The sequence below is a fragment of the Apus apus genome, chromosome Z (genome assembly GCF_020740795.1).
Source record: "Apus apus isolate bApuApu2 chromosome Z, bApuApu2.pri.cur, whole genome shotgun sequence".
In the NCBI taxonomy this organism is placed as follows: domain Eukaryota; kingdom Metazoa; phylum Chordata; class Aves; order Apodiformes; family Apodidae; genus Apus; species Apus apus.
Window position 1 is genome coordinate 47,116,149 of NC_067312.1, and position 224,808 is coordinate 47,340,956.

The 224,808-nt window shown below is 39.0% G+C and overlaps 1 protein-coding gene across 17 annotated transcripts; it reads right to left on the reverse strand.

Moving 5' to 3' along the window:
* Nucleotides 1–7,912: 7,912 nt before the first annotated feature.
* Nucleotides 7,913–196,352, reverse strand: AOPEP (aminopeptidase O (putative)). 17 transcript variants are annotated; one of them, XR_007891837.1, is made up of 18 exons: nucleotides 196,311–196,352; nucleotides 191,187–192,150; nucleotides 182,182–182,348; nucleotides 173,074–173,239; nucleotides 170,045–170,293; nucleotides 135,166–135,355; nucleotides 133,216–133,325; nucleotides 129,828–129,930; nucleotides 129,602–129,709; nucleotides 121,367–121,410; nucleotides 115,656–115,716; nucleotides 95,631–95,693; nucleotides 94,969–95,052; nucleotides 40,319–40,435; nucleotides 21,684–21,770; nucleotides 18,944–19,088; nucleotides 18,307–18,431; nucleotides 13,956–15,413 (listed from the first exon to the last, which is right to left on the reverse strand). XR_007891837.1 is itself a non-coding variant. In XM_051642943.1 (17 exons), exons 2-17 carry the CDS (start codon nucleotides 191,990–191,992, stop codon nucleotides 9,209–9,211), a joined length of 2,508 nt encoding a protein of 835 aa, XP_051498903.1. In that variant the 5' UTR covers nucleotides 191,993–192,150; nucleotides 196,311–196,352; the 3' UTR covers nucleotides 7,913–9,208. The 17 variants fall into 17 exon arrangements, 15 of the variants coding, with proteins under 15 accessions (XP_051498903.1, XP_051498902.1, XP_051498912.1 ...); XM_051642943.1 differs by lacking the exons at nucleotides 13,956–15,413; nucleotides 18,307–18,431; nucleotides 18,944–19,088 and adding exons at nucleotides 7,913–9,274; nucleotides 12,661–12,750 and having other exon boundaries at nucleotides 133,216–133,322; XM_051642942.1 differs by lacking the exons at nucleotides 13,956–15,413; nucleotides 18,307–18,431; nucleotides 18,944–19,088 and adding exons at nucleotides 7,913–9,274; nucleotides 12,661–12,750.
* Nucleotides 196,353–224,808: the final 28,456 nt, after the last annotated feature.

Below are 224,808 nucleotides of genomic sequence, written 5' to 3' on the forward strand. Positions count from 1 at the left end.
ATAAGGAAACTTAGCAGTTTGAAGGCCAAATTTCCTAAAGAAAGCATATGTTTGCAACTCACCTCCTTCCTTTTTGTAGTCCGAGGTAGTTTGGTTTCTTCTTTGTTGAGGTTATTTGTCTCAAGCAAAGAGCATGGACAGTGAGCCATGGCTTACTGTGTCATCCCTAGGACACTATTTTTCCTAATAAGTTTTGTGCGCATATTTCTAGCTTAACTAGAAAAATAAACATGGAGAATAGTAATGACAGATTATCTTAACTCTTTTCAGTAATTTGTTCTTGTATATTACCTAGCTTTAATGTCAATGTTTTACTGTGTTCAAAGACACTTCTTGGAATTATTGCATATTAATCAGATGTATCTCATGTATCTTAATCCAATACAGCTTTCTGAATGTAGTATTTGCTTTTGAGCTAGTGAAAAGAAAAACAATGTACATGGTGTCCTTTGGCTGTAAGAAGTGGAAGGGTATTTTCTGTTGAGTTCTTAAAATTTTTTGTACCAAAGTTCTCTTATGAAGACAGGCTGAGGGAGTTGGGATTGTTCAGCCTGGAGAAGAGAAGACTGGGGGAACCTTATAGCAACTTTCCCATACCTGAGAGGAGCCTGTAAGAAGGCTGGAGATGACGTGTTCACTAGCGCACGTAATGATAGGACAAGAATTAATGGTTTTAATCTAGAAAAAGGTAGATTTAGGTTGGACATTAGCAAAAGGTTCTCTGATATGAGGGTGGCGGATCACTGGAACAGGTTGCCTAGAGAGGTGGTGGAGGCCCCATCCCTGGAAACATTCAAGGTCAGGCTTGATGGGGCTCTGAGCAATCTGTTCTAATTGGAGATGTCCCTGCTTATTGTAAGGGAGTTGGACCAGATGATCTTTAGAGGTCCCTTCCAACTCAAGACATTCTATGATTCTATGATTTTATTCCCAGTGAGTCATACCAAACCAAATTACAAAAATTATATGTCCTCTCATTCAATTTGTTAATCTTTGTAATATTTTATGCCAGCATATGGAGGAATAGTAAATATGTAATGTAAGTCTGTGAATAAGGGAATTTTTTATTTCTTTTTGAGTTAAAAATATTTCTGAATAAAAATCAGGAAGAGATACATTGCAATTTTTTAATCGTTAGTAGCAACACATATCTAAAAAAGCAAAATCAAGCAACCCAGTTTTCTATTCCCTGAATATCATACCTGAATAGTTCAGAAAGTCAGAGGTATTAGCCTAGTGGGAACATGTGTGGAGGGCTCTACCTAGATGGATAAATAATCTAAAATTTGTCTCCAGAGGAAGAACTTTTTTTTCTTTTATTTCTTGTTGGATGTGAGATCCTTTGGTTGTCCTTCACTTCTTTCCATATTAAAACCACACAGAAATTTCACTGCTTGAAAGAAAGTTTGGCAAATAGTTGCAATATATGATTTTTGCAGGATTGTTAGGTCAATGATATGGATATTATATGTGTATTACAATTGTTGGAGATGAGTTTCATAGAAATCACAGAAATCATAGAGTGTGTGGGGTTGGAAGGGGCCTTTAAAGGTCATCTACTCCAGCCCCCCCTACAGTGTGCAGGGACCTTTTTCACTAGAACAGATTGCTCAGAGCCCCATCAAGCCTGACCTTGAATGTTTCCAGGCCTCCACCACCTCTCTGGGCAACCTGTTCCAGTGCTTCACTACTCTCATTGTAAAGAATTTCTTCCTGATACCCAATCTGAATCTAGCTTGCTCTTGTTTCAGGGCCTTGTCCCTCATCCTATTCCTACACATCCTTGTAAACAGCCCCTCCCCAGCTTTCCTGTAGCCCCTTCAGGTACTGGAAGGTTGCTGTAAGGTCTCCTTATAGCAAGAAGAACCTTTCTTCTCCTCCAGGCTGAACAACCCCAACTCTCTCATCCTGTTTTCATAGGACAGGTGCTCCAGCCTTCACACCATCTATGCGGCCCTTCTCTGATCTCGTTCCAACAGGTCTATGTCCCTCTTGTATTGACGGTTCCAGAGCTGGGCACAGTACTCCAGGTGGGATCTTAGGAGAGTGGAGTAGAGGGGCAGAATCACCTCCCTTGACCTTTTTTTGATGCAGTCCAGGATGGGATTTACCCTCTGGTCTGCAAGTGCATGTTGTTTGCTCATGTCCAACTTTTCATCCACTAGTACCCCTAAGTCCCTTCCTGCAGGGCTGCTCTCTAGCATATCATCTCCCAGCCCATGTTGATAATGAGGATTGCCCCTACTCAGGTGCAGAAACTTGCACTTGGCCTTGCTGAGCCTCATGAGGTTCACCTGGGCCCACTTCTCCAGCTTGTCCAGGTCCCTCTGACTGGCATCTCATCCCTCTGGCATATCGACTGCACCACCCAGATTGGTGTCATCAGCAAACTTGCTGAGGGTGCTCTCAATGCCACTGTCAATATCTTTAATGAAGATATTAAACAACACTTGCCTCAGTACAGACCTGTGAGGGACACCACTTGTCACCATTTTCCATCTGGACATAGAGCCATTGACCACTACCCTCTGGATGTGATCATCCAGCCAGTTCCTTATCCACTGAATAGTCCACCCATCAAACCCATATTTCTTCAACTTAGAGAGAAGGATGTGGGAGACCATGTCAAAGGCCTTGCAGAAGTGCAGATAGGTGACATCCATAGGTCTTCCCTTGTCCACTGATGCAGTCACTCCATTGTAGAAAGCCATTTCACAGTGCAGTCTTTTTATTATTAATTTTTTTTACACTTACAAAGCACATGGAAATTTTTTTTACTTTCTTAAAAGGAATACCCAATTAAACAGTGATTAGTCAATTCAAGAAGGAATGATATGTGCAGTAAAGGCAGAAAAAAAAATCAGTTATGAATTGCTGCATTCCTGTTTTCCTGTGTTTAGCTTCTTAAGATTTACATATTACAAAGAGAGTTTGCTTGTTTGTTTTTGGCTTTAAGAAAGAAATCTAACTGATGCTATCCGTAACTGTAAAAAGATACATCTATCCTGGTATTCTTTTTACTTTATTTAGCATAGTTGTTATAAGCCTCTTTTTCCTTTTTTCCCCTTTCTTTTTCCATGATTTTTTCACAGTGCTTGAATTAAGACCTAACTTCAACATAAACCATGATTTTGTGGCATGTTGAAGCTGCTTCTGTTAGTTTGCCAGTGTGATTTGGTTGATCTGTGTAATTGAAGGTCTCTCATATGGTGGCTCCTGCATTATCCGTCTAATGTACATCTTCTCATCTGTAATTGCTGCTTTCTGGAAAAGTTATTTGCAGCTTTCCAGACTGTACTTTTATGCAGAAGCAGCCACCAAGTCAAATCAGGCTTCAAGTATTTGCTCCCTTCCCTCCTATCTCCATGTCAGCATGCACTCTAATCCTGGATGTTACACTGAATACAGAGAGCTTTTCCTGTTTTTTCAGCTTCAAGGAGTTGTTTTGAATTCAAATGGTAATTTTTACTTGTTTGCTGATGATCCTTCTTTCCAGTCTAAGACTGCTAAGTTACAGCTTTTTGAGTTCTGCAAGCTTTTCAGCATGGGGGCTGGTGGTTTCTGCGAATTTTCTTCTGAAAAAAAGCCACTTCTGTAGCTTTCATTCAACCAAGATCTTACTACAGTGAATATACAAAGCAAAATACATTTTATTTTGTGAGGTATGGTAGGAACAGGTAGCTTACCAGGTATTGTAATTCACCTGACCAGCAGTAACGTTAATGTGCTACTTCTGGGATTTGTGATCAGGTTTCCATACTCAGAGCATTGTAGGTGCAAAAAGATTAATAGACAGTCATACTAAAGATGCAAGTCAGTTTATGTTAAGTTTTGGTAAATTAGAATTTATGCCATGATTGTTGGTATATGTTTGGCGTGGCCTTGGTTTTTGGGAGATACAATCCTTAAAACTTTTGAAGCATTTATACAAGTTTAGGATGAAACATCTAGCAAAAATTACTTGCAATTATTAAACCAAACACTACCAAAACAGCTTTACTTCATTTATTTTCTGCATTATCCAACGACAGAATATATGACTGCTGATATAGGTGAGGATACTTCACATAAGCCAGAAGTGCCACCGAGGCCAACTTGCCCTAGACTAACCATCATAACTCAGTCCAGAAAGAAAAATAGATGGGTCATTGTTGTGGGTGACTCCCTCCTGAGGGATGCAGAGGGCCCAATATGCAGACTGGACCTGCTTCACAGGCAAGCCTGCTGCCTCCCCGGGGCCCGGATTGTAAGAAAACTTCCCACCCTAGTAAAGCCTTCAAATTACTACACACTTTTTGGTGGGTAGTGATGAAGTGGCAACAAGAACATCAAAAGCAATCAAGAGAGATTTCAGGGCTCTGGGGCAACTGGTGAAGGGATCAGGAGTGCAAGCTGTGTTCTCCTCCATCCCTCTAATGGCAGCAACGGATGAGGGAACTAACAAGAGCCAACAGGTCAGTTCATGGCTCCAGGACTGGTGTCATCAGCAGGGCTTTGTGTTCTTTGATCATGGATAACTATACAAGGCACCAGGCCCGGAAACAAATGGAATGCAGCTGTCCCAGAGTGGGAAACGGATCCTGGGGCAGGAGTTAGTGGGACTCATTGACAGGGCTTTAAACTAGATTTGAAGGGGGAAGGGGATAAAACTGAGCCTGCTGTAAATAAGTCTGGGGGATGCATGCCTGAGTTTGTAGGATGGTCTGCTAGAGAAGACTCTGCCACTTCAGTTGAGATAGGGGATTGAGATATAATGGGAAGTAAAAAGGCAAGGGTTATTGATGATACAGCAGCCATGGAAACACCTGAGAAGGGACAGGCAGGAATTAGGGTGAATGCCCACAAAAAAGTTTTAAGATCATTAACCCATCTGAAGTGCATCTATACCAACACACAGAGCATGGGCAACAAGCAAGGTGAGCTGGAAGCCATGATGCAGCAGGAAAAATATGACACAGTGGCTATCACAGGAACTTAGTGGGATACTTCACATGACTAGAGTGCCACAGTTGATGGCTACCATCTCTTTAGGAGAGACAGACAAAGAAGGAGAGGCAGAGGGGTTGCCCTGTGTATTAGGAATTGTTATGAATGTCTAGAACTAGGCTATAATCAGGTCAAGGTAGAGTGCATTTGGACCAGGATCAGGGGCAAGGTGAACAAGGCTGATATTGCTGTGGTAGTCTGCTATAGACTTCCCAACCAGGGCAGTGAGGTGGATAAGCTATTCTATAAATTCCTGGGTGAAATCTCACAGTTCTTTGTCCTTGTTCTTGTGGGGGACTTCCCTGATATCTGCTGGAACTACAATACAGCAGAGAGGGAATAGTCTCAGAAGTTCCTGGAATGTGTTGAAGATAACTTCTTGACATCTGGTGAATGAACCAACCAGGCAATGGCCACAAAAATGCTGTGGGGCTATGCAAGGAGGGAATTAGAAGGTCCAAAGCCCAGCTAGAAATTAATCTGGCCTCCATGGTAAACGACAACAAGAAAAGCTTCTCTAAATATATTAACAGCAAAATAAAGACCAGGGAGACCCTCCATCCCCTATTAGATGCAGGAGGAAACATGGTTACAAACAGTGAGGAAAAGGCTGAGGTGCTAAATGACTTCTTTGCCTCAGTCTTTAGTAACAGGGCCTTTTATGTTGAGGGAATCCAATTCCCTAAGCTAGGGGACAGGGACCAGGAGCAGAGCAATCCCCCTACAATTCAGGAGGGTCAGTCACCTGCTACACCACGTAGGCATTCACAAATCTATGGGGCTGGACGGGATGCACCCAAGAGTGCTGAAAGAGCTGACGGGTGCTCACTAAGCCACTTTCTATCATTTACCAGCAGTCCTGGCTGACTGGAGCAATATCAGCAAACTGGAAATCCGCCAATGTTACCCCCATATACAAGAAGGGACGGAAGGATGATCCAGGAAACTACAGGCCTGTTAGTCTGACTTCAGTACCAGGGGGGCTGATGGAGCAGATCATCCTGAGTACCATTATGTGATACATGCAGAACAACCAGGTGATCAGGCCCAGTCAGCATGGGTTCATGAAGTTCATGTTCCTGTTTGACTAAGCTCCTCTCCTTCTATGACAGGGTGACCTGCTTATTGGATGAGGGAAGGGCTGTGGATCTTGTCTGCCTTAACTTTAGCAAGGCGTTTAAGAAGGTTTCCCACAGCATTCTCCTAGAGAAGCTGGCTGCTCGTAGCTTGGATGTGCGCACGATTTGCTGGATAAAAAACTGGTTGAGTGGCCAGGTCCAAAGAGCTGTGTTCAGTGGAGTTAAATCCAGCTGGTGGCTGGTCAGGAGTGGTGTTCCCCAGGGCTCAGGGCTGGGGCTGCTCCTATTTAACATCTTTATTGATGAATAGGATGAGGGGATAGAGTGCAACCTCAGTAAGTTTGCAGATGACACTAAGTTGGGTGGGAGTGTCGATCTGCTTGAGTGCAGGGAGGCTCTTCAGAGGGGTCTGGGTAGTGTTGACTGATAGGCAGAGGCCAATTGTATGCTTTTCAATAAGGCCAAATGTTAAGTCCTGCACTTTGGCCCTGGCAGTGCTACAGGCTTGGGGACCAGTGGCTAGAGAGCTTCCCAGCAGAGAGGGACCTGGGGGTGCTGATTGACAGCTGGCTGAACATGAGCCAGCAGTGTGTCCAGGTCGCCAAAAAGGCCAACAGCATCCTGGTCTGCATCAGGAATAGTGTGACCAGCAGGACCAGGGGGGTGATCCTGCCCCTCTACTCGGCTTTGGTGAGGCTGCACCTCAAGCACTGTGTGTAGTTTTGGTCAACACAGTATAAAGACATTGTGGTGCTGGAGACGGTGCAGAGAAGGGCAACTAAGCTGATCAGAGGTCTGGAGAAGAGGTCTTACGAGAAGAGGCTGAGGGAGCTGGGGCTGTTCAGCCTGGAGGAGACTGAGGGGAGACGTCATTGCTCTCTACAGCTACCTGAGAGGAGGTTGTAGTGAGGTGGGTCTTGGCCCCCTCTCACTAGTGACTAGGTCGAATTGCACCAGCGGAGGTTCAGATAGGATATTAGGAAAAATTTATTCACAGAAAGAGTGGTGAGGCATTGGAACAGGCTGCCCAGGGAGGTTGTAGAGGCACCATTCCTGGATGTGTTAAGAAAATAGGTAGACATTGTTTCAGGAGATGGTTTAGTAGATAGAGGTTGTAGGATGGTTGGACTTAATGATCTTGAAGGTCTTTTCCAACCTTGATGATTCTATAATTCTATATTCTGTGTGAGTGAACAATGCCAAGGTAATTAAAATGCATTTTTTCTTGTGATAAAAGAACAGTGTAGGAAGGTTAGAAATTCTGCCACTGAAGTGCAGCTTTCTACTAGACAGAAGTTTGAAAAGTCAAAACCTGGAATGTTATGGGAAGAGTCCTCCATCAGAGCCCTAAGCATGCTTTTGAATCCATGTTTTTATACTTACCAGATAGTCTGCAAAGGCTTTGATTATGCAATCAGTGTGTTTTGCTGGGCAAGACCAGAAGTTAAACCACTGTAGTGGAATTAGCTGCTGCTAGAAGCAGCCCTCTATAACTTAAATTGCAGTATTCACATATGGCCTTATTTAAGTCTACCTACCTCTCTAGCAAGTTTTTCTCTCTTGTGATACAATTAAATGCTTGCCTGGATTTAGAAGAACTGCTCATGTAGCTATTTCATTTTCTGCCTTAGCAGAGAGTAGCTGTCGCAAGCCGGTACCGGGGGGCTACCGGCTGTCAGGATACTTTTGCGACTCCCCCTCTCAATGTGGAGGGGTTTGTGAATGAGCCCGAGGGCCACACGCGGCGCTGCCTCTCACGGAGCAACGTGTTTCAGGGTGGTAGCTAGAAAGCCCCCCCACCCCTCCACGCTCAGAAATTGCCTCTAAAGCCAAGATTTACTCCACAAACTAACTGGTTTATTAAGGGTTAACACAAACCGAGGGATGATGTTTAGGGACAATGCAGGTGTGAATGGCTACCAGGGATATCAATATGTATGTGGTGAGAAAGTGTCCTTTAGGGAGGCAATGCAAAGGTGCTTTTAAGGGAGAGGATTAAGGACCAAAGGGAGGAGGGAGGAGGGAAGGAAACCTGACGCCGCTCCTCCTTAAGAGGTCGCGCTGTGTGTGCAAGTATGAGGAAAGGAATATGTGTGTGTGTGTGTGTGTGTGTGTGAGGTGATGTTACCCTCCGGCGACTTGTCCAGCGTCGGTCGGTGGCCAGAGGGCAGGACGGCAGGTCCGTGGTGTCGGAGGGGCAGCCTCTCGGCAGCGGGTGCAGCGGCCGCTGGTTTCCTCTTCACCGGCAGCAACACGGGGAGGGGGCTCCGGCCCCGACCCCAGGGCTCGGGACCCCGGCACGCTCGGCGCTGAGGCTCAGGCTGGACCCGGGGCAGGCAGGCAGGCAGGGTCCCAGCACCAGTGTCCGCAGCAGGGGGGTGTCCCTGGCAGTCACCGCCTTAAAGTGGGGCTCATGGACGCTCATTGGCTCTGGACAGTGACATTGACTGGACCGGTGGGTCAGGGGGTATAAAAGGTGGCGAGGGCAGCAGGTGGGCCCCCTTCCCTCCTCCCTGAGGCCCGTTCGGACGCTTTCTGCCTGGGCACAGGATGGCTTGTCGCCCATCCTTTCTGTCCCGGACCACATCTGTTGTTTTGGGTTCAGTTGTCCTTGAGAAGCAAGTCTGTTTTAGTTCGTTCGCTGGGGATAATCAGGAGAGGCCTTTGCTGGCTTAAAAGACATTTTGTTTAGACTTATGTGGGGAATCATAGAATCATAGAATCCTAGGGGTTGGAAGGGACCTCGAAAGATCATCTAGTCCAACCCCCCTGCCAGAGCAGGGTCACCTAGAGTACATCACACAGGAAGGCGTCCAGGCGGGTTTTGAATGTCTCCAGCGAAGGAGACTCCACAACCTCTCTGGGCAGCCTGTTCCAGTGCTCTGTCACTCTTACAGTAAAAAAATTTTTCCTGATATTCATCTTAAACCTCCCATGCTCCAACTTGTATCCATTACCCCTTGTCCTATCAAGAAGAAAAGAACAGTTTCCCACAGTAGCTTATTCTGGGAATTTGCTGTTTGGTGGTCTGTTCACTGGTGAATGCCAAGAAGAAGTTTTCCTTGCTTGCATTGGCCATCTTCCTTTAACCAGCTGAATGGCTGCTCAAAAGGGATAAACCTCATGATGGCTTAAGTGTACCCCTAGCATCTGGATCCTTTCAGGGGCCAGGAGACAGCTAGGGATAGGCATTGGATTGCCATCAGCCACTGAAACAAAAAATTGAAATGTCAGCTGAGTTGTAGCAATATAGTTAGCAGGCATAGATTGTGCCTTAGTTTGTATTTTATATTCTTGCATGTGTGTGAAGGCAAAGAGGATGAGAAGGAAGAAAAATCTCAGCATGTTGAAACTCAGCTGCAAAAACTTCTCTGGGATTTTTATATTAAATGAAGTTGTAGTACAGATAGGTTTAGGAAGCCACATTTCCATATAAGACATTTAACATGAACAACAAGTAGCAGAAAAAAATCCAGCAATACTGTATTTTTAATTGGTCTGTACATTGAATGAACTTCCCATCTCTTACCAAATCTTGCTTAAATGCTTGTTTCATAACTGTTCTGTATTATAATTCATTTTGTAAAAAACCAGCTGCTCAAGAACAATGACCCTTTCCAATTATTTTGGATAAAAATATCTCTTAGGGAGACCCATGGACTCTGGCAGATGAATATTGTCATCTTGAAAATAACACATTTTTACATATTCTTTACCATAACGAACAGTTCCACTTAGTAGTCCACATTCTGAGTTACACTGTCCTTCAGATTTCCCATAAGTATGTGCCAAACCAGCCTGTATATACAGTTTATTCACTCATTACTGCTTTGATTTTATTTCTTAGCTTGTGGATTTATTTTGACACTCCCAAAACAGGTGCATGCAAGATGTCATTTGAATGCTACTGATAAAAATCCCCTTACTATTTCATGTCTGAGAAAGCAGCTTTTCTTTGGTTTGACTACTGATGCTGTAACTTCTACTGCATAAAAGTTGTCTAAAGAGAGGACTTCCTTCTTTTTCATTTTATTTATTTATTTATTTATTTTTAATTTGCAAACTAACTTGTAATGGGAGCTGAAGATACAGATTTCCCATATGTATTAAAATTCCCTGTAGACACTGCCAGTAAGTGCTTAAGTGCTTTTAATCTTGTGACTGTGCTGCACTTCTGTATCAGCCTGAGATGTCTGTGAACAGAGAGGGAAAAGTCAGTATCAGATTCCACTGAAGAAGAAAGAGGCCTTGACATTTGCTACAGAACTAATCATGAAGATAGAAATGTCTGTGAACTCAGGCATTGCCTGTGAGTTTCTAGTAGGCAGGATCATTACTGCTTTTTCTGGAGACATGACAAAAATACAAATGTTATCACCATAGACCAGTACATTTTTTCTTGCTTCTGTGTTAAGAAACAAGTGATCAGTGCTGAGCAATACACTGTACAGCATGCTTTTAGCTATATATGAAACTATAACATCCATTTTGGAAAGATAATTCTGTTGGGATTTAAAGGTTTGAGATGATAGCTGTTGAGTTTTCATCATTACTTTAGTGATCTTGATCTCTTTTCAACAGTTCTGCTTCCATTTGCTGTATTGGCAGAGCGAGCTCAGATGCAGTTACTCCTTAGTCAGAAGCATTGCCTTTTCTTTCTATTTCCAGAATTTTCTTTCTTCTGCCCAGAATCAAAAGTGGATATAGGTATGATCCATAATGGGTTTCTAGGAGAAAGTGAATCAAGCAACTAAAACCAACTGGTTTTTGCTAGGCTAAGTTAGGTAACAGTGCAGGTAATCCAGCATGCTTGCCAGGGAAGAGAAGATACATGTCACCCCAACTGTCATTCATGACCCTGTGTGTAATGCCAGCTCTGCCCACAGGCACTATGCTAGCCCAAATTTTAATATGTTGATTACTGTTAATTCACACCTGTAAAATTAATTTTCATTAAGATTGACTTTGTTCTGACTATCTGTTCTGCCTTTCCAGTAGCTAAGCTACTGATGTATGCTCTCTTTTACCTCCTCTCTGTGGATGAGCAGGCTGTACAAATGATAGATGCAGTCACTTTTTAAAAAAAATTTTATTTCTAAGATGGAATACCCCAAAGTTATGCAAACATCATAGAATGAAGCTGAAGAACCTTCTCATAAAAGCACATATGAGCTGAATATCTGTACTTTCTGCTGAGATCCTTCCTTCACATGCATACTACTGTCTAGAAACGCAGCAGTCTCTGTCAGCTGTCCCCTACCCTGATTTATTCAGACTTGACAACTTAATTGTCATAAAATATTTAAAGAAGAGGAGACTTTGGTATTATACCCATGCTGTCTCCCCTCTGTTTCAAAAATCAGGCATTTGAACAGCAAAGTAATGGGCTAACAATATCAAGTCAAGATGGCTGGGAATGACAGGCCAAACAGGCACCATTGGCTCATGGATAAACTGTCCTGCAGTGATTTTTCCACAGAAAGCCCCAGTATTGAGCCACTGCTCCCAGCAAGCCTGGAGTCAAAAGCCTGGGAGTAGTGAGCTACATTAACCGAAGACTGTAACGGTATCCAGCTTGCTGCTCAGAGGCATGTGGAAGGTCAGCAGAGCTGTCAGCTCTGCAGTGTGAGTCATGAGCAAACCCAGGCTGTTGCATGGTAGTACATAGGCACTAGTGCTGTTGGGGTTCTGTGCTAATACAAAGTGATGCTCAGCTGAAAATTCAGTTCAGTTTTCAGATCTGTAAATCATCATGAAAGAGCAAATCTTTACACAACTGCAAATCTTGCATGCCTTTAAGTAACGGTGATAACAAAGTCTGTTCTGGCTCCTATAAGCAGCTGCAGTAAGGCCCTTAATTTTGTGCAGAAAATGTGTCCTCAGTTTTACTCATGGTAAGTGGACAAATGCAGTTTATTCCACAAGCACTGTGCAACTCTCTCAATTTCCATATGCACTGGCATATTTTACTGACGTAAAATGTCATCCAGCCAGCAAGGAAAGTTTTAAAAATTAGTTTTCAATTATATTCTGTCCATAGAAACACGGGAACATATCTATGTTGATATATACATGCACTTCAGTATTTATATGTGCCTGAACTCAGTATACTTGTAGTGAAAGTCTAGACGAGTCAGGCTCCTTATTTTTGTTGCTTCCTTGTCCTGTCTTGTAATTCATTATTTTTCTGAACTACTAGTTTGGGCATCAAGGACTGAGACAAAGAACAGAAATGCACTTGGGTCTCTTAAAAAGCTTGCCTGTTACAGAGGACCTCAATGCCAACTCACAGAATACTGGAAATCATATATGAAAAGTAGATATTTTACAGTTTTAACAGACCACAAAATATGTTAATTATTTTCGATATTAGTGTCCTGGAAAAAGGTTTGCACTGAATTAGAGTAAGGTTTTGTGCTCACTATGTGGTATATGCCAACCGGCAGTCTTACTGTGGAAGTATATTATTATATGGTGAGTGCTTTGCTCAAAGGAAAATACCATTAGTTACTTACAGATGCAAAATTTGAATGCTCTTAGATAATTGTTATACAACTACTCCTGACTCCTAAATCATATGTGTGGACAGACAGACCTGTGAAGGCAAGGAAATCCTCTTCAGACACAAAAGTTGGGACAGGAGTGCCATGGCCTGCAAACTCTTCAACAAAACAGCTACAATTTTCTGCAATAGAAATACAAATTTTCAAGACTTTCATCAGCTGTGGAGGTAAACTCGCTGGCTGCAGCACTTTACCATGGCCTAGCTCTGTAGAACTTGTTTGATTTGTTTTCATCATATCCTTTTTCATAGAGCTTGTTATGTGTCAGAAATCCATATAGGCTCCTTATGTCTTGAGTTCTACTTGTTTCCTCAAGCTACCCACTTGCCGAGGCTGCATTTCTGGCTAGACCTGTTGTTTCTGGGCTGGACCATTTTCCCTTCCCTCTTTATATGCAAGGAATGGCCAATAGGGTACTGCTAATTCCCTCCTAAAGGAGAAAACACAAAGCCAGCAGCAGCTGCAAACACCTCCCAGCAAAGCTGAAGACAGAATCCAAAGTGAGTGAACTGCTGTCAGCAAAATGGTATGTTTTAATCTGTGTTTGTAGCAGAAAGCGTATTACCAGGAATGTATTGCCTCTCTGGGGGCAAAGGACTTGTCTAGGTCACCCCTGTATTATGGTCTGCCTTTCTTATGAACAAGTGACCCAGAAAGCGGCACAGGAACATAGATGGTGATCCTTGCCTGACTACACAGACCAAGTTTTAGCTTAATGCTAGATCCACTTTTTCAGTTGAAAGTTATGTTCAGAAAATAATAGGTGAGATCCTAACCAGCTGCTGGCCTAATGAAATAAGCAAGGAGACAGTCCAGTCTTCAGCACCGGGCTTTCTAATGCTGTCCAAAGTAAAACTACCACTATGTTTGGAAAGGACAAGGTTAGGAATGGGAGAAAAACAAAAAAAACCCCTATGTTTTACTACACTCAGAGAGGGCTAACTATCAAATAGAAGGGCAAAGACAAACCTATGTCAATGCCTGTGCTTGTCATAGCCATCTACATGGATATGTAAATATACGTGAGCCTTGAAGCCTTAATTTTCTGCTCTGAATGGAGATTTGACATTGTAACTTTTCCACCACTTTCCCCAAATGCCTAACAATACTTAAGAACAAACAACTTTAACAACAAATGGGTAGTTTCACTGGATTTTACTGTGTGACAGTAAAGTTCAGTATTATTTGATAAAACATCACTTTCAGTTAGGATTTTAGTTACAGTAAGTTTGGGAAGGGATTTTTTTCGTTTTTGGCTTTTATTTACTATAATTGGAATCTACAACTTCTTCTCAGGAAATTAATATGGAAACACTTTGGGAGAATCTTCAGTAAAATAAAAAACAATGGTTTATTTTTTCTTTCTGCTAAGTTTTCACTAGGGCTTATTAAAAGCTTAAATAATTAAATGACAATTTGTATGGATCACTCCCAGTTTTTTACATGCTTATGTCATGTTAATGAAGCCACTATATAATATGCAGAGAAGCCTCCTTTTCTTCCTTGCTTCTGATGAGTGACCATCTTCTGATGTTGACAATAACTATCTGAAGCCACGTTTAGCTTTCTTCTTACTCTGGAGACTCGCTCTACTTAGCAATGCTTGGATCTGCAACAAAAAGCCATACAAGCCCAGATGCAGGGTCAGGACTGCCACTTCTTTGCCATTTTTTAGGTTATTTGGCATTGGTGTCTTACGTTCTGTTCATTTTCTCAGTTGCTACAATGCATGATGGACCACAAAGCTGTTGTGAGGTAAATCAGTGCTTAAGTGCATGGTCGTGTTAACGCCGCTGAGACAGACTGAAACAGCCGTAGCAAGAAAAATAAACTTCTGCTGTGCTCAATATTAGAAAAAAGGTAAGAAAACTAGATTGCTTTGAAAGAAAGAAAAAAAAAAAAAAAAAAAGATGTAGTACTTGCCAGTGTGTAATGTCTTGTCTTCCATGTACTTCTTAACAGTACTGGCTAAACAGGCTTACAATTTCTGTGTCTGTGCAAGAACCTTAGCCAGCCCTGGGTTCTTTCTCTTGCACAATGGAAAAGGAAAAAACAAGCTGGTTTCCTTTGCTGGACATTGCAGATAAACTTTTGAAATGAAGGGTAACTCTTTTCTGAATGGGATCCCTTAATAACTACATCTGTGAGCATAACTGCATTAGAATTCAGTGTTGCATCTCAACACGTTCTTGGACAATTTCCTAACTCCTGCTGCATTTGAAAGAAGTTGCTGAATGTCCCATAATTCAGGTATTGACACTGTGTGCCTGGAAAGGGGGAAATCAGAAAATGTAGTGAGGTAAACAGGAATTGTACTCTTTGAACTGAAGTCACCATTGAGGTAAGCTCTTACTTTAAATACCAAGCACAAGAACTTAAAAAAAAATAATAATTACCACATTTAAGTTTTCTTGTTAATGTCCATTAACTAAAGATTTTTAGCTGTTCCTCTCCCACTGCAAAACTAGAAATACGGTCATTCTTTTTCCAAAGTTTGTGCAATGTGCAATGGAGAGACTACACGTACTTGAAAAAAAATATTTATTTTTACAAGAGAGTTTGATGTAAAACCATAGTGTAGAAAGCAAATATGTTGACAAAATTTTACGGTTTAAAATTTTTACTCTCTGAAAGGAAAAATTAAGATGTCCTCTGATCAGTGGAGCAGGACGTTCCTGTGAAAGAAGGACTACACTTGATCTATCACTGTGCAAAATGAGCAGCACAAGGGTACAGAAGACGTTCTCAGAAAATGGAAGGTTGGACATTTCTCTTAAAAGTTAACCTAAACAAGACAGAGAGAGAATGATGATCTTTGTTTTTCATTCAGTTCCATCTCATCACCTGAATAGTCACTTTTCTCAAGTTACTTTAGCTGCCAATTAACATCCCCAGCTCCACCCTAGCTCCCTCTAATTTTATATTGTCTTTTTAATTTAGCACAGAAGTTAAACACAGAATTTTAAGAACAGAATACAGTTTCACCAAACTTCAGAGATTACTAATGCTGGCCAAGTTACTGGAGTGCATAAAGTCATTCAAACCAGGAGTTCTTGGCATCTGCAAACTGGAATGTCTGTATTTCCAAAAAGCAAGGATAACCTCAAATTTATTGTATTAAAGAACTACTTATTGCCACAGTAACATATATGTGTGTGCGTGGTTTGTCTTGTGTGTGTGCATTTTTGAGTGTTTTTCGTTACAGTGAGCGTCTGGAAGACATAAATACTGAGAGATAAATGTTTCTATCAGATGATTGTTTTAGCAGTCACATAATCCTTCCTTTGATGTCTTGGTCAATGCAATCCTAGAACCACTGGAGTTTAGTAGGAGATATATTAAAAGTGTTTCTCTGTGACCTTTCCTGCAACAGAAACAGCAGTAAAAGTTACTGCTCTGTCACAATAAAAGAGTATCTGCACATTTTTTATTTCCCCAGCTTTCCAAATGGAGTTATTTTTTAGGTTACTGGTAGAGCATAACTGTGGTTATAGAGTCAACAATGATATCTTTAGATGTCTAGAGCTACCACAACAACAGCTGGAACAGACAGTGAAGATCCACAGTGCAAGCACATTCTTTTGGTTGTTGGCAGGTTATCCTGAAAATAACGCTGGAGGTCAGTTAGCAGAGCAATACTGTGTGATGTGCTACACAGCCACATACCTTCTCATCTTAAGCCACCAGCTCTCTAAACAGTGCTGCAGTATCTTTCCCACCTTAAGGCATGTAGTGTTTAACATCAAGACATCATAATATATAATAATGCAGTTTTTGAGAGAAAACAGTATAACAATGCTTCTGAAAGACTCTTAGAAATGGTACATCTAAAATTCTTATTTATTTATTTATTTATTTATTTTTGCTCTAGGGCTCGACTCCTGTTCCTGCTGAACTGAGCCAGTGTGTAAAATCAGAACTGATATCAGCTCAGTAGGCACCGGAGGACGGGTCCTTCAACAGCCTGGAACAACAGCAGCAGCTGTAAGTGGCAGCTCCAGTCAGATACAATCATTTCCTGCAAACAATACACAGTGCTAAGCTGCAACTGTAGAGAGATTGTGACAGCATCTGTTAAAGACAAGATTATGAAACAAAGATTTATAGACAATTTCAGTTTGAAGTCATAAACATTTATTTCCTCTGACCTTTAGAAAAGCATGGTAACCAAATTACTGTAGGCAATGCTGTTTATTCTTTACTAAAACAAAGAGTTTTTGGTCCTCCCCAAGTCACCTCTGTCTATTATTCTTGATAGACTGCATTTTACAGGCCCACTCATTGTCAATCTGCCCGTTCAGCAGCAAGGCATCATCTCTGTCAGCAAACACATTCTGCCCTGTGCAGGCTGACATAAGGCAAAGTCTCCTCTCCCCTTCTCTTCAGGTGCAGAACTTAGCCACTGTGAACAAAGAGGGAAACAATCACTGTTCACCAATCAGCTAAGCTCTGCACCTCACCAGAGAGGTCTCCATCTCAGTACAGCTAATTATTAGTTGAGGTTCTTCTATGTGTCTGCTGCTTTCCTCTTTTATTTTATTTTTGTGTGTGTGTTGGTTTTGGTTTTGATTTTTTAATATATATATATATATTTTTTTTTTCAAAGTTTAGTTTTGTTTAATGGACAGAGAGGATTCCACACTGTGCACAGACCGGATAGTTATGGTGAGTTTCATACTAGCAGCTGTGGTCATGGCTGTGTGGTAATCCCTGGCAATGTGATTTTAATCTTAAGTCACAAATCATCACGCCAGGAACCCAAACAGCCACAACATTAAAAGAAAGATGTGCAGTCACACAGAGTGTTGTTCTTGTAACAGTATCTTTAGATTGTATGTTATAGCTCACCACACACTTCTAGTCTGTCTCAAAAGTCAACGGGCAATTCTAGGCTATTGCTAATACACACACCATGTAATCTTCCTGTGATAGCTACTTACCACCAGAAGATTGTAGGATTTGCTTAATTTTATTTTATTATTGAAGGAACTATAGCAAGACAGTTCCTAGCACAGTAGCAGCAAGAACAAACTGCATCTCCATGTTTCTGGCATTCAGACACTTAATGGCATTTACCAGATTAAAGACTGTTGAATGTAACTCAAGATCCTGTGGGTCCTCAATAACTGGGAGCATACCAGCAAGTCTCTTAGCCGTATCTGTTTTACAAGGCAAACCTCCTACCCCATAATTGATCTCCTGGCACTCTACAGTCTAATCCACCTTCCCCAAAAACTTTTCTTGGCAGGCACAGTTCTTATCCATACAGAATAACATCATTTGTTCATAAACAAACCTGCTTGGTTTGTTTATGAGATAACATAAGATAGATAGATACCTCATGGTATCTATCTGCTGTATTTAATATAAATAAACACCACAAATTCCAGTGGAACTCACTCTCAAGTTTTGCTACATGCACAGACAGGCTTGAACAGAAGAAAAATTAAGATTTCTGCTTGTTGACAATTAGAAAATAATTGTTTTGCTAAATTAGATGCCTGAACTTTGATGCCACAAATCAACTGTAAAGTTATGTGAACAACCAAGGCAATCAGTCTGTCAGATGAGTTATATCATTAAGCAAAAATCTGAGGTATGCTGTACTGGAAGAGACCTTCATACCAATCCTAATTGGCTATGTGTTAAGCATGCATGAACAAACACTGTAAGGTTACCTCCGGCTACTCATATAGACTGAGAAAGGGAGAATATCTTCACAAATTAGCAGTTTATAGCCTGCAGCAGTCTTTATCTCATTAGTATTTCTTGCAATTCTTGCATTTTCACTGGTGATTCCTTCCTATTCATTTTAGAAACAAGACAGATTATGTATGATATCAAGCAGCTTCTTCATTTAAGGCTACTCTGACCTCATAATCTGTCTTCAAAGGCCTCACTACACTTGACACAAAAACATCTGAATTACCAGCTTGTTCTCACACGATTCAGATTTGCTTCCAAATGCATGGCTTCCTACTTCCCGTGTGGGCTCAGATTAATTTCAAAGACTGTGCTGTCTATCAAGTCAATGTGCATCTTTGTTGTGTTCCTTGCACAGCTGCAAGTTCTGTAAGCAGAGTTAAGAATACAGAATGGGAAACAACTGCAGGTGGAGACTGGCCTTCTGCAGCCATTCCAACTTTCAGTTGCCTCCTAGGCAGTCAGTTATGAAGTGTACACCATGCCATGCTCTGTACTTTCTATCCTAGCGCCTAGATGAATCTCAACTCACTGCACTGGCAACTGGATGTAAAAATATATTCTTTCTGTATGAGGCAAAATCAGGGTATTTATTTTAAAAAGAAAAATCACCTCTTCAGAATAACATCTCTGCCACCACTTTGGCTGAGGATGCATCCATATGTTCTTGTGCTGCAGCAAAGCATTTACGAGCAAGTTCTTGTTGTTTCACATCTTCATTCACCATTAATTCACCATAGAGATACACACCCATTGCCTGAAAGAGGAACATAACACACAGGTATCCTAACACCAGTGGTGATTAGTTAGCTGATTTTCATTCCATTTACCTCCTAATATTCCTTTAATGAAAAACAAAACAAAAAAGACAATGCAAAACATAAAACTAACCACATACTCGAGAACACGTACCCTTTCCCCAGAAAAGTAGTTTTCTCTGGAGCTCCTTAGCCTAAGGCTGGTTGTCTAAATGTTTTGTAGAGTATGTAAGAATGAGGTACATGTTATGTTCTTACAAGAAAATGCTTTCTCACTCCACTTTTCTTGCCACTTTTCAAGTTGAAATCTGTTTTCTTTTATCTACTACTTGAAATATTTTCAAATGCCCCTTAAGAAAACAAATTGTTTTTCCTTCAACAGGATACACGTTTTCTTTCCAACTGCGATGCTTCCATACACACCCATGAATAAAGACGACATCCACTGCAACAGTCCACTCTCTAATTCCCACTTGGCAATTCTGCAAGTGGGTATCAACTGCATGTGGTCAGGTCTGTGTTTCAGACTCTTCTCTATACCTGTGAGATGCAGCTGAACATGCACAACCTCTAGTTTGATAAGAAGGCAGGATTCTTCCTAAGTACTCATGCCAGAATAAAAGGCCCCCTTGAGAGTGAGATCTGGGCCCCTTTGACAGCAGGTAGCAAAGCACTGGCTAACCTAGCAGGAAACACCTTGGGGAATGCCATTTCTTTCTGATGACACAATTCCTTCACCTAAATACAACTCAGTAAGTGTTGAGCGGCACTTACAAAAGCAGGATTATACACGACAAAATATTAGCAGCTCAACATACTGAGATTTACAGTTGTGCTCAATATTTCAACAGTTGCAGGAAAAGAAAAATTTGGATAGCACTGAAACTCCACAATTTTTAATACTATTCCTCACAATTTCAAGCAATGCCTAGTAGGCCTTAAAAAAATCAGCTCAGAAAGACTGAAATTACAGGAAAAATTCCCAGAGTGGTAGAAACTTGCCAAACTCCTTGCCAATCCACTAAGCATGCTCTCTTCTATCCAGAGAATCAAGAACTCTTATTTTCGGGGTTTGTAGCTGCACCAGGGTCTGGCAGCCACACCATGCATGTGCACAGCTTTGGACCTGGGCTCATACTGCTTTCATAGAGAATTTAAAAATGTTGGAATTTTATTACAAATAGCAATTACCTTCCCTACCCAGTGTTAATATTTTTTCCCAACGCCTAAGCATTAACATGCAATAAAAATAATGGCGTTTTGTAGTCCTGAAAATTATTTAAATGGGCACATTTGTGTTTTTCCCAGACTTAGAAAGAGCCAAGTCTTTCATGATCAGTAAGGACGTCACTGCTCTGATTTGAGCTGTAATCACTTGAGGTTCTACCAGAAATTGTATGTACTGTTGGAGTAAATTAAATGAAAGACATTGAAGATTACATTTTAAAGTTGCAAAAATTACTTCCTTACACTGCAGAAAATACTAGTCTTTATTTGGAATAATATCTATTCCATTCAGTATGTTTGGTTTTATGAATGCAACAATTTCCAGCACCTCCCCCCTCAGGCTTCTGTTGGTGGTTATCTCCATCCTTTCATAGGATTAAAATATACACAATATACCTGACTCCTTATTTTCATAAAAAGTTGGTTTATGTTTTGTTTTGGTTTTAAATAAAGAGCTTGCCAGAAAGCCTGGAGCCTGTTTATTGGCTGAGATATAAATAGGAGTTGAAAGAAACAACACAAGAGACTGCCATAACTTTATTGTGCTGTTGTGACAAAATGTATTTGCCTGAATGCAGAAAACCTCCTTGGTTATAAATGGCTTTGTTCACTGTCAACATAAAAGAAAAAGACATTAATATCCTGCCTAGACTTTGACATATCCTGCAACATTTTCTGTTTTTAACATACATTTTAAATAAAGTCATACATTTTAAAATAAGTCATCCTAGGCAGTGAATGTCTTGATTTTGTAGAGTTCTTAGAGAATAAAAGTAAATAAAATTGAAATAGAAACAAGGCAGAGGTACAATTAGAAATGAAACTTTGTAATAGCCTAAATAAAAGCCATGGTAAAGCCACCACTTATGTCCAGCCCCTTAAGACCTTCAAAAATCTTCCAGTACCAGTTTCCTAACTGTGAAAAGCCTGCATTCCCTAGATGTATATTGTCATGCTATGCTTCTCCTGGGTGTCATCTTGAAAGCTCAAGTCACCGCAGCACTGACTGCTTTGCACCTTGCTCACATCATTAACATTCACAGCTAGACTTGCCTTTGTCATCCTGCTAAGGGAACCAATGCTGAGAAGTATCTTCCTAGCATCATTGCTACCTCTGAGGTGCACAAAATGGAAGGAGGGGTGGGAATATACCCTATTTCACTCCCTGCCAGAAGATTAGCAAGCTTAGGTGGGGTTGAATACCTCTAGATGGCTTCCTTATACTACAGCAAGGACAAAAGATGGATATACATTGAGGTTCCTTCAAAAATTGCAGCGAGAAAATATATTTAAAATAATTTTTTAGTTTCATACCAAGGGTGTTAAAAAGTTGATGATTTTGAAAAAGCTATTTGAATGCAACTGACCTGATCTTCTTGGAGAAATTTTGCAACATCCCCATACCCAGGCACGTACTTGTGTTTAACAACAAGTTCACACCATCGATGTCGAACCTATAGGAAAAAAAAAAACATTAGGGGAAAAAAAATAAAAAGAATCATACGTATTTGTGCAACTGTTGATAAACAGTACCTCTCTAACCAGTTTGATTTTGTTGCTGTTGTTGGGTTTGTGTTTTTTGGTGGGTGCATTTTTTTTCCCCTGCAGCCAGGCAGATGCCCCTCGATGCTGGCTGGTAAGCTGGGCAGAGGTACAGAGCCCTGCTTGCTGTGCATCAGCTGGGCTTCGGAAACCCAGAATACCCAAAGACATCCTTGAACCTTGAACTTCCTGGTTCCAAGTTAGTAAACTAACCCAGATCCAGGCACAGATCTGCACAATCTTCTCCTCCACTGCTTCCAGTCTTGACTTTTTCCTTCATGTTAGGCTAGAGGCTATTTCTTTTGTACTGTTAGAAGGGAGAGAGGGAGATTAGCACTGCAAACATCTGGAAAATATAACTGATAATTTCCCGCATGTAAGTGTGTAATCCAAGTGATAAAAAGATTTAAATATAATTCTGTATCAATATCAAATCCATGAAAAAAGCGTAAGGGTTACATATAAAACTATGAAACAGGGAGCTTTTAGTTAAATGAAATGCTGTTTTGCGACTGTATCTACACCAATAACAGATTTTAAGCATCATCCAAACGACTTAAAATCCATCTACACTTAAACAGCTGGGCTGTTCTACCAAATGCACATTGACAAAACCAGTGACTAATATACTGTAATGAAAAGTATGGAAATTTTCAAGCAAATCCCCATCAAAAAGTATTTTGCTCAAGTTAAGTGAACATTAATTACACGTAGGATTTTTTGTTGTTGTCTTTTAAGTTCTTTCTCTGGTTTTAGCCAGTCCTGTGGCTGAAGTGTCATTTTACTCTCTAGCAAGTCTTCCTCAGCTGTAGGCAGTGATCAGCCTAACACTTTATATTCCGTTAGTGGCTCAGCACTGAACCTAAAGGAAAACAGTTAAGAGCAGTAAAACCTTTCCCCCCTCCCAAACCTTCTCTTTCTGCCTCTGTCTGTGCCCCATCTTCCAAAAGATGGGGTACCTAATAATCATCTTTCATAGTAAGAGTAAAATGTTAGCAGTACTCATCTTTTTCAAAACTGAATCCATATCGTTCTTTTATCAAATAAGTGGACATGGACCATTTTTTGAATGATAGATTTACTGGTAACCTTAAGAATGGAAGGAAGAAGGAGAGGGGGGAAAGTCACATTAAGTATATTTTATGTTACTGCTTTTGGAAATAAACTATTTGTAAATACTTTCCTTGTTGTCTTGTAACTTCACATCTGAGGAAAAAAATTCACAGGCTTATGTAATTATACGTTCATTCTATTAGCATAATTAACAAGTGATAAATGCTCACAGATACTGGAAGAGTCTTTTTTGCACACCTGGCATCTCTTCCCAGCTGACCTCTTACATTAAATAGTTTGAACACAGCTTATGAATGAAATAAAATACTGAGGTGTTTTGTGTCTGAGTGAAGTTTGAACTCACAGCAAGGACAATACTGAACAGTTACAGTATAATGTACAGCAGGGAATGAAAACTGTCACTTAAAGCTTTTTGCTGACAAAATAACCGTTAAGATTTCTGTAAGAGGAATTAGAGCTAAATCTACAAAAGTAAATAGCTTTCCAAGATTTATCACTTCGCTCTAGATGACCATATTCATAATGTAGACCTTCAAAACTGTACCCAGCTGCTGATCCTCCCTGGAGATACTAAACATTTCACCAGTAAATGTTCCCAGACAATCCAGCTTTGTTACAGGGTATTCCTCATAGCCCTGAGCAGCTCCATGCCTGCACCAAACCTTTAAGGTTCAAAAAATAAGCATACACCTATCTCATCTGTAGGACAAGTTAATCAAACAGAATATAAGCATATTAAAAAAAAAAACCAACAAACAACCAAAAAAACCCCACCACAAACAAACAACAAACAAACAAACAAACAAAATCTTTGTATATCTTAATCCAGTACACTTTATTCTGTACCTTCAGCAATACATTTTTTTTAAAAATAAAAATTTATGCATTCTCTTGCCGTGTACAAGTAAAGAGCAGAAGGGACTGTGGTCTTCTCCTGTGATCACTACTCTTTTACATCTCATGGTCCAGCAGTTACAGCCCTCACCCAGGAGGTAAGCAACCAAATCCAGTTTCTGTGTCTGCTGAAGATCTCAAATGGTGTCTCCTGGGATGGTGCTCTCTTCATACCTCCTGGTGAAGCTGTTTTTACCCCTGCAGTTATTAAAATATTTATTGATCCTAAGAGAGGAGATCATAATACTTTATGGCCTAAACTTCAGAGTACTTTTGATAAGAAGCAGGGACCTGGCTTGCACAGTGCACAAACCAGCCTGTCCTGGCCCAACATGCTTTTCCTGGCACAACTACAATAGCTGCATGGAGAGCAGAACAGAACTTCTCATGGAGGCATTCATGTGGTCCTGCTTTCTCACACATTAATGTCATGTATGTCTGCCTTACATATGTATCATGGCCTGATCATCTGAATCCTTTGGAAAACATGGAACAATCACGCCGTGTCCATTCCCTTAATTGCACCATCGTCCATAGAGTTCCAGCTTTTGGCAACCAACCTCCCTTCAAACAGTTTAAAAGAAAATTATTTCTTTGCCAACAGAGATCTGGGACAGCACATGCCCTCCTTTCTCTCTTTTGCTTTTTCCCTTTCTTTCCCAGGGTGAGTACGAATCCTGGCACATTCCGAGATCTGAAATGCTGGCCCTTGGCCAGCAGGGGCAGGAGCAGTACGTCTGTTGTCCTCGGATTACACCTTCATCTCCTAAATGCTCTCGCTGCCAAGCAAACTGCTGGAGGAACAACTGCTGCTGAAGCGCCTGTGAAACCAGCAAGGTGGCCAAGCCCACCGGCGGGACCCTGGCAAGCTCAGCAGAGAAACTAAGGCTGGTTCCGAGTGCAAGAGAGGCAAGTAGGACTGAACACACAATATATTGGTGGCTCTCCTGCCCCCCACTCTCCCCCTACCTCCGTGCGTGTAGATGGTCTTGTAACAGAAGCTGCAGCTAAAGCAAAACCAGTCATTTCTCAGATACTCACACTACAAAGCAGTATTTTTCCTAGTATAATCTACGCCCTAAGCTGATACCACAAACATGAGAATTTTATTCACATAAGGCAGGGATGGAAAAAAAATTCAGTTCCAAACATCTCATCCAATGCTTAGAGCAGGAAAAGTAAAACAGGCCCCACAGCTTCACAGCCTAATTGAATGTCATGTGAACAGGCACTTCTAACAAACCAGTCTCAAAAGGAAATTTTGAAAACTAAGTAGCTTGTGGTAGTACCGAGCTAACCATACTGCTCTTGGCTTTTCTGTTGCTCCCAGAAGCAAATACCCAGAGGCAAAAATAAGAATTCATTAGTCCTCTCCCAATTTTCCTCCTGCATGTTTCTCTGTGCTCTTCTGCACAGTTCAGAGATGCATGCCATAGGCCATTTTGGCAGGTTACACCATAAAGAATAAACCTGAAAAGTAATTTACAGCAATCCTTCCTGTTACTGCTGGCAGAGAGCACATGTGACTTTTTCTGGATATGAAGCAGCACCTGTGACTGCTCACACACACACGCATACACATGCTTTTACTGGTTTGGCAGCTGCAGGGACCCACGTGCCAAAGTTGGAAACATAATTTATTTTCTCAGCCCCCAATTCCAGGCTGAGAGCTATCCTTCCAAGCCTGTGATAGGTGGTACTCTGAGGATGGGTAGAGATGTCTAGGGAAGCAAAGGTCTGCTGGGACCTCAGGTTCCTCATGGATGGATCCTCATGATCTCAAAATTGTTCTTTCCTCCAACCCTGCTTTTGCAGCTGGTGCATATATCTCCAATCCCAGCTTTTCAAGACAAAACAGTTTTTTAATTGAGAGTTTTGCAATATACTACTCATGTTTGTATGGTATTTCTGAGGTGCAGTTCAGTGTCAGGAAGATATTGAAACACACTCTGTCTCAGCTACATTTGGAAACCAGCTCTTATGTTTTCATAAATATCAACCCCATTAATACCTAAGTATTAGCTAGCACCTAGATGAAAGGTCTCGAAGAGATGCCACTGTCAGATAGCAGAGTTCCAAATTTAGGAGCAGCAGATTATACAAATAATTCCAGTTGTCACATCTAATTTATTTTTTTTTAATATACGATATTGCACAATATTATTTGCAACTCGAACATTACCTGCATTTTGACAGTGCAATGCAAGATGTCTAGAAACCAAAACCATGCTGTCTTAATCTGTTTTCAGAGAATGCAAGCTGTTGCATGAACTTTTTAAACTGAAATAAATATTTATATAAAATCTATTAATAATCTCATTCTAAGACAGTCCATTTGTTTTGGCAGCCTGGGTGAAGACCTTTTTGGGAAATGGTGCTTAAAGCTGACTGACTTAGCCCATCTAACGCATCAAGTATGTGGCTTGACTTTCAAAAGAAAATCTCCCAGTGGCATACCTAAGAAATTATATTTTTTAACTATTTTGAACAGATCTTAACATTTAAGCAATAAATATTTTTCTTTTCTGACCCAGGTGATAAAATTACTCTGACTAATCCGTATTACTCTCCCATGTCCCACACAGATGATCAGATAAGCCTGAAATAAACATCATCACAGAACTTTATATATTATATTGTAATGACCTAGCTTGTTATTGCCCTCAGTCATATGTACGCAAGTAAAAAATAAATCTTTTACTTCTGAGGTCTACAAATAAGATTTAGAAAGCAAGTAATTTAAAACATGGTTTTATTAAAGGGAGGAAAAAAGCTAGAGTTCACTAAGCTTTTGGTCTGCAGAATGGGAGACTAGCTTCAGGGAAAATGAGTACATTTTGCTAATAGCTGGATCCAATTAAAAAGGCGCCATGAGACAACAAGTCTAAATCACTGAACAAAAGCAACGTACTTAAAGATCCTAGAAAATTAGAAAACGGGGTAATTTGAAATACAGTAAGAGCTATTGTTCAACAAAATAAAATGTTTATTAAAGGTAGGAGGCATATTTGATCTTTATAAAACACAGGCTCCCACTTTTGAAAAAAATTACATGAACAACTTGAATCTTAAATGTTAAAGAGCCTCAGAGGCCAGACTCCAGTCTAATTTGTAGAGGAAAAGATACAAAGAAACTTTTTTTTTAAAAAAAAACAACAAGCAATGCTACCACAGATTAGTTTTAATTAACTGGTATCTCCAGAGCACCAGAATGCTGTTCTGTTCAATCTGAAACCATTTATCTCCAGTCTCTTCCTATCTACACATAAATTGGATTCAACTATTAGGTCATTTTCCTATATAACTAAGGAACAATGCCACAAGTTATAGGGCAATATTTGGACTAAAAAGCATGTTTTACAGTTGCTTAACATGGAAGAATTACTGGTTAAAAAATTGCCAAATTACAGTATGGTTAATGATCCTTCCCCTCCCCCCCCATCTTAGCTGAAATAGTACTCTTTAGTACTCTTTAATACACCAGCCAGGTTGCATCATTGACATTTCATTCTATATAGTGTGAATATCAAATGGGCACTCCTGTCTTCTATATCATGGTATTTTAGCATGCAAATTTGGTTTCATGTACATTTACTCAAGTAAGCTGATCAGCGATGCTGAAGTAGCTCAGAAGCAATGAAACGGCCATGTGTGTTACAACTGTACTGACAGAGTATCAGCTTGGCAATCTGAAATAATGTACTCAATACCCAAAAATCTACTGGGTGCAAGTAGAATGGATTCATCGTTCGGACAAGGATTCTGCAATTGTGAGTATTGCACATGCCAAGGGTTTCTCCCGAGACCGGGCAAAGAAGCTAATAGCTTAAATGAGCTTGTTATTTTGGACCAGAAACTGCTGAACTTGCATAGCATAACTTAACTTTCACGTCTCGCAGCACTTGCTCTGACAACTCAGCAGGGCCAAGGGAACTCTGGGCCAGATAGAGTGTGGAAGTAGCAGGCATGTTTGATGGCAACCTTTTTTCCCAAGACCCTCACAGTGTCAAGGTTCAATTAATGCTGTTTCTCACAGTACCACATGCTTTAATCATATCAAACACTTCATTTTTCAAAGGTACAGTCAAAATAATGGTAACACTTCAAATTTAAAAAATGTCTTTTGGTAGCCTTACTCATGCTACATTTTATTTTCAGTACTGGGAAGAACTGCTGTTCAGTGGGGATAGAGGCAGCTGGACCCAAGGATGATTGAGTTCATGGAGCCCCATCATGCCCTGCGTTGGACATCACTGAGTGTACAGACAGCCCCATGCCACTTCTTGCCATCCTGGACCACCTCCTCTCCCTCTGTGCATCCCACTGTGTATCTTAGCCCACTGACAACCCAGAAAAATATAGCGTGGTCATTCAGGAAACCGTAATATAATAACAAGTTGGCTAATCAAAAAAGTTTTTGTCAGGAGCTAATTGCTATTTTGGGGCAACTGCCTCCATTTAGTAACAGAAAAGAGAGATGTCATGCAGTCAGGCTTTTAGAAAACAAATTCTGTTGTGTGACCAACAGCAGATCGTGGGACAGTTGTCTTCATTTGAACCTGTAACTGCACAAGTGTAGCAGCAGGTCAGGCATCCTGTTCCCATAGCTGTGCAAGCCTCAGTTAGCAATAGGCTTGAACTTTCTCACCCTTACAAATGTGGTCTATGGGTATGTATTTCCTTCCCAAACTTTCCCTTCCTCTCCAATCATCTGCTCAGGTTTTAGCGTTCACCTAGTTTCACATAACCCAGTTGAACCTTACTGATAAAAAAGCTTCTGTGGTATCACAGCCTTGCTTAAGAGCAACCTGATCAGATCCCTTGTCTCCAGATGGTAAACACGACTCCACTTCCACCTCCAAATAAAACATATGCTTCTCCACTGCCACCACAGAGGCTCTTTCCTACATAAGTATACAGAAGCCCAGGAACCACCAAACATGCTGCTTGTGAAAGTCCAAGCAGAGCGGAGGGCATCCCTGCTGCTCTCTGTGATCAGAAAGGCATAACAAATGAAGGGCAGCATTTCAGGACAAGATTCACTCCTGGTAATGAAGCCCATGCTGAGAAATTGTTTGGAAAAGACAAAATACCTTTTTTTCCCCCACCTCAGGTTTGCAAACAGAGTGCTCCCAATTAGAGACCAGACACTTTTCTCCCTATGTATGTGGGCTCCATCTGTAATCAACTACAGGAGACTAAGGAGCCATGTCTAATCCTTCTTCAAAGGTGGCACAGGCGGTTTCTTTCCTGTGGTGTCAAAACTGTCACTGTGAATAAGTGACTCAGTTAGGGCACCTAATTCTGTAATCCCAGTGCTCCTCAGCCTGCCCCCTCCTTGCCCCGTCTAACAGGAGACAGAAACGCAACAGGATCTGGCCTCCAATTTTAGTTCCTCTTTCACAACAGACCAACAAAGCAATGATAGGAGAGTGACCTACAGCATGGTTAGCTGAGAAGAAGGCCACCAGCACAAAGGCAGCAGGTCTGCTTCAAACGTCTGCTGGGAGACTGCATCCCTACTGTGCCTGAAGGCTTCTCTGCACTGTGCTCCCATTTGCACTGCTGCCTCCTCTATGCTGCAGGGAGGGGCTCCCGTATCATCGTGCAATGTGAGGTAAGGAAATGTTTAACACAGCGTGTCAACTCACTTCATTTGAAAAACAAAGCTTTTAAAAAATAAGCCTTAATTAAAAACATAAATACACTACTTATAGTGGAACCAAATGCTTCCCCTTTCCCCTGACTGCTCATTACTGCCTGTTCAGCACACTCCCTCGGGTCTTTGCTCGTGCCTCCATCCCTGCTCACCCCTTCTCCCAGCCAGCTGCATGCAGCCATCTCACCATAAGGAAAGGGTGCTCAGGGGCCAGGAGATGTTGTACCCCAGGGGGAGTGGAAGGTAGTCCATGTCCCAGCCTCAGGTACAGCCAACCTCAGCCTGCAGCCTCCACCAAGAAGTACTGCAGGGACAAGCCCCGTAACTTCAGAAGTGTAGAACTGGGCATATGTAAAGGTCCCAGCCGACACCTTTTTCAAAATGTATCACCACAGCTGGTTCTCTGTCTACATATATAACCCCATACACATTGCCTCTGACACTCTACTGAAATGCCTATCTGCAATAATGGCTAGAATATCTCGGCTATCACTGTAAATTTATTTTTTTTTATATCAACATCATGACTGATTACAATACTTCCCATCATCACGTTCTCTCCTGGCTATCTCCAGACTGAGTCTGCCTAGCATTTTTATCCAGTGTTTGTGTATGTATTTCAAACACAAGCTATTTATACATGCACATAAAAGTGGGCTGGGCTTATGAAATCAAACTTGTAGTGAGAAAAAGCACATAAACACCCATACATCCGCAACAGAAATCCAACTCTGAAGAGTATGAGTGAGATTAAGCACACCAACTGTCTGTTACGAATTATTATTAAATTATAAATCTTTTTCAGGAAAGGGAAGGGCTCCTGCAAGTATCAAGGCAATAGTAAGCTACCTCCTTTGCTTATAACTGTCTCCATCACTCTACTTTTATCTCCTCCCTCTTGTAACTAGAGAATGCCTTTTATCTTTGGTCTCCTACAGTGACTGTGGTCCAAACATTTGTGATTTCCAGGCAAGATTACCATCATAAACAGAATCTGGAGCTCCATATGAAAATGAGTCTCAAATTTCAGGCAATGAACAATGTGGTTGCCTGTTTTCTACACAGCGTAGGTCACAGCTGGCCTACCCAGCCCATGTTCACATCCTTCCAACTTTGCATAGCTTAAAACTTTTATTTCAATTTTCAAAACAATTAAACATGAGACTTTGACTCTCACAAACACCCTTTCCCCCAACCCCCAGCAAAAATTCTTAAGCAATATATATTCATTTTATACACCCAGAAGAAACATGGTAATTCCTGAAATAATTACATCTAGATTTTACTCCATGTTTCAGATTTTTGAGTCATCATCTCCTCTTTTATTCCTTGCTCCCAAGCACACAGAGACTATCGCTGCTTAGGATGGTGCTTACTCCATATGGAACACAACAAAATTCCTCTACAGGACACTGCAACCCCAAAGGTATTTTAGTGGCATAGAGTTGAAAGGAGGACATCAGAATTTTACCCACACATTACTAAGTTGGTGACTCAGCAGTGGGACCAGCTCTGTGCGGCTAAGGAAATGACTTCAGAACCAGCTATGGCTAGCAGTTCTGAATTGTCCTGTTTCTTGCACTATTTAGACCTCACAGGCTTGTGGCCTATCAGATTTTTTCCAAGTCTGTGGTCCTATCTAGGCAAGACCTGCATCTGCAGTCAGTCTTTATACAGGAATGAGAAGTACTAGATGAGCTGTTTGGATGTAGCCTCAAAATCAGTTTATTTTAAATAAAAAGAATCTTCAGATATTTTTTCAGAATTATAAAAAAACACAAACAAACAAAAGAAAAAAAAAACAAGCCAAACAAACAAACAACAAACCAACCAAAAAAATAAGATCCATCACACAAGCACAAAAATGCTTCCAGCATCATAATGAAACAAAAAAACCTACTGCTGACATCTAGAAGTTTTTGTATGTATTTTTAAAACTTCATTTTCCTTGACATCCTGGCTGCTATGTCATTGCTATCATATATATGCAAACAGAGTAACCTTTTAAATTTCATTACAAGGCCAGGTGGTTTGTATTACAATGCTAGTTTTGTATAGCTCTACACAGAAATACTGTATAAAATTTCATATAAAGCAGTTGCACCCAATTCAGAACACCTTTGGGACTGATTTCAGAAGCCCAGAGGATTTCACCACTTCATTCTTTCATAGAAAAGCAGGAACCGTCTCCAATCCCTTTCTCCATGGATTCTTTCAATGAACAGTGGAAATAAACTCAAACCAACCCAATTCCATATTTGCTTCCCTCTTACCATCACCTCCCTCATTTTCCAAGTCTCACTAAGTTGTTGAGATTCCAGATAAGGAGAAAATTAAGTCTCACAGACAGTTAGAAAAGTAAGTGAACAGCACCAGTAATGGGACCAGTCAGGGGCTTGGAAAATCCTGTGAATGCCACAGCACTGAGAGAAATCACTGGGAACAAATGTGTTGCTGTTGGCTCCTGGAGGAGCGTGGGGTCAGGAGTGCTGACTGGTGCAAAGCTATTTCCAGTGCTCCATAAATCTCGCACTCTGATTATGTGGAGAGCTAATGCTGATGGAGGGATTTTCTGTTCTTCTCAAGTGGCTGGAAAAGCCCACATACTTTGCATGTAGAAACAAAACAAACCCAAATTGTAGTTACTTGAGATTATCTGCCAGTCAGTCTTAGAAATCCATCCTAATACATCCACTCAGTCACAACAGGTACACAAGCCAGTGTCAGTCTCAGGTGACAACTCCCACTGCTGTTACTGGAACCATCTTCCCCTCATCCTATTCCAGTTTTCTTAGCCTCACACTGAATTTCAGGCATCATCTTTGGGAAGCAAGTGCCATATCTGTAGAAGTTACCCTTTTCAAAGTTCCTTTTATTGAGAAAAAAAAAATCCAGCTCCTGCATTTGCATGTCTTCAACCAATACCATCTGCACCAAAGAGATTGCAAACTGCATTTAGATGCAACAGAAGTAAGCACATGAAAGAGAGTGAAGACAGAAAGCATATCAGGATCACAGAGGACCTTTTGACAAATGGCTGCAGCTCTGGTCAACGCAGTTCCTTTGTAGAAGATGGGTATAGTCTACTGTTCTCTAAACTAGCCCCTTGACTAGTGAAAATTGGGAATATTTTCCATGACAGTGAGGTATTCCTCACTAGTATTTGCCAGGGGATGTATCAGGAGAAGGGCAGGGAAAAAAAAAAAAAAAAATTCTGTGAGGATGAGTGTGAAAAGCATCACACTGATAACAGTACAGAGATTTCACTTTGTAAAAACTTGCATTTCTTCTCTCTTCCTGCTTTTCCATTTAATGAACACATCACCCCAGTAATGGTTCAGTATACAAACCTCAAATCTGATTTATTCTAGAAACAAATCTGGTATGCAGGCTGACTGCTCTACAGAGCTGTTTCCAAGTTCCTGATTCCTAAATTGCGAATTGCAATTCAATTGCAAATAAAAAATTATTCAATGTAATCTTAACTACCTCTACTGTCACAGTAATTCTCTGAACATAACTTTAAGAAAGGAAAAGGCAAATAAAAGTTATTTTGCATCCCTGATAAATTTTGACAGCAGCTTTATAAGTTCTGCAAAACATACCTCATACACAAAGTAAAGTATCTCCTCCTGACTTGAGTATACATTTAATAATAAGCATATTTAAATACGGAATAAGCACAGAATCTATTTTTACTTTTGCAGAAACAAAAAATTCTTGTAATCATTTATCTTCTGAAGAAAGTAATATCCAGTAATATGGTCATCTGCTCAAGGTGTTACCTTTTTCATCTATTGAATTGATGGTGCATGCCAACAATGACATAGGTTATGGAAAATGATCATGTGTCTCTGTGTTTTGTTGCAACGCCACTATCTAAAACCTTTTGCTACCTTTCACTCCATGCTCTAGTCAAGACAGACTGGCAAGCCTGTGGAGGAGCTATTCGCAACACATTGCTAATTTTCTTCAAAAGCTGGATACGGTTCTTGAGCCACTGCCCCAGGGGAGGCCAAGCCCAGAGGCTGCACTGAAAGGAAAGCTCACCGAGTGCCTTGTCTGTCAGTGAGCATGGACTTTCCCGACCAGTTGCCCTTTCCCACCCAGTTTTACAGCGTACTTTCTATGGAAATCTGTTCCATAAGGGTGTCTTCCAACAATGCCCAGCCCTGCTGGCTGTGGCTGGACAGCTGAATAAGGCACTGCAAGAATGTGCTCAGCTCAGTGCAGTCACCATCAGATGGAAAGCAGCAGGACAGATACTGCTTTGTAATTCATTTGCACTTCCATGTCCGCCAGTTTTTCACAGGCTAGGAAAGATCAATGAACCAAAGTTATTTTGTCCTGAACGCAATTGTTTCCACTTTTAGGAAGCCAAGGACCTTACATGGTTTATATCAGCATGACTGGATTTCTGTCAGTGAAATAAGATGCCAACACTTTATAGCCTTGGTCTCACAGGCAGACCTCATGCACAATGAAGCAGTTGTATGAGAATGGCTTCAAGCCACCCATGTGACTGATGATATTATGATCTTAACTAATTTTACTCACATTTTATGCAGAAAGTTACAGGCTCTCTCCCCAAGATATATCACATTATGATCCTCAATACAGGGAAAGCATTATGTAAGCAAAGAGCATTTCAGCCAACTTGCTGAGACAAGGAAAACTAACAAAGCAACTTTCCATATGCTGTGCAGGCAAGATGTTTTATAAATAACGAAGCAATGCCTGCATCTCTGTAGTAAGAAGTCTGGGGAAATATACCATAATCTTTTTGCTTCATCCAAATGTTGTATTTTTTATCACCATGCCCTCAATAATTCAGCAACAAGTAAAAGAGACTTGTAGAACCAAAAACTTTTCATGTAGACCTACTCTCCCTACTATGCTAAATATTGCATAAATTAAATAACTGCATAAAGTGGCCACCTCAGAAAGAAACAAAACAAAGAACCAGAGACCCACCTTCAATTCTAGTATTCTGCTGCACTATTTGATGTCAACTGTATCTGCTTTATAACATAACCCAGTTCTCCTCAGTCAGTTGAACTTCCAGCTAGACTTTGTCATCTTGAAACTGCAGCCAGCTTCCATAATACTTCTCCTGGACATGGGATGTGGTACATCATGGAGATGTAGCCTGTCTATGAGCTATCTTGTTATGCAGTAGGAAGCAGCACAGCAAGAACATAGAAAGAGAAAACTGAAGCCACAGTCATTCATTGATGCAGTTGCCTCCCACTTGTCTGACAAGGTGTGAGCCATGGCAGGCTCAAGGCACTGAGAGGAGATGGAAAAATGGCTTTAAACTTTGAAATCTTCATTGCTCTCAAAACATCGTTTAAAGATATATTTGATGTACTCAATTCAAATAGTTCACATCAGTGAATATAACTGCTAGAAAAAAAACCTTATAGTTTTGCACCTTCTCAGATGTTCCAAGGTTTGAATGGTGAATGGAAAATGAAATAATGATTTGTGATAGAAGTGGAATGAAAAAAATAAGAGGGAGTCAAAAGTTCTGCAATAAGACAGCATGCCCTACAAGCCTCTTGTAGCATCCTGGACTTCAGCAGACCAGTTGAAATGAGATTAAGTCATCAGTATCTCTCTGTTCTGGCTCTTGTGGCTCAAGGGTTGCTATCAGAGGTGTGTTATGCATTAGAAATCAGAAATGTGTTACTTAAACTCTGAATTTTCAGCTGAAGCATTGAAATCAGTGTATTTCTTAGAAGGGAGAGGCTACCACTGACCTCCTGCACTCCTCTGAATCTACACAACTGTGGTGAGAACTCATTTGAGAGAGGACAGGAACTATGTTGAGTTGTTGAGAAAATCCAAGGAAGGACACAATTTGAGCTCTCCTTGAAGAGAGATCAACAGTTAAATTCCAGGCAAAGGCTGACTCGCATATCTCTCCCTCTCCTGGCTGCTACAAAGGAATCAAAACAAGGCAGATAAGCTGCTGCAAAAGTAAGGTGTGCCCTTATGTTGTTATGATTGGATGTACATGTCCTCACAAGTGGTCAGGAGTACCAAATTGTGTTGTTGGCAACCTTCACTGACTGAGGACAGACCTGCACGTTGCCATGGACAAGTGCAGACACTGCCAGGTGCGTGTCGTTTTACAAGTGTGCTGAACTTCAACGTCAAAATAAAGATGCTTCAGAAATACAGATATAAAAGCTTTAAAAAACATGAACCAGGATTTTCCATGCTGTATTTGTGTAGGACGAAACGACCCCAAATAATGAGCTCATACTTCTTTGTGTACCATATTCACATACCACTGGCCCTATCATTGCTAATCCCTACCAGAAGATTAATGTGAATTTCACAGAATCATAGAATCATAGAACTATTCAGCTTGGAAAAAACCCTTGGGATCACTGAGTCCAACCATCATCCCTACTCTACAAAGTTCTCCCCTAAACCACATCCACCAACACCACATCCAAACAACACTTAAACACATCCAGGGATGGGGACTCAACCCCCTCCCTGGGCAGCCTATTCCAGTGTCTAACCACTCCTTCTGTGAAAATTTTTTCGTAATGTCCAGTCTTAACCTGCCCTGTTGCAGCTTGAAGCTATTCCCTCTTGTTCTATTGCTAGTTACCTGTGAGAAGAGACCAGCATCAGCCTCTCTACAATGACCTTTCAGGGAGTTGCAGAGACTGATGAGGTCTCCCTCAGCCTCCTCTTCCTCAAACTAAACATTCCCAGCTCCTTCAAGTGTTCTTAATAAGATTTATTCTCTAGGCCCTTCACCAGCTTCGTTGCCCTCCTCTGTACTCGCTCCAGCACCTCAATATCTCTCTTGAATTGAGGTGCCCAAAACTGGACACAAAACTCCAGGTGTGGCCTCACCAGTGCTGAGTACAGGGGGACAATCACCTCTCTCCTTCTGCTGGTCACACTATTTCTAATACAAGCCAGGATGCCATTGTCTTTCTTGGCCACCTGGGTACACTGCTGGCTCATATTCAGTCGCTTGTCAATTAGAACCCCCAGGTCCTTTTCTGCCAGACACTTTCCAGTCACACTTCCCCAAGCCTGTAGGGTTGCCTGGGGTTGTTGTGGCCCAAGTGCAGGACCTGGCACTTGGCCTTGTTGAAGCCCACACCATTAACATTAGCCAATGATCTAATCTATCCAAGTCTCTCTGTGGAGCCTCCCTGTCCTCATATAGATCAATACTCCCACCTAGCTTGGTGGCATCTGCAAACTTACTGATAGTACTCTCTATGTCCTTATCAAGATCATCAATAAAGATGTTAAACAGAAACAGGTCCCAACACTGAGCCCTGAGGAACACCACCTGTGACTGGCTGCCAGCTGGACTTGACTCCATTGACTCTTTGGGCCTGACTGTCCAGCCAGTGCTTGACCCAACAGATCATATGCTCATCCACGCCATGAGCAGCCAGTTTTTTCATGAGAGTTCTATGGGGAACAGTGTCACATGCTTTTTGGAGGTCCAGATAGACAATATCCACAGCCTTTCCCCATCTGATAGTCAGGTCATCAGGTTATAAAAGAAGATCAGGTTTGTCAGGCAGGACCTGCCTTTCATAAACCCATGCTGACTGGGCCTGATCCCCTGGTTGTCCTCTATGTGTCTTCTAATGACACTTGATCTGCTCCATGACCTTCCCTGGTACCAAGGTCAGACTGACAGGTCTACAGTTTCCTGGATCCTCCATTCTGTCTTTCTTATAGATGGGTGTTACATTTGCTACCCTCCAGTCCATTGGGACCTCCCCAGTTAGCCAGGACTTCAGGTAAATAATGCAAAGTGGCTTGGCAATCACACCTGCCAATTCTTTCAACACCCTTGGATGTAACCCGTCCAGTCCCATAGACTTGTGTGTGTCTAAATGGTGTAGTAGGTCTCTGACCACTTCCTGTTTAATTGTGATGACCTCATTCTGCATCCCCTCCCTGTCTCCTAGCTCATGTGGCTATCCATGGAGCAGATAGTGCCACTGCTAAAGACTGAGACAAAGTAGGTGTTGAGAACCTCAGCCTTTTCCTCATCCTTTGTTACTAAGGTTCCCTTGGCATCCAATAAAGAATGGAGTTTTTCCCTAATCTTCCTTCTGCTGTTAAAGAACTTACAGAAACATTTTTTATTATCCCTAACAGCTGTAGCTAGTTTGAGCTCTAGCTGTGCTTTGGCCCTCCTAATTTTCACCCTGCATAGGTTCACTTTATCTTTATAGACTTCATGAGTGACCTGTCCCCTCTTCCAAAGGTCATAGACTCTCTTTTTGTTCTTAAGGTCCAGCCAAAGGTCCCTATTTAAAGAGGCTGGTCTCCTACTCCACTTACTTTTTTTTTTTTCACATGTGGACAGCCTGCTCCTGTGCCTTTAAGACTTCTTTCTTGATGTTCAGCCTTCCTGGACTCCTTTATCCTTCAAGACAGCCTCCCAGGGGACTTTGTCAGTCAGTCTTCTGAGCAGGTCAATGTTTGCCCTCTGGAAGTCTAAAGTGGCAGTTTTACTAACCCTAAAACTCAATCATCTCATGATCACTGTGCCCTAGACAGCCTCCAACCTTTACTTCTCCCTCAAGATCTTCCCTGTTCACAAGAAGCAGGTCCAGGAGGGCACCTTCCCTGGTTGGCTCACGTATCAGCTGTGTGAGGAAGTTATCCTCCACACATTAAATGCTACTTGTAAAAAATTAGAAAACAAGTTCTTATTTCTTAACTTTTTACTGCTGAATGGAACACAGCTGACAACATTACTTTTAAAAAAATCCCTGACTAAAACCTCTGACATTGACAGTGTTATTTTTCTATTGGTCTGTTTGCAGTATTTTATACCTGCATTTTTAATGATTCATTCTGATGTTTAGTTACTGAGAACGTTTGAACTCCAGTATCACAATAGGATCACCGTAAGAGATTAATGTCTTCACAAATCAAATCTAGACAGGAACAGTTCAGCTATAGGCTTGAACTGTGGTTCTGTGAGTCACTACAAGAAAAATCCCCTATGTACATACTGCAGAAAGAGGCATGAAAAGTCTTTCCCTCAGGTATGTGAGGGTGTATAAGCTGACATTCCCTCTAAAAGATTGTAGGTGTCCAGCATCTAACAACTGGTGACATGCTAGTGGCAGTGTTTTGTCAGTTGTACTTCTCAACGTCTGCAAAGTCCTTGGTTTCACCTTGTAAAATAAAATTGAGATTATGTTCCTCTCACTGAGGTTGTAATTCTGTGTTAAGTTTGGGTTTTTTTTAAGGAAAAAATTCTGACAGGTCGCTTGTGTGCTTTTATATGACACCACAAGGAAGAAAAGGAAGCATGAAAGTGGAGAGAAAGGAAAGACCTGGAAACCAAACCTTGTGGCCCAGTGCTTACAATTCACAGGCACAAAGTTGCAACACCACAGCTATTGCTTTGATGTATCTCCCTATTAATTCCTCTTCCCGTTATAGAACCTCTGACATTTCACTGGTATTCAGATGTGATTAAAATACATTCTAATACCTATAAATAGAAATGTTGGTTCAAGCACTAATTAAAAACAAATCTGGCATTTGGAAACCTGTATAAACAACAAAGTAAAAAGGTGCAGTAAACAGCAACAGTCAAAATTATGTCCATATTTATTTATTTATTTATTTATTTTCTGAGGAAAAGCTACACCTCTGCTCTATTGATTGTGATGTAATGTTTGGATTCTGAAGTGTTTGTAAGTGCCCACCCAGCAACTTCAGCATAAGAGTAGCATGAGAGATTTTGCTCTCTCCTTCAATTTTAATTAGTGCCATAAACTTCCAATTATAAAGGAGTAAGTCATGCACACTGACTTTCCGTAGCTTTCACGGCAGTTTGTAATTAAAAAGAAGTCAGATATCATGTTACGTCTACTGTGCTCCCTCACTGCACATCAGTTTGATCACAAACTACTTCATATCTAACCCTTGTTGATATATAAATTGACACATCCATTATTTTCATGACTGATTACATCTTCTTATCACCCCTACTAATACTACATACTTGAAGCAAAGACTCATTGGGTGCTTTCAGTCACATCTTCTGCTGCCTTAATTGTCACAACACTCTCAGCTTGAGAAATCTACTGGATGCCACAGAACAGCCAGTGCTGCACATGCTAAATAAGGATTTACTGATTTGCTCCCCAAAGACATATGGCTGCTTGGATCAGGGATGCTAGCCTCATATGTGCCTGTGATGGGGAAGGAACATTTACAGTATCATATAAAACAGTGTTTTACTCTGGGAATATCTCTGGCGTGTATTACAAGGAACTCCAAAGAACTGATTCTCCCCCTTAAACTCTTGCCCAAAACCAGAACATAATGTAGTCTTCTGGAAAGCAAATTTTTCTAAATCCTGAGTGAGACTTTGGAGAAGCTGAAGATGAACTGTATGGACTGACCATGGGGAAGAGTAATTTTGGACTATTACAGACACAATTGCATTTTGGGACAACAGACATAACTAAAAATTAACTAGGCTCTAAAGCACAGTCACCATGACCTAGTGAGGAATTTAACACTTGAGTGAATGTTCTGCCCAAGGTACGTGTACAACAGCAATGACATCTAACCTGCACTCTCTCCTGCTACCATGGTATACAAACACATCTGGACCTTTACAAAATACACACAGAAATACTGACTAATTAAGGCCTCTGAAGGTGTTAAGAACATCCCATTTCAGATTTAGACATAGAAAAAAAAGAAGTGGAACGAGCCTGGATCTTAGTTGAACACTACAACTCCTAGTCAACAGTGCAATGGTGTATGTTAAAGATAAATATATTTTTTAAAGTTAATTACCTCAGCATCCTGCTCCTGGAGCTGGTATGTTTTCTCTAAGCACCGCAGTACTCTAGGACACAATGTCCTCTCCTCCAAGAGAAACTCCAGAAGTAAGACCAGCTGGTCAGGGAGAAGCTAAGAGGAAAATAAATGCCATGTGTGAATAAAGATCTTTACTGAATGAGCAATTAAATGGAAACAAACCAAAGAGGACAAGGTGGTGATACCTCATGTACCTACAGTGTGTGCTTGAAATACAACAAGAACTTCTAGCTGGTTTCTGAAAAACCTCAGGGTTTATGTGTCTGTATTCTGAAAGACTCTTTGCTGGGGCTCAATTAAGACTACTTTTCCATGTTTTTCATTACTGTAGTTAAATCAAATGTAAACCATGTTCATCTTATTGAAACATAATCACAGCTTATTAAGTAAGATTTTTATGGAATACATACGCTAAGTAATTCCTTTTTGTTTGGTCTTGGAAGAAATAAGAGACTAATTTACAGTGCATAATTTCAGGAATCATCCAGAGATATAAGTGTACAATTTTTAAAAGTAGCATTTTTATCTGTGATATACGCAACTGCGTGATATTCTTGAAACTTAGAAACACAACACAAATAAGTGACCCGCAAAACAAACCTTGTACATTTTGAGGCATATTCTAGTGCAATGAGTCACAAGCCATCCATCATAACATGCTAAAGAGATATGAAAGTTTTGTTTGTGGCACACACTGTACCTATCTATGTGTATATATTTAGTAGTTTGTTGCCTGACTCCAGAACATTTTCAAGTTGAACGTAATGTAACGGAAAAAGAAAAAACACAAGAAATCTGATGTGGCAGTGCTTAAGTGCTCTGTTTAATAGGCTTATTGGATGAATAAATAAATAATTCAAACAGAGCTCAGAAAGAAATTACACCAGCTGCCAGGAAGAATCTATTGGAAATTGAGGCTTCAGTGTGATCAGTCAGAAGTTTATAATATGTCCCAAAGCTCTCCCCACTATTCATCATTGTGGGGCACCAAAGAGATAGGGGGAAGGGAGGAGGAATGTGAATTTAAGATTTGTACACAAAAAGAAACCAGCACTGCTCACTTCTGATGTTCTCCAGGCAGATTAATTTAAAAAGATATTTTAAAAGGTACAAAATGAAATAGTCTCTTCCAACAACACACCCCACAGTCAGCGCTGTTCATGTGAACTGAACAAGTCTGGACCCCTGATCTCTGACAGCAAGCCCAGGAAGTTAACAGGAATCTTCTGATAAATCTTAATCTGTAAAATATCACTGTTAATGTCTAAGTAAGCAACAGGACTTCCCCCATGTCCCCCTCCCCCCATCTGTTTTAGTCTGACATAATTTAGCTTCAATACCTATTATAAAAATAAAGAGGAGAAAAGATACCTAGGAATTCAAAGCTTTGGTTTCCTTGCATTTTTTATTTCCTTCCTTATTTTTTTTTCTTACTGAACTTGTACTCTTGGAGACTGAAAAAACCTCCCATCTTCCTGGCTCTTACTGGAATATTTTCTAAGTGATACGAAAGCCTGCCAATAAAGTGGAGTTATTAAATATAGTCAGACATTTAAAAATATTGATTATTTCAATTTTAGGAAAACTACTAAAACGCCAGTGTGAATGTTTATTGTACAGTCCAACAGCAGTTGCCTGGGGGATCGTGAAACACTCTAAAAACTACAACAGGGAAGGCTTCTGGGATGTGACCGTGCTTGGAGACTGAATTAATTCTGAACACTAATAAAATCTGAAATGTTGCAGAACACCACATGCAGAAAGGTAACTTTTTATTTTATCTATAAAGGCAGCAGAACAGTACTTAACTTGTAGAAACTGTAGAAACAGCTGCTTGAATACATAGGTGCAGAACAGCTGAGAGTTAATATTTTATAATTTATATCCAGTGTAATTGCTATAGAGATTCACCCATAGAAAGCTATTGTTTAAGATAACATTACAGAATCTCACTGAAGCCAACAAAAACACAGCAGCAGAGCAACAGCCATGTCCTGAATTTACCTCAGCCTAATGCTGCATTATGGGTGAAGAGTTTTCACAATTACAGGTTAAACCCTCACCAGTTTAGGTTTGAGATGGCAGAGAAAAAAAATCTGAGAGCATGGCTTCTGTTCTTTTCCCACGTTCCAGCTTCCCAAGGTGAGACTTTATATGCCAGTTTCCAACTCAGGGCTTAATTAAAGTCCAAAGCAGGAGGCAGCAAACACCGTCAGAGAGAGTGAGGGCACCAGCAGAAGAAATGCTGACAGACCTGTAACTGAAGTGGCACTAGTGGGCGCAGCTATTACATTTTGTTCTCCCACTACTTCCAACACAAAAGGAGGAACATTCATAAAAGTGCCCTCCAATTTTCAGTCAAAAAACCTACACCCTATTATTTTTTGTTTTCCCCACAGACCATTTGTCCCATCCCCGTAACTTCTCATCTTTCACACCATGAGAACTGCTTGGGGTACATGCTGTCAATTTTTCATTTGTTTGCCTTATGCTTAATACAGAGGGGCCCTTGCTTTTAAGTGCTACCAAAACATAAATGCTGGAGAAAACAAAAAGTAAATTTCAAGCATTGGGAAGCTTTTTCCTTTACAACAATCATATTCTGTGACTGCGTATTGAATATCTAATATATGTGTATGTGCCGTTATTAAAGTAGATGACTTCCATCAGTAAATGTGATGAGTATCAAGAAATAGTTTTCATTATGGCTATGATTGCTGCAGCAGCATGTATTTATATTGTAAAATAGATTGTAAAGGTCCTGCCTCAAACTATGCTTCCTGCATGGAAATCATACTACTTTTCCCAGGGTCCCCCCTCCCCCAGCTGCTAGTACTGACACTAAAATGAGGGAATAACTTAGTATGTTGTAATCAATCACACCAGAGGTTTTCTGTCATGTCCCATACAAATAATCATCATCCTCACTATAAAGCTGTATCCCAGCACTGTATACTTTATCTTGCCCTTGACTGAAAAACCTTTCCTTCAAGTCTTCAGCCTTTTCAAAAAGATCATCACATTGTCCCATGACTAAATAGCCATTTGTCCCTGCTCTCTCTCTGGTACCCAGTGGGGTAGTTTTAAAGTTTCAGTAATTTAAAACAAACTACAAATGAGAGGGAGTATCAAAGCCAGGTCTATATTTGAAAAAGATAAGATGAAGGAACTGAAAAAAATGTAGCCAAATTGAAAATATAACTCAGACAATTACAGACTCAGCTTAATGGGGCTGAGAGTCAACAGATACTGAATATCTGGGAATGAAGAAAAAGCATACTTGCATTTTATTCTTATCAGTACACAAGACACTTAAACCATTACACTGTGTTACAAGAATATCTCAAGACACAAGTAGGTTTGAAAGGGCTTCTACAAATAATCCTGGAGCACAACTACGAGTTTTCTGAATCCTGCCCCAGACTGTAAAAAGCACAGACAAATCTTGCCTCCTCAAAGATCTAGTATGGCAGCTACAGAGGTCATCGACCCCACACCGCAGAAGGCCACCCATGCAAAAGAACGTATCTATCAGTTCCCACATTAAGAAACGTAATATATGCCAGATTAATCCTTTATACTAGAAACAAAAAATGCCACTGAAACATTTGACTACTGACCTTTCACAGCCGTGAAACATGACACAGATCTATCTACTTGAACATCCACAGCGCCAGCGCTTGCACTGCACCCCTAAGCCAGGAACACAAAACACTAAAGCAGTACAGCTGGTACGCTGAATATCCCATTTGCTCCTGCCTGCACTTGAATGAAGTCATTGAAAGCCTCCTCAGAGGGGAAATGTGCCTCAGACAGCAGCAACCGATTGACAGTGGCGTGATTTCTATTATTACTCCATTATCACACTGGGATCTGTGCCTAAATGAGCATACTTCCTCCCTGATGCCATTTCCTTTTATCCTGGCTCTAGTCTAAAAGCGGATCAATGGGAGTAATATATATGATGTCAATTCAATTTTCAGCTACTGCCTCCCTCTCTTGCATGCACAGATAGATCCGATTCTTCCCAAAAATGGTTAAGAAATGCATGGGGAGACTCCTCTCCCAGGAAAGGGTTCTCTGCTATATTTGTCTGTGTAACCACAGCAAGGAACTGTTTACACTGAGCAAAAACAGGGGAGAAAGGAAAAAAAAAGTCACTACTGTGCACTGGAAATTCTTGGCTGAAATACAACACACACAAGGCCCAAAACAGAATTAAAACAATTTGACCTTTGAAAATTATACAGAACAGTTTCAAGTTTCTAAGGCGCAGTATATTTCCTCTGTATTTCTTTGGGAGAAAGTAGTCTTGTCCCCCCAAAACCCGTTAGATGTCTTTTCATTTACATTTTACAAGCTTTTCCAGAGTCAAACTGAATTTCTCCCCACCCCTCTTGTAGGAAAGAAAGGGAAAAACCCTACCCCAGAGTTCAATGGAGACTGGTTCCCTTCAGACTGAATTTCCTCATTAATTGCAGATAAGAAAGCACCGCTCCTAGTTTAGGAAGCAGGATTTATAGGGCCAGGACATCTCTGTGCCTATACTCTGAACCAGTTAAACAAATCCCTGAGTGAATCCCACATTATAAACTCTCCACATAGACAATTTGCCTTGAGGCCTGTTTTCTGCAGGCTGCAATTAAACAAAAAACCTTTGTAAAGCAAATCCAACCCCCTTCCTCAAACTGTCCAGAAAATTGTTAGCTTCAAAATTCAAGTAAACACTATTCACTCAAGACATTTTTAGACAGACTTTGTTTACCTCAATCAATGTTCTTCAGATACTGTTTTCATCTGCACAGGGACTTCTTTTAAATGAAAACAAGGCTATTCCACCCCCCTTCAGAAGCTAAAATGTACCCGTATCAAGTAACAGAAGAATTCACTAAAAATGTCCAGGCTAACAGCTGTTAACTAGCATAGTGCGATACACTACTTAAGAGAGTGTAACTCTGAAAAACTAGTCTACAGCTTGATTAATAAGCAGAAAAAAAGTAATCTGCAGCTAACAAAAAAAGGCTTTGAACTGGTTCACAAAATAAAAAACATCCATGCCAGAGGCTGACAAAATTTCACAAGTGTGTAGCAAAGCAAACGGTTCTCTTTATTTGGGTCAGTTTGTTTAAGATTTCCCTCTTGCTGAAAATTCAGCTGCCCTTCCAACATTTATGAAAGATAACTAGACCTCATTATATTTAAAAGCAGTATCTCTGTCTGTAACACATTCTTGTCTACCTATGACCTACACTGCTATGGAATGTCCTCCAATTGTGTACAATTTTTCTCAATCTCTGCTCAGTTCCTTCTGTGCTTGGCAGCTCATTTTTCAATATCTATTTAAAAAACAACAACAACCAACCAGCCCACCCACCAATTGTACAGGTTTGTTTTTTGTTTTGTTTGTTGTTTTTGTTTGTTTGTTTTGTTTTGATCATGCAAAAGAAATACCTATGAGCTTTGCTTTAAAAAGTCTTACTTCAAGAAGTAATGATTGCCACAAGTTAATCAGCACTTAGTTTGCATTACACCTCAAAATGCTGTTTCTGGGACATTTATGTCTGGTATCACTTGCTTCATACTAGTAGGACATAAAAATGACAGTGAGAGCAATTTATTTAATAAAGCATTGCATTTGCATTTAGTTCCCAGTTATTTTCACCTTTGTAACATGAAAACTAAGGATTTCCTATTTTTGGAAGCACATAATCTATGTCAGAAATAATTTTAAGGCCACTACATACTCAAATGTAAAGGTTCGATTTATTCTGACCATGCATATGAAAATATTGCTGGATGAAAGACACAAATCCAAAAGAACTGCACAAACTTACTTATGCAAAGAAGTCTAATGGCCTAATCTCCAGTGACTTTTAACACTTCTTTTGAAATGCAAGGACAAAAATGGCAGTAATCAGAATGCAACTCTCAACATGCAAACAATAAATGTAATGACACAGCAACAGCATAAGGTGAGCTTCGGAGGGTTCAAAGAGGTTTGATGCATACGTTTGGTTTTAATTATAACTTAACCTGATATGAGCAACAGTAATGTGTCCACAAAGCAACAAAACTTTCGCAACTTTTTCTAACTGAGCAATTTGTTCAGTATTTTTGAAAGAGGACTTACAGATAGGCAAGCACTTTACAAAGATGGGGTGCTTCTTTCTTTGAGATACCCTGCTCAAAACCTGTCCTAAATTAATATTGATTTGTCATGTAATTTCTGCATAACCAATGTGGTACCTTCCAAAATGTTAGACACCCTATTGGGAAAGGCTCTTGGGACTATTTATGCACTTAATCATGTTCATACAGGTTTTTTTGTCCTGTTGCATTTAAATGTGATTTTGACACCAAACAAATCATTGTACAAATCACATCATATCGCTCACACCAAACTGCTTGGTGCTTGTGCAAACTTAGAATTCTATTTTCTTAACACTGACAAATAATTGTGACATGAAAGCAAAAGCAGATAGGAAAACTGTGCATATATGTTACAATACTGTGAGAGAGAATGCAAGAACTTAATTTTATCAGTATTTTAAGCTGACTTTCAATGTAGGAATCAATGGCAAAAATGAAATTTTAAAGCTGTTGCACATTTGGTGCCTGATATTCTGGTTATGTGTTACTAGTAATGCATTAAAAGGTCAGCCACTGCTAGTCCATAAACTGAACATTTTTTTCTGAAGCAATAGTATATACTATTTTCCCATAATTTACTTAATGGAGAGAAGATCCACTTATGAAGAAATTCAGCTTCTGCAATCTAATATAAATGCACTGAAATGTCAAAAATTATTAAGCCTTTATGAACTAACATTCTACTGAGCCAGCAAAATGAAAACCAGGTGGCCTCCACTACAGGTTCGGTCAGGTTATATATACAGTGCTCTCCCTCAATCCTGCTTTTCTCAAAAAATGTTTCACCGTAACTTTACCTGCAAGCATAATAATTTCCTTTTAAGCATAATAGGCCATGCATTGTCTATTCAACATAGACTATCATCTCTGCCACTTACTACTATGCTTCCAACATATGCTGCTCCTGGTTTCAGATGAAATTCCACAGCAAGAGAAAAGTAGACACAAAAAGCCAGATTCCATGTCTGAAATCATGTTCCATAGTACTATTACTTAGATGCACTGGGAACAGACAGCATTGCTCTGACACAAAGTAAGCTGAAGCTGGCAACAGCAAGATCTTCAGTTACCCCTTCATCTCAAAAGTCCCAGCACTGGAGAGGTGGTCAGTACGTCAGCCCTGCAGATAGTCCTCTCCAACCACATGAAAGCAGCTGGCACTAAGACCACCTTCTCATCTAACAGCAGGCCCAAGAGAGGCACTTGAGTTTCAACAAACTGTTCATCTAACCACAGAAAAACAACAAGAAGGAGAACTCTGGTTTTATTTTACATACTCATAGACTACCAGAAATTAAAGGATTGATAGAGAAGACCAACACGTCTTAGCAACTGGTGGAAAGATTTCACACCCACATTGTAGCACGTGCTGAAGCAGAAATATTGCCTCATTATTTGTCCACCCAAAACACTCTAGGTCTCAGCTGCTCCACGCTCCACCTTGAATGACCATCATCTGGAAACTAACAGACAGTGAATGTCCTCTGAGACATTAAAAGAATCCGAAAGAAACAACTCTTTTTTCTACCCTCTAGCTTTTGGAACAACAGGTGATGAGTCATGGCACATATAATTATATGAGTTGTTTTCAACATCTGTAGATCAACTGCATTTCCAGACCTCAGCTAGCAATATTTTCTTCTGACCTGAAGTGCAGACTCAGAACAGGTTTTCCAACACACTACATCCATTTGATCCTTGGGGGGCATAGGGGACATTTCTTAATTTGCTAAGAATGCAACCAATCAGATTGAGTCAACTCAACTTTCAGAAGGTATACAAGAAGGTATACACCTCCAAGCAAGCCTTAATCACAGATGACTGTACAATAGATGTAACTGTAACAGATGAGATCTAAATCTAGGACTACATAGGTGATGCTGGGAACTTAGAGGAGCAGTAGGTAGAGTCTGCAGCCATGAAACAATCTCCATTGACTGTAGATACAGAGATGTCAATCCACCACCATTGACTTCTTGGATTCTTTTTTAAACTATGATCTTTCAACAGCCATGACTGAAAATCACCAGTTACCTGGAAGAAATCTTTCTTTGTAGCTCAAAGTGATCCAGTTGCACACCTGCTGTCACTTCTTAGCCCAACTGCCTCAGCATCTTGGATTGAAGCCTTTGGCACTTCAGAAGATAACTGGTCCTGAGCACGCACCAGCATTCTAGCAACACAGGTCACCACATGTCTGTCATACTGGTCTTCTAGTTTCTACATTGGTTTCCACCAGAATCCCCTCTAATCCAGCCACTTCAGCTGACACTGAGAAGGCCACCTCCAACTGCTGACTGAGGCTCACAGGCAACTTCCTCCATTCCACCATTCTCCACACAGAGCTCACATACTTCTTGAGAGGGAGCCTGAACTTTTTAATGGGTTGATCTAAAAACTTGGTCACAAGCATCACCAGCTTCCCCTCCACATGCACGGCAGGTTTCTCAGTTTTGCTTGCTCTCAAACAAATACACAGCAGCATGCACTAAAAAGAAACCAAAACAAACAAAAAAAGGGGCAAAAAACCCCCAAACAACCCTTCCTCCCTCCCAAGAAACCCTTTCCCTTTCTGAAACAAAACACTCCACTGCACACTGCAGGGGGAGAGAATGAGACAATAAACAACACATGACAGATGTGAGTTCATTGCTTATTGCACTTGTAGAAGCTACTCAGATTCTATGGTGATGAGCGTGGTATGGAAGAGCACAAGCATGTTCCAATACTTTTTCTTCTTGATTTAAAAAATAAGGACAAGATTTTATTTAAAACTGTTGTGGAAGACAATTACCACTGAGGGAAAAAAAAATAAAGCCTTTAAAAGATCTGAGGACAAGTGGATGAGTGTTGCATGACACTTTCATTATGCCCAGTGCTATTTAAAAAGATGCTATAGTTATTAGCCAGGATTTAGCTTCCAGATTTCCTCTTTCAAAATCCTGTACGAGAGCATTAAAAGTAACCATAAAAATAAATCCAAGCTGAAACTTGCTGGCCTACAAGTCCAAACTGCAATTTGCCTTATGGATTTTTAGCTTGAAGGACAGTGAGAAATTAAGTGGCTTGAGACAGGATTTGCACACCATTAGCATGGGCAGGAGCAGAACTTCTTAGTAAAAAACAAAACAAAAAAATGCACACCAACCCAAAAACCCCCAACACAGCAAACTAAACCCTGAAAGTTAGTTGAAATACTAGTTTTCAGAAGTAATTATCAGACAAAATATGAGAAAAAGTGCTACATTCTTCTTATTGTTCTGAGACTTTCATAATGCAAAATAAGATATGTGAATTATTAAAAGGGAGTAGGACTCATTTTATCACGTTCTGATCTGTACTCCCACATACAGACACAACATTAATAATTACTTTTAGATCCAGATAGTGGATTTATTTCTTGACTCATAACTACAGCTTCATGTGAGAGCTACTCTATTCACATAAAAGCACTAGTCTCTGAAGAGCTCTGGTGAAAAAAAACCCCAAAATTAGTACTTTCTGTGACTACAAATGGTTTACTGGTTTTATGACAATGCAAGTGACAGAAACAGAGAAAAGGTATTTTAGACATACCAAGCAACTAAGTTGATGAAAGGGTACAAACAAAATACTCGATATTTAATACACAAAGTCCATTATAATTTCAGCGAGGACAAAATTACAGGCTTTAAGTATATTAAGTGCCTTATAAAATAGGAATAAATGTAGTTTATTATGCTCATTTGTATTCGTAATAATAAATCTTTGAATAGTTTTTGCCTCTCTCCAAACCCCTTACTTTTTAATAGCAAATCCCATAATTTAAAAGAAAAAAATTGGTGGTGGTAGTAGGTTGTTTGTTCTGGATTTTATGTATCTGTAAGGAAGATTCAGTAAGTTGCTTAAAAGACCTTGATTAATACCACACTGTCGTCCCCCCCCACCCCCATTAGATTTACACATCATATTCCAGAGTACCTGTAACCATTTAACATATTTATAAATGCAGGTACTTGCAACCTGGTTTTCAGAAGCAGATAGAAAGACAACTCTTACTGCTGAAATAACAGAAGGTTCTAGGTTCTCCATTTCAAGCAGAGATTTTTCTATTCCATTTTTAATCAATCATGTACTACAACCTTTATTTTTAATGATACTTGAAAATTTCTAATGCTTTAAAAATTACTGAGGAAGCAAAGAGTAAAGCACTTGTTGCAGGGAGAAAAACACCACAATGAAACAAAACAAACCCAACACAAAACCCAAACCAACAAAACCAAAAACCAAACTAAATGAAAAGCCCCACTCTAAAGTGGCTACTGATTTTTACTCTATAATTATTACAGAAATTATTAAATTTGCTGTTATTAATTTCCATACTATTTTTCTTTTAGTAAAAGGATCAAATGTGTGTAAAGCTGGGAGTGTAAAGGTTCATATCCCACTCCTGAGCCCAAGCACTTCTGGATTCCACTCCAGATGTTTCCTGTCCTGCTTAATCTGGAACTTTTTATGAGGATCTAGAGGAACTACAAGGGGCCACAGCAGGACTTCAAAGGAAGCAGGCATCCAGCAAACCGCTGCAATCAACGGCACAGGAGCCTGTCCTCTACAGAAGAGCAGTTACTTACTCATTTATTTATTTCTATGGCTGCATGCTACTTAACTTCTCACTCTTCAGGAGAGGATGAGGAAAAAATATTTATCTCCAAGAAGGATATATGGAAAATTTGCTGTCCTATGGCCTTATTCCGTACTCCTTATGAAAGGACATCTCTCACTAACTCCACAGGAATATTTGGTCAACTAAGAAGAATGAGACCAGCACTTAATCACTGAAGTTACACACAAATGTGAAAACAATCAAGTAGATAATGCCAGGGAGCAGTGGGCTGGTTGTGCAGCAGTAGAATATCATTTATATACAAACGGCAGGGTAACTGCTAAGTTAAGCATAGTGCTTCAACAGTAATTCATAATCGTATCTACTAATGGAAACAGTTGACTGAAAGTTGGCATCAGCAAGAACTTACAATGCTGTGCACAATGACAGAACCAAGTTATTTACATGAAAAGTTTAAACAGTGCACTCCCACAACTAATTTAAGATATTGCTTGGTAACATGATCATTTAAACCTAATTCCAGATAAGTAATGGATCTTGTTCATAAGAAGCAAAGGCAAGTGCCCACTGCATCAGCTTTTTCCATCTTGTGAAATAAATCTTTGGAAGTTTTATTTCAGGTACTTGTATGCTGCTGTGGATAAAATGGACCTGAAGTTTCCATTATAAACTGCAATCAATACTCAGGTGTTTATAACTTAACTATTAAAACTCCTTCCAGCACTAAATTCTCAGTCTATAAGAGATTTTAAGATTACTTTCACTATCATTATACCACATAAAATGTCCAAGGCACTTCACTGACTATAGACAAGTTTTTTTCACCAAACTGTTACTTTTCAGAAATGAAAACTTAACAATTGATTAGGATGAGCCTAATTACATTTGTAACTCCTTGAAATTAGGACCGCTATGGTAACAACCAGGAAATTGCTATGGCTACTTTAAGGAGTTTTTCTACTAGCATAATTAACCCTTCATAGCTCCACCTTAAATAACATAAAACAACAGTGTTTTATTCTTTTCTTTCAACTATGCAGTAGACATTTAGTTTGCTGTGTGGTTTTTTTTGCCCGTGTTGAAAAGCAATCACCTGAATATGTCTCTCAAAGTCCTGGCCACTTCATCACCTACCCCAACAAAACCCCAAGTCAGCCACAGTTTATAAGCACAACCCTGCAGACACTTTGCTGTCATTAACTTGGCTGCATGAGTACCTCCACTGAGAGGAACAGCAGCCTACACTTGCTCACAAATTAACAGCATTTGGCCCTCTCAAGTGTTCCTTTTAAAAGGACATCCAAGGGTTTAAACAATGAATAGCAAAGTCACACTGCAACAGTGTGGTTAGAGTTTGTTTTTTTTCCAACTAGCTCAAAACATGAGGATTCTAAATGATACTATACAGACTCATAGAGCAATCTCTATGGTATGCTGCTTATTATCTGAAGAATCTAATGAATTGACTAATTTGTACACAACTTCAGCCAGTCCAGTCTGAAAATACACTTAAATAAACAACATAGTCTTGGAAATGTAACTCTACCTACTACCCCCATGTTTTTAAACACAGATACATTTGCTCCAACAGTGTGTCAGTTTTTAAAGCACTTTATGTGCACCACTGACTTAAGCCAGGGAAGCTGCTGCAGCACTGGATTTCAAATGCATACATACCCAGAAGTCCTAGGAAGATGGGAGCAGAAAGCACTTAGCTCTTCCGGAAATTAAGGACCTCACAACCATAGTATGTACATTTTTATGTTCCATGCAAAGGAAGCACTATGCACTGAGAGCTCCCTTTTCTCTTCTGTTTTTCTGGCAATCTTAGAGTTATTTCACCATTGTTTGTTAAGAGGGTGAACTCCTCCCCACAATTAGCTTAGCTATGAATCTGTGTATCAGTCTTCTGCCAATTATCTTTGTCTACACCGTAGAGAAGGCAGAAGATCCACTTTAAAGAAGGAAAAAGATGTTAAAACAGCCTTAATTTCACCATTAAAAAAATTAACCTTGAAAAAAACATGCAGATATACAAAGTTGATTACATGGTTCTTACAACATATTTTTTCCCCTGTAAACTGTCCACAAAGAAGTTGCCTGCATGTCATATACCACTAAAGTCAAGGAACAGAAGCCAGCTGTGCTGTAAATGCCCAGTCTGGCACTGGCAGGTAAAACGCTCTCAGCTGAGTATTGCTGTTTTAACATTACGGTTGAACTCTGCAACACAGTTTTGAAATTTTCTTTCATAAGACTTTTATAAGAAATTTTCTTTCATAAACACTCCTTTAAAAAGTGATTAATGATAAATCTGAGTTCTTAACTACTACTAAGTGCACTCAGGCAATAGAGGCAAGAAGGTTCTAGGAAAGCAATTTCACTGGTATTCCAAACAAGCGCTGTAACCAGTAACAGCAGAATTACTCCAAGAATTGGTAAGGCATGTGACAAAAGAAAAGCAGAAGTATTGTGAAAAGGCCAAAAGACCAGGGTTTACTTACTGAAAATGCAATTTCAGTTCCACTCAGTTGGTGAGAGCACAAAGTCCTTTAATCTGATTACATCTTTGCTGTGGTGCCTCTGTAATACTTATCTTCAGACTACATTCACAAGCTCTTCTTCTTAATCTAAATCCAATCACAAACCTTGGCCGTGCTCCACCCTTGCAATTACATATTGCTCCCAGTGATCATATTTCATGTCTTTCATTCCCTCCTCCTTTTCTGTACTGTAGCTCTTCTTATTTCAGTGCTCTTCTGGGAGCATTGTCTCTTATGTAATAATCACATTAATTAGAATTTTTAATTTTGGCATTTAAACAACAGAAACCAGTTTTGACAAATCTTAGAATTCCAGCAGCAATAACAACATAAAAGTAAAGCCCTTTTTCATCTGCCCCCGAACATAAATGAATTTCTGAACAACAAAAACAAAAGAAGAAATGTTATCCTCTGTAACAAGATGGGAATGTCCATTCGCATAAGAGGTCTGTTAATTTCAGGTGCTACTGCACTGACTTCAAGGAAATATAAGCAATAGACATACCCTTTTGCTGTAATAGCTGAAATACCAGGTAGGTGCACTGAGGTTTGGAAAAGGCAGCATGCATTTCTTAATCTTCAGAATAACTGCTCCTCATTTTATATGCTATTTTAATGCAAATAAAAGCAATAAAAGGAAAATGTAGCAGCCTCTTGAAACTGTAGTTTTTGTTAATTATGAATACTATATAACTAGCATACCTACAGTAAATTGTTTGTGCTGGTCTGTGTAATTTCATAAAGCCAATCTCAGCTCATAGGGAGTCTGGCTGGAATAAACAAAAAAAGCAATGGCATTTCAGCAGCATTTCAGCATATATTTCTGCATCATTAACAAAACCAGTGTAAATAAACAGCCTTGCCATTACATACTGCCCTTCTATATTAACTGTTGCAGTTAAACTAAAATTAAAATTAATTAATTAAAATTAAATTAAAATTAAAGTCGTTAAAATATAAACAAAGGGTTTACAATGCTGATCAGTTTTGAATGTATCTTCATGGATCAAAATAATAAGAATCCATACCTGAGAGGTATCTCAAGGGAAAGAACAGGAAAGTGACAACAAAGACATGTTGTGATATAATGGCATGCCATTTTATTCACAAAGCTGCCAAAGTTACATACAGTGCTGAGGACTGGTTTTCTTTGTAAAACGTGTTTTCCCTTTTCTCAGCCTCCTCAGGATGGCTTGACTGTACAGTTTGAACTGACATGAAAACAAAAGGCAGGGGTTGTGGGGGGGAGACAAGGGGAGGAAACAAATCACAAAACTGTAACTGTTTATTCCAGCATTTACATGGCTAAATTTATATGGCTAAGGCAATTAGAGCTTATTGGCAGAACAGTGAAAATCACGGACAAATGGAAACATTCACTGGACACAATAAGGGCCTCTCAATGTATACAATGCCTCCTTCCTTTATTTCTTTTTAATTTTTTTATGCTTAGGATTCCAGTTCCACCAGCAAGCTGCCTCTGTAAAGGCCAGCCTTACTGTGGTGGTACACACATGCTACACATCCTAGCACAGCTCTGAACTGCAGGGGCAGGCAGCAAAAATAATTAGTTTCATCTAGATTTTTGATACAGAAAATTGCAAAAGACATAAAGAAGCCGGCAAGTCAGGCTTCTGAGACCTCAGAAATAATGGGAAAACATACTGCTATATTTTAGCCAGTCATTTCTTGAATGCCACTCCCCTTTTCCACTGATACCTGCTACTGCTTAGCACGGTAAATCAAATATTGTTCTCTGTTTTTTGTAAATCAGCTGCAGGTTACTGTAAGAGAAAAATACGAACGTCATTATTTTATTTTATTTTTTTACTTATTATACATACATTGCTTTTTTTTTTTTCCCCCCAGTTCTTGGTGACTTTACGAATGTTTTACTTATTGACATCTTGCTGTTTCCTCTAGGCAGTCAGTTTCTCCGTTGTGGTGTTTGTTTGTTTGTTTCTTTCTTTTAAATTACACAGCAAATGGGAAAAAAAAAAATAAAAATTTAAACACCTTCTCCAGGAAACTGGATTGTAAAACCACAGAATGTGTCAGAGTGACAAAGCAGGGGGGAACCTTACATATTTTTAGCTAACATTTTGAAGCTGACTGGATTTCAAGGTGAATGCTTGAAAACAGAAAAGTAAAATGAACATACTTTGCTCAATAGAAAGAGAAGGTTTGATGGGGATCAGAGGGGAACGAAGAAGCATGATTGTATTATGAAATTCAACAAAAGGCAAAAAAACACTGAAAAAAAATTTAAATAAATAATTAAATTCCATCGATAGGATGATATTTTCTTCCCACAGAGACTTTACATATTTCACCTTTTTACTGCTTTTCCAAGGCTCCGCATTTTTTCCCCAATACTTCACTATAACAGAAGTGGAAACTCCCTCTTTTTTCTCATTTTCCCATATCTCTGTATTTGACACTTGATTAGGACTGTGCACTTCCCTAAGGACACTGTCTGCCAAACATAGTCTGTGGATACGAGGCCTGAGCTGAAACACCATAAAATAAACTGCAGCCATGAAATGGCTACTTGTGCACACACAGGGACACCTTCCCCAGGAGTGAGTGGGAGGCACTGCTTGCCTGTGGCATGAGGGACATGTGGAACATGCTGCCACTCTGCACTTAAGGCACAGAAAATACTTCTACTTCATTTTCAGAAGCCATTTCTAAGCTACCCCTGTGTGACTCTCCTAAGTTCCATCTAAAGGTTTCAGGGGTGATATTTATGTAAGGAAGACAGCCAAATGTACCTGGAAACTGGGAGACATACAAATAAATTTTTTGTATTTGTGGCAAATAATCAGGACCTACATGATACTACTTAGCACCTACAGAAGGATTTTGTCAAACTGTATTTTGCTGTTACTCATTCTCTACCACATTTTCATATCTAAGGTGTAACACAAAGCAAACGTAAAAGTAATTAAAAAATTATAAACAGAAGTAAAAACTGTTTTATTTTGTGCAATTATGATGAAAAATTAACATCGTTCTATTTTTCATACAAAGTATCTTAAGTACTCCATAATTAGCTTATGTTTGAAAAAGTGGTCAAAGCTGTGCTTCAAGTACTTTAATATAACAGGGAGATAGACGTAGTCTCAACTGAAATGGAAGTACTAGTCAATAAAAAGTAAAAAGTCAGGGCTCAAATAAAGGATCTGTATTTTTCCATATTAAATTTGATGTAAATTTTCCAGCTGCCTTGACTTACCACATGTATTTTCATAATTAAATTTGATAAAATGGCACTTCAATAAATATATTAGGTAAATAGCACAGGCACTTTATTTTAGCACAAGAGACCTTGGCCATGTATTTAAAATTAGTTGCATGCTTCTGATACTCTGCAACTGAGAAAAAAAAATCCTAATTTGAATAACACTAGTTTCCCCAGTTACACAAATCAGCAAATGTATGGAATCGCTGATCTGCAGCACATTTTGAAATATAGATTTTGTAAGAACTTGCATGGAGCAGTAAGAGAAGTTACTGTTTAGATAAACATTATGTACATTTTTTGCACATTTGCACCTTCATCACAACTTGTAAATGAAACTGTGCTTTGCAAAGCAAATTAGTAGATCCTGATGTAAGGCACAGATACAGTTTTGCACTACTTTTCTGACAGGTGTGCAAATAATAATATGCTATTACCGGGAAAAATATGAATTTCACAGAAACCCTTTACGAACAAGCAAGACAACATTTTAATCATCATACACCGAATAGATACTCAGAACAGGTTATGAATGTTGACAGAACAGACCTGATTAACTGACTTAAAGCTAAAACTTTTGAAAAGGACTGCAGAGAACAAGCTAATAAAAAAATTGTGAAAGAAACAAAAAAAACAAAAACAACAACAACAACAAAAAAAAGAGGACAGAATCAAGTTATTTCTGACGATCTTGGAATCAAACCAGTTTGCGCGGTGGACATTAATAGTCACCATACTTTCTGTTACGCTATGTGGGCTATCTACTGCTCAAAAAGAGACTTGCACACAGCTTTTGGAAACTAGGGAATCTGAGTTGTGACTGCTTTGCATCAGATTTATGTGTTGAGCATTTAAGACATAACAAACTTGATTTTGCAGCAGTACTTGCTGAGACAAAATTCCCATAGATTTCTGTGAAGCTCATCTGCATAAGGATTGCAGGCTGCGGCACACAGCAACTTCTGTGCAATCATTTTAACATACAGACACTATTACAATTTAAATTTATTTTTACATTCCTTGGTTAGATTCAAACTTTCAGCACAAAGCCAAAAAAATGTAAACAGTAAAGAGCATAACATAAAACAGAAGTGCTGAAGTGGTGTTGGTGGATATGGCTTAGGGGAGCACTTTGTAGAGTAGGGATGATGGTTGGATCCCAAGGGTCTTTTTCAACCTGAATGGTTCTATGATTCTATGATTCTATGACCTTTGCTCAAATCTAGCAGAGGTTGAAGTCAACATGTGACATACTCCTAACCACCTTGCTCACAGCTTTTCTTATGAAGGACATAGAATCATAGAATCATAGAACCCTAGGGGTTGGAAGGGACCTCAAAAGATCATCTAGTCCAACCCCCCTGCCAGAGCAGGGTCATCTAGAGCACATCACACAGGAACGCATCCAGGTGGGTTTTGAATGTCTCCAGAGAAGGAGACTCCACAACCTCTCTGGGCAGCCTGTTCCAGTGCTCTGTCACTCTCACAGTAAAAAAAATTTTTCGAATATTCACCTTGAACCTCCTATGCTCCAATTTGATCCCATTACCCCTTGTCCTATCACTGGTCAACACTGAGAACAGCCTCATTCCATCTCCCTGAAACTCACCCCTTACATATTTGTAAACATTGATGAGGTCACCCCTCAGTCTCCTTTTCTCCAAGCTAAAGAGACCCAGCTCCCTCAGCCTTTCCTCATAAGGGAGATGTTCCACTCCCTTCATCATCTTTGTGGCTCTGCGCTGGACTCTTTCCAGCACTTCCCTGTCCTTCCTGAACTGAGGGGCCCAGAACTGGACACAATACTCCAGATGCCGCCTCACCAATGCACAATAGAGGGGGAGGAGAACCTCTCTTGACCGACTAACCACACCCTTTCTCATACACCCCAGGATGCCTTTGGCCTTCTTAGCCACAAGGGCACATTGCTGGCTCATGGTCATCCTCCTGTCTACCAGGACCCCCTTTCACCTACACTGCTCTCCAGCAGGTCAGCCCCCAACCTGTACTGGTACATGGGGTTTCTCTTCCCCAAATGCAAAACTCTACACTTGCCCTTGTTGAACTTCATCAGATTTCTCCCCGCTCCACTCTCCAGCCTGTCCAAGTCCCTCTGAATGGCAGCACAGCCCTCTAGTGTGTCAGCCACTCCTCCCAGCTTTGTGTCATCAGCAAACTTGCTGAGGGTACATTCTATACCCTCATCCAGGTCGTTAATGAAGATGTTGAACAACACCAGTCCCAGTACCGACCCCTGAGGGACTCCACTAGTCACAGGCCTCCAACCAGATTCCGCCCCATTGACTACAACTCTCTGCCTCCTTCCTTTCAACCAGTTCTTGACCCACCTCACTACCTGATCACCAAACCCATTCTTGATCAACTTATCTACAAGGATGCTGTGGGAGACGGTGTCAAATGCTTTACTGAAATCAAGATAGACCACATCTACCACTCTACCATCATCCATCCACCTAGTAATTTCCTCATAGAAGGCTATGAGGTTAGTCAAACATGACTTACCCTTGGTAAAACCATGCTGACTGCTCCTGATGACCCCCATGTCCTTGATATGTCTAGAGATAGTGCCAAGGACAAGTTGTTCCATCACCTTTCCAGGGATGGAGGTGAGGCTGACCGGTCTATAGTTACCTGGGTCCTCCTTCTTGCCCTTCTTGTAGACTGGAGTGACATTTGCTATCCTCCAGTCCTCAGGCACCTCTCCTGTTACCCATGACTTACCGAAGATGATGGAGAGTGGACTAGCAATGACCTCCGCCAGCTCCCTCAGCACTCTTGGATGCATTCCATCTGGACCCATCGATTCATGGATGTCCAGATTACTCAACTGATCCCTAACCCAATCCTCATCTACCATGTCAAACTCCTCCTCTATCTTGACTTCTTCTGGGGCTATATGAAACTGGGGCTCATGGGGAAATCCTGCAGTAAAGACAGAGGCAAAGAAGGCATTCAGCACCTCTGCCTTCTTTATATCCTCTGTCACCAGGGCCCCCACCTCATTCAACAGTGGGCCAATATTGCCTCTGGTGTTAGTTTTGTTACCTATGTATTTGAAAAAGCTCTTTCTATTATCCTTAACCTGGCTTGCAAGGTTAAGTTCCAAGGAGGCCTTAGCTTTCCTAATTGCCTCCCTACATTCTCTGACAACAGTCCTATATTCCTCCCAAGTGACTAGTCCCTCCTTCCATGATCTGTAGACTTTCTTTTTCCACTTAAGTTTGCCCAGCATTTCCTTTTTTAACCACGCTGGTCTTCTAGCTCCCTTACTAGATTTCCTAACCATTGGGATGCTCTGATCCTGTGCTTGCAAGAAGTGGTCCCTGAATGTTGACCAGCTATCTTGAGCCCCTTTACCTTCTAGCACCTTGTCCCATGGGATTTCCCTTAACAGTTGATTGAGGAGGCCAAAGTTTGCCCTTCGGAAGTCCAGGGTTCTGGTCCTGCTGGGTATTCTGTTCCTTCCACACAGGATCCTGAACTCCACCATCTCATGATCACTGCAGCCAAGGCTGCCATTGACCACCACTGGTCAATGGTTCAACAATGGTTCAATGCTTCAACAATGGTTCAATGCTTCAACAAGGCCCTCCTTGTTGGTAAGTACAAGATCCAGCAGCGCTCCTCTTCTAGTCGGCCTGTCCATCATTTGCATTAAGAAGTTATCATCAATGCACTGGAGGAACCTCCTAGACTGTGAAAGGCTGGCTGTGTAAGTCTTCCAGCAGATATCAGGGTAGTTAAAATCTCCTATAAGGACTAGGGACTGTACTTGTGAGGCTGCTTTCAGCTGCCTGTAGAAAGCCTCATCAACTTCCTCATCTTGATCAGGAGGTCTGTAGTAGACCCCCACAACTGTATCACCCATACCACCCTGCCCCTTAATTCTTACCCACAGACTTTCAACTTGCCCCTCATCAGCCCCTGCACAAAACTCCATACATTCTAGCTGCTCTCTCACACAAAGAGCAACTCCACCACCTCGCTTCCCCACCCTATCTTTCCTAAAAAGCACATAACCATCCATGGCCACATTCCAGTCATGTGAGCTGTCCCACCATGTCTCTGTTATTGCTACCAGATCATAACCCTTAGCCCGTACACAGACCTCTAACTCTTCCTCCTTATTCCCCATGCTGCGTGCATTAGCGTACAGGCATTTCAGGAAGCAAACAGAGCACACTGGTGGGACCAAAACCTCCTTAGACCACCTGTCTTCGGGCCCTGGTGTGTTCCTCTTGGGCTTGTCACTAACAGACCCAGTTTTCTCCCCTTCCCCCTTCACGTCTAGTTTAAAGCTCTCTCAATGAGCCCTGCTAAATCCTGCCCCAAAAGCCTCTTCCCCCTCTGGGACAGGTGCATCTCACCTGCCACCATCAGGCCAGGTGTCTCATACAGCAGCCCATGATTAAAAAAACCAAAACCCTGTCTTTGGCACCAGTCTCTTAGCCATTCGTTGACCTGTAACCTCTTCCTATTTACCTCCCCACCCATTCTTGCAGGAGGTATGGAGGCAAACATTACTTGCGCTCCAGACCCCCTAACTAGCCGTCCAAGGGCCCTGAAGTCTCTCTTCATTGACCTTATATCTGCTTACTGTGTCCAGCTCTTCTTTAGAGATATCATATATGCTGATACAGGTCAAGTTAATTTGATACAGGAAAAAAAGGTTTCAAAATAATAAGAAGTAAGTACATTCAAGACATTTTCTGACATGCAGTTTGGTCACTGGAGATCTCCCAAAAATTTCTTCTAGTAAGTGGACTTTAGATGTTCCTAAATATTTTAGAAAAACATTTTGTGGCATGTAGGCAAATAGACAAATGCTAAGTTTTGGCTTTTGCAACCTGAAACAGCCAGATTTGCATGAGTAGTCAGTGAAACAGAAACTTTGAAAGGCCCTGGATGAAAGGCTTACAATTTATGTCTCAGGTATAAAACCAGAATGTAATGTATTGTTACAGTAGTTCACTGTGTGAGGAGATCAGGGGTTTTTATTTATATACACACTTTGAAGCCAGTCCTGACACTTTAAGTAGCCATATTTCCAATGTTTTTGCTCGCACAGTAGTGCAAACATGATCTTTTTCTCCAATTTTTATACTGTTCCATGTTGGAATGAGGAGCTAAATCAGACGTAGACCTTCAAGAGCCCCCTATAAGCTGTGGAAATCTTAGCTTCTGAGCTACAGGAAATACGTCCCAGTGTCTGTGTACTTCCGACTTTGTAAAAGGATTCATGTGCTTTTGGCATATGGTTCTGTATGCAAAAAAGATTCACGAAGCAGAAAAGAGAGGCGTAAACATTTACAGTGGAGCTTAAATACTGTTTTCTAGATAAACCTCCTTTTCACAGAAATGCAACATTAAAAAAAAGAAATAAAAAAAAATTCAGCCCCTACTAAAGATCCATCCATGTCACAAAAGCTGCTCTAACAGGCAGCCTTGATGGACATAGGGATTGAATGAGTGTGGAAACTGAATTACACTCTCTTTCTTTGCAGGTGGTCCTTATGGAGCAGTGTACCAGACTATGTCAGAAGTCAGCACCACTCCTGTCCATGATGCATCTGTTCCATGGACACAATACTTCAGACTGCAGCTCTCTCAGTATGACACTATTCAATGGAGCTATATACAATTTTAAAAAAATATCTCTTTGAAACAGTAACTTAAGATACATGTTTATTCACAATAGACATTTGCAATAGGAACTCTCATTGCAGGCTCTTACTAATCTGATTTAGGCATGATTTTATTTCCATTCAGGAAGCTTAAATTAATTTAGCTGTTCCTGAACATTGCTACAGAAAGATGAAGTATCCACTGGCTCACAACTACAGCTCCTAGGTCAACAGCCACATTTGCTACACAGTCAGGTTATGCTGAAAATTTTGTTTGCTTTAGCTACCATTACACAAGGGATTTGTATTATTATACTGTTATCCCATTACATTCCGTTTTCAGACTTGCACAGATTCCCTAGAGACTGACAAGCAGAATTGAGATTGCCATGCATGCTTAATTACCAGCTGCAAGAAAATATCTGGCATATTCCCCACACCAATGAAACTTTTTCATTCATGCACCCTGACAAGTCTGATGTGATCCGATTTCCCACTAATGTCTATTTTCTTGTTCTATAGTTAATAATAATTATTGATGTAATTGTTATCATTATAATTAACAATCATTATATTTTCAGTCCAGAACTACTATTTCATTAACAAGTTGTGGTTGATAATTCATCCTGTGCATGGAAGACTATATTTTGGTGAATAACAATGGGCAAGACAAAAACTATGATCAGAACTGTCAAAATAAGTAACAGTCTGTGAAGCAGAAACTGAAGTCTTCCATATTTTTCTCTGAGGCTTGCAGAATAGTTTTTGAATAAAGGCAATTCTTCCATTCAGCTCTTCACAACTACATGGAGGACTCCATCACAGTCATTTAGAAAATCAATACACCTGGATCTTCTCTGCAACTAATACATCCAGAATTCATTCATCCCTATGTGAAATTTAATCCCATGACAATCACATCATCTTTCAGATGATTCCCGTGGCCATGACCTTAAATGCAACATTTTTGGCCAGTCCAAGACACAGACAAGATCAAAGAAGCTATCTAAAGGTAGCCCCACCAAGGTGACATTACATGCTGTGCCTGTAAAATTAAGACTATGGCTTCCCTGGCCACAGCTTTCTCTGGAAGTCAAAGTTGTATCTGTATCGGGCTCTGTAACACCTGAAGGCAGACCTTTGCAGCTTGCCTCTCCCCCTACAGTCCTCAAGGGATCCCCCTCCAAGAGGCACAGATCTGGTGCACTGTACTGGCATTCTGGGGAAAGCATCAGTTCTAATTATAAGTTTAAAACCAAAGCTAAGTGCCACCAGATCACAGCAGGAATTAGAGCCTGTGGGCTGCTCTGCCTGCTCTGGCTTGGCCTAGCAGCCAGAAAAATAGGTAATGAGAGTTCATTAAGCCTGTTAAGACACTAGCAGGCAGCAAATAGATAGACTCAAGCATACGTAGCAAGGACACTATCATCTTCCAAAAGACCACAGCAGGTTAAAACTTAGTTAGCACTATATTTATAACTCCAAGCTCTGTAGTATAAACCAAAGATTAAAATTATGCATGATGAAAGAAACAATTGTTATCCTAATGGTTAAAAGAAGCATGTATCTGTATGTTTCTATATTATCAGATTCTTAGAGTGTTCTCTTGGAAAAAAAAAAAAAAAAGAATATAACACTAATATTATTTCCATAAGAATTATATTCAATACATGTCCACTACATGGACAGTCCAAGAGCTGTTGTGTCTCTGGATGGCTGACTACCCCTTTCTAGCTCCCTTTTGCTGTGGTGGGCTACTCAGCAGAAATAGAAACCAGAGACAGCAGAGTAAGGCCACATTAACTTGCTGAAAATGGGCTAAAAAAATATCTCTTTTTGGATTAGTTTTATGACTGCAATTCTTATATGAGTCAGCAGCCAGAGAAGTAGGTATTAATTTAGTAACCAAATTATATTTGAATATGTGAAACAAAGCCTCTGTTTCTGTTAGCTCAGGCTGAGTTTCCCTTCCTGTTACTTCTGCACTGTGTAGGTGAGTTATGACTATGCAGCACACAAAATCGGAGTAAGTCCTTTAAAAATATCCGTGCCTTTCTTCAGCTCTTTCATGTCACTGCTGAACACAATTCTACATAACTCTGTATAAAAGATAATAAAACAAAAACTACATTTATCAGATCACTCAAATTATAAGAAATTATACCTGTTGTCAAATACAAACCATTAATGCTTTGTTACTCAAACTATGCCCTCAGAACACATGGGACATTTAGCAAAAATAATTCTTTACAGGTTTGGAGGTTTAGTAATTAGTTGAAACATCCAAATACAATCAACAGTAGTCAACAGCACGGAAATGTTATTTTCTGCATGAGTGTTAGGCTGGGAAAAAAAGCCAAATCCTGAAATACCTAATGGCTTTAACCTGAAATCTGAGAAGAAAGATAACCTTAGGGTTCACTTATTTTGCAACATGTTGATACTCTATGTGGCATTACTGAATTTAATGAAGTACATATGATAACGAAACTAGTTATATCTGTTTCAGCATTTGAAACAGAAATTTCTTTCTCAGCACAGTGGTCCCACAATGACTGAGAAACATATTTTAGGAATGTCCACATCCTACAGTTTGAAATGGCTGCAATCTTTATATTTTCTTTGATAACAAAACTGAAAGAGTTTAAAAAATGAAGTTTAAAAATATAAGCAAATAAGGAGCAAACCAAGATATTTTTAGATGCTCAGGAATGCCTCTCCACAACTTGATCTATTTCCAGGTTGCCTCCCAACCCTGCTACGGCAGTTAGAAGACTTAGTGAGAAGCTTCAAAGAAAAGAGGAGAAATTAAATTACTTCACACAAGTCCCCAGAAGGAAATTTTGCCTCTCCTTTACTGTTTCTTTAAATAAAATCTGGTTAAAAACTAGAACTGTAATTTTTAGTATCTCTTGAAAATGGCCAGAAATAGACTGTAAGTGGTGGGGAGAGAGGAAAAGAAATGCTGTGAGCTACTAAGTCAGCCAATAAAACTTTGAAGCTATGGAGACCTTATAATTCTTCCTAAATCAGGTTTCATCGTTCAGTTGCTAACAGCAACTACTATTCGTTTGAATCAGCAATAAAAAAAGCAGGAGCCCAGCCCATCACATGCAGCACTTTGACACAAAATAATGCTGAGGTAATGTGTATTTTCACACTGACCAGTCTAAACACATTTAAAAGAACAACCATATTTGCCTGACACTGCAGCCATCTCCTGATGGGATAATTTTCCATATCACAGGGCCAACAGAAATGCACGGAGAGTAACACTTTGTGGTTATGTTGCCATCTCAGTGACAATCAGAGGATCATCTAGCTCTTGAGGTCCCAGATGGGCACAAGGGCAAACTCCACAGCAGCATCTGCTATTAATGCTGTCTCCTTGCCTTCTTAAAAATGTCACAGTACATGGTGGAGTTTGCATCCCCTGCAACAGCTGGTTTCGTGTAAAAATTTGTTTCTTCTAATGCAAGTGAAACACAGCAGAATTTTTATTTTGATGCATGATCAAGACAGATCAAGAGTTCAGGAAAAACACAGATGACCTTTAAATTATTTAGAAGTAGAGAATTCACATCTTCCAAAAGTAGAAAACTAGTATTTTTGAAAGCTGATAAACACAGTCCCCTCTTGTTTCTAGAACAAAATGAAATAACAGTACTAGAAGTTATCATTCTCAGCTATAGAAAGCAGAAGGCCCCTCCTGACAACTTGTCAGCTTTACAGAAAAACACTGTTTAGACATGATGACTTGGATATGGTAGCATACTTAGATCACCAAAATCAGCAAGTTCTAAGTTTATACCAATTTCAGACTTTGAAACTAGAATAAGAAGGTTCATGCACAAAGTAAACCATGCTCTCTGCTCATCACAGTCTTAACAGGACACCGCAGCAAAATCAACAACTCTGTTTTGGACAATAACTGCACAACCTAGGCACTGTATTTCATTTTAAAATTAGCACATTTAGATGCATAATGCATAATGTCCCTAAAGCTCATTTAAAAAATAAAAAGGACATTCAGGAACAAAGAGATGGTAATTTCTAGTATCAACCTGGAATCAACCAACCACTCCAGATGCAAGAGGCTCTGCTGCCAACTCCCTTGGGCCACCTCTCTTTTTGTGAGGTAGAATTTCAGTTGCAACACTCTACCCCATCAAAACCAAAACAAAATACCATTTTCAAGCAGAAAGCCTTTTTACAGAAGTTCCATTTACCTGCCACTGGAATACTAATGATTGAACATTTTAAAGTGTCAGCTGGAGAGGATAGAGAACGATTTAGGTTTTTATCCTCAGGTTCCAGCGTGATCAACTACTGCACAAATAATCCCTCCATTAACGAAGAAAGAGCCAGGAGACCAGGAAAACCCTAGTGGTTTCCATCAGCTGAACCACAACTGAAAGACACAGAGCTGGAACTAGCAAACACTGCTTAATAGTCAAGCTCTGAACAGGATTTTTTTCCAGTGCCTAATTCTGAAGACGTTGGCATTCAAAGCAGACTTTCCACACCCTCCCTTACGGACATTCCATACATAAAAAGGAGTTTGAAATAATACATATTAGCCAAACCATAACATATTACACAGGGGAAAGAAACAGCCATAGAATACAGCAGATAGTACTGCACTGTTCAGTCTACGCAGCAAAGGAACACAAGTAATGAAAATGCATTATCTATTCCCACATGAACAATTAAAATATGAAAAAAAAAAACCTTAGGCATTTAAAAAAAAAATAATCTAGGGCCATACTGCAAAACGATAATTTATAAAACCACATTTTTCCCCCCTTCTCCTACACACAACATTGTCTCATGAGAAAAGCTCACAAATGGTTCATCCTAAAATTAAGATCCATTACTGGATGGCATCAGTATTCACTGACTGCCCGTTTCACAGATGATCTGGTATGTTTTTTCATGGCAAAAAATTTCAACAAAAATAAGTAAATTAAACTAACCTGTTGAACAGCCTTTGATCAGGACTGAACTCAGTGCTTCAGCACAGATCCCATGTGCTGCAAGGAACAAAGCACTCTGACATTTAAGATAAAAAGGCACTATTAGAGGTAGTTTAACAGCTGGGTCTTAAAAAAAAAATTAAAACAGAAATTATTGCTGTCTTGCTACATTTTTAGGTAAGAAGACAACACCCTTCTCTCAAAATTTCACTTTCAAATAATTGTATTGTTACTTTCTGGTTTTCTTTGCTTTTGTGAAACAAGCTGAGAAAATGAATAGGGACAGTGGTGATTAATAAGCTGCTGCTGCCATCAGTCTAAGTGTGGGGGAAACAGATTCTACCAAATCTTCTGCCTGGGAGATGGTGAGGTTGCATGGTGTGTCTCCAAATCTTGCAATTAAGTATTGTGGGCACACACATTCTCCATAGTACCCTCTGGACACTACTACCACAAACATCACTGCTTCACATTAGTTCAGCATTCACTGAGGCCACAGTAGAGCTGTCATCTTGTCCTGTCTGAGACCACCAGCACACTGGAGCAAAATATAACATTTTCCATGAGTTTTCCCACTCATTGTCATTCACCCACCCACCCTAAAATCACAAGTTCTAAACCAACTTATTTAGCACAAGTCTTGGCATTTTTCCCACAGGTTTCGTCTCCAAGCTTTACTACACAAAATATATGCTGACCATACTCAAGCAGAGTAGCACCATACTGCTTCTCTAAATCCCCACTGCAACATGAACCAGGGAGGATTTTACTTACGACCCAACTTACAGGGTGGACATTGCTGACACACATTTTACATGTGCCACAGTGATGTCTTTCTGCTATGCGCAGGCCAAATTCTACCACAGAGATGGGCAGCTGAGGATCACAGCTGAAGAGATGTCTGAAATAAGTTTTTTTCTCTGAATATCAAAGACACTAAGATTTTGCAACTGGACTGTGAAGTTTTGGTACACAACTGAAGCACTGCTTCAGAGTAAAATAAAGAGTTATTGTTGTCTAAATTCATCAGTTAACCTTCAGACCACAGCACAGACTCCTTAGTCAGATTCTGGATCTTCATACAAAGCAAATAGAATGCTAGTTTAGATGCCAGAAAAGCTGCCAGAAAAGCCAAAGAATCATGAAAGGAACCAAAATAACAATGACTGTTCTTTGCAGGAGGGATAAAGGGATAATGACAAGACCATGCAACTTCTAAGCACCACATTTTATTTCAAGATACTACATGCCTGAGCTTAAGATATGGTGTGATCATTGAGTATATCTAAATATTTACCTATCTCCCTGAAATTATTCATTTTCTGTGTTAAAAATGCACAGGGCTGTACTTTATTTCCACCAAAGCCCCCAAGCTCTTCCAGCGCTAAAATCACTGTTCCTTGGAAAATGGATACAGTAGACACTTTTTAGTCCTGTCTATTAATAAATCACTGGACATCTGTATTTTCTGCCTTCTCTCCTTTTTAGTAAACCAGTTTTTCATAGTGGAAAATTTTATGCTGTACTAAGGTACTCTATAGGCTCAGTTCTACATGGCCTTCAGCTCCCACCCCTGTAAGAATCAAGAACACTGCACAGATGCTCAGTACATGAAAGGCTTTGGATTACTTGAAAACAAAAGGGAGTCACTGACACCACTGCTACTGCTGCCAGGCTGAGCAATGATACACACTATACATTTGTAATTGTTTTAAATCTGGCATAAATCCAAAACCAACATGCTTAAGACATAGTGCACTAGGCTCATTGCACAAGGGTGTTTGTCATGAGAGCTCTTGATGGCCACTTTAACATTCCATTTTTTTCTGCTGAAATTTTTCAGAGAAAATGAAGGACTGTATCAACACCTTCTACCCTAAAACTAGTTTTGAGTGAACAGGTTTCACTCTGAAATTGAAAGACATATTCTTCCTTATCAGATGCATTACGTTGAAGAAAAAAATAAGCGCGAGATCTGATCAATACAAATTTTCAGCATTTCTCATCAAAGCAGAGTGAGGAAGGCCATATACTTCACTTCTCAACAACAAACCCACTGATACAGTCTCACTGTTAAAATCACAAACTAATGGTTCAGCATAGCATTTTACCAACACCAAATAAAAAGGTAATTGCTATACTTTGCATTTACCGAATGATTCTCTCAGTCAGATAGGACAGGATTCTCTCCAAAGATTAAACTCTGTCATTCAAAAAGTCACTTAATCAGACTCAACAGGAATTGAGTAAATATATCTGATTATTTAAAAATTTATGTTCAATATTTATCTTCTTCTATACATTTTACTTTCAGAGGCTATTACACATCATTCTTTCTTACATGGATAATACTGCCAAACTACATGGTCAAAGCTGGAAATCTTCCAATGCATGTGCAACAGTTCTCTACAACAGATGTACCTACTCTGTACAACAGCACCAAGCATTACCAAGGCTCTCCCTGTACTTCTGCAGAGGGACTGCATTCCCTGGTTTGCAAGAATGGGAGACATCTAGAGCCTGTGTTTTCTTTTTTATTCATCGCTGGTTTAGAAAGCTGAGCCTGACCTTTGAAGAACTTGCCTTCATCAGTGGGAAGACAGCTGATGCTGTACACTGGATGGAAAATATGAACAACAAAGATCCCCATCATTGCATGACCTCTTGGCCGGCAGAGCAATAAAACATACTGCACTCGGAATCTACCAGCTGATGTAACTATAGGGTGCTTCTGTGATGAATGTAATGATTGATTTAAAGCAGTTGTTCTTCACATCTTTTGTGTGTATAACAAGGAAGAAGTATATTAGGACAGCTCTCCCACCCAGCTGAGAAGGCAAGGCAGAGAGACAAAGAAAGTAAGAAAGAGAATAAAAGAAAAAGGCCAACAGAGGGCCAAACAGAGGGCCAGATGCTGAGAGCAAGAGATGGGCCTCTTGAAAATGGAGAGTAAAAGATTTCACAGTTGTGATGCATTAAAGCACATGCCACATACGCACATATGTAGCTTACAACAAAATACTTAGAAACAGTATTTTCTTCCTTATTCATATGATGCCAGAGAAAAATGTGAATCAGCCTACTAAAAATCCTAGAACACGGTTAATGCAATTACCAAACATGAGAATGAAGACTTTTTATGTCCTTGAAGGTTGTGCACAACCTCAAACAGAACCTGCTTCACAGGCCACTGTCATTTCAGGTAGAAGGAGAGATCAGCACACTTGCTCTGTCCACAAAGACAATATAAGACTTCTAGGTTCTTGCTGCAATGGACTGCCATTTGTTTTAACCAAAGTCACTAAGAATGTTAGTTTGTCTTTTTCTCTTTACCATCATATGCCACAGTTCATGGCAGGGAAATGATGACTGGTACAATTTAATAGGATTAATGTAGTAAAAGTCCTTCCTGATCAGACTTATCAGACCCAAAGAGGAAATGAAGTAAAGCAAGTTACACTTGTCACATCATTTTTAGCTACAGAGCAGTAAACCAGATGGATTCAAAATAAATGAAAATTTAAATAATTTCTGTCACTTTTATTCAAGTTAAAGATAGTGGTTCTTATTCATTACCAAACTATAATTCAACTTAACTAATGGTGCACACAGAGCATTTAATTGACTACCACAGACTTCTAGACTATGAGAAAAGTAATGTACTTAAACAAGCTGGGAGTTTCTACCTGTGTTTTAAATTGATGTGTAAAACAGTCTGAAAAATACTTCTGCCTAGCTAATAGCATTATTCACGTGTGCACTGCGGAAGAGGCCAGTGTGCTTTGAAACTGGCGTAGGAGTCTTAGTCCAGCTTTGGGTATGAAAAAGCAAAATATGTGGTCAGGGAGTCTTGTTCATGAAATGTTCTGCAGTGAAACAAGAACTCTGAGCTGCTAACACGACAACAAATAAAAATCTATTTCAACCTTATTCAGCTTTACTGCATAGTGTAGCAACTGCGAAAGGCAGTGCAACACAAACAGCAGCAACACCACAATGCAGTTTTGAACATCTCCAATACTAATATTTTCTTAATTTCTTTAAATTTGTGCTCAGGTGTATGATTTTTGAAGAATGTACTACATGTACTATGAAGTACAGGAAAGGATGGATAGCAAGTCTTGGAAGCTGGAAGATAAATCCAGTAATATATAAACCAACCAGCCCATTCAGGAGCATAGATCTACAGATCATAAACTGGGTATTACCACACTGCGTTGTGATACCCACTGAAATAGGTATTGCAGACATCTGTACTGAACACAATTATTAAGTTGAGTCATTTGTAGAAAACCTAAGATGAACTGGTTTGCCTAAAGGCATTTGGTTCATTGGAGAAACAGACATCCTGACTCCTAGTTGCATGTGCACCCAACATCCTACCTGTCATTTTGACACTACCGTACGAGAATTATAAGGTTGTACAAGCAAGAGCTTCTTTTCATCACAATGGAGCATCGTGTAGCAAAACTGTGTTATTCCAGAAGCATAAGCACCCATGAAGCCCAGGTTTCCCCTCGAATTGTGTCCTGTAGTTCACTGGAAGTTTATTCAGATACTTCTAGGGCCTTTCTACAGAGAGATTCCCTGTGTCTAACAAACCACAAGCAGTCTTTCAATGGCATTATTTACTGTCTCCCCTCTATCTGGCTAGTATTTACTCTATTTTTGTCCTTAATACCCATCTTTCTGTTATACTTGATTTAAATAAGCCAGGTTACTAGATAAAGCATATAGGTAAACACATATACACTGAAATTAGCTTTATGTGCTCATATGCGGTTGGAAACAAGACTAAAATAATCTTTGATTCTTAAAGCAGGTGAAAGACAGCATCCATATCTTGACAGCAACTATTAATAACAGTTTCACAAGCCCTCACCCTGCAGTTACCAAAGGCATTTCCTGGGAGCTGATCAGCTTTCTTCCTCTCCTCTGAAATCAGATGGGAATATCCTTTAAGTAAATATATCACTGTAGGAAACAATTAAGGAAAAGGGCAAAGGTGCAGGAAGAATTACTTGTGTAATTCACATAAAACACTTGTTGCAATACAGCTTGTGGTTGCCATTCAAATCTATGTCGTGGCAGAGGACTCTGTTCTCAGATCTAACCTTCTCTGGTAGCAGTGCTGGAGAAACATGAGGTAGGCCAATGTCTGCACTTCAGCAGGAAGGAGAGAAAAACCTGAATGGCAATAGGGTGACTTGTCAAGTCCTCTGAGGCACGAGCTACCAGCTATTTGCTGTTCCAGACCTCTGAGGATTGTAAGGCTGAAGAATACAGTCTAGCCTGAATACAGCCAGCAACTCCAGGAACTGTAAGATCATGCTCCAACATCCAGTATTGTGCATGTGATAGGATCCTCCCTGAAAAAAGAGGAATACCAAATGTGGAAAAATATTTGGCAATTGGTATTCAGCAGCTCAGGAAAAGATAATTGGAGTAAGCCAGGCAGAATAACAAGAATACTACTGAACCCATGTAAACATTTCTAATAGTAAGTAAAAACAAAACAAACAAAAAACCCCCACTGAAAACCCCCAAATCTGCCCACTGGCAATACACAAAGGGGATGCTATTAGTTCAGGAAAAAAAACAAAAACAAACAACAAACAAAATCATACTAACGCAAATGTGCATTAAAGTTTTAGGGAAAGTAGGTCTTTTTAGATGAGATTATTTTATTCTGTAAGAGCTGTGTAAAATATCTTGGCTAACAGCCAGCGAGGAACCAGCAATGAACAGAGATATTTGTAGAGTGGAACAGTGAGGCCATACACACCATTGCTCCACTCAGTGGAAGGGAAGCCTCACAGGACTCTGCACAGAGCCACCAACTTCATTAAGGCCATTTTCCAGCTAAGGACACGGAAGCTGCATAGTTGTCTCTCCAGAGCTTACACAGAGCTGTACTTTTTCATCTCAACAATTTAAACCCAAGGGAACCTCCAGGACACCCAGGAAAATTCCTTCACTGTAAGCTAAAAACTGCCATGGCAAAACAAACACAATGGCAGAATTCAGAGCCAGTGTCCTAGTAATAGTCAGCAAGAGAAAACTTGCTAAAAAACAGGAAAGGTAGATGGGATGGAGCAATTGATAAGAAGGAAAAATGATTTCTCTAAACTCTAATCTATGTCCTTCATAGAAACCCATCTGAAGCTTTAAATAAAGAAATACTCTCCCAGAAACATGCATATCTGGCACACAGATGTCTGATCTGGTACATGTGGGCCCAAATCTTTGCAGTTAACCTACCATTTTGTCTCCACTGTTACAGATGTGAAACACTAGATTTTTTTTTGTTGTTTTGTTTTGTTTGTTTTCTTTTTTATATGAAATCAAAGTACTGACTGCATCTGTAAAGAACTATGAAAAGCAATCCAAGTCACTAGGCATTCCTACAGTTGTACTACTGCAATGTGGCTGGACAGACCATCCTCCATTATCCTACACAAATCTCTCTAAACTGATGGTTCTAATAAAGGGAAGTGATGTGGCACTTCTGCACTGTGGAAGAAGATCCAGAATATGGTGGGTGCAGTAATTCTATCTATACATAGATAGATACATAGATAGGTCTCAGAATGATTTATATTGCATATGTCTAGCCACTGTAATTGGAAGACACAAACACTGAATCTGCAGTGAATTGCTGGAGGAGCGTCGTGACTTTCTTGTTTATGCAACTGAATTTCTCAGTGAGAAGAATTTTTCAAAGGAAGAATTAATAAAACAATAGTGAACGTATTTGGACACTAAAATTACTTTTCCACGAGGTTTTAAAACAGAAGATTGTCATTCCACTGCCAAATATGGTAGTATAAGCACTCATTTAGGTGAACTAAAACAACCACAAAACTATTGAGCTTCTCTGTAAACTGATGTAGAGCACCAAGTTCTGTATTGTGTTACACCCAGTATAGTGCCATTGCACTCTTTAGATTACATGAAGTATATACCAGTTCACAGTTTCATATGAGAAAATCAGTGACATTTACTTTAAACTAGTAAATGTTTATTCCAAGACTATAAGTGGCTTTTTATTACATGCAATAATGCATTCTTGTGGCTAAGAAGGCCAATGGCATCCTGGGGTGTATTAGAAAGGGTGTGGTTAGTAGGTCAAGAGAGGTTCTCCTCCCCCTCTATTCTGCATTGGTGAGGCCACATCTGGAATATTGTGTCCAGTTCTGGGCCCCTCAGTTCAAGAAGGACAGGGAACTGCTTGAAAGAGTCCAGCGCAGAGCCACAAAGATGATTAAGGGAGTGGAACATCTCCCTTATGAGGAAAGGCTGAGGGAGCTGGGTCTCTTTAGTTTGGAGAAAAGGAGACTGAGGGGTGACCTCATCAATGTTTACAAATACGTAAAGGGTGAGTGTCAAGACGATGGAGTTAAGCTTTTTTCGGTGATGACCAGTGATAGGACAAGGAGTAATGGATACAAGTTGGAGCATAGGAGGTTTAAGATGAATATCAGGAAAAATTTTTTTACTGTAAGAGTGACAGAGCACTGGAACAGGCTGCCCAGAGAGGTTGTGGAGTCTCCTTCGCTGGAGACATTCAAAACCCGCCTGGACGCCTTCCTGTGTGATGTGCTCTAGGTGACCCTGCTCTGGCAGGGGGGTTGGACTAGATGATCTTTCGAGGTCCCTTCCAACCCCTAGGATTCTATGATTCTATGATTCTAACTAAGACAAAATAGCTTTATTGCATGGATCATAAAGCATGGAATCACTGACATGGGACTAATACAACATGGGACTAAACAAAGCCACTTAATTCAAAACAGATAGTTCTTCTCCATCACAGCTAATGGACAGACATGCTTTACTGAAGTCCTAATATTTAAACTCCTAATTCAGATCAAAAGACCCAGATCTGCAAATGTTAATCCAGTGGCTATACTACCAGAACAGTAAAGGTGCACCTACCACTTCTGTAAAAACTATGCAAATTTCATCAAAACCTGAGCTCTTCAATTCTCCGGTCTCTCATCCCAATTGAAAAACTGCCAGTCCTTTCACTGGGATACACTAAACAGGGACTCCTGTGGACACAGGCATCACATGCCTGAGAAGAGCTTGCTTAAGGATTTGTACTACGAATAGTACATTGCTACAGAACTATGTTGCCTAGATTTAAAAATGGCCCAGTATTAAAATTTCTGACTGACCAGCAAAAGACAAAATAAGTTTTAGGCTAAAAAAGCTACTTACACTCTTATGCACTCTGCTTTACAGCACACAACAGTATCTGCCTTAAGCTCCTATATTTAGACCCTCGTACAAACAAAAATTAAAAGTGAAGATTGAGCTTCTCACTTTAAAAACATAATTTGCTGAATCTTGAGTGAAATTCAGTTCTATGCTTTTATTTACCCTCTTTTTCTTCTTTTAATAAAGATTATAATTTAAAATAAAAAGCAAGTATCTACTGACAAGCATAAGGAGTTTAAACCAGGCCAAGTGGACTATTAAAATATAACAAATTTACTACCAATCCACAATTGAGGAATGTCTGCTAATAATCTATTCTATGAAAACCTACCATCAATGTGTATTGCTGATTGACCACACAGCATCTGTGGATTTTCATTGCCCTGTGGATACATGCAGAAAATAGAAAAAGCTTCAGTTTCATTGACTTAAAAATGCTAAGGGGAAGGGAAAAGGGGGAACACTGATAGTTTAGGCCTAGAATCTAGGAAAGAGCACATTTCGCATTCTTCCTGGTATTTACCTTAGTTTGCTCCCTGAAGCTGTGCAAGTTATTGACCTGATCACTTTAGAGTGTATAAATTGGTAACATAGGGAGTCAATATTTAAAAGCTTCCAGCTTCAGTCTTTTAGCATTAGTCACAGTGAGAAGCTGCAACATGCTCCATGCTTGTATGGTATTGGCAGGGAATCCTCTGGAGAACCACAATGGCTGCTGCACAGCAGAAGGGACCAGGTGAGAACATTACAACAGGCTGGCTCTTGGATGCCTTCAGAATCAGCAGGGAGAAATGCAGACCCTGCCCACACTCTCTCCATAGCCTTGTGCACGTGAAGGACCTGGCAGTCTACACTTGATGATTAACCTTCAAACCAGCTGAGCCTGAGCTGTGAGATCATCATGGATGTCTCCCCACACTCCTGATGAAAGCTTGTGGCACCCCTGGTGTACCTTTTGAGAAAGCAGCTGGGTTGTAAGTGGAGGTCTGCCCACAGCTGGCCATGTGAACCTCCACAGGCAGTGAGCAGGGACAGCTGGCAAGGACATCAGGTGGGGAGAAGGAAGCCTCCTGTGGGTGTTGAGTACGTTTGCTGTAGACCGATCCACCTTTTCAGAATTAAATCCACATCCTCTGCTGTCACAGACCCAAATGTTTGCATGGTCTTACTCAAGGCCAGTTACTTTGCTGAAACATGGATAGAACAGGAAAACACATGGTTCTTTCAGAGGACCAAGCAAGGAATTTAAAGGGCTTAATCATGCTACTCCAACAAGGTAAAAAAAAAAAAAAGCAGTATTGCTATCTTTAAAAAAAACCAAACCTTTTAAACTAGTAACATTATAATTTAGCATTAAAAATTGACAATCCAATTCTTAAAACACAGCATTTTTTTCAAAAGTCAAATAATGTGTACATATACATACATACATGCATGTACTGCACCTTCTTTAAGAAGTTAAATAAGATCTTACAGAAAGCTTCCCCAGGTCTGAAAGGAAACAAAAACTTGCCTAGATCTCTTTGTCAACCCTATTTCACTAATATGGTTATGTTTCCTTAAGAAGGCTACACTTTTTGTAGCATATGTCCTTCCAGAGTTTTGCTTTCACCTACACATTTTTCCTTCTCAAACAATAGCTTCAGACTTGTATTTTTCCACTGTAAACTGACATCACCCCAAAACCTGCCTCTTAACTACTCAAGGGCATGTAGGCACAAAAAAAATACTGTCCTCCTAAGCAGGCTGGGTGTGGTATTTGAATGTTGTACATTCCTTCAGTTAATTGAAAATTATACCTCTGTTTTCCAAGGTTCAGTAAGCAAATGACTTGGCAAAAAGACTGAGAAATCAGCCAGGAATACCTATTTCAAACAACCTTTATTTCAAGTATGCCATTAATATATATGTTGATATGCAACAGATTTTCTGATACTGTAAGCCAATGTCCTTCTTTAAAAGGAAGAGAAAGAAAAATCAGAAAGTAGGGCACTACCAAAACCAAAGAACTTGGCAGTGAGCCAAAATGAATATCTGTATGTACAAAATTGAGACCTAGATCAATAGAAAGAAACAGAAATTCCTCTCCTGTCACTCCCTCCCTTCCCCCCTCCCCCTTTGTTTGTTTGTTATTTTCTGTCCAGAAGATCCATTTATGGAAACCATCTTTGTTCCTTCTCCAAGACGTGTCTTGCACTCCTACTGACACAAAACTGTTCCACAGCACAGGTTAGGGGAAATTCCTGATCTTTTATCAATAGTATCATTATTTCATTTATTTACCAAGGTACACTTACCTGAAAAAACAAATTCTATAATACTGATTCATAGAAACTGCAGACACAGTCAGGGACGCTAAATACAGTTTCAGGAGTTCTTAAAACAATACCAAATGGGTAGCTCAGATGAAGTCAGCTGAGCATTAAGAAAAAATGCTTATAAACTGAGGTATGTTGACTGTGAAACAGCCTGTTTCTTCCAAATATTGAAAAAGGATGGCCTCATTCTTACAACTTTTAATATTGATTCTTAAGCCTCTTTTTTACACAACTGTGCTACCAGTATTTTAAAAAAATATAAACATTTGCTATAGGGTCTTAGAAGTAGTATCTCAGATACTTTTTACCTTTTGTTACATTAATGGATTTGCTCCTTAGAACTTGAGGCAGTCTGCTTTTCAGTTGAAAGTGATGGAAATTTTCAGAACAAAAAAAAAGCACACAATAGAGAAAGTTAACTTCAGCTAAGTGCTGCTGGCACAGCTGGCTGCATTTCACAAGATGAACACAAAAAAAATATATTTGCATAGGGCAGTGCGAACAGCCCCGTGCTCCAGCTCTTGGGAGCCAGCGACTGCACTGGGCTGCAGGCACACAATAGGCAGGGAATGGGAACAGAAACCATTCTCTGAGCTAAAATGTCAGTGCTGTCTGGTCCAGACTTCAAGCTGCAGGCATGCCTGTTTGTCAATCAGGCTGAAGAAGGAATTTTCTTAATAGTTCTACTTTAAATGGGCAATGGGGAATGCTTCCCATCATGCTCTGAGTGCTCTGTGTCCTTTTGGCTGGGCAACACAGCCCATCTCCCCGAACTACTGGTTTGTTAAGTCATTTGATACAAGTTCAGGAACTTGGAATAAAGCCTCTGTACTCCTGACAGTCCACTTACAAATATAATACCAGAGTAGGAAAAACAAACAAACAAACAAAAAAACCCAACACTACTATTAAACCAAAAACCACATAGTTTCACTGAACACAACTCCAGGCAAATCCACAGCTTCTCAGAAAAAATGTGTTACGCCACAGCAGGAACAGCATATGTGCTGTTCCCTGGAGGTACTAATTAATTTCTCTGCATTACCTTTAAATGCTAACCCACTCCTTCCAGAAGCTGCCATGTTGGTGTAATCAGTGTAAACAGGGGTTTTATTCACAGTCACGAGGCTACTCACTGCTCTCTGATCTCAGCACAGAAGGTCAACTGCATAAATACCAGGCAACCAAAACTGCAGTTACAACCAGACATCCTGTTTGCTGTGAATTCTATTTTTAATACTTCTATGATGTTAATAATGGGAACTCCAGGTTTAACCAGTTTGCTTTCTGTTATAATTTATCCTGCATAGTTACTTAATCCAAAACCACTTTATCAGAGATCCCATTGTGTATAGATTCTACTTCTCACTATCAGTTTTAAGGTGTCTCTTCCCCCTCAAGCTCTCCACTTCTGCATTTCAGGGGCTTTCCTGACTGTTCTGAGAAGCAAAGACAGAGGTTCTCAAAATTACTTCAAAAGGGTCCCCTTGTTACTAATCTTAAAGCAGTGCAGTCAAAGAAGGTTGTAACATTTGATTTCTGTATAGGATCCAAGACATTAGAAAGACTACAAAACTCAAAATATTTTATGCAGAAGTTTCATAATAGTGAGCTAGCCAGGAGACCATGAAGGTTTGGAAATCCTGTGCACCCCCAGCACCCACTGGGAGATGGATATTCCTAGATGGGACAAAGCCTTCCTTAACAAGGGCAGGACTCCTTCACTGACAACTTATAGACTGGATCAGGTTGACTTCCCATACTGGCTTTTCCTAATCTATTTCTTCCTCCTCTTTGAGGTAATAACCAGGCATCTCTATCAGCCCTCTCCCAATTACTTATGGTGTGACTATAAATATTCATTCACTGCTTCTTAGTGGATGCTCTCTTACCCACACTTCAAAATCAGCTGTTCCTCCTGAAAGGCAACGAGCTGACTCTTGCCCTCCCACAGGTCACCAACCATCATTCAATTGTTAAAGCAATGATTTAAATTTTAAAAGTGCTTTTTGACTGAGCATTCATGTTGACTGGCTTACAAACAACCTATTCAGTCCTTATACCTTGCTCAGTTCAAATATATCTTCTCTCCCTGTATGAACTGCAGATTTCTAGAATGAATGTTATACATTAAATCACAAAACAAAACAATACTGGCAAAAAAACAAACACAAAACCCCCAGAGTTAATAGCAGAAAACTTCTCATTTTTCTTTCCAAGGGGAATACCTTTAAAGCCTGCAGAAGACACAAGACTGAGAGAACTAGCATCACTCAGAGCCTCAAATGTTGATAGGCATGTTAAAATCTGTCCTATCCTTGGCCTTTTTAGAAACAATCAAAAAAGGATTTTAAGCAATACCAACTCTCGTTTGCTGTTTTAGAGTCATTCCTACTGATAAGGAAAAAGGAATGGCTTAGCTCACTCAGAACACTCAGCAGCATTTGTTGCTGCTACTACCTCTCAAAACTGCGCTTTGGACAAGTGGATATAGTGTAGGTTGCACCAGCAACCTCTGCTATTGGTATGCCTTTGTACCTCCTCTGTTTAGCATTTCCTTTTCTTCCCTCATGCTACAGTTATGATACCTGAAGTGCCAGTTATATTAAGTTTGTGATACCGCTCTATATCTGGAGCCTTTCTGTATCTATATCTGTATCTGTATCTGTATCTGTATCTGTACCTGTATCTGTATCTGTAACTGTATCTGAATCTGTATCTGTATCTGTATCTGCATCTATATCTGTATCTACATCATCTATATCTATATCCTGCAACATTTAAATACAGCTAATTTTTACCTACTGCCAATCCTATAGATACTTAAATCAAGAAACAAAAGGATCTGTATAGCCACCATACTCTCCAGAAATCCAGTCCAGTTACCAAAACTGTCAGCATACTGTAAAGACATTTAATCTCAGTAAACATTTAAGATCTATTGCCATTTGGGTAAAAAAAGCAACCCAATTGCCGAACAGCCTATTTTGTAACAGAAAGGCCTCCATCAAAGGCATTACTCCCCAGAAGATGACTGTAGCTTCCTTTAGCATCTAAAATGACTGGGAAAGTACTAGATGGAGCCAAAGTATGTACTTGCTTTTTAGCCACATATAATTCCCATTTCCAAATTATGATCCTGTTTTTAGTTCAGATTATGTGGAGATACTTTCATGAGGTGTCATCTGTATTTGGGCTAAGATGAAAACATCACAGTCTTAACATAATTTTCGTTTTAAGCTTCAGTATTTTCTGTACATCTAAAAATGGCTAAATTCCTTTACAAAATTAACACAGGCACATTCATTAACAATTGCTTCTCTGCATTTTATATTACATTACAATATCTTCCACAAGAACAGATGAACAATGGTACAAAAAAGAAAGTAAAGTGTGTCAGTAATAGAATGGAGTTGCTCCATACAGAAAGATGTATTTGCTTCCCACTGATTCAATTAAAAACAACAAAACAAGCAGACATTAACCTTTTATCTTCTCCATCTTTTTTTTTTTCATAGGCAAACCAGAAAAAAAATTAACTTAATACAGATTTAAATCAGATAAATGACAGGTATCCGTTAGTGTATCTATAAACATTCTCCGGTGAGAAATGAATTTTTGCCCTCATGTAGCCTTTTTTTGCAAAGGCAGGAAAGAGGCTGCTGAAACTCAAGTCTTCCCTAACAAGCAAACAGGAAAATGACAGTAGGGAACATGCTAAGAAACAGATGTGAAAATGCAGCCAGACAGGATATGATGCAGGACAGGAAATGAAAACAGAAAACTGCATTTGCCATGTCATACTGCGGAGAGACTGACTTAACTATTGTGTTGCTCTGCCATTCATTTCCCTCTAAGCACCCAGTGCTGCTAACCCTGACACCAGTAAGGGCCTACTCCAGAGGGAACCATGGAGAAAACTCACACGTAGACAGGTGACTGCCTGACTGCCAGAATTTCACACTGTTTTCTCTAATCACACAATCACACATCAATCTGAATTGGTCAAATATATGGTTATTTCCAAAGCACAGCACAATTTAAAAAAAAAAAAAAAAAAAAAAAAAAAAAAAAGGTGATGGGTCATTTCAAAGTTCAACAGAAATTTCTACCTGAAGTGGCATGAGATGACATTTATTTCATGATATAACCTGTAATACTGGCAGAAATAGCTGCAGCACCCTGCCATAAAGAATTCCAGCAATACAGATATAAAGCAAGCCAAGGAAACAAATGGGAAGTCCATCTAGCCACTGCCATATGACAGGAGGCATTTGCTACAGTAGTTCAAACATAAAACTTAAGTCTAAACAAAAGATAAAAACAAAACAAACCCCAATCAAAAACCAAATACCAAAACCAAACCCCAAAACACTGTCTCATTGAAATACATGGGATAGTTGTATGAAGCCTCAGGTGGTTAGACAAAAGGGGGAAGCCCTTTATTGAGGTAGGAATCCTCAAACAAAGGAAACTGGGGAAAATAATTCTGAGAGGGTATTTTATTTTTAAGATTTACAACCTTTTTATCTATGACCTTTCAAGTCCCATAAATAAGACCTTTCGTATCATTAAAATATTTTTGACCCAACATACAAGAAAATATTTGCATCTCAGTTGCTTGTTCTGTCATATGCTCCATAAAAACTTCAAATAGCTCTTATCTTGTAACCATGCCTAATATAATATTAAAGTCAGAATTTCAGCTCAAACCCTCAGGGGAACTCAGCTGGATTTACTGTTAAATCTTTGCCAGTGTTTTGCAAAGAGTCTGCATTGCAAAACACCCACCCAGTCCACTCCTAACTAAGCCAAGATGGCAATAAAGTCTATAAACTGGAAAAAAAGCCACTTGTGTTACATGCTAGCCTCCAAAATATAAAGGATGTCCTTGTAAAGACAACTTTAACTTAATAGTCCCTCCATGTACCTTTTCATTCCCATCCCCTATCTCCTAACATTAAAAGCAAACACAATGTAATTCAGTAGCTGAATTCTCCCTATCTGTAACTTAAAGCAACTTTACTTCTATGTCCAGTTTTGGAGTGTCTACATGCCAACAGTGGGGCTATCTGTAATACTCTCACAGGACAAAAAAGCCTTCCCAGTGGAAAATGAAGGTACTGGCCAGGAAGGGGGAACACAGAACACCTCAAACTTTCTTTCTACAATTCCTTTCCTATGCCTACCTAGAGCTCCTCAGCCTACATGACAGTAGCAATGAGAATTGGAAAAAAAAAAAATAAATAAAAATTTGTGTTAATGACACTTCACGGCTTGGGCACTTCCCATTTTGACTTACAAATTTTAAAATATTCTAAAATATTCTAAATATAATTAGAAACTCAATAAGAAAAGTGATCATCCAACTTGTCTCAGTTTCGAGTTTTTCCTCTGTGTAATTAATATTGAGCTGTTGCGTTTTTTTATTTTGTTTGTTTCTTTTTTAATCTGTATAGGAGTAATCCAGAGTTCATGCTTCTGTGTCCATATTTAGGTTTTCATAAACTTTAACAGATACTCGCAATGTTATGGCCCAGTCAACCTCACATAATAGTCTTCAAAAGGAACTCTTTTCTACAGCAAAGTTGTTGAGTGACAATAGATTATTTTTTTTCTGCCACAATAAGGCATTTCTACAGCATTTGAATAATTTGCCTTATTCTAAGGTTTGAGGGTAATAAAAACATTAAGGTGAAGAGGACTCAAGAAGAGATAAGCTGAAAAACACTAACTTTTTTTAAAGTGAAATAAATATAGTAAAAAACTGGCTAGCATATGATTTGGAAACATCAACTTGCAAGACAAATATGGGGAATATACTGAAAAGTTGATGCCTACTACAAAGAACAATTAACAATTCAATTCACTTACTTGAAACCACCAGTCATTGCTCTGGCAGCAGCAACAACGAACAGGAACTACCTGAACTCTAACAGTCACTACATCTACCAACCTCAGTATATTTTTAAAATATTAACTTGACATGACAATCAACAACACACTTGGCTAAGTCTATTTTTACATTACAAAGATGCAGAACTTGTAGAACTGTATCTACACAGCACAGCTCATTTGTGTGGCAGAAAAAAGGATAGTAACGTTTCAGTAACTGAGCAGCCTGTGCATGTTTAAGACATCTCTTTAGAAGTTTCCAAAATTTTAATGCTGGAAACAGAAGGACCAACAGCAGGCCCTACAGAAACACACTGATGCACCTAGTTTCTCTTTAGTTTAAGAAGAGGGACATGTCCACTAAAGCAGCAGCGCCATGACCTGGGTGTAAAAATGCACTGGGACCTACAGCTCACTTCTCATTGCTCAGCCATTTTTCTGCCACAACAAGCATGACAACACAAATATGGAGCAAGAAATCGATGTTTTAAACATGAGCATCTCACCATACTGCAATAAAGCAAACCTCTCTCTGTGTTTGATACAGACCCACAATGAGAAGAATCACGGATACGTTGGGAACCACTTTCTTCCAAGAAAACAGAACCAAACAGTTCAAGTACGACAATCCAGTATAGATGGAAGTTTATAAGCACTTTCTTTAAAAAAACCCCACCAACACAGACACCCAAAATAAAGCAAAAAATTGCAAGCATATGGCACCATGGAAGAGTAAACAACATTGCTTTCAGGCTTAGCCAAGGGAATAGTGTTACATGAGGAAATCAAGGTTGACTTCTGAAAATCTAAAAATAATTCTAAGAATGTTTCTTGTCTTGATGCTCTGAACAAGAGAAAACAAATGAAAAGATTTAGTGTCTACACGCCATCTAGGTCATCGCTATTACACAAGCTCCTGTTTTAAATACACTTCAAACAAATTCCTATACTGGACAGTCATAGGCTTTAAGTGATTAAAACCAAGTGCAAAGTATGAAATACAACCTGGAAGTACAAAATGGCTTGTTTTCAGATGAGTCCTTGTGTCCCTGACAAACCATATCATAATCTGATAGTCTGACCAGAAACTTTTAATTAAATATAACTCATTAAATATTTACTCACATGCCATTTTATACTGGAAGGCCAGATCACTACACAGGACATTCATACAAGACACTTAATGCTGTATTTCTGTCTTACGTAACTGCAATGCAACACCTATCATTAGGATAAGCACACCTCTGTAGTGAAGAACTATGTATGCAACAACAGAGGTTCCAGCTCTGCACTACTTCCAGCTTAATAAGATAGGAGCAGATTTGTGCCTCATACATGACTCTTTCTATGCTGTTCAGACACAACACATAGGAATACTTCTGGCTTCTAAACTAATTATCATGCCTAACTATTATCATACGATGCCTGAAAGTTTTATAACCAAAACTATTTGCACATGATTTAGTTAGCTTTTATTAATTATTCTACTCTCCCTTTTTGGTAAAAGTTACAGGACTGCATATACTCATTTAGACAATCAAAGACAAAAAGGTAAACAGATGCCCATTGAATTATTAACCTTTAATATACAGTGAAAGCCAACACTTTTATTTGATCCTTATAATCTGAAACCACTTACCATAGCCTTAATTAATTACTAGAAAGTATGTTCTATTGCAGTATGTAAGTATTGATAAAACTAATCCTACCATGCCCATGTTAACCTTTCAAGTTACATTGCTATATGCACCTGACCTTTCATTATTATTATAACTATTATTAGTATTACTGGGGACATAAAATCACAGCAGTAGCTTCTGTCCCCATCTCTGCTCTAGGTTAAAATATCACCAACCTGTCCATACTTTGATGCACAGAGCACTAACTGTTTAATGTAAAATTGTGTTCCTTGATTCTCTGAGTATTTGTAACACTGAAAGCCCTCATGTGAAAGTCTGTGTTAGGACACCAAACTCGAAGACTTCAGTCTATTTCCGTGTCTTGACCAATTTCTTTGGAATCTTTGGACCCTAGCATGCCCATGACTTAAAAAATCAAGATAAATAATTTTATTTAAATTCTGAAAGACATAAAATGTTAAGAGAGACATTACATGTTTTTGAGGTATCTCATGCAGTGGTAATGAGGTTCTTACATTAAAAAAAAAAAAAGAAAAAAGAAAAAAGCACTTTGCCATAATTTATTAGAAGACATTTTGTAAACACACAGTTGCATTAAAACTGTACTTTCACACTACTAGGTGGCATGTTCTAAGATGTCCAGAATCTGTCAGCTACTTTTATACAACTCAAACCTGCAAATTTGATCTGCTGTAATACTGGGAGCAATGCAAGTAATACAGAAAAGCATTTTGTGCTCATTTTGTGAAAAGATCTTCTGTGGTGATAAAGAAACATGGTGGTTTTTCAAAGAAGAGCGTATGTTTAATTCCTTGAAAAGTATTCCAGATGCTACAAAATAAGAGTGTATTAGAACAAAAGTGTGGTATATTAATTACTTAAGACTGGAAGAAATTTTAAAATGCACCTTCTGTTCACATATCCGCACCTATGAACCCAGATAAGCTGAAATAACTTTCCCTGGATTCCTAGTCTCTTCAAGCAACCACTTATAAATGTGAATTCCTGTGTTTCTTGTAGTTCACCAAAGATAAAATTAATACTTTTTTTTTTACTTCATTCTATTTCTTGAGCATTGGTAACTGAGCATTGGAAAACCTAAGAGGCTTTCCTCAGGGTAACACTTGTTAAAAACAGGCCATATTTATCAAGCCACATGAAGGTAAATTTGGGTGATAAACTTGTAATTCCATCTTGTGGGTTTATCATGCTATAAATTAGAATACACTGAGAAAGGCACCTACTTCTGCTTTAACAAGTGAAAGTGAGGAGGGATAATTACAGGACATACAAGGAAACTGAGCCAAAGCCAAATGAATTCTACAGTTATGCTCCCTCAGATATCCTCCCCCAGTTCCCCCACATTGGTTTCATATATACTGTAAGATATTTAAAAAAAAAAAAAAAAAAAAAAAATCACACCACATCTCCTAGTAAAGAACATTCTGGGTTATTAGACAAAGTCAGATCTCTGCAGTCAGAAAAGTGGTCACTTGGAAAGAAGATCTTGAGGATGAATGACTAAGGTCTGGTTCAGCTAAAAGTTTAAATATATGAGTAGCTTCACTGAATTCCTCAGAAGTACAGCCAAAACACAAAAATTCCTTGAATTTAAACAAAAACAAGACAACCATAGTAACTGCAGAACTGGCAGTGTGCTGGTCATCTTTTCTTTGAAATAAACAGGATCTTGAGCATGGAAACATTTAATACTCTCTAGTTTTATTTAATTTCCTTTTGCAATACAGATGAGAGAACACAAGCAAGACACTCCTCAGTCTTCCAAGCTAAGCCCTAATCTTTTTTTCTCTTAGGTATTTGGGTTCAGAACGAAGGAAACCAACTATAATGCAAATTCATTACATGGGTGTTCACCACATTTGAAGCATGGGACCTGAAAATTACATAAGCTATATTACATAAAAACAAAACATTAAATTCTGTGAGAAGCAAAAATAATTAAATAAAATTTCTTAGGAACTTGTGTCTCATGACCAAACAGTGTCAACAAAAATGTTTCCTGCAGCTGGGACAGTCACAACATCTTTCCCCTCATGCATCTGTTACGATTCCCAGATATGATGGAGCTCACATTTCTGCCTTGCTTTTACATGAATTTACCTTACAGCATTTCGTATGGTAACATGGTGGATTTATAGAACTAAAAAGTTTCCCTGAAAATACCCTGTGGATGCCTACATTAATGGCAGAAAATGGAGAAAGATACATACGTAACTACATAATTGCCTGAGCTTCTTTTCCATCAGCAATTTTTCTGGATAAAAATAAAAGCTTTTCTTTAAAAATAACTGTTAACTAGAACACAACCATAGCTCAGGAGGACAACAAAATCCTTGTACCTTCTTGATTAAGCCAAGTGTCATTGGCAAACATTTGTGAATCAAAATTTTGGAAAATTTAAGTATCAATACTCTGTGTTCTAGAATGCTGTTCAGATAGAGAGACTGCCTGGGTGGAGCTCAAAGCAGGATAAGAAATTAGCTTAAAAGTACTAGGAGAAAAAGGAATATATTTCTGTTTACTTATCTATAGTGAGACTACAGTCCCAGTAAACTGACAGATATTAGACAGCAATTGTCTTATATCTCCTCAGATCAAAAAATATTTTCTCTATATATACCATATACATATATACACACACCAATATACAGCAGAAATATCCAGGCTAATGTTGAGATGTTGTAGTCTGGTTTCAATTGTTGATATAAGTTTCACAAAACCTGTAAGTAAAGTGTCTGATAACAGGAACTAGACCATTGTGGATAGTCACTCAATTTGTGCCCACAAAAAAAAAAGTACTACAAGAAAGTATATGCATGACAGACCAAATCACTGTAGTACAATATACACACCTTTAAGAATTCAATCCTGTCTGTTTAATTAAAGCGACCAAGAATGTATTTGCTTTTAACACTGAGCTAACTTCCTGCTCTAAAAGAGCTTCTTGGGAGACTGGAAAGTGAGAAACTGAGACAGTATTATATGTTGGACCTTTGGTACACAGAATGAGGACAACTGCCAAGAACTGACATTTAAAAACTATTAAGCCCACTTCTGACGATGGGTAGTAAATGTAAGACTGAAATAAAACAAGTTAGACTGAAATAAAGCACACATTTGAGACAGCAGACCATTAAACCTCCTTCAGAGTCATTACAGTCAATCACATAAGGAATAACTTGGGGACATTTAAATCAAGTGGATTATTAATCAGTTGCCATGCACAAGTGTGTATTTCTTAACTGATAAAAAATCTGTAGGAAATTCTGTAGAAGAAAATTTATGGAGTGTTTGAATGCAGTGTATCACTTTTTTCCAAATGTAGTAAGTTGCTTAAGTTGCAAATATCCTGCAAGGGACAGCCTTCTCTCTGCTCCCAAAGCTCACTACATCACTGCTCAGATTTCACTGCATAAATGCTGGTGGGGGCAGATATTTGATAAGTATCAAAAATGGTGAAATACTTTTTATTTTTCTGTTATTTTTGGAAAGAACAAAACTGTTCTAACATTTTCCATTGCCTATTTTATTAAAGACAAAAGGTATTTGTAAGCTACAAAGGAACACATTTCAACCACCAAAAATAGGGCTTTGTAACTAGAAACAACAGCAGACTGAAAAGTTAGTGGTCCTAGTAGACCCCAATGATGTAATCAATCCTGATAGTATCATACAGTAACATGCACAAACATCACCTCATTAAAATGCCTACAGTGAGACTGATTGCCAAATAGTGCTTCATCACAGAGGTGTAACTAATTCTTCCTACAAATCAAAAGGAAAAATCTTGTCCACTAAAACCGAGTGTTTCTTTCCTGGACAAGTTGAGTTTCACATTAAAGCAACCTTAATCTTTACCTGCACAGCTGCAGAGATGGCTGCTGGCTTGCACTGCTACAATTAACAGCGATGTAATTATCTGTAGACTTGAAACTATATCAACATATGGTCATCCTGGCCTGAATCCTCCTAATTTAGAAATGGTCATCTCAGAGTCTAAAAGGGAGTGGGTACATCATTGTATGTGTGCTGAAAAGTTGCTTCAGTCACCTAAAAACATGGCCCGAATGTGGCCTAACAGGAAACTGCACCCTTTGACAACAAATTAATATCCATCTGGGACACTCAATGTGAAATACGCTATGTAACGAGACTTCCTTGCTTATAGAGATGGGTGCCACAGCAGTGCTGAAAATAAGACACAGCTGATACTGTGGTCAGAACTGAGCTGCTTTTTATTATTACAGCTAAACCAAAATTTCCACTGTAATTTCTATTTTTTACACACAGACATAGTATTTTTCTTCTTCTAGTAAATATTCCTTAAGTGTACTTTGAAGCAGCACTAGCCTAAAAAATAATAGGTTTTTAGACCTGTAAAATTACCATTTCTAAACAATCCATGAATGCAGGTATTTTTACAGGGATGGAAAACTAAGTGCTGAAAATGTTTAGTTTTAATGGCCTAAAATTATATTAATATATATATTCAAGGAGAAAGTTTTTTAGAATTGTAGCCTTTGTTTACCAGATAACTTAACATTTACTGCAATTCAGCTCTTGTACAAGAGAAGGGTAAAAAATTTTCCACGTCAATCCCTTGCTTGCCAAGGAACTAAATGTTATCTGTAACCAGTGACAGCCAGCAAATAAATGTACAGGGTTTCTAGAAAGTTCTGTGCAATTAACAGAAGTTAGAAAGGTAAGGCACAGCAAATGACCCCACTGAACAGTCTGAGGAAAGCTTTAGGACTCCTTACCATGTTTCTTTTTTGCGGTTAAGCACTGTACATTGCAGAAGCTCGAGATATCTCTTTCAGATTTGATCCTTGCTTTGATTCTCAGTTTGGTGGACTCAAGAAAAATATTCATTTTGAGAAACAATGGTAATACATGGTAATTAAAATTTTAAAATAATGTGTAAATAAAAATTTAAAAATAATTATTAATTAATATTAATATTAAAAAGCAATTTTTATGCATTGTATGTTAATATTCCTTCAACTGAATTAGCAGAGGCCTGTAAACCTGAACAAATTCCCTAGTTAAATAAAAGCTCTCTTCTACCACCTTCTATTTTCTTCTCCCTACCTTTTTTTTTGCTGAGACCTCAAACCACTTTTTACTTCAAGTATAATACCATAACTCATTTTCAAGAGTTACAAGACTTGTTTCTTATGTTTTAGTTACATTGATGAATTTGCTGTTAAAGGACAAAAGAACGATAGCAGTTAGCATTAGTCATACATATCAAAACTGTTGAGTTTTTTAATTTTTTTTTTTATTAGCAACTTAACAGCTATTTCAAAAAAGTCATTTTTGCTCGTGTTATTAACAGAGCTTAAATAATGACAACTGTAAATCTATGGAGAAGAATGACCAATAGTGACAACCAATAGAAAAAAAAATAATCAGACCATCATATTTTTAGTAAACTAGCAGACAAACCTCAAACACAAAAACCCAGTATTTCTGAGAAAGAAAAATTATTCTGTAAAAGTTGAATTATTCCTTGAAAATTCCTGTACAGAATCAAACTAAAATGGATAAATGCAATTTTTTCATCTTCCTTACCTGGTGTATATATACATATATATACACACACATTTCATTGATCTCCTTAACTATTGCATACCCTTGGTTTCTCATCCTAAGACACTTTTTGTACCACTGGAATATCTTCAAAGCAGCTTTTGTGTCTTAGCACTGAACTTCATGTAAAAGTGAATTAATCTCTGAATAAGCGATACAATAAAAAGATGTATTTCCCCTCAAATTCCACAGTGGGTATAGATTGCATGCTTACAGTTCCACTAGTCTGATAATTTTCTTATGCCTAACACTCAGCACTGGCATGGATAAGGGAATCTTCTTTCAAGCAAGCACAGTCCCCTATAACAACAAAAATAATAAGAATACGTAGCATTTCTATTACACTCTTCATAATAAAACAAAACTAATTTTAACCAAATATTCTTTCCAAGGTCTGTTCTACCTTGCATAATTTTCTCACATAAACAATATTCTGTATTGTTACATACACATACTGATTGCTAGATGTGCTGACCAGCTAAATGAGAAGATGAAGAGACAACGTAAAATTAAATTAAGAGTATAGGATGTACAAGAATAGGAAGGATGACAAAAGCAGAAATGCAAGAGGTGAGTGGGTTTAAACTTGTGTATGTGCATCCACACATAAGAACAGTACCTACAGGGAACTATAAACAGAAAGCAAGGTGAAAAAAGATAATTTACGAAACAGAAAAAGTAACTGGAAGTAATCAGAAAGTAATGAACAGGACTGAAGGAGACAAAGAAGATCAGAGAAAGAAAAGATGGGTGAAAAAGAAGCAGGAAAGGAAAGATTGTAATAAAAGACACTAAGAAAAAATAAAATACTTAAGAGACAGAGTAGCAGAAAGGTTTGAAAGGGAAAAAAAGCCCAAGAAAATAAAAAAAATAAAATAAAAAAGAGAGAGAGAAGAGCATCAAGAAGCAAGAATCCTTAGTCATTTGACTAGAAAGTCTTTCTCACCCATCAAATTTGTTACACTGCTATAATCCATGATGTGTGGGTCCTCACTGGAGAGCAGCACTGCACCTTTCTACATGAGCTTCCCCACTGGCTCATATGCCCTTGAGGGCAGTTAACTCTACCAGCTACAGTTCTTATCCAGCATTCTTCAAATGTTCTTTAAATACATGTAAGCATATTTGAAGTAATCTCCTATAAACTTAAAGGCTGAGAAGGCAACTTTTCACAAGAAGCAGTTCCCCAGTAGTTGTCTGTCAGCAACCTTTCCTCCACAATTCCGTTTCATTTATTCCAAACAGAGTTAATCTCTCTGTCCTAGATTTTGTACTTTGATGCAGAAATAGTTGCTTTGATCTGGTGGTGTCTCAGTATAACAAAATCATCCATCTTGTATTAGAAATAGGACTTCCTATCACAAAGAAAAAAAGTGACAGAAGAAAACTGGACAGCAGAAGCACATGAAAGTTTTGCAGCTACATTAAATAAGTTAGTGCTTGTTTTGAAAGGATAAGCAAATGTAGCAAAACATGTGAGTATCCTTAAGTACAAAACTGTGATAAGAGCTGGTACCAGCTCTCTGACTTCTCCATTTACTCACTGCTCTGCTTCTTACGTCTCTTTTCTCACTCCATTATTTTATTCCTACCTTTACTGCTTTCTTCAAGGGTGTCTTACTTTTCCATTACTTGCTTTTTTTTTTCTTGTTCTTGTTTGTTCCTGAAGAAGTACTTAAACCAGTGTATGATGCCATTTCTGCTACAATCTGACACAGACACAGCTAAAAATCAAGAACTCTAGTGGAACAGAGGTTAGCACCATCCATACTGACTGGGCACCACACTGACCAGGAAGTCCCTGTTAGAAACCTAATTGTAATGAAACGTGAAACCAAATAATACAATAAAACTTTGCCAGCACCAGGCAAGTCTGTTACCCTTTTTTTCTTGTCTTATTTTTAACTATATTGGAAAAGGTACCACTGCAATGACCAAACTTCTAAGGAACATGAAGAATCCCACCCTTGCTGCTTAGTCAATGGTTTCATTACCAAACATAAAGTTACTGTTATACCATTTCCTTCCCATGGGTTTAAGTACCCTGCTGATACAGTGCAATGAATCTGCACTGAATCTCCAAGAATTATTTATACTTATAAACATTAGAAGACAACGTGTATTCTTGTTTTCAATTTTAATTCACATTTCTGCTCACAGACTTTACTAGAGAATTACTGTTTATGTGAACAGTGAGTACATCCCAGGTTTACGTTTACATTTACTAGTTTTTGCATTTCTAACACAGCGAGCCTACATGCTGAAGTTCTCTCGCAACCTTACAGCACTAGGAACAGAAATGGCAACAGAAATTGCTCTTTATCAGCACAAAGGGGTTCTGAACTGCGGAAACTTTCTCCTACAAAAAGAGATGAGGAGTGTAACAGCCTAAGGTACCTTTAAGCCTGTTGTTAAGATGTAGCAGTGGACCTACTTTGTGGCATTTAAAAACTACTACAAAGTGTATCCAGACCGTAGCTTTTACTACGGCTACTAGCACAGTCAACGCATTTTGCTCACAAATTCACATGATGATTACATTGTTTAACTTAAAAAATTGTTATCTCTTAACATATAGTGATTGTAAATACAAATGCTACACATACATGCAAACATACATTCCTATACAGAAACATAAAAAGAAATTAAATGGTGCAACAGTTCATGCTACCTCTGTTTAGATATGACATTCTAAAGTACGACACAGAACATCTTTCCTAAATGATGTGTTCCAGTAACAAAATTAACCAAGAAGGAATTAAAGGGTGCTATTTGGTGTTTTTTAGCTCACCATGGAGCTGGTAAATCACCCCCACACAACAATGCACTTTGTAGACATTTGTCATATACTGCAATGCCCATACTAAGGCAACAAAATCCAGAAGTTGGCAGCCACGCTATCAGCAAGAATTTGGCTACAGAAACAGCAATGATTCATCATGCACTCTAGAAGCATTGTCGAAACAGCAAAACAACGCACTGCTATTTTAATCCTTTAAAGGTAATAAAGGTTTAGAAACATAATTATAAATTTGTTTGTAAAACCAAAGCAAGCAAAGAAACCAAACATCTTTATTCATATTTCTTTTCTTCAGAGGACAGAAAACTTCTTTAATAAAAGTGTCAGCTAATTACTTACCTCTCTACATTGTGACTAAAATAGTCAACATTATCTAACAAATGTTACAATAGCTAAATCAAAAATCACTGCTTTTAAATAGTTTAATTTAGATTGTATTCCGTTTTAAAAATTACTCTGTAGTAATTTAAAAAATAACCATCCAAATGCATTTTCATTAATTGAAAGCTACATTGCAAATAAATTATTTCTAAAGCCACCCTTGGAATGATGAGCCAACAGAATGTCAGAATATTGTTTCAAGTTACATATGGTATTGATTATTGTCACAGCATCCACCATGAAAACTGTTTCTCAGCTACCAGTATCTGAAAATTTGGGAGTAGTGGTGCAAGTCCTGTCAAAAGCTCTCAAGTGCTATTGATTTCTCTCATAAAAGCACTGTTTCTTCCTTAGAATGTCAGTTAAATACAAATATAGGGAATTTTTTCTTCCTGAATTACAGACATTTGAAATTATTATTGATTTATTTTCATCATAATTACATAGTGAAACTGCAACTTTATCTGTAACACCCTTTTACTAACAACTTGTCAAAGACCCTCTCTATAGAGTTTAAGAGGGTGTCATTGGAAAGCCTTTTGGATGTGCTACCCTTCATCACATTACACAAATGCCCACCATGAACCCTTACCTTTTGGAAAACTACTTCATCCTGCCTTCTTTTCTTTTTGCCGCTTTTTTTGATCCTCTGGTTTGTCTGAACCCATTTTGTGACCTGGAGTTCAAAACCACAGAGGTTTTTTAGGAATAAGTGCGGCTATTTAACATTAGTAAGAATCTATAAACAGACTCAAGACATCTTTTTCTATTGCTCTTTTCCCAACTAAAATGACATGGTCTTAAGTAATCTGGTTAGTTACTTGTCAGTGGTCAAAGTGTGAGGTGGAACTCTTAATCTTAGAGTTTTCAAAGCACTTTTTTACACAAAGAACATGTTTGATGCCAGATCAGGTTGCCAAATGGAAAGTGTGCAAAAATCCCGTGGAAACCCTCTGTGCTTAATCCCTTACACCTTCTGTTTCAAGTACGAAATTTATTTCCAGCCACCCACTGGAACATTGTCCAGACTAACAATGCCAAATTTAGATGGTGGAGTTGTTATTATTTAATAGAGTAGAAACATTTGCGATTTCCACCCGCCCCCAAAATACTTTTGTTCCTAATGCGAAAGCAATTATTTTTGTAAAGCAAAAGCATAGCAGGGGTCGAGAAGGGAGATCAGGTGGAAAAACTCAAAGAGCAGATTTGCAAGGGAAAGAAGCAGGGGCAATGTAAGAGAGGCGTTATCCTCACCTCGTCGCTCACTTGCTGGACGAGCCGACACTCCTTCCAGGTCTCACCCTCCTCCAGCAAAGGCTACACGGGAAAGAAATCGCACGTTGAGGCGAGCTCGCCAGTGCAGCGTCCCCGACACGCTGCGCTCCGCTCTCCCGGTGCCCGGGTCGGGAAGGGAGGCGCTGCGGGAAGCCCGGTCGGTCGAACCGCGCGGTGTCACCGACCGGCCCGGTCCCGAAGTCACCCGGAGCCGGCCCGGCCCGGTCCGTCCCATCCCGCCGTTCCCAGCCGCGGCGGCACACCGCAGCCCTCGGTAGGAAATGAAACACCTCCGCGGGGCCCCCCGCCCCGAGCTCCGGCCCCCGGAGCCCCGCGGAGAGGAGGAGCCTGCCTCACAGACGTAAGGGCCGGCCGGCTCCGGGGCGGCTCTGCCGCGGTTTCCGCACCTCCCCCGGCCCAGCCCGGGCCGCTCCTGACATGACCGGCGGCGTGCTGAGGCTGACTGCGGGCCCAGCCCAGCTTGTCGCTCCCGGGGAAGCGGAGCCCGGCTCGGCCCGGCCGCGGGGACCCGCCGGCGGTGCTGCCGCCGAGACGCGCTCCCTCCGACCGGACGGCCCTTCCTGCCCCCCGCATGCACGCTCGATACGGGCTCGCTGTCTAGTTCTCAGAGACGCTCTCCTGTTAAGGCCGTTGCTATGAAAAACGCTTTCCTGTTAACCTTCCTGTAAAGATACTGTCACAGGTCCTTACAGGCAGAGGAATGGGCTAATGGGGCTCCGTTCAGGACAGTATCATCATTATTAAGTGCTTCGAGATTTCTCCCGGCACGACTATTCAATTACCTTGGAGGGTCTGAAATGCATCTTAAAAGCAGGAACCAAAGCAGCTTTTTTATTCGTATTACAGCACACCAACCCTTTACTGAGGCCCCAGAGAAATGCTTTATTCAACAACAGACTGCAAACAGGTGATTAAATTTAGGCATGGGACTTCAACAATGCTCCTGCACACTTGATGAGGATATTCGAACTCCACCAAGATGGAAGGAACACAGGTAACGTCAGCCATGCAAAATCTGAATACTAAGCTATGATTTTTTTAAAGTGCTTTGTATTTAAAATGAGAGACAATAAAGGATAGACTGCATCACACTCTGTAAAGTTAACATTATTCAAGTAAGGTATTTTCAGTAGTTTAAAAATAATTTATACTCTGTGCTATATATGACAATTTTCTGAAAGCTTAAAAAGAAAATCTGTGCTGTTGTATAAGAATATGGGTAATTAAACCACAAGTTTGAGTAAAGCCTCTCATATATATACAATTAGATGTACTTTGCAAAAAGATTTATTTACATAAAGGTAGGTCCAATTAGTGCATACTAAACCTTGACAGTATCCCTTCAGTTTCATCACTTAAATAAGAAAAAAACCTCTCTCCTACCCTTTTTGTTTTAGTGCCACATCCTTCTTTCACGATCAAAAGCTCTAGATCAAAGCCAAGATCAAACCCAATGCTTTAAAATAGAAGCAACTTCACTATGAAGCATTACATAAAGATCTTTTTAATCACAGTAGAAAATCTTGCTATAGATTTTTCTTTTACATTGACAACAGATCTACTTAAAACCTGCATCAACAATGTGTTTTTATTTTGTAAAGCCACAACAAATTTTCTACAAAATGGTAATTCTGAAAGCTCCTATAGATTGACTCTTGAACTGTGTATGTTTGAAAGAAGAAAACTGAACTGAGCATAGTTCAAAGAGAACAAAGAAGAACAGGAACAAAAAATTATGTTAATGAAAAACACAAATGAATGCAACTACCAAAACAATATTCCCTTGGGTTGGTTAACAGAGTAGGTGTTGCAGAAGAAATTATAGTAAATAAATTACGGAAACGATGAAACAGATTTATACTTCAAATCCGTTAAAGGGTTACAATTCCTCTGCTATCAAATGCTTGGAGAAAAGTAGGGGAAATAAAGTTACATGAGACATTGATTTTTAGACCTGCACACCCTGAGGCCGATTTGGGATGAAAATCCCTGAACAGGCAAACATGGTGTGTTAAAACTCAGAGGTAGCTCCTCTGTTCCTGTTAGTAGCTGCACAGCAGTGAAGGAAACTCAACAGGAATTGCTATTGACTTTATACATTCAGATCTATGTGGACACCCCTAAGCGCACAGAAAAGACTAAAGATTTTATCATTATGTCATGTTTTCTCACAGAGGATGTAACTAACTTTGCAAATTGCAATTTTGTAGCTTTCTACACCATCCACTATCACACAAAACAAAAATGGACTGCCACTAGTTTCGTTTTGTGGTAGTAGAAAGATACTGCCTGCTTTTAAAGGGTGATGCCATCCCCTCTGTAATGTCAGTAGAGGAAATTTAAAGGAACTATGATAAAATGCAAGATACAGAGCTGTTTTCCTACCAGACAGAAGGATTATAGGTTAAAAAGAACACTAGTTTCAGCTGGAAAATGAATTTACTTGGAAACTTGGAGATTTAAATGTGCTCTCAAAATAGTCTGTATGACCTGAAAACTGCTTCAGCAGAAGAGACCTGGCTTCCCACTTTTTGTAAAAAAGGATCAGAAAACAAAAATACAGAAAAATATTGTACCCAGTAGCTCAAAATATGATTAATAACGGCTTGAAACATTTGATTATATTCCCTTAGGGCAAAAATTGCAAGGATTTTAAAACACTTCTTTATCAGAATTTGGCAAAGAGCCTAAGGAGGCAGTGGGCTACAATGGAAAGTGGCAGGATGGCTAGTGCATGCACATCACCTCAAGAAGTATATCAGTGGCAGACCAGAATTACTGAAAAAGAAATCCAGCCAAGAATGTGTTCCTGTAAGAACAGCAAGTCCTCCAACCAAGTTTTTGCAGTTTTCATGGGGACAGCTTTATTCATTGAGACAGAAAATCAAGTTGTTTCAACATGATCTGTGTTTTTGGAAAGATGGTCATTTATACTGATACCATAAATCCAAATATCCTAATTCCTCCAAGAGTCTCTGTGGTGGTGTAAACACGCTTCTCATATCAGCATTCTGTGTCTGGTATTATTCAATGTAACACTCCAATAGAGACATATTCAAGTCAAACTTACCAGTCCTGAAAATATCTCCACTTCCAACAGACAAAAACCTGTTGAAACCACTACTTTGAGAATGTACTTTCACTACACTGCAACATGACTTTCAAATACTGCAGTAGGAATCTGTTTTTCAAAGGGGTAATGCAAATACATCCTCATCTGCAACTCTGCCTTGTGGAGAAAGTAAGTACCTCTGACCACAGGATCTCTAACTAATACACCTACTACTTATTACTTAATAAGAGTATGCAACAGCTAATTATATATACTTTTCATATCATCTTGCATTCTATTATCTATATTACAATGATACTTTTATAGTGTGCTAAAATGCACATTCTTTACTCTCCTGATTTCACCAGATGTTCTCACTACTATACAGGTGTCTCTGGAATAACTGGAAAAGCATACTATTGTGTTTATATTTAGGCTTTTCTGCTTGAAAAATATTCCTATGTGCAGTAAACTTTCAACACAGTCCAGACTGCAAATTACAGCACCTTCCTTTAAAAGTAGCAAGATAATATTTAAAAGATCATAGAGTTAGAGAATCATAGAGTAAATTAGGCTGGAAAAGACCCTTCAGCTCATCAGGTTCAACCATTAACCTAACACACTGCCAAGTCCACCACTAAACCATGTCCCTAAACACCACATCTACATGTCTTTTAAATACCCCCAGGGATGGTGACTCCACCATAGCCCTGGGCAGCCTGTTCTAGTGTCTGACAACCCTTTCAGTGAAAATAAGAGATATAACACGTATTAATACAGTAATGTATGAAAATAAAGTTTCTGGTTTCATGTTTGCCCCATGCTCTGTCAATTTTAAAGTAATTTGAATACAGACATTTTAAACCCAGAGAAGAAAGACTAGGGCTCAAGTTTCTTCAACATAGGAGAATCCTCTAAAATATTCACTTTGGCTCCACCCAAAAGAGCTTGGTAGGTAGTGGATAGTTGCTGGCTGGTCAAAATATACAGGATTTTAAAGACCTTTGTAATGTTGTGGGATTTGTTTTTTTGGTTGGTTGGTTTTTTGTTAGGTTGTTTGGTGTGGTTTTTTTATTTACAGATTTTTCAAATTACAATTTTTCAAATTACAGAGAAAAACAAAAGAAAAACAGGCCTGAACATGGATACTGATCAGTCCTGAACCACTAATGTGAGAAGCAGCATTTTGCTTGTTTTTCCAGTAAAAAGAGACTCAAAGGAAATTATGCAGACTTTATTTCTTGAAGAAATAAAATACACCTTTCAGAGGTACTGACTTCTGAGTCTCACTGCTCCCTTGAAGCAATCAAAAATCTTTCCAACAGTTCTAGTGAAAAAACATATTCAAGGCAAAAGTCCATTAGTGCCCTGGCCATGAAATACTTTTAGGCCATAAGCTAAGGATAAAAAACATAAGCTGAACTATGACCTTTATTACTCTTTTTTGTATTGACGAATAGCTTTGTCAGCTGATAGGCTTTTCAAGCCTGTCTTTCTCCAGGTATCTTCATTTCAGCATTTAAATTTCACTGTGGGCTGAGAAGTGGGTAGACAGAATAACTGAAAGCATCCTGGAATAACAACCCTTTCTCACAGGGATGTAATGAGTTCTAGAAGAATCACTTTTTCCCTCCATGATTAAGCATAAGGTGATAATAATATACATGTTCAGTTTGTCTGCGAGGAGCTGCTAAATAAAAAGAGGATGACTGGAGGCAACATAAACCCAGAAAGATCTTGACATTGCTCTTATCAACTTTTGTAGAAGACAGCAAACTGATGGAGAATGAAGAATGAAGAGCATTACACTTTTTTTTTTTTTTCCCCCTTCTACCTGCTCTCTAGAAGTACCTCAGCAGCTCAGTGTTTTTTGCACAATGTGTGACAAAAGCACTGGGTTCAAAAGCAAGATCTTCCATTCCCAACTTTGGCCAGGTGGGAATGTAACAGCAGGATCTGAACACCCAGGACCACTCTGAGTTCCTGAATGGATCACTGGGTGAATCAGGAGGTCACAGTTTTTTGGGTCAGCATTACAGAAGTCTACATGGACTTCAGAGATACGGTATGTGGTTACATGTGCATGAAATACGTCTTCCCCACATATTCATTACTTCCAGTCACAAACATGTCTTTCTATAAGCCTAGAAAACATGGACATTTTCTAGGAAATAAAATGTGTGTTTCTTTTAAAAACCTTTGACCAGTGGGAAGAGAAGGCGGCAACTTGTTCCTGTCATATAGAATTTTTAACTCAGCTTCATGCCCAACTCTCTATCGTGTACTAAAAAAAAATCTCAAAAACAATTAAGTAGCACTTGACTTCTCATTATTTTGTATCTCATGTCCAATGCATTAAACTATTTATAAGGAAATCCAGAGTGGACAGATTTCAGTCATTTTGAAGACTACTTTTCCTAATTAATATAGGAAAAAACTGTTTTCATAGAATCACAGAATCATAGAATGTCTAAATCTACCCTTTTCTACCTTAAAACCATTACGCCTTGTCCTATCCTTACATGCCCTTGTGAACAGGTCTTCCCCAGCCTTCTTATAGGCTCTTTTCAGGTATTGGAAGGTCTCTATAAGGTCCCCCCAGAGTCTTCTCTTCTTCAGGCTGAACAACCCCAACTCCCTCAGCCTGTCTTCATAAGAGAGGTGTTCCAGCCCTCATTTTCATTGCCTCCCTCTGGATATGCTCCAACAGGTCCACATGCTTCTTGTGTTGGGGACTCTAGAGCTGGATGCAGTACTCCAGGTGAGGTCTCACCTGGGCAGAGTAGAGAGACAGGATCACCTCTCTTGATCTGATGGCCACACTTCATTTGATATAGCCCAGGATGCAGTTGGCCTTGTGGGCTGCAATTGCACGTTGGTGGCTTATGTCCAGCTTTTGATCCACTAGTACTGCCAGGTCTTTTTTCAGAGGGCTGCTCTCTAGCATGTCTTCCCCCAGCCTGTATTGGTATCTCTGGTTGCCCCAGCCCATGTGCAGGACCCTGCACTTGGTCTTGTTGGACTTCATGAGGTTCACCTGGGCTCACTTTCTTCAGCTTGTCCATATCCTTTTGGATGGCAACTCGTCCCTCTGGCATATCAACTGCACCACCTGATGTGCATTTTCTTGCAAGGCAGCAGGAAAAGTATTTTAAACCCCTATGGATTATTTCCTCTGGGTAAAGAAAGCAATGGGCAGGCTAAACATTAACTGGTTGCTACCTTCTGTGCTTTTCTTACGACTTTTTTACAAGCAATGGATTAAAATCAATGTTTATTGCTATGCAAGCAGCAGCTGTGTCTTTATTAGGCCAGTCTCAGTTCAACATTTCTGTGTAAAAGACGACTTGACCTCCCACTCTTAGCTGTGTTTCATCTCCTGCACATGTAGGTGGGAGAGTGGGAGCTTGGGAATGTGAACTTGATCCAGCATTGATCAGCCAGGCAGCAAACTGTTATTGTTCTTTAGATACCAAACATAACTCCTTTCTAGTAGGGATAAGCTAAGTCATTCTGCACATAACACAGCTTTTGTGTTCAGCAATGCAATTAATAGGAAAAGGGAACCAGAACGACTGCTTGTGATTTATTAAACTTAAAAGATTCTAATGAACAAACGTGGAATCCAGTCCACAATTATTTCAGAAACTGAACATTTGTTTCAAATGCACTTCAACTTCTTGACCAAACTATTACGCATGCAGATTTACTATACTACTACCACTGCATGTCTGGACACATACACCACTGAGCTGGACACATACAATACTTACTGAAAGGTAGCCTGAAGGAAAACAGAAAGACATCTGTGAAAACCTGGAGAGGCAAGCCAATGTTTTAGCAGGTCATTAAACTAAATCCAGTGAGGTATCCCCCTCAACCTTAATGTGGACTCATGGTCCCAGCTGAGAATCTCAAAAGCATATTTTTCTGAATTATTTAATTAATGGCTAAATTAAGACTCATAAAACTATTTTGCACTTCACTTTTAGAAATCAGAACAACAGAGGCACTGAAATGTTATGGCAAATACTTTCAAATCTAACAGTTAAAAATGAACATCTACATTAAACCTAGACACCAAGTTACTCAGCACTACATGGGTGACTAAACTGAGGCAGCATTTTTTCGAGTTTTAGAATGTGATCATGCAATAACTCATAACAATGCTATACTGATCTTGACTGTTTTTCTCCTAAAATCAGCAATCATATTAAATGCAGAAGAAATGACAAACCCTACAAAACTATATCAATACTCTAAGCCATGCCTGAACTTGAAGAGCTCTGAAATAAATTTGGGCCCTTACTGACATTTAATGATGTATCATTTTATATAAGCAATTTTCATAATTTTTTAAACTATTCAATAAACAAAAATGTACTACTGTTGCATCCTGTTTAGCAGTATCTTAAGTACAATTTATAGGAATGGCTACATAAATGACAAAATTATTTATGCCAATAATGTTCTTTAGATAAAACGTAGGATCTATTTAAATAATAACAGACATAACTTATTTGATAGTTTGCCTCCCCCAAATACAAAATTCTCCTTATACTTTGGTTTTTCTAGAAAGACTTTCAGATGAAAAGTCCTTATCTAAAACATATTTCAAAGAGTTAACAACATAGAGACAAAGTCTGTCTGTGCAATCCCTCTTAATTTGTTTCTCTTCATGACTCATCTGACATTTACACACTCTAGAGTAGTATGCATGTTGCTTGTATTACTTTTTTGTGTTTTCCAAAGTCTTCTAAGAAAATGGGATGTCAAGTTGACAATGCAAACGCTAATTTGAGAAAAAACACAGCATTAATGACTCATGTAGAGTCCTGCACCTGGGAAGAAACAAAAACATGCACCAGTACAGATTAGGAGCCAACTTGTTAGAAAGCAGCTCCATGGAGAAAGAACTTGGAGTCCTGGTGGACAAGTTACTCATGGGACAGCAATGTGCCCTTGTGGCCAAGAAGGTCAGTTGTGTCCTGGGTGCATTAAGAAGAGTGTGTCCAGCATGTCGAGGGAGGTTCTCCTCCCTGTTTACTCTGCCCTAGTGAGACTCCATCTGGAGTATTGTGTCCAGTTCTGGGCTCCCCAGTACAAGGAGGACAGGGATTTACTTGAGACAGTCCAAGCAAGGGCTATGAGGATGATTCAGACGAGAACACCTGTCCTATGAGGAAACGCTGAGAGACCTGGGGCTGTTTAGTCTAGAGCAGAGAAGATTGAGAGGGGATCTCCTTAATGTATATAAATATATTAATGGTGGGTGTCAAGAAGAAGGGGCTAATCTCTTTTAAGTCATGCCCTGTGATAGGACGAGAGGCAATGGATGCAAGCTGGAGCATAGGAAGTTCCACTTCAACATGAGGAAGAACTTCCTTACTGTTAGAATTACAGAGCACTGGAATAGGCTCCCGAGAGAGGTTGTGGAGTCTCCTTCTCTGGAGACTTTCAAGACCTGTCTGGATGCATTTCTATGTGATCTGTCCTAGGTGATCCTGCTCTGGCAGGGGGGTTGGACTTGATCTTCAGAAGTCCCTTCCAAGACCTAATATTCTGTGATCCTGATTCTGTGTATTCAAAAACATTTTCCTTATTGCACTTCTTATAATTAGAGAATCCATTAATCAGTTTGAATTGTTATCTATGCTTATTTAAATTTTTTAAGACTTGGAAAAAATCTTCTCTTCTTTCAATCTGAAAGCTTACTAATATCAAAACAATACTGTTTTTCTTGAAGGAAAGTATCTGTTCTTCCAAGTAAGTTTTCCACATACAAGAATAAATAATTATCTTAAAGTTGCAGTTATGCTTTGCTTTAGATTATTTTTCAAATATCAACTTATTAGAATTCAACTATCAATCAGTTATATTCTCTGTGTCAACGTTAAAATACACACATAAGTCCACGTTCAGATAAAAAAAATATAATCAAAGGGTAAGTAGCAAGCTTCACTATTTGGTGGCTGCATCTTATTCTTGTCACTAATACTCAATGACAACTTTGAAATTAATACAACAGAGCACTATTAAACTTTATTAAATAAGTAAGAAAATTATACCTCTTCATAGCCCCTTCCCAATTTTTTCCCAAATCACAAGCTAGAATGAGATTTTTCTACTTAACAGGTCATTCTCCCTGCCAGTGCCTACAAATTTACTGTATCTCAGCAAACAATAAAGATTTCACTTGTCTGCTGTCTTGATGTTGCCATCCACTAATATGCAATTATTGTGTACATTCAGACAGAAAACCTGCAAGATAAGACATGACTAACAATGACAAGAAATATCAAGAATTAACAAACTGAAGCTGTAACCCTATATGAGTGATTTTTATTTAGAAAAGTTCTGAAATTTTTCTAGTACATTCTTTAAAACTTGGATGAACAATTGCTAATATAATTCAGAAGTTTAGTAAGAGCATTCTTTTAAAAAATATTTGAATGAGGTTGGTTTGTTAGTAATTGATCATATGTGCTACCCTGTGATGCAGCCTCTTCTTGAGCTATCCCTTCATCTGAATTCTTGTCTTAGTAAAAGGAAACATGAAATCTATAAAGCTTTTAACTGGGGCAAAAGCCAGGAAACTCTTTAACAACAAACTGCTTTCTCAGAAATCATATTAAGTACTTGAGCTGCTGCTGCAACATCCTCCTAAAATTTACAAAACCACAGAAATGCATTACTTGCATTGATTGAGAACAGTTTATAAATTATATTTCAGCTAAAATTTAATATTTTTGCTATGAGTTTCCTTTCCAATCCATTTCTTCTTCAAGGAGGATAATTCAATAGCCACTCAAACACCAACAAACCAGAAATATTATGAATAAATGAGTAATTACCACTGTAAGATTTATTTTGACTGTGCATTTCCAGAAATTGAAGTACTTTAATCAGGAAATACTTCTTAAGGTACAACAGTGGATAAGAATTAAGCTTTAACAAGAGGATAAAGTAGCAAAAGGGACTAGAAAAAGGATACAACAGTGCTATTACCTCTTGCAATTTTTTCATCATTTTGAGGGGATGTTTGGTGTGTGCATCGTAGTGCCTGCAGCTATGTGATCATGTAAGACTTGTAGATTAAACAGAATGATCTGTTAGAAATGAAAAAAATCAAGAAGGAGCAGGCCAACTACTCTTTTTTTCTTTTCTTCTTTCTTCCCCCTCCCCCATTTTTTTTAACTCAAGAATGAATCTGGAGAAGATAATTTTCATCACACAAGGTACCAAATGAAATACATGGCCAAGGAACTTCCCAGATAGCCAGTTTAACAGTAAATAATGGCATGTTATGAAACAATGCCATTTCAGAGGCAAAACAAAATGGTGAAACTGGCATGAGTTAAAAGTGTATGTGTAGGAGTTCATGAGAAGCAGACTACCTAATGTTTATTTATACTTCTCAATTAAACAGAGAGTTCAAAATGGGGAAAGATTTTAAGTATACTTCATTCATTATCTAGCGCAGAATAAGAAATTCAGATAAGAATAAGTGGGAAATACAACACAAAACCAAGTCTGTGCAGAACTGAGAAAGTCATACTCAAGAAGCATATGGCCTTGTATCTCTAATTAAACATAACATAGACTGAAAGACACAACAGAAACTGTACTTAAAGAGAACAAATAAGCAGCACCAGGGATGAGGGGAACTTAAGTAATTTCATAGGTGTTTTCCAGCCCTAAATGCTGTTATGTTCTTCTCATTCTACTCCTTGCCACTTTAACTCATTGACTGAAGTTAGTGGTGTTAATTCTTTACTGTTTGCACATGATGAAAAGGTGCTACTATCTCCCGGTGAGTCACCTCGGAGACAAAAGTACATAATGAAGGTTTCTTGATTTGATAAAAGCTATTTTCAACAATGTAATATGCTTCACCTTATTTAACACCACCACAATGCGTTTGCATAAAAAAAAAACGAAAACAACCCTCATTAAAGCTTTACGGCCTTGGGACAAATGGTTAAGGGATCAGAATCTCAGGTTGTTGTGGGGATTGATGAAGGAATAAACAAGTAAAGCCAGCAGATCAATACCTGGATTCAAGCCTGGGTTAGTTTACAGGACACCAGGCCTGATAGCAACAGATGGGGTACACCTGTCTCAAAGAGGGAAAAAGATTGATAGAGCTTCAAACTAGATTTGATGGGGAAGGGCATAAAACTGGGCTCACTAGAGATAAGCCTGGGGGTGGAACACCAGTGTTTGTGGAACGGTGTTTTTTGGTCTGCTGCCCAGTGGAGGCAGATGGAGATGGAGAGCCATGAGACAGCAAATATCCAAGGGTCATTGATGGGTTAGAAACCCTTGAGAATGGCCAGGTAGGAATGAGGTCTTCTCCTGAAGTGCATCTATACCAATGCACACAGCATGGGCAACAAACAGAACGAGCTGGAAGCCATTGAGCAGCAGGAAAGCTATGATACAGTTGCTATCAGAGAAACATGGTGGGATGACTTGCACATCTGGAGGGCTGCAATGAGAGGCTACAAACACTTCAGAAGAGACAGGCAAGGCAGGAGAGGTGGTGAGGTGGCCCTGTATGTTAGGGCAGTTTTGATTGTCTAGAGCTTGATGACGGTGACAATAGGATTGAGTGTTTATGGGTAAAATTAAGGGGAAGACCAAAAAGGCAGATATCATGGTGGGAGTCTGTTACAGACTACCCAACCAGGATGAAAGGGCGGACAAAAAACTCTAGGCATCTGGGAGAAGAAGTCTTGGGATCACTAGCCCTTGTTCCTGTGGGGATTCCAACTCACCAGATGTCTTCTGGAAATAAAGTACAGCAGAGAAGCAACAGTCTAGGAGGTTCCTGAAGTGTGTAGAAGGTAACAGCAGAACTGCTACCCTGGGCTTCTGGAGGGCAGACGTGGGCCTGTTTAGGAGACTGGTTGACACAGTCCCTTCGGCAAACGAGTCCAAAAAGAATGGACGTTCTTCAAGAGGAAATCTTAACAGCGCAGGTTCAGGCCATTCCCATGTGCCAAAAGATGAGCTGGCAGGGAGGAAGACCAGCCTGGCTGAACACAGAGCTTTGACTGGAACTCAGGAACAAAAGGAGAGTTTGTGGGCTTTGGAAGAAGGGGCAGCAGCTCAGGGGGACTAGTGATGTCATGAGACTATGCAGGGAGAAAATCATAAGGGCCAAAGCCCAACCAGAGCTTAATCTGGCTACTGTCATAAAAGATTAAAAAATTTTCTATAAATACATTAGCAACAAAAGAAGGACTAAGGAGAATCTCCATCCTTTACTGAATGTGGGGGGAATCATAATGAGAAAACATGAGGAAAAGACAGAGGTACTTAATGCCTCCTTTGACTCAGTCTTTAGTAGTAAGACAGTTGATCTCCAGGTACCCACCCCTCGGAGCTGGAAGACAGGTACAGGGAGCAGAATGAAGGCCGCATATCCAAGGGGAAATAACTTAGTGACCTGCTACAGCACTTAAACACACACAAGTCTAAAGGGTCAGGATGGGATACACCCAAGGGTGCTGAGGGAGCCTCTTTCCATCATCTATCAGCAGTCCTGCCTAACTGGGGAGGTCCCAGTGGACTGGAAGTCAGTAAACATGATGCCCATCCACAAGAAGGGCTGGAAGGTGGATCCAGGAACTATAGACATGCCAGTCTGATCTCAAAGCTGGGGAAGGTGAATGCAATCACATGCAGTAGAAACAGGTGATGCCCAATCAGCATGAGTTCATGAAAGGCAGGTCCTTCATCTCCTTCTATGACAAGGTGACCTGCTCAGTGGATGTGGGAAAGGCTGTGGATGTTGTCTACCTAGAATTCAGTAAAGGCTTTGACAGTCTTCCACAGCATTTTCTTGGATAAATTGGCTGCTCATGATTTGGACAGATAGAAGCTTGGCTGAGTAAAAAGCCAGGCCCAAAGAGTTGTGGTGAATGGAGTTAAATCCAGTTGGTGGCCAGTCACAAATGGTGCTTCCCAGGGCTCAGTGTTGGGGCCAGTTCTCTTTAGTATCTTCATCAATGATCTGGATGATAGGATCGAGAGCACCCTCAGTAAGTTTGCAGGTGACACCAAGTTGGGCAGGAGTATTGATCTGCTTTAGGGTAGGAAGGCTCTACAGAAGGACCTGGACAGCTTGAAGCAGTAAGCCAAGGCCAATTCCATGAAGTTCAACAAGGCCAAGTGTCAGGTCCTGCACTTGGGTCACAAGAACCCAGTGAAATGCTACCAGCTTGGGGAAGAGCAGCTGGAAAGCTGCCCAAAGGAAAAGGACCTGGGGGTGTGATTGACAGCTGGCTGAATATGAGCCAGCAGTGTGCCCAGGTGGCCAAGAAGGCAAATAGCATTCTGGCCTGTATCAGAAATAGTTGGCCAGCAAGACCAGGGAAGTGATTATCCCCTTGTACTCAGCACTTGACGCTGCACCTTGAGTACTGTGTTCAGCTTTGGAACCCTCACTGCAAGAAGGACATCAAGGTGCTGGAGCAAGTCCAGAGAAGGGCAACAAAGCTGGTGAAGGGTGTGGGGAACAAGTCTTAAAAGGGGTGGCTGAGGGAATGGAGGTTGTTTAGCTTGATGAAGTCTGAGGGGAGAACTTATCACTCTCTACAACTACCTGAAAGTTGTAATGAGGTTGTTTGCCTTTTCTCCCAATTAACAAGTGACAGGACAAGTGGAAATGGCCTCAATTTGTGCCAGGGGAGGTTCATATCGGTTTTTGGAATGAAAGGATTGTCAAGCATTGGAACAGATTACCCAGGGAAGTGGTTAAGTCACTGTCCCTGAAGGTATTTAAAGGACATGTAGATGTGCTGCTCAGGGACATGGTTCAGTGGTGGACTTGGCATCATGCTGGGTTACCAGCTGGACTTGATGATATTAAAGGTCTTTTCCAACAAACATAATTCTATGATTCCATGTTGTTATCAAATTTTAGAGAGTACTAGGTGTGCACAGGTGATAGATTTGGATATAGCCATGGAAGAAAACTCCTAAAAACCTGGTAGCTAATACTGTAAATTAACCACAAGTGATGAATTTTCATTCTAGTCAATGGATAATGTGAATTTACTAAGCAAAACCCACCAAAACACAGAAGTAAAAGATGCCATGGAAACAATCACAGGCTCTATAGAATACAAAAATGCTCATATGGAAGTCTAAAGGAACCATGTTCTGACTTGATTCTCAGAATGGACACCATGATGTATCTTTCCCAGTCCCATTACAGAGGATACTCTCTCCAGTAAGGAAGTTTCCTCTCCAAATGCAGTGAAGTCTTAGACAGTACTTGTAAATTTAAAATGTTTGAATTCTCAAGTTATTTCTCATAGGTATCTACTAAACTACTAAGAAATGCATTTTGTCCCTCTAAGAGTAGGTGCTGGTGGCTTATCATAGAATCATAGAATCCTACGGGTTGGAAGGGACCTCGAAAGATCATCTAGACCAACCCCCCTGCCAGAGCAGGGTCATTTAGAGCACATCACACAGGAATGCATCCAGGCGGGTTTTGAATGTCTCCAGAGAAGGAGACTCCACAACCTCTCTGGGCAGCCTGTTCCAGTGCTCTGTCACTCTCACAGTAAAAAAAAATTTTCTGATATTCACCTTAAACCTCCTATGCTCCAATTTGTATCCATTACTCCTTGTCCTATCACTGGTCGTCACTGAAAAAAGCTTAACTCCATCTTCTTGACACTCACCCTTTACGAATTTGTAAACATTGATGAGGTCACCCCTCAGTCTCCTTTTCTCCAAACTAAAGAGACCCAGCTCCCTCAGCCTTTCCTCATAAGGGAGATGTTCCACTCCCTTAATCATCTTTGTGGCTCTGCGCTGGACTCTTTCCAGCACTTCCCTGTCCTTCTTGAACTGAGAGGCCCAGAACTGGACACAATACTCCAGATGCGGCCTCACCAATGCAGAATAGAGGGGGAGGAGAACCTCCCTTGACCAACTAACCACACCCTTACTAATGCACCCCAGGATGCCATTGGCCTTCTTAGCCACAAGGGCACATTGCTGGCTCATGGTCATCCTCCTGTCTACCAGGACCCCCAGATCCCTTTCACCCACACTGCTCTCCAGCAGGTCAGCCCCCAGCCTGTACTGGTACATGGTGTTTTTCTTCCCCAAATGCAAAACTCTACACTTGCCCTTGTTAAACTTCATCAGGATTTTCCCCGCCCAAGTCTCCAGCCTGTCTAAGTCTCTCTGAATGGCAGCACAGCCTTCTGGTGTGTCAGCCACTCCTCCCAGCTTGGTGTCATCAGCAAACTTGCTGAGGGTACATTCTGTACCCTCATCCAGGTCGTTGATGAAGATGTTGAACAACACTGGTCCCAGTACCGACCCCTGAGGGACTCCAATAGTCACAGGCCTCCAACTAGATTCTGCCCCATTGACTACAACTCTCTGACTTCTTCCTTTCAACCAGTTCTTGATCCACCTCACTGCCTGATCATCAAACCCATACTTGATCAACTTATCTACAAGGATGCTGTGGGAGACGGTGTCAAATGCTTTACTGAAATCAAGATAGACCACATCCACCGCTCTACCATCATCTATTCACCTAGTAATTTCCTCATAGAAGGCTATGAGGTTAGTCAAACATGACTTACCCTTGGTAAAACCATGTTGACTGCTCTTGATGACCCCCATCTCCTTGATATGTCTAGAGATAGTACCAAGGACAAGTTGTTCCATCACCTTTCCAGGGATGGAGGTGAGGCTGACTGGTCTATAGTTACCCAGGTCCTCCTTCTTGCCCTTCTTGTAGACTGGAGTGACATTTGCTATCCTCCAGTCCTCAGGCACCTCTCCTGTTACCCATGACTTACCGAAGATGATGGAGAGTGGCCTAGCAATGACCTCCGCCAGCTCCCTCAGCACCCTTGGATGCATTCCATGCGGACCCATCGATTTATGGATGTCCAGATTACGCAACTGATCCCTAACCCAATCCTCATCTACCTGGGCAAACTCCTCCTTTATCTTGACTTCTACTGGGGCTATATGAAACTGGGGCTCATGGGGAAAGCCTGCAGGAGTAAAGACAGAGGCAAAGAAGGCATTCAGCACCTCTGCCTTCTTTAAATCCTCTGTCACTTATGAGTGACTTTAACTATTGTGCTACAGGATTTTATACTGCAGTCAGTAAAATAAGGGTGGTAAACAACAGCTTTTTATGTTGCTCCAGTACTCAAGTAAGGTAGTCAACTGCAATGGATACTGTCTATCTCATACTGCTTATTACACCGCCTGACCGGCTGAGCCATATGACTCTGTACAAAGGAGCTGACAGAAACCTTCCTCTACCACACACCAGAAACTACACACCCTGGTCCACTCAGCTGGCAATCAATAATGAGAGTAAAACATCAGGCCCATGACATTCCTGGACTGCTGTTTATGATGCAGGTAGTTCACCTGGATATAAGAAGGTGGTCTGTGTGCCTTCACATAGATTCATCATAATACCCAAGATAATAGCTTGCTGAAACAAAGATCTAAATATTTTTAAGGGAGTTTCAATATCCTGTAGAGCATGAGTAGATTTAGTCTATTTATAGTTCTGTGGTAATGTTTAGATTATAGATATTAACATATTCAGAGCTACCAAGCAATCTCTGTAGTATTGATTTCAGCAATAAGGGTTCCCCAGATTATTTAATATAGCACAGAGGTAACATTACCTATTCATTAAATGTCAACAACTTTGGTTCTTTCAATACAGTGTAAAACTAGTTCCCAAAAGAGCCAGAGTAGTGCTGAAGGCAGTAAGGGTAAACCATCAAAAAGGTTATTGAGGGAAGAGAAAGACAGAGGGAAGAGGTCAGTATGCTGACTCTCAGAAGAAGCACTACAGTGTATCAGCACCTGTTGACATTTTTTTTTACAGCCAGACTATCAGAGAAATCTCTTTGGTCTTCAAAGGCAATTTACAATGATTTACAATCCTGCTGGATGTGTAAATATTTTTTGCTATATTTCTCTTACACAATCAATAGATACTTGCAGGGTATAATAAAACTACTCATTATTAGTTCTTAACAACTTATGGTAAACACTCAGGAAAACAGAATTCAGTTTTCACATTAATGAAAACCATTTTAGATTCTTTATTCTGCTCCTGTCTTCCTTATTTGTGATCTTTGAGTTGATTGTGAGACACTAAAAAGGTACATCCTCAAAGAAATATGTGTAAATAACATGCCAGAAAACTTTTTCATTTCAGAGAGCCAGTTCAGCATCTTACAACTACAGCTGTGCAATATCAGTTTCTCTCCTATACTTGAAGCAGCTGTTCTACAATGTATTGAATTTTCCATCAGAAACAAAACCTTGATCAAAATATAACATTAAAATCAAGGTCCTTTTTAAAGAAATGAGTTAACATTAAGATATATAATGACATTTCTTGTCTTTTCCTCTCCTCCCTTTCAATTTACGCTAATTTAATTTTCAATACTTTTACAGCAAAAAACAAACCCCACCTCAACTTTATAGCTTCAAATATTAGTCTCTGAACATTTTGATCTCAGGGCAAAACTTCCCAAAGAGCCTTCTACAGCATACAGAGAACAGTGGACAAGGACATCTCTACAGCTGTTGAGGAAGGAGCTCAACCACAGTGTTTGGGGACAGCCCTGGTTCAGTGACCACTGTATATAATTTTGAGCTCTCCAGCTACTTTGACAATTCAACCTGAAAACATGCTAATTTCTCAGATCCTCAGTCATGCTGCCTGTCCTGGTTTGAGCCAGGATGAAGCAACTTACCTTCTACTCATTTTTTAATTTTTTTTCTTTCCTTTAGATAACTCTTTTTTAAGTAGCAGCAAATGTTCCAGCTAGTGGACTGATAACACTTGAATGTTTATGTTACTGCTGAGACGTGAAGGTCACTTTGCTCTGCTTTTTGAATCTGCAGCTCAGATACTACAGGAGCAAAGAATTATATCTGCAGCCCTCCCATAGGGAGGAGTGGACTAGACAGACAGCAAAATTGGCCAGAGATATTTCATTCCATGTATCTACGTAAGCTCAGTGGAAGGTCAGAGATCACACGAGACAACTTCCTTCCTGCTTCTTCTTCCCTTCTCTTCCATTCATGGCCAGCATCTTGGGAGGACACCGTCCATCCATCACCATTGATCCCTGGGTTTGTGCACTCCTGACCCTCATCACTGTCCTCTCAGCTCCTGTCTGCTCTGCCGCTCTTTCTCGCAGCTCCGGGACATTTCAGAACTGCACACAGCTCAGGAGATGCTGTGGGAGGTGCTGGGGGTGTGGGGAAGCAATAGGGTTTTGCACATTCCTGCACATACTTGTACATATTTGTACATATTTTCTTATCATTAGCATTTAATTAAAGCTGTCTAGTTTAGTTTTCAGTCCAGAAAGTCTCTTTCCTTCTATTCTCTCTCCTCTTTCCCCACCCAGGTGGGAGAGGGAGGGGATCAAGAGCATTATTGTCACTGGTTTAATTGCTGATCCTGAGACAAACCACGGCAGTGCCTAAGTGTTCTTCACTTTTACACATACAAACTAGGACTTATCATTCTAACTCTTAAAAGTGTTATTTTCTAAATGTTAATGAGAAGTGGAAACAAATGCAAGCACTAGGTAAGATAAATTCCAAGCAACCTAGAGGATGGCAGTTTATGAGAAATCAGTTAAGAAGTAAGCCCCAGGTGCTTAATAAAAACATACTTTGTATAAAACTGTTTTTTAGAAAGATTTATGCAGAGATACCTCTCCTCAGCTAATTCCAGTTTTGGACCAAAATGAGTAATTAGAGCCTGTTGAGTAACAGAGCGCTGGAACAGGCTGCCCAGAGAAGTTGTGGAGTCTCCTCTGGAGATGTTCAAAGCCGTTGGGATGTGTTCCTGTGTGAGCTATACCTACGATCTTGCTGTAGTCAGGGGGTCACTTCCAACCCCGACCACTCTGTTACTCCATGACTCCACATAGCACAGACACAAGCATTTTCAGTGTACAAAATTTAAAACATAAATATTAAAAGCTTTCAGTATTAAAAGGAAAAAATAATCCTCAGTCCCAACTGCAACAGAGAGGGAACACCAATGAAATATGTTACCCATAGAATCACAGAGTCATTAAGGTTGGAAGGGACCTTCAAGATCATCAAGTCCAACCATAATCCAACTACCATAACCACTAAACTATATCCTGAAGTGCCACACTTAAATGCTTCTTGAACACTTCCAGGGATGGCGACTCCACCATCTCCCTGGTCAGCCCGCTCCAATGCCTCACCACTTTTTCAGTAAATAAGTTTTTCCTAATATCCAACCTAAACCTCCCCTGGCACAACTTAAACCACTTTCCTCTTGTCCTGTTGCTAGTTACTTGGGAGAACAGACCAACACCAGACTCTCTACAACCTCCCTTCAGGTAGCTGTAGAGAGCGGTAAGATCTCTCCTGAGCCTTCTCTATTTCAGACTAAAGAACCCCAATTCCCTCAGCCTCTCCTCATATGACATGCCCTTGAGGAAGTCACAATATTCACAAAGTATCTAAGTACAAATAATTTAACATTTAGTTACTGCTGTCAGTATGGCTTTCAAGTATTTAATATACTGACAACTGTGAACAATGCCCCTTACATTTGGTAGAGTCCATCACTACATTATAAAGCTTATTTCCATGTGACTGTAATATTAAGCAAGAGGATAACTTGTGTAAGATTTGCCCTTTCATGGGTTTGTTGAGATGATGGTAGAAGCAAAAGCCTCCAAATGATAAGAGCTAAACCCATATAAAGCTGTGGAAAGCAGTCATCGTCAAAATAGCTTATTTTAAACCGTACCTATTTGAAGTTTAGGTAATGATTTAAATAACATATAATGTAATGAGAAATGCCACACTCCAGAAGGAACTAAGAACTGGTATTTTGTATTTACCTTTGGTATTCCTGAAGTGTCAAGCCAATTCTGGAAGATACTTTCTACAGTTAGCCCAGATCTTAAAAAAATAATAATAAAAAAATAAATTAGAAGTGCACATAAAAGTACAATTTTTCCACAGGAAAACTAACCCTTTAGAAGCTGAGCAAAACCCTGAATTGGTTGTACTGCACTGGTACTAAATTCTTGGTTTTCTAATGAATAGTACCATCAGAGGTGATATGAGCAAACAACAAACAGATCAGGTCTTGTGTGCTTAAAAACTCATTTGATAAATTAAGTGCTTATGAGGATTGAGAGAGAATGTGTAAGATGGTAAATTTTATGAAACATGTAAAGAACAGGTGCTCTGCTTCTTGTTGATTAGATTGTTTGTTTCCTTTACAGAATAATAATAATAAAAAATAACAGGCAAGTAAATTTGCCTGGAGAGATCAAAACACAATAATACAATTGCAGAAGCAGTCTAGATGTAAAGATAAAATGCCAAAGGAAATGAAATTAAATACAAACTTCCTTAAACTTCTGTGTTTCAAAAGGCACTGACGAATATTAATTCTCAAAGTTAGCAAGTATCTAATAAATTTCAGTTTGATCTTCTCTGCACTTTCTTTATACCTTGGTAACATTCACAGTGAAGTCACAGAATAGTCTCAAGCCCCAACAAAAGAAAATAGTTCATCATGTAGGACTGAAACAACCACATGCAACTCAGGAATTCTATTTCCCATTTTACTTTTGTAAGCAACATCTGTTGCATTTACTGAAACTCTTGTTGAAGTGTTCACAACTTGCAGGGAAACCAACTTAAAACAATAACTAAAGAACACAATACACGATCCATGCAGTGTACCAACACTGAAAAATGAATTTGAGTAAGCCCTCAATGAACGTAAATATTCTGAGAAGAAGAACGTGCGTGGTCGTGCGAATGGTAACGCTGAAACAGAGCTAGCAGCTAAGGAAAAATACTCTTATTTGTGCATTTAATTTGTCTTACCTAGGGATAAGAAACAAAGTCTCACAATGCCAGCCTGTTTTGTTGTTGTTTTTTTCCCCAGATATTAAGCTTAATTTGAAGACTGAGATTTCCTCAGGAAAAAAAAAATCCATGTGAAATAATAGCACTACATCTGCTGTGTAGTGCCTTCGTTTAAAATATCTTAATTCTTTCAAAGCCAGTAGCAGCTCATTTCAAAACATAGGCTTTGAAATGAACTTATGACACTGAGGGGAGTTGCACTGTTCTGACACCACACGAATCCAGACTGAAACGCTACTAGTAAGTTGTTCAGCCTCTCCTGAAACTTTGACATTTTTTTCAAGGGCATAGACAACAACACTGCTATTTCCCTGCCTGCAGCACCTGCAGTTTCAGCTAAACATCTGTTATATAAGCAGTCTTCTTCATACTTTCATACACCTTCTCCTTTTTTTTCCAATTTAAGATATTCTTGTTGGCATCTATCAAAAAAAAAAAAAGTAACTTGTTTTAGCATTTTACAGGCATTCTCTATTTTGTTCCCAGATATATTAGTAATACGCAGACTATTGCAAAGATCTACTCTGACTGTGTTGAGAGTCAAAAGTGAAAAACTGTTAAGCCCTCGGAAAGGCTTCCAATAACTTGCTGGGTTTCAGATCAAGCCCAAATAATAGATCACAAACAGACTGGTATTTCAAAACAAATGTTCTAGAGAAAGGACAGGGGTTGCAGTTCAGTGAAGGATCCATATGCAGAAAGAGCACTTACCACCTGCTTATGTTGCAGTTAAGCATCTGTAAGGACTTAAATCTGGTGTGTGTGTGTGATTTCCTGAATGGCTTTCTGGTTAAGATACTCTACTGGACTGTGGGATCTGGGTTCAATTGATTAGTCCTGTAACAGAGCTCTGACAAGGCTGGGCAGGTTTTTCAATTGCTTTGTACTACAGTTCCCTACTGTAAAATGAGAATGCTAGTACACTCATTATCTCATCCCTTGTCTATTCATTTAGACGATAAGCCAGTCAGCAGAGGGGTGATCTCCTAACATGCATACGTACTGCACATGGGCCAGGCTCAATGCTTCTGTAAAAGCAAGCTCTGTAAAATACTAACATTAATAGTAATTTGAAAATTAGCATTATAAACTGTTACTGTATAACCGGCTTTCATCACACAGGGCCCAAATGCACTCTACAAATTTTAATATAAACCCACTTAATCCTCAATCAAGGAGGAGAAAATACTTCTAATATAAGATATTGCAGCGAATACACAGTTCACATGAAAGTGTGCAACTTTTTTTAAAGGAAGATAAAAAGTATGCCATATCCAACTGAAAATACTTGGACAAGCTATCTGCTTCATCTGGATATATACATTCATACACATCAATAATTTTTGAAGTAAGCCATTCCAGCTAAATGTGGAGGCACAGTTAGAGAAAATCAAACTAGTGACTTGATCAGTGATTCTGACAACAACCCATAGCTTCCTGCATGTAATATTTCCTTTGGTTTTGTCCAGCATCTATATTGTGGTTTCCCAAAAAAATGGAATAACTGAAAACACTGGAAAAAATCTTTCCCAATTATTTGCCTTGGGAGCTGGGTGTCTACCAGCTGTTTATCTTGACAAAACCCACCACATTCATGGCAATGTAAGTAGCACAGAAAGCAAGTCTGAAAGAAAGAGACATACATCTGTATAACTGACTAGCTTGAAATGGAAGCATTATTTTAACATTCATTTAGTACTTAACTGCCTATTTAAGACGTCATCCAAGGAACATGGTTAGTAAGCCTGAGTTATTAACAGTACAAATAGCAGAGCTGTAACACAGGCCTTCTATTGTTTATGATGTATTATTAAAAGTATAGCTTTATTAGTACACTTAGTTACTTCATTGAATGAAATTAAGTAAGAAATGCCATCAGAAAATCTCAACAGAACTGACTTGCTCAAAAAAATTCTCAGTTGTAAATAGCACAAGCTGCTGACTCTGATTTAGCTGAGGCTGCTGAAACTCAACCTCCATTATAGGGCCTTAAAAACACTGAGTCTTTGCATGGCTCACTTGTTGGGCAGATGTGGAGAGAATCAATTTACAGCAAAGACTATGGATGTAAACCTGGGGGAGAACAGAGTGACAGGGACTTTTACCAAATATAGTGCACTGTGATACACAGACATGTTAAGAGGGGTTTTTGTTGTTTGGTTTAGTTTGTGTTTTTTTTTATAAAGTGAAGTTTCAAATTATATATGAGAAAATGTCTGTTACATGTGGGACGTATTGTAATTTTTCAGCAGAAAGTCCAAGATGATGTGAGGCTGTAGCCAGGCCATGTTGTACTTTTTAAGGCTTTAAAAATAGAGAAGGATAATTACAGATACTTTTTTGCCCTTCTTACCATTACCACTTCACACATAGAATTAATCTACCTTCAGGGCAAGTTAGGAAATTCTGAAGGATGAGAAGCTATTGCTAGATCTGTCTGATGTCAGTATTCTGCCACAGTCCAGAAACAGGAGGATCATGCCTTGGAGAAGGGATTCCTACAGCTAACATGCCATTAAAATAGAGTCAGAGCAGGAAGTGAAGTAGTTCTAGAAACTAAGCATATAATCCTCCTCCTTTGAGTACAGAAGGCAGTAAAATTCAGTGACTGCCACTTAAGAAGTTACATCTGTCTCTTGGAACTGTTCATTGCTGGGAATGTACTAATAAATCTCCTGTAACTGAAAACTAAAGGAATTAAGTACTGGAAGAGTGAGAATCTTTTAGATACAGTCTGCTGTATCCAACAGCAGAAAACCAATGTTGCATTACACCAATACAATAATTACAGAAAATTTCCACACTGTTGTACAACTGCTTTCTGCCAGCGTTAACCCTGTTCTCATTACAAACGTCTCCCATAAGCCAAATTCTACTCCTAGCTACACTAGTTGCCTCTGTTGCCACAGCTGAGGGCAGGATTTGACTTGATTCTCTGTTCCTAATTTATCTTCTTTTTTTTTTTTATTAAGTCCAGCCTCTATTACAGACTTCAGTATATTACAGTGCTTAATATTTTTTCAGTAAGAGGCATTTAGTTTTAGCATTAAAATTTTACTTTGTAGAATTGCACAGACTTGTGAGGCTTTGTACACTACAAAGAATTTTGTTGCTATGTCTTGAAATGCATTCATTACTATAACTGAGACTTTGTGCAAAAAAGCACTCATCAACAGATGATCTGTAAAAATCTTTCATTTTTATTTTTCCTCCCTTTGCTTTAACCTTATTCTAGTATTTGTATACACTCAAGAATGAAAATATATCTTTGCAGCAGATAAGAAATAAAGGCCTTACGTATATCCAGATATTCTATTATTCTTGGCATTGCTGTTGATATCTGCATCTAATGCAATCTAATTTTGGCAGTAGATAAGTTCAGATATGATGTATGTCTGATTGTAAATTGAGTTACCATAGATCTGAAATTCTGTCCATACACTTTGGAGTATGATGCAATGCAAATGGAGACATACTTCTTTTGCATTAGTCTGACTGAAAGTTTCAATATTTTGGCATGTTCCTAGGCCGAAACTCAGATGCTTATTCAAATAACACTTTGCACTGGCTTTGGACATTAGAGAAACACCAGTGAAAAAAGGAAGGAAATCAGAGATTTTATTAACAAATAAATATATAATTACGCTACTAAATAATTCACTTTCCCATACATTCTATTTAATATTTCCGATTATATTTTGGCTGGAAACCCAAACCCAAGAATATAAGCCAAATATCATCCTATAATCCTACATCACTGGAAAATGTGATGCCACCCAAACTAAGCTAACAATGCGACAAAACACATTATCTCTAGGATAACTTGCTTCTCTGTCCCTCATCCGCTAAGAACAGAAGTGTTTCACTAAAAAATTCAATACACTTGACTTCTATGAATATCTTCTCTCACCCTTTTTTCCAAACCCCTCATCCAGCTTTATGAAGACTTTTGGAATCCCCCTCCCCAAAACTGCATTTTTCAAGTGAATACATTGTTAAAAAACTGTAATATGTAAAGCTCCACTACAGAAGAATCTGTATTTGTAGCATAGTCTGTAGCAGCACAGAACAAACCAAAGGATGAGCAGCATTAGATTCAAAGCTCTGCTAAACACTAGCTGTATCATATTTGGCCAGTCATACAGCAGGATTTTGAAGGACATGCCAGTCAATTAACACTGGATTTCCATTAGCATTTTCCATCCTTCCCTGTTCAGCATGCTGTGTGACAGGGAGGGGAAAGTACCAGACTAGTGCTTGAATAAAATCCATCTCTTCTGGTTTCCCAGATACATACCAAAGATCTGGCTTCCTTGCTCTAGGGCATCATGTGCCAAGCAGCTGGCAGGACGATCCCAGATTAACTTGAGGGGGCAGCGGTGCCTCGCACTTCAGGTTGCACAGTGAACACAGAACTTCAGTGCTGCCCTAACACGCAAGTTAAAGGCACTGACTGCTTGGGAGGAGCATGGGATAGCAAAAACACAGCCAGTCTTTTTTTTTTTTTTTATATATGTCTGAGAATTTTCAGAGAAAGATACACACACTTGAAAAAAACAAGCAGAACAATACTAAGTGAAATCCTACTATTTCTGGCTAGTACAGCTGATATTGAAATCTGATTTCTATTTTCTTCTTCGACTTTTCTATCCTGGTTCTCACTTACTCTTTTTGTTCAGGGTTGTCTTCCAACAGCATGCAAATAAAATCCTGGAAAATGAACAAAGGACCACAGTTAGTATTTTTATGAAGACATAACTCTGTGTCAGCCTTTCTAGTAAGTAATTGATTTACAAAGACTGCAGACAACATAATGATAAGAAAGAAGTTTATATATCCACTATTGTGCTGTGCTCTGTTATTTATACAACATAAATTATGTTTGTCAGTTTTCCAACCCACTCAAGAAAAAAGTGTCAATATTGAAAGAAAATGTGCTTAAAAAGCCTGCTGACTATTTTAACACAATCCCACATTCCCACTTTTATTTAATCTATAATACACACACATAAACTATATTTAGAACTGTAAAAGGCTGCAGATTCACATACTCAAAGGCTAAGAAACACCAGAATTAAGGGTGTTTATGTTCTCTCCAATGTGCTTATGTTATCACACTGTCTTTAACCACATAAGACTTTTGCTTCCTTATGCACATAGCTGATTGAAAAATCACATCTACTCCTCATCCCATGACAAAATTCACAGTATTGCTGCCAACCACACCAACTAACGAATTATCTCTTCAAAGAAAAGGCAGCTGGACTTTCTTTCATGTATTTACAAAGAAGGTACCATGCCAGTGGAACAGCATTACTATCATCCTCACTTATAACTGTGTTAAGTCCTCTTTGGAAAGTTACACCTGACATCACACAAAGGTTCTCTGGTAAAGTCCATTATACATGACCTAATTTTAAGGACAATCCCTTTGACACAATGCAATATTCTGAACAATCTCCTAAGAGTATTTATTAATATGAATTACTCACTTTTATGCTACTTCATAAAGCAATACATCCACTTTATTAATATTAATCTTTGTGGAGAGAAGTTTAATAGGATAATTATGTTCCTCACTGCAATGTATGAGTACAGGCTGACTTCTGATTGCAAGTACTTGAAGGTCTCGAAGAATGTTTCCTAAACGGCAGAAATCTGTTGAATCGCATTCAACACAAGATGCTCTTTCTCTCTCTGATTATGGCACTGCTAGGGGATCAGTGATTGCACAATTGACACTAGTGGTAGCATGGTTAAGCTTTCCTCCTTTAGATTACAGGTAAGATTCAGGCTATATTGCAGTGGCTGCAAAATTTACTTAGGGCAAAAGCAAATTATGCAACATTGGACTCAGTGTAGCAGTGGCAAGAAAGCCATCATTAACCATGTCAGGAGTTGTTCTGTCCTCCCTGCAGTGTATTCCTGACATGACATTAAAGCACAAAATTCCCATATTTCATGCTACTATTTGCAGTTCTGTGCCATTATTCTGTATGTAAACAGAGAACTACTGTCTCCTTCCATTTGTGGAATCTTTGTCGGAGGTACAGAGTAAGCTTACACAGAAATAAAGAATATTAGAGATTATCATTAGCATTGTTTTAAAAGTGTGTGAAAAGTAATACTGAAATGGTCATCCTTGACATTATTTGCACTCTCTCTGTATCCATTAATGCAGCTAGGCACCCTGGTGAGATTGTACAAACTTTTTATAATCAATTGTACTGTACACTTGAGGATAACTCTCATATTAGAAGTGTTTTTATTTCCTGTATAATACAGTATAAAATTAAACATTTCCTCTGTGAGTAAAGTTGTCTTCATTTTTTCCGCATATCTATTAAGAATAAGGCAGTAAGCATCACTCTACACCATTTCCTAAAATTAGGATTAATCTATTCTGGTTTATTTTAGCTGTTTCTATTTTGATGCTCCAAAACAGAATGGGAACCACTTAGCTCTTATTTGCATGGCTTTAACATTTGCCTATTATCGAGTCTGTGTGACACATCCCATTACAGATATGAGTTTTCAGTTGCTTATAATTTTGCCAAACTCTAACCATCTGGAATAAAACTTTATCCTTAGGCTATTCTCTTCTTCCTCCCCAGATGAAACGGTTCAGAAGTGTCCAAGAAAAAAGTTAGGGGATAATGCATGGGGTTTTAAGCTTCGAAGCCATTTCCTTAAGAGGTTCTAGTGGCTTTACAGTAGGAAGCAAAGAATTGCGGATGACCAGGGTAATAATAAATAAACGCTGTATCAGATCATAAAACAAAATACAGTTTGTTTTTGTCTTTGTTGCAAGTAGTTCAATGAAGCCAGAAAGAAGATACAAATTAGAAACCACATGCCACCACACTGCTGCATTACTAACAAACTGGCTTATATTCTTTATATTAAATAATCTCACTGTCCTACACTCTTCTGTTGTTCTTCCCTGGTTGGAAATTCAGAGGCTAAAAAAGAACAGTTCTGTATGTACAGAAACTGTTATGCAGTTTGTGGAATTTTATTACCATCTGGCCAAACTAAAAAAGCCTTTCAAAAATGAGTTCACACACATTTGTTTAGGATTAGCTAGACTGAAGCCAACAATTTTAATCACAACTGCAACTTCAGCCTGCTGCTGAACAGATCGAAGCTGCATACAGATTATGAACTGAGATTAAGATTTCTCTGCACTGTTAGTGCATGCAACATGTCTGAGCCAGAGGAAAAGAAGAGTGGAGACTAATGACTGACAAGTAAGTTGAGAAACGTAATTTTCAGAACCCTAGATCTGTGTTTAGAAGAAATTTTATTTGATGCCTAAAGATGCTATATTATTATTCCAATTATTGTCTTGAGCAATGACCAGCACATTTATACTCTTGATCTGCTTTGACGCACAAGACAGGTACCTCTCTCGGAACACATACTGATATTAAATAAAGAACACTGAATATTGAAAGACAAATTATATTCTCTTTATGAAAAACTAAAATCTGGATATTTCAAGTACTCGATGACCAACAAATACTTCCAGTTCTATTCTCTAATTGAAACATAAACGGGGTGCATAAGAACAATGGAGATTTTGTGACTAAAAGTGATACATCTAAGAGGCCATTGAGTGGGCAATAAATAAACTCCAAATGCAATTATATCCAATTCCTTATGGAAATTATACATTCAAAGTTAAACTATCCTTCTAAATTCTGCAGTTTGTCAATGACATAACTATATGGTAAATGTTACCTTGTCCCTTTCGGAAAATAAATAATGAGTACCCTTTGTAGGATCCTGTTTATTTTGAATTCCCTTTCCATTTATCTTCTTGCTTTTCATTTAAGAAAATCAGCAACATGTTGAAATCCTTCTGTTGGGTGTTTTGGTAATAAACCCAGAATGCCCCTCCAAAGCTGTCAACTTCCTACCAAGAGCAGGCAAGGATCCCCAGCTATATACTCTATTACCAGGTAGTAATCATTAGCCAGACACCTTAACAGTTGAAGCTGCAGACAACAGAGCCTTTGACTAGCTCCAGTCAAATGCAGAATTTATTGCTTGTTTACTCCATGCCAATGAACTGCATTCAGATCACTAGCAATTCCCTGAAGAAAAATTACCAGTATTGTGGCAAACAAGAAAACAGCACATACAAGGATCTGAGAGGGATTTGTGGTAAATGTCCTTGTGGATATTTAAGGTGATATCATCTTGCTGAATGGCCCTTCCCTGATGCTTCTCTTACAGGGGTTATTGTCCTTACGTGGCACAGCAGCAGAAGGCAAACTGTATTCCTGCCTGAGCTGCCCACATTAACAGTACAGTGCTTTTACATAAACCTATATTAGAAAACTCTCCATACCAACAAGACTGAATTTGTCCACTTAGCCACAGCATGAATTACTAATGGAAGCAAGTTTTAAATCACCCCAGCTATATTTGTAAAAGGTTTTCTGTCAGAGCCCCAGGTCTTTCACCAAAAATAATCTTTGTACATATCAAAACACGTCAGAGCAGGTAAGTCCATTCAGGGACCAGTTACATTGGAAAAATTATGGTGTCACTTAATGCAATGAACAAAGCATTGGCATTTCTCCTTATTGTCAGGAAGGTTCAAACTAGACCGGACGCATGGAAGGAAACGCATATAGCTTGACCATACCGTTTTCTAATGCTTTGACAAGAGAGTTTATGTTGTCTCAAGTTTGCTTCAAATATTTTTTATAATATTTATATTAAAATATATTATTCACATTTATTTACATTATTTATTTAATTATATTTATTTTCTTGGAAGCTGCAAAAATTCTCAATGTCCACTAGAAATACTAAATATACTGTGCCTAAAAATTTTAATCAAACAGTTTCCTTCTATTTTACATGTATAAATCTGTAAGAATGCACATATACACCCAAGAAAAAGATGAGGAACTAGATTTGTTGTATATCAACGGTTCTACATAGAGCTCTCAATTGTTCTTTGGACTCCTGTTTAAGAATATCCAGCAGGTGCATTTGATTCTGATTATTTAAAATACATCTCGGTAAATCAAACAAAATGGAGCTGTGATTCAGCACTAATAATACTCACATGCTTTGGGACTCTTCCCTTGTCAGTTTGCTCTCATCAGAATCAAAGAATTTATCTTTTTTCCTATCAAATGATACTGCATAACAAACTACCATGAAATTTTAAGCTTGAAAGATGCTAAATGGAAGCTAAGCAAATGGAAAAACTTTAGGACAGCAGAAGAGTCAGGGACAACTGCAACAAAAGTGGAGACGCAAGAAGGTTCTCCACAGCTGAAGACAGAGGCTCAAGAGTTACTAAGTTCAGCAGCAATGGGAAGGATTTGTGCAGTCTATCAGAAAGGTCCAAGACATTTTCAAATATACAGGTCACTTCCCTGACAGAAGACAATTATATGTGTAAAACTTACTGCTTCTTTTCAGATCTTTGTATCTGAGGTAACTTATATCAAAATATACTTGATTTTTTTATACAACTATACTGTTGGACATTAAAATGTGTGACACATTACCTGGCGTTTTAATCACTCATCTGTATTATAGATTACTATAAAAAATGTGAACTCCTTTTAGCTTCACTTCTTTCTTCTTTAGTTCCATTTCTAGCCCTACTTCATTCTGATCTCTCTGCATTTTAAAATACACGTTTTATCTTGTATAATTACGAAGAAGTATATCAACGAAAAGTTTTCTTACAAAAGAAGTCTTGCCTTATACCATGCTAATAACTTTTACTAATCTAGTCTTACACTTCAAGAAGAATATTTTCGGTGTTCTTTCTTTCAACACACTTCTACTGAAATAGAGATATGGCCTAAAGCTAGTCAGATTTTTATGGGAGAATACAATGGGTTGTCAAAATTCACAGTGTAATTCACTGATGCATACATTAATAAATTATCATACACATAAGCGTTTTAAACACGGTTAATATGAGGTTAAAGTCTCTGACCTAGTGAAACAGTCGGTTTTACTGCCTTACACTTGTTAGAAAGTTGAATAGGAAGAAAAGCATACTGCATGGCAAATCAAGTGCCTATGAACAACGAAAAGAGAACAAAATACCAAGCAGCTGCTTCATATGAGAGCAACACCTATTCCACATAAATAAGGCAAAGGCCTTTGGAAAAAAATATAATAAAAGGGCAGTGATCATGTAGTAATTAAGGGTTGTTTCACAGTGCATACAAATAAGGAAAGCAAATGCAGGCTGCATGGTGCACAGCAAACAAAAAAGTTCATTTATGCCAGAATTTCAACAGGAAACTACATCGATCGGAGTAAAACTGATCCATCTATTTCTGTTTTCCAAGCACATGAGAATGTAAGAAGCTAAGACTCTTGTCCTAGAGGCTGCTGTGGATGGGACAGCACTTCAGGCCGCACCACACCCCACTGATAACACAAGGGTTCACTCAAGCTCACAGTCATTAAGCATGGAACAGCTGGGGCCAAACTGCAGAGACAAACTTTTGGTTAAACTTTTATCTAAAGAAAAGATTCTAGAGGAAGAAACATCAAAATACATGCACACTGCATGCTTAGACTACCAATTCTAGTCACAAGAGTTCTACAAGCTAGTAGTTGAATGGTGATTTGAGTGTCCAGGTACCAATTTTATACAATTTTTATTTTTATTACAAAATTCATATACCATTAAGAAAATGGTATGTGCCTATGCAAATTGGTTTGCAGGAACATGTTGATATAGGTACATACACAGTGGGCTTGGATCCAGGCATCTGCCTTTAAGGCTTGTAAGAATAACATACATTATTTTTTTGAAGCACTGCCTCCTTAACTGTCATTTCAGTACAGCAAATCATAACTTTATCAGATGGATAAACTAAAGACCTTCAGTTATTATTATAGCAGAAAGACTACATGAAAATTCAAGTCTGCAAGTAATTAAATTCCCAAGGTGTTCTTATTTCAATAACAAACTAACAACAGCTTCATCAGTGTTAGGTGAATCAGCAACTTTCACTCCTTTCTATTTATTTATAGTCAGCAACACCGTATTAATTATTTCAAAAGTTTATTCAAAACAGTTACTAAGTTAATTCTGCCACAGAAATAAAAATCGACCTTTTTCTTCTTAAATCCTTCTGAAAGATTCTGGACTTGCTTTACTCATTTTTGCTAACTCAACTAAAATAAACAAAACCTACTATTAAAAATATACTGAGCACACAATCAAAATGAAGGAAAAAAGGCAAACTGATTAACGTTTCACATCTGAAGTAATTTCCTTGCACCTGCAGCTCCCATCTAGGAAAAATACTACAAAAAACACTGAAAACAAGACGAGTATTTAGAATATGGGCAATTATTTTCACTGTTTTTACTTCTCCTCATCTCTACAATTCCTAAAGCTATGAACTTTTACAATTATCTTGGACAAGGTGAAAGTACACAACTATGACATTTAAACTTCACATTTGCACCTCTATTTATTTTAAATCTTTTATTAATTTAAACACTCACTTCGCACTAACTTCACTGCTTCTGCATTTGCAGTTCCTGCTGTCCTGGTTTGAGCCAGGATGAAGCCAGTTTTTCTTTTGCTGATCTTTTTTTTTATTTCAGTGAGCTTTCTTCAACTAGCAACTGCATGTTCTGCTAGGTTGATAAGACACTGGAATGTTTTTGTAATTGTTGGGCTCTCAAGGTCATGCCTTTGCTCTGCTGGCTCAGACACTACAGGGGGATTTGTGGCCCCCCCGTGGGAGGCTGGGTTAGACGAACAGCAAAACTGGCCAGAGATATTCCATTCCATATATCTACGTAGGCTCGGGGGAAGGTCGGAGATGACAGAAGAAAACTTCCTTCCTTCCTGCTTCGCTCTCTCGCCGCTTCGCTTCGCCTCTCTGTCTGCCTTCCTTCTTCTCTCTTTTTCTCTTTCTTTCGTTCATGGCTGGCATCTGGGAAAACACCATCTGCCCATCATCATCGACCCATCGACCTCAAGCCCTCCTGACCCTCGTAACTCTCTGCCTTTCCCCAGGAGCAGCTTCGGGATTCCTCGGAATTGTCTCATCTGAGGGAAGTGCTGTGGGAGTTGCTGGGGGTGGGGGGAGGTGAGAGGTTTCTACCCACACCTTTGTATAATCACTATATATATATGTACACTCTTTTATCACGTATTAGTATTACAAATAAAGTTGCATGGTTCAGTTTTCAATCCAGCCAAGTCTCTCTCCTTTTTTTCTTTCTCTCCTTCCCTACCTGGGTGGGAGGGGGAGGGGATCGAGAGCATTGTTGTCAAACTGAGTAAAACGTTGACACCTGCCTTGATTGCTTATCTATCTGTACCACATACTGAAATAAATAATTTTTTAAAGATTTCTTACACAGAAAGTAAATGCATTTCCAATTGGGTATAGCTCTTTTCTCCCTGGCAATTTCAATGCGAGCTGGATTTATGCTGCTATGAAACAAGGTAAATGTACAAAAAGTATACAATAGAAGTTATGTACCATACTCTTCTTTCTCTAGTAAATCAAGGATCTGCAGAGGAAGCAACATATATTTTTTTTACTTACAGTAAAATCATCACTATGGACATACTGCTACAGGAGACAATTCCAGTAGGACACATTACCATATCTTTCAGATCATCAGCACCTAGAAACATTGACCTTTCAAATTATCAAGTTTATTTTAAAAAAAAGTTTATTATTAGCTTGGTGCCCAAATTATGTTATCACTGAGAAAAATGTCTGACCACTAGCAGGTAGGAATTTCACCAATATTGCCAAGTTAAAATTACATTTCTCTTTTCAACACAACCAGAAATAGTGATTAAGATATCAAATTGAAAGTTTAGATAATTTCTTTTTTTTCAGAAAGTGACAAACAATCCCAAGCACAGTACCTGAGAAAGGACAAGTTGCCCATGGAATTTATTGACAAATTTTTGTAAACATGCAAGGTATGAAGCCTCTCCTATTGTCCTTGCCAGAAACCGCAAAAGGAAATAACCCTGAAAGAAATGAAGCCAGAAACAAACAGGATGCTATGAATTTGCTGATGCCTAGAAGAAGGAAGTCTTTATCATATTAGCAAAGCAATTTCAATAAAAATCAGTTGGCAACACTTACCTTCAAATAGTGAACCTGCATGAAGGTTTTTTCTGCTTTAAGACCATGTTTGACAATAGATGCTCCAGACTCACTCAGTTCTCCTGTGGTCTCCTTTTTGGGCCTAAAACGGTAACACACTATTTAAGTCTTGGAGAAGTGAGTAAAGGAACAATTCATAAATTACACATTCTTGTAATTGAAAGCACTGTAAACAACATAGTAACACCTGCGATTATTTCAGTTTTTTTGTTTACCCTAAGTAAATAACTTGGCTTAGAGAGACAGACAAATGTCATATTTTTAACACAGTATTGTACAAAGCTGACCAAGTAGTTGGGGTATAAACAAAATCCATCACCAAGCTGGGGTACTTTTTTCACAGCCAGCATGACATCACTTTGTATGCATTTGCACAGCGCACAGACACATTATGAATTAAGAGAAAAAGAAGAAGGGGAAGGGGAAGAAAGGAAAGGGGATGGGAAGTGTATTGAACTAATGATGTTCAACTAGAGATTGAACATTGGCTTAACAGTTTACATGACTATACTTGCAAGAAAAACCTCTTTCATCTACATGTAATATACTGCAGAAGAAATAATGTTCTGTTTTAAATTTTTGCCATGTGAGGTTGGAAGAAAAGTAATTGAAACTTTAAAAGAGCAGGCCCTTCACACACACAGAGGTTTGGGGTTTAGACACTAATGTCTAGAACAAACCTACATCTTCTCTGCCTGATTTTAAAATGTAATATAGTTTCTGGTATGCCAGAAATCTGCAGCAGTAAAGCTTGGAGGACTTCTAGGCTCTTATAAGCACAGAGTGAAACTAAATAGAAGCTAACAAACATTTTTTCTTAATTTGCAAGCAGTGCCTTCACAGGTATATTACTGAAGAGCCTCCTAGCATTATTCTGCTGTCTAGAAAACAGCCAACAGTGGTCTGAGAACAGATGTCTCTCTTAGGAGCCTAACTCTGTGACTGAAACAACCTTTCCAATTCTAAGTGTGGACTTTGAAATGGCTGGTCTTGGAAATCAAACATCTTTTCCCTGACTCCTACAGAACAGGACCAACACATTGCTACCACAGCAATGTAGGATTTTTCAAACCACATCACTCATACACTTCTCATGAGCTAATAATCCCTGTGATCAAATTTCTTTCATATTTATGTCTGCTCTGAGGAAAACATTGCTCATTTTGTGTATCAGTGTAGTGATTTTGCCTAGATTGCTAAGCTGATTTTTTTTCACCCCTTAGGCACTGTATTTAGGACCTGCGCACATGAAATTCACTTCGCACAGTAATATCTTGACAAAATTTAACTGCTTGAAATAAAATAGAAAAACAAAATGTAGATTCAATATTATAGTCTTCCTAACACAATCCTTTACTATGCTATGGTTAATATTTTCCTTCAAGGAAGAAAGGAGGAGAACAATAACTGATTTGTTATCGTATGGTAACTTCAGTTATTCAAGACAACACAACAGTTGCAGACCAACTTAAGAAGAGCAGAGGTCTACCCATTTCCATTTTGGATAACTCTCCTGAAGGAAGGCATGCTGGCATTCCATAAACAACTCTTCATTGTTTTCTGCATATATAAAAAGCCCAAGACACTTAATTTCTCTCATAAGAAATAGCCCAGTCTACAGACTTAAAAACTGGAGTTTGAGCACAGGCTACGGGATCCACTCTAAACTGAAACACCTCCCATCACAACTATTCTGAATTAGGCAGCCATGCTTCCTCCCTTCCTCTTCCAACCTTGTGCTTGAGTAGACATCAGGAGGTGATTAGAAAGCAGTAACCCATCTGGATGATGGTACTGAAGAATTTCCTTTTGCAAATCATATATACATACCCCATATAATGTCTGCAAAAGAGTGTAAATACATAGAAAGCAACCTTGTTCTCATCTGTCAGTACTTGAGCACACTATTTTACAGCAACGCTTAGCATATTTACAACATATTGATGGTTCAGCCACTGGAAGTTTGTTACACTAACCTACAAAACCCGGCATCCAACCTAGATGATGAAGCTAGGCATAATGCTAAGGGCAAGTTGATTAAAGGTATTCAAGCTGCTACCTGGCACATTTTACATACTGGTAAATTTTTCAAGGAAGCAAAGTATGCTTTTAGTTTGTCAGGCAGAGAAGTACATTCTACAAAGTAAAAGTACAATTCATCAGGAAAACCTTGGAAATAAAATGCTCTGATGTGCTAGGTAGTAATGAAAACCTACATAAAGACCACAAGAGACCATCTGAGAGGTATGTTTCCTCTTTAAACATCTACAGAGGAGTCAGAGAGCACTGCTTCAGAAGGGGAATGGACCTGGCTCAAATGGAACTCAGAGACAATTAAGAATTAGATATCCACACTGGTTTGTCTTAAGGAAGATTCACAAGCTGATGTTCATTCGTAATAGCCAGGAAGTGAAACTATCTCAACACCAGCTTTATTCCACAGAAGCTGTGCATTAGCAAGAAATTTTTAACTGTAAACACTAAAGCAGTTTAGCTAGGTACCACAGAAAGGTTTTTACTGGAAGTTTTAAAAAGCATGTTAGCAAAAATGTCTTAAGATGGTCTGTGTATACTGCTTATATTTCAGGATGGAAGAACAATCTACATAATCTCTTAAAATCTGCCCCTGATTTGGTCAGTGTAGGACTAATTTGAGTTAGGATTAGTAAACTTGTCTTTCTTGGTCAAAGACTTCTGTAGTGGTGATATTACACAGTCACCCAAGATAAAAAGACTATCGCAGTTTCCCAAGACACCAATCAAAACAGCATAGGTAATTAGTCATTAGCAAAGCATGAATCTTCTTTTGATCTAAAGTCTTTAGCTATGTAAGAAGAAGCCTTGAGCTCTGCAACTGGTATCTAAAGACCAAAATCTTTTTTAAATAGCATTATTAGTTGTTTCTAAAGAGAAAGTAGATTAATACAGTTCATTATACTTTTTCCTTTGTTGTTTGAGGCTTCACTCGGCTTAGCAGTTAGACATCAAGCTCCTGTATGTGCTTGTCTTCAGCCACAGAAAGTGCATCCGTTCAGGCTTCAAACAGTGAACTTTGTTCAGGACATAGTCTTTTTTGTTTGTTTGCTTGTTCCCTGAATAGAGGCTCTTCTAAACTGGTTAGAGACATTTTATATCAAGCTAAATCTATGGCTTTGGAAAGCTTTCTACAACAAAGAGAAAAGCCATTGCATTATATAGAAGATTAATAACCTAGTCAATTTAAGCTGACTTCTCTTTTTTCTTCAGAAGGAAATAAGGAAAGGCAGAGGATTTAATCAGATTATTTTGATGCATATTATTTGAAGGGAGAACATGGTGAAAAACAGGAGAGAACTTCCAAAGCAAAATTATACTGCCATGTTGTTACCTTAAAACTTGCAACTCCTCTTCAGAGTTCTGCACCTCATCTCTGAGTCGTCGCCAACGAAGTAAAGCTTTCAATTCCTGCTGCCATTTTACTTCATCATGTGACAGCTGCTTGGTGTACAAAACACACAGATCACTGATTTCTGTTTCCCAACATATAATAATTTTCCAAAAGAGAAACTTTTTTGTTTTTCTTTAACATGCAGAAAATGCAGTAAACCGCACCAATGTTAACTATTAAAAACCCCAACCAAACAAAAAAACAAGCAAAAAACAAACAAAACCACCAAAACCACAAACACAACAACAACAACAACAAAACCAAACAAAAAACCCAAACAAAACAGTTGCTGCTATAAGAGTCAATAGTAGCCCTAAGGAAGACAGAAGCCTCACTGTGTGCATCAACTCAATAGTCAATTAAATATCTCTGTCTGAGGAAAGAAATGGGCATATTGTTTTCCCTTTAGTGACTGGCAATAAGCAAACAATGTACAGTACAGACACCTGGCACGTAAGTTTGGGTTGCACCTTCACTCCTTCCAAACTTGCAGGCAAAGAACTTTGCATCCTGACTTGGAGTCCTCTTTCCTACTACATCTGACACATTTGTGAAAGCTTCCTATTGTATTTTCCAGCATTTCCATAGTATTAAGAGAGATTCATGCTTACAAAATAGATGACAAGTTGTCATCTTGCAAAAAAACAACTAATTTATGCTTCTCTGTTACAAGAAAAGATGGGAGATGGAAGAAAGCAAAGGAGCTAACATTATCCTACATTACACCAATATTTCAGTCAAATGAAGTTATTGTCAGGCACTATGGAATATATTTATGAACCTAGAACTGTATGATTGCACAGCACCAAAACATCTCATAAATTCTAAGGAGGCGTTGGGGGGAAGTAATAATGTATTTTCTGAGCTTATAATTTAACAAGTGCACTAATTACCCTGTTGTTGCTTACTCCCTTTCATTCAACTACATGGAGGGGTGTCTACTACAGAGAAAATGTTTTCAAGTGACTCACAAAGGCATGGAATTAATGTGAACTGCTCACAGCAGAGGAGTGATGCTCAAGTAAAAGCAGAAGTGTGTTTTAGGACCAGAAGGGAAAAGCAAATTGTTTGGACAGCCTTCCTCTCTTTCTTGTTTCAGAAACACAGTATGTGACAAGGAATTCTGTTTTGTTTGGTGCTATAAATATGCCTGATACTTAATAAATTGAAGGCTCAGAAGGGCATACAATGTCTGCTGCTAGTCCACCTGCTCCTCCACAGATTAAGCTCTGCATACTTAACAGACAGAATCAGGGCCTGACATAAGCACAGGAAGAAATTACTAATACATTAAATTCCTGAAGTAGCAGAGATACAACAACAAGAATTGTATCAGGAACCCAGCTAACGTGAAATTTACGAGCTTTTAACTTTAAGGCAGACAATGATTTCTAAGTCTGCATGAGGGTAACTCTTGCTGGTCAGTATAAGAGAAAAAAACTGTAAGTGCTGGTGTGCTATTCTATCAGCTCCCATTTTGTCTTGAAATACAACTCTTGGAAAAAAACAGACCACTTTCATTAGGTACCTGGAGTATTACAATAAACGCAGCTAAATATTCCAGTTTCAGGAATACAATAAAAGGGGAAAGAATGTGGAACAACTGTTTAATAGCGGAATTGTAATAACTGAGTAGTACATTTGTGAGAAGGTAGCAACTGACAAACATGTTTACACTCTCACTTGCACTGACCTCTACCTCTGTAAAAATTAGTGGATGAGGAAGGATTTTTTAAATATTTTTTTTTTTAATCAAGTTACTATACTAATCCCAGTATTATTTTAAAAGACTTAAGATCATAACACAGAGGTTTAATTTACAGCTAATTCACAGCAAGGTATACAATTTTGCTTTCCACAAAATTCAACTGAGAAGTGACATAACCTTACCTGTTGTGCCCTAGCCCAAAATACATCTTCTAAAAAAGTGGCAAACCCTTCACTTATCCACTCTTCAGTCCAATCACGAGCACCAATGGCCAGTCCAAACCAAGCATGAGCAATTTCATGGCACAGACGTGTTCCACAGAGCTGGCTCCCTCCAGGTAATATGCTTTGTGACAGGAAGATGATGTGTGGGCTGCACAATAGGAATGAGTGACAAAATACATTATTGACTTGTTATAACATGCATTGCATGGACACAACAATGTATTTACTTGATTAGCCTTGGCAGCCTGTTATTACTATATGCGTGCTAGGTCATGACTGACAGTTTATTACTCAGACTTTTTTAGTTTGTACTTTACTGTTATATGGCAGAGAACCAAACTAAAATTCTGCCAAGTAGTTGTTTTGTATTCAACTGTCAAACAACCATTATGTGTAAGAAGTAACTTAAACTGAAGTTTTATATTTTTCAAATTACAAGACTGTTTTATTTCAATAGAAGCATTTATATATAAGCCAGGATAATAAAAGATGAGCAGGTGTGAATATAGGCAGCAAGTATTTATCAGTTGAAAGATCAAAGCTGGAAATAAATAAAGCAGAAACATTTTATAATGAAAACAAATCCCTATCCACAGAAGCCATGTATAGTAAAGCACACAATGTGCTTGTTAAAACTTAAAACAAGCTAAAGAGATACCATCTGATGGTAACAGTTGATCATTTCTGCATTTGCAGAAGTGTAACATCCTTTACCACAAGCACTGAAATGAGGAGACTCTATATTCACTTAACAGATGCTTACACAACAGAGAACAATCCAATCTGTACCTACTCTGCTTTGCAATCAAGTAGTGTAAGAAGAAATTGGGGAAAAAAGCTGTTACTAAGTAATGCTCTGCTATTGAAAACACAATGAATTGTGAGTCACTGTAGTACCCAACTCATGTTCTGCTGTATGGCAATTTCAGCTATGCTTACAGACATAACATCTCAAAAGTTACATAATTTTTGAAAATAAGTATATTTAGGAAATAAAAGTAGCATAATTAAAAGCCCTCTGAATAACATGCAAGGGTTTAGCAAGGCATTGTGCCACAGATGGGCACAAGCCAAGACCACTGTCTGCAGAGTATTTCTGCCCTGTTGGCATCCATCATCTGTATTGCAACTGTTTTTTCAACTCCAGTCAGTTAGAAAGGAAAAAAAGCATAATGGTAATACCTTCAAGACTACAGGTCTTTAAAAATAACTCTAGCCTTCTGAGCATGGGAGGGGAGCACATGGCCTTAAGACATTTCCAAGAGTCATCAGCGTTCCAAAGAGCTTCCCCACCCAGCCTACCCTTCTGTTGGAAATGTTAAAACACCCACAGTTTTCTTGCAACCAGTTAAATGTCTGGAACTGAGACCATGAAATATGATACTCACTTAAACACAAAAACATACTCAATAACCATCTTACAAAATAATAATAGTCAGTCGCAGAGCAAGTTAACATATTTCAATCAGCTGGCACTGTAAGAAACAACATAAGGAATTAAAGCACTAACAGAGGAAACAAGTCACAGAGAACAAAGCAAGAAAAAACAGTAGCTCTCCAAATCTTTGCCAAAAGAAATTCTGATTAAAAGAAGGGGGGGAAGTGCAAGCACAGAAGCTGCAGAACATGATTAACCTTTTATTATAAAGCTCCTGATGAGAAGAATAACTGCAGCTTCAGGGGTATTACTTTGGTCAGTTGTAAGTAAATGACCCCTAACTGTGGCATGTGTCCAGTGCTACAAAGAAAATCCACAAAAATGGACCAAGTAAATAACATTCCAGACATACTGCTGGTGTTTCGGCCATTTGGTTAAGCAAAACAAAAGTAACTTCATGGCTCATAAACAGGCTTACAGAATGGTTTACATGTTAAGTACACTGTAGGTAAATACACAACAAAAGTAAATATTTTGTTTCCTGCTTTTTCCAATCACTTAAATAAAAGAAATGCCTCAATTGGACCATCTTCTCCTTTATGGAAGGATTACAAATCACTTCACCAAGAAAAATGTATGAGTTATATTTTTCAAAAAATATTAATACAATTTTCTACAAGGCCAAAATAAGATTATATGCTGCAGCAGAATTTCATTGTAGAGTCTGGGCACAGCCTATATCTTCCTTTACTGAGAACACCTTAAATGATTCTTTTGTTTGCCCTTACCACACAACTTTATCTCCAATTCAGAGCTTCATGTAACAACATTTATGACTGCAGAGCAGTGCAAAGTTCCCATTTATCTTAAAAGCAATTTTATCAAAGAGTGAACATGTTTCTGTAATATGTCAAGCATCTATTAGTTTGGGGAGAAGTCTAATTCTATGCATTAGTTTAAAATACATATTCTCTGTTGCCAATATATATTTGAATTCCAGAAACTCTACCTACCTCTACTGAAACGAACCAAATCCCCATTTTTTACATCATCTAGAATATGCACGGTATTCACTGCAAATATGCTGCTCCTAATACACTTGATAATTCAGGGAAGTGTTTATGTGAAAAATAAGATAATCAGGATGATTACTGTCACACTTTAATGCTGGGCTAGAAATTAGATGAATGACAGATTGCTCTCTATTAATGCCCTTCACTCCCCCTACAGAGAAGAGAGAGGAAACAAGGGAGAAAGACTTACAGGTTGGAAACTAAACTACACAGCTTTAATGAAACAATGGTGATGAAAAGGAAAATAATAAAATATATATAAATATACGCTCAAATCACAACTGAGGCTGCAGAGCAGGCCCTGGAAAAGTCCTGGATTAGGTTTCTGGAGTCAGTGGAACACATAGACCAGGATCAAACACAGGAATGGATGGAATCCTGCCAGGACACCAGCCATGGAAAAAGGGAGCTTCAACCTGGTGATCCCTCAAATTTACACCATGTGTGATGTGTATGGGATGGATTACTTTGGTTAATTCTCATCACTTGTCTGGTCCACTCCTCAACACAGGAGGGTTGCAGGTGTGATTCCTTTACTCCCTTCTGGTTCTGGAGTGTAAGATGCTTTTCAGAACCAAGCAATGGCCCTGATTCTGCACACCATTCTCCAACAGTAACTATAAACATTGGGCATTATCAGTCTTAGAAGCAGACACAGACTGAAAAACATGCTGTTAATTTCAGCAAGTGCAGCAATTTAGAAGGGGCTTGACTGAAAAGCAAAATCACTAGAAAGAAAATTGGTTCTATCTTGGCTTAAACCAGGACAATGACTAAGTTGCAACTGACAAAAAAACTTGTTTGTTTTTTTAACCAGAATAGGAATTGGCTCTCCTACCATGCATTTGATTTACTAGGAACAAAATATAAGGCTCAATATGTGTTGCTTTCATTGGAATTGAAAAGGAAATAAATACATTCATACACTAGGAATGGACAAAGGTGACTCACCTCAGCAATTACATCAAGACCTGACAAGGCACATGCAGCTTATAAATGCCTCAAGTTGATGTTTTCTCAAGTCTGGCCCACGTTTCTAAAGCAGGCCAGAACAGGCTAGCTGGATGTGGTAAGGAAGATGGGAAACCTCTCCCATCTTAATAAAAATCCCACTGGTCCTTCCCAGGAAGCTGGACAAGTTCCCAATAGCTCTTACAGAAAAATAAGTTAATTACTTGTTTTCAACAAGTATAGACTTGGTTCCACTTTTAAAGCAAAAGCTTATTATTCTGACCAGAGTCACACCCTCATAATCTAGATGTTCACATAATTTGACTGAAAGAAGAGGCAAGTTTCCTCTCCCAGTTAAACTGCAGTTAAGGGAAATCACAACACTGAAACTATGGTATGAACGCATACGAAGGAAAAACTGAGCCCCAAAGAGAAAGAATTTTTTTAGTGTGAAAGGCCAAAAGATCTTGATGTTTCAGTGATCCAATCACATCCATGTGGATGTTCTTAATAAATGGTCTCTTTAACAAATGAAAGTTTCCAGTGAGTCCTAGAGCTCTGAACAGTAGTCTGACCAGCTGAGAGGCCAAATCTCTAAAAAGCAATTTTCTGAAAGCTTCTTCTCTAGGTTATTTCCTAGATGCAGGTACCACTTTGCACACAGGCTACAGCAGTGTGCTATCTCTGGCTGCACACACATCACGAGATGAGACACAAAGGACAAACTCAGGACAATTATATGTGCACAAACTTAAGTATGTATTTAGGCTAGAAACATGAAGCTCATTTCTAACAGACCTACTCCATTCCTTTTGAAGTAGAAGCCTTTTTCCCTCTTAACACAGAGGAATTTGCAGCTACATTTTCTTATGCATTTATTGAAATAACTGAGCCAAGCCCATATCAACTGAAAAATTATGTTTCTGGAGTAAAAAGCTGCAGACAAAATCACTCTTACAGGTGGAAGGTATATGATTAAAAAATATTTTTCTTATTTCGATAGTACTCCACTTCTCCTGTTTAGAAAAAGGTAGTCAGAAAATGTGTTAGACAGTTACTGTACTTCTAGAAAAACCATTCTTCAACATGCAGAAGGGAACAGGGGAAATCTCTCTAAAAAGATTTTCATAGAAACACATTAAGGTATATGCTTACAGAGTACTGGAGTTTGAGAAAGTTAGACAATTAAACAACTGCTCTCTACATATAGTTTGTGCAATCTTTCATCAGTTGCCTTCAACCTACATTACTCCAGTGATTCAAAGAACAGTATGAGCATATTGTCTGTGGTATCTACAACACACTTTGAGTGTCAGCTTAATTTATCCTTGAGGACACTTGTGCCATTTGAATGCAGATAAAAGAACATGCCAGCATTCTGATATATGTTACAGTCCATTACTAAGAGAAAAACAGAGAAAACCAACTTTTTAAATCTCCTACACTTATAGCGTGAAAGAAATTCAAATACACACACTGATGCAGCTATAGAGAAAGGAACTGGTAGCTGGAATGCTCTGACCATTATTCCAGAAATAAAATGCCTTCATAAAATTTTCCCTTCCAATCATCATGATGGGAAACCAACAAGTGACTGAAAGTTACAGCTGAAACTCATTCTAGAGCAGATTACTAACTTTTTAGTCTATGAATCATGCAATAATACAGTAGGGTAGCCAATGAGGAAAGAACAATCCCAGTGTGTTGGAAAAAGGGTGGTATCAGTCAACTCAGTACAGTAATTCAACATCCAAACTTCAAATTTTAGGCAAGTGCCTAATTAATTATCTGAACACCTGAGCAGGAAGCTGCTGCTCCACAAACTGGCAGACAATGACCTGAGCTTTGCTTATTTCACCATAACAAAACAGTTTAGTCAGGATGTGCAAGGGTGAAACCCTCTCAGGAGAATCTCTCTTTATTTCTGTTCAACTGAAAGGCTGGTACTTGGCATAAAACTGAAGAAATTATACACTGAATGGAAAATGTAGCCTAAGCTCAAACAGCTGCTAACAACTAGGTCTGTAACAACTCTTGATATTTCTCACTATGTCTTATCCCATATTATACCAAATGAAAAGCCTTAAAGTAAAAACCTGCATAAAAAGACAGCATGTATTTATCCCATAAAACTGTGACATACACCTCTTTCCAACGTCTTTAGATGTGCAAGTCACCTATTTATTTCATTTGTCCAGACATTATTCACAGAAGAGATTTTATAAGTTTTCTTCAGATATGAAAATAGCTCTGGAACATTATGACAAACAGTAATAAATGAAACCACACTGAAAATACTGACAAGAGTTGACAAATGCCCTGTTTATATGCTGGAAGACCTAACTTTGCTACTGCAAAAGGACCAGTCATACTAACATGAACAAAAAGCATACACACCTTATGTGCTTCAAAAAATGGACAAAGAAATTAATGTAGTCACAGTTAATATGAGATCAGCCTATAGGAAAATTATATCAAACCATCTCATTGCCCATAATTCAATTATCTTAACTTTATGTTCACAAATGAAAAAATACACTATATCCTTTCATGCTACATCATGTATACATTTGCATAACTTTCTTCAAAATTTCAATCATAACTTGCCTGAAACTTTTCAAGAGTAAAAGGTCAAAGTATTAAATAAAACTCCAGGGCTTGCAGAAAAATTTTTAACAATAAAAAAATAATAGAAGCTAAGAACCAAATCAAATGACTGAAGAATTTATTTTTCTTTTAAAATTACATCAATGGGAACTAACCACATACAGGGTGATACCATCTATTAACTTCTTTGAATGCCATAGCACAATCAACCCTAAAAGTGTGGTTAATATTTCCTATTTCTGTCTTCGGGGACTTCAAGAATAAGACGCAGAGATGAGTCTGCTACAACAAGATTATTATCTAGTTGCCCCCCCAAAAAATGTACAACTGTCTGACAGCAAACATTTTGGAAGTTTTAATTTTTGCACCAGTCTTTCAAAAATTTGCCTGATTAATTTCTAATTTCTTTCTGAAACATGCTTTGTTTTGAAGTTCTAGCTTTTCTGGGGGGCTCAGCCTTCTGTTCTCCACAATCCAAACAAAATATACAATGTTAAAATGATGGACTTAAGCTGTCACTTCCCACAGAAGGGTTACAATATTTTCCCTAGATCCAATTCTCAAGTACACAAACACACAAGATGAACAATCTGGTAATAACGTAACCAATTTCTTTTAACAATACTGTCTTCTTCTCCAATACACAGAGCACACACATTGGCAATCTTAAGTAAAAAAAAACTTTAATTAGGATTTTTTAAAAATGCATTAAAAACTTAGCTGTGGCAGATGTCCTGCTGCAGTCATATCACGGTAATAAAGCATACCTGTGCCAAATGTTCTGACTTGGCATGTAAACCAAGAAGGAAAGAAAGGATCTTATTTTTTAAATCTGGATTTCGGTTGATGACTGGGATCAAAGTACTACCCCAACTTAGTAAGAAGCTCATTAGGGACAAGAGATGAGAAGACTGACCAGAAGTCAACCCACAGAAAGAACTGTGGAGTTCATCAGTTAACCTGTGATGGCCACACAATGCCAAACAGCAGCTCTAGTTCAGTTCTTCTCATCTTACATGTTCTGTATCACGAAGAGGAACTTGCAGGGCATTACATTTTTTTTGGAGCTACCCAGATTTGGTTTCCTAATGTCTTATGTAAGCCCAACAATATCTATTAATTTAGAAACTTAGGTACTCCGAAACTGCCTGCTTTTGTACAGCTAGAAAAGCAAACAGAAAATTAAGGTGAAGAAAAGAAGGAATTACAGATTCAAAACCTCCATTCCCATTAAGATTTCTTATCCAGATTTGTTTGAAACCTCATGTCCAAAATCCCCCAAAGTAATGGAATTCTCTTTTAAAAACAAATTATTCAGTATCTCCTAATAAAAAAAGGCTACAATACTGTTAAAAAAAAACCAAACAAACAATAATAAAAAAATCTTAAAGCTTTCAAAGAGAAACACCTTGAGGACTAAAGTTCTTAATGTTGTACATCACAGAATGAATTTTTCATGTTTAACAGATTTAGTTAACTGGACATTAAGTTACTGCAAGTAAAGTGACTTCAATAAACACAACACATGTTGCATTCTTTAAAAAAACCTCTCTATTTGATGAAGTTCTATTTTTAATCTTCACACTTCACATGCAATTGCTGCTCAAAAAGTACTGACACTGCTAACATTGAAAATAATTTGTGAATCAGTGACGTCAATTTCTGGATCCCTTACTAGGTATTCATAGCACAGAACTGCATTGTCTCATGGCAGGTATTTCCAAAGAAGTCTTACAAGCTACACAACTCAAGTAGCTTCCTTCTTTTATTCCTAAAAACCAAACAGATCAGAAGTCAAACTAGAGAGCTTCAGTTAGAGAGCAAAGAAATCAAGAAAAAAAAAAATCTAGTTCAGACTGTTAGTGAATAGTATTTTAGAATATGGAATATTTCATAGAGGTCTCTTTTTTTTTTGTTCAAAAAGACAGCTGATGCAAAGATCACAACAATGATAAAACATCTCTACTCTTGCTGACACAGATGGCATCACAAAAGAGGATCTGAAGCTGAAGGGAAAATTCTGTTCATGTCTGAGGAGCCAGAGAAAACATCATGTTCCCACTAACTTCAGTAAGAACTTTATATACAACTATAAATGCAGTATTTGGTTTACATTCTCGGTTTGCAAAATTCCAGATTTCATATGAAACTTTTACCACGTTTCTCTGGGTGCTTCCAAATACTAGAAAATCACCAGAAGAAGAAAAGAATAATAATTAAAAAAAAGAAGCTATGTTGTTAACCATGTGAAAACTATTAATAACAAATAATAGTGGGCAAAGTCTCTATTAGAACCACACACTTACATTAATTCCCCCTCATTTAAAAATTACATATAAGATTAGGGCCACAAAATTAACATTAAACACTTGCTGAAATTAAAAAAATAAGTGAACTGAAAATAGCAATAGATGGACACTGATCACTATAATTAATTATTTTAATTGGTCATATTATTTTAACAAGAACAGGTTAACAGATACATATGTAGATACAGGTACTCACACCTCCCATTGTATAAACTCACACAAAAAATAATCTCATTTTATATTAGAAATTAATATAGCATTTGTTCCACAGCCTCTTATAACTATTCTTGTTCTTTCAAAATTATTAATATGATTAAAAGTCTCTAACAACATTCCTTAGTTCAAGTCTTGATGGTGACATTGGTCCCTGATGGATGATATTATTTGATCATGGATGGATCATTATTTGTAGCTTTGCATTATTGTTATTACTGTAAGACCTGGATTTCCTTTTATTACATCATTAAGTTTCTGGCTGCTAATAACACAAATGACAGCCAAAGTGCAATTAATCAACTATGATAAATAGTCAGAAAGACTAGTCAGGGAAAAGCCAATCAGGTTAACGGTCTATACATTAGTGGTATCAAGAGGTGATATGGACAAGACAAAATAAAGAATGAATCATTATTTTATGTCATTTAATGTATAGAAGAAAGCTTTTATCCAGACTTACCAGAATAAAACAACCAGAAAAAACAACAACAAAAAGCCAAACCATCACAAAAAAGGAAAAGAAAACCAATAGTTAAAAAGGAAAAGAGATCGTTTGCTCTTCAAGTTTTTTATTATTCTTTTCGCAATGTAAAGTTCATGGTATCACTGTTCTTAAAGCAGCAAGGACATAAAATCTGCTTGAGGGTAAAAGTGGTTTTAGGAAGTACCTACAAACTCCAGTTAGAGTAGCATCACAAAACACAACACACCTAGGTAATCCTCTTTTTTTTTATGAATTCGTATCTCAAAAGCTTAATCTGCAGACCAAGAAAACTCCAGATATAGCATCAGATCATTTAGAAAAATCCCAAACATTACTGGAAGAGAGCATCCTGCAAATCCCTGCTATTTCTAAGAAAAAATAATTAGAAAGAAAAGCTAAGAGGTTTATTTTTTTCAAATTATGAGAACTTCTCAAATCATAAAAGAGGCAAGTTACTGAATTTTTAAATTCTTATCTAATACACTCTTGCTTCTTGTGCCAACTACAAATGTGGGAGCAGACAATGGGATTCAAGGTAATTATCCAATTTAATGTGATCTAACATTTGTCCATATGCAGGATCGCCCACAATTCTTGCTTGTAGAAATTTGTATGTAGAAGTTCATTTGCTGAAGCCTTTCATTTTACCTAAAAGAAAGTACAAATACAACACTCTCAAGTCTATTTTGATTTTCAACTTCTCTGCTGGGAGGTGTTATTCCTACTATGCCTTTACCCTCTGAATATACAAATTTTACAACACTCTGCACACTCATCTTGAGAATGGCTCCAGTAATAGAAATTAAACTAGCTAGTCCTACTATCAACCATTACCTGCTTTTCTTGTCACCTATAAACAGTATGTAAACAGATCTAAATTGCATGCCTTCAGTTTACTGAATGAAGAGCCAAAGCTTCTTGTTACACTGATAAACAAGATATATGTTGTTAGCAAAAAAAACCACACCAAAAAACCAGAAAGAACACAGAAGAATACATAATGGCTTCAAAAATATTTCTTAGTTTATTCTGCGCAACAGCCATACAAGCCTTCTTTTTTGTATGTCAGTCAATAAGATATTTGTTGTGCTTTTGCACAAAGAACAAAGATGCCTTTATCAATTCTCAAAAGTCTGTAGGACAAACCATTCATGCTGTTAAACTCCCTAAAGCCCTTTCAGCAAATAATGAAATCCATCAGTGACAAATGTCAACATACTAATTTGTTAAATACAGAACAAAAGCAACATTGAGAAGAGGTGCCTCACTTCATGTTATATCAGCCCTTCAATTTGTAACACTTTATGGCAGCCCACAGATCAGGCAATATGAAAACAGAACAGCATTATAACTATTGAAGCTAGAACAATCTGCTCTCCTTACAATAAATGCTTAATAGTTCAAAACTAAACTGTAAACAAAATCTTTTGGGAACATTAAACTCTTTGCAATGCACTAATTTTCCTCCTTTTTGGAAGATTATTTCCAAGTAAAATGTTGCACACAAATGTAGATTCTCTTCCACGTACAGACACATGTATTGTCCTGGTGGAAAAATAAGATTAAATTACATCACAGTTAGTGATAGAAGAGCGTCAGTGTGCCTGAGAATTATTTTATCCATTACAAAGGACATCCATCTATTATTGTTGAATCACATAGCAACGGGACAGTTTAGCTGGAAGTAGCTAGTGTGCAAGTGAATTACTTTATTCATCATACAATGATATCCTGCTATTATTATTGCATCCCATAGCAAGGGACAGAATAACTGGAAATAACTAGCATAAGTGAAAACTGTATTAATGTCTTATAATACTAAGCGTTACTTACTAATCTCTTCTGCTGCACCTTCTATCAATTTACCTTTTCAAACATCTCCAACTTTGTTTCAGTCCATCATAAAGAATAAACAAATATTTTTCCTGTTGTCCAAAAACACTGCCACAGAATACATTTATGTGTTCCTTTTAAAGAGGGCAAAAAGAAGCAAACACCGTTACATCCCAGAAACATCCATTGCATCCAACATTTTCTGGAGATTTTCAACAGTAGCCTGATAACTTGTGCTATGTCAATTAATCAAAGAAGCCTTAAAAACAAAAATTCTGAAATTGTTAAATCGAGAATGTGAAATTCTATATTTGGTACAACACTAAGGCTAATACACATTATATTAATAAGCATTTCTCCAAGTTCAAAAAGAGTGAGACAGGTTTCCTGCCTTGCAAGATCACAGCAAATAAGCTATCATGGGTCAAAACATCTCCATTTGCAGGTGTTTTTTTTTTTACTTTTTTTTTTAAAAAACACCAAGGATTTTAAATTTTAAAACAGGAGAAAAATTTTTATTTCTGCCCATCCACTCTACTGACAAGGGTTATGTCAATACACTAAAAGCTCTATTTCTGTCAGATTATACATTCATATTTCTATGTATATATTGACCATACACAGGAAACAAACATATTCCAAAATCTCTACCAAGACCAAACAGAGGGTTTCAAGGCAGATAATAAATATAGAAGTTTAAAAGAGAAAGGTTGAAAAATATCAAAAAAATTACATACAAAGGAGCTGATCCTAGCTAACATTCCAATTGTGATCAATAAGCATAGGCCTATGCTCACAGTTGTCACAATGATAGTAACAACACCTCTTCTCATGGCTTAAGATTGAAGACAGCAAGATGAAGCAAGGTCATTTGAAATTACCAAATTAACAGAAAGGAACCAGCTCACTGACAACTTCTAAGAATTACGGCATCCGGATTGGTGTCTTCACATTCTCAAAGTGCTTTCAAATCTAATGAGTAAATTCTAAGCAATTAGCCTGAGTGTCAGAAGGGAAAGGGAATCCTTCTGTACCACAGTATTTTGGAGCATGACCAACACTTTTCTGGCCTCTTCTTTAAAGCTGTAAAAATTGCTTTATAAAAACAACAATAGAAAGTTGCCAGTATGTAACAATTGCGACAAGACTGAGCACAGGTCCTTCCAACATTTCACATTTATACTCAAACTGAATCTGTTAGAAAGCTTAGCATCTGCAATTAGGATTAAAACCTTTTTGTTTTTAAATCCCAACTTTATAACAAAAGGACTAACCCATCTAACTATCTGATGTTAATAATAGATTATGTGGTCCCATCTGCTTTTTCAGAAGAGCCAGGTCTCCAAGCATCTTACAGATCCTCTGTAATTCCTCCTTCAGCTGTGTTACAAGAAGTAACACAGAATTAATACACATGACCACAAGCAAGCTCTTCACCCTCAGCAAGATCCTTAACCATCAGCTGTTACCTTCAAGGTAATTATTAATATCGTTATTGCAGTTTAATTATGCTATATGCAAACACAAAGCTCTTTAGAAACACATCAAAATCTTAATTTCCTTATTAAGCCTTAAACCACATGTTGGAAATAGGATAAGTTTTGTCTCAAATCAACTCTCATTTGCCAGTCAAATCCTCTCAGGAAAATTAGGTGCTATTCTACTCCAAAACTAAGCATACTACTTAAGTATGGACTCAAGGAGTGGACAAAGGATTGGGTAAAGAACTAGCAACTTTATGTTTCTGGATGGCTATAATGTTCCAACATACACATCTTCTATATATGGCACCTGCATCACTGAGTCTGAATTTAGGCATAAAATAGCCCAGTAAAGGAAAATCCCCAATCTATAACACTGATTTTTTCAGAATATGCAGAATACACTTTTTTTTTCAAGGAATTCCATACTTGTACTACTTTTAAGCTGAAACTTTCTAAAGGCATACACCTTCCTTCATATGTGAAGATCAGATAGTGATGTGCAGAGAAGATGAATTAAACTATCACCCAATTAATGTAGTCCACTACTAAATGTCAAGAATCACTCAGCTTACCAAATCACAAACTTAATCAGCTGTGTTTATTTGTTCAGAACAATTTTCCTTCAATTAAACAAACAAAAAAAATGCAAACCAATTAATATTTAAAAAATACAGATCTTCAGTTAATGTAGAAATCCACAAGCAAGTCTTGAATATGTACATTGGACTGGTAAAATACAAAAATGCCAGCAACCTTTAAATTCAAACCCAGGAAAACTTAGATCATAAACATGTTACTGTCAGGCCTCTCTTTCTCCTGGCCACCTCAGTGCTGTAGCTTTATTTGGTAATATGACATAGTTAGAATGAAATTTAAGCTTTCCTATTACCAGATGTGCTGTAAATGTAAGAAACACAAGCAAAACTGCTAACAGACTGTTGCCCCCTAGGGATACAGAACTGAATGCATCTCAGGTGAGATCTTTATATTATTGCAAATGGGCAACATTCTGATCAGACACAAAAAAGTTCATCAATTTTGGGTCCCTCATAATCATAAAGCATATCCTGCACACAAATCAGAAAAAGGTGAATTCAAAGATAGAAAAAAAACCAACAAACCAACAACTGACTGGCAATGACTGACAGCGTGCCTGCAATACCCATATAAAAAGACTATCCAGACCCCAAACTAAACCAGGATGATCTAAACTGAGCTAAATAAAGAAGAGTCACTCATTGACCAGAAATTCTCACCACAAATTCGTTTTTTGGTAAAAACATGTTTCTGACAATAAAAAGCTGTATCCAACAATTATTCAACAGAATTCGCAGAATCTAATAAATCAGAAGATGAGACTTCTTGAAAGAGGGCAAGCATTCTTTCTCAACAACAGAATCAGAGGAAGCACCCCTATTTTTTTTCCTTTCTTCCTGTGAGCAGGAAGTTTCTAGTTGAAACTCAGCCAGCTTCTCCTTATGTAAGCCTATGAATCAAACAGTGGGAAAGCAGAGTCTGCACCATCTGGATATGATGACAAGGAGGTATCTGCAGTATGTTGATGGCATGGAAGAGCAAACCATCTCAAAAACTCCCTCGCATGCCCCATGTGAACATTACACTAAGAAACTGCCAGAAGAGACCTTTGAAAAACACATTACAAAACAGACCCCAGGAATAATGAGCACAGAACAAATTCATTCACTGGCATCTCATAAAGGAGTATGTACAACTACTGCATAGAAGTTCATCAATGGCTTCTGGAACAGTACACTGCTCTCCCTAATTAGTACCATGAAAAAAAAAACCCAGACTATCTTTATTTGCAAGTTCCTTGTCTAAGGAATGCTCCTGTTCACATTCAATTTAAACATCATGTGGTAGAAAACAATCAGGTGCTGGCCTTTGCCAGAGCTGCTTCACTTTGCCTTTCTGACTTTTGTACACAAAATAACAGAGAAGGTATTTTTAAATAAGTTGTGAACACTGACAATTTAATCAGAAAAAAATAGCCTACTTGTAAAAAGGAATACATGGCACTCTTCAATCAACTGGAAAGCTCTAGTGGACCTGTCAGTGTTAGATCTGTATCTCTTAGGTTAGTTTTTCCAAGACATAAATTTCAACAGATTCATCTCAGTTCACAGTTAGCAACTCCCTCAGCAAATCTATGACCAAGGAGAGGAAATTATCTTGAAGCTCCTTAAGTCTCTGTAAAATAACTGCAGAACTGTACTGGGAGCCTAGCACAGTTCTTTATACATGAACATTGGCTAATTCCTCCTATGACTGTAGAGGATTCATTTAGGAAAACACAGTGGGGTTTTAAAATGCTGCATACAACACAACTTTCTATTTGTCTAATTACTATGGAAAGGGTAAAAGCGAATCATAAGAAAAAAAAAGTAATAAATAATAAAATAATAAATAATTTCCAGAAGCACGTTCACTTAGATTTTAAGTAACACAAATGCATTTGTATACTACTCATACTTCCAGTTTTTGTGAGCTTTGTTCATTTAAAAGTACTGCACAAAATAAGGACATTATTTATTTGAAATTTGCTAATTTTTACAAACTTGTAAGTTTAAAAAAATTACTTCAGAAGCTTAGAAGAGTCAAAACTATGGACTAGAAGCCACATAATTATTTACCTAAGCAAAAGCCAGAACTAAGGAATGGAAGATGTTCATTGCCCTACGTGAGTAGAAGGTACAGATTTTTTTCTCTAGAAAAAGCTGTATCAGGTCAGATGTACATGTGGAGGTACACCCCAAAGTGGCACGTGTATACTGACAATAATTCACAGGAGGCACTCCATGTAACCTATTCCAAACCAGTATAGCAGATACTACCAGACCAAAAATTTTGATGTTACCATCTCATTTCCAGTCTCTTATTTAGGAGTCCAAAGACAGCTAACTGCTGTTGTGGCAGAAGTATTGACACTCATAGCTTTTCATTATGTCTAGGATATCCTAAGTTCATATATCACAGCAGCATGGACAACACAGTCACCCAGAGCAAACTTCTTAAGTAACTCTTGTACCGTCAGACAAGTACATAACTCATGTGAACAGTCTGGGGTGCTATTAAGCAACTGCAACCAAAAAAATTGCTAGTTTAGTCTCATGACAGGAACTTGCACACAAGAGGATAAGTCTTGGTCCTATACCTGATACCAGACACAAGGAGCAAAACTAAATTCTCTCATCCACACTTTTCTCTACTCATTCAGAAATGATAATCTCTGTAGATAAACACACCAGATTTGAATTTAGTAATCTGATTTCTTCAGTTGGGTTATCAGTATTACAATCTCATACCTATTAACACAAGCAGAGAATTTGGACCATAAAGGCCATATGTGGAAAAATACTTTAAAAATTATATCAAAGCAAAAAACAATTAATACACTTTTTATTCTAGAGAAATAGTTATTTACATTGATACCTCTGAAGGTAAGAAAGTAATCAACTGTTTTCGCCTCAATTTAAAAGCACATTGCACACATAACGTACCCTTTTTCACTGTACATGCAGTATTAGTAGTAACTAATGTATAATATAGTAGTAACTAATATATTAGTGGTAACTAATAGTACATGCAAAAAAGATATACAAAAAAGCAGGCACATTGCATATTCCAAAGCATAAACTCATTTTCAACCAACATAAAAAGGCCTAAAATTGACTATTCAAAAAATGACAGAGCAAAATACCACACATACACAGAAAACAGAATGCTAAAATTATGTGAGAACATAGCTAGGTATCATTTATAGCACAAATCACACTTTCAGTCAATACAAGAACAGAAAAAGAAAAGATCAGTGTGATAACAGTTTATAAACAGGAAGGACATATTCTTCTATTAAATTGGAATGATAAAGGCAAAATCTAATAGGAATGAAAAGGAAAAAAAACTGGCAGACTAAAAAAAACCTTATAGCAATAACTAATTTTTTAATATGATAATGTATCATTGCCTTCACAATAGGATTACAGCACAGCAATATTACATTCATACCTTGGGTAATTTGTGCTTGACTACATCTGGCTATGCAAAATATATAAGGTAGAGGGTAAGTTTTCTAGGACATGTATCCATGAACTGAGTCTAGTCTAATTCAAGGTTTGATTTTATTTTATTCTTTCTACCAAGGAAAGTTAAATTTATAAACTGGGAATGATCACAGATTAATCTCTTTTATTTGTGAACGGAAGTGCCAAGATCAACATTTGAAGAATACCTACCATTTTCAGACATGCAAGAGTAGATTAAAATATCTAAAAGTAGGTGTATAATTCTAGCTATTCCACCCATGTCTCTCTATTTAGGTATTTCTCTGGTTCCTATAATCTTGGTATCTACGCCCTTATCTGTATGTTATGTAGTTAAAAACAAATGAGTATGCTCTTGAGAGGTGAAAGCATACCTCCTACTGATGTCAGCAGGAATCCTGTGAAGAAAACCTTATGCCTGAATACAACCTAGAAACCCTCAAAAATAACATCACAAAGATTATGTAAATCTCAGACAAATGGTTATCCTTTTCCCTCTAGGAACATGCAATGTTCATTTGCGTTAGGAAGATTTATGCAGGTTTTTCAAAAGAGCAGGTTCTACCAAATAGAAAAATTTTAAGCCAGTTATGGTTATGCAAATTCCCAACTGGCTATGAAACAAGGACAGTTATCTTTAGGAGGGCTGAGCACTTGCTGAAAAAACAGTGAATGCATTCAGCTCCAAATGGAAGCTGAGAGCATGCAACAGAATCCTGGTCAGGCCTCAGCTGGACATTCAGGTAGTAACTCTCAAAAACTACCAAATGTATTACTGATTATGTGAAGAATTAAATTTGTGGAGAAAGTTGACTTTTTCATTATACTGACATTTATGGCAACTCTGAAATAACCTGCAGGAGTAGAAATACTACTAGAAATAGATGACTAAATGTGAGAAGACAGAAAAGAGGCAGTGCACATCTAGAAACGCCAGTAGTTCTCTTTACAAGAATGCAGCTATAAGATTTTTGGGTCACCTTTAGAGTGTACAGTGTCCATTTCACTTAAAATTAATCTATGTTAAAATTCATTCTAAGTAGCAGTAAATCACAGTGAAAAAAGTGAGAAGTGGAACTCTCCTAATCTTTTGGCTTGCACAGTTTTTGATGGTTTGCTATCATGATGATGTGATTTTTGTGGGACAACAGTTGTAAGTAGACAGAGTATGTAATTACAGAAGTTTGACATCATCTGGATTACCTCACAGACTGGTTTTATACAGGAGTTCAAATATCTGTCAAGTTTTAGGTAAAATTATTACAACCCACAAGTAAAAGCTCATTAACATATGTAACTCTCACAAAATAAGAACAAACTTCCTCTTTGCAGTCACAAAGGATTATATTTAAGAAAACACCAGACTAAAAAGAAAGACACAAGTAATAAACAAATTTGTTGTGAGACAGAGAAAACCATTAATAATTCCTGCTTTACCCTTCTTAAACACTGAAATAATCATCGATTTAAAATACAAATACAACAAACTTAGATTATGTGTTTCAGTCTTGTTACACAGACACTAATTAAAAGTTCTTATGTCATGACATGCCAGAATTTTTTAAGCATAAAGTATTTGCTGAATTCTGCTTCATTATAGCAAGCAAACTCTGCCCCTAGTGTCAAGCAATTGAAAATTACCTCAGAAAAGGGAAAACTGTCTTTAGTATTAAGTAAAATAGTATCACTGCTATTATTAACTGGAAAAGTTCTCTGTAAATTTCTATCCTCCTTTCTACAACAGCTTGCCACATGCATTCCCAGATTTTAATTGAACACATGGCTACATTTCATTAAAAGAATAATTTCAAGGTGTCCAAAATGTATTACAGAAGCTTGCACTTCAGTTTCACATCAAGTGTGCAATAATGTATTCAATAATTTATACCTCTTACTAATTTATTGCATACATAACACCTAGTAGGCATGTGTATAAAACAAAAGTACAATACAGAGTTACCTTAGGACACTCCTTATTGGTTTAGTTTTATTAACTTATGTTGTGCAGCTAAACAATAAAAACAATTTAACATTGAAGTAACTTTCCAGAGTTGTTCTTGTTATGCTACTGAGTTACCTATGAAATTATTAGTGGCTATTTTATGCTCTGATAAAATATGAGGAGCAAGATCTGTATCAATGTGTCCTAATAACTTTGATTAGCTTTTGCAGCACTTCTCAAGTGAATATTACTGAAGTACGAGAAGGACAATGCTATCAGAACTAAAATACTATGTCACTTGAAAAGAAAAACTAATAAAATACACATAATTTTCAGCTTGCCATTGCTGGAATGTAATTAAGATACAGTGCAAATATTTACACTGGTAAAACATGTTTTTTTCATAGTTTTTAAAACTGGGGAGAAAAAAATGTATGTGTAGATTGTAGAGTATAAAGCCTTTTACTTTCAGTAAGCTTCAAAGCAACAATAAAGATGAAATATAAATAATTAAAAAAACCCCTCAAACTGCTATACGATTTGTCATCTCAGAATTAACAGCAGAGGATCATAAGATCTTTCCACAGTTGCTGGACACAATGTTTCCCATAGCATCTAAAAAAAGGTCTACTTCTCTGAAAAAGTAGCACTGCCTCAGCTGTTCTTAACAGTTCTGCAATCCAACAGAACTTGTGTCAGAATTTTTCATTTTAAAACAGAAAACTTTCTTGTGGAACATGTATCAAACCACCTGAACACTCAACTCCAAACATTCTTGTCCAAACCAAAGAAATGGAAGGCTATTTAATTCTAAAAAAGAAACATTATATGATACTGCAGTGGTGTGTAAAGCAGCTGGAAGTGACACATAGTGGAAGCAGAAAGAAAGAAAATTACATTCCTTGGCAAAATGGGTCCAAAGCTGCCACCATCTGATGGTGGTAGTGTTGAAAAATGAGTTCTGCATTCTTAGCCAAACAGCAGCAGCAGCTTATTGAGGGTCATAATGACAGCTCAGCAGTGGATTCAGCAGCAAATTTAAATAATCATGTCACCGTTTGACTCAGGTTCGACAGCAATGCTCTCAATCCCCTCCCCCTCCCACCTAGGTAGGGAAGGAGAGAGAGAAAATGAGAGACTTTGCTGGATTGAAAACTAAACTACACAGCTTTAATCAAACACTAATGATATAAGAAAATATATATACAATTATATACAAATGTGTTCAGGTATGTGCAAAAGCCTCTTGCCTCCCCCAACCCCCAGCGACACCCACAGCATCTCCTGAGCTGTGAACAGTCCTGAAAAATCCCAGAGCTGCTGCTGGAGTAAGTGGAGAGTGATGAGGGTCAGCAGAGCTCGAGCCTGGGGGTCGACGGTGATGGATGGACGGAGTCCTCCCCGGACGCTGGCCATGGACGGAAGAGAAGGGAAGACCTTCCTCTGAGCTTACGTAGATATATAGAATGGAGTATCTCTGGCCAGTTTAGCTGTCTGTCTAACTCAGCCTCCTACGGGGGAGGATCTCCCCATAGTGTCTGAGCCAGCAGAGTAAAGGTGTGACCCTGAAGACCCAACAGTTACAAAAACATTCCAGCTGTTATCAGTCTTAGTTGGAACACTCTGCTACTAGTTAAAAGAAAGCTTACTGAAGGAAAAAAATAAATCAGTAAAAGGAAAATTGGCTTAATCCTGGCTCAAACCAGGACATTCCATCCCTTATTCCATACATATATTACACATAGGCTCTGTATTTTACTGGCTGTCAAATTAAGGATTCTCCCACTGAGTCAGATTACCTTGAGGTGCACGTTGTACTTCACCATCCTCCATCATCACACACCAGGTATGTCCAGGTCTCTGGGCAAAAGCAACACCCTAGACAGGTTTACCTTTGCCTTTTAACCAGCAGGTTCCTTTCACATACCACAGGGCCTTTATCCCCATCTGCAGTATGTAAAAGGTCTGACTGAGCAGGACCAGTCCCATTGACGGATCCCCTGGTATTAACCAGTTGGCCTTTGCCAAATTTTTGTCCCAGTTTTTGAAAGTTCCACCACCCATTGCCTTCAGGGTACATTTTAATAGACCAGTGTACCTTTCAGCTTTTCCTGAGACTTGTGCATAGTACAGGTATATCTATTTGATACCATGTTCTTTAGTCCAGTCAGTCACAAGACTGTTTTTGAAATGAGTCCCGTTGTCTGACTCAATTCTGTCTGGAGTACCATGTCTCCACAAGATTTGCCTCTCAAGGCCCAGGATAGTATTCTGGGCTGTGGCATGAGGCACAGGATATGAGCTCACCCTTATGTTCCCAGTCTAAATCTATTTGGAACACTTGGGCAGCCTCATCTGCTCATTGGTTGCGTCCATGTTCCTCAGTGACTTGACTCAGAGGCACGTGTGTATCTACATGATGCACTTTTTACCACCAGTTTCTCTATCCCAGCTGCAATGTCTTTCCACAGCTCAGCAACCCAAACAGGTTTACCTTTTCACTACCAGTTGTCCTGCTGCCACTACTTTAACCAACACCACAAGGCTTTGCTGCCATCCACGAGTCAATGTAGAGACGGAGTCTTGGCCACCCTTCTTGCTCAGCCATTTCCAAAGCCAGCTGGATGGCTCTGACCTCTGCAGACTGACTTGATTCACTTTCTCCTTCACCTACTTGTGCAACCAGTCATGTAGGACTCCACATGGCAGCTTTCCACTGCTGGTGGTTCCCTACAAGACAACAGGAGCCATCGGGGAAAAGAGCAAATTGTTTCTCAGTCTCTGGTAGATGATCATATGGTGGAGCTTCTTGAGCCCGTCTCACCACTTCTTGTGGTGGCATTCCAAAGTGGGTGCCTTCTGGCCAGTTTGTAATTGCTTGTACGATGTCTGGACGTTTAGGCCTTCCTATTTGTGCTCACTGGGTAATTAAAGCAGTCCATTGACTCTAGGTCGCATCAGTGGCATGACAGACAGGAGAAAGGTTACTCTGGAACATGAATCTCATCTCAGTGGCTCTAACTCCTTCATATGCTGCAAGTATCTCCTTCTCAGTTGTTGTGTAGTTGGCCTCGGAACCTCTGTAGCTCCGGCTCCAGAATCCCAGGGGTCGACCTCAAGTCTCCCCTGGTGCTTTCTGCCAGAGGCTCCAGTTGGGACCATTGTGTCCGGCTGCAGTGTAGAGCACGTTCTTGATGTCTGGCCCTGTTCGAACTGGTCCAAGGGCCATTGCCTGCACAACCTTCTTTTGAAATGTCAGAACAGTAACAGTAGCCAAGCAGACTGGATTAACTATTCTAAATGCACAGAACATGTGACAGCTGAAAGTGATGCATTTTGACACATAATGGAGTCTCCCAAAAAATATGATCCAAACCCAGAACTGCAAGGGTCCCCTAGTCCAGCCTGCAACCCATTGCTGCTGAAGTTAGGGAAAAATCTCAGATCTCACATAGCTAGGGAATGTCAGAGCTTTACTTAGAAAACAATGGATCATGACATATGAAAGAACCTTTTAGTTATTCCCTCTATTCAAGAGTAATTGAAACCTAGGCCCTCGTGAAGCCTCATGCTAGCCTATGTAGGGACTGAGAAGTGAGAGAAATGGATAAACAAAATGTCAAAGTGAAAAGCACCACTCTAAGGTTAAATAAGTTGCTGAACACTATGAATTTGAAAAAATCTCCTTCAGGAATGAAGTCTCGCAACTAACAGAATTTTATGACAGCAGAGAATTAAGAATAGCAAATACAGAAATACAGGATCCAACCCATTAAGCAGAGGAAGACTTAACTGAATGGTCATGATCAAAGCTAGTCCTGAATTACAACACAAATGAGAAAAAGAGACTTACCTATACAATAGCATGAGGGGGTGAATGTTACAAAAGTGAAAAAATAGACTAGCAAGCAGCTGAAAGTACTGGAGGGAAAATCCGAAGTACCAATGCTATTAAAAAAGACACCTTGGATAAGTTTTCAAAGAGGACAACGATAAATAAGGCTGAAAGCTAAACTGAGGTCCAGGAAGATAAAATTATGTTAGTCAGAGGCAATGAGCATATCAAAAAGTACTTGCAGAAGGACTCAAGTTGAAAAAGCAACATACAAAGAAAAATAAAACCCCAACTGTGACAAGAAAGGCATTCCTGCCCCTTGATTCATATAAAGTCAGAGCCTTTACCACCAGATTTTGTTTACATAGGAGTTTACTGGAGAAATAGCTTATTTTGGGAACAGAAACTATCCCTTAGACACTGTAAAACCATGAGATCCAAATTCTCCCTGCAAATGTGTCTAGTGGTGAAGGCCTCATCTAGCCCATATCCAACCACAGTACTCAATGACAAGCTAGTGAGATCATAACAATGATCTTACAAAGAACAACAAAGTTCTGTTTGTGGTCACTGAAGAGGAACTATTCTTAATGACAAATAAATAATTCCACTAATTATAGAAGATAGCTGTGAAAAGTTCTGGTTTATTTTTCTCCAGTGAGAAAGGTATCAATATGAACTGGTATTACAAACAGCCGAAGTATGTATTTGGGAAGGCTTGTGGAGAAATGTGGAAGGAACACATGGTTACAAGAATGACTCATTGCAGAGAAAGATGTAATTTTCATCACTTCATAGTCTGTGTTCTGAATGTTCTCTCTGGATTATTTTGAGTTTATGCTGTTTTTTTTATTTTGTCTGTCTTCCCAAGATTTCTGGAATGAAAAAAGAAGAAAATAAAAGAAAAACTAATCCTGAATTTCTGCCTCAGAGCAAACAATTAGCTATCTGTGTATGTCACAAGATCTAAAAGCCCATATGTGTTGCTAATTTTACAGTACCTGAATGAAAAACATTGTGTTTTTTCCCTTTATAAGACCAAAAGGAAAAGCACTGCACAGGAATTGTTTGACAGGGCTATGTGATCACTGCCCAAATCGGGTACATTTGGAAAAACATACTCTTTTACTGTGGCTTTTGTTCACAATATAAAATTAAAAGAAAGAAATAATATTCACAAAGTGGTACTGCAGCAACTAAATAAGTTCATAAGGTTTATCCTTCAGTAGTGTCAAATACACAATTTGAAAGCCCAGAAAGAAGTTTGCTATTTTTCACTAAGACATGCAAGAGACACTTGCTGATCTGGTGGCGTTTGGAACATATTCAGTAGCTACAACCTTTTGTAACTTGTCTCCTCACAGGTTCCCATGCCATTACTAATTTCTGTTTCCTTTCCTTCATTTTACCATTTGACAGCTGTCTGTTCTTCTTCGCAACATATTTATTTATTTCACAACTATGCCTAGGTCTTTCTCCACGCTGCCTCCTGGCAGTTTCTATAACCCTGAAGCTGAGAGTAAGTGAAAGTCAGCAATCTGGAAACAAAATAATTTAATTGTTGAAAGGTTCTCATGCATCATGGCAATATGAATGCATCATATAGGTAAAGTTGGAGAGGCAGGTGTCATTTGTCACTGAGCATAAAAGCCAAAATAAAAGCTCAGGTAAAAGCAACAAAGGTCTGGAATCTCATAAAAAATGTCAAGTTTGAAGTGACTCCTTTTCACCTCTCTTGGGATGGAGCTTCCACAAACTCCCTGCAGTACTTGTTTCTGTGCTTAACCACCATCATCGAGAAAATGCTTTTCATTACATCTAGTCCCAATTTCTTCATTGCAACTTACAAATGTTGCCTCATATAATTTCCCAGTGCATCTCTGACAGGACCAGGGATCTGTCTTTCTGTGGCCATTCCTTCAGGTGGTAGGAGATAGTCTCAGTTAGTGTTGTCTTTTCCCAGGCCAAGTCAATCTAACTCTGTCAGCCTCTTCTCATACAACATATCTCGCTACCTTCTAATAATCTTGGAAGCTGCCCGATGTACTCTTTCCAGTTTGCCAGTATCTCTGTCATAATAGGCAGCTCAAAACAGGGCACAGAATGCTTTCACAAGTGTAGAGAAGCTACACTACATAACTCTAAGCTATGGGTGGGCGAGTAGAGCAGAAACAAACCAAAATTGTCTACTAAACTGTCTGTGACTGTCCAAAAAGGTTCCTTGACCACAAGCAAAAGATGGAGCTCAGAACTGATATTGCTTTACTCACAAGAACTGGACTTGGTAGAGTTTTTGCACAGTAACATCTTTGCTTAGTAGGAACTTTAACTCTCTTAGTTGTCTATGAGGTAGTCAACAGCAAGTAGTCAAATGACTATTCATATAAGAAAAGTGCCTTTGCATTAATTTGGTGGTTTGTTTACATTTGAAATCAAGGCTGCAGTGAAAAATACTGACATTAGCACCCAACAGCTGGTGCCACTCATGTAAAAAGCAGTACGCATGAATGTAATGCTTTCTATACAATTTATTTTGCTTTGAAGATCATTGGTCTTGCAGTCTGCATTTAAAATCTAAAATCTTTTACCTGATACAAGTTATTCCTAGGTGAGGTTGGTGAACTGCAGAATACCAACAATTATAATAGACAGAGACTAGGAAAGCTTCACATCCCTGTTATGGTAAGTCAAATCATAGAATCATAGAGTGGTTTGGGTTGGAAGATAATCTAGTTCCAACCCCCCTGTATGGACAGGGACCTCCTGCTACACCAGGTTGCTCGGACCCCCATCCAACCTGGCCTTGAACACTTCCAGGGATGAGGCTTCCACAACTTCCCTGGGCAACCCATTCCAGTGTCTCACCACTGTGACAGGGAAGAATTTCTTCCTAAAGTCTAATCTAAATCTCCCCTCTTCCAGTTTAAAGCCATTACCCCTTGTCTTAGTCCCATGTGCCCTTGTCAAAAGCCCCTCCCAAGCTTTTCTGTAGGCCCTCTTCAAGTACTGGAAAGCTACTATAACATCTCCCCAGTGCCTCCTCTTCTCCAGGCTGAGCAAACCCACAACTCTCTCGGCCTGTCTTCACAGGAGAGGTGCTCCAGCTCTCTCTTCATTTTTGTGGCCCTTCTCTGGACTCGTTCCAGCAGCTCCATGTCCTTCTGTTGGGAGTATCTGACTGGGCACAGTACTCCAGCTGGGGTGTCACCAGAATGGAGTATAGGGGGAGAATTCCTTGACCTGCTGGCCACACTTCTTTTGATGCAGCTCAGGACACGATTGGCCTTCTGGGCTGCAAGTGCACATTGCCAGCCCATGTTGAGCTTCTCATCAACCAACACCCCCCCGAGTCCTTTTCCTTAAGTCTGTTCTCAATTCACTCTCCATCCAGACTGTATTTATGCTTCGGATTGCCCCAACCCAGGTGCAGGACCTTGCACTTGGCCTTGTTGAACTTTATGAGTTTGGCATGGGCCCACCTCTCAAGCCTGTTTAGGTTCCTTTTGGTGTCGTTGGCAAATCTGCTGAGGGTGCACACAGTGCCACTGTCCATGTCACCAACAAATATGTTAAACAGCACCAGTCCAAGTACTGATCCTTGAGGAAGGTCTCTGTGAACACTTTCTTTTGGTCTTTTTTAAATTAAGTTTAGAACTTCAAAACAATCAGCCATAATATTAAGGCTCCTCTTTCTTATAATTTACAGCATATATAATACTTCCAATCATAAATTTAATACCATACAGTTACTATTCTACAGTAATATCAAAGAAGCCCAATTAATTCTTCCTTTACTAAAAGAAGAAATTTCCTTTTTTGTACCTAAAGACAAGAAAGAGGGAGAGAAAGAAGAGGAATTGACTTCATGTTCCAAGTTAAGGCCTCAATTTAAAGTAACAGGACATATTCCATTGTTTATTCTAGACAATGTAATGTTTATTTTGCTCATTTGGAGTAAATTAATTTCCATAAAAGAGCCAAATTTAAGAATATTTAATAAAGATAGGTATTTTTGAGTGCTTTTCTAATTGCAGCACAGGCTGCAATAAACTCAGATACAAGTTTCACTGGCCAAGAGCTGTTTTGCTGCAGGGCAAAAGAAGCGAGTGATTTTTTTAAAGTCCTAAGCCAGTAGTTCCTATTCATCCCATAAACTACTTAAAGTTGCATAACTGAAGCAGAAATAAATTCACATTATAAAACATCCCTTTTAGTTTTAATTTTGATCAGTAATCTGTGACTGAGATGTTACCAACTTATGGTACTATCCAAGAAGTGAAGCACCTTAAGACAGGTAAATGTTGTAGCTTGTCTTCTAAAAGCACTAAGAAAGCTCAATGGAAAAAAAACAGAAATGCAAAAGAAACCCCCTAATACTGTAGAATACGTATCTGGCTGACTTATTAACACATTCCATAGCAGAGGCTCACTTTACGTGTTTGTTATGAGGAAAGACAGGTTTCAGATGTCCAGATGAAACCAGGGGTTAGTGGCAGGAGTTGGACAGTGAGTTGTTTTTCTTCTGAAACAGAGATGTAGTTTGCATATGCAAAGCTCTATTATTAGGTTTGTGTCCTATAAGGTGGCACAAAGGCAGGACAATGTGCTTCAGAGACTTACCATCATCATTAGCATCATCAATGATACTCAAGCAAGACAAGTTTCACCCTTGTTTTGCCATTATTTACCATTTTACCATATTTTTTTCAAAAAAGAGAACCAAATAGTATTTGCTTGGTTTACTTACTAAGACTTGGTGAGAGCCCTTTCTGTATTGGCAAGGTTCTCAGATTAGTCCTTCTGCCAAATTGCATAAAGAATGGATGATTTAAACAACTGAATAAGTCTCACCAGAGGTGGCTGTGATGCAATACTGTGAACTGATACCCTACACTTTTGTGTCTCTAAAGAGGCAGTAACTTTACAACTAGAAAGCAAGGAAGTAATGACTTACAGATTTATATAATATATAGGCAACAAGGGTCTGGTTGGTTCCTGGTGTCTGTTCAGTGATAAGCACAGACTGCTAATTTTACCAGGCAATATGGCTGAAGTTTGGTTTCAATTAGAAATCTAGTTTCAGAGCATGGAGTTTACATTACTGCAAGAGGCTTTTCAATCCACCTTAAGCTGCAGTAGTTGCTTAGTTGCTTCCACAGTTTTGGTGGACTACTGAATTGTTTTCCACTTCATGCTGTTGCTATTGGGTAGAAAACAATATACACTCTTGCACAGATGTTCCATTGAGATATCACACTAAAGCAAAAGGACACGTCATTGGAACTGTGGTGGTTATACAAACCATTTGAATAATCTCCCTTTAGGGATTAAGTATAAAAGCAGCTATTGCTGTGACACTGTAAAAAGGATGGCGAGAAAATGCCAAAGTACATTTTTATTCTTTATAGTCTCAAATGCTATTTCATCAACATGTCAGATTGTGAAACACAGGCCTAAGAGGGGAAAAAATAATTTGAAAGCAACGTGTATATTGGATTTAAGTGTGTATTAATGCACATAATTTTTTGCATGTTCAAGCATAAAAAAAGAAGGGCTTGGTTTTCAGATAGCTGGGTGTTCAGACATTGGAAAAAAACATCTATCATATTTAAAACATGCAGATACCATAAAAATTAAAGAAATAAAGTTTCCCCTATCATGGTCTCACGTCTTACACTTAAAATGTGTCATCACCAGAATATCAACTGCCTTTTATTTTTATAGTGTTGTAAGACATAGTGCAAAACAATTTGTCTATTAGGTGATGGAAAGAGGTAAAATTATTTTCAGCAGGTAACATCTACATCCCACTTTGTCACAATCAAAGAGCTAAACTTTTCATTTTCTTCTCTCAGTATGCTGCAGCAGTCAAACATCAGTAAAGATATCAGATAGTATCTGGCTTAAGAAGCTACCTCATACAAAACTTGCAATGTTTCTTAAAAAGAAGCAGCCATTTTATTTTTCAGTGTCATTCAAAGCACATGAAAACCTATCTGCCATGTAAAAATTAAAAGAACTCAGTATTTTGCATGTATTTATTTTCAAGAAACTAAAAAGAAGAAAAAAATATGTATTGAAGGTAAGAAATCTCTATGCTTTATTAATTTTTTAAATATAATTCTGAAGGGGAAAAAGGTCATGCTTTTAGGAATAATCTTATTTCTGGCATTTATTTTAAAAAATATTTATCTGACTGGAACAATTTTTTAAAAATATTAAAAGCAAATTTTTATTTCCATTATAAATGAACTTGTTTTATTCTCTTTGCAGGTTTACATTCAAAAGAACATCTGTTAAGAGTTAACAGACCAATACAGCAGCTTAGTACATTAGTAACAAAATATATTGTGCCTGAAGTGCTCTAAATCCCGTTTTGATCTCAAAATGACAACTGGATGAAGGACTATGACTGCAGTAGTAGCAAAGTACACTTCAGGCTCCAGCTAAGGGTCAGAAAATGTTCTCGGTGTCTAATACCAGTAAGCTCATATGTATGAGTTCTACAGTTATATACACTGAATCATGGTTATCAGAGCTAAGACTCCAACAAGGATGAATTTTGAATAGCTTTATTTTCTTGAAATACTAGAGCAGCAATTAGGCAAAATAAAAAATAATTAAATTGCTACCCCATCAGTAGAGTAATACTAGTTTCATTAAAATTCTAATTAAATTCTATAGCACTAAAAACTGAATCCAAATTTCTAGAGCAGCGACAAATTTCAGGAAGGAAAGACTAAAGCAAAATGTAACGAGATATATGTTTAGATGGCTGGAAGACAGATCCAGCATCTCTTTGAATTCAAAACTGCTTGTAGATTATAGCTCGCATAGCCTACAGTGAATTTTCAATATTACGTCGTCCAACACTGACTACCTTTCTGGTATTAACAAAACAAACATTTTAAATAGATACCCAACTTCTTCCCCCTCTCAAAACATCTCCCCAAACAGTATTATATCTTCCCCACTTCATTCCTCAAGGCAAATCTCTGGAGTCCGTTTCCTAAGCATAGGTATACTGAATTACTGCTTACAGCAGCATTGCAACAGAGCATGTGAGGTTAGCAAAATATCTACCAGAACAGCTATTATTCAAAAGGAATCCCATGTAAATCAAAGTGAATCTCTGCATTTATAACTCTCTGTGGTAGTCCTTGCACCACAGCCAACACAGATTTCATACATAATTTCCACAATACTAAATAAACCATGTTTACTTACTTGTGTCTGATTTACAAAATACACAATTTTCCAAATGAAAAAACACTAACTGGAAAAACTGCCTCTGAAAAAAAAATAAATAAAAATGTCATGTGCATCTTTTCTTTAATAACTCGGCATAGAAGGTCCTTTAAAACAGGACAGAAAAAGAGAACCTAGGCTTAAAAAAATGGTTCATGCTCAATCCTGTTTTAGCCCTTCTGTTTGCTTTGATAAGCAGATTTCAGACTATTTTTAGACAAATATCCTCCTTTATCTATCATTGTAGAAGCACAAAAAGGGCAGATATTATTTCCTGCTAGGTAGATTTCACTATGGATTTCAAGTTCCAAGTTCTGTTTAAAAAAAAACCACAGAACCACCACTGGATGTATACCACAGCACCACTACTACCAAATATTTCCAGGAAGTTTAAGCTTAATAGCTTTTTTTTTTTCTTTAAATTCAAATCACATTAAAGTCACTTGCACCTCTAGGTCAAATTTCATTTATGTTCAACCAAGTCATGATACTGCCAACAAAATATACTAAGTAAAGGTTCTAGTATGGCTTTTGAATGAAAGAAAAGGATTTTTGTATGTAAATACAAGGGTATAAAAAAAAAATCATTTGCAGGATCAGAAATTAAAATCTCAGGCAATTTTCAGTCTCTCTTTAAAAAAAATGAAAAGACTTACATTTAGGTTTGACACTTGGCTGTTTTCCCATAGTCCTGGCTGATTCTGCCATAGGCTTTCCGGTTGCCATCAGAACACTATAGTTACACAGATCAAACAAATGACAGCTATAGACCCACAGATCCAAGAGGCTACTCGGGCATGCTTTTTTTTTTTTTTTTTCCCCTCTCTCTTTTTAATGCTGATATACCTTGTCTTGAAGAATGGTATTTTAAGAGGAAAGAATATCCCTGAGACAATTTACATGAGAGGAGAAGAGTGACTAAGATCTTTATAAATAGGAACTGAAAGCTGGGTTGCTAAATCTGTATTTAGCCAGCTATATAAGTTGACCTGATTTACAAATATGCCAAGCATTTTTTATGTTTCTATCATCAAACACCATTTGGGTTTCAGGGGTTTCTAGCATATTTGAAAATAAGACCACTAATTTTAGAGCCTAAACAGGACTCAACCAAACACTGAGGTCTTGTTTTGAAAATGTCGGTATCTTGCTCAGAAGTTATTTGGTTCCACTTACTTGCTAGCTTTGCAGGGTAAAATGGCTGTAAGAACAGCCAAACTAGGCAAGACCATAAGTCCCTCTATCCCATTACTCTGTTTTCAGCAGTTACGAGTACTAAAGTGCTTAAGGAAAAACTAGGAGCATGGAACATGCCAAGGGACACTTTTCTCATCACGCTCTTATAGCTCCCAGCAACATATGATGTGACTAGTCAACTTACTGACACATTGTGCTTGGCTAAGGATACTTCCTTGTGCTCACTTATTACAAAACCAGTACATCTGAAGTACATTAATTTAAATAGAAAAAGCAGTATACTTACGTGATTTAAACAATGCATGCTGGGAACAAAAAGAACAAACAAACAAAACACCCCAAAACCACTTTGAAAACCATTGTTGCAAAAACAGTTATTTGACTTACTTTGTTGTAAACAAAGGTTTAGAGCCCTCCAGGGGAATGAAATAAATATCAGCATGTTTGCTGTGAAGAAGCAGAAAGACAGTAAGCAGTTTCTAAAGCTACAGAAACACAAGAGATTTGATGTGACTATAAAAAGGCCCCTGATGGTTATCGAGGGAAAAATAAATTCCATGGGGAAAACTGGAGGGGAGGGAGGGGAGAAGAATTGCAATTAAACATTGCAAGAGGAGTCAAGGTCTCAAGCACAGGCTCAGGTGGCACAAGAAAGTTAAGAGTTTCTGTATTCAAAAGAAAGTTTCAAAGTTTCACCTCAGGAAATGAAAAATCACAAGGAATTCAGAGTCTCTTTAGGTTTTGCCAAAATAAAAGGGATTGAGTTGCGGATCAGTGTGAACAGGTTTTGACACATTCGGTTTTCATATGTGACCAACAAAACTTGACTGAGAATGAACTGATTCGGAGAGAATGAATAACCAGGGAACATGCATACCCTATTTTTTATTTTAAGTATTTCAGCCAGCTTTATTCACATGGGTAACTATGGGCTCACATGAGCAACCATGAAATAACTCTGCTGTTAAAATGTCAGTGTGGCTGACTATTTCTCTGGGGTACCATGTCATTCTCAACAGCAGGAAAACACAGTGCTACTTTCAACCTCCTGCTTTTAACCTCTTAGCTCTTCCAGTACACAAATGATGCACACTTTTCAGCACTGTTTGATGTCAGGGATTCTCCTCATCAGGGCCTACAGAGTCTCTGCAGTCTGACATACTTCCCTACTCCTTTTTCTCAACTTTACTCCCTTCTACTAGTAAGAGAACTTAATATCAGATAATTAAGTGCTATTAGGTGTTCATGAAACTTTCAAAATTCTACAGAAAGCACTGAATCACTGGCTTTTAAGCTATTTAAGTTTGATCCACAACACTTCATTAATTTAATTTATGTACAGTTTAACTTGTAGGCCCCATTCTTCTTTTACTAACACTAATCTGGGTAAAGCTACACTGAATCACTTGAACTAAAACAGCATAAAACAAAGACAGAGTGCAAAATTAAATCTTCCAGCTTCAAAGATCAGAAGGAAGCCAAAAGGGCATGATTTCAATTATAGACAGTCAAGATCCCATTTCCATAGGTAAGTCCATAGCAGGAAGAGATGTACAGAAAACACAAGTAAAATGAATATGCTTTCAACTAGAGTTTTTCTCATAAAGGGTCTGCCAAAAGAAATGCAGGTGACCTATTGTAGCTACTACTGAAATCGACACCTTAAAACACCTACGTAGGTCACATTATGGAAGACCTAGCATCATCTCATAACAGTAAAAAAAACATCCCCCTTAAGTAAAGGGAAGTCTTTTGGAATACAAAAAAAACAGTAAGTCTCAGCTAACAAGAAACAGACAAAGAAAAGTGCCAAATGCTGTGAAGTCCTGATACTTCAGATAATTACTAAAATTTATGACTGCTTCCTTCCCTGGCAGAAAGGAATACAATCAGAATTCTCAAAATAACCACCCCTTTGTGCTGGCATGCTGTGTTATGTTTATACTGCTACAGATAGACTAGAAGATTAAAAAATAAATAATACAGCACCCTTTTAGAAACAAGATAATAGGTAACTTTTTATTTTCCTTTTTTTCTTTTTTATGTGGGCTTGGACATGGTTTTGCGCAGAGCTTATTCCTAACAAGTAATTTAAGTAATTATCATTGCATGCACAGGAATTAACTATTTAAGTAGCTTGCTATACACACAGAAGCCTCTATTTGAAAGATCACATTAAACAAGAACAAACAAGCTATCATGAGTCATCTAATAATTTTCTTTGCTGTCAGAATACAGTTCACATTTAAACAGCTGAAATTTTTCCTTTTTTTTCAATTTTGAAAAATTTGAATGTGCTTGGCTTAATGAACTGCTGAATGAAAAGCGTCAGGAAGTATGCAGGCCCCTTATTCCACACTTTACTTACATTCAGTGATACGAAGCACTTTGAACTGACAGCGGTTAGAAGGGTAGGGAATGTAAAGCATGGGGTATTCTCATCTCCTTCGCAAAGTAAGCACAATTGCAATATTCTGGCCATGGAATCTGGACTCAGGTAACCACAGGTAGTTTTGCAAAATAATTCCCTGCAGGCAGCTTTTCCCATAAATTCTGGGAAAGTTACATGCAGGTAAACCTGTGACAACTTCCCGAAGTGCATATTAACGACGAATCTTGACAAGTTTTTCTACTGGGTGCTGTTATTTTGGCCTACATATCTCTGTCCCCTTTCTCTTCCATTTTATAGTCTTTGTGTGTCTTGCCCTCCACTCATGGTTCCACTGATCACTGCTCTTATCACACAGCTAAGTAAAATGGACAGTTTCTTCCTCAGTTACAATGATGATCCATAAGGACCTGTGTTAACCTTTAGTACCATGCCTTTGAAGTCACAGGAAATCGCTAAGGAGCTCTACACATTTCATATGGGTTCAAGAACATGGTACACAACATCACACTAACCTCCAAATCAAACTATTACGCAATGCATCAGAGCACAGTGTGGTAGGTGCCCAAAGCAACCAGGATTCGTGTTAATTTTCCCAATGTTTTCATTTAGGAATTCATTTAATAAAGAGCTATCATTGAAAACTCAGTAACCAGTACAAGGTATCTAGAAAGCAATGAGGCTTATATGACAGAGAAGGACAGTGCTTAAATTTTAAGCTTTATGGGTCTTCCTAAAAAAAATAAATTTTAAAAATAGTAAACTTATACTAAAACAAATACAGTATTATTACATGTCTGCATAATTTTCTACTTTTATCCTAAGAAGACTTGAAAGAGGAAAGTTGTAGAAAAAATCTATATAAACAAGAAACAAAACATGTCGCACAAAATGGAATGTTTCCTTGTTTGACTAATCATACAGCTTATAAAGATAAATAAATACCTGGTTCTTCTAAGCACTTGGACTGGCAATTTGTGCCATTTGTTGAAGTTACTACAGATACCAAACCTATGAGACAACTGCCTCAAAATTTCCAAAATCCAAACCTAAGAGACTGGAAATGCACCTTTCCTTTCAGTCCTCACCTTTCTAACAGAGATTTAGCTTTAATTCTTCCTTGACATATTTTGTCTATCTGCCTAAATGAATCCACTCTACTGTTGGTGTTAAGAAAACATTGAATAAAAATACTGCTTCATTCTCTGCTCTTAACAAATACTATCTCGTTACTAATTTATAAATAGAAAAAATTATAGAGCTAAAATTCTACTGTCATTGCACAACTTAAAATTATAGTGTAAAACCAAAAATATTTAAGCTTTTTATTCTCCATGATTTGACGAAAATTTCATAATATAAATCCTTACAGTTTACCTTACTCAGCTTCCAAAGACCAGTGTTTTACTAGAGGCTCATGAATGACAAAAGGCTTAGGAATAAACTTTAGATCTGGACTTCAACATGCTCTTGTTCTTTAAAGACATAATGGTAAATCAACACCAATAGAAAATATGGCAAAAATAGCAACATCAAGTATTTAAAGCAATTCAAGCAGTGAAATGTCTTAAGCTTGGCAAATGAAGAAATTCAGACACACATCTAATGAGCTTATACTTTCCCTCTCTGAGCCCTGCTAAAACTAAAGACCATAGCACAAAGGATGCAAAGAAACCTGCCTACACAAAAACAGAATGGGAGTTTTAAGTTTGGTTTAAGAAAAAAAGAACAGCAGCTTGATATTGACAGCAACTTGACATGGTTAACTAGCTGATAAAACAGAGTCTAACAAAATACAAGAGATGAGATACTGAGAAGTTTCTTTACCTAGCCATCCCCAGGCTGGAAAAGTTGGAAGGGACTATCAAAACATCAAGCCTGGAAAAGGGGTGTGTACCCAGTGTGGTGTAAGCAGCTGAGAGGCACTGAGGAATTAGCTGGAGCAAGTGTTCTTCACAGAGTTCCATAAGACGTCTGGGAGCAAAGACTCTATAAGGAATGACTGCCTCCAACCTGGCAGCATGATTTTGGAAACGGCAGGGATATTCCACATGACTACAGATTTCTTCATGCCATCTGACAATAACAAAAGAAAAAAAAAAAAAGAAAAAAGAAGAAAAAAAAAGAGTTTAATATGATACCAGAAATGTGCACAGCTGATTATGCAAAAACATGGATATTGTCTAGACATCAGGATGGCAGTTGGTTTGCATAAAACCAACTCATATGTATTCTCTCACTGTTCACACTTATGCAACACTGTGAAAACACTCATTACTACATGTCTGAACAGAACTAATACAGTTACTCATAGATAGAAAAATAAACTAGTCAAACCTAGTTTTCGTAAAAAAAGAACTTATTTACTCAGAGAATTCCTATTCAAACTTCACTACAAAAATAAAATTTTGTATATATTAACACAAATATATTAAGTGCAATTAGAATGAAAGTCCAACGGGACTTCTTTTCTGCCACTGTTACTAAAATTCTCCATGAACTTCTACCAATTCTTTTGCTTCTTATGTAAAAAAACAACAGTAGATATCAATTCAGGCTTATCACTGTGCATATTTAAAAAAACCGAATTAGGATCAAGCTTACTTTACATTACCCTTACAGGATATTCAGAGCTGTAGCTAGAAGAAAGAGGGGTAAATCAAATCCTTCCTACACACTGAGTCATATACCTTCACAATAATTTATCTGCCCAAACACACTCATATCCAAGCAGAAGTCCGTGTTTTCACCTGCTGCCCTGTCTTCTGTGCAGTGCAGAGCCTCTCCTTCGTTTGAGATTTCAGCTCAAAGAACCTGATTCTAGTATGCCTGGACAAGCAAAGCATTTATTGTTATTGCACCCAGCATTGCCCAAAGCAATAATAATTGGAAGATCATGCTCCACATGAGTGCTGACACACAAAACAAAGTGATAACATGAAGAAAAGTGTTGTTGAAGTGCCAACATCTTAGCACTTTACATAACTCTTTCTGTGAATGAAGCTGACTCCAACTATTCCACTGATTACATATGCAAAGAAACATTAATCGTTATAAAATTATTTTCCAAGGGTGGTCTAATACAGTGTATTTCCACTCTAAAACAATGTCATTTTGTATTTAATTATCAGAGCTGAGATTAGGCAAAACATGAAAGCTAGCACCCTATCTCTTCTAAAAGTTGCCAAGTCTTTAATGACCACAAGGAGATAGGAAACTTATCTAACACCCTAGCTCCATTTAACATTTTCTTTCACACAGCCTCCTTATGTCAAAATCACTGGCAGCTGGACATAAATCATACTACATATTTCAACAGCTTATTTCAGAAATCCGTACTTTTCCTGCTGCCTAAGAGTTTATCTCTTATTTTATCTGAGACACTTCTTTAACATTTGTGCTTATCTATCCATTTCACACTTTTCTAGAAATGCCTGCCACTGTGCATAGTGTTGGTTTGGTTACCTAGACTTAATGACTAAAGTATCAGGTGTCTGTTGTGCTAACTCCCACAAAAATGCTAACTGTACATAACTATAAGAGAAGATTTTTAAGGACATGGGGTTTTTTATGTCCTAATTAACTACAAAACAACCTTGTATACTTAGGCTCTCCTTTTTTGTCTGTGCATAAGCAACACCACATTTCTGGGGGGAGGGGCAGGTTTTTTATTTCTGAAATGTATCAGTTCTGTTTCTTTCACTGTCAGTATCTCAACTGCTGCAGGCACATCACACTGCCTGTGTTAATTATCTCAGTCAGTGACTATCACAAACTCATAACAATGACAATCAAAACAATTAAAATGTGAACTAATTTTTGCTACAGAAAGTTATAAAAATATTTCTCTTTTACCAGAAATTAAAAAAAAAAAAAGGAAACTTTCATTTTTCTATCAATACTCTGTCAGAATAATCTTTTTCTCCAATAAAAATTCCTGTTACTTAACATACTGTACATTAGAGAGGAATATACAGTGAACATCTAGGTACTCAGTGAATTTTTGTCTCAGCCTTCACTGGTAAGGACTCCAGCCACAACACCCAACTTGCAGAAGGCAAATGCTTATAGAGAGTTGGGGTTGTTCAGCCTGGAGAAGGCTCCAGGGAGACCTTTCAGTACCTGAAGGGGGCCTACAGGAAAGCTGGGGAGTGGAGGTAGGGCTACAACCCTTGGTTTGGTTTTAAATTGGAAGAGAGTAGATTTAGGTTAGAAATTAGTAAGAATTTCTTTCCTGTGAGGGTGGTGAGCCACTGGCACAGGTTGCCCAGAGAAGCTGTGGATGACTCCTCACACCTGGAAGCATCCAAGGCCAGGTTGGATAGGGCTATGAGCAACCTGGTCTAGTGGGAGGTAACCCTGCCAAGGCAGGGGTCTGGGACTAGATGATCTTTACGATCCCTTCCAACCCAGACTATTCAGTGATTCTATGATCTACAGCATATTTCTATAGAGGCAGACATTATAAATGTATAAATAGTAGAGGAATAAACACAAACCAGTGTCATAGTAGGTACCCAAAATGGACCAATATGAAAGATCTTACAGCCAGGCATTGTAAGAAACAAGGGAGGATCTGGTCTGATCTAAGAGATTTATATATGATATAGGATGCAAATCCAGAGGACACTGGGATTTATTAACTCTATTGCTCACTACGCAGCTTGTTTTCACATAAAAGGAACCACATCCTGACCCATGAAATAATGCCTTTGGAATTACTTTCCTGTCAAGATTTTTCTGTCCAGATTAAACAAGTTCTATTTTGATTCCTGTACTAATATGACTCATTTTCACATTCCACAGAGTAATGCTACCCATGTATCTCATCTTTCAACAATATTCTAAACACCAACCTGAAACCAGCTTGTGAAGATTGCACAGAAAACTCAGTGTTTGTCTGGATAGCTGTTGTGAAGGACTGCTGTGACTGCTGTTTAACTTCCTGCCAGCACCCCACTGCAATAGTGAAGGTGGATGCTGGCATTGGCATAGTCACGTAGTAGTACCAGCTCAAGACACCTGTACAAAATAAGAACATTTGTACAGACTCATCAGTCACATCATCCATTCAGTACTTGACATTTTCATGTATTTGAGATTTTGGGCCAAACCACCCACGTTAAATCCTGATATTTTTATTGAGGAAAGAAAAATAATGTTACCAAGACACGTAAGAGCAGTCATATATAACCACCACAGATTCAGTAGTTTTTACTTAAACCTGCAACTTTCCTCCACCTGCTGAAGGCTTTACCTGTAAATAAATAATCCATAAGCAGGATGCTATTAATGCAACTTAACGCAACCCTACTGTTAAATCAGACATGAAATCCAATAATACAAAGACTAAAATTCAACTCTTTCAACCCTGGACCAGCCACCTTGTGGTTTTGCCTTAACAGTGTTATGTCTCACAGAATATAATATTTTCTTTTGTGCTTTAGAGAGTACTAAACTGATAGGCAGGTTCTAACAAAAAATACTAGTAACCTCAGTTATCCAGAGGTACATGATGTGCTAAACAGGCAGGGAGAAACAAAAATTTAGAATCAGACAGAATATTGCCTAAGACAATTATTTGGTCAGGATAACCCAGGAGCTGCTAAAACAAGATTAAGGAGTCAATTAAAAGGTAAAAAGAGGGTAAGTATTATCATTATGGGAACACAGTGCTGAAATACAAGGAGTACAGTATAGGATGACTGTATCTATGATCACGTTTGGATAAACTGAAGGATGCTTTAGGACAGTGTACTTTCCATTAATCTAAATGTTGCCTAGGTTTTTCATTTTTTCCTTTAAAAAGGGTATAGCTTAAGAGTCACATTCAAGTTCTCACTTTTGGTCACAAATAGTCATCCATCATTCTGGATGTCATCTCTGAATACACTGAAGAACAGAAAGTTATTGGAAGTGGTCAATATGGATTTACCAAGGGTAAATCATGCTTGACCAATCTGTTAGCCTTCTGTGATGTCATAACCGGTTGGCTGAATGAGGGGAGAGCAGCAGATGTCATCTATCTTGACTTCAGCAAGGCTTTTGACACTGTCTCCCATAACATTCTCATTAGGAAACTCAGAAAGTGCAGGCTGAATGAGTGGACAGTGAGGTGGATTGCAAATTGTTTGAGTGACAGAGCTCAGAGGGTCGAGATCAATGGCATAGGGTTGAGTTGGAGGCTTGTAACCAACAGTGTTCTCCAGGGGTCACTACTGGGTCTGGTCTTGTTCAACATATTCATCAATGATCTGGCAGAGGGGACAGAGCGTATCCTCAGCAAGTTTCCTGATGATACAAATCTGGGAGGAATGGTTTACACTCCAGAGGGCTGTGCTGCCATTCAGAGGGACCTGGACAGGCTGGAGAGCTGGGCAGAGAGGAACTTAATGAGATTTAACAAGACCAAATATAAGGTCCCGCATGTGGGGTGAACAACCCCATGCACCAGTATAGGTTAGAGGCTGACCTGGTGGAAAGCAGCCCTGAGGAGAAGGATCTCACAGTCCTGATAGACAGTAAGTTAACAATGAGCCAGCAATGCACCCTGGTGGCCAAGGAGGCCAACAATATCTTGGGATGCGTTAGGCAGAGTGTGGCCAGTAAGTCGAGGGAGGTCATTGTCCCCCTTTACTCTGCCCTAGTGAGGCCACAGCTGGAATACTGCATCCAGTTCTGGGCTCCACAGTTAAAGAGAGACAGGGAACTGCTGAAGAGAGTCCAGCAGAGGGCAACAAAGATGACTGGGGGACTAGAGCATCCCTCTTACAAGGAAAGGCTGAGAGAGCTGAGGTTGTTTACCCTAGAGAAGAAAAGACTGAGAGGAGAACTTATCAACGTCTATAAATATCTAAAGGGTGAGCATATGGAGGACGGAGTCAGACACTTTTCAGCAGTACCCAGCAATAGGACAAGGGGCAATGGGCATAAACTGAAACAGAGGATGTTCCATCCGAATACGACAGAAAACTTCTTTACAGTGAGGGTGGCAAGGCACTGAACAGGCTGCCCAGGGGGGTTTGTGAAGTCTCCTTCTGTGGAGAGGTTCAAGGCCTGCCTGTGTGATAAAAAGCTCAAGGGGAGACCACCTCATTTAGTGGGGAGGTTGGACTAGATGATCTCTAGAGGTCCCTTCCAAATCCAATGATTCTGTGAAATACAGCTACTACACCATACTAATAGGTGTTATGGTTTGAGGGGACCTGGCAAATTGTTGACAACTATAAGAGGAATTAGAGAGGGTTCTTTCAGACCCTAAAGGACCCGGGAGGGTCGGAGCAGAGAGGGGTCAATATTCTCTCACACTTTCTGCCATACTCTATAAAAGCCAGGAGAGGCAGAAGCTCAGTTTCTTTTTCCTTCACCTCTCTTGCTTGCAACTGGTGCTGGTCAGAGGCTCCGGTTTTCTCTTCAATTAGCCACAAGCTCTCCAGAATCCAACTCTATTGGGTGCTGTGAGGAGCTGTGGACCTCCCTCCTGAAGCGTCCTTGCTGCAAGGGACTCTCACCCACCTATTCCTGTGATCACCAAGATCAGTTTTGTATGTATCTGTATATAAGTCTATAGATCTGATCCTCACCTGATGTGTTACTCCTTTTTTTTTTTTTCTTTTTCATGTTACAGTAAACTTGTTCCAGGTTCAATATCCAATCTTTAAGTCTCTCTTTCTTATTCCCCTTCTATCTTCCCTTGGGAGGGTGGAAGGGGGTTAACAAGAGAGCAGTTCCGCCCTCTGGTTTGTGGTTCACCCTGACCACTACACCAAGTCAATGGGCTAATGATACTTGGAACGACTCAGATTGACCTAAAACCTGCTGAATCCTGTGCAAATTACTGTAGCTGTGGCAACTATGGAAACACACAAACTTCAGTTATTTTAAGAGAACATTAATACTTGTTCTTTTCAAACAGTATATTGGCCAGCGCTGTGGAACACTATCAAAAGGCGGAAAAAAAAAAATAAAAAAATTCCAGTGGAAGCCACAAGGCACAGAGGAAAGTAAATAAACGACTGCATCAAAGCATCTCTGGGCTGCCTAACTTAATAACCACAGAAAGTGAAGATGCTCGCAGGAAGGACAAGCAAAAAATCTTTGCATACAGAATCACAGAATTGCTGGAGTTGGAAGGAAGCTCTAGAAATCATCTAGTCCAACTCTCCCACCGAAGTAGGATAACCTAGAGCACTTTACACAGAACTGTATCCAGGCGGGTCTTGAATATCCCCAGAGATGGAGACTCCACAACCCTCCCTGGGCAGCCTATTCCAGTGCTGCGTCACCTGTAAAGTTTTTTGTCATATTTAAATGGAACTTCCAACTTGTTTCAACTTGTACCTGTTGTTCTTCGTCTGACACTGGAAACTACTGAGAAGAGCCTGTCTTGATCTTCCTTGCACCCACCCTTTAGATGCTTTTATACACTGATAAGGTTCCCCCCTCAGCCTTCTCATCTCCAGACTAAAGAGTCCCAGCTCTTTCAGCCTTTCCTCATAAGAGAGATGATCCAGTCCCCAAGTCATCTTTGTCACCTTCCTCTGGATTCTCTCTAGTAGCTCCCTGTCTCTCTTGAACTGTGGAGCCCAGAACTGGATTCAGTATTGCAGCTGTGGCCTCACCAGGGCAGAGTAGAGGGGGAGAATGACCTCCCTCGACCTACTGGCCACAGTCTTCTTTACAAAACCTAGGATTCCATTGGCCATCTTGGTAGCAAGGGCACACTGCTGGCTCATGGATATTTCTTGTCTATTTACTGTCTTTGCTTAACAACAAATCTTCCACCTCCTATTTTGTATGACAAAACAATAAATACTATTTGTGAAGTATTTTAAGAGGCAGATAAAGCCCTGCCTGTTATATGCCCTAGTAATCCCTTACACATCTTCACTTCATTCCACTTTTGGCAACACTTATTACCATCAAAAACCATTTTTGCCTATATTGTCAGGTGAACATATACTACTCTGAGAATTTTCCTAACCTCTCATCAGTATGTAAACAGAAGGCACTTATTTGGTCCAAACAAATCAAGAACAAAGAGGATAGCTGTTTTGCAAATTTCTGCCCCCCCACCTCTTTTTTAAAAAATTCACTAACCAAAGCTACAAATGAGCCAAGGCAAGCAAATGCCACCTTGAGAGAGAGGTCACTCAGGACAGCAAAAATGTATTCTTGTGAAGTATTAAACTCCTGATGTAAAGAGTTCCAGATTTATACTGTCTCTACACACCTAACTGGGGCTCAATCCATTTGCAACAGGGCCGTTAGATGTCTCTTGCATTCATGTTCTATAACTGTGTAGGATAACTATATATTTATCCTATAGTTATTTGTCATCAACAACTGAAATCACATGCACTGGCATGACAAGTGATAGAGCGCATCCACGGATCAGTGACTGAAATGGTCTTTATATTGGCAACGTCTCTCTGCAGCAAGCATCCATGAAGAACTGTTTTGAACAGTCTAACCCTCATTTATGTTCTGTCTTCTTCTCTTACTGTAAGACTGTCTCACACCCTGCCCTTCTCTCCTGTGACTTCACTTCCTTTCTTTAAGGTCAGTGCACTTTGTTTTGCTTTCCTTCATCTGTAACCTTCAGATCTATCCCAGGCACTGGGATCACGAGATCCACTCCTCCACACTTCACTCATCCTTCCCCTGGATGCCGTGTGCTTTCCCCAGACTACCGTGGAGACAGCACCACCTCTAGGGTTAAGAGAAAACAGTGCAGCTGAAACGGGGAGATGACTTTCTTTACCAAACATGCCAATGTGTGCTACAAACCCAGCATTTTCTTCCACTAATACATTTTCAAACTTAGCAAGGACACTTCGGGAAGAACAAGAAATTAGGCTAGGCTTACTCCATGAGAAAAGCAGAGGAAGAGCACCCCAGTGCTTTTATTTGTAATGTTTATACCCTCTCCTTACAAGCAGACTTAATTTAAAAGCAAGTTGATTCCTATGCATAATTATTTAGGCAATTATAATACTTTCAAAGTATTTTCTCTACAGGCAATTCTGAAAATAATTTTCCAGAATATTTTTTTTTCAGTTCTACAAAGCAAATCTATCATGTTATAACTGCACAAACCGTGCAGCAACAATTAGCTATTCTATGAAATATAACTGGAAGACATCCCATGCAAAATTCAGAACTACATTTAACAAGGGTAGAAAATTATAACCTATTTATACTGGTGCAAAAGAACCATTTAAAGGCCATTTATTTCTTCTACTTGAACCAATAATGATGAAAGATGTAATTACTTCCTAGAATTTTTAATGCCTTTCTCTTATCTTCTGAAACCATTAAAAATGATTGAGTTCTAGTGGAGTCCATTAGAACTGAAGAAACACCTGAGAGTCCGTAGCTGTTAACGCAAAAACATCAAAGAGTATTTTTACTTACCAGTATATTTTCCCTTGTTTCCACTAGCAAAAATGTGAGCACCACAAAATACAAATAATGTCCATGAGTTACAAAAAACCACAAAACTCAGCTACCTCTAGGGAAAAAGAGAGCTAGCCAAACACAGCATATGATACACAAAGTAAAAGTATAAAACTACAGCTAAGTAAGTAGTTATGCTAAAACTACCATTTGACTGGAGCACCAGTACTAAGAACCTTTCAGCTCTCCCAACTCTTTGTGATTTGTGGGGCTCTTTAATCTCATCTGAAAGCTGGAATTTCCCACAGAGCACCCTCACACTCATGCCAGAGTATCAGTTCAGCACTGGCTCAGAAAGATGAGTAGCATGTGATGAGCTGTCAACTCCTACACTGTATTTTCTGATACATGTTAGAGATCAATCAAGACAAGTAGTGGAGTCCTTTGTTTTGCCTTATGAAAAGTGAGAGGAGCTCAAACAACATCAACTGCTGTTGATGTTAGCTGCAGAGCAGTAGCAGTGACTTCTCTAGCACCATAGGTCCTTTCAATAATAGAATACAGCTTATCCCTGGAACTAGGGATGGCAAAACAAGATCAGGGACTGCACAATGGCAGAGTAACCACACAAAAAAGCAGGCTGGTTGATTTCACACTGGAGTCCTGGAATGTCTACTTTTATAACACACTGGGATATCTATTTCTTTAACATGAATCAAAACAAATGTTTGTGATTAAATAAATTGCACCTGCTATTTGCTGAAAAAAAGTAAAACTGAAAGTGCTGAAAAACAAATCCAATCTTTGAATGGCTCACATTACACACACACACACATACACAGAGTAAAAGGTTTTTAACCCCCTGTAAAGCTTTCTCCCAAAGCGCATTGTCAGCTACACTTTTCTGCTAAATTTTTCTTCTCTAAGTACTCCATAAAGAATGCACGGTATTTTTAAGCACTTTCAGGTCACACTTCAATTATTACCATTTGTACTTGAGTAAGTGACATATCAGGATTTTCAAACAAACATGGCCTCACTTCACTTCAAATGACAGCATAAGCCACCCTGAAAGGCTTCTAGGTGTGTTTTTTAAAACACAAAATTTTAAGTTGAAAGATTTCATGTGCCCTGCATAACTCCCTAAGATAAAGGTCTACATGAGACAAGGTATTTAACACAACAGATAATCAGAAGTCCTACTAATTAAACATATGAATTTGTATTCCTAAATTCATTAAGAATTTCTTCAAGACTTCAGATTACCACTTGAGCCTTGGGTTTGTTTCTTAAAACATTGCTCACAATATTGCTGCTTCCCCTTCTTTCCTCTGCATCTCTTTAGTACATTTTCACAATTCTGAACAGCTCTCTAACACTGATTTGTCATTCCCTACTGTATACAAGTACCAAGACAATGAGGGTCTCACCCACAATTAAATCTTTGAGAGTTACTGGAGTACAATGCTTACTACTTTTAAAGAAACGCAGGAACCCTTGCATCATGACATCAAGACAAGCATAAATAATTGTATGTGCTGCATACATTCATAAGCAGTAACTTCCACACTCTCAGGAATTGCATCTTGAGGAGAGGTGGAAGGAAAAGTTTAAGGGCAGACACACAATATGTGTTTCTGCTGCTTCTCTTCCGTTCACTAAAGTTCAACACAAAACTTGCCATTGTCACATGGCTCCTGAAGGAGCCAGGATTAATGCTACCTTTGGTTATTCTCAGTTCACTTCACACTTTCAGTCAGCACTTCATATAGCACAGTGAAGTTAAAATGAGTAATTTTTTCCCTATCGGCCTTTCCATTAATGACTTCTTAGAGTGTATCTTGTTTTCATAGAGTTCTCAGGAAAAGAAACACACTGAGTTAGCCTTCAGAAAATTAAAACAAACTAACTAATGAAAAAAAAACCATACACAACAGCAAAAAAACACCAAAACCAAACAAACAAATCCCCCAAATAAACAAATCAAAAAACCCCAAAACAAAAGTTCTAAGTGGCACATGAATTGCCAACATAAACTGACACACTGTAATAACTACAAGGATTTAAATAAAAGCCCATTATGTTATCCACAGCATGACAAGACTGACTTTGGGTGGCTAAGCTCTAGTGGTCTATTTTTAACAACATGGTACCTTGATATCACTCTCAACACTCCATCAATGGCATTTTTTAAATGGTTTTCCCCACAAGTGTTTTCTTTATTCAAGTATAAATTTTTATTTTTTTTTAAACTATAACAAAAAAAATGTTAATAAATAAGTAATTATTTCACAATACAGCCTTTTCAACTAGCTAATTGGTTTAAGAAAGTATAAATTTTAACTGACCTATGCCAATTTATACTGCCTGATACTTCTTTCAAGTTTCTATTTCTAGAAATTCACATAAACATCCTTCTTCGTTTCAGACCACACAGCCACACCTGATGTGGCAACAACTCATGAGCAAGGTGTAAGTGTAGATTAAACTAATTAAACAATGATGGTACAGCAGTTCTCCTAGTCTGAAGTCAAAAACGCTCTTGCTTTCTTGATGCCAAAACAGGACAGTATTACTTTCCAAGTGATCTGAGCAGCTCATCATGGCAGTTTTCCAGATTTCAACTACAGAGACAAGGCTTGAAACAGGCTTCACATACGGCCAAAAATGTTCAGACAATTCCATGCAAATGGATTAACTGATGGTCTTAAATCAAGATGACTATCATTCTTTTTCTTCCCACACACATAACAAACTTGTCTCTTTAAAGGGGAACAGAGGATTATTTTTTTCCAGAAACACCTAATATGTACCGTTCCCTATGTGCTACTTTTCATCAGAACATTAGAAAATATTCTGCTTTACAGATTATCTCAAAGCTAGAGGGAGCAAGTCATATTTTGTATTATTACACACAGAACTGCCTTAAAAACCTCCTTGTCTGTGCAAACAGAGGTTTAGAGAAGTTTAACCAACACAGAATAAAAATGCTTGCTTGCTTATTGTTGCACAAGTTATGATCTACCAATGCAAAAAACCCCAAAATCCCAAAGACCAGATTTCCAGGGCACTGACCTTATTATTCTTCGTCTGCTTCCTATGTTCCAGGAAACAGATAAGAGAAAAGGACCGCTTCTAATCATTGACACGCTGATCTATACTTGGACTGAAGAACTAAAACTCAAATTTAATTATCTGCAAAGACCTGAAGTTTTCAAGAGCCTGATAAGGTACTTTATCTATGAAATGTTCAACTGCAGAGAGATTAAAATATGGCCAATTTATGACAAGCAAAGTCTAAGTCTGGAAGAAGTAAAAGGAATAGAAACACAGAAAAAAGAAATTAGAATTAAAACAGCAAAATGTGGATGCTTTGAATTCTTAAACCAAGTTGTCCGGAGGCTTGGAGCAGACAACTTTTCCATAAACTGACATGGAGACTACAGATAGACATGCAAAGTGCTTTTAAGCTGAGGAACTTCATTCTTTCAAAAAACATGTATTTACTAAGCTATGTTTCTAATTATAAAATTATTGAAAATAATTTGCTATCAAAAATGTTTCACCTTCTTGAAGCTGAACTGGTTCTGCTGAGTTTTCACCACTCATTAATACAACAAAGTCTGCAGTTGCTCGGACTGAGGCTTGCCATGTTGACAAGGCAATGGGTGGTTCTTGACATGGGAAAAGGGCTCTGTTGTTTATTGGAGATCCCATCGTATAAACACATGGCCTGATGGAAGGAAAAGAGATGGAAGTTAGAGTTACAATAATAAAGACTGAATACAGTTTTCTGTAAAAATCAAACCTAGTGTTGTACTGAGATGTTGGGGTTTTTTTTAACCTCAGTTATGCAGGTTTCAAACTTGTATGGCATGAACCAATCAAAGTACAATCAGTAAGATAGGATGAAAAAGAGCAAGATTACCACAATAACTTTTACATATAGCAGAAACTAGTAACTCCAGTCTTTCCCCTTCCGCATAAGCCTTACAGCTTCACACATAAGGCCAAACAAGGCTTCTGAATATCTTCTGAAAAAGCCATTGCAGGGCATCACCATATCTATGACACCTCCCTGTTGTCATCACAGTATTACTTTTGTTAACATTAATCTTATCTCTCTGTACAACCTGGAGGCTCTGCCAAACCGAGAGCAGCCTTGAGCCTTCCTTAGTCCAAGCCTCTGAAAATCTTGATATTTTTACATTTGTTCTTGCAGTAAGGTAATGCCAAAGTTCACCTGTCATTCAGAATTTCAACCACAGGGCATATAATGAGAAGAAAGGATTTCTTCCCTATTAGCCTCTGCCTCCTTCTCACTTTTTGACATAGCAGCCTTCCTGGTAGCGTTGTCCTTGCAGTTTCTCTAACCCTCTCCTAGGCATCCTTTTCATCTTCTGACCCTTTCCAATTTCAGTTGCAGTATTTCATGCCAGCCAATTTCTTTTAGCAGCTTCTCAGCAGAAGGCCACATTAACTCCTTCTTAGTTTGCTATTGCTGGTGCGTAATAGTTCTTGGTTTACTCCTCGGGCTTGCCAATTTAGTAAAGAGGGCTTTTACCTAGAGTTGATGGGGAAGGGGATCCTCAATCCACCCCATTGCCACCACTTTGAGGCCAGTGCCAATAACAGATGCCCTGGGCCTGGAGAAGGATCACAGGATGAACAGCTACATACAGCCCAGCCAGTAAGGCAGCTTCAAGGGGGGCCCAAATTAAATGCCTCCATACCAACGCACATGGCATGGGAAACAAACAAGAGGAGTTACAGACATGTGTGCAGCCTGCAGGCTATGATGTTATCAGCATCACTGAGACATAGTGAGATGGCTCCTATGACTGGAGAATGGGAATGGATGGGTATAAGCTCTTTAGGAAGGACAGGCAGGGGAGAAGAGGAGGGGGTGTCATTCCCTGCATGAGTGACAAGCTGGAGCCTGGAGATGGATGAGGAGCTGACAAAGAGCTTATGGGTGGGGGTTAAAGGGAAGACAGGGGCAGGAGATGTCATAATGGGGGTCTGCTGCAAGCCACTGGACCAGGCTGGCCAAGCAGATAAGGCCTCTACAGGCAGACAGAAGCAGCCTCACACTCAGGCCCTAGTCCTCAGCGGGTATTTCAGCCATCCCAATACCTGGAGGGACAACAGAGCAAGGCACCAGCAATTCAGGAGATTCCTGGAATGCACTGATGACAATTTTTTTTCTCCAAGGAGTACAGGAACCAAACAGAAAAGGTGTTATGCTGGAGCTTGTTCTCAGCTACAAGGATGGGGCTGGATGACAGGGCAGCCTTTGCTGCAGTGACCAAGAAATGGTGGAATTCAGGATCCTTCGAGCAACAAGGATGTCGTGCAGTAAGCTCACTACCCTAGACTTCAGCAGAGCTGACTTTGACATCTTCAGGGATCTGCTTGGTAGGGTACCATGGCATAAAACCCTGGAGGGAAGAGGAGTCCAAAAAAATTGGTCAATATTCTAGGATCACGTCCACCAAGCCCAGAAGCATTGTATCCCAAAAAGAGGAAGACAGTCAAGAATGTCAGGAGGCCTGCATGGATTAAGAAGGAGCGACAGGTAGTCTGGGAGGAGTACAAAGAACTTGTCCAAGCAGCCAGGGATCAGGTTAGGAAAACTAAAGCCCTGATAGAATTAAATCTGGCCAGGGACATCAAGGATAACAAGAAAAGCTTCTATAGGTATGTGACTAGGGAAAATGGAAGCCCTCTCAAAAAGGAAACAGAGAGCCGGTCACACAGAATGTGGAGAAGGACTGGAAGAAGGAAGATCCACTAACTGTTGGAGAAAAGCAAGTTCAAAAACATCTAAAGAACCTTAAAGTGCACAAGTCCATGGGACTGATGAGATCCATTTGTGGCTTCTGAGGAAACTGGCAGATAAAGTTGCTAAGCCACTATCCATCATATTTGAGAAGTGGTGGCAGACTGGTGAAGTTCCCACTGACAGGAAAAGGGGAAATATAATTCACATTTTTGAAAAAGGAAAAAAGGAAAACCCAGGGAACTACAGGCCAGTCAGTCTCACCTCTCTGCCTGCCAAGATCATGGAGCAGATCTTTCTCAAAGCTCTGCTAAGGCACATGGAAAATGTGGAGGTGGTTGGTTTCAAGCAAAGGGCAAACTGTGCCTCACAAATTTGGTAGCCTTTTACGATGAGGTCACAGCATTAGTAGACAAGGGGAGAGCAACTGTCATCATCTGTTGGGACTTGTGCAAAACATCTGACACTACCCTGCATGACACCCTGATCTCTAAATTGGAAATATAAGGATTTGATGGATGGACCACCTAGTCGATAAGGAATTGGCTTGGATGGACACACTCAAACAGTTGTGGCCAACACCTCAATGTTCAAATGGAGATCAGTGCTCCATGTGGTAGTGGGTTTGTACTGGAACAAGCTTTACATAGCACAATTAAGTCACTGCAGCTTAACTAACGCAGGCTCGCTGATCTTTCAGCAAAACAGGGTTGGAAACTGCCATTTCAGTAGGCATATTGTTAATGCACACAAACAGAAGAGAATAATCTGGCTGTGTCTGCCAGTGATTAGAGCAGGACATATATATCCAGCGAAATTATCAACAGATAACTGCAGTGGTGAAAAAGTCAACTGGTTATTTTTTTATCCAGTAAACCACAATGCACAGCTAAATGTGAAAGACCATTTATCTGTATAAATATTTAATTAGTTTAATAACTTTGGAATAAATCTCTTTAAACTGAATCTGTAACCAACTTTGAGAGAATTGAGGTTTCTTGCACAAAAAAAGAAACAGTGCATGGCAGTGAGTTCACAAAGGAAAGGAAGAGCTTGCTTTTTCACCTCCTAGGACATTCTGCTTCCTTCTCATAATGCTAACCAAGATATTCTGGACATATTATTTACCATGAAACATTTGTGTGTTGGGAGGGGGTAGGAAGGATGGTTCCTTATTCACTAAAATTTTATCCAAAATTTTATAAAAAGGGATCCTAGTAGAGTTTACAGGAATGAGAGGAAAGGTGGGGTTAATGACTGCTGATGTGTATTTTTTATCAAATATTTATCATGCATTTGTGAAAGCTGTTTTGCTGAATACCATTAGTACAACCCAGTCTGAAGAGCAATATAGGAGATTTTCATATCCTGAAGAAATTTTAGAGGGAAGTGACTGGGAAAACAGGCTGGCAGAACAGCACTATGCAGAGTGTTGCAATGCTGTTGCAAATACAACATAAACACAGAACGTTCATTACCAAGACAATTAATGTAATTGCGCTCTCAGAAATAACTTTTACCTGCAGACTATAAAGTGTTTTATAAATACTGTAAATCAATGAGAACTAGCTTTTTTCCCTAAAACATGTTAATGATAAAATACATACACAGGCAGATCACAAGTCTCTATAATGAAGACCCACGTAGTAAAGGAGTCAGAAAACTAGAGAACGCCTGGTCAAGTACATAACCTTTTCTTCAAAACTAAGCCTGCTTTCCACTCCTCACCCCTTTTAATACAAATACATTCCCAGTTTTTTCAAGGGTTGTCTCCATGTAAGGATGTAAGGTAGCATCCTCCTGCAACTACAAGGCCACTCCCAGTATAACTAATGCTGTTTGCAGCTCTCTCTTACTCTAAATTACAGTGCCAATTCTACAGAGCTGAAGGATTTCCTGGCACCTAAATCACATCAACTTTTTTGTTCTGCCTTATTGATTTATGTGTCTGCAAGGTGCCAGTGATTGTCATCACATTTTAACAGTGCATGTATTTTTGTTTGCATTTTTCTGTTGAATAAAACACCAGCCAATCTAGAAGTGCTAACTGTGATTATGAGTGATTACAGCAGCTTTTTCGGTAATTTCTGTTATTCTGATGCTGGTTTTCCAACAGCTACATTTCTAAACTGATACTTCACTGGAATTTTTTTGCATTTTTGTCTACAAATTTGTGGTCCAAATCCTGCTTCTTCTAGATACAGTACATGCACAATCTCCTGTTTAAGAGTTCTCTCTTTTGGTACAGCCATCACTTGGAAACAAGTATAATAATGCTGATATGATAATAATAAGACAGGGCTTACCTTTTTCCTCCAAAGTAAATACATTTATTTACTTTCTGTGCTTCTGCTTTACCTCTAAAAATAATGGTATTTTTATTTGCTTTGACCTGTATTTTTAGCAACTGCAATATGTTTAACAGCTTCTTCAGTATCGTTAGGAGAAAGTTTCCTAAATTTGAAGTCACACATCTGACCAGTCCCTTAGGTATTCAATTTCTTGCACATCTTCTAATACTTCTTTAACACCTTAGGATATACCACCTGACTGCATTTAAACAAAATTTAAAGTCATAGGCATAGCACCTACATAAATGGCAGAGAAAACAATTGTAAATTATTTCCCTAACAGTAAACAAAACCCTCCAACCTCTTGTAAGCTTCTGTCTTTAAAAACAGCAGACAGTTTTGCTATGGATATGAACAGTTGGACTTTCTCAGCTCTACCCTGAAAAAAAAAAAAAAAAAGGTTGTTTTGGTTTCTTGGCCAGCCAATTCACAAGCACACAAGGGCTGGTTTGACTCTTCATTCCCTATGTCACTGGCTCTTCAATCTTTTCCTTCTAAATTTGAAAATTAAAACAAGTAGACTTTTATCACTTACATGGACAATTGTATTTTCATAATACTATTTCATTCTCAGCCTCCTCTGATCTAATACAGTCTTCTCATTGATACATCTTAGTGAAGCAACTTGCTTTTTGTATTTATTTTTTCTGAAGGTGTATCATCAGCCTTGCCCCTTGTACTCCCTGTAAGCAGTGCCTCTGTGAGGACTCAGCCCTTTCTTCCTCTGTTCTGGGACTTCGGCATCCACTTGCTCTACCCACATCTGAGTATCGTTTGTCCTGCTAGACCATGAAACTTGCTCTAACTCTCAAAAAGTATTAAGTTCATTAGAAAAAACCCTCATTTGTCATGGTCTTCCTTTTTAGTTAGGATGACTAATTCAGAGGAGCTATTTTCAGTTTTTCAGAAATACTTGTTTGTTGCCATCTGCATTTCCAGAAATATCAAATCAGTTCATTTTCTATTCAACATCTGTCTACTTCTTTTTTTAAAAAATAATTTTTATTTTACTTCTCCAATTATACACATTCATCACTGGGAACAAAATTACACAAAGTAACAGGAGAGAATTCCCTACAGTTGATGGTAGTCACTTAGGATTTAGTCTGTGCCTTGCCTAGATTCTGCAGCATCTTATTCTCAAAAGCCTTGCCCCTGAAGATAAACAATCTCTTTATTCCCATTCTGAATTTCCAGCATCCAAGAGCACAAAGTTATGCTAACTCATGCCACTGAAAACCAACATCTATTTTCAATACACATTTTCCAGTTTGCAGTTTGAAATGGTGAAAATCTAATTAATTTTTCCACTTTCTGCCCTGGAAAACTTTGCTTTTAAAATATCAAATATATTATGAAAATTCAGTCGATGCCTCAGACTCCATAAAGGCTACAGATACAGGGTTTCATTGGCACAAACCTGTATTACTAGTGAAACAGGTAACTCTACCTGCCAAACTAACTTCAGTAGCATATTCCAAACAACTCCTACCAAGCATTCTCTTCCCCCTGCTTATTTTCAGTTAGATTAGCTCCCTATTATGCCTTATCACCCAGCTGTACACCCACCTATATCATCATAACAGTGGTGGAGAGAATGAGCATCCAGGTTTAGAGATGAAGAAGGGCTCTTTGACTAAGTGTATTTTGGTAGGTTACTTGCTCATTCCTTTTTAGTTCTTCCTCCTTCCGTTTTTCATTAGTACAAATTAGCTCTGTGGTTGATGCTATATTGTTAGTACACGTCAGAGGCAAAATAAAAACACAAAGCATTATGCTGAACTTCAAGGGTAATCAGAAAAAAAAGATGCTTTTAATTATAGAATATATAGTAGCATTAGCACTTCTACAGAATTGTGTATTTATGCTTGCTGTATTCACAGCTTTCATAAAGGTAAAATATTTCCTGAATTATTTGAAATATGTTGACACTTTAATAATACCATAAAAATAATCAACTAGACAGGAACAAAAGATTTTTAAAGGTAAGACATTTAAATTGGTGAAATAAATAGCAACACGTTATCATGATTTTTTAAGGGGATAATTTCATTTTTTTTCCAGTATTTTTCATTTTGGAAAATTCCTACACGGCTAACTCTTTCTAGAGCGTTTCCTCAAAACTGCTCAATCATCCTTTAATAGCTTCTAAAAATACACTTCTTTTTTTTTTTTTTTTCCATAGCATTGTCATAAAAATCATACACTTGGAATAATTCAACCCAGCCCTTTCACTTTCCAGAATTTTTCCATTTCTGCATATCTGGTATCTATTAATGTATGTCAAAGTAAATAATGCATAGGTAGCTTTACAGGATTGCGACCTGTACTAAAAGATTTCAATGTCATGGAATTTCTTTCATTGCCAAAGTTCATATCGAATATACCCTTTCATTCTTAATCCCACAATGAGGAAATCAATTCCATTCCAGTCCCTCATTAATATCAACCATTATGACACCCGCATACAATCACATGCACACTATTCCTCTATTTTGTCCCCAAATAAAATGGGAGTCTTTATTAAATAGTGCCTAGGTTAAATTTCAAAACATTGTACTAGTGTTAAGTTAGAGGAAACATATTGGTAGCGGCCCAGCAAGGCTTGTACTTCATTACTGGCTTCACTTTTCTTTGAAGTTAGATCATAGATTACTCTGGGAAGTGATTGGACATCTGCATAAAAAAAGCACCAAACGTATAATTTGGAACAACTTAAAGAATGTACCTGTAAGGATACAATGTAATGGTATTTCTCTCACACATTATATATGATACTTATTTTCAGAAAGGAAAAGAAAAATATTACAGTATTTTGTACGATGAACTTCACCACAATATATAGGGGTTCATCACATACAGAAGTTGATTTTTTAAATGTAGCAAGAAAGATTCTAATGACTATGATATGAACACCTTTTTTTTTTGACAGTCATTAGTTTATGGAATACCCTACAAAAGAATGAAAATAAACCACCTTGAGACTATTTGCTACCATCACACTGCCTGACCCATGTCAAGTCATCTTTTCCTGCTGCATCACTGATTCATAAAATTGCATGTGTTTGTGTAAAACTGCCATGAAAAGTCTCTAAAGTAGGTATGATTTTTTACTTGCAGGGAAAGGGAATAAAGAATCAAAACTAAAATATGTAAGTGATTTAGACCCTTGAAAAAAAACCAAAACATTCAGATGCTCAAAACACATAGACAAGACACAGAGGAGATATAAACCAGCTGAGTGTTGCTAACGTTATTCTAATAGTCTTTAGTAAGGGGCAGGTAGACAAGAACATAGTATGTTATCACAGGCCATTGCCTTATCTTTGAATGCAATCAAAATTCACAATTTTCATAACTAAATATACTATATTGAGTTATATTTCCTAAACTCATATAAAAAATAACTTACTGGGTATGAGGAAGGGAGGGGAAAGAGCACAAGGAAGTCATGAACATGACTAAGACATTCCAGCAATTGATCCTCTCATGGTTTAGCAGCAGAATTACCTAACTACCAGATGTACAATTAAAAAGTCTTATTTTCCTCCCTGCCGTGTATGCCAGTGAGAAGGCTCTTAATTTCTATTAGCATAACTGAAATTAAAGATAACCATGTATATCTCTACTTCTGGAATGAAAAGCAAGTATGCAATTAGACCAAATTTCTTCCTCATCTTCCAACTTTGTTCCTGATTTCAGATATCACAAAGAACTAACAGCCATTAATATCCAGCTTTGAAAATTAAAACAATTACAGTTGTAAAAGTCAAGTGGATTGTATTTTCCTTCCTATAGAGAACTTAATTTGAAGATTTTTGTACATCACCGTGTACTTTCACAAGTACTAATAAAATGCTCATTCTTGCAGTTTCAGTTTGCAGTTCATTTACTATCATACTTCACATAATAGATTAATGACAATTTACAAGCTCATTATGAGAGCCTACACAGCAAAACACTGTATCTCTAAACCTACTACAATATTGATAAAAGACCAGTTGTAAAACAATTCTAATAAATAGTATGTATACTGTTTTTTATGCTGTATGATCAGTTGTTTAAACCAGGAAGGAAAAGAACACAAAGTATTAAAGTGAAAATAACCTCTCATGTATACCTTCTCTTTCTCTAAGTGGTACTTCACTATCCTCTGCACACACTTATTCCAATAAACAACAATTATTTACTCCCACTTAGAATGAGCAAACACAATCACTTAGATAAGCCTGAGGTCTGCAAGTCCACCAGGGTTTCCTGAGCACCGTTTTGTCTGTTCTCATATGGGACAGCAACAGGATTCATTCAAGGATGAAATGAAAAAAAATGGAAGAGGATGCTCATCATCTTCAGAGTTGCTCAGAATGACATGATTCTACATTCCCACACCTATGTTTACAATCAATGCATTAAAAGCTTTCAGCTAATAGTTACATACCTGCCACTTTGGTCTGTAGTCCAGGTAATAGATCTTCCCTCTGGTTTGGTTTTGTACCATATTCTTATTGCATGAGGAAAGTCTTCTGGAGTCTGAATTCCTGATTTCCTTATCTCCAAGCTCCAAGTGCCAGTAGTAAACAGCAGCTCTCCACAGCCAGGTGCCTGGCTGCAGCAAGTAAAATAGTATAGCTGTTCCTTCCAGCAATCTGCAGGTAAAGTCACAAGTTCATGTACAATCTGATTCCTGACATCTTCCAACTCCTTTGAAGCACCAGTTAGCTTGGCAGACTTTGTGAATTTTTCAATGCCTGACACAGCAGCAACATCTACCTCCTCAACCTTTAGCACAGATAAATCACAGCAGTCCAATACCAGCACAAAATCCTTGTTTCCATGATTCTCTGTATTGCAGCAGTCCTCTGAACTAGAAATCCCAGAAGCCTGTTCCTTGTCGCTATGGTTACCATTTTTATCAAAAGGATCTTCTTCACCTTTACCACAGACAGCAAAATCATAATATTCCAGTTTAGATGAAGAGTCACTCGCACCTGTCACATGAATGTGGCAGGGTTCAGATGCCCTTCTTTTACAGGTTTCATCAAACAGTGACTGGCAGCCGCCTTTGCCAGTACTGCTGGTTTTCCTGTACTGGCTCCCAGTTTCAAAGAATAAAACTATGATGCCTTCAATAACTTTACTTTTAAAATCCACATCCAAGTCCAACACATAGTGCTTTACAAGCATGTAGCTAGTGTTGGCCATTAAGGGCAAGTCATCCTTCACGATGTCTAGCGGTGTCTCCATGTTCCAGTCTATTGGCCAATAGTCTTACAAAGCCTTAGACATTTCTTACATATGATGTCTCCAAAAAGAGCAACGATATTCAGCCTCCCAGTGCCAAAAGTAATTTTGTTTAATATTGCAGTATTGGAATCAACTGCAGTTCCTCCACTTCTCACCTTCTGTAAGGAAACAAAACAAAACAAAAAATCAGATCATTGTTTCACAACCATTTCTGAAATGCACTATATATAAAAGTGAATTAAAGTCCAATTGCCTTATTAAAGGTAGTACATCCAAAGGGTTATTGTGTCTCCACAGAACGGCATGTTTGGTTGTATGTTTTAATATTTTAGAAGACAGATGCTTGCAAAAGAATAAAAAACAATAATAGCAGATGGTGGCTGACATGAACAGAGTCACTCTTGATCATCTGTGCATAATAGAGTTGCATAAAAGGCACAAAGAATGGGATATAAGGGAGAAGTAGTCCTTCACGGAATTATGCTTGTATGACACTGTTTTTCCACTTAATACAGAATGCATCAACTTGCATTATAATTACATATCGCTGAAAGGAAACCAGAGAAAAGAGCTTCCAGGCAAAATAAAACATGCTCGCAAAGCAGACAAGATTAAAGGATAAATTTTATTAAAATATCTATAGCAACAACAATCTTTCTTCATGGTAAGAAATACACAGTAATGTGTGGGTTTGGTTGTTACATTTAAAAGGAAAATGAAATAGACAGCAGAGGGGAAGAACCTGGGAATGCAATCCCATCCAACATGGGAAAGTTTAGAACAAAAAACTGTGCATCTGAACTGCCATGGGAATACACCCTTTATGAATAGTACACTAAGAACATAAGAATAACTGTTACACAAAGTAGTCCAGTTAAACCCGTAAACAGGCTATTAAAAACTACAATGACCAATTATGATACTTGATACTGATGTTCCATTATTCTAGAAAGTTGTTATTTTCAACTGCTAACAACTAACTATTCCACTCTTAATACTAACAAACCACATGAGAAAATCAGAAAACCACCAGAAGTTGTTGGGGGAAAAAAAAACCAAACAACCAACTTCAGAAAGGGGAGAAGATACATGGTCATCAGACATGACCCCATAATATCATGGCACAAGCCAGAGTACTGTTCAGAATGCACTGAGTCATCTATTCCTATTCCAAGTACTCTATTTCATTGCACTCCTGCTGTATCAGCCAGTGATGGACTGCCTTACGTTGTTAATACGCAACCGTGGAAGAACCTGCAAAATGCAGTCATCTAAAATATGTCATCATGGCAAAATGTAGGTCTATGCCAAACACGCTCCTTTGTAAGCATACACAAAACACCCCTTGTTTCAGAGCACAACTGTAGCTGTTTATTTGAATGCATTTCCGAAACACCAGAAAACAGAGGGGGCTATATAAGAGAAGATCAAGAGAACTCATCTCCAGTCAATCCAGGCAGTTACAACTCTGTATTTGACATCTGCCAAGCCCTGCAAAATTCCCAACCTAAAGCTATTCCAAATATTGGAATACATTAACTGGCTAACGCCTTACAAAACACACCAATGTTTTTTATTGTGCTATGTTAGAGCTGCACAAAATTTATTCACACACTAACGCTGACACAAGTAGCAGGCATTAATCCCCAAGACAGAGACCATTCTATCTCAGCTTTTCTGTTTTTCAGACAGTACACAAATTCATTCCCTGAAATAACAGCCAATTAAGACAATTAAATAGAAATTTACAGAAATAGAGTTTCCTAGAAAATTAAGGACAGTCAGACAAACCAATTTACATTATATCTGTTTGAAAATATTTCTCCCAGCTTCCAGTTCTGCCACATTCATTCTCTCTGAACAAGAGTCAACAGAGACAGGAATCTCCACGCACACTGACTCCAGCTCCTACCCTGGCACACGCAGCTGAGCTGGTAATTTAAGCTAATATTCTGGGCTGCAAACAAGGATCTCTAAAGCACTGATACCAACTCATTTGGATTACGTACTCACAATGTTCTTCAAAAAGTGTAGAAGTATTTTAGTACCACAGACTTTTCCTACATGCCACTGGCCAATATCCAGATGCCACACATTTAAACACCATAGGCTTTTTATCCACACATAAAAGACAGTGCAAACTAAAGCCATGTTTGGTTTCTTCTCACCTTCAGTTAAGCACGATTTGCTTCATCTGTACATATAAAAGCTAATTCAATCGCCTTCAACATGCAGATGTTAGAATTATAACCTTGAATGCTATCCACTTAGCATTTAAAGAAATGAAAACAACTTTTTAAAAGGAGTCTTTTGGATAAACACTCTCCTTAACAATTACAAGAGGTTTAGAACTAATTCCTTTTAAGCTGCTTTCAAGGAAGCTTCTTCCAAATCAAATTTTCTATCTTTTTCACACAATGTAAGACCCTGAGATCTTACCAAGAAGTCAGTTTTGCACATCAGCATCAACAGTACTCTTTAAGTACCAAGTAACAGGCATACATACCTTCTGGTAATTTCAAGTTTGTTTTTATTCCACACACTTAACAAAAATACCTAGACCATCTTAAGCCTTGTTAAGGCAGGCATTATTTCTCCTATAGATTAAAATAAGGCTTAAATAAACTAACAGAATCATTTGCTAAACTACTGTAAACCATTTCATACAAAAAGAGCTTGCAGACTTCACTCTGCTTTCACAAGAAAACCAGCACACATCATAATGAGGCTTTAATGCAGAAGTTAATTCAATTAGTACTATTGCTTGACAAAGAAACTAGTGCCTTTCCAGAACTCTCCTTTTAAGTCTGGAAACTATAGAAATAAAAAGCACAATGGAAGACCTTTACCAAAGACAGGTTAGCCACAGTGCAAGTTGCTTCTCATGAGTCGAAATTCTAAGTTAAGATATAAAACAGCTGAAACAAGAAGGGAAACACCAAAAATCCAAGTACCCTTCTCCTCTCAAATACCCATTGCCGAAGAAAACCTCATAATTAACCAAAGACTGAGACAAAACTGTAACTTCGTATCAGCAAATAAGCTAGGAAGAGCATCCTGATATTGCTATCAACTCTCTTCAGTTCAGCACTTTGTATTACAGTAGTGAGCAAATACCCAAATAATTAAATGGAGCCCAAACATACACAGTCAAACAATGACAAGTCTCTGCACACAAATCCATAATTGCTATACTTACAGAAAACCCATTTATGTAAGGATTTTCATTTTCTTTTCATTTTACAAAATTATTTCAAGGTGGATATAATCCTGGGCAACCTGCTATACCTAACCCTGCTTGAACTGGGGCATTGGTCGGGGTGATTAGTAATGGTCCCCTTCAACCTTAGTGATTCTGTGGAAATGCTGAATAGCATTAAAGAGGTGCAAAATTACCTTGGATTTTATTTTCACTCAAAATACATAAGGAAGGGGGTGCGTGTGTCTGATTTTCAGGAGATGGAGCATGCAAATGAGAAGATACTCCTACACAGGAAGTGCCCAAATGAAAACTGCCTGATTTTAACTCAGTGCAGCTGTCATTTATACTCAGTGCAGCTGTCATTTATAAATATCAGCAACAATGTGAAAGAAATACTTCCTTAAGGCCGGAATTAGCAAAACAGTCTTCTCTTTCCAATGTTGACATTGGCAAACCACCTGTCACCCAGCTTGACCTTACCAAAACTAAGCATCATTCTGAGTAAGGGACCCAACACAGAAGCAAGCTGAAACCCTCAGATGAATTGCAAAATGCCATCTATTATTAAGAGTTTCATCTCTACGATTTTAAGTGTTAAAGAGGAAACAAGCAAGAAAAGCTTGTTATACAGCTTTGAGAAGCTGGAGCAGAATTACATTTTAAGATCTTTTAGGAAATTATACCTAAAACTAAAGTCCTACAAGAAGACACCGACTCAGGCTGAGGAAGTGATGCGATAAAAGACGCCAGGTGCTGCCGGCTGCACATCCCCTACAGCGTTGCCTTCCGTTGTTCCCCGTACTGCCCCCCACACAGCACTTCAGCCCCGGAGAGGGCAAAGACGTTTACTTTATCACTGCAAGAAGCGCCTCGCAAGGCTCGGCAGCTCCGGCCGACGCCGCCGGCGCGGGGCGCTGAGGGGCAGAGGAGCGCGGCCCCGCGCCCCGCACGGAGCCCCGCGCAGGACAGGGGGGCACGGCCGGGCTGACGGGCAAGGGCCGCTCCCAGCAGCAGCCGCTGCCAACGCGCCGGCCCCGGGGGCACACGGTGCGGGGGGGGCGGGACAAGCAGTCACTACCGACCCACCCCCCTTCCGGCCCCGCGGTTTGTACCTACCGGGCCCGCGCCGAGCGCCCGCCGCCCGCCCGGCCCACCGCGGCGCCTGTTGATGACCTCATCCCCCGCCGCGCCCCGCACGTCCCGCCCATCCCCGTGCGGTCACGGCGGCGGGGCCGCGCTGGGCGGGAGAGCTGGCGGGCTCTCCCTGCGGCCGCCGCTCGCCCTGCCCTGCCCTGCCCTGCCCTGCCCGGCGCGGCTCAGTGGGCCTGGCCCGCGCCTGCACGGGTGAATTCCCCACTCCTAGGGAGTGGCCGGAGCTCGAGAAGGGCAGGAGCTGGTCCGGTGAGGTGCGGGTGGTAATTCCCGGCGTCAGAACCAGGTGGCAGGCAGCGCATTGGATACTGCGGGCGTGCGGCTGGCGGGGTGGAGAAACACGCTTTTTTTGGTGTGTTAAGGTGGAGCCCTGTCACTGGTACACGAGGCAGCAGGTCCCATTGACCTCAGCTTAGAATATGGATAGAAGCATTTACTTTTGCATCGCCAATTCAGTTAAGATACTTCATTCTGTCGTTTAGCTTGGCAGTGAATGGTTCGGCTCTTGCAGCAATTAATCCCTGGTTGCTGCTGGCAAAGGCCTCCTGCTGCTGCAGCTGAGCTGTCTGCCTGCTGGGGCTGTCAGCTGGCTCCGGGCAGGCCAGAGGTGCTTCTCGCTGGCAAATTGCTCTGCTACTTCCACCAGCAAAAGGAACTAAAAATAGCCAACACTTGCTAGCACCGAATCAGCTTTGCAGCTGTCTAGGAATGGTAAGAAGGCAAAGGCAAGACCATGAAAGGTCTTTGAAATACCTAGTATTTAGTTTTGCAAGTCTTGCTGCTTGTTGAATGCTCACTCTGCATGTTCCCAGGTTCCTTTGTGAGGCTAGCATAAGAAGTGAGGTAGGAGGGGATGGAAATGCCTCCGCAGCTTGTCTTTATCACAAAGATAATTAAATATTCATTAGAATAGGGATTCCAATGTGGGTGCTTTAACCACAGCTTAGCAAACTCACTTTTCCCTTCTCCGTTGCCCAATGAACATTTAGTTATTTATGCAATGTAGAAAAACACTGAGGGGAAATTGGGAGACACTCTCCTAGAACACCCAATTACATTTTCTAGTGTGTTTTCAAGGAAGGTGGGAAATTTTGATTGAGATCCTTGGTAACCAGGGAAATGGGCAAACAAAGCACATTCCTTCCAAGCAGATGCCATTACCCTTGCATTATAGGGAAAAAAATACGGATGTCATCTACTCTGCAGACCTCCTGTCCCCACTGGACAAGGTACACTAGGCAGGGAATTTCTGAATGTAGTTTGAAAATCCTTCTGAGAAGATGGTTTTGATTTAGTTTTGCCAGTGCCTGCTAGCAGAAAATACACACAAAGCAGCACAGCAATGAATTCTGAACCCTGAAACCAATGTGTCTGCCTTATATTGCTTCAGTGCCAGGGTGAAGGAGAATAATCCCCACCTTGCAGTCATCTGGAAAGTGCTGGTTCCCCACCTAGCCTATGAGTTCCATGATTAAGGATCTCTGCAATAGTTGCAGTGTGAACCTATTCAGACATGTCTTAAAACTGCCTTGGAGAAATTCAGGTGGCTCGAAGCTCAAATTACAATTGAACACAGTTTTTAAACTTTTGGCTGTTCTTGCTTTTTTTCTTACCTTTATTTGTGTATGTGGCAGCCTTTTCAAGTGACTGAGAGAATGCATTGTTCTAGCCTGAAAAAACTAAGGCAGGACCCCTCATGAGCATAAATCAACTTCTGTCTTGCTCCATATTTACCTCAGACCTATTTATTTATTTTAAAAAGAGCTGTTCTCAGACAAATATAATTTCATCTTGCTATCCAAATGCATACAGCGTGGTGTATCATCATAATCCTTCATATATTCCATAAAACACTCTGGATTGTTATTGTTGGGTGAACAATGGATAGCCTGATGTACTTGGAATGTTTGAGGCTTGCTTTATTTGGCCTTTAACATGAGCAAAGTAGTTACCTTCTTGTGATTCCAGTAGTGAAGTTTATTCACCATTAAAAAAAAAAGCTTTGTGTAAAAAATATTACTGCAACTTTCACCAAAATTCCCAGGGATCAGTACTGGGCCCTGTCCTAGTCAATATTTAAATTGATAACCTGGATGTGGGGATGGAGTCCACCCTCAGTAAGTTCACAGATGACACCAAGTTGGGGAGGACTGTCGATCTGCCAGAGGGGAGGAAGAAGCTGCAGGAGGACCTGGACAGGTTGGGTCAAAGGGCCAAGGCCAATGGCATGAAATTCAACAAGACCAAGTGCAGGGTCCTGCACTTTGGCCACAATAACCCCAGGCAGTGCTACAGACTGGGGGAAGAGTGGCTGGAGAGCAGCCCAGCAGAGAGGGACCTGGGAGTTCTGGTTGACAACTGGTTGAACATGAGCCAGCAGTGTGCCCAGGTGGCCTGGAAGGCCAATGGCATCCTGGCTTGTATCAAGAATAGTGTGGCCAGCAGGAGTAGGGATGTGATTCTCCCCCTGTACACAGCACTGGTGAGGCCTCATCTCGAGTACCGTGTCCAGTTCTGGGCCCCTCAGTTCAAGAAGGATATTGAGGTGCTGGAGCAGGTCCAGAGGAGAGCAACAAGGCTGGTGAAGGGACTAGAGGGAAAGTCTTGTAGGGATAGGCTGAGGGAGCTGGGTTTGTTTAGCCTGTAGAAGAGGAGACTCAGGGGGGATCTTATCACTCTCTACAACTACCTGAAGGCAGGTTGTAGTCAGGTGGGGGCTGGGCTCTTTTTCCAGGCAACTAGCAACAAGACAAGAGGGCATGGCCTCAAGCTGCTCCAGAGGAGGCTTATGTTGGACATTAGGAAGCACTTCCTCACAGAGAGGGTGATTAGACATTGGAATGGACTTCCTGGGCAAGTGGTGGAGGCACCTTCCCTGGATGTGCTCAGGGAAAGGCTGGATGTGGCACTTAGTGCCATGGTCTGGCCAATGTGGTGGTGTTGGTCATAGGCTGGACTTGATGATCTTAAATATCTTTTTCAGCCTTGGTGATTCTGTGAATCTGTGAAAAAAATCTGAAGATTACATTAAAGGGTATTTTTATAACAGCTTATTTGTGCAATACTTCAGTAGTATTAATATTTTACACCTTTAATAATTAGGCTTCAAACAAGTTCTGAAAGTCACAAATAGTGAAATTAACTGCTAAATACTTTTCATAAAATTTGTCACTAGTACCACATCAGCTTTGTTTTGGTACCAAATATGACAGCAGTGGAAATTGTTTGGAGCAGTTGCTCTGTAGAGGGAGTACTTCAAACACGGAGAAGAGGGCAAAATGCAGCCTAACAAGTGGAATCTAGTCTGCTCATTGTTCACAAAATACAATTACAAATCACCACTCAATTAATCACAAGATGCTGACCATGAAGAAATAAAAGTTGTGAAAATTGTATTCTGGAGTGACTAGCATTGCTAGTAACTAACACAGTTAATACAATTGCTACTTTGCCACTTATCTAGTAACTAGTATTACCTGGTAACTAGTATTTTCCCCATCCTGTTGAGTCTAAGCGGATTAAAGATTGAGCTTAGATTCTCTTTTTCAATAGCACTGTGAGGTTGCGCTGTTCAAGAATGGCATGAGCCCATGTTAAAAAACGTCTTCGTTAGATACGCAGAAAGCAAGACTACATGTGAGTATGGCACTTTGTTGGCACAGCAAATTAAGCTGTTAAATGTTGGATTTGATTAAGGGTGTGTACGGTTTTGGGCATAGTTTGAAACTGGATGTTGGCTCCTTTCAGACTCCTTTGAACATATGGCTTGCCTTGCACTGTTAATTAATTGTGTTTTGACAATACTGCCTAAAAACCAGTTGAGCTGTACCAACACAGAATAAAAGGTATCCTGTATTCCAAGGAGTTATCATCTAAAGAAACAAGGGACACACAGGATGGGGGGAAAATGGTTTAACAGAGAAGCAGCATGAACAGTGCCGTGGCAGCAAGGATCTCCCACAGACCTCCACTATAGTAGTAGTGGAGGTGTGTAAGGAATAAATGTTACATATGTTTCTAAATACTATGAGAAGAAACAAAAGGGAGGGTGAGTAAAGTGGCACAATGGGGGAGGTGGTATCAAAGCAGGTATGCATGAAATTGAATTTAAAAGCCTGGGAACCTGGCATACCTCAGACTTCTTTATTTTGACAGCTTTTATAGCTGCACTTACCATCAAGTTCTTGATGTTGTTTTTTTCTGGTTTTCTTTCTCACCATGGGAGTGGCTGAGAATGGTCAGACAGCAATTAGGACGTCTCTCCCCAAAATGGTGGCAGGATCATTTGCCCAGCTGAAGTGCATCTACACAAATACATACAGCATGGGCAATAAGCAGGAGGAGATGAAGGCCATTGTGCAGCAGGAAAACTATGACACAGTTGCCATCATGGAAACCTGGTGGGATGACTCACACAACTGGAGTGCTGCCATCAATGGTTACCAATGCTTCAGAAGGGAGAGGCGAGAAAGAAGAGGCAGTGGGGTGGCCCTCTATATCAGAGAGACGTATGAATACCTAAAAATGTATTAAAGTGATGATAGAGTTGAGACCCTAGGGATAAGAATCAAGGGGAAGGCCAACAAGGGTGAGACAGTGGTTGGAGTCTGTTGTAGACCACCCACCAGGATGAAGAGGTAGATGAAATATTCAATAAGCAGCTGCGAGAATTTTCAAAATTGCTACCCATTGTTGTGAAGTCCCCCCCATGGGGGACTTCAACTTCCCAGAGGTCTACTGGAAATACAATAGAGCACAGAGGGAACAGTCTCAGATGTTCCTGCGGTGCATGGAAGATAATTTCCTGACGCAGCTGGTGAGGGTGCCCTTCTTGACATGCTGCTTGTGAACAGAGAAGGACTTGTGGGGGAAGTAACAGCTGGAGGAAGTCTACAGCATAGCAACCATGAACTTAGAGAGTTTTCAATTCTTGGAGAAGTAAGGAGGGGGATGAGTAGGACTGCCACCTTGGACTTCCAGAGGGCAGACTTTGATCTGCTCAGGAGGCTGATTGACAAAGTCCCTTGGGAGACTGTCATGAAAGGTAAAGGAGTCCAGGAAGGCTGGACATACTTCAAGAAGGAAGTCTGAAAGGCCCAGGAGCAGGCTGTCCCCATGTGCTGAAAGACAAGCTGTCAGGGAAGAAGACCAGCCTGGCTGAATAGAAAGATTTGGCTGGAACTCAGGAAGAAAGGGAGAGTTTATGGCCTCTGCAAGAAAGGATGAGCCTCATGAGGAATACAGAGATGTAGTAAGGCAATGCAGGGCGAAAATTAGGAGAGCCCAAGCCCGACTTGAACTCAACTTGGCTACTGCTGTCAAATACAATAAAAAGCTTTATATAAATACATTAATAACAAAAGGAGGGCTGGGGAGAATCTCCATTCTTTATTGGACAGAGGGAGAAACACAGTGACAAAGGATGAGGAAAAGGCTGAGGTGCTAAATGCCTTGGTCTTTAGCAGTAGAACTGGTTGTTCCCTAGACACCCGGTCCCCTGAGCTGGAAAACAGGGAGGTGGGGCAGAACAAGACCTTTGTAATCCAAGAGGAAATGGTCAGTGACCTGCTACACCATGTAAATGAACATCCATAAGTCTATGGGATAGAGGGATTTGCACCCAACAGTACTGAAGGAGTTGGCGGATACACTTGGCAAGCCTCTTTCCATCATATACTAGTAATTGTGGCTAACTGGGGACGTCCCAGTGGACTGGTGGGTAGCAAATGTGGTACCCATCCGCAGGAAAGGCTGAAAGGAGGATCCAGGGAACTACAGACCTGTCAGTCTGACCTCAGTGCTGGGAAAGGTCATGGAGCAGATCATCGTGCCATTACATACCATATAAAGAACAACCAGGTGATCAGGTCCAGTTAACACAGGTTTATGAAAAGAAGGTCCTGCTTAACAAAACTGATCTTCTAGGACAAGATGACCCCCCTGGTCAATGAGGGAAAGGCTGTGGATGTTGTCTACCTGGACTTCCATAAGGCCTTTGACACAGTTTCCCATAGCAATCTGATGAAAAAACTGGCTGCTCGTGGCTTGGATGGGCGTATACTCTGCTGGGTAAAACACTGGCTGGATGGCTGGGCCCAGAGAGTGGTGGTGAATGGATTTAAATCCAGCTGGAGACCAGATAAAAGTGGGGTTCCTCAGGACTCAGTGCTGGGGCCACTTCTTTTTAACATCTTTATTCACTATCTTGATGAGAAGATAGAATGCACCCTGAGTAAGTTTGCAGATGACATCAAGTTCGGAGGGAGTGTTGATCTGCGAGAGGGTAGGGAGGCTTTTAAGAGAGACTTGGACAGACTAGATCAATGAGCCAAGGTCAGTTGTATGAGGTTCAATAAAGACAAGTGCTGGGTCCTATGCTTGGGCCACAACAACCCCATGCAATGCTACAGATTTGGGGAAGAGTGGCTGGAAAGCTGTCCAGGGGAAAGAGACCTGGGGGTTCTGATTGATAGGCAGCTGAATATGAGCCAGCAGTGTGCCCAGTGGCCAAGAAGACCAAAAACATCCTGGCCTGTATTAGAAGTAGTGTGGCAGACAGGACCTGGGAAGTGATTGTCCCTCTGTACTCAACACTTTTGAGGCCACACCTTGAATACTGTGTCCAGTTTTGGGCACCTCAATACAAGAAGAACATAGAGGTGCTGGAGTATGTCCAAAGAAGGGCAACAAAGCTGGTGAAGGGCCTGGAGAACAAGTCTTATGAGGAGTGACTGAGGGAACTGGGGCTATTTAGTCTGAAAAAAAGGAGGCTGAGAGGAAACGTCATCGCCCTTTACAACTACCTGAAAGGACGTTGTAAAGTGGTAGGTACTGGTCTCTTCTCAAAAGTAACTGGTGATAGAACAAGAGGGGAGGTTTAGACTAGACATTAGGAAGAACTTTTTCACGGAAAGGGTTGTCAGACATTGGAACATGCTGCCCAGGGAGGTGGTTGAGTCACCATCCCTGAATGTGTTTAAAAGTCATCAGATGTGGTGCTTTGAAATATGGCTTAGTTCTGGACGTGGTAGAGTAGGGTTAATGGTTGAACTCGATAATCTTAAAGGTCTTTTCCAACCTACGTGAGTCTATGACTCTTAAAATCACCATATGTGGAAGCCTAACTGTCTGTGGAGATGTCCATGAAGCTCCAGAAGAGCCTGGTATACTTTCCTTTGTTGCACATTTTAAAATAGTACAAAGGAATATTAAAAGAAACCAAAGAAGATAAAAATGAACCTCAGATGCTGTGTTTTATCCTAGGTAGAGACATAGAGCATTTCCACTTTTGAGTTTCCGAAGATATCTCTCACATGAAATTAGCGTTTGGAACCGAATATAAAGATAAAAATGGACACCTGATCTTGGGATCAAATTATATGTAGAATCAGTGTGACTCATCACTACCAGCTCATCACTTGTAGGAAATAGTAATTAATATAATTGCTAAATATTAATGTTCTTTTATGGCTTTACTGTTGCATCAAGAGTGATCTAATTTAACCTGTATGTTCTTAAAATGACTGTTTCTTTTATCCAGTCTGTTATTTCAGCTGCAGTGATTCTCATCATCCAGTACAGAAAAATACTTGCTCCACTTGAACACCAGTGGTTGTCTTAATTTGGCCTTATGCTTTGATACCAATTTGGCCTGATAAAATCCTATTACAATAATTCAAGTATGGGATAAAGAGACTTAAAAGTCTTGCTTTCAGGAAATCTTTCTCAACTGACTCAAGAAAATTATTTGTTGCCCCTGAGAGCGGATTTCATTATTCTCAGTGAAGAGATCAGCTCATTGTGAACCTCCAGCTAGTACACCACAGGGAAGCTGAATGGAGTGAATCATTGTAAAAAACTCTTTTTCACTCTTTGATCTCCAAATGTAATGTAAACAAGGAATCTAAGTAAACACATGCATAATTTAATATTTTTCTGCAGACCTGTGACTGTTAATAGTATGAAGTGGCTTGTCACTAGCAAATTGGAAGGTTCAGGAACACAATAAATGCTGCAGGATAGGACTCATATAAGCAACTGAGAGGCTAAAGAGTATTTTATAATCTGACAGATAGGCTGAAAAGCTTCTGACACAGAACTGGAGAATGGCTGCAGGGAATGGCCTGTGATGCTGTAACTTTCCGAGCTCCTTGTATGTCAGAAAGAAGCGCAATTACAGCCCTGGTTGCTTAGTGCCAAAATGAGTTGCAGTCATTACCTGGATACCTCTCAAGCCTGTAGTATGTATCCTCCCTTGTCTGAGCAAGAAGATGAAGAAAGCTGGCAAAGTCCAGTTTTCAGAGCCAACTGCCAGCTGTCAGCTTCTGGGACCACCTGAGCACAAAGGGTGTCTGAAACAAGGCTGCTGGCCATTCAGCTTTGCTGGCAGCCCCCACCCTCCTGCCAGCTGTTGCACACCACCAGCTGCCTCTGTCACATTTACAAATAGCCACAGGAATACACTTAAATCTTTTGCTGCAGCCTGTGCAATTTTTCCAGACAACACCAAAAATAAGTTATGATGGAGGGCTCACGTCTGTATTTGCATAAGGTTCAGCTCTCTACCTCTTCTGATTCAAAACCCACATGAGACGTTATGCAGGGGTAGTGAGAGCATAAGTGGGAGCCTGCCAGAAATATTTATTTAAAACTCTCTTTCTCTTTTAGGCCAGTAAGCCTCATCTCAATGTTATCTCAATATTTAGGTGACATATACACCTATCTGAGAAGGCACCAACTGAAACTGAAAGTAAAGTAACTTAGCATGAAAGTGTGACAGAGTAATTTCTTCCATTCTTATCTGCTTGCCAGTTACTGAATCAGGGAACCAAGAATTCAGAACTGGACTGAGAGTATCGTAGATCACCTTCAAAATTAATAAAAAAAAAAGTTTCAAATGATTGCTTTCAGAATTAATTTTTTAAAAAACCTTAATTCTTTGTCTCAGCATTATGCTGCATGTTTACCACACCGCCTACAATTGGGAACTGAGCTGTGAACTAGTTAATCTGTTTACTCTTACTAGTCAAGCTACTTACTCCATGTTTTGGAACGGAACAGTGTAGAAGTACTGGAGATGGAATTTCTATTTCAGAACATTTTAGAAGTGTTGAGATACCAGAGTGTTGGGTGACATAAAAACCACTGTGCCTGCCTTAAAGAGGGAAATCTAAGTATGTTTTATACCAAAACAAAGCTGTTGCTTTTTTTAACTCAAAGTGGCCTTTGGATCAACTGTTTGTGAAAATCCTTTCATCAGCAGTTGGAGGATTGTGTCTGGGAAGGTTGACGGAGCGTATGCTGGATCTCCAGTACACTTTATGCCTGTTCTGGGCAATCAGTCCATCATGTCATCAGCACTGTGAAGGGAATTACCCTAAAGAACCTAGCTTAAAGAACAACATTGCTTTCATAGGACTCAAGAGTAAGTTGGTCCTAACTCAATGTATCTCTAGTAAATTATAGACTTGAATGCAAGGAAGATTAACATTTAACCCGAATAATCTGTATGACACAAGCTAAAGAATTTCAAAAGAAAAAACATTATACTGTGTGGAAGTATATGATGTGAAAAACAATTTCTTAAGAAGATGTTCAGATTATATACTAATGACTGTATTCACAAGAGCAATAAAATTATAGTTTTCCCCAAAAATTTATATTGCTACTTCCAGATGAGGACATACTGGTCAACACATAATTCCATAATATATGCATTAGATGCCTCAAATAATCTAACTGATCCTGACTCTTGCTACTAATGGCTATAAATATTGATAGTTTTCCTCAATTTGTCAATAGACTATAAGTTTAGTCTCCTGAGGTAGACTCTTACTATGTATTTGTAACCTACAAAGAAGTAATACACACAAAATTAATACGTTTGTTTATAATGTCTTATCACATATAGTATATACTAAAAATATAGCATTTCATTTTTATATGTTGCAAGTTTGGAGATATTTTCTGGAATGACACTAAAATTATAAGGGGAACATCAAATTAGCAGAAGTATTTGAATTCTAAATCTGATACACCACTTGCATTGACAGTGTGAAATGTCTGAATATTTGAAAGAAATAAATAAAATTGCAATATCCTCAATAAACATGCTTTGGGTATAATATTAAGACTAACTCAAGTCATTCAGTCCTTGGCAATAAATTTTAATTAATTGTTGTATGATTTATCCGTATCTTTAGGATTCTTTGTTTTATCTTTAAGAACAATAAGTGTAATTGGAGTTACGACTGGCTCATGTTTTGCTTTATTTAAAAGCCTTGTGCTTCTTTGATAGTAAGTTTCTGTGGCTAAGCTGGATGAGGCAGAGAAAATACCTGGATCTCTGTCCCAAAATTAATTTGCAGCTCACAGCCTCTCTGGTGCTGAGAAGAGACTCTCAGTCATATGTAAGTATAGGATGGTGATAACTTGGGAGGTTATAATTTTGGCAGTGACCATAATGCCTCTCTCAAACACATACATTAGCAGTGAAAAAAGTCTGTGTTGTCTCCTCTACTCTGCAGGTGAAATACATGTTTGCCAGCAACATCATACAATAATGGTTGCAAAGAATGTCACCAAAGAAGCCTGTTTATTTCTAAGAATCAGAAGAAAAAAGTTCTTTAGTCATGAGTCTCCTGGTAGCATTCCTGAGAGAGTTTTGTTTTTCCCACAAACATGACGGGGGGATATGTATAATTAGTGATTTTGCAAGAGTTTGAACTTCCCACAATCTTACCAAAAAAAAGAAGAAAACTGGAAGATGGGTGTCCTTCAGTAAATCTGCTTGGCACAAAGGCTTTTTTCAGTCTGTCATGTTCTTTCAAAAGTATTTGCCTTTTTGCTAGAGGACCTGGTTAACTCACTTCTCAAGGACAATAGATACTTCCTGTTGGACTTTACTTCTCATGTAGTGTGGGGACCAACTTTATACGTGGCAGGTAAGACCCAGTGGCCCCAGGTTTTTTAATAGCTGAGCAGCTTCAGTGATATAATTTTAGCTTGAGACAAGTTTTCAATTATTCCCACAAGCTCCATTTTGAGGATTCAGTCAACGAAGGCGGCTGCACAAGCATATTTTATAGGGAATCTGGGAATACTTTGAGAAATCCCTGGAATGCCTCTGCTTGCCTTAAGCAAATTGATGCATTCATATTCAAATGGAATGCAGTAGATGCAGCTGCACCCAAGAGAGTTTTTTAATGCTTTATAATTATCTGAATGTATGTGAAAATAAGAATTTAGTATTTTTCATAGGCACTTTGCTTAACAGATATAATGTTTCACTTGTCAGAACACTTAAGAGAACTTACTGCTTGTGGGGATGATGTGAGTGAGGAGACGTTGGGAAGACTGACTCCTCTTCTCTGGGCAGTGGGTTGTTACTACCAGTTTATGCTTTTTAATCATCCTGGAATCAGGATTTTCAGGGACAGAGGTGACTTTGCTCAGTTTGGCACTAGGAAATGACATGACAGACAACTAGCAGAGTATTCAAGCACATTTTATTTTATTAAACTGACCTGCTCCAGGATTTAGAAAAAAGAAATCTAAAAAAATGGCAAAAGGCACAGAAGGTATTTGTTTTAAATACAATAAACAATGAAGTACAGAAATACTGATAGTTTAATTTAATGAGGACCATTGTGTAGGTCACTCATGATTTAATTTTCCCTTAGTAATCATTAATTCAATGGTGTTGCCTCTGTTTCATAATTGTAGCATAGTAGCTGCTAAATTAATATCCTGTCCGTGTCTATTTTTAAGTTAATCACCTGTCTATAGAAACTGTGTTTAAATCACACACACACAATTCATAGCTCTTAAATATATGATACGTGTATCTATAGAATATATAATCAAGTAAAACTTAAGACTTAGAGTTCCTAAAATAATTCAAGCTGGTTTACAAAATCGCCTTAAACTATTTGAACTGTACAGTATAGGTTGTGCTAACTAATCATGAGCTAAGTAATGTACTCTAAAAGGCTACCTTGGAGAGCAAATTACTTTAATCTATAAAGCTTCTGTTCTGTGCTAACTTGAATAACAATCTGCACAAAGCTACAGGCCATACTGTGTTCTGGATACATATTAATAGAATCATAGAATCATTAACATTGGAAGGGACCTCAAAGATCATCAAGTTCCAACCCCCCTGCCATGAGAAGGGAACCCTACCTCTAGACCAGGTTGCACAAAACCTCGTCCAACCTGGCCTTAAAAACCTCCAGGGATGTGGCATCAACCACCTCCCTGGGCAACCCATTCCGGTTCCTCACCACCCTTATAGTTAAGAATTTCTTCCTAATATCTAACCTAAACCCCTCTCAGTTTAAAACCATTGCCCCTCGTCCTATTACTATTAATAGCTACAGATCCCATGCTAGCTGCTGAAAGTAAGCAATAGCTGTCATGGTAACTCTGTAACTTCTAATTTATTATTAAATGTTTATATTGCAGAGGAATGCAGAGACTCAAACAATGGAAAAATGCTACTTTTCTAGATGTCTCTAGAAGTTCACCTTCCAAGGGGACAGAAGGCACACAAATACTGTGTGAATACACTGCCAGTATTGCACTTATTATTAACTGCTATAAGAGTAAAGATGTAAACAAATAGATTAAAATAAAATACATTTTCCACTAAAGTGGTATTATTGTTCTGCAAGTATTATAAGAAAGTAAGAGAGCAAAGCTTCAAAATCAGATTTAGATTATGCAAAGTTTCTACATATTTATTCCAGCATAAGGTTGTTGACTTGGTTGTGACAAAAGTAAGTCCTTATATAGCAAGGCACAGCTCTGAAAAACTGAGATTTACATCTCTGAATGTTTGCTTAAATCTGTGGTGAATTTGTTCTGTTGCTCTTATATTATCTTAGCAAATAACAACTGTCACACCCTGAGAACTCATTGTACCTTTAGTTCAACATGGGATCTCCCATGACCACCAAAACACAGAAATAGCCCCAAAATAAATGCTTGTCATAATAATTCGGAATGGAAGTGTTTGATGTTGCTTAATTACCCCAATATATATTCACTTTTTAATCTGTTCTCTTTCTGTAATCAATGACACTTTGATAACCTCTTCATTTCTTCTTTCCCGTTATCTTTCCCATACATTGGATATTTTTATATAATAGGCACCACAGATGTGTGTGGGACGATTCTTTCATTAATGGATGCAAATTGAATACAGGACTTTACAAAAAAATTTTCAAAACTTGCTGCCTGCAGATAAAATTCAAAATCAAGTTTTTAAAAGTGTCCGTTTCTCCGATTTCCTTCCATGTTTGTTCATCTCTCTGATGAACACCCCTGTGTTTCTCTAGCACAAAAAGCATGTGTCTTCTCAAGAACTGGGCAACACTTTGAATTCAAAAGTGGTCTTTTGGGGGCCTGGTTTTCCTATGAGAAAAAAAAAATACACTGGAAAAGGCATAAAGACCTTCCCTGATGTGTTTCCTGTCATAGATTTCTCTTGGTTTTAATGGGCTGCGAACTTGAAGGAAGGTAAAGAATGGGGCTTATGTTTTCCAAGTAGCACAGGAAGCTGCTTTGAGGGATGGAAAAATAAATTAGAAGAGTTTGCTGAATTTTCGACTCTAATTGGCTAAAAGAGTGGGGTAGACTCTAAGGATTTTCTACTTGGACTGAGAAGAAGAACCCTCCATACTTCCTTTCTCCTAAGGACTAACTGGCCATCCAACAGAAGGAGCAAAGCCTGAACAGGGTAGTTTTCTGGAGTTACTGGGCTCTCATGTGGATATTCTTCTTCCAGTAAAATTCGTATTGTGACTTACAAGCTGAAGTCTGTTTTTCGCTAAACCTGGGGAATTCTTTGCTTGCTTCAAAATGAGGTGTCACAATGGTGTTTCCTCAGGTAGTAAACAGTTTCCATTCTAAATTCTTATGCTTTACCTCTGTCACATCCCCACACCCAGTCTGCACATAGCTGTCTCCTTTCCAGACTGAAGCAACGCTGTGCAAGGGAGGTGGTTATTGGTCTGGCCTCTGTTAGTATCTCCCTGCTATTGGACAGAGAGTACATACACAGGGTATGATGTATGCCTTTACGATTCCTCTTCTCTGAACTCTGACAGGCCATTCCCCCTCCTGGAATCCTCTGAGTGGCTGTTGTTTTCAGTAGCAACTTGTTATGAACACTGAAGTTACTGTGTTGGATCAATACAAAACTGGCACCTCACGCCACTTTCTGCCCCTCTGTTTTTCCACTGCTTGATGTACTTAATGAAATACATTATTTGTTATATGAGGGAATTAGTGAGACTGACACCTCTGTTACATTTATTCTCACAAATTTTCCTTGTTCAGTCTTGTGACAGTATGTCTCAGGTTTTTCTCTTTCTCTCATCCACTTCTTCTGCTGTCCACATCTCTCAGTGGGAATCAGATGGGCTGCCTTATCCCCCTCTACAGCACAGGGTATGGTCTGCATTGTGAGGCCAGGCCAGTGCTTCTGCCTACCCAAACCTCTGCTGTTGCATGGAAATACCACATCGTTGGCCAGTTGGCCAACGGCATCTTTTTTTGAGCACTCAAAGCTAGAAATGAGCCTGTGATGTAGGTTGCTGTCAGAGCAGGTATTTTTAAATGTTTATGCATTTGATAACTATTATCTGTGATGTGCAGCTATGAGGAAAGTGAATTTGATGACTCAGGCGGAGTCCTCTCCAGTGTTAAATTCTAGCTGAGGAACTACATTATCTTGGGTTTTAATTTTTGCGCAGGGCCCATAATCTGATACAAAAATGGCTAGGTTTTTAGATCAGTGCACAGCTGACACAATTTTAATGACACCTCTGTCTAAAAATCAGTTCCTTTGGACTTGACTGCAGGACAAGTGGCACAGACTGTAAACAGTAAGAAAAAAGGAGCCACCTGGTCTCAGCTCTGTCGTGTACCTATATAAATAAGTATCACTAATGCTGGGAGGGGAGCTGAAGCTCTCTAATAACATGGGAAGTCAAGAAAAGGCCAAGAAGAAACCTTCTTGTTATGCATTTTTATTTTTCTAATACAAAAAAAAGTAAAAGCAAGCAGCAATTTTTGTGGAATTTAATTCATAAAGATTTATTCTTGAAAGTTTAACCAAAAAGAGATTGGAGCTTAACAGCACTTCTTCAGTGAACAAACATCACTCAATTCTTCGCCTGTTGTTGTAATTGTTAGTTTGCATGTGAGATTGCTGTTGGTTATGATTCAGGGAGAAAATGATGACATTATTTCTCTTAGTTTTCATTTCTCTGTTTCATACTGTATAGGAACTACCCATCTTGCTTAGCACGTAAGTATTGTCTTTGATAACCACAGAAGAGATGAAGCTGAATTGTAGCAAGAAGATTCTGAACAATCTCAAACTGTCATGTTAAGCAGCTTTGCCAGAAAACTGGAGATAAGCTGTTTGACAAGAAAATAATTAAATTAAGCCTGCAATGGACACAGCTGATGTGAACAAACTTGGTTATTGGTTGACAATATAAATTTTTAGCCATCATGTTTTGTTTTGTTTTGTTTTTTTCAGAAATACTCCTGGGAAGACAAATGGCGTTGGGAGAAAGGGATTAAAATACAGTGTACTATTATGGCCTAAATGAGTTCCTCATGGAGATGAGTCACCTGTTTCTATTTCACTTAACTGCTTTACTGTAAAAATTAAGGCAGTATTTGCAGAGAGATTTACCATAGCTCTTTAAAATTTTATGACTGCCCATGCAGGCCTTATTGTGCATTCCCAGGATTAATGGATTGGCCATAGGAATGTTCTTGGCATTTTGTAACCTGACCCTTCAACAATTAGAATTGTGTAAGAATAAAGAAAAAAAATCTAATAACATAGCAGATTGGCTTGTTTTTCCTGTTACTCCCATTGTGGAGGCCCCCTACCTGGAGCTGTTCAAGGTCAGGTTGGATGAGGCTTTGTGCAGCTGGTCTAGTGTGAGGTGTCCCTTCTCATAGCAGGGAGGTTCGAACCTGATGATCTTTAAGGTCCCTTCCAACCTTAACCATTCTATGATTCGATTGTTCATTTTTAATTCCACTGATAGATTAAATGTTAGACTGACGTCTCAGGGGATATTCCTAGGAGTCAATCATGCAGTGGCAGTGGCCTTTGACTTTTCAGTTATGATAGAATGTGGAGATTTCTTGCAGTAATTTGCTGTTTTGACTTTCACTGAATAGAGAGAAACAGTAAAACAGCGCCAGTGGACTGATAACAACCAACGTCACTTCTGAAGCTCATGTTTGCAGTTTCCCCCTGCATGGGGGAGCAGGCTAGACTAAAGGCAGGATCAGAAAATCAGAATATTCCCTTCTCATAATAGTTTCTGTATCTGGCTTTCGGTATAGGTTAAGAAGACATCATGGAAGTCAAGCCTTTGGTTTCATTTTTCTCTCTTTTTTTCCTGCTTACTGCTGCTTCTATCGCCCTCACTATGGCTCTCTCTGGTTTTTTTCTGTTGTTTTTTTTTTTCCATTTTTCTTCACAGCCAACATCCAGGATCCCATCTATATGCCCGGACACTCCTCCCTTCAGATGGGAATCTGTGAGAGTCACTGGGGGAAGAAGGATGAAATCAGGTGTTGCACAACCCTTTATAAAAATATATATTCCCCCATCACTAATAATTAAAACAAATTTGTTTCACTTTTCAACCCAGAAAGCCTCTCTCTCATTTTTTTTTCTCCCTCTTTCCCTACTTTGGGGGACGGATGGGACCAAGGGCATTATTGTTATTGGTTTGACTGCCAACTCGGAGCCAAACTGTGACAAGTGTCTCACAGCTAGTTTTAGACATGGGGTTTGCAGGAGTCGGGGTGTAAATATTAACATGAGAATTAGGCTGAGTTGTAGTAGGACTACAAACTCATAGTCTTTCACCTTGAACACTCAAATTCCTGACTAAAAAATCTGCCTGTGATTTTTATGTGACAATTGGAATTTGACCCCAGGGCAACTTTTGCTAAGGGAAGTTCTTTCTGCATGACAAAAAACTGGGAAGAGTGGCAGAGACTTCTTAAATTAACTTAATAACTTCTGTTTTTCAGGTAGTCAAACATTAAGAATGTCTCAGCAGTTTAACAGAAAGCATTTTTTTTAATTCTAATTATACTATATTATTACCTTGGTAATACCTAGATATTACCCTGGTGTTACTAAGGCAACACTATAGTATAATTAGGTAAATTATGCTTAAATACTAATGTTTTCAAGTTGTGGAGCTGAGGATTGGTTTGTATAAAACCAATTGGTTTGTATAAAAATGCTATTTAAAACTTTGATGAAGTACGGTTCTCATTCAGGGTTGCAAAAAGTATTTTAAAATACAACATTACCACTGGAGAAACTGTCTGTCTGTTTCTGCCATGAGATTTTCACAGTTATTGTGAATATCTGCTTTCAAAAAGCAGCACTAGTTCCTCTTCTAAACCTAACGGTTGGCATAGCATTTTTCTTCCTTCCTTGCTTTCCTGATTACCTGTCCTCATCCTTTCCCTTTTCTCTTTTTCCCTTTTCAATACCTATTTCTGTTTCATTTAATCTCATTCATTTGTTTCTAAAAGCACTTCCCCATTAAATTTCACTTTGAAGCATTCCCAAATGCCATTTAAAAAACCCTGCAAAAAAACTATTTTAAAGCATAAATACCTCATAAACATGTGGCCACACACTACATCTTTTGCCCCTCAAAACCTGTATTCTTTGCTGTGTGAGATCGCAGGAGCTTATCTTTAGGTGGCAGTCTTGCAATAGCTCTTTAAGTTCTGTTCAGCTATGAACAACTTTCGCTTGCAGCTGTACACATATGTAAAGCAAGTTAAATGGATGCTGCAGGTTCCTGTCCTTTGGAGTGGGGAGATGCCTCAATATACTCTGTAAATCAGAACAGAAGCATCCTTTGGCTGGATAAGGGACAATGGGTATCAGACCTCACAGCTTTTTTCTGTAGAGCAGTGCTCTCCAAACTGGGGTTTCTGCACCCCCGGGAGTACACAAGACAATCCACTTGAGGTGCAGGAAGAAACTATTTTTTTACTATTAAAAATATATATATATATAAAAAATTAAAAGCCTTTATTTTATCTTTATGCCATCCTTTTTTTAAAAAAATTGCATATTTTATTATGTACATAACATTAGCATAGTAGTACATTTATAACTAATAAATAAATATACATATATTGGAGTGCATAGTCAAAAGATTTTACTTAGATGGGTGCACAACGAAAAAAATTTGGAGACTACTGCTCTAGAGCATGTGGTTTACCTAGAACACTATGTATCTATTACATCTGTAATCAATAAAATACACATACAAGCCTCTACTTGGGCCTGTATCTGTGGCATGAAAGAGAAATTCTATCAGCAGTTATAAAAACAAGTATCATATTTCCCCAATAAAACCAGGCTAAATCAACTTCCAGCTGTGCCTGGTTGTGGAGTGCTTGCTTATCCTTTGCATTTAAGACACAATTGAAACAAAGGGCAGGATGTTTTGACTCCTTCTATCTCATAAGGATTTTATGTCACAAAACTCACATGGAGCCTATTTAATTGTTCTTGATATTCAGCCTATAAATGGCCAAACTTATGATCTGAGCTTACAAACAAAAGGAACAGAAGGAAGCATTGAATGTGCAAGGACAGCTTGATGTATTTTATTTATGTAAGCTGGAATAGTTAGGAGTGTGTTACTTGGCAACCTCACCCAATCTGAGCATTTAAAATTAACTTTTCAAACTGAATATATGTTGTTCTTATGGGTTGTTTGGTTTTTTTCGTGTTTTTTTTTTCTTTTCTTTTGAAGGTGATATATTCAGCACACACTAGAAAAATACCATTCACAGAATGATATATAGACTGCAGAATGCAAAAGCAAAAGCTGACAGTGAAGTTTTGAATAACAGTGGAAGTTTCATCTATACAAGCACTGCAGCAGCTCATCTGTAAATGCAGGCACATCCTCATATGCCTATTTTTGTTTGTTTTATTCTCAGACTGTGGAAGGACTGTGCTTTTGTTCTCTGTCTGTATGGTGCAAATAATTACTTCTATCTCTACAAAATTATGGCCTTCATAATAAAAACTGTACTAAAAATAATAATCACAGCATCACAACAGCAGTATTTAGGGTTATCAAATACAGGTCTAATCCTGTACTGCTAAAAGAGCTTCACTCACCACTGGAAACTGTCTTGAAGGAAACAGACTGAGAGGACTGACACAGCTGTGGGAGTGTGAGAAGTGTTCAGTGAGCACGAGCAGAGACCTCGGGGTAGAGAATACACCACTTCCACTAGGATTTAAACTACAATTTTGTATTTGCAATAGGTTCAAAATACAGTGTCAGTCTCTTCTCTACAGGTATAGAAGAGAGATAGCCTTTCTCTACCCCACTGTTTACTTAGTCACCATCAGTGCTAAGAGATTCATAACTTCTTTTGAAGGGTAAGACACATGAGGCTGCCCAGATCAGCCTCTGCACCTCCCGAGGGTGCTGCCAAGCTCTATATTTGCAGTAGTTTGGCATAAATCAGCATTGCCATCTGTTGGCGGAGACTGGGTACACAGCAGCACCCTGTCAGTGGAAAATTGACTTAGAGCAAGCACGACATCTTCTCCCAGGAAGTGTCTATGAGTAAACACCAGATTTCCACAGGAGGGCCACAAAGATGATCCAAGGCCTGGAGCGCTTCTCCTTTGAAGACAGGCTGAGAGAGTTTTGCTTGTTCAGTCTGGAGAGGAGAAGACTCCAGGAAAACCTTATAGAGGCCTTCCAGTACCTGAAGGGGGCCTACAAGAAAGCTGGGGCGGGACTTTTTACAAGGACATGTAGTGAAAGGTCCAAGGGTAATGGATTAAAACTGGAAGAGAGGATAGGTAGATTAGACATTAGGAGGAAATTCTTTAGTGTGAAGGTGGTAAGACACTGGAACAGCTTGCCCAGGGAAGTTGTGGAAGCCCCCTCCCTAGAAGTGTTCAAGGCTGGATTGGATGGGGCTGTGAGCAACCTGGTCTAGTGGGAGGTGTCCCTGCCCGTGCAGGGAAGTTGGAACTAGATGAACTTTAAGGTCCCTTCTAACTCAAGCCATCCTATGATTCTATGACTTTGTACTTTCCAACACCATTTTATTATTATTTCTTCATGACTAAAATCCTGTTTTCCTGAACTAAGAGGCATTTTAAGCCACAGGAAATTTATTGCTTTGATGTTTGCAGCATTAGAAAACCTTTTCATTCTTGATCACTGTGTTTCTAGCTTTTCCTTAGAGACAGGATGCTGGAAGCTTTTGCTCTGGTTTTGCTTTTTCCTTCTGTGGGCCTTCTGTGATGTTGCTCATGGGCATTCAGACAACCACAGGCAGTAAAACCTCTTTGAGTGTATGTACTGCAATTTTGGATGGTTGGCATTTACAGAGTGCCATGCTATTGTTTCCAGTGGCATTGTGTCTCATGCTTGGACAGACACTCCTTATAAAGGCCTACTTCAGCTGTCCGGACTGGTGATTTCACTCTCTGCTATGCCCTTCTGACAATGGTTTGTATAACTGTGCCTCAGCCTCGCCACTGTAAAGCTGATTTTTCCAACATTGCCAAGCTTACTGCTTGGCATGGGAAGCCTGCCCTTCCATTCAGAACTCCCACTTATGCGTCAATTATTGGCAAAGGAGTGCTACTGCTAAACAGACCCAGATTGAAATAGCACTGGATTTGGGACCTGGAAAAGAGAAAAGATTGGTTCCTGCTAATTTATTTTAGGAAGAGAAAACTAAGTAGCCTGCAACTCTACATTGTATTCTGTGCTAGGGTATCGAAGTGTTTTACTACTTGCTTATCCCCTTGTTCTATGAGTGAGGCAACTCTAGTGCATTGTATTTCTCTGAAAGCAACAGGAAAGACCAGTCAAACAATTCAACTTCAGTAGCACGTAGCTTTTCACTTCCTTAATTCGGAAGGTGGTGCTCACAACCTTGTACCAGCCCTGCTAGAAGACAGTGTGTGTGTGTGGGTGCGCAGGCAGGTGGGTGGGTGCCCACTCGTGCTTCTCCCATATTTCAGTGTCAGCTCTGCAGTTGCAGTGCCCTGGCCCTATTCACACAGTGGCAGCATCTAGCCCCAGTGGAAGATTTCCTTCAGTGCCATAGCACTTCTAATCTTTCCTAGTCTCTCCCTCTAGTCATTCATACTTGCTTCTTTAAGAAAGAGGCTGGAGAAACCATTGCAAACATGTAATCAAAAGTGATATATTTTGCTGAGGTGGATGACGTAACAGCCAAATACCCTCTGCAAAGTTAGCATGCACTGGAAAAATGACAACATGCCTGTATTCTGAGGCAATGAGCTGGCACCTAGTTCTGCTCTCTGCAGTCAACACTGAATCTCTTGCAGGCAGCACTGAGCAATCATCAATACCTCTTCCACCACAAAATTTCTATGCAGTGCTATGGACTGTAGAAGCCTCACCCTATCATTACCTGAGATGCTAGCTTGGAGAGTTGACTAATTTTCTGACTTGTTTCTAGGGACAGAAGAAATGAGGAGAACCAAGAGCTTTGTAACACCCATAAGGCTGTGGTATTATGTTTGCACCAATACAAAATCATCTAGAAAACAAGCATGGTCACAGCGACGATGGCCACAACATACAGTTGAATTGGTTGAAAGGAAGAAGTCAGAGAGTTGTGGTCAATGGGACAAAATCTAGTTGGGAGTTCTGTGACTAGTGGAGTCCCTCAGGGGTCAGTACTGGCTCTGGTACTATTCAATATTTTCATCAATGACCTGGATGAGGGAACAGAGTGTGCCATCGGCAAGTTTGCTGATGGCACAAAACTGGGAGGAGTGGCTGACACACCAGAAGGCTGTGCTGCCATTCAGCGAGACCTAGACAGGCTGGAGAGTTGGGCAGGGAGAAACTTGATGTAATTCAACAAGGGCAAGTGTAGAGTCTTGCATCTGGGGAAGAACAACTCCATGTACCAGTACAGGTTGGGGGCTGACCTGCTGGAGAGCAGTGTAGGAGAAAAGGGTCTGGGGGTGCTGCTGGACAGGAGGATGACCGTGAGCCAGCAATGTGCCCTTGTAGCCAAGAAGGCCAATGGCATCCTGGGGTGTATTAGCAAGGGTGTGGTTAGTAGGTCAAGGGGGGTTCTCCTCCCACTCTATTCTGCCTTGGTGAGGCTGCATCCTGAATATTGTGTCCAGTTCTGGGCCCCTCAGTTCAAGGACAGGGAAGTGCTTGAAAGAGTCCAGCGCAGAGCCACAAAGATGACGAAGGGAGTGGAACATCTCCCTTATGAGGAAAGGCTGAGGGAACTGGGCCTCTTTAGCTTGGAGAAAAGGAGACTGAGAGGCGACTTCATCAATGTTTACAAATATGTTAAGGGAGAGTGTCAGGAGGACAAAGCCAGGCTTTTTACAGTGATGTCTGGTGACAGGACAAGGGGCAATGGGTACAAACTGGAACACAGGAGGTTCCAAGTAACATCAGAAAAAACTTCTTTACTGTGGGAGTGACAGAGCACTGAAACAGGTTGCCCAGAGAGGCTGTGGAGTCTCCTTCACCGGAGACATTCAAAACCCACCTGGACATGTTCCTCTGTGATGTGCTCTAGGTGACCCTGCTCTGGCTGGGGGGTTGGGCTAGATGATCTTTTGAGGTCCTGTACAACCCCTAAGATTCTGTGATTCTGTGATTTTTTTCCTCTTCTACAAGCACTGACTACTACTTGTTTCCTCTTACAAAGCCTACAGTAACATTTTGTCTCCTTCAAGAACAGGAAGGACACTGTGGGACACTTTCTTTGCTTATTCCCACCTCTCTCAGCCAGCAGGCATATAAAAATCCCTCTTACAATTTTCTTGGAGTCACACAAGAAAAGTGCTTCTCCAGCTGAATTCTTGGTATCCTTGTTGCCTTCTCTGTGTGTTCCTGCTGCTTTACTCAGGCTCCCAGAAATTAGTTCAACTAGTAATCTCTGCCTTTGATATCAGGCTCCTGAGGTGGCAGGGCCATAGCTTGCATTGTACTAAGATTTGGGTTACGGCTAGTAAGCTTCACTATCAGAAAAACACCAGACAGTGTACACTAAAGCAACAGAGGTGCACCTTCTAGCATCCCTACTCCCGTTACATTTGGAGAGAGTAGGAGGGGAAAGGAGTAAAGGAATGGCCAGGCTCACACACTCTCCAAAATAGCACCTCTGGCTGCTATTCCTGAAGGTGGACCCTGGCATAGATAGGCTCCTTGGCTCTCTTACCTGTGTTCTGAAACCAGCTGGGAACAAGTACATGAAGATACTGGAGGTTGAGCAAACTGAAATATATTTCCCAGTGATCAAAAGCCTGATTCTGACAGGGCCGTCTACTGATTTCTCTGTGTTTCGGCATATGCTGTGTTTTGGAGATCAGCCTTGTGTTGTGTGATGAGCGGGCACTGTACCAGCACAGTTTCAAAATGAAGGCTAGGGTGTAGCCTACACAACCAATTCATATCTGTGTGAGTCATGAAACTAAGTTCTCAAGCAGTCTTAAAAATGATCCTTTTCATTTTAACCCTACATACGTACTCCTGCATCCACTTCTACAATGGATTGTTTGATCAGAACAAGAACATATATGGTCAAGGCAAAGTTTCTCAGTGTGCATCTCAAGCAAGACTGATGACAGTTCCCTTTCTTTATTTCACTGCCACCTGCAAGATCCAATTGCAGACTAAATGATTTGTGTGCTAGAGTCTGTACATAGAAGGCTCTAGATGGCCATACATGTGTCACCATTTGACAATGCTCTTGATCCTCTCCCCCTCCCACCCAGGTAGGGAAGGAGAGAGAGAAAAAGAGAGAGACTTGACTGGATTGAAAACTAAACGACACAGCTCTAATTAAACACTAATGATAAAAGAAAATATAAAAAAATATGTTCAGATATGTGCAAAAGCCTCTTGCCTCCCCCCACCTCCAGCAACACCCACAGCATCTCCTGAGCTGTGAACAGTCCTGAAAAATCCCAGAGCTGCTGCTGGAGAAAGCAGAGCGTGATGAGGGTCAGGAGAGCTCGAGCCTGGGGGTCGACAGTGATGGATGGACGGAGTCCTCCCCAGATGCCAGCCATGGATGGAAGAGAAGGGAAGAAGAAGCAGGAAGGAAGTTGTCTTCTGTGATCTCTGACCTTCTTCTGAGCTCACGTAGATATATGGAATGGAATATCTCTGGCCAGTTTTGCTGTCTGTCTAATTCATCCTCCTATGGGGGGGGGGGAAGTCATAGATCTCCTTGTAGTGTCTGAGCCAGCAGCTTGAAGATCCAGCAGTTAGAAAAACATTCCATTCTTATCAGTCTTAGTTGGAACACTCTGGTACTAGTTAAAAGAAAGCTTACTGAAGGGAAAAAAAAAAAAAAACAAAACAGTAATAGGAAAATTGGCTTCACCCTGGCTCAAACCAGGACAACATGTATGATACTGATACTATCAAGGGAAACTGCCATCAGTAAAGGCAGCCTACTTGCAGCAATGATGGGAAGTTTAAGATAAAGCCTAACTTTAGAATGGGATTTTATACCTATGTAGTAACTAGTTAATGGAAAATAATTTTGAACTACTGCTTATTAATTACCCCTCACTCCCATTTTTAAAGTACCCCCTTGCAGTGGTGTCCCAGCTGTACGGGTTGACCACCCTTACTAATTCTCCAGAGCTAACCTGTATGAGCTGGGCAAGTCCCTTCTCTAATTTCTTCTGCACTGTCTGCAATTGTATGACCAAAGAAATATCAAGCTCGTACAGCAAAAGGAAATACACAGAAATGCAGTTCTTGTATTTTTTAGTTAGATGCTTCCTTTTCTCATTTTCTTTCAAATTCCCTTAAACTGTAAATTCCTAAACTAATCTTCCAGCTTTCTATTCTGGCACAATTTTCTGTGTGGCCCAGGATAAAGTTTTTTATTTTATTTTATTTACTTGCCTACTTACATCACAAGGCAGTTACATTGATTAGCTAATGCTTATTCAGAATTTAGAAGCTATGGCAGACTATGCAAACTATAGCTAAAATCAATGATCAAAAATAATGTAATCATGATGTTATGCACTCAGTATCAATAAAAAGTATTTATTTCTGTGAAGGGAACTGTTAAAAATTATAACCACATTTTTATTATGTTCTTAACTTAGTATTGCGTGCACTGAAATTTCTACATGCTCTTAGCAGTTTTGGATTTAAAAATTATTATTTTGTTGATGTAAATTTGGAACAATTACTTAAAAGACTTTGAACTTATACATTTTACAAATAAGAAATTATAGCAACTGTAATATTCAGGCAGCATGAATGTTGCTCTGCTGGCCTGGGAAAATCTTGTGGATAAGTAATAAATACAGAGATTTAAAAATTACAGTTCAGTATTTGTATTTCAGAGGCATGAAGACTTCCTTTCCAGGATGTACTGTTTGCTCGTGAAGTGCTTTCTTGCCCTACAGAATACTTCGAAGATTCTCACTCCCACAAGACCCAGTCTCACACTAAAATGCTGACAAGGTTCATACTCCCACAAGAGGGCAGTCAGCAAGCACGGTACAAGAAAACCCCTTCTCACTGGATTTTAATTAATATCAAGCTCATAGTTGAATTCGGCTTGTTAATCATAGGGGAAACTGTACAAATTGTCAGAGTAAATTAATGCAAAATATCAAATCTGCTCAATTTTACAGCTACTGTACTGAGAAATCAATTTTTAGCCAATTTGTACTCATATTTATGTGACTTTAAACATTAAATCTATGCCTTCTGCTATCTTTCACCCATGTCCCGAGATGTGAAGTGCTTTGCTATCACAGTCATAAATAAATACTCTGTGAGGCATTCTAGCATAGGAAATTTATGTAGGTGAAATGAAGCACTTTTTGAAGCAAAGAAGACAGAAGATTTTCTAGCTGAAAATCAGCCTGGTTATTTTCCATATGGTTATCTTCCCTGCCTGAAGCTCTGCACATGCTCCTGCAGCTCCTCCTGACCAGCTTCAGTGATCCCCTTCACAGTGCTTTAGCCCTTTACATCATGGCATTGCACTGGTGGAGTGACACTGCACAGCAAGCATGAAACTTTTTCACTGCAAGACTTCACACAAAAAAACATTTTCTCAGGAAATGTGGGATCTAAAGCTGCCTTTCCCACGTGGACACTTACTTACTTCAGGAAAAAAAAAGACCTTTGTGAAGGGGTTTCACTCCCATTGTCTTTTTGGCTGTCATTTCAACCTACAAGAGGCAACCTTCATAAAAAAATGCCCAGGGATTTCTCCTCAGTGTGTGTCTTATTTTCAAAATACTTACAAATTTGGGATTTAATGTGCTGGAAGAAAAATTTGCTTCAAAGAAGCATGTAGTTTTTGGATCCCTACACTTCTAAAAACAGCTGTGAACCGTGTCTAGTTCATTGTCATCTGTTTGCAAACAGATTCTTCTGTATAAAATGAGCTGTTTCAGCAATGTTTAATCAACCAGCACTGACCTTTCTTCTCAAATGCCGTAAATTCATTTTCAATAAATGTTTAACTACTGATTTCTAAAGGCAAAAGTTCACAACATGTAGAACCTACTTTTAGTCTTATAGTGCTTTTATAGCTACCACACAGCATGGCTGCTGTAGTGCTGCATATCTGTTTTAGGAATTTAAAATATTTCTTCTGTATTCCAAACATCTTTTGACATTGTATCATCTCCTATTTCATTTTGCTTCTGACATCTTTCTGTATTGTCCTAAGATATATGAAAAGATACGTGACAAAGAGGAAACAATATAACGCTGGCTAAACTAGTGGCCTTTTCTCTTAACAAATGCGTGTTTGAGAACTGTTGGGAATAATCTCAGGATATTCCTATACTGTGGTCTTGGTTGGAACAGACAAACTTGGACATTTAGCTTGGCTAGATAGCTAATTGTCTCAAGAGGGAACTCACTGCAGGTTGCAGATTCTGCCCAAAAAGTTGGGTAAAGTATCAGGCAACTTACGGCATTTGGCATTATAAGCTTTACATTCTCACAGCTTGTCTACCCTTGACCATTAGATCTTAATAATTTTATGTCAACTATTCTGCACTACATAATATGCCCAGACATGGCCAATGCATGCACATATTCTCAGGCCAGGGGTGTGGAAAAAGGTTAATCTATAGTACATTGAATTGCCTTGACTGCAGAAAATTATGAACATGCTGTATCTGCTTAAAATAATTATGCTTCTTCCCCACATGGGAAAATGCAGGTCTGGATGGACCAGTGCAAAACCAGCATCCTGCCAAATGATTGCTATTACATTTTGCAGCTTGTTTGTTTCTACCGAGCCTCTGTGGGAGGAATGGAGTAATACTCGTCCCGCTCACCTCACCAACTCTGAAAGGGTATGCATTTCAGCTCAGAAATTGAGGACAGTACATACAACCGTGTGAGTGAGGTGAAAGAATTAGTTCTTAGTAATGGATACCAAAACCTAGGTTGCAACCGTTTTGAACTGATCTCTACACTGAAGTACAGCTCTTCCTGCAGGTTACTGATGTATTTGTTAAGGTCTTCACAATTAAGATAAATTGTGTCAAATCAGCAGCTCTGGAGTTTGTTACCAATACTCATATATTCCCAGGCTGTTCTAGCCTGCTTGCATCTACTCTGTTGAAGTGCACTCATCCAGAATTTTGTGGGATCTTTGCTATTAATTGTTCTCAACTACTGAGACTGAATTAGCAGGTTGTAAAGCATTGTTTACCCTTAAAGAAAGAGCTAATTGCAAGGTTTTGTAGATGTTCCAAAGTCCACCTGCCACTCCAAGAATATTTTTATGATGCTGAGACGGTGTCCACTCACCAAAGTTTGAAACATCCCATTTGGAAGAGCATGACAGCTACTTGTATCTAATATCTTCAGGATTGTCTGTGATCCTGGGCATGGCTAAATTAGGCCAAAGTTGTGCCACACTTTCAGGAGAAGATGTTTACACATACCTTTGAAGTATGTAATGTTTAGTTATGTGAGGTGCTTTGCATAAAGAAAGGACACATGTAGGCAAAGAGGTGCACATTTTAAAAGGTTTGTGCCCTGCATTTGACACCACCTGCAATGGTTTCAGTCTGTGGTTTCAAGTTTAGTATTTTACGTGGTGCTTGTCCAACTCATGGGTGCATTCTACTGAAAAAATAATAATCTATCTCCTTAGATAACACAAACATAAAAATTATGGGTAGTACAACACACTATACAGAGTAGAACGTCCATATCCAGATTTGTATTTGTCACATTGTTGTGTACCTGGAGTCAGGTCTTGGGTGAACTTGGTTTCTTTTACTAGTGCCTAGATTTTTCTGATTGAACATCAGCAGCAAGACATGTTGCTTTATTTTATTGTACAGTCAGAAAGGCTGGAGTCACCAATCAGAGAG

What these genes read in the sequence shown, in the direction of transcription:
- AOPEP (XM_051642942.1), bottom strand. Translation starts at nt 191,992, where the DNA reads ATGGAGACACCGCTAGACATCGTGAAGGATGACTTGCCCTTAATGGCC. An exon ending in TCTTCACAAGCTGGTTTCAG is followed by an intron (nt 170,294 to 173,073) that starts GTTGGTGTTTAG and finishes TGTTATTGTCAG; the next exon opens with ATGGCATGAAGAAATCTGTA. An exon ending in TTTGGGCTAGGGCACAACAG is followed by an intron (nt 133,326 to 135,165) that starts GTAAGGTTATGT and finishes TTGTACACCAAG; the next exon opens with CAGCTGTCACATGATGAAGT.